The sequence below is a fragment of the Haematobia irritans genome, chromosome 3 (genome assembly GCF_050003625.1).
Source record: "Haematobia irritans isolate KBUSLIRL chromosome 3, ASM5000362v1, whole genome shotgun sequence".
In the NCBI taxonomy this organism is placed as follows: Eukaryota; Metazoa; Arthropoda; class Insecta; order Diptera; family Muscidae; genus Haematobia; species Haematobia irritans.
In genome coordinates, this window is record NC_134399.1 from 27,634,737 (window position 1) to 27,923,094 (window position 288,358).

General features: G+C 30.5%; 1 protein-coding gene and 1 long non-coding RNA gene across 6 annotated transcripts; both read right to left on the minus strand.

The window, feature by feature from the left end:
- Positions 1-18,754: 18,754 nt before the first annotated feature.
- fne (ELAV like RNA binding protein found in neurons) lies at positions 18,755-219,387 on the minus strand. 5 transcript variants are annotated; one of them, XM_075303028.1, is made up of 7 exons: positions 219,200-219,387; positions 34,951-36,288; positions 34,508-34,552; positions 34,183-34,455; positions 27,168-27,414; positions 26,638-26,682; positions 18,755-21,671 (listed from the first exon to the last, which is right to left on the minus strand). In XM_075303028.1, exons 2-7 carry the CDS (start codon positions 35,138-35,140, stop codon positions 21,347-21,349), a joined length of 1,125 nt encoding a protein of 374 aa, XP_075159143.1. In that variant the 5' UTR covers positions 35,141-36,288; positions 219,200-219,387; the 3' UTR covers positions 18,755-21,346. The 5 variants fall into 5 exon arrangements, with proteins under 5 accessions (XP_075159143.1, XP_075159144.1, XP_075159142.1 ...); XM_075303029.1 differs by lacking the exon at positions 219,200-219,387 and adding an exon at positions 69,400-69,629 and having other exon boundaries at positions 34,183-34,440; XM_075303027.1 differs by lacking the exon at positions 219,200-219,387 and adding an exon at positions 69,400-69,629.
- A 552-nt stretch (positions 219,388-219,939) lies between these two features.
- Positions 219,940-230,138, minus strand: LOC142232283 (uncharacterized). Its single transcript, XR_012721077.1, has 2 exons — positions 229,399-230,138; positions 219,940-220,404 (listed from the first exon to the last, which is right to left on the minus strand). It is a non-coding gene; the product is annotated as an uncharacterized LOC142232283 (long non-coding RNA).
- Positions 230,139-288,358: the final 58,220 nt, after the last annotated feature.

The window sequence follows — 288,358 nt, forward strand, 5'->3', positions numbered from 1 at the left end:
TAGAAAATTTTCTCAAAAATTTATTTCTATATAAGATTTTTGCAAAATGTTATTTCTATAGGAAATTTTGTCAAAATTTTATTTCTATTGAAAATTTTGTAAAAATTTTATTTCTATAGAAAATTTTTGAAAATTTTAATTTCTATAGGAAATTTTGTCAAAATTTTATTTCTATAGAAAATTTTTGCAAAATTTTATTTCTATAGGAAATTTTGTCAAAATTTTATTTCTATAGAAAAGTTTTGCAAAATTTTATTTCTATAAAAATTTTTTGCAAAATTTTATTTCTATAAATTTTTTTTGCAAAATTTTATTTCTATAGAATATTTTGTCAAAATTTTATTTATATAGAAAATTTTGTCAAAATTTTATTTTCTTGACAATTTTTGACAATAATCTTTCAGTGGAATTTTTGTTGAAATTTAGTAAAAAGTACCTTTTCGATCAAAAAATACCTTCTTTGTACTTTCTTAAAAATTGTATTTTCCATCCCTGGTGCATAGTGCCTAACCACTTACCAAAAGGTATGAGAAGGTGAATTTATAACGAAAAATACACACAGAAAATAATTTCAGTTCTGGTTCAAATACGAAATTAATTAAATTTGATTCAATGATTTTTTTTAATTAAACCTTCTTCTTCATAATAAATATTGAAACAATGATTTTGTTAGTTTAAACTTCTTCAATCACTAAATTGATAACATCACTCATCATTCTAGTTGAATTTTCAATTAAAAAATTGTGAGAATTTTTAATTGATTCAATTAATTACAGTGAAACCTCTCAAACTTGGACACTCTGAAAACCGGACACCTTCCAAACGTGGACAGTTGTCTGTGAACGTTTGCTATATTAACAAATTAAAATTAACCTCTCACAAGTGAACACCTCCCAAATGTGGTCAAAGTTTAGGCGACCGTGAGTGTCAGAGGTTTCACTGTAATTGGATTGACTTTAGAAGCAATTTTAATTAATAATTCACTCTATCAACCAACATTGTAATTAATTTAAATTTAATATGCTACAAAAGATAATCCACTATTTATTTGAATTAATTAAAAAAAAAAACATTGATTATATAAATTTCTGTAAATTCTGAAACATTATAAAAGTCGACATAGTGATTCTGATTCTGACAATTTAGCCGACAATAAAGAATCTTTTATTGATTTTTACAATTACCGACGTAAATTTTGTCAAAAATTTTATTTCTATAGAAAATTTTGTCAAAATTATATTTCTATAGAAAATTTGGTTAAAATTATATTTCTAGAGAAAATTTTGTCAAATATATATCTCTATTGTTTTTTAACTTATTTCTATAGAATTTTTTTTTTTAATTTTATCAAAATTTTATTTCTATAGAAAACTTTGTCAAAATTTCATTTGTATAGAAAATTTTGTCAAAATTTTATTTCTATAGAAAATTTTGTCAAAATAGTATTTCTATAGAAAATTTTGTCAAAATTTTATTTGTATTGAAAATGTTTGTCAAAATTTTATTTGTATAGAAAATTTTGTTAAAATTTTATTTCTAAAGAATATTTTGTCAATTTTTTTCTATAGATAATTTTTATCAAAATTTTATTTCTTTAGAAACTTTTACCAAAATTTTATTTCTATAGATTTTAGAATTTATTGGTCTTTAAATAATAGGACCAGTACACAGAAAAAAATTCATGAAAAATTTCCAATTAAAGTCTTAATTGAGTAAAAAAAAAATCAATTAAAATTTTAAATGATTCAACAAATTTTTTTAATTGAAACAAAAATCAATCACAAAAATTAATAGTATCAATTAATTTTTTAATTGGATCAATTAATTTTTTAATTGACTTTCAATTAATTTTTAATTGATACAGTTATTTCCGTGATTGAAGACATTTCAATTAAAAATTAACTGGATCAATTAATTTCGTGATTGAAGACAAAAAATATTTTGTGTGTGTGTGTGTATGAACTATTTGTTTCCCATTTCATTTTTTTAGTTTGAAATTTTTAAAATTTATTTAAAGCTATAATTTGAAATTTGATTTGATCAAATTTTGATAGCAGTAAAAATTCCAGCAACTTAATTTTAATTAATAAATTGATTTAATCAATTAAATTTTACTTAAAAATATCGTAATTTTCAATTTGACTTTCAAGAAAACATTTGTTTGAAGTTGTTTGAAAGTTTAATGTGTTAATTATATCAATAAAAAAATTTTTAATTTCAATCAAATATTTAATTGAAATTTGGCTGATTTTCTTTTGTGAAAATTCGACATAGTTCATAGCTTAGCATAGCATAGGCGAGTACTTCTAGCATATTTTACTTCTACATTCATATTTCTTTACAAAAAATCCAATTTCTATTCACAATAACATGCTATTGTGATTGATTTAAATAGAAAATTTATAGAATTTATTTTCAATTTCAACGAAATTTTTAATTGAAAATAAATTGGTGATATTTTTTTCTGTGTACATAGATCACTGGCATCTATATCCAAAACGAGAGAAAATACAATAAATTTACTTAAAAATATTCTCTCAAATAGATCAGATGTGATAAGGTTGCAGGCTATTTCCATAGTTCATTGTGAGTGTAAAGGAAAGGATTTGTTGCATATTCTATATCCATATTTATTAAAAACTCAAAATTTTCTATTCACAATAATATGTTATTGTGATTGGTTCAAATAGAAATTTTATAGAATTTATTTTCAATTTCAACCAAAATTTTTAATTGAAAACAATATGGTGATACATTTTTCTGTTCGCATTGATGACAAGCATCAAATCGAAAACAAGAGAAAGTACAATGGACTTGCTATCCTTAGCCACCCGGTAATAAGAAATATCGAATACATTATATTTCTTTTTGTATCGAATACTAGACGACATGAAGTAGATCAGGTGTGGTAATGCGGCAGGCTATCCATACTTCATGGATATGCCATAGGTAAGAATATTATTCTATTTTTATATCCAAAAGTTAGAAATTCCGCGAACTCAAGGTAACACTCTATTGTGAATGGTAAGATAAACATTTTATAGGAAAATCTTTGTAATATTTTTTTTTGTGCATTTTGATAATAGGTATCTAAATCCAAAACGAGGAGAAGTGCTATTCATAGCGATTTGGCAATAAGGAATTTTGGAAGATGGAAAAATGTTAAATTAAATATTTTCTATTTCAGTAGCTTTTTGTAGCGCATACTAGAAGACATCCCGTAGTACAGGCGGGGTAAAGTGGCAGGCTGTTTCCATAGTTAATTGTCATAGCATAGATGGGAGCTTCTAGCATATTCTATTTCTATATCCATATTTATTTACAAGCAGCTCTATTCTAATCACAATAGTATACTATTGTGATTGGTTCAAATAGGAATCCGTTTCACCCAAAATTTTTAATTGAAAATAATTTGTTGAAAAATTTTTTGGTGATTACATTGACCACAGGCATTTAAATCCAAAATCAGAAGAAATTGCAGTAGATTTGCTACCCTTAGGGACCTGCTAATAAGAAATTTCAGACGATATAAGATTAAAAATATTATATTCAAGTAGCTTCTGGTATAGCACTAGACCATATCAAGTGAATCACGTGTGTTTCCATTGTTAATTGTCATAGCATAGGCGAGGACGTATTTATTTACAAACAGCTCTATTCTAATCACAATAGTATACTATTGTGATTGGTTCAAATAGGAATCCGTTTCACCCAAAATTTTTAATTGAAAATAATTTGTTGAAAAATTGTTTGGTGTTTACATTGATTACATGCATTTAAATCCAAAAGGAAAGAAATTACAGTAGATTTGCTACCCTTAGGAACCTGCTAATAAAAAATTTCAGACGATATAAGATTAAAAATATTCTATTCCAGTAGCTTCTGGTATAGCACTAGACCACATCAAGTGGATCAGGTGTGGTAATGTGGCAGGCTGTTCATAAAGATAGCATAAGTGCGAACTTCTCGTATATTCTGTATAGGAAACCATTTTATATTCACAATAGCATACTATTGTGATTTATTCAAATATAAATATTATATTACTTGTTTTCAGCTTCAACTAAATTTTTAATTAAAAACAATTTGTTAATTATTATTTTTATAATTTAATAGCAGATCATTTTCTATTCACAATAGCATGCTATTGTGATTGATAGATATACAAATTAGATAAAGACATTTTATGATCGTCTGCTGCGTACTCCTCTTAATGTGTGGAGAGTGCGGAATATGACCAATATGAAAAAATGATATCGAATATAAGACGGAAGGTAAAGTGATTATGGGCATCTAAATCGAGAACTAGAAAATAGAGTGAATTTACGACCCCTGATCATTTAAGAAAATCTCAATGATGAACCGTAATGTCTGAAAGAAATACAAAGAATTACACTTCGAAGCCATTGAAAACCTTTCTAGTGGCCTTAATCGAGTCGGTTTTTTGGCTTTCCTTCTTACTACCCCTCTCAAAACCCCAACCCCCTTACTCACTTTCTTTCATCAAACTATACAATAGGCTGATTCTATAGCTAAGTATAAGAATAGATACATGCAACACGGTTTTTTTCGTTTTGTTTTGTTTTAATTTAAAAAGAAAATTATACATATATTTTATTGACCATTCAATATATTGTTTAGTTTTGGTTTTCTTAGTTGAAACAATAAAATGCGAGTTTATTTCTGTGGTTTAATTTAGTTGAATTTTTGTTTAGTTTCAGTATTAGTTCATTATGTTATCTTTGTTTGTTTGGTTTTGTGTACGTTTAAAAAATAATATTGGAAATTGTTTTTTTTTTATTTTATTTTGTTATACACACATTTATTGGTAAATATATATTTATAATAGCATAATCATAATAATCATAATTATAATAATGTAAGAATTTAAATTTAATAAAAATTTTTCATTAAATAGATTTTGAATTAATGTATTAAGTATGCAATTTAAATAATTCAATAATAATTTAATTAAGATAAACATTGTTTTGTTTTTTTTTTCGACTTCTATTAAATCAGCGCCATCTATTTGCTATTTCTGATACATTATGTAATATGAATCATTTGTTTTTTTGTTTTAATAAAGGGCTACATATTTTCATAGTATTTATGAATATGTTTAAAGTTTTTTATTTTGTTTTATATTCTATTCTGTAGGCTTGGGATATTTGGTACAACTTAAGGGATTTGGTTACAAAAATTGAAAGATCTTATTGTTGTATTTTATTGCGAAAAAAGAAGAAAATATTTTTAATCTCAAAATAACTAGGAATTGGATATTGCAAATTTCTTAAATTTTTAAAAATGAAGTTTTTTTTATAGATATGACAAAATATTTTTATTTTCCTTTTGGAATTTTCTGGAAATTTTCGTTAATATATGAAAAAGTATACTCTAGTTTATGGGTTTAATTTATAATTACCAAGCTTTTTTACTGGTTAAGGATTAGTATCCATTTTGAATTATTTTCCACATAATTATTGGCCCGAATTACTAATATGGTCTTAAAGATAATAATTTCCCTCAATAAAATTTTTTCCTTTTATTTTAAACTTTGCAAAATTACGAAAATTAATTCTTGATATTTCTATGTTGATATTTTTGAATTTGAATGCCTTAATAATTCACAGTAATAAGCTATTGTGATTGAAGAACTATTCAACTTGACGACGGTTTAACTTTATCATAATAAATGCATTTATAACACTTGCCATTATATGTAATTACACTGGGCGAATAATTCACAATAGTATGCTATTGTGATTAGAGAAAATATTAACAATATATGATAAATATATATGCAAAATAATTTTAGTTGTATTGGGCTGGGTTCCTCAAAGTCTTCATATTATTTATCGTGTCGATAGAATACTTTTGCAAATAATGCAAAATAGTTTTCTATTGTGATTGAAGAAAACTTTTACGTTACCATTATTTTATTTAGGTATTTGTTGAATAATTTTTGGTTGTATTAGGCCTCAAAGTCTTCATACTATTTATCGTGTCGATAAATTTCACTTGGCTCATAATGCTCAATAGTAAGCTATTGTGAATAGAGAGAAGCTTTAACAGCATTTTTTGTCTTTATTTGACGAATGAGTTTACTTCTATTAGGGCTGGCTTATCAACGTTTTGTCTTTGTTTATCGTATTGCTTAATGGAAACACATTTAAAAAAATTATTTACGGCCGTTTATATCCGATTAAGTACCAAGCGAAAAATGAGAAATCAGTTATAGTCAATCATGCTGAATGAAAATGACAGTTTCATAAAGTTTCATTGCATTAAGCATCCATTATAACACGGTTTCATATAAAACTTGGCTTATTCTTACACAGAAAAAAAAACTATTTTTATAATAATAACAACAACTATGATTTTTGGGAAGTTATTTCATATTTTGAGGACATTTTTATTTTGGAAGAATTTTTATAACAAAAAACTCCTCATATTTTAATGGAATATGTCCCCAAAATTGTGTACAGAAAACAATAACACAGTTTTTCGGGGAGTTATTTCATATTTTGGGTATTTATTTCATTTTTAATTTGTTGAAATAACTCCCCATATTAAATGTTTTTTTGCCGCTATGAAATAAGTCCCCAAAGTGAAATAAATGCCCAAAAACAGTAATGGAATATGTCCCCAAAGTGGTGTACAGAGAACAATAACAACAACTTTCGAGGAGTTATTTCAGTTTTTGGGGATTTATTTTATTTTTAATTTGTTGAAATAACTCCCCATATTAAATATTTTTTGCCTCTATGAAATAAGTCCCCAAAGTGAAAAAAATGACCAAACACAAAAATGGAATATGTCCCCAAAGTGGAGTACAGAAAACAATAACAAAGTTTTTAGGGGAGTTATTTCATATTTTGAGGATTTATTTCATATTTAAGTTGGGAAGATTTTTGTTGTGATATAACTCCCCTTATTTTAATTTTTGCCTCTATGAAATAAGTCCTCAAAGTGAAACCAATGACCAAAAACAAAAATTGAATCTGTCCCCAAAGTTGTGTTTAGAAAACAATAACAAAGTTTTTAGGGGAGTTATTTCATATTTTGAGGATTTATTTCATATTTAATTTGGGAAGATTTTTGATAGTGAAATAACTCCCCATATTTTAATTTTTTGCCTTTATGAAATAAGTCCCTAAAGTGAAATAAATGTCCAAAACAATAATGGAATATGTCCCCAAAGTTGTGTACAGAAAACAATAACGTTTTTCGGGGAGTTATTTCATTTGCTGGGGATTTATTTCATTTTTAATTTGGGAAGATTTTTGATGGTGAAATAACTCCCCAGATTTTAATTTTTTGCCTCTATGAAATAAGTCCCCCATGTGAAAAAATTACCAAAAACAAAAATTGGAATATGTCCCCAAAGTAGTGTACAAAGAAAAACAACAAAGATTTTTGGGAAGTTATTTCATATTTTGGGTATTTATTTCATATTTAATTTGGGAAGATTTTTGATGGTGAAAAACTCCTCCTATGAAATAAGTCCTCAAAGTGAAATCAATGTGCAAAAACAAAAATGGAATATGTCCCCAAAGTAGTGCACAGAGAACTATAACATAGATTTTTGGGGAGTTGTTTCATATTTTGGGTATTTATTTCATATTTAATTTGGGAAGATATTTGATGGTGAAATAACTCCCCAGATTTTAATTTATTTGCCTCTAGAAATAAGTCCTCAAAGTGAAAAAATTACCAAAAACAAAAATTGGAATATGTCCTCTAAGTAGTGTACAGAGAACAATAACATAGATCTTTGGGGAGTTATTTCGTATTTGGAAATGGAATATATCCCCAAAGTGTTGTACAAAGAACAATAACAAAGATTTTTGGGAAGTTATATAATATTTTGGAGATTTATTTCATTTTTAATTTGGGAAGATTTTTGATGTTGAAGTAGCTGCCCATATTTTATTTTTTTTTTTTGTCTCTATGAAATAAGTCCCCAAAGTGAAAAATTTCGAAAAACAATAATGGAATATGTCCCCAAAGTGGCTACAGAGAACAATAACAAAATTTTTTTGGGAAGTTATTTCATATTTTGGGGATTTATTTCATTTTTAATTTGGGAAGATTTTTGATGGTGAAATAACTCCCCAGATTTTAATTTTTTGCCTCTATGAAATAAGTCCCCCATGTGAAAAAATTACCAAAAACAAAAATTGAAATATGTCCCCAAAGTAGTGTACAAAGAAAAACAACAAAGATTTTTGGGAAGTTATTTCATATTTTGGGTATTTATTTCATATTTAATTTGGGAAGATTTTTGATGGTGAAAAACTCCTCCAATGAAATAAGTCCTCAAAGTGAAATCAATGTCCAAAAACAAAAATGGAATATGTCCCCAAAGTAGTGCACAGAGAACAATAACATAGATTTTTGGGGAGTTGTTTCATATTTTGGGTATTTATTTCATATTTAATTTGGGAAGATATTTGATGGTGAAATAACTCCCCAGATTTTAATTTTTTTGCCTCTATGACATAAGTCCTCAAAGTGAAAAAATTACCAAAAACAAAAATTGGAATATGTCCTCAAAGTAGTGTACAGAGAACAATAACATAGATCTTTGGTGAGTTATTTCATATTTTGGGGATTTATTTCATTTTTAATTTGGGAAGATTTTTGATGGTGTAATAACTCCCCAGATTTTACTCTTTTGCCTCTATGAAATAAGTCCCCAAAGTGAAAAGATTACCAAAAACAAAAGTTGGAATATGTCCCCAAAGTAGTGTACAGAGAACAATAATAACAATTTTCGGGGAGTTATTTCATATTTTGGGGATTTATTTCATTTTTAATTCGGAAAGATTTTTGATGGTGAAGTAAGTCCCCATATTTTAATTTTTTGCATTTATGGAATAAGTCCCCAAAGTGAAATAAATGCCCAAACCCGAAAATGGAATATGTCCCCAAAGTAGTGTACAGAGAACAATAACATAGATTTTTGGGGAGTTATTTCATATTTGGAAATGGAATAGGTCCCCAAAGTGGTGTACAGAGAACAATAACAATGATTTTTCGGGGAGTTATTTCATATTTGGAAATGGAATAGGTCCCCAAAGTGGTGTACAGAGAATAATAACAATGATTTTTCGGGGAGTTATTTCATATTATTTCATATTATTTATTTCATTTTTAATTTGGTGAAATAACTCTCCATGTTTTAATTGTTTGCCTCTATGAAATAAGTCCCCAAAGTGAAATAAATGATCAAAAACAAAAATGGAATATGCCCCCAAAGTGATGTTCAGAGAACAAAATTTTTGAGGAGTTATTTCATAATTTGAGAATTTATTTCATTTTTAATTTGCGAAGTTTGTTAAAAGTGTAATTTGAGACACTTAAATTTTCACTAGCTATTTTATTTGTGCTAAGTAATTCCTATGAATATTCAGTTAAAATTCTAATTTATATATAAACAACCGAGAAAGAAAATTCTGCTGTTCTCCTAATAAAACCTCTGTTTTTTTTGGTATATTTTCCTTAAATAAGAATTTGATTAAGGTCATTTAAAACCTATGCTTTTCGAATTTTCAATAAATCTAATTTTTTTATAAATTTAGTTGCATAGTTTCAATATGACTTTATTCTTACCTGATACTCTCCTAACTTGTATAAATACAAAAGTTTCCAATATGGATTTTAGTAGAATTTTTCTCAGAATAAATGTGCTAGTAAAAGATTCCACATACACTTAGAAAAAAAAATGTATGACATATACTAGATCTTTTGAAGTCAATTAAACGGTTGGAGTTTGAATCATCCGAATGAAAATTGTTTACCCAAGTCCAGACTGAATTTTCTGAACAGCTTAAACACATCCTTAAGTCTTGGATTATGATCGAAAAATTAAGATCAAAAAGGCATCGGTTACTCTTACCTATCGAGGGTAAAAGGATTAAAAAATTGTAAAATTAAGAAAACGTCCCATTAAAATCTAGCCCATTAAATAATTTTCGAAAATTAATGGAACTATTTTTGAATTTAATAATGAAAATTGTCGTATTAACCGATGAATGAAATGCATGAATATTTAGTTATTATTTTTTTTATTTTAAATGTTTTTCTTCTAATTGTTTCTTACCTTCTCAATTAAAACTATTTCGTGACAAGCGCCTGATTTCATTACTTACCCCATATTTAATCAGATAATTGCCAATTTTCCAGACTAATGCTGGTTATGATGTTAAAATTTTAGTAAATTTAGAAATATGATCGAATTTCATAATTTAAACAGCTGATAACAGAGTTGCATATTTTAGTACTTATTGTGGCTAAATCTGTTGTGGTATTTTCATTTAGTTAGACGATGTGTCTTGCCTTGGTGTACTAAAATACAAATTTTTTGGATTTTGTGCCTACATACAAATAAGCATGGAAATATGCAACTCTACAATCAGCTGTTTAATAAATAAAAAGTAAGTAAGTGAAATCTTTGATTAGTCGCCTTACAAATAGGAGACACACTAGGGTTTCCATTTTCAATACTTTCTAAAATGCTCTCTCAAGAGACGGGAGTCTAAACATCCACGTTTTTTCTATTTTGCCTTTTATTCTTTTTCGCCTATAGCCTTTCAATAGCAGAAAAATAAGGGATTCCATTTTTATGATTCACTAGTGGTATATTAGGGATTCAATTTTCTGATACATTTTGGATTCCATTTTCCAAAAATATAACCCTCAAGAGATGGATGTCTGAATAGCTTAGTTTTTTGTTGTTGTTTCTCTAGTTTGCATTCATTGTCGTCCAACAATTTTAATAGGAGATATATAAGGTATTCGATTTTTGATACATTAGGGATTCCCTTTTTTGATACTTTAGGTATTCCATGTCTCCCTCAATATCCAGCTGTCTGAAAAGATTAATTTTTTCACTGTTTCTTTGCATTGTATTCTTTGTGGCCTAATAATTTCAATAGGATAAAATTGCATTAGGGATTGCCATTCTTGAGACATTGGGGATTCCATTTCTTAAAAACTTTTGCTTCAAGAGATGGGTGTCTGAACAGTTTAATTTTGTCACTATTTTTTTTTGCCTTGCATTCTATGTGGCCTAATAATTTTAATAGGATTAAATTACTGAGGGATTCCCTTTTCTGATGCATTAGGGATTCCAATTCCCAAAAAAATGCTACCTCTAGAGACGTCAGAACAGCATAATTTTTCCACTGTTACTTTGCCTTGCAGTCTTTGTGGCCCCAATCAATAGAAGATACATTAGGGTTTCCACTTTTCGATGGATTAGGGATTCCATCTTTAAAACATTAGGGATTTCATTTCCCTAAAAGTTCACCCTCAAGAGAGAGTGTTTGAACATCCCATTTTTTCTTTGATTATTTATGGCCTTATTATACCAATAGGACAAAATTACATTAAGGATTCCCATTTTTTGATACATTAGGGATTCCATTTCCGAAAAAAAATCTCCCTAAAGTGATGGGTGCCAGAACAGTTTTATTTTTCCACTTGTACTTTGCCTTGCATTCGTTGTTGTCTAACAATTTCAATAGTAGATAAATTAGGGATTCCAGTTTTCGATGCATTAGGGATTTCACTTTTCGATGCATTAGGGATTCCATTCCCCTAAAAGTTCACCGTCAAGAGACAGGTATTTGAACAGCCCATTTTTTCGTTGGATTCTTTGTGGCCTAATAATTTCAGTAGGATCAAATTATATTAGGGATTCACATTTATTGATATATTAGGGATTGCATTAAAAAAAATCTCCCTCAAGAGACGGATATCTGAATAGCTTATTTTTTCACTGTTTCTTTGTCTTGCATTCTTATCAATAAGAGATACATTAGGGATTCAATTTTTTTGGCACAATAGGAATTCCATTTCCCTATTTCTTCCATCAAAGGACGGGTGTCCAAACAGCTTAATTATTTACTGTTTCTTTGCCTTGCATTATTAGTGGCCTAACAATTTCAATAGAAAATTCACTATGGATTCCATTTTTTGATGCATTAGGGATTCAATTTTTGAAACATTAGGGATTCGATTTCCCAAAATTTTCTCCCTTAAGAAACGTGTGTATTTGAGCAGCCCATTTTTTTCTTTGGATTCTTTGTGGCCTACTAATTTCAATAGGACTAAATTACATAAGGGATTGCCTTGTTTGATACATTAGGGATTCCATTCCAAAAAAATCTCTCTCAAGTGATGGGTGTCACAACAATTTTATTTTTCTACTTTTACTTTGCTTTGCATTCGTTGTGGTCTAACAATTGCAATAGGAGATACATTAGGGATTCCATTTTCGATGCAGTAGGGATTCCATTTCCCTAAAAGTTCACCGTCAAGAGACGGCTATTTGAACAGCCCATTTTTTCGTTGGATTCTTTGTGGCCTAATAATTTCAATAGGATCAAATTATATTAGGAATTCACATTTGTTGATATATTAGGGATTGCATTAAAAAAATCTCCCTCAAGAGACGGATATCTGAATAGCTTATTTTTTCACTGTTGCTTTGTCTTGCATTCTTATCAATAGAGATACATTCATTCAATTTTTTGGCACAATCCATCTCCCTATTTTTTTTTTTCATCAAGAGACGGATGTCCGAACTGCTTAATTATTTACTGTTTCTTTGCTTTGCATTCTTAGTGGCCTAACAATTTCAATAGAAAATTCATTATGGATTCCATTTTTCGATGAATTAGGGATTCAATTTTTTGAAACATTAGGGATTCGATTTCCCAAAAATTTCTCCCTCAAGAAACGTGTGTTTGAGCAGCCCATTTTTTTCTTTGGATTCTTTGTGGCCTAATAATTTCAATAGGACTAAATTACATGAGGGATTGCCTTGTTTGATACATTAGGGATTCCATTCCAAAAAAAAATCTCCCTCAAGTGATGGGTGTCAACAGTTTTATTTTTCTACTTTTACTTTGCCTTGCATTCGTTGTGGTCTAACAATTGCAATAGGAGATACATTAGGGATTCCATTTTTGGATGCATTAGGGATTCCATTTTCGATGCATTAGGAATTCCATTTCCCTAAAAGTTCACCGTCAAGAGACGGGTGTTTGAACAGCCCATTTTTTCCTTGGATTCTTTGTGACCTAATAATTTCAATAGGATCAAATTATATTAGGGATTCACATCTGTTGATATATTAGGGATTGCATTTCAAAAAAAAAATCTCCCTCAAGAGACGGATATTTGAATAGCTTATTTTTTCACTGTTTCTTTGTCTTGCATTCTTATCAATAAGAGATACATTAGGGATTCAATTTTTTTTTTGGCACAATAGGGATTCCATTTCCCTATTTTTTTCCATCAAGAGACGGATGTCCGAACATCTTAGTTATTTACTGTTTCTTTGCCTTGCATTCTTAGTGGCCTAACAAATTCAATAGAAGATTCATTATGGATTCCATTTTTCGATGCATTAGGGATTCAATTTTTGAAACATTAGGGATTCGATTTCCCAAAATGTTCTCCCTTAAGAAACGTGTGTTTGAGCAGACCATTTTTTTTTTCTTTGGATTCTTTGTGGCCTAATAATTTCAATAGGACTAAATTACATAAGGGATTGCCTTGTTTGATACATTAGAGATTCCAATTTTTCTTAAAAATTCCAGCTCAAAAGGCGGGTATCTGAACGGCTTAGTTTTTCAACTGTTACATTGCCTTGCAGCCTTTGTGGCCTAATACATTCAATACTAGATACATTAGGGATTCCATATTTGAAACATTAGGGATTCCATTTTTGAAACATTAGGGATTCCATTTCCCTAAAAGTTTATCCTCAAGAGACGGATGTCTGAATAACTTAATTTTTTCAATGTTTTTTTTTTTGGCATTGCATTTTTCTTTTTCTAATAATTTCAAAATAGATACATACATTAGGAATTCCATTTTTTTTTTTTTTTGATACATTAGGGAGTCCCGAAAATTTCTCATCCCTCAAGAACCTAAGGTTTGAACAGCCCATTTTCTCAGTATTTTCTTGTTTTGTTTTATAGACTTTTTCGCCTAATAATTACAGTAGGAGATGCATTAGGGATTCCAATTTACAAAACTATCTCTTACAAAAAATGGGTGTCGAACAAAGATTTTTCCCTAAAAGTTTATCCTCAAGAGACGGATGTCTGAATAGCTTAATTTTTTTCACTGTTTTTTTTTTTTTTTTTTTTTTTTTTGGCATTGCATTCTTCTTCTCCTAATAATTTCAAAAGAGATACATACATTAGGGATTCCATTTTGTTTTTTTTTACATAAGGGAGTCCCAAAAATGTCTCATCCCTCAAGAACCTAAGGTTTGAACAGCCCATTTTCTCAGTGTTTTCTTGTTTTGTCTTATATACTTTTTCGCCTAATAATTACGGTAGGACATGCATTAGGGATTCCATTTTTTGATAATTTAGGGATTCCATTTTACAAAACTATCTCTCACAAAAAATGGATGTCGAACAAAGTTTTTTTTTAATTATATATTTATTTTGCAATTTTAAATTAATTATCCTTTACTGTTTTCCAGATTATGAAAATCTCCCCTTTTATGGAAAACGACTATTTGGAGAAATTTCCATTTAGATTAAAAAATATTTTCTTTTTCTCTCGCTTTTTTCTTGTTTTTTGTTATCTTCTTATTACTCCATTAAAGGCTACAGCACCAAACTAGTCACAGGTGATTTTTTTTTTTATAAATTGTTGTTATTATTTTTTATTTATTTTTTAACTTTCTTTTGATGTGTTGACAGTCTTTTAGTTTGTTTCAAATTCTGTTCTTTCAAAATTTGTATTAAAAATCCATATATCCCAAAATTGCCCACATGCCTACTTAGCCTCTTTCATATATGCATTTAAATAAAAAAAATTAAAGTTTTTAGGGTTTTTCCGATTTGTTTTTTTTTTTTTTTTTCTTTCTTCTTTATATATAAGTATGTATGTTTCATATATATAATAAATAGAATTGGTTTTGCGGATGTAGTTTTTGTTTTTTGGTTTTTTGAAAAAAGAATTATTTTATATAAATTTGACAATAAATTAGTATAAGTAGTTAATCAATTAATGCGACAATCAAACAGTTAAACATAAACATATGTATGGCTAAAAAAGAAAATTCTACACACATACAAATATATATTTATTAAGTTTTTTTTTTTGATTTTCTTTAATTATTTATGAATGAATGCTTGGAAAAATTCATGCATGCTGGTGTTATGCATTTTCCTGGGTTCTATTGCATTCTTTGGGGTTTCATGTTGTTGACTTTTGTTTTTGTAATATTCATTTGTTGTATTTTTTGTTTTTATGGGAAATTTTTGTTTTATGTTTAAATTTTTTTTATTACAAATTTTTGAGATTTTTGTTTTCATTATGCTTTTGGTTTTTTATTATAATTATATTTGGATTTATTTTGAAGAATAATTAAACATTGATATAATAAAGTTTATGGTTAATTAATAATATTTTGTTGTTGTTGTATTGTTTGTTGTTTGTTATGTCAGTGTATGTTTGTTGTTTTCATTTATTTGTTGTTTGTAATTAGAATAAGAGCATAATTAAATAATTAAAAATAAATTATGTTTACTAAGTTTTGTTGTATGGTATTATTTCAATGTTTTTTTTTTTTAATTAGAGTTAGTTATAAATAAACATAGACAAAGACAGAAAAAATTAAATGTATATATAATATATAATATTTTATATTTTCTTGTTTGTTAGATATTCATATTAATAATTTATATATATAATGAATAATCATAATCATAATAATAATAATAATAATAAATTTAATTTGCTCTACACAATGTGCGCTGTTGTTGAGAATTTTCTTTTCGTATTTCTTTATTTTCTTTTTTGTTAAGTTTATTGGATGTTCTTTGGGTTACCATTTGTTAATCGGGTCTATGCTTTCTAGATATTTTCAAGTTGTTGTCCATTTAGTTTATGAGTTTAGTAATTAAGGATGTAGATTTTCGGAATTTTCCTCTAATATATTTTCATATGCTTGGTATTCATTTTAGCTCTACTTTCATATGGTTTTGTAAAATTTCAGATTCTTTTTCATCTTTTAGCTGTTAATTTTGTTTTTATTTTTTGTAAGAATTTTTTGTGTGTATGTGTTGTTTTCGTTTTTATGATTTTCTAAAAAGAGCATTTTTTTAAGATTTTCTTTTCTAAATAACAAAGATTTTTTTTATATGAAATATTTTCGTAATGTGTGCATTTTTCACAAATAATTGAAAATTATTTTAAGTTAGTTTTGTTTTTTCTTATTTTTGTTAGATAAATAAATTAAAGAAAATTTGACTAGTATATATGTTGGTTGTACACCATGCATTGAGTTAGGAAAATTCAAAGCATAAACTATATGAATTTATTCTTATATGGAGTAGAAAAGAAATTCCCATATTAGGGAAATCATATGGATAATAAAGACGTTTATCATAAGACATGCACCGGTAGAAAAAGTTTCGTTATATTAATGAAATGTGTCATTAAAATTGAGCCAATGAAACAAATTCATTGATATAACGAAATTTTTCTTTATTATAACGAATTTTCTGTTAGTCAACGAAACGTTTCGTACTATTAACGAAAATTTTCATTGTCTTAATGAAAATGTTTCGTTATATCAATGAAAAATTTTCGTTGGCTCAATTTTAATGAAATTTTTTTTGTGTGTGGTAACCGAAGGTATATAATTTTTTATAAATTAAATTACCATCTTCATTACCACAGTAAGAAATATTTTTTTTTTGTTTTCCTTGAGAAATCACAAATTTTTACCCTTACAAAATCCTACAAATTTCTCCAGCGAAAAGTTAAAACATATAATTTTTAATAAAATTAAATTTTTCTTAAGTTTAAAATTTTCTTCACACACACAAAGAAAATTTCATTAAAAGTCAGCCAACGAAAAACGTTCATTGATATAATGAAACATTTTCATTAATAGTACGAAACGTTACGTTGATTTACAGAAAATTCGTTATATTAACGAAAACATTCATTGTATTAACGAATTTGTTTCATTGGTTGACTTTTAACGACACATTTCTTTAATATAACGAAACTTTTTCTATTAGTGCAGGACGAAAAAAAAAAATCATAAAATATTAAGCTTTTGAAATGTTTCCCTTTAATATAATGAAAAATGTTCATAGAGACAATGAAAAGGTTCCTAAATAATATGTAATTAATAATTACGAAATTATGCTAATATTATGAACAGTTTTCATTGAGACCATGAAATAGATCATTAATAATATGAAATATTATTTAATATTTTATTATATTAATATAGTATTTGTGAAATTGTTATAATTTGAATGTCAATATTTTTGCGAATATTAGGAACAACAATGAAAATATTCATTATTTATATGAAGCATTATTTAATAAAAATATTAATTACATCAATGAAAAGTTTCATAGAATTTGTGAAATTGTTATAATTTGAATGCCAATAGTTTTGCAAATATTAGGAAAAACTTTCATAGAGACAATGAAAATATACATTATTTATGTGAAACATTGTTTAATAGAAATATTAATTACATAAAGGAAAAGTTTCATAGTACTTATGAAATTGTTATAATTTGAATGCCAATATTTTTGCGAATATTAGGAACAACAATGACAATGAAAATATTCATTATTTATATAAAACATTATTTAATAGAAATATAAATAACATTAATGAAAAGTTTCATAGTATTTATGAAATTGTTATAATTTGAATGTCAATATTTTTGCGAATATTAGGAACAACTTTCATAGAGACAATGAAACTATTCATTATTTATATGACACATTATTTAATAGAAATATAAATTACATCAATGAAAAATTTCATAGTATTTATGCAATTATGCAAGTTTTCATTGCGACAATGAAAATATTCGTTGATAGTATGAAAACTTATTTAATATAAAGTTTCATTGTATTTATGAAATTATTTCCATGGCTTGTTGCCAAAGAAAAGTAAGTATAGTATTTATGCAAGTTTTCATCGCGACAATGAAAATGTTCATTAATAGTATGAAATACTTATTTAATATAGAGATTCATGATAGTTATGACATTATTTCGATGACTCAATTTTAATGACAATATTACTATATTTTAATGGTAATATTACGTGAATATTAGAAACAACTTTCATTGAAACAATGAATATGTTCATTAATAATATGAAACATTATTTAATATAGAGATTAATGGTAGTTATGAAATTATTTCGATGGTTTAATTTTAATGACAATATTACTATATTTTAATGGTAATATTACTTGAATATTAGGAACAAGTTTCATTGAAACAATGTATATGTTCATTAATAATATGAAACATTATTTTATATAGAGTTTCATGGTAGTTATTAAATTATTTCGATGGTTCAATTTAAATGGTAATATTACTATATTTTAATGGCAATATTAATATTAGTAACAACTTTCATTGAAACAATGAATATGTTCATTAATAATATGAAACATTATTTAATATAAAGTTTCATTGTATTTATGAAATTATTTCGAAAACTGAATTTTATTCGCAATATTACGCAAAAATTAGGAAACATTTTCATTGGGACAATGAAAATATTCATTAATATTATGAAACGTTACTTAATATATTATATCATTGCAATAATGAACAGTTTCTTGGTATTTATGACATTATTTCATTGGGACAATGAAAATATTCATTAATATTATGAAACGTTATTTTATATAAAATATCATTGAAATAATGAACAATTTCTTGGTATTTATGACATTATTTCATTGGGACAATGAAAATATTCATTAATTTTATGAAACGTTATTTAATATAAAATATCATTGCAATAATGAACAGTTTCATAGTATTTTTGAAATTATTTCTATGTCTTGTTGTCCATGACAATATTAGGCGAATATAGCGAACAGTTTTCATTCAGATCAATGTGATCATTCACAGTAATAAAAAACTTATCATTCACAGTATGTGGCTTTAATGTATTTGAGATTGTACAATGTGTAATCATTCACAGTAATTTATTATCCGCTAGATGACGTTTATTATGCAATACCCAAATATTATAAAATAACAAATTGTGATCATTCACAATAACATATCATCCTCTAAAATGAAATTATGTTTATACGATCATACATTAGCCATTAGTTCAATTAAAGTAGAATTAAAATGAGTGATAATTCACAGTATGTGTTTTTTTATTTATTTAAGATTGTACAAATTGTCATCATTCACAGTAGTTCCTTATCCGTTATATGGATTTTAATATGCAGCATCCAAAGATAATAACGTTAAAAAGTGTGATAAATCACAATAACTGCATCCTCTAGTTGGTTTTTACTATGCAGCACCCAGATATAATAAATTTACAAAGTATGAATTTCACACCTTGTTCTAATTTTTAGTAAATTGTGATCCTCTAGATGGCTATTATGCCTTTACGATCTTATAAAGCTACTACTCCAAAATACTAGAATTACCAATTATGATCATTCACAGTAACCTCCAATCCGCTAGATGGCTTCTATTATGCTTTGTTTAAACTCTTACAAAGCCACTAATTCAACGATACTAGAATTACAATGAGTGACCATTCACAGTAACATATCATCCACGAGATGGCATCTCCCAAAAATAGAGAAATTACAAACTGTGATATTTCATAGTTAATTATGATCCACTGTATATTGATACAATTCCAAAAATAATGGAATTACAAAATTAAAAACAACTGTGATCATTCACAGTAAAATGTCATAATATATCTATTATTGTGCAAATCCCCATGATGAAAAATTTACAAGGTATGATCATTCGCAGTATGTCATCATCTTCTAGTTGCTTTTATTATACAGAGCCCACAGATAATATAATTACAAAATGTGATCATTCAAAGTAAAATGACATCAGCTTTATAAGTATTACTACACACAAAAAAAATTTTTTTTGGTTCAATCACGAAATCAATTGATCCAATTTTTTTTTAAATTGAAATATCTTAAATCACAGAAATGATAGTATCAATTAAAAAATTAATTGATACTATTAATTTTTGTGATTGATTTTTGTTTCAATTAAAAAATTTGTTGAATCGATTAAATTTTTAATTGAATATTTTTTAAAACTCAATTAAAATTTTAATTGGAAAAATGTTCGTGAAATTTTTTTATGTGTATACAGTGTCCAATGATGAGTAATTCACAAAGTGTGATCATTCACAGTAAATTATCATGCGCTTGATGGCTTTTATTATATTAAAATTACAAAATGTTATCATTCACAGTAAATTATCAACCCCTAGATGGCTTTTATTATATGAAAATTGTGAACTGTGATCATTCACAGTGAAATGCCATCCACTATATAAATATTACAAAACAACGCCCAACCAATGACAGAAAAATTTACAAAATGTGATCATTCACAGTAAATTGTCATCAGCTTTATAAGTATTACTATACAGCGTCCAATGATGAGTAATTTACATAGTGTGAACATTCATAGTAAAGTGTGATCAACCGGATCCAATAAAGTTTCTTTTTCACAAAGATAGAAAGTGTGACCATTCACAGTAAATTATCACCCGCTAGATGGCTTTTATTATATAAAATTTGCGAACTGTGGAACTGGTAAAATGCCATCCACTACAAAAATGTTGCTATACAATACCCAATGACAGAAAAATTTACAAAATGTGATCATTCACAGTAACTAATTATCAGCTAGATGGCTTTTATTATACAGCGACCAACGATTAGAAAATTACACAGTGTGATCATTCATAGTAAAGTGTGATCAACCGGATCCAATAAAGTTCCTTTTTCACAATGATAGAAAGTGTGACCATTCACAATAAATTTTCATCCGCTAGATGACAATTATTTGCCCCTAATTTTCCAAATCGACTTTAGTATCATATACTGGAAATATTTTTGCTTCTCCATAAAATCCCATTGTCTTGGATTATTCCAAGACAATGTATGGCAAAGCTATGTTGATTGTTATATTTATGGGGCGTTCACACTATGAGCTATGAGTGAAACATTTGTGAGATAATTTCTTAAAAAATCTAATATACATTAACTTTTCCAAGAAAAATTGTTATGAAATATATAAAATTGTCAAGGGGCTAGTCTTAGTCTGAAAATAAAGAGCCATATTTTATTAATCCATATGATTTCGTTAATATTGTGAATTTCTTTATTATTTTTTTTTAATATTTTCGAAAATTAGTCGTCATTGGCCGACCTTTAGCAAATGCTAACTTACTATAAAATTGCAGCTGTTGTAATAAATTGTTATGGAATGTTTGTTTGTGATGTGATGGGGCTGCTGCCGTTTAAGCTGTTTTTGTTTTATTGGTCTTAAAGCTTACTTGCAAAACACGATTACCTAAAGTATAACCATTCAATGATTGTATAGCCACAACCGCTTCATCATAATTGGTCATGGTAACAAAACCGAAACCTTTACATTTGCTGGTCTGCAGGTCACGGATTACCTTAACCGATTGGACGGCACCGAAGGGGCCAAACAATTGCCACAAGACATTCTCTTCCGTTTCGGGTGCCAAATTGTAAACGAATATACACCAACCGGAACCAGTTATGGCATTGCCTGGCAATATGGAGTTAGCCAAGAGATCGCCAGCCAAAGGCGAATATCTATAGGATGATAGTGATCAAGGATGTTCGATGGAAGGGGGGAAGAAAAGGGAGAAAATAAAATTAACAAAAATTAATATTATTTGATATAAAATTAATTTTCAAATATTTTTGTTTACAATATAAAAAACAAACACTTAACTTTTAAGAATCATATCAATTAAATTTAATTCTTTCAAAATTTTCCTAATAATTATTAAAAGTTTTGTGTTATCTACGCTTATAGTTAAAAATCTATGGAGTTTTTCTTTTATTTTTAAATTATGTATTTTTTTCATGTCGTTATTTATTTGCTGCATGCCAAAGTGTTTAATATTAAAGTGATAGAAATCAGAGGACCTTTTTTGAAAATATATTAGGGGTGATTGCAATGCATACATCTAGTGCATCAGATTTGTTCTTAGACTAAGAAAACCCGGTTTTATACCCTCACAATAAATCCAAGAAAATTTCTATAGACGATTTAATTTCAAATCGCATGGATATTTTGACATGAGAGGAATGAGATTTTAAGATATTTACCAATATACAATGCCACTACTTCAACGCAAATTGAATAACAATGTGTGATCATTCACAGTAACTTATTATTCTCGAGATTGCTTTTGTACCAAAAGATATTAAAATAATAAAATAACAAATTGTGATTATTCACAAAATGATAAAAAGGTTTATCATTGACGAAACATGGACAGTCCAGGCGTGTATAGATTTGTATCTGGAGTTTTCTTTTCAATGGCTCTATTAACCATGTTCCTTAATCTATATCTGTCCATAAAGCTCGAAAAATAATTGTATAATTACAAATTCGTTAAGATTTTCTTAAAACCCAACATTTTCTTTCAGAGCGGATTTTTGGGGTGTATATAGCCGTTGTATGTAAGCAAAAGTAAGAAATAATGAACTTCATTTGGAGATTATAATGAAAAATACATACACAATCTTACACACAAAGAAAATTTCATTAATATTGACCCTACGAAAGTTTTTCAGTGACATAAGATTTTTTTTTCAATATTTTTGTTCATAGAAAATTTTGTCAAAATTTAATGTCTATAGAAAATTTTGTCGCAATTTTATTTCTATAGAAAATTTTGTCAAAGTTTTATTTCTATAGAAAATGTTGTCAATATTTTTAAACTATAGGAAATTTTGCCAATGTTTTATTTCTATAGAAAAATTTGTCAATATTTTTAAACTATAGGAAATTTTGTCAAAGTTTTATTTCTATAGAAAATTTTGTCAATATTTTTAAACTATAGGAAATTTTGCCAAAGTTTTATTTCTATAGAAAATTTTGTTAAAATTTTATTTCTATAGAAAATTTTGTTAAAATTTTATTTCTATAGAAAGATTTGTCAAAATTTTATTTCTATAGGAAATTTTGTCAAAATTTTATGTATAAAGAAAATTTTGTCAAAATTTTATTTCTATAGAAAATTTTGTCAAAATTTTATTTCTATAGGAAATTTTGCCAACATTTTATTTCTATAGAAATTTTTGTCAGAATTTTATTACTAAAAAATCTTGTGAGAATTTTATATCTATAGAAAATTTTTTCAAGATTTTGTCAAAATGTTTTTTTTCACAATTTTTTTCTATAGAAAATTTTGTCAATTTTTTTTCTGTATAAAATTTTGTCAATACTGTATTTCTATAGAAAATTATGTCACAATTTAATTTTTATAGCGAATTTTGTCAACATTTTATTTCTATAGGAAATTTTGTCACATTTTTATTTCTATAGGAAATTTTGTCAAAATTTTATTACTATAGAAAATTTTGTCAAAATTTTTTTTCTATAGAAAATTTTGTCTATATTTTATTCAAATAGATAGTTTTTGCAAAATTTTATTCCTATAGAACATTGTGTTACAACTTTATTTCTTTAGGAAATTCTGTCAAAATTTTATGTCTGTCGGAAATTTGGTCAAAATTTTATGTATATAGAAAATTTTGTCAAAATTTTATTACTATAGGAACTTTTGCCAACATTTGATTTCTATAGAAAATTTTGTCAGAATTTTATTTATATAAAAAATTTTGGGAGAATTTTATATCTATAGAAAAGTTTGTCATGATCTTTCCAAATTGTTTTTTTCACAATTTTTGTCTATAGAAAATTTTGTCAAAATTTTATTTCTATAGAAAATTTTGTCAAATTTTTATTTCTATAGGAAATTTCGTCAATATTTTATTTCTATAGAAAATTTTATCAAAATTTTTTTGCTATAGTAAATTTTGTCAAAATCTATTTCTATAGAAAATTTTATCAAAATTTTATTTCTATAGAAAATTTTGTCAAAATTTATTCTATAGAAAATTTTGTCGAAATTTCAATAGGAAATTTTCTCAATATTTTATTTTTATAGAAAATTTTATCAAAACTTTTTTCTATAGTAAATTTGTCAAAATTTATTTCTATAGAAAATTTTATCATAATTTTATTTCTATAGAAAATTTTGTCAAAATTTATTATATAGAACATTTTGTCAGAATTTTATTTTTATAGAAAATTTTTTCAACAGTTTGTTATATAAACAAAATTTTCTCACAAAATGTTTTTCTATATAATTTTTTTTTCAAAATTTTATATCGATACAAAATTTTGTCAAAGTTTTATCACTATACAAATTTTTGTCAAAATTGTATTCCTATAGGAAATTTTGTCGATATTTTATTTATATAGGAAATTTTGTCACAATTTTATTTCTATAGAAATTTTTTCACAATTTTATTTCTAAAGAAAATTTTATTCCTAAAGAAAATTTTGTCAAAATTTTATTTCTATGGAAAATTTTGTCAAAATTTTAAATATATGGAAAGTTTTGTGAGAATTTTACTTCTACAAAAATTTTTGTCAAAATTTTATTTCTATAGAAAATTTTGTCAAAATTTTATTTCTAAAGAAAATTTTGTCAAAATTTTATTTCTAAAGAAAATTTTGATAAAATTTGATTTCAATAATTATTTCTATAATATAATTTTGTAAAAATTGTATTTCTATAGTAAATTTTGTCAAAATTTTATTTCTGTAGAAAATGTTGTCAAAATTTTATTTCTAAAGAACATTTTGATAAAATTTGATTCCTATAATTATTTCTATAATATAATTTTGTCAAAATTGTATTTCTATAGTAAATTTTGTCCACATTTTTTTTCTATAGAAAATTTTATCATTTTTTTATTTCTATAGAAAATTTTGTCAAATTTGTTTCTAGAGAAAATTTTGTCAGAATTTTATTTCTACAGAATTTCTTTTCAACATTTTATTTATATAGAAAACTTTCTCAAAAAATGTTTTCTATAGAAAATTTTCTCAAAAAATGTTTTTCTATAGATAATTTTTGCAAAATTTTAGTTCTATAGAAAGTTTTGTGAGAATTTTATTTCCATAGAAAATTTTGTCAAAATTTTATTGCAATATAAAAATTTTATCAAATTTTTATCACTTTAGAAAATTTTGTCAAAATTTTATTTCTGTGGTAAATTTTGCGAACATTTTGTATCTACAGGAAATTTTGTCAACATTTTATTTCTATAGGAAATTTTATCCAAAATTTTATTTATATGGAAATTTTTGTCAAAATTTTATTTCTATATAAAATTTTGCCAAAATTTTAGTTCTATAGAAAACTTTGTCAAAATTGTATTTTTATAGAAAAATTTGTCAAAATTGTATTTTTATAGAAAATTTTGTCAAACTTTTATTCCTATAGAACATTTTCTCAAAATTTTATTTCCGTAGAAAATTTTGTCAAAATTTTGTTTTTATAGAAAATTTTTTCAAAATAGTTTTTCTATAGAAAATTTTGTCAAAACTGTATTTCTATAGAAAATTTTGTCAACATTTTATTTCTATAGAAAATTTTGTCAAAACTGTATTTCTATAGGAAATTTTGGCAATTTTTTTTTCTATAGGAAATTTTGGCAATTTTTTTTTCTATTGGAAATTTTGTCAAAATTTTATTTCTATAGGAAATTTTGTCAAAATTTTATTTCTTTAGAAAATTTGGGTAACATTTTATTTCTATACAAAATGTATGAAGCACCTCTTAGTTTGAGTATTTTGCAAAATCTATCAAAACATCAAGAATTCTACCCATCTCCCAAACAGTAAAAAATTTACCATTTTTGGTAGAATCTACCAACTGTGGCAATTGTGAAGGGACTTCCTTCTTAGAGCCGAGCCCGAACGGCGTTTCAGCTTACTGAGAGAGTATAGTCCATCGCTGAAAAACTTGTTGGTGTTTTAGTCGAAACTGGAATTGAACCCATGCTCCTTTGTATGCAAGGCGGACATGCTAACCATTGTACCACTGAGTCTTTCCTACCTAGACTACGATGAGCAGTCATTTGCAACTAAAGAAGTTTGTTTTCGTTAAATGAAATTTCTTTAAATTCGCTTATGTGTGCATTACACACTGTTGGTTGTATACGAGGAAAGATTTTCCTAAGCCGCATTGACTATCATCCATTATTAATTGTTCACATTGAATACCCCTAATATTTCAATACAAGGCAAATTAATATTCCACTGATTTCCAACTAATAGTGACAGATGTTTACAAAAGACACAAAAATGACAGCTGATAATGGTTTAGTACAAGAAAAATAAACGAAAATAAAAATCATAAAGAAATAAAGAAAAAAAACCAAAAACATTGATAACACCAAATAATATACAAAATTAATTAAACAAAAAAATATATATCAAGATTTTCAACATCAAAACATTAAAAGATATAAAAAAATAAAAAAAAGAACAATTAAAACAAGACAGTTTCCGATAAAAAGAGAACTATAAAAAAAATCAAATGAGAATACACTACAATTAAAACTTTGCCAAAAACAAATTTATGCCAAAAAAGTCAGTTGCATTGATCTTTTTTTCTTTGGTTTTGTAATTTATACTTTTAGATTTTGTTTTAGAACAAATAAAACAATAAATAAGAAATTAATTCACCTTTGTAAACCCTTGTTAATGGCAAACATGGGACTTTTTCCAATGCTAAATATAAAAATCAATCATGGCCACATAAAAAAAAACAAATAAAATGGAAACAAAAAAAGTTTTTTTAAAGAAAAAAATATAAGAAAAAATATATATATTTAAAAAAGAATACAAAAAAACATTTTTGTTAAGATTAGTAAAAAGTATTGTTAGAGAAACATATTTATATATGATAAATTATACAGAAGTTATATTTTGGAATAATTTAGAGGGTGTATGTGTGAGAGAGAGTTTGGTTTTAGAGAAATAAAATTTTAGGAAAAATGTTTAAAAATAATATTGGTTTTAGGTTAAGGGATTAAATTTGGTTAGTTTTTTATTTTTTTACGTGTGGTGAGAAGAATATATGAAAGAAATTCGATAAAAGTGTTATAAAATAAATCCTTTGTGGTTATCAGGGAAAAAACTAAATCACCATGCCTACACCTCTTATTTTTTAAATTTTTTAAAGTTTTTTGTTATTAAAAAAATTATTTAATTACCTTATACGTCCTGCAGAGGGCAAAGCTCCAGCAGTCAAACGTCTAGTAGCTGCGGCCGCCTGTGGGGTCAAATAGGCCGCCAGTGGGGGTGGGATTTGAGCTTTAGCACTATTGCTTGGATTATTGGCAAATTTAACCGTTATGGGTTCGGTGTAACCTTTAGGAGTTTTGCCATTCAGTTCTTGGATTGCACGCTCGGCTTCGTTGCGTTGATCGAAACGTATGAAGCCCACACCTTTTGAGAGACCTAAAAATATAATAAAAACAAAGAAAAGATTACCAAACTTTTCATACAATAAAAATTTTTATTTTATAAATCCATAAATAATTATAATAACAATAATTGTAATTTAACTCAAAATGTGTATATTTTTATCTCCTCCTAATGCTAGTGCTGGTGTAGATTTAAGCAACAATTTATTTGAATTTATTTAATGATTGTAGTAAATTTAAATGAATTGTATTCAACTAATTATTTCCGAAGAAATTTTTTAATTATGTTTTTATTTGGATACTTTGTTTAAATTAAAATATTAATTGTAATTAATTAATATTTTATCAAAAATTTTTAATAATTTTCTTAATTGACTTTATTTTTTGATTTGATTAAAAAGTTAATTGCATTAGTTAATTTTTTTATTGATTGCGTTCAATCAATCAACTTGTTAATTGGAAATATTTTGGTAATATTTTTTTTCTGTATATGACGTACTCATACACTTTGATACGAATCATCATATTTAGCGCAATTCATCTAAAAAAATTATATAATGTAATAAATAACATTGTAAAAATAAAATTAAAATATAAAATATTAACAAAAAAAAAAAGAAAAATAACGAACTCAACATACCTTGGCCATTTAATAACAATTTTCTGATTATTTCAATTTCTAAAATAAAAAAATAAGAATAAAAATAAAAAATCATAACAAAACTAAAAACAACTCAAGGAAACTTTGTAAACTATAATAAATATTATAGAAATGTAAATTAAAAAAAAAATTAAATTACAAATTAAATTTAATTTTAATTGCAAAGATGAAAACGAAAACAATTTCTTGTCGGCTAATAGAGTGATTTTACATGGACACTTGTGGCGCCTAAAAGTATGCAAACATCTTAAAGAAAATAATATAAATCCTTAGGGGGTCTTTTTCAAGAGGGGATTTTCATGAAATCAATAATTAATTTAAATTTAATAAAATATAATATACAACAAGTATATACGACCGTAGGTTTGGTTAGGTTATGTGGCAGCCCGATGTATCAGGCTCATTTAGACTATTCAGTCCATTGTGATACCACATTGGTGAACTTCTCTCTTATCACTGAGTGCTGCCCGATTCCATGTTAAGCTCAATGACAAGGGACCTCCTTTTTATAGCCGAGTCCGAACGGCGTTCCACATTCAAGTGAAACCACTCAGAAATGTCACCAGCATTACTGAGGTGGGATAATCCACCGCTGAAAAACTTTTTGGTGTTCGGTCGTAGCAGGAATCGAACCCACGACCTTGTGTATGCAAGGCGGGCATGCTAACCATTGCACCACGGTGGCTCCCGTATACCACCGTAAGTTCGGCCACTCGGAATCTTATGCACCTTCCACCATGGATTGGCTAGAAACTTCTAGTAAAGACTCTCATCCATAATCGAATTACTTGGGTTGCGATAACACTGGGCGATGGCAAGGTATCTTAAAACTTCTTAACAAATATCTTCTAAATTGTAAGTAAGTCCATACGGGGTATATATTAAAAACGTACTATATAATTCAGTTCTTGAGAAGTATACAAATAATTACGAATCGATATGAACTATTGCGCGTTGATTACAAAGCCAGAATTTAAATAGGGTGGTTGCTTTATATGGGGGCTACATATAATTATGAACAGTTGCTACAGTTGGTATAATTCTACCAAAAATTGCAAATTTTTTACTGTTTGGTAGATTGGAAGAATTCTTGATGTTTTGGTAGATTTTGCAAAATATTCCTCTCCATCTTAGAGGTATTTCATAAATTTTTTATATCAACTTTTATCAATTTTTTTTTCTATAGAAATAAAATTTTGGCAAAATTTTCTATAGAAATAAAATTTTGGCAATATTTTCTATAGAAATAAAATATTGACAAAATTTTCTATAGAACTAAAAGTTTTGTATAGACATAAAGTTTTGACCAAAATTTCCATTGAATTTTGACAAAAATTTCTATTGAAATAAAAGTTTGACAAAATTTTCCATGGAAATAAAATTTTGAAAAAATTTTCTATAAAAAAAAAATTTGACAAAATTTTTTATAAAAATAAAATTTTGACAACATTTTCTATAGACATAAAATTTTGACAAAATTTTTTATAGAAATAAAATTTTGACAAAATTCTCGAAGAAAAAAAATTTGCAAAAATTTTCTATAGAAGTAATATTGTAACAAAATTTTCCATAGACATCAAGCTATTGAAATAAGAGTATGACAAAATTTTCTGTGGAAATAAAATTTTCTATAGAAATAAAATTTTGACAAGACTTTATATAAAAATTAAATTTTGCAAAATTTTCTATAGAAATAATATTGTAAACAAATTTTCTATAGACATCAAGTTTTAACCAAATTTTCTATTGAATTTTGCCAAAAATTTCTATTGAAATAAAAGTTTGACAAAATTTTATATGGAAATAAAATTTTGAATAAATTGTCTATAGAAATAAAATTTTGACAAAATTTTTTATAGAAATAAAATTTTGACAACATTTTCTATAGAAATAAAACTTTGACAAAATTTTCTTTGAAATTTTCTATAGAAATACAATTTTGATAAAATTTTCTATAGAAATACAATTTTGACAAAATTTTCTATAGAAATAAAATGTTGACAATATTTTCTATAGAAATACAATTTTGACAAAATTTTCTATAGAAATAAAATTTTGTAAAAATTTTCTATAAAAATACAATTTTGCAAAATTTTCTGAAGAAATACAATTTTGACAAAATTTTCTATAGAAATAAAATTTTTACAAAATTTTCTATGTATTATATATATTTTCTATAGAAATAAAATTTTGACAAAATTTTCTATAGAAATAAAATTTTGACAAAATTCTCGAAGAAAAAAAATTTGCAAAAATTTGCTGTAGAAATAATATTGTAACAAACTTTTCCATAGACATAAATATGTGACCAAATTTTCTATTGAAATAAAATGTTGACAAAATTTTTTATAGATATAATTTTAACAACATTTGCTATAGAAATACAATTTTGATAAAATTTCTATAGAAATAAAGTTTTGAAAAAATTTTCTATAGAAATAAAATTTTATAAAAATTTTCTATAGAAATAATATTGTGAAAAAGTTTTGTATAGACATCAAGTTTTGACTAAATTTTCTATTGAATTTTGACAAAAATTTCTATGGAAATAAAAGTTTGGCAAAATTTTCTATGGAAATAAAATTTTGAAAAAATTTTCTATAGGAATAAAATTGTGACAAAATTTTTTATAGAAATAAAATTTTGACAAAATTTTCTATAGATATAAAATGTTGACAAAATTTTCTACAGAAATAAAATTTTGACAATATTTTCTATGGAAATAAAATGTTGACAAAATTTTCTATAGAAATAAAATTTTGACAATATTTTCTATGTAAATAAAATTTTGACAAAATTTTCTATAGAAAAAAATTTTGACAAAATTTTCTATAGAAATACAATTTTGACAAAATATTCTATGGAAATAAAATTTTGACAAAATTTTCTATAGAAACAAAATTTTGACAAAATTTTCTATAGAAATACAATTTTGACAAAATATTCTATGGAAATAAAATTTTGACAACATTTTCTATAGAAATAAAACTTTGACAAAATTTTCGAAGGAAAAAAAATTTGCAAAAATTTTCTATAGAAATGATATTCTAACAAAATTTTCCATAGACATCAAGCTGAGACCAAATTTTCTATTGAAATAAAATTTTGAAAAAAATTTTTATAGATATAATTTTGACAACATTTTCTATAGAACTAAAATTTTGATAAAATTTCTATAGAAATAAAATTTTGACAAAATTTTCTATAGAAATTAAATTTTGCCAAAATTTCCTATAGAAATAAAATTTTGACAAATTTTTCTATAGAAATAAAATTTTGACAAACTTTTCTAACGAAATAAAATTTTGTAAAAATTTTCTATTGGAATAATTTTTTTTTTGTATAGACATCAAGTGTCGACCAAATTTTCTACTGAATTTTGACAAAAATTTCTATTGAAATAAAAGTTTGACAAAAATTTCTATTGAAATAAAAGTTTGACAAAATTTTCTATGGAAATAAAATTTTGAAAAAATTTTCTATAGAAACAAAATTTTGACAAAATTTTTTATAGAAATAAAATTTTGACAACATTTTTTATAAAAATAAAATTTTGACAAAATTTTCTATAGAACTAAAATTTTGACAAAATTGTCTATAGAACTAAAATTTTGGCAAAATTGTCTATAGAACTAAAATTTTGACAAAATTTTCTATAGAAATAAAATTTTGACAACATTTTCTATAGAAATAAAATTTTGACAAAATTTTCTATAGACGTCAAATTTTGACCAAATTTTCTATAGAAATAAAATTTTGACAAAATTTTCTATAGAAATAAAATTTTGACAAAATTTTCTATAGAAATAAAATTTTGACAAATTTTTTATAGATATAAAAGTTTGACAAACTTTCATATGGAAATAAAATTTTGAAAAAATTGTCTATAGAAATAAAATTTTGACAAAGTTTTCTATAAAAATAAAATTTTGACAACATTTTTTATAAAAATAAAATTTTGACAAAATTTTCTATAGAACTAAAATTTTGACAAAATTGTCTATAGAACTAAAATTTTGGCAAAATTGTCTATAGAACTAAAATTTTGACAAAATTTTCTATAGAAATAAAATTTTGACAACATTTTCTATAGAAATAAAATTTTCTATAGACGTCAAGTTTTGACCAAATTTTCTATAGAAATGAAATTTTGACAAAATTTTCTATAGAAATAAAATTTTGACAAAATTTTCTATAGAAATAAAATTTTGACAAATTTTTTATAGATATAAAAGTTTGACAAACTTTCATATGGAAATAAAATTTTGAAAAAATTGTCTATAGAAATAAAATTTTGACAAAGTTTTCTATAAAAATAAAATTTTGACAAAATTGTCTATGGAAATAAAATTTTCGCAAAATTTTCTATAGAAAAAAAAATTAAACAAAATTTTCTATAAAAATAATATTTTGACAAAATTTTCTACTGAAATAAAAGTGTGACAAAATGTTCTATGGAAATGAAATTTTCACAAAATTTTCTATAGAAATAAAATTTTGACAAAATTTTCTATAAAAATAAAATTTCTATAGAAATAAAATTTTGATAAAATTTTTTTATAGTAATGAAATTTTGACAAAATTTCGTACAGAAATAAAATTTTGGCAAAACTCTCGATGGAAAAATTGTTGACAAAATTTTCTATAGAAATAATATTGTGAAAAAAATTTTCTATAGACGTCAAGTTTTGACCAAATTTTCTATTGAATTTTGCCAAAAATTTCTATTGAAATAAAAGTTTGACAAAATTTTATATGGAAATAAAATTTTGAAAAAATTGTATATAGAAATAATATTTTGACAAAATTTTTTATAGAAATAAAATTTTCACAACATTTTCTATAGAACTAAAATTTTGACAAACCTTTTTATTAAAAATGAAATTTTGAAAAAATTTCTATAGAAATAAAATGTTGACAAAATTTCTATAGAAATAAAATTTTGACAAATTTTTTTTATAGATATAAAAGTTTGACAAAATTTCATATGGAAATAACATTTTGAAAAAATTGTCTATAGAAATAAATATTTGACAAAATTTTCTATAAAAATAAAATTTTGACAAAATTTTCTATAAAAATAAAATTTTGACGAAATTTTCTGTAGAACTAAGATTTTGACAAAATTTTCTATTGAAATAAAATTTCGACAAAATTTTCTATAGAAGTAAAATTTTATTATTATTTTTGGCTCATTATGGTTATCGAGTGACAACCTTATGCAAACCATGGCTCCACCGTGGCCAACTAAATCTATGTTTATGTTAAATAAGGTTTTTGTTTTCAATCGGTTCGTTAGCGACGAAAACTATGTTATACAAATACAACCATTTGGCTGTTTGTGTTGCTTGTGCGTTGATGGCTATAGCGACAATTGTCTGTTGACCACAATAACAGCTACGTAGCCCAATGGATAGTATATTGGCTTACAAATTGTGTGATCTGCGTTCGATTCTCCGTTCAGAAGAAAGGTAAAATTTTAAAACAAATTATAAAATCGAATAATTTCTTCTACATTGTTTGTATGACAGAAAAAGGTGCTAAGAATTTGCAAAGTGAGTGGAAGTAGGAAAGTAGTAAGCGAAAATGCAATTAGCAAGAACATTTTTTTTAGTTAGTCTTAATAATCGGGCAGCATTCGGTGATAAGAGAGAAGTTCACCAATGTGGTATCACAATGGTCTGAATAGTCTAAGTGAGCCTGATATATCGGGCCTAACCTAACCTAACCCAGTCTTAATAAAATTGTTTTTACATCCTCTATAAGAATAAACATTTATCACAAAAAGTATATAACTTTCTTCCAAAAAAAACTTCCTTACAGCGAAAAACAAAGAATAATTATTTTTTTGCTTGTAGTTCTATATAAAATCTGACGTAAAAAATGAGGAGTTGTTCCTTATCAGAAAACTTGCCTCTTTCCATTATGTATGACACTTTTTATGCCACTTTTTCATAAATTATAGGAAATAAAAGCAGTAATTGGGAAAAAGGGTTTAATAAGGAACTGAAGTGCTATTCAACCCAAGGCGATACGAAATTATAGAGTTTTCTCAAAATTTTTTTTACGGTGTAATTAAAAATAAAATTTTAGATTATTTTTTACAATTTCATTTTTTTTTCTCTAACAATTCTAACTTACCGGATATATTATCACAGAGAATACGGGATGTTATTATTTTGCCATATGGTGCAAATAATGCCTCCAAGTCTGGTTGTGATAGATTTTTGGGAAGACCCGATACATATAAATTAGCACCCTTGATTGATTCCGAACTTGGACGGGCGTATGAGACCTTAATCACCTTATTCTGCAAACGCAAACCATTTAGGGTATTGACAGCCTTCTCAGCATCTTCGGGTCGGACATAGTTAACAAAACCATAGCCCAAACTTTGACCTGAAAATGGTAGAACTTTTACAAGTTACTAAATGAAATGAGATCATGACAAAGGCATGCAACTAACCTTGTTGCAAGGCTGGATTCAAAGCCTGCAAAGAAGCTGGCAAAACTGTAAGAGAAAAAGAGAAAATAAAAGAGAGGGAGAGAAAAAAGTTAATTACTTTAAAATTGATGGAAAGAGGTACGTTATTTTAAGGAAATGTTTTAGTAAAATTGCCAGAGTGCAACAAATTCATAACTGTAATCAAGCTTAAGACCCTAGCAGTCACAGCTTACAATTATGATTATAATTTTATTGTAAATGTAATTAATTGATAAATAAATAAATAAATAAAATAACTGTAATGAAATTATTCATTATTATCATAAATTTTCTTTTATATTATGAAATGTTACATACTATTAATGAATATTTTCATTGTTTTAATGAAAATGTTTGCCAACACAATTTCAATGAAATTTTCTTTGTCTTCAAATTAGGATTAGCGATTATTTAGTTTTTCTTACCCGAAATCTTATCACGAACCAATTTGCAACTCTCCAACTCTCCAATACTTGAGAAAAGTGAACGCATTTCCTCTTGGGTCATGGTCTGGGGCAAATAGTTGACAATCAAATTGGTACGGGATTCATCGTTGCCATCGACAGACCCATTGGTACTGCCATTCTTGATAACAATGTCCATGGCATTGGTCATCTTGGTAGTGGTGGTGGTGGTGGTTTGTTGCTGTTGGAGAGTAATTTTGAAAGATTTTTTTGGGATAATGCGCTATAGCAAAAAATTAACTTTGTTTCGCTTTTGTGCTCTCTCGCGCTCTTCTTTCGAAGTCTTACGCCTACTTAAAGTTAGCGTTGAATATCTGTTTAATATGAGTGAATGTGAGTGTGTATGTGTGCTTAGCACAAGTTGTTGTTTCTGTTATTGATGCTTTTTTTTCAAAAATGTTGTGGGCTTATAATTCCCAATTAGTTTGTAAGAATATTATCTTAAAAGCGTAGATTCCTCTTCCTCTTGTATGCTGCTTCGATGGCGGCTAATGCTGATTTTATTTTCACGTTAATTTTGTCCTTTTTAAGTGGAGTTGGAGTTTTAGATCTTTGTTTGGATCATTAATTTATAAGTTGTTGTTGATAATTTATTTAAAATTGTTTAAATTTTTTAATATTAAAAGTTAAAAGAGTAAATTTTGCTAATGATTTTTTTTATCTTATTTTCTTTACTTTGGTTGTTTGGAATGCGGGGAGTCTTCCTCTGGGCTGTGTGAAAAAATGTTTTGCGTTTTGGTTGATTTCTCCTTTTCGGTTTTTTGTTTTATTGGTTTTATAAAATTGCAAAAATGCAAAAAGTTTTTGTTTCTTTAGCGTAAATTTGGTTGTATTTTTTTGTTCGGTTTTTGGTTATTTGACTAGACTTTTTAAATTTTATAAATTTATTTTGTTGTTGTTGTTGCTGTTACTCTTGTTGTTGTTGTTGTATTTCAATATGGAACATTTGGTTGATTTATACTCAAAAAATTCTTAAATCTTTTTCTGAGTCTCTATTAAAGTGTATAAATGATTAATTTCTTTTTTGTTTTTGTTTTTGGTTTTTTTGTGGTTGTTGTCAATTCGTTATATTTTATTAGCTCTGTAATAGTTGGTTTTCTTTGGTGGTGTTGATTTGCAAGATTTCTGTTCTTTATTTAATTTTAGTTGTATTTTTGTTTTTCTTTTTGGTTTTTGGAATATTCTTGATTTTTGGAATAATATAAAATATTTTGTTTTGTATTTTCTCACTTGGTGTACAATTAATAGCTGCTCGATTGCTTTCTCAAAGTGTATAAATTTCTGTAGTTTGTATCAAATCTGTAAAGAAAATAATCATAAAAAAAGATTAGATTAGTAAATTTTGTATTTTTAATATATACAAAACAATAATAATTTTTAATAATATATATTATTTTTTTTTATACCCTCCACCATAGGATGGGTGTATATTAACTTTGTCATTCCGTTTGTAACACATCGAAATATTGCTCTAAGACCCAATAAAGTATATATATTCTGGGTCGTGGTGAAATTCTGAGTCGATCTAAGCATGACCGTCCATCCGTCCGTCTGTTGAAATCACGCTAACTTCCGAATGAAACAAGCTATCGACTTGAAACTTGGCACAAGTGGTTGTTATTGAAATAGGTCGAACGGTATTGCAAATTGGCCATATCGGTTCACTTTTACGTATAGCCCCCATATAAACGGACCCCCAGATTTGAATTGCGGAGCCTCTAAGAGATGCATATTTCATCCGAACTGGCTGAAAATTGGTACATGGTGTTAGTATATGGTCTCTAATAACCATGCAAAAATTGGTGCACATGGGTTCATAATTATATATAGCTCCCATATAAACCGATCCCCCGATTTGGCTTGCGGAGCCTCTAAGAGAAGCAAATTTCATCCGATCCGGATGAAATTTGGTACAAGGTGTTACTATATGGTCTCTAATAATCATGCAAACATTGGTCCACATCGGTTCATAATTATATATAGCTCCCATATAAACCGATCCCCCGATTTGGCTTGCTGAGCCTTTAAGAGAAGCATATTTCATCCGATCTGGATGAAAATTGGTACATGGTGTTGGAATATGGTCTCTAATAACCATGCAAAAATAGGTCCATATCGGTTCATAATTATATATAGCTCCCATATAAACCGATCCCCCTATTTGGCTTGCGGAGCCTCTAAGAGAAGCAAATTTCATCCGATCCGGATGGAATTTGGTACATGGTGTTAGTATATGGTCTCTAACAACCATGAAAAAATTGGTCCATATCGGTCCACTTTTACGTATAGCCCCCATATAAACGGACCCCTTAATTTGGCTTGCGATTGCTCTAAGAGAAGCAAATTTCATCCGATCCGGCTGAAAATTGGTACATGGTGTTGGAATATGGTCTCTAATAACCATGCAGAAATAGGTCCATATCGGTTCATAATTATATATAGCTTCCATATAAACCGATCCCCCGATTTGGCTTGCGGTGCCTCAAAGAGAAGCAAATTTCATTCGATCCGGCTGAAATTTGGTACATGATGTTAGTATATGGTCTCTAACAACCATGCAAAAATTGGTCCATATCGGTCTATAGTTATATATAGCCCCCATATAAACCGATCCCTAGATTTGACTTCCGGTGCCTTTTGGAGAAACAAAATTCAACCGATCCGGTTAAAATTTGGTACGTGGTGTTAGTATATGGTCTTTAACAAACATGGCAAAATTGGTCCACATCGGTCCATAGTCCTATATATAGCCCCCATATAAACCGATCCCCAGATTTGTCCTCCAGAGCTTCTTGGAGGAGCAAAATTCATCCGATCCGGTTGAAATTTGGTACAAGGTGTCAGTATATGGTATCTAACAACCATGCAAAAATTGGTCCATATTGGTCTATAGTTATATATCTCCCATATAAACCGATCCCCCCGATTTGGCTTGCGGAGCCTCTAAGAGAAGCAAATTTCATCCGATCCGGTTGAAATTTCGTACATGGTGTTGGTATATGGTCTCTAATAACCATGCAAATATTGGTTCACATCGGTCCATAGTTATATATAGCCCTCATATAAACCGATCCCAAGATTTGGTTTGCGGTGCCTCAAAGAGAAGCAAATTTCATCCGATCCGGCTGAAATTTGGTACATGGTGTTAGTATATGGTCTCTAATAACCATGCAGAAATTGGTCCATATCGGTCTATAGTTATATATAGCGCCCATATAAACCGATCCCTAGATTTGACTTCCGGTGCCTTTTGGAGAAGCAAAATTCAACCGATCCGGTTAAAATTTGGTACGTGGTGTTAGTATATGGTCTTTAACAAACATGGCAAAATTGGTCCACATCGGTCCATAGTCCTATATATAGCCCCCATATAAACCGATCCCCAGATTTGACCTCCGGAGCTTCTTGGAGGAGCAAAATTCATCCGATCCGGTTAAAATTTGGTACATGGTGGTAGTATATGGTCTCTAATAACCGTGCGAAAATTGGTCCATATCGGTCCATAATTATATATAGCTCCCATATGAACCGATCCCCCGATTTGGCTTGCGGAGCCTCTAAGAGAAGCAAATTTCATTCGATTCGGTTGAAATTTGGTACGTGGTGTTAGTATATGGTCTTTAACAAACATGCCAAAATTGGGCCATATCGGTCCATAGTCCTATATATAGCCCCCATATAAACCGATACCCAGATTTGTCCTCCGGAGCTTTTTGGAGGAGCAAAATTCATCCGATCCGGTTGAAATTTGGTAAAATTGCTCCATATCGGTCCATAATTATATATAGCCCCCATATAAATCGATACCCAGATTTGACTTCCGGAACCTCTTGGAGGAGCAAAATTCGTCCGATTCGGTGTAAATTTGGTACATTGCGCTAGTATAGGGCAGTTACCAGCCAGCCATATATAGCCGATGGCCAATCACACAAAAATTGGTCCAAATCGTCAAAAATAATCTACCAAAATTTTATTTCTATAGAAAATATTGTCAAAATTTTATGTCTATAGAAAATTTTGCCAAAATTTTAATTCTATAGAAAATTTTGTCAAAATTTTAATTCTATAGAAAATTTTGTCAAAATTTTATTTCTATAGAAAATTTTGTCAAAATTTTATGTCTATAGAAAATTTTGCCAACATTTTATTTCTATAGAAAATGTTGTCAAAATTTTATGTCTATAGAAAATTTTGCTTTGTTAAAATTTTATTTCTAAAAAAAATTTTGATAAAAGTTGATTTCTCTAGAAAATTTTGTCAAAATTTTATTTCTATAAAAAATTTATGAAATACCTCTAAAATATAGAGGAATATTGTGCAAAATCTACCAAAACATCAAGAATTCTTCCCAACTACCAAACAGTAAAAAATCTGCAAAATCTCCCCATATGAAGTACCCCCCCCCCCCCCCCCCATATTACAATTCTGGCTCTGTAATTAACGCGCAATAGTTCTTATCGATTAGTAATTATTTGTAGACTTCTCAAGAACTGAATTATATAGTACGTTTTTTATATATACCCCTCATGGACTAACTTACAATTTAGAGGACGATGTTAAGAAGTTTTAAGATACCTTGTCATCGGCAAGTGTTACCGCAACCCAAGTAATTCGATTGTGGGTGACAGTTTTTAGTAGAAGTTTCTACGCAATCCATGGTGGAGGGTATATAAGATTCGGCCTGGCCGAACTTACGGCCGTATATGCTTGTTAATGTTTAATTTTAACGTTTTTTTTTTTTTTTGTTTCTAATAGTAAGAATTAATTAAATTGTATAAATTATTTAAATTTTGTCGAAAAAAAAATGTTAAATCCATTTTAGAAAAATTGCAAATTTGTGCATTTATTTGATGTCAAACATTTCGGACAAACGTTAGAATGCGTTAAAAATCATAAAAAATTATAAAAAATTATTTATTTGGGAAAATATCACAACATTTTTTTATTCACATCCACAACACTGAATTGGGATCACACCTTAAGAAGTGATACAAAATCAGTGCAACGGCTGTTGAAATGCTGGACATCTACAGGGTGGCCCAAAAAAGACTGAAGGATTAAAAATGGTTATATCTTTTTTGTTTTTAATATATATTTTTTTGTCTTTTGCAGGTTATTTACTGGTTTTTGGAGATAAATCATGGCTACATGGCATGACACGCCTGCAACATGCTATTCGTTTTAGTCAAATAGCCAGAGAAAATGATAACTTTTGAAACAATCTTTTAATGAGCCATGAAGCTCATTTCCACTTAAATGGCTATGTAAACAAACAAAATTGTAGATTTTGGGGCACTCACAATCCTAGGGCATTACATCAGCCAGATGTACTGTTTGGTGCGGTGTTATGGCTGATCAAATTATCGGTCCATGTGGAGGGTCACCCAGAAACGGTTAACAGGGCTCTGTATAGGACTATGATAGAAAATTTTTTGCGTCCACATGTTGAGAATAATCAAAACATATGGTTCCAGCCACATAAAAAAAAATCAATAAAAAATAAAAACAAAAAAAACATTATTTTTAATTCTTAAGTCCTTTTTTGGGCCACCCTGTATCATATGACAACTTCATTTTGCACCATTTCGGGCTCCAAGAAGAACATTTTTACTACTTTTTTGGCGACGCTTGTTTTGCTGGGTAGTTTAGTTGATTTTTTTAACAAACCTAAATGTTCTTTGCTAATGCATTCACTTTGTTTTTTTTTTGAGTGTACTTTCAGAGAAATTGAATTTAATATTTTTTACAATTTCATGGCAATCTTCGGTGTATATGTATAAGGGGTTATTGTAGTATAACACATATATATTGGCATATCCTTTTTTTTTGTATCCCTTACTCACTTGTTTTCTATGGAAAACAAAATACAGGGAACAATTTTTCTTTGTTAAATTTTTCCACTTCTCTCCCCTTTTGTGAATAAATATATAACTTCCCCGAAAATTAAGAAAAGAAATGTGTTTCTCAAATGTTTAGCCAACAAACGTTTCTAGTCACCCTCGTTGGACTCTATGCTCCTTTTTGTTATTTATCTAGTTTGAGTTCATTGACCTATTCCATACGGGGGTTTATTTTTCTATGTAGCGTTACAGATGTCGATCAAGAAAGAAATCCTCCCCTGTTGGTAGTTACCATTTTCAGGATAATTACAAAAGGGAAAAAAGCAAGAAAACTGGCTTTAGGAAAAATTATGCTACAGACTTAGCATGCAATAGACATGTGCATTAAATGGGTCTGTTTTTTTTTTTCTTCTAATGTTGCTGTTGTTGGCCGTTGTAGTAGGCTACAGGATAATTGCTGCCTGCGACAGGACTTTAATGACATTATGTTAAAATAGAAATCTCTTTGGGGATAGAAGATGAGTATAGAGGGTTTTCGTTATAGAATGTTTTCACTGATAACAAATACGTAAAGGCCTTAGATGAAAGAAAACACGCAAAAAAAAATGCTAAAGAACGATTATGGCAAACGCATTTCTTTTTTTACAAAAAGGAAATCCGTAATCACTTATTGTTATTATACCGTAAAATCTCTCCGAAGAGGACACTTATGGCTATCCAAAATTTATCCCCATTTGATAGGTGTCCGCTTATGAGGGGTAACTTTTAATATAGCAAATGTCTCACTAAAATTGTCCACTTTTGAAAAGTGTCCTTTTTTCAGAGTGTCCAAGTTTCTAAGGCTTCACTGTATATATTTTCATCATTATTATTATATATTTTCTCTTTCTATTTATTGGCATTATTTCATTATTGTAAAAGGCAATTTCGATTCTCCTCTATCATATTTAAGATTTTAGAATTACGATATTGAATTGAGTAATTGACATTCAGAGTCAGCCGCTACAAAATGTCAAATTTATTTATATATTAGGGCCCAAATTGTAATTATAGATAATGACTTGCACGTGGTATGGGCAATTGATAGCAATAAGTATAAATATTAAAAGGACATAGTCCTTCAGAAAGGACAAAACATAGAATAAAGAAGTAAGTAAAGTAGAAAGTCAGGCGGTGTCGACTATATCATACCCTAAACCACTCCTACTGAATTAGTAAACATAAGCATTTGTGGGGTATCATGGAAATAATATTATTAGGTATTAGGAGCTATACTTGACTTTACTCCTACAGAGTTAGTCCACTAATATTGAACCCATTATTAAAAAAGACGAAATCGTTCAAGTATAGATAAATTTTGAAAATCGGACAATTTCCGAAAAGATGTTCAACATTACATACACCCAAAGAAAAAATGCTTTCCTCCGGAACGAAATTTTAGACAAATGAAATTTCCCTTTCTTATCACATATATATTATTTTAGAACAACTAAATCCGAATTTAGGATAAGCGATTCAACGATTGTCTCTCATATTTTTTATTTGCTTTAAAAGAAACAAATTTAGCGTTAAAAGAAAACTTTGCTTGTCTAAAATTTCGTTCCTCAGAAAAGAAAACTCTTCTTTCTGTGTACTAACATACTATATTAAATTTTTACTATGAACTGTAAAATGTGTCTTATTAAAGACTTAAAGTTGGAAAAGAGCAGTGCTTGATATAAACAAAATGGACTGTGTTGTTGGTTCAAAAATATTTTTGGTTTTTATTGAAAAAAATAAAAATTTTGTAACAAACGAATTTTTTTGGTGATGAAAGTTTAAAATTTTCGTAGAAATTCCAAAAACTCTAACAAACAAAGGAAAAACGTTTTCGGTAGCTAGCAAAAAAAAAGCGTCGCCAAAAAAGTAGTGAAAATGTTCTTTTTTGATCCGGAAGTGGTGCAACATTTGGCGCAGAAGCGATGATTTTAACATGGGTTTGTCATAGGACGAATGTCCACCATTTCAACAGCCGTTGCACTGAATTTGCATCACTTCTTAAGGTGTGATGCGAATCCAGTGATTTGGATGTGAATTAAAAAATTTTGTGATATTTTGACGAATAAATAATTTTTAAAATTTTTTATGCATTATAACGCTTGTCTGGAACGTTGACATCAAATATTTTCAAAAATTCGCAATTTTTCTAGAAAGGATTTAGCATTTTTTCGGCAAAATTTAAATAATTTGCACTATTTTATTAATTTTTAATCTGTTTTTAACCCATTTGAAACAATAAAACCTTAAGTTTCCCATTAAAAGTATGAATAAAGCGAGTTATAAAAAATTGACTCAAATGAACTTCCTGTGCAATTAAAATAAAGAACATCTTTGGGAGGACATTTTCGGAAGCGCTTTTAAAGTTGTGCCTTTAGAAGCACAACTTTCTACTACTTGACTGGGTAGTAGAGCAGTCAAGTGTGCAAAATTTGGTGGAAATCGGTTCAGATTTACACTTACACAACCACCGGAAATCATATTTACACTCTGAGACCACACTGTCGATTTACTTGAAATTTTGCACAGGTAGCAGAATTAATATGGTTGAAATCGATTGGTTGAAATCGATTCAGATTTAAATATAGCCCACATATATATCTTACGCCCGATATGAACTGGCTCCAGAAGCCAGGCTTTTTCTTTGATTTACTTCAAATTTTGCACAAGGAGTATATTTGATAGTATCATTTGATAGTATCATCAAGTATGCCAAGTTTGATTTAAATCGGTTCAGATTTAGGTATAGCCCCCATATAAACGTACATTTGCAGAAATGCATTATTTTACCCGAGTTAGTGATGTTTAGTGCAAGTTTTTCGAGTATTTTGCCTAAGCATCGGTCTATTATATTTAGACCGATGCTTAGGAAAGGTATTTGAGAGAACTTTATTCTTAGGTAATTGAAAAAAAAAAAAAAAAAAACAAAAAAACAAGTAAGTACGGCCGTAAGTTCGGCCAGGCCGAACCTTATGTACCCTCCACCATGGATTGCGTAGAAACTTCTACGAAAGACTGTCATCCACAATCGAATTACTTGGATTGTGGTAAGGTATCTTAAAACTTCTTAACATCGTTTTCTAAATTGTGAGTTAGTCCATACGTGGTATATATTAGACAAAAAAGTTATGTATAGGTAAGTCTACAAAAAAAATTACGAATCGATATGGACTTTTGCACGGTACGTCGAGAGCCAGAATTGAAATTTGGGGGTCGCTTATATGGGGGCTATATACAATTATGAACTTGATATGGATCATTTTTTTGTGTTAGGTGGCAGCCCGATGTATCAGGCTCACTTAGACTATTCAGTCCATTGTGATACCACTCTCTTATCACTGAGTGCTGCCCGATTCCATGTTAAGCTCAATGACAAGGGACCTCCTTTTTATAGCCGAGTCCGAACGGCGTTCCACATTGCAATGAAACCACTTAGAGAAGCTTCGAAAACCTCAGAAATGTCATCAGCATTACTGAGGTGGGATAATCCACCGATGAAAAACTTTTTGGTGTTCGGTCGAAGCAGGAATCGAACCCACGACCTTGTGTATGCGAGGCGGGCATGCTAACCATTGCACTACGGTGGCTCCCAATGGGCTTAGTTAGGCATGGTTGTTAACGGCCATATACTAGCACAATGTACCAAATTTCAGCTAACTCGGATGAAATTTGCTCCTCCAAGTGGTTATAAAACCAAATATCGGGATCGGTTTATATGGGGCCTATATATGATTATGGACTGATATGGACCACTTTTGGCATGGTTGTTAAATATCATATACTACCACCCCGTACCAAATTTCAACCAGATCGGATGAATTTTGCTTCTCCAAAAGGCACCGGAGGTCAAATCTGGGGATCGGTTTATATGTGGGCTATATATAATTATGGACTGATATGAACTAATTCCTGCATGGTTGTTGGATACCATATACCAACACCATGTACCAAATTTCAACCGGATCGGATGAATTTTGCTCCTCTAAGAGGCTCCGGAGGTCAAATCTGATTATCGGTTTATATGGGGGCTATATATAATTATGGACCGATATGGACCAATTTTTGCATGGTTGTTAGAGACCATATACTAACACCATGTACCAAATTTCAACCGGATCGGATGAAATTAGCTTCTCTTAGAGGATCTGCAAGCCAAATTTTGGGGGTCCGTTTATATGGGGGCTATATATAATTATGGACCGATGTGGACCAATCTTTTCATAGTTGTTAGAGACCATAAACTAACATCATGTACCAAATTTCAACTCACTCGGATGAAATTTGCTCCTCCAAGAGGCTCCAAAACCAAATCTCGGGATCGGTTTATAAGGGGGATATAAATGATTATGGACTGATATGGACCACTTTTGGCATGGTTGTAAAATATCATATACTACCACCACGTACCAAATTTCAACCAGATCGGATGAATTTTGCTTTTCCAAAAGGCACCGGAGGTCAAATCTGGCGACCGGTTTATATGGGAGCTATATATAATTATGGGCTGATAGGAACCAATTCCTGCATGGTTGTTGGATACCATATTCTAACATCACGTACCAAATTTCAACGGAATGGGAAGAATTTTGCTCTTCCACGATGCTCCGGAGGTCAAATCTGGGGATCGGTTTATATGGGGCCTACATATAATTATGGACCGATTTCGACCAATTTTTGCATGGGTGTTTGAGGACATATATTAACATCACGTACCAAATTTCAACTGAATCAGATGAATTTTGGTCTTCCAAGAGGTTCCGGAGGTCAAATCTGGTGATCGGTTTATATGGGGGCTATATATAATTATGGACCGATATGGACCAATTTTTGCATGGTAATTAGAGAGCATATACTAACATCATGTACCAAATTTCAGCCGGATCGGATAAAATTTGCTTCTCTTAGAGGCTCTGCAAGCCAAATCGGGGGATCGGTTTATATGGGGGCTATATATAATTATGGACCGATATGGACCAATTTTTGCATGGTTGTTAGAGACCATATACTAACAGCATGTACCAAATTTCAGCCGGATCGGATGAAATTTGCTTCTCTTAGAGGCCTCGCAAGCCAAATTTGGGGGTCCGTTTATATGGGGGCTATACGTAAAAGTGGACCGATATGGCCCATTGGCAATACCATCCGACCTACACCAATAACAACTACTTGTGCCAAGTTTCAAGTCGATAGCTTGTTTCGTTCGGAAGTTAGCGTGATTTCAACAGACGGACGGACGGACATGCTCAGATCGACTCAGAATTTCACCACGACCCAGAATATATATACTTTATGGGGTCTTAGATCAATATTTCGATGTGTTACACACGGAATGACAAAATTAATATACCCCCCATCCTATGGTGGAGGGTATAAAAAGGGAGCCACCGTGGTGAAATGGTTAGCATGCCCGCCTTGCATACACAAGGTCGTGTGTTCGATTCCTGCTTCGACCCAACAGCGGTGGATTATCCCACATCAGTCATGCTGGTGACATTTCTGAGGGTTTCAAAGCTTCTCTAAGTGGTTTCAGTGCAATTTGGAACGCCGTTCGGACTCGGCTATAAAAAGGAGGTCCCTTGTCATTGAGCTTAACATGGAATCGGGCAGCACTCAGTGATAAGAGAGAAGTTCACCAATGTGGTATCACAATGGACTGAATAGTCTAAGTGAGCCTGATACATCGGGTTGCCACCTAACCTAACCTAACCTAATATATAAAAAGCAACCCTCGTATTCGACATAAAGTTCATTGAACAAAGACCTCTTAAGATAGGCCAGAGAACACAAAGCAAAAAAAATATGTGTGCCATCATCTGAGAGAAAAACACGAACGAATAAATCCTTGTACAAGGCTTACACATCCTCGAAATAGACAGAAAATGGAAACAAGACACAATTTTAGATTTTTTTTCTGCATACTGCCTTATTTTCAAACACAAAAAAAAAACAGAAACAGAAACATGCAGGACAACATGAACAAGGAGAAAAAAAGTCTAAAACACACAAATAAACAACTAAGTTAAGTACCACGACGATGAGAACGAAAGGATATGATAAAGGACATAGATGACAGCAGTGACGCTGACGATGGGTAGCAAAAGCAGTTGAGACGACTGTTTGGCGACACCAATAGCCGTAAAAGGGCACCGAGCTCTGCTTGAGCCGTTAATAGAACAAATAAAATAGAAATCCTCACGAGAAAACACTCCCCATACTACAGAGACAAAGGCAAAGCCCATCCAACCAACTTGTTTTTGTATTAGGCATGCATGTGGGTAGACAAGAATCATGTATGTATTTGGGTGGAAGTCATAGACACTTAAATGAAAGCAAAATGAAACAAAAATTAAAACCTTACAGTGGGACTAACGAGACAAAAAAATATAAAAATTTAAGAAAGAGCAAAAGAATCGACGCTTTACTTTAGGGATTGGAAAAGGATCCAATTATACAGGATCTTAATATAATGAATGAAAAAATTCGCCATGAAATATAAAGGATTTATAAAACTACTACATTTAATTTTTCTCCTTTCACTTTGCCAATAGAAAAATGTGACTTCAGAAGGAAAATCTGTAGATTCTATTTTGAGAAGTCAGTGCAATAACCCGCCCTATAGGTTAGGTTAGATTATGTGGCAGCCCGATGTATCAGGCTCACTTAGACTATTCAGTCCATTGTGATACCACATTGGTGAACTTCTCTCTTATCACTGAGTGCTGCCCGATTCCATGTTAAGCTCAGTGACAAGAGACCTCCTTTTTATAGCCGAGTCCGAACGGCGTTCCACATTGCAGTGAAACCACTTAGAGAAGCTTTGAAAACCTCAGAAATGTCATCAGCATTACTGAGGTGAGATAATCCACCGCTGAAAAGCTTTTTGGTGTTCGGGCGAAGCAGGAATCGAATCCACGACCTTGTGTATGCACCACGGTGGCTATCGTTGGTCACTCGTATTCCATATAAATTTGACTTTAATTGTTTGGATCTTATCTCCTGTAAACAGAGACACTTTGCAAAGAAGAGCTCTATCAAATATTATTTGGAATGTTGCTATCAACATCCTTCTGGTTTCCTTAGAAGAAGAATGGACAAAAGTGGTGCCGTACGCAGATGATGTGTCTTTAGCAGTTCTCCCTGGAATATTTCTGTGGTATTTCCGTCCTGAACCGTATCTTGGCCACACTACTCTCAATCGTGCCATACACATATGCTTTGGCTTTAGCAGTTAGAGGAAAATTCCCATCCATGACTGAGAAATAGGCGAATATTCTAGGGATAAATCCTGCAAAGCCAGTGGTCTGTTGGCCGACTCTTCTGCAGTCGATAAGACATATTCCGGGAAAGTGAAGGGAGACAAAAGTCCTTTTCATTCCTAAAGTGGGAAAATCTTTTCATTTGGGTGCGAAGGATTTCTGACCAATCAGCTTATCCTCATTCCTTCTCAAGACTCTGGAGAAGCTGATAGATATTTATCTTAGAACTAGCATCGATTCAAGATTACTGTCGAAACGACAGCATGTTTTCTCGAAGAGAACATCTACTAAGACTGTATTGCATGAACTAGTTAGCTTTATTTAAAGCTCACCACATGTAAATGAATGTTGCTACTCTAGACATCAAAGAGGCATTTTGTAATGTCCAATCCAGTTCAATGGGAAATGTCTTATAAACTTTGAATGTTGATCAAGGGATACTGATGTTGATAGACGAACTTCTAACGCAGCGACGTATTTGAGCCATTCTATGGCAAGCAAGTATTCAAAGATATGTGAAGAGAAGCACTTCTTAAGGAGGAGTTTTATCACCTCTCCTCTGGAATTTTGCTATAAACAACCTTCTGGTTTCCTTAGAAAAAAATAAGGAAAAAAGTGTAGACATACGTTGATGCTGTGACTTTACTATTTAAAAATTCCCATCAACAATTTGAGATATTGTACAGAGATCCCTTCAGATGGCAGAGAAACACGCGAAAGATAGAGCTAGTCATGTACTAAAAAGAACTTTAAATTCCCACAGTAAAGCCCATCTCCTTAGAGTGTATTGAAATTCTCTTTGGTGAGTGTGCGAAAAAAACTTGGAGTTCTACTGGAAAATGTCTGAATTTGAGGCTTAATATTAAAGAAAGGATGGAAAATGCCACGGTATCTTCGGACAATAGGAAAAAAGTGGGGATTAAAATCGCAAATTGTGCATTGGTTGTATACGATAGTGGTTAGACCTATAATGCTTGTAGTTTTGTGATCTGGTGGTCGGTTCTTCTGCAGTCGACAAGTTCAGTTTAGAAGTTCAGCGAATGACGTGTGTGAGTATTTCAAGCGCATTCGGCAAAACAGGAAGAGATTTCCTTAATGTCATATTGCATCTATTGTCCTTAGACATACTGGTCAAACAATCATGATTCCATGGTTGGCTGAAAGAAGGGGACCTCCGTTTATAGCCGAGTTCGAACTGCGTTTTCATTGGGGTGAATCCTCTTAGAGGATGGATAACTACACAAGAAGAGTAGGACGAAATTCAAGAGGACTGTGTGAATAAAGAACGGGCACTTAGAATTGAGGGCAAATCTAAGCAGACTAGTAGTAGCAGATGATGGTACATTTAGGGCATTTTTTGAGGATGATGAGACCTTGGGACACTACCGTTGTCGCTGCCTTTTGCCGGAATAATAGGAAGCGTAAAGGTAAATGAAATGACGATAAGAGCTAAGACACATAGGGAAGTGAACTTAAAGAGCGCAAAGCCAAAGGAAGTAATGGTGGCCGAGTTGGATAAATGGGCACGCGAGACACATAAAGCGATGTGGACGAATGCAAAGGTCGGTAGGACGACGATAATATTATGGGATGATCTAGGCAAAATAAAGACGGGAAATCTACTCAAGGAGAGTATGAAAAGAGTTAGGAGGGCCATGGGAATAATGACCGGGCACCTACAACGGAGAGCAAATCTACGACGAATACAAGCGCATGTAAGGCATGTTTTGAAGATGAAACCGATCTAAAGGTGAGGCCATGAGGTGACCCAGATAAGACAAATTCTGGGGAACTACTTAAGTAGATTCGACGACAGTCAGCCAAGCCATGGGAATAATGATCGGGCACCCAGAAATGAAAGCACATCGGCACCGAATAGGAGCAGCAGGAGATGGTGCATATAGGCCGGGTTCTGAGGATGATGAGACCATGGAACACTATCTTTGTCACTGCATTTTGCCGGAAAAAGTAAACGAACATGAAGTAGCGATAAGAGAAAGGACACATAGGGAAGCGAACTAAGAGAACGCAAAGCGAATGGAGGCAATGCGACTCGAGTTGGATGAATGGGCGGGGGAGACACATAAAACGATGTGGACGAATGCAACGGTCAGAAGGACGACGAAAATACTATGGGGTGTTCTAGGCAAAATAAAGACGGAAAAGCTACTCAAGGAGAGTAGGGCAATAGTCGGGAGGGCCATGGCCCTGTGGCCCAGATATGAAAAAACCAGGAGAACTACATAAGTAGATTCGACGACAGTCAGGAGGATAGTGCGAATAATGAAATGATAGCACATCTGCACCGAATAGGAGCAACAGGGGATGGTGCATGTAGGCCAGGTTCTGACGATGATGAGATCATGGAACACTATCTTTGTGACTGCCTTTTGCAGCAATAGAGGAAACGTTAAAGCAAATAAACTGGCAGTAAGAGCTAAGGCACATAGGGAAGTGAACTTAAAAAGCGCAAAGCCAATGGATATAGTGCTGGCCGAGTTGGATAAATGGGCACCCGAGACACATAAATCCATGTAGTCAAATTCAAAGATCGGTAGGACGACGATAATACTATGGGGTTATCTAGACAAAATAAAGGCTGGATAACTACTTAAGGAGATTCGACGAAGAATGAACCTACCTAAAATTGAGAAAAAGACTCGAAGACTACACAAAGATTAGGGGCGACATTTAGGAGGGCCGTGGGAATAATGACCGGCCACCTAGAATTGGGAGTATATCTGCGTCGAATTAGAGCCGCAGATGATGGTGGGCGTATAGAGCGTATTTCGAGGATGAAAACAGTCAGAAGGGCTACGGGGTGACCCAGTCAAGAAAACTACTGAAGATTTACTCAAGAAGAGTAGGACGTCAGAAAGGAGGATTGTGAGAATAATGACCGGGCACCTAGAATTGAGAGCTCATCTAAGCCAAATTGGAGCAGCAGGTAATGGTGCATTTAGGGCATGTTTTGAGGATGATGAGAACTTGGAAAACTACCTTTGCCTCTGCTTTGCCTTTACTAGGCAGCATAAACCAAATCGGCAAAGAAGTGATTCGGGACCTGACCCAGCTTGGAAGCAGGGACGGGAAAGAAATTAGGGAATTCGCACATCTAAAGGTGACCCAGGCGAGAAAAAGACTCGAAGACTACGCAAGGAGAATAGGACGACAGTCAGTGGGGCCGTTGAAATAATGACCAGGCACCTAGAATTGAGAGTACATCTGCACTAAATAGAAGCCACAGTGGATGGTACATGTTCGGCTTGTGTTGAAGTTGATGAGACCTAGGAACACTACCTTTTTGGACTGCTTTTTGCAGGAATAAGAGAAAACGTAAAGAACGAATGAACCTGCGATAAGAACCAGGACACATAGGGAAGTGAACTTAATGGACACAAAGTCAATAGAGACAAAGCGGGCCGAGTTGGATGAGTAGCCACGGGAGACATATAAAGCGATGTGGACTATGGGGTGATCAAGACAGACTAAAATCTGGATAACTACTTAAGGAGATTCGACGAATAATGACCGGGCACCTAGAATTGAGAGCACACCTAAGCCGAATAAAGGTGACGCAGAAAGACTCGAAGTCTTCTCAAAGAGATGAGGAGGACAGGCAGGAGGGCAGTGGGAATAATGACCGGGCACCTAGGATTGGGAGTATATCTGCGTCGAATAAGAGCCGCAGAGGATGGTGCATGTGGGGCGTGTTTTGAAGATGAAAACGGTCAGAAGGGCTATGGGGTAACCCAGACAAGAAAAAGACTGAAGATCTACTCAAGAAGAGTAGAACGACAGTCAGGAGGATCGTGCGAATAATGACCGGGCACCTAGAATTGAGAGCTCATCTAAGCCGAATTGGAGCAGCAGGTGATAGTGCATTTAGGGCATGTTTTGAGGATGATGAGACCTTGGAAAACTATCTTTGTCGCTGCTTTGCCTTTACTAGGCAGAATAAACCAAATCGGCAAAGAAGAGATTCGGGAACTGACTCAGCTTGGAAGCAGGGACGGCAAAGAAATTAGGGAATTCGCACATCTAAAGGTGACACAGGCAAGAAAAAGACTCGAAGACTACTCAAGGAGAATAGGACGACAGTCAGTAGGACCATGGGCTTAATGATTGGGCACCTAAAATTGAGAGTACATCTGTACTAAATAGGAGCAACAGAGGATGGTACATATTCGGCGTGTTTTGAAGGGAGAGAAAACGTAATGGCGAATGAACCTGCGATAAGAGCCAGGACACATAAGGAAGTGAACTTAAAGGACACAAAGTCAATAAAGACAAAGCTGGCCGAGTTGGATGAATAGCCTCGGGAGACATATAAAGCGATTTGGAAAAATGCAACGGTCGGTAGGACGACGATACTACTGTGGGGTGATCAAGACAGACTAAAGACTGGACGGTGACAAAATGAAACGGAAACGTTCACAAAAAATCAAAACGGAATGTTCACAATTTCGTCCACGGGCGTTTACGTTTTCATGAATGGCATTCGTTTTTCTTTGGCCATGAAAAGTCTTAAAATAATCGTAAGACGTTATTATGTCAACTCCCTCGGTGGTGCAAGGTGCTAAGGCGACTGTTAACGTGTATGGTGCAGAAAACACAGGTTCGAGTCACACTAGCGGAAATCTTTTTTTAATTTTGTTTATAAAATCGTAACCATAACGTTTTCAGATCATGAACGCTGGTTGTTGTTCTGACAACGCATGGTGTCATTTTATCGTTGTCAGATTGACACCGCCTGTTCACAGTTTACCACCACATGTGTGTTGATTCACATTCATGAACGAATCGTTTTGAAATGAGCACGCCGTGCATGATTTTTTCTAGTTATGAGTGAAGATTTAACAGGTTGGCTGATAAGTCCCTGGTCTGACACATAGATGGCGGTGCTAGTATTAAATGCATATTATTTTTATATAGTACCAACCTTCAAATGATTCGTGTCAAAATTTGACGTCTGTAAGTCAATTAGTTTGTGAGAGAGAGCGTCTTTTGTGAAGCAACTTTTGTTATTGTGAAAAAAAATGGACAAAAAGGAATTTCGTGTTTTGATCAAATACTGTTTTCTGAAGGGAAAAAATACGGTGGAAGCAAAAACTTGGCTTGATAATGAGTTCCCGGACTCTGCCCCAGGGAAATCAACAATAATTGATTGATATGCAAAATTCAAGCGTGGTGAAATGAGCTCGGAGGACGGTGAACGCAGTGGACGCCCGAAAGACGTTGTTACCGACGAAAACATCGAAAAAATGAATTCAAAATGATTTTGAATGACCGTAAAATGAAGTTGATCGAGATAGTAGAGGCCTTAAAGATATCAAAGGAACGTGTTGGTCAAATTATTCATCAATATTTGGATATGCGGAAGCTCTGTGCAAAATGGGTGCCGCGCGAGCTCACATTTGACCAAAAACAACAACGTGTTGATGATTCTGAGCGGTGTTTGCAGCTGTTAACTCGTAATACACCCGAGTTTTTCCGTCGATATGTGACAATGGATGGAACATGGCTCCATCACTACACTCCTGAGTCCAATCGACAGTCGGCTGAGTGGACAGCGACCGGTGAACCGTCTCCGAAGCGTGGAAAGACTTAAAAGTCCGCTGGCAAAGTAATGGCCTCTGTTTTTTGGGATGCGCATGGAATAATTTTTATCGATTATCTTGAGAAGGGAAAAACCATCAACAGTGACTATTACATGGCGTTATTGGAGCGTTTGAAGGTCGAAATCGCGGCAAACCGGCCCCATATGAAGAAGAAAAAAGTGTTGTTCCACCAAGACAACGCACCGTGCCACAAGTCAATGAGAACGATGGCAAAAGTTCATGAATTGGGCTTCGAATTGCTTCCCCACCCACCGTATTCTCCAGATCTGGCCCCAGCGACTTTTTCTTGTTCTCAGACCTCCAAAGGATGCTCGCAGGGAAAACAATTGGCTGCAATGAAGAGGTGATCGCCGAAACTGTGGCCTATTTTGAGGCAAAAACGAAGGAGTACTACCAAAATGGTATCAAAAAATTGGAAGGTCGTTATAATCGTTGTATTGCTCTTGAAGGGAACTATGTTGAATAATAAAAACGAATTTTGACAAAAAAATGTGTTTTTCTTTGTTAGACCGGAGACTTATCAGCCAACCTGTTATGTGTTTGCCCATAACTGATTATTTCAGTATTTGCCCGACAAATTCTCGAACTTTTATTATTTATTTTCGAAAAAAATAGTGCCATTTTAAGTTTATCTACCCACTGTGCTTTGTTATATTTCATTATTAGAAACATCTATGAACGCCTGCAAAACACTTAAAGTAAAAAACCGCAAAAAGGACAGATGAGAAAAGCAAAAAAAAACACCAAAATGTCATATACCACAGGACACGACACATGTAATTGACACTTTTGATGAGAGAGAGAGAGTAGAACACAAAGTGCGAATATGTCTGACAAAACATCATTTTTTTTATTTGTTTTTTTTTTTATTTAATTTTTTTACCCTACTAAACGGCGGAAAAAAATGTTGACCTCATTTTTTATGATTTTCTTTCCATTATGGATCATTCTTCGACAAGGGATGAAAGACCAACCGGCTGTCTTTTAGTCGGTCTTTCCGTCTGTCGTCTGGTGTTTTGTTATCTAAACAAAGAGGTGTTGGCACATGCAACATGCTATGAGCTACAAAGGCATAAAACAACGTGAAACATTTTTTTGTGTTTTTTCTAAAAAAAACAGGGAAAAAATATAAGAAAATCCTGGAAAAAATGTGGAATTTTGAGTTTTCTGCCAGCTGAGCGGCATGTTTCCTGGGCTAATTACTAAAGCACGTGACATATATTTTGTCCTTTTCTTGTTTTTGAAAAATAAAAAAACTCTTTAGTGAGTTTGTAGCAAAACAACCAACTTGCAACTTGCTCACAAATGGATAAAATATGTTAATGGTTTTTGAAGGGTTCCAGATTTAAGAGCACATTTCCAAGTCATTAACACGCCAATATATATGAGTGAGTGTAAAGTTCATTAGAAATGCTCTTGGCATAGGCAAGATTCCGGAAAACTTCAGTATTTTTGTTTTAAGGGTTGACTCAGCTATTGGGTGTGCTTGTTTTTGTGTTATTATGGGTATAAACATTTTATGGTTGGCGTATAAATTGTTCTTTTTTTGAAAATTAAATTATATATGTGATAAATATCAGAAATAGGGATTAGCTCAACATATGAGATATTTTACAATGAAAGAACACAGAAAAATAGCACCAATATTTTTAATTTGCAATTTAAAATGTAAATAAAATCATTTAACATTTTTTTATGCAAAAAATATTTAATTAAAAAATAATTAAATAAATTAAATATTTTTATAAAAAAAAATATTTAAATTAATTTTTTTATTAAAAAATATTTAATTGAAAAAAAAAATAAATCAATTAAATTAAATTAAATCAAAAGAAAATTATTTGGATTAATTGAATTTCTAATTTGATCAAGTATCACCAATATATTTGTTAGGAATATTTTTATTGAATTTAAAACAACATTCAAAAAAAGTGAATCCTATACGGCACTAAAGCCAATTTAAATCTATTTTAGTTTCCTTGACTTTAATAATTTTTTGTGTTCATTAATTAAACGAACTCAAACAGGGAGAAAATTATACACAAATGGCAGAGCATAAAAATTTACTAAATTCTTGTCTCCCACAAACTAGTTCAGAATTTCCTAAAATTTTTACATTTGATCAAAAATACGACGATCTTGATCTTCGTATGATACTGAAGACATTTGTGCAATTTTGAACTCCAATTTTTTTCCATCAAACTTAGAATTTTTCTTTAACAAGTGAAAGAAAATAATTACAACTAATAAATTTACCCTCAAACTAGTTCAGAATTTCCTACAATTTTTAAATTTGATCAAAAATACGACGATCTTGATCTTCGTATGATACTGAAGATATTTTTGCAATTTTTAACTCCAATTTTTTTCCATCAAACTTAGAATTTTTCTATAACAAGTGAAAGCAAATAATTACAACTAATAAATTTACTTTAATTTTTCGAAAAATATTTAATTATTTTTGCGAAATCGGCGTGACATCTGCGTTTGTAATACAGTTCAGCTAAAATTTTCTGAAAATAAACAATTTCAATTTAAATGAACTGAAATTTTCCTTTCAGATGGAAAATTGCTTTAATTGAGATTTTAGTCAAACCAAAAACTTCAATCACAGAAATATTGGGTCTATAAAATTTTCAAATGGGTCAAATATCACAAAGTTTTTTAAATAAATTTTTAATATTTTTTATTAATTTTTTTAATATTAAATTTTAATTAAAATAAAATTAATTTACACAAATTAATTGGATCTAATAAATTTATAATTTATTCAATTATTCGTTTACTATATCTTGGCGATAGATAATATCATCATTTCCATGATTGAAGTATTAGTTTTAGGTTAGATTAAGTTAGGTTGACAATCACTTGAGCCAGTATTCGCCTGTTTGTACACTCTAACTTCTTTTTTTAATCGTACCCTTCTCTTATTTTAAGACCTCTGTGTCTCTGTGTCAGATTCTAATTTGTTTTCTGTCCCTGAGCTAGAACACCTGCATCGATATGGATAACGTTTTGCCTAGTAAAGGAAGGACAGTGGCAATCGTAGTGTTCCAAGGTCGCAACATCCTCAAACACACGCCTTACATGCCCCATCGTCTGTTGCTCTTCTTCAGGTCAGATGTACCCACAATTTCTGGTGCCTGATCATTATTCCCACGGCCCTTCCAACTGTCGTTCTACTCTCCTTGGGTAGTTCCTTAGTCTTTTTCTTGTCTGGGTCACCATATAGTATTTTCGTCACCCATCCGACCGTTACATCCGACCCTCCACATCACTTTATCGCCAATTCATCCAACTTTTTCTACAGAAATAAAATTTTGACAAAATTTTCTAAAGAAACAAAATTTTGGCAAAATTTTCTATAGAAATAAAATTTTGACAAAAATTTCCATAGAAACAAAACAAAATAGAAATAAAATTTTGAAAAAAATTTATATAGAAATAAAATTTTGACAATATTCCCTAGAGAAATTAAACTTTGAATAAAATTTGTATAGAAATAAAATTTTGAAAAAAAATCCCATAGAAATAAAATTTCGACAAAATTTTCCATAGAAAGAAAAATTTTACAAAATTTTCTACAGAAAGAAACAATTTACAAAATTTTGTATAAAAAAAATGTGACAAAATTTTCCATAGAAATAAAATTTTTATAAAAATTTTCTATAGAAATAAAATTTTACAAAATTTTCTATAGAAATAAAATTTAATGCCAACTATAGATTTATTTTCTAGAGGATTTTTAACACAAATTTAATTCCTAAAGAAAAGTGTATAAAATTTAATTTAATTTTGTTAAAATTTAAATTTTATAGGAAATCTTAAAAAAAATTAATTTCCGTAGGATTTTTATTTTGTTAGAAAATTTTATAAAAATTTCATTTATTAAGAAATTTTGTCAAAATTTCATTTATAGAGGATTTTTTTAATTTCAGTTTTAGGAACATTTTGTAAACACTTCATTTGCAGACGAAATTTAATTTCTAACAAAAAAAGAAATAAAATGTTGACAAAATTTTCTATAGAAATAAAATTTTGACAAAATTCCCTATAGAAATACAAATTTGAATAAAATTTCTATAGAAATAAAATTTTGAAAAAAAAAAATTCCTTAGAAATAAAATTTCGACAAAATTTTCCATAGAAAGAAAAATTTTACAAAATTTTCTACAGAATGAAACAATTTACAAAATTTTCTATAGAAAGAAAAATTTTACGAAATTTTCAATAGAAAGAAAAAATTTACAAAATTTTCTATAAAACTAAAATTGTAACAAAACTTTCCATAGAAATAAAATGTTGACAAAATTTTCTATAGAAATAAAATTTTGACAAAATTTTCTATAGAAATACAATTTTAACAAAATTTTCTATCGAAATAAAATTTTGACAAAATTTTCTGTAGAAAGAAAAATTTAAAAAAAATTTCTATAAAAATGAAATGTTTACAAAACTTTCCATAGAAATAAAATTTCGACAAAATTTTTTATAGAAATAAAATTTTGAAAAAATTTTCCATAGAAATAAAATTTCAACGAAATTTTCCATAGAAATAAATTTTGACAAAATTTTCCATAGAAAAATTCTCCATAAAAATAAAACTTTTACAAAATTGTCTACAGAAAAAAAATGTACTAAATTTTCTATAGAAAGAAAAATTTTACGAAATTTTCAATAGGAAGAAAAATTTTTAAAATTTCCTATAAATCTAAAATTTTAACACTTCTTTCCATAGAAGTAAAATTTTGACAAAATTTTCTATAGAAATAAAATTTTAACAAAATTTTCCATAGAAATAAAATTTTGGCAAAATTTTCTATAGAAATAAAATATGGACAAAACTTTCTATAGAAAGAAAAATTTTAAAAATTTTTCTATAAAAATATAATTTTAACAAATAGAAATAAAATTTCGATAAAATTTTCCATAGAAATACTTTTTGACAAAATTTTCCATAGAAAGAAAATTTTGACAAAATTTTCCTTAGAAAGAAAATTTTTACAAAATTTTCTATAGAAATAAAATGTTTACAAAATTTTCTATAGAAATAAAATTTTTACAAAATTTTCCGCAGAAAGAAAAATTTTACGAAATTTTCAATAGAACGAAAATATTTAAAAAAATTCGTATAAAACTAAAATTTTAACAAAACTTTCCATAAAAATAAAATTTTCACAAAATTTTCTATAGAAATAAAATTTTAACAAAATTTTCTATAGAAATAAAATTTTGATTAAATTGTCTATAGAAAGAAAAATTTTACTAAAATTTTCTATAAAAATAAAATTTTAGCAAAACTTTCCATAGAAATAAAATGTTGACAAAAATTTCTATAGAAATAAAACCTTAACAACATTGCCACTTAACCTAACCTAACCTAACATTTCCTATAGGAATAAAATTTTGACAAATAGAAATAAAATTTTGACAAAATTTTCAATAGAAATAAAACTTTGACAAAATTTTCTATAGAAATAAAATTTTGGCAAAATTTTCTATAGAAATAAAATTTTGACAAAATTTCCTATAGAAATAAAATGTTGACAAAAATTTCTATAGAAATGAAACCTTAACAAAATTTCCTATAGGAAAAAATTTTGACAAAATTTTCTATAGAAATAAAATTTTAACAAAATTTGACAAAATTTTCTATAGAAATAAAATTTTGGCAAAACTTTCCATAGAAATAAAATTTCGACAAAATTTTCTATAGAAAAAAATTCCATAGAAATAAAATTTCGACAAAATTTTCCATAGAAATAAAATTTTAACAAAATTTTTCATAAAAATAAAATTTTGGCAAAATTTTCTACAGAAATAAAATTTTGACAAAATTTCCTATAAAAATAAAATTTTAACAAAACTTTCCATGGAAATAAAATTTAGACGAAATTTTCTATAGAAAAAAATTCCATAGAAATAAAATTTCGACAAAATTTTCCATAGAAATAAAATTTCGACAAAATTTTCCATAGAAATAAATTTTGACAAAATTTTCCATAGAAAGAAAATTTTTATAAAATTTTCTATAGAAATAAAATGTTTACAAAATTTTCTATAGAAATAAAATTTTAACAAAATTTTCTATACAAATAAAATTTTGATTAAATTTTCTATAGAAAAAAAAATTTTTTTTCAAAATTTTCTATAAAAATAAAATTTTAGCAAAACTTTCCAAAGAAATAAAATTTTAACAAAATTTTCTATAGAAATAAAACCTTAACAAGATTTCCTATAGGAATAAAATTTTGACAAATAGAAATAAAATTTTGACAAAATTTTCTATAGAAATTAAATTTTGACATAATTATCTATAGAAATATAATTTTGACAAAATTTTCTATAGAAATATAATTTTGACAAAATTTTCTGGTGAAATATAATTTTGATAAAATTTTCTATAGAAATAAAATTTTGATAAAATTTTGATAAAATTTTCTCTAAATTTACTTTCTTCAAAAATATTAATTAGTTTAATTGATTGCAAAACACTTCAAATTCGTCACATTTACAATTCAAGGGATATTTATACATAAAAATAAAATTTTGACAAAATTTTCCATAGAAATAAAATATGTGGATAGGTGTGTCCAGTCACGATATTGGCCTTTTGATGACCAATACCATGACTGAATTATTTAGTTTAAATTAAAAATTTCATCAGTTATGAAATTACTGAGGCCAAACATTTTATATATATAACGCTTTGGTAGAAAGTATTTTCTTTAAATTCAAATAAACCAAAACTTAGTTTCTCGAAAAAACTCTTCTTTCAGTCCACAGTATATTCAGAACCTTTCATTCAAGATTATTAAAGCGTTCCTTATTTAAGGTGAGTACTAAGTTCGAGTTTAGCCGCTAAAATCAAAAATAAGAAAAAGTATAAAATTAAAAGTCTTTAGTGCAAATTTTAATATAACTTGATGGAGAATAGCCCAAAGTAACCTTTTAAGTTTTTATTCTTTAGGTAAGTTAAAAAAAGTAATCGTGAAAAAATGGTGATTTTAGCGGTTAAACTCGAACTTAATAACCACCTTTAGACAAAAGCCTTATCCTGTTCTTTGAAATAATTTATTATAGTTTCTCAGAAATCCATTTATTTTTATATCAAAAGCATCAGCTCAAAATAGAACTCAGTCTCCTCTCGAAATGAAATCAATACAATTGATGTGATAGTAGACATTTGAACTTTCTCTCACTCTCTCTCACACACACACATTTCTCTGCTGCTGACGTGGTCTATGTATTCGGTGTTTTCCCATATTTTCGTTTTGTTTTTCGGGGAAACCGCCTTGTGAGAGTACAAAATTTTGCTAACTGGAAGTAAGAGCCGGCATAGGGCAAGGGTGTGTTTCAAAACAGCCATTTAATGTAATACACATAAAATCATTGACTTCCTGTATTTGCCATCTATTACATGATGCTCTGGAATATAAATACAATTGCCAGAAATATCTCATCATCGTCATCCTATCATATTTCACTCCTTTTCACTATGATTTCATTAGAGAATCTCTTGTGTTCTGTTGTTGTTCGACTCACAAAATACACATCTCCAATGGAAGGCAGGGAAATTTTTCTGTATCTATTCGGACAGTTTTCCTGTTGGGTTGTGCGGTGTGGCTATATAGTGTAATGGGAAAACAAGTGCAGAAGAGTCAACCATCATCACCAAGTGCTTGCAAAACAACCCCATTAGAGACAAACACTATTTTTGTTATTTTTGCTATGGCAGCAGCTTTGGTAAGGACCAAACAGGACTAGCAAAGGAAAAGTAGGAAGAGAATAAAATGCAGACAGACAAACAGGCCAACTGTTCGTATTGAATTTGGGGGAATGAATCAAGGGTTTGTTAGAAAGAATATTGTAGCAATTTAAGGTTTTTAGTTTTTTTTTTTCTTCTAGAGGAAATATAAAATATTTTTAAAATGAAAGAAAAAACATAAGATTAAAACTTAAACTTAACCCTTGCTTAATGCCAACTATAGACTTTATTTTCTAGAGGATATTTTATACAAATTTAATTACTAAAGATTTTTTAATTTCATTTTATTTTGTTAAAATTAAATTTTTCATAGGAAATCTTAAATATAAATAATTTTTTAGAATTTTTATTTTTTAGGAAGTTTTATAAAAATATAATTTATTAAGAAATTTTGTCAAACCTCCACTTATAGAGGATTTTATTTTAATTTCAGTTTTAGGAGAAATTTTGAAAACACATCATTTAGAGACGTAATTACTTTCTAAAGGGTATTTTGTAAAAAATTCATTTCATTAGATAATTTTCTCAAAATTTCATTTCTATAGGCAATTTTCTCAAAATTTCATTTCTATAAGAAATTTTGGGAAAATTTCATGTCTATAGAAAAATTTGTCAAAATTTCATTTTTATAGGAATTTTTTTATCAAAAATTTTGACAAAATTTCAGTTTTGTCGGAAATTTTGTCAAAATTTGATTTCTATGAAAAATTTTGCCAAAGTATCATTTCTATAGAAAATTTCTTCAAAATTTCATTTTTGTCGGAAATTTTGTCAAAATTTCATTTCTATAGGAAATTTTGTCAAAATTTCATTTCTATAGGAATTTTTATCAAAATTTTATTTCTATCGAAAATTTTGACAAAATTTCATTTTTGTCGGAAATTTTGTTTCTATACAAAATCTAATCAACATTGCATTTCTATAGGAAATTTGTCAAAATTTAATTTCCATAGAAAATTTTGCCAAAATTTAATTTCTATAGAAAAAATTGGCAAAATTCCATTTCTATAGGAAACTTTTTACAAAATTTAATTTTTATCGAAAATATTGCCAAAATTGCATTTCTGTAGAAAAAATTGGCAAAATTTCATTTCTATAGAATATTTTACCAAAATTTTATTTCTATAAAAAAAATTGACAAAATGTCATTTCTATAGGACATTTTGGCAAAATTTCATGTATATAGAAAAATTTGTCCAAATTTCATTTCTATAGGAATTTTTTATCAAAATATTATTTCTATCGAAAATTTTGACAAAATTTAATTTTTGTCAGAAATTTTGTCAAAATTTGATTTCTATTGGAAATTTTGTGAAAATTTCATTTCTATAGAAAATTTTGTCAAAATTTGAGTTCTATTGGAAATTTTGTCAACATTTCATTTCTATGAAAAATTTTCTCAAAATTTCATTTCTATGAAAAATTTTCTCAAAATTTCATTTCTATGAAAAATTTTCTCAAAATTTCATTTCTATAGAAATTTTCTTCAACATTTCATTTCTATACACAGAAAAAAATGTCACCAAAATATTTCCAATTAAAAAGTTAATTGAAGTTGAAAATTTTTTCAATTAATAAATTAACTGATGCAATAAACTTTTCAATCAAGATAGAGAGGTTAAGTTAATTAAGTCAATGATTGAAAATTTTAAAATTTTTAATTAAAAAATTAATTGATACAATTAACGTTTTAATCAAATTCGGAAGACTAAGTCAGTTAACATAAGTGATGAACATCTTTCTAAATTTTTAATTAAAACTTTATTTCAAACAATTAATAGTTAATCAAACTAAAAACACTAGGACAATTCAGAAAGTAATCGAAAATAGTTACCTTTTTCAATTAAAATTAATTGAGATTTGCTATCAACATCAATTAAATATTTAATTGAATCAATTAAAAAATTAATTGAAATTTGCTAATGACAGCAGTTAATTTTTTACTCGAGTATTTTTTTATGCCCAATTAAAACTGTGATTAATACTATCATTTTCGTGATTGAAGACATTTCAATTAAAAAATTATTTGGATAAATTAATTTCGTGATTGAATCAGAAAAAAAATTTTTGTGTGTAGGAATTTTTATCAAAATTTTAATTCTATCGAAAATTTTGACAAAATTTCATTTTTGTCGGAAATTTTGTCTCTATACAAAATCTAGTCAACATTGTATTTCTATAGAAAATTTGTCAAAATTTAATTTCTATAGAAAATTTTTTCAAAATTTCATTTCTAGGAAAGTTTTTACAGAAAAAATTGGCAAAATTTCATTTGTATAGAATATTTTACCAAAATTTTATTTCTATAGAAAAAATTTGCAAAATTTTATTTCTATAGAAAATTTTTACAAAATTTCATTTCTATAGAAAAAATTGGCAAAATTTCATTTCTATAGAAAATTTTGTCAAAATTCATTTCCATAAGAAATTTTGTCAAAATTTCGTATGTACAGGAAATTTCATATATATTGGACATTTTGTCAAATTTTCGTAATTTAGTTTAGCGTGGTTCTTATTTAATTTAAATACAAAATAATTTTGAATTTTTAGCGTAGTTTAATTTACTTTTATTTACTTTAACTAAATATAATATTAAAATATACTTTATTCTGTTTTAATATATTTATATTTTTATAAAATTTTATTTGATGTTTGTTTATTTGGTTAATCAATCATTCGTTTATTTGGTTAATTAATCCTAGTTTATTGGCCAGTTAATCTTAGTTTATTTTAATACAGTTTTAATTTTATAACTTAATTCAATATATTGTACTTTTTTCTATGTTTATATTTATATGTTTATATATAATCTAGTTTAGCCTCGTTTTTGTTTATATAAATTATTTTTACATTTGTTTTTAAGCAACGTTTAATTTAATAAAATTCTTAAATTTTATTAAATTTTTTACTTAGATTAATATGTTTTATTTTATTTTAATTTAATTTATAGTAGTTAATTTTAATTTCCTTTAAATAGAACTGAAAGGTAAAAATGAATAATTCTCAACATTCATCTAAAAGTTGTTGTTTAATTTAAATTAATTTAATATATTTAATTTTAATTACGTTTTATTAAATTTATATTTTTAAGTAGATTAATTTAACTCATTATTATTTATTTAATATTTTGAATTTAATTTTCGTATAATTTGTTTAATGTTATTTTATTTTAATATTATTTAATTCATGTTAATTTTATTTAATTTATTTGAAGTCATTTTAGTGTTTTAATATTTAGTTCATTACTACAAATGTATTTAAAAAATTAATTGAAACAATTAATTTCATTTAGTGATTGATTTTAATTTTATATAAAAAATTAAATTATTGCTCTTTTAATTGGAAAAATTAAGGTGATAATTTTTTCTGTGTACCCTTAAACTACAATAGTGCAATAGTCAACTTTTCTATAAACAGTTTAATTAAAAGCAAAATAACCCGAGTAAAAAGGATTTACATTTTGGTTGTCTTTTAAGTGAATTATTCCATTTTTTTATTGTGTATTTTATCACATTGTTATATATACATATATATGTGATATAATGTTGTATTATATTGGAACATGCTTATATATCTTACTGCTGATTGATATCCAGCCTTTAGTTTGTTTCCCTCATTCAAATGCATAATTGTCATTCAAACGACAGCTGAACTTTTGGGAAACATAATGCCATAATGTGTGATGGTTAATGCCTGATAAGCATTTCAAATTATGATAATTTTCCAATGTTCTAGGAAATAAATGTTAACCGGTAGACCGTTATCGTAAAGGTGCAATCGAAAGAAAACAAGGACAATAATTAAAACAGCTATTTGATACTATAAATAGAGCTATCGTATGTATTTCAAATACATTTTGGTTGCATGGCAATTTGACATTGAATTTAATTGTAACATACTGGAAGCAGAATTTATTTATCACTACTTCAATACAATACTCAATACAGCCTAAACTATATGTATTACACTGAAACGAAAGAGATTTCTTTTTGGAGAAATTGTAGACAAACGAAAAAATACTTTATAAGTAATAAAATAGTAATAAAATGTTTACAAAATTTTCTATAGAAATAAATTGTTGACAAAATTTTCTATAGAAATAAAATGTTGACAAATTTTTCTATAAAAATAAAATTTTAACAAAGTTTTCTATAGAAATAAAATTTTGAGAAAATTTTCTTTAGAAATAAACTTTTGACAAAATTTTCTATAGAAATAAAAATTTGAGAAAATTTTCTATAGAAATTAAATGTTGACAAAATTTTCTATAGAAATAAAATTTTGAGACCATTTTCTATAGAAATAAAATTTTGACAAAATATTCTCTAGAAATTAAATGTTGACAAAATTTTGTATAGAAATTAAATTTTGACAAAATTTTCTATAGAAATAAAATGTTGACAACATTTTTTATAGAAGTAAAATTTTGACAAAATTTTCTATACAAATGAAATGTCAACAAAATTTTCTGTAGAAATAAAATTTTGACAAAATTTTCTATAAAAATAAAATTTTGACAAAATTTTCTATTGAAATATAATTTTGACAAAATTTTCTATAGAAATAAAATTTTGACAAAGTTTTCTATAGAAATAAAATTTTGACAAAATTTTTTATAGAAATAAAATTTTGACAAAATTTTTTATAGAAATAACATTTTGACAAAATTTTCTATAGAAATAAAATTTTTCAAAAGTTTTCTATAGAAAAAAAATTTTGAGAAAATTTCCATAGAAATAAAATTTTGACAATATTTTCTATAGAAATAAAATTTTGACAAAATTTTTTATAGAAATAAAATTTTGACGAAATTTTCTATAGAAATAAAATTTTGACGAAATTTTCTATAAAAATTATATGTTAACAAAATTTTCTATAAAAATGAAATGTTAACACAATTTTCTATAAAATTTTGACAAAATTTTCTATAGAAATAAAATTTTGACAAAATTTTCTATAGAAATAAAATTTTAACAAAATTTTCTATAGAAATAAAATTTTGACAAAATTTTCTATAGAAATAAAATTTTAACAAAATTTTCTATAAAAATGAAATGTTAACAAAATTTTCTATAACAAGTATATACAGCAGTAAGTTCGGCCGGGCCGAATCTTAAATACCCACCACCATGAACCAAATATTAGGGTTTCCTTTGAAATTTCAGGAGGGCTTGAGAACTTGAGGACACCTCCCAAAGATAAATTTAAAGATTTCACCTATGAGGACTATATCAGATTCTGGATTTATAATGTTAGAGGAATCATTAACATCTCTTGTAAGTGTGCAAGAATAATTATAAAATAACGTCTTGATTTGAAATCTTAAATCTGTAGATTTTCACCCGAGAAATAAAATTTTACATTGAGTTTCAAGCAATTTTCATGATCAGTGCGCTTCTATACTCTCAAGAAGTGAAGTCGGTCTATATGGATGCATTACGAAATGGAGCGATAAAAACTTAATCCGATACACGTTTTTGTGAGCCAAAAATACCAGAATATTTACAATTTCAGGCAAATCGGATAAAAACTTCGGATTCTAGAAGCCCAAGAAGTAAAATCGGGAAATCGGTCTATATGGGGACCATACCACAACATGGACCGATACTCACCATTTTCGGCACACCTCTTTATGGTTCTAAAATACCTCTAGATTTCCAATTTCAGACAAATTGGATAAAAACTACGGTTTATATAAGCCCAAGAAGTAAAATCGGGAGATCGGTCTATATGGGGGCTATACCGAAATATGGACCGATACTCACAATTTTTGGCACACCTTTTGATGGTCCTCAAATACCTCTAGCTTTTCAATTTCAGGCAAATTGGATAAAAACTACGGATTCTATAAACCCAAAATGTAAAATCGGGAGATCGGTCTATATGGGGGCTATACCGAAATATGGACCGATACTCACCATTTTCGGCACACCTTTTGATGGTCCTCAAGTACCTCTAGCTTTTCAATTTCAGGCAAATTGGATAAAAACTACGGTTTCTATAAGCCCAAGACCCCAAATCGGGAGGTCGTTTTATATGGGGACCATACCAAAACATGGACCTATACTCACAATTTTTGGCACACATATTTGTGGTCCTACAATATCTCTAGATTTCCAATTTCAAGTAAATTGAATAAAAACTGCGGTTTCTATAAGCCCAAGAAGTAAAATCGGGAGATCGGTCTATATGGAAGCTATACCAAAACATGGACCGATACTCGCTATTTTTGACACACCTCTTTATGGTCATAAAATATTTCTAAATTTAAAATTTCAGCCAACTTGGATAAAAACTACGATTTCTATAAGCCCAAGACCCCAAATCGGGAGATCGGTTTATATGGGGACTATATCAAAACCTGGACCGATATAGCCCATCTTCGAACTTGACCTGCCTGCAGATAAAAGACGAGTTTGTGCAAAATTTCAGCACGATTGCTTCATTATTGAAGACTGTAGCGTGATTACAACAGACAGACAGACGGACATCGTTATATCGCCTTAGAATTTGTCCCTGATTAAGAATATATATATACTTTATATAGTCGGAAATCGATATTTCGATGTGTTACAAACGGAATGACAAACTTATTATATACTACAATGTACCAAATTTCAACTCACTCGAATGATTTGGCTTGGTACATTGGCTCCTCCAAGAGGCTCCCAAAACCAAATCTCGGGATCGGTTTATATGGGGCTATATATGATTATGGACTGATATGGACCACTTTTGGCATGGTTGTTAAATATCATATACTATCCCCACGTACCAAATTTCAAGCAGATCGGATGAATTTTGCTTCTCCAAAAGGCACCGGAGGTCAAATCTGGGGATCGGTTTATATGGGAACTACATATAATTATGGACTGATAGGAACCAATTCTTGAATGGTTGTTGGATACCATATACTAATATCAAGTACCAAATTTCAACCGAATGGGAAGAATTTTGCTCTTCCAACGGGCTCTGGAGGTCAAATCTGGGGATCGGATTATATGGGGCCTATATATAATTATGGGCCGATACCCACCAATTTTTGCAAGGGAGTTTGAGGCCATATATTAACACCACGTACCAAATTTCAACTGAATCAGACGAATTTTGGTCTTCCAAGAGGCTCCGGAGGTCAAATCTGGTGATCGGTTTATATGGGGGCCATATATAATTATGGACCAATGTGGACCAATTTTTGCATGGATGTTAGAGACCGTATACTAATACTATGTACCAAATTTCAGCCGGATCGGATGAAATTTGCTTCTCTTAGAGGCCTCGCAAGCCAAATTTGGGGGTCCGTTTATTTGGGGGCTATACGTAAAAGTGGACCGATATGGCCCATTTGCAATACCATCCGACCTACATCAATAACAACTACTTGTGCCAAGTTTCAAGTCGATAGCTTGTTTCGTTCGGAAGTTAGCGTGATTTCAACAGACGGACGGACGGACGGACGGACATGCTCAGATCGACTCAGAATTTCACCACGACCCAGAATATATATACTTTATGGGGTCTTAGAGCAATATTTCGATGTGTTACAAACGGAATGACAAAGTTAATATACCCCCCATCCTATGGTGGAGGGTATAAAAAGGCCACTTTTTACAATTCTCAGCAGTCGAAAAGCCGAAGTCCACGATTTTCAAGAAATCGAAAACTTGATTTTTACAAATTTTAAAAATGTCCTAAACTAAAAAATACTTTTAAAAAATATTTAAAAAATCCGAAATTAAACAATATTTTTCTTTTTAAATAAATAGGTTGAAAATGGGACAATCATTTATTAAAAAAAAAAAATTAATGAATGGTTTGACGTCCGCATTTCTTATATGATTTTTATAATTTTTTTTTCAAGAAATTTTTATTATATTGTATCAACTTACATATCTGTTTTTCAGGATATTTGTTCCATATATTGATAAATCAGACGAAATTGTCTAAGAGTCTTTTCACAAAATAAAATGTTTTACACAGTCTAATAGTAATTGCAAACATACAACTCAGTTATGGCAAAAAGAAATTAGCGAATTTTTTTTTTAAAGTTAAATTAGTAGAATTTATTTATTTTTAATTTAAATTAGCAGAAAATTTTATTTAAAATCATGGAGTTAATCTTTTTTGTTTTTAATTTACTTTTGTTTATTTTATTCAACAAAAATTTGACTAGAAAAAAACGACGTTGAACACAATTTATGCACACACAGACGAAGAAAAGTTACTAACGATGATGAAGAATATTTGGATATAATTTTTATTAATTTTATTTTTTTTTTTAATAACAAAGTTCAATTTTTATTTGGATTTAAATAATTTGGCCTTTATTCTTAACAATTATCTTGAATAAATTGTTACGAAATATTTTGAGAGGGGTAAATTTTGTTATTTAGTTTAGAAAATAATATTGCAAAATGCCCGTTGAAATCTTTGCGTTTTACTCCGTTTCTTTGGGATTTGAAAACAAAGTTCTCCTTAGAAATTTTAAGATGGATTCTTGATTTGATTTTTTCTTATTGGTGTTGTTATTTCTTTTTTTATTTAAATTTAATATAGAAAATGCCCAAGTTAAACTCGGTTTGTTCTTTTTTCTCTCTTTCTCTTTTGTTTTGATGTTTGGAAGCCGGTGTTGGTTTGTTTTTGTTTCAAAAAAATCGAGTTTTTTAACGTAACGGAAAGTCAAAATTTTGAACCGAGTTTTGAATGGACTACTGGACTTGAAACTTAGAACCTTGATTGGATTATTTTGGTATTTTGGTCTAGATGTTCCTTAGGTTGTTGTTGTTGGTCTTTTTGGGTTTTTTCTTTTTTGTTGTTGTTTTGTGATTTTTTACAACACAAAAAATTATTGCATTAATAGAGTGCAGAGGAGTCCGAAAACAATAAACTAAAGATATTTAAAACTGAATGTTCTCGAAAAATGAACGAACGAAAGCAACAAACGAACACGTACGACTGAGGACGACGATCCTTATGGTTTGTCGATTGATAACAATATGCGCCCTGCTGGTCATTATCCTGGCATGTAAACCCTCACAAGGAATCAAATTGGAAGGACTGGAATCACAATATTCCAAAAACAAAATCCCAAAAAAAAAACCTGAGAGAGAGTGTCAAAGAGCGGAAGAGAGTTTAGTGAAAATTAAACTCTCCCTTCATCGAATATAGTCAAACTTGTCTGGCATATGGCTATAGAGACCAAAGACAACCGGCATTCACACGCTTTTTTTTTTTTGCTAAGAAAATAGAAATACATCAAACAACCCCCATATAAGAGAAACACATTGAAAGAAAGAGAACCAATTGTAAGAGAATTCCCAATGCAGAGAGTATAAGAAATGAATACCTCAGGCGTTGTCATTGTATATAGGAAATTTTTTATTCCTTGGTTTCTTTTTCATTGCAATCCTCTAGACAATTGGCAAAAATTAATTTAGAATTTTTAAATAAATAAAAAAATTGGTAATTATGTTCAAAATATTTCAAAATGCTATACATAGAATTACGTTAGAATCCTTTATTGTTCTCTGTATGTGGGTAGGTAGATGTCTCTCACCTGTGCGCCATAGTTTAATGTCTGTTGTCATGCTAACGCGTGCCTGGTGTTGTTGTCACCGTCACCGTCACCGTCAACGCCGTAATCATTGTCATCAACTATGGCAACATTGCACAGTGGTATAAAATAGAAAAAAGAAGTATATACAGCAGTAAGTTCGGCCGGGCCGAATCTTAAATACCCACCACCATGAATCAAATATAATAGTTTACTTTGAAAACTCTTCGTCGTAGCTGGTTTCTTGATAATATATAGAATTTTAGGGGGTTTGATGACAAATTTTCTCTCAAGCAAATCAGTTCAACCAGATTCTACCTATGAAGACTAGATCAGATTCTGGATTTATGAGAACCACTTTTGTTTGAGTTTTAGAGAAATCATAAATATATCGTGTATGTGATGAAATAACGCCTTGATTTGAAATCTTAAATCTATAGATTTTTTCCGCCATTATTTAAAAGAATACAATGAGTAAAATCAGGAAATTTTACTTTCAGTTTCAAGCAATTTTCATGATCAGTGCGCCTGCTATACCCTGAACAAAGTGTTTTCTTTTCTGCGAAACGAAATTTTAGACAAGCAAAGTTTTCATCTGACACAAATTTTAGAGACAATCGTTGAATCGCTTATCAAAAATTTGGATTAGTTTGCTCTAAATAATTTATAAACGAAAATACTTTATACGAAGGAGGAATTTCGTTTGTCTAAAACATGGGTCGACACACACCATATTCGGCTGACCTATTTGTGGTCAGCCGGATTTAGGTCTATATGGGGGCTATACCAAAACCAATACTCACCACCTCTGAATGTTCCTCAAATACCTCTAGAATTCCACATTCAGACGAATTGGGTGAAAACTACGAATTCTAGAAGCTTAAGAAGTAAAATCGGGATATCAGTCTATATACACGCAAAGAAAAAAAACGTTTGGAAAACGTGTACCGAAAACGTTTTTCTTTTGTTAGAGTTTTTTGAATTGCTTCGAAAATTTTAAACTTTTATCACCAAAAAAATTCGTTTGTTACAAAATTTTTATTTTTTCAATAAAAAAAGTTATTTTTGAAATAACAACACAGTCCATTTCGTTTATATCAAACACTGTTCTTTTCTGACTTTAGGTCTTTAATAAGACACATTTTACAGTTCAAAATTTAATATAGTACAATGTAATGTTGAACATTTTTTCGGAATCTTCCGAATATATCTGGAATATATGTAAAAAAAAAAAACAAAAGCAAAAAAAAAAAAATTTGGCCGAAGCAGGGATCGAACCCACGACCCTTGGCATGAGAGTCGGACGTAGCTACCACTGCTCCACGGTGCCAAACTAAATGTTTGTTTCTGTTAAATAAACTTTGTTTATTCGGTTCGTGGGCGCCGCAAGCTATGCTATATAAATATAACTTATATGGATATTTATCTATTGATGACCATAACAGGTACATAGCTCAGTGGTTAGTGTGTTGGCTTACAATGTGCATGGTCCGCGGTTCGATTCTCCGTCCAGGCGCAAGGTAAAAAAAACATTGTTGGTATTACAAGAAAAGAAGGTACTAAGAACTAAAAAAACTTCTCGAAAGTGAGAAAGACGTGAGGGAAAATGCAATTAGCCAGAAAAAAATTTTTTGAGTTAGTCTTTATGAAATTGTTTTTACATCCTGGAAAAGAATAAACGTTTATCACAAAAAGTATATACTTTTCTTCCAAATACACTTCCTTACAGCGAAAAGCAAATGAGAAACGAACTTTGTTTGTCTAAAATTTCGTTTGGGAGGAAAGAATTATTTTTTTGCGTGTAGGGGCTATACCAAAACATGGACCGATACGGACCATTTTCGACACACCTCTTTATGGTCCAAAAATACTTCCAGATTTTCAATTTCAGGCAAATCGAATCGAAAATACAGTTTATAGAAGCCCAAGAATAAAAATCGGGAGATCGGTCTATATGGCGTCTATACCAAAATATGGACCGATACGGACCATTTTCGACAAACCTTTTTATGGTCCTCAAGTACCTCTAGATTTTCAATTTCAGGCAAATTTGATAAAAAAAACTACGGTTTTTATAAGACCAAGACCCCAAATCGGGAAGTCGGTTGATATGGGGACTATATCAAAACTTGGACCGATATAGCCCATCTTCGAACTTGACCTGCCTGCAAACAAAAAACGAATCTGTGCCAAACTTCAGGACGATAGCGCCATTATTGAAGGCTGTAGCGTGATTACAACAGACAGACGGACAGACAGACAGACGGACCTGCTTATATCGTCTTAGAATTTCTCCCTGATCAAGAACATATATACTTTATATAGTCGGAAATCGATATTACGATGTGTTACACACGGAATGACAAACTTATTATACTAATTAATTGAAGAAAATAGAAAAAAATGGTTAGATTTTTTACAGTTTCGTAGATTGGTAGATTGATGTTTTGGTAGATTTTGCAAAATATTTCCTTCCAACTAAGAAGTACTTCACAAATTTTCTATAAAAGTAAAATTTTGACAAAATCTTCTGCTATATAAAAATAAGTCGATTTTTCCTTCCTGGGTCAATAACTCCAGAACGCACGAACCGATTTCTAGGATTTTGCATTCGTTAGAAAGGTCTCGGAGTCTGTGAGGTTTATAGCAACAAAGAAAATTTAAGAAAAGTTTCAACGGAAAAGCGGGAAAATCTTTCTAATATACAGCGCCATCTCTGATTTCCACGGTTTTGCATTCGTTGGAAAGGTCTCGGACTCTGTGAAGTTAATAGCAACAAAGAAAATTCAAGAAAAGTTTAAATGGAAAAGCAGGAAAATCTTTTTTTACATACAGCGCACATTACAAAAATGTATAATTTGAATTCATCGCAGTTGCTTTTGTTATAAAAATAATTGTATATTTATTGTATATTGTATATTTATATATGAAAAATGTTCGGAGAACGTAGAGGGTAATCATGTGGTGAAAATAGGGTACCTCATTTTTTGATATCTGGTGGGGGAGCGGGACATTCCCCTTGCCCGAATTTTTCAAAATTGGGCCAAAGTTCTCCGATTTGAGTGAAATTTCCAAGGAAGGTTAGGGGTGATGTCTAGACAAAGACCCGCTACTTTATTTTTCGATATTTGGTCGCGGAGATGGACCACCCCCTATACGATTTTTGTTTAAAGTACAGCAAAAAAACAAAAATTCTCCGATTTTTGTTTAATGTACAGCAAAAAAACAAAAATTCTCCGATTTACTTGAGATTTACAAAGAACACGCCGTGGGGTTATGAATTTATTATGGAGTACCTGATTTTTTAATATTTGGACGGGAAGGAGGATCTCTCCCTTGGCCGACTTTTTGAAATTTGGAACAAAATTATCCGATTTGCTTGAAATTTTCAGTGAAGTTTGAGGGGGCGTCTAGGCAAAAACAAGCTACTTTATTTTTCGGTGTTTGGTCGAAGAGGGGGCCTCCCCTTTGTCCGAGTTTTTTTTTTGTAAGTACAGTGAAAAAATTACAATTTGTCGACTTACTGAAATTTTACGGAGAGCATGGGGGAGATTATGAAATTTATATGAGATATGTATATGCTTTATTAATATTTGATCGGGGAAAAATAAAAGGACACAGGGAGACCTCATTTCTCCTCAAGTACATAACATACCATGAAACTTTTCCAATTTACTTGAAATTTACAGATGATGTTGGATAGGTGTTTTTTATTATAATCCACATCTGATTTTGTGATATTCGGAAGGGAAGAGGGGCCTTAGCTTGCCCTGCTGTTTAAAAATTGGGCTTATAATTTGCTTTATATTTTCTGGGACGTCTACACAATGTACGCTATATCATTTTTCGATATTCGGACGCGGAGGGAGACCTCCTCTAAAACAAAATTAAACAAGTATATACGGCCGTAAGTTCGGCCTGGCCGAAGCTTATGTACCCTCCATCATGGGGGCTATACGTAAAAGTGGACCGATATGGCCCATTTTCAATACCATCCGACCTACATCGATAACAACTACTTGTGCCAAGTTTCAAGTCGATAACTTGTTTCGTTCGGAAGTTTGCGTGATTTCAACAGACGGACGGACGGCAGACATGCTTAGATCGACTCAGAATTTCACCACGACCCAGAATATATATACTTTATGGGGTCTTAGACCAATATTTCGATGTGTTACAAACGGAATGACAAAGTTAATATACCCCCATCCTATGATGGAGGGTATAAAAACTATAATTCTAAAGTTTACTTGAATTTTACAAAGGCCGCAGGGGAAGGTTATGAAATCAATAGGGTGTACTTGATTTTTGGGTATTTGGACGGGAACCATCTCCTTGCCCCATACTATGGGGAGCCACCGTGGTGTAATGGTTAGCATGGCCGCCTTGCATACCCAAGGTCGTGGGTTCGATTCCTGCTTCGACCGAACACCAAAAAGTTTTTCAGCGGTGGATTATCCCACCTCAGTAATGCTGGTGACATTTCAGAGTATTTCAAAGCTTCTCTAAGTGGTTTCACTGCAATTTGGAACGCCGTTCGGACTCAGCTATAAAAAGGAGGTCCCTTGTCATTGAGCTTAACATGGAATCGGGCAGCACTCAGAGATAAGAGAGAAGTTCACCCCTGTGGTATCACAATGGACTGAATAGTCTAAGTGAGCCTGATATATCGGGCTGCCACCTAACCTAACCTAACCTACTATGAAACTGGAAGGAAAGTTTACGGATTTTCTGGGAATTTGCAGAGAAAGTGACGTTCCTTTACAAAAAATAGAGCGAAATCTAACCTTCTCCGATTTACTTGAATTGGGAAATTGGGAATTATCCAGAAAGCAGAAAAATTAAAAAAAATGGTTGAAAGAGAACACCCCCTACAAGACGTTTGTGAAGCCGGTTCGTTTTATATCTGAATAGCCGCCCTATTTCTGTATATAAACGAAAAAGCCAGTAGTCCGAGTTTTGAAATTTATGAGACACGTGTGTGGAAACCATGGAGGGATTAATCAGTATTTCAGTTTTTATGCCAGACTTCCCCTGACCCTACTCTTTAAAAGAGTCCAAATCTTTTCGAATTTGTTTTCAGATCGAAGGATATGGTTGACTATGTTAACGAAAATATGCTTCGGGAGGCGCAGCTAAGCGGGCCGGGTTACACTAATTTTGTCTATAAAATTAAATTTTGACAAAATTTTCTATAGAACTAAAATAGTGACAAAATTTTATATAGAAATAAAATTTTGGCAAAATTTTCTATAGAAATATAATCTTCACAAAATTTTCTATGGAAATAAAATTTTGCAAAATTTTCTATAGAAATACAATTTTGCAAAGATTTCTATAAAAATAAAATATTGACAAAATTTTTTATAGAAATTTAAAAAAAATTATCTATAGAAATAAAATGTTGTCAAAATTTTGTATAGAAATAAAATGTTGACAAAATTTTATATTGAAATAAAATTTTGGCAAAATTTTCTATAGAAATAAAATTTTGACAAAATTTTTACAATATTTTCTATAGAAATAAAATTGTAACAAAAATTTCGATAGAAATAAAATTTTGACAAAATTTTCCAAAAATTTTCTATACAAATAAAGTTTTAACAAAATTTTCTTTAAAAATCTAATTTTGACAAAATTTTCTGTAGAAATAAAATTTTAACATTTTTTATAGAACAAAATGTTAGCAAGAATTTCTGTAGAAACAAAAATTTTCTATAGAAATAATTTTTTTGCACAAACTTTCTATAGAAACATAATTTTGACAAAATTCATAATAAAAGTAAAATTTTCACAAATTTTTTTATAGAAATAGATTGTCGACAAAATTTTCTATAGAAATAAAATTTTGACAAAATTTTCTATAGAAAACAAATAGTGTCAAATTTTTTATAGAAATAAAATATTGACAAAATTGTCTATAGAAATAAAATTTTGACAAAAATTTCTACGGAAATAAAATTTTTGCAAAAAAATCCATAGAAATATAATCTTGACAAAAATTTTTTATGGAAATAAAATTTTGACAAAATTTTCTATAGAAATAAAATTTTGGCAAAATTTTTTATAGAAATGTTGATAAAATTTTGTATAGAAATAAAATTGTGACAAAATTTTCGATAGAAATGAAATTGTGACAATATTTTCTATAGAAATAAAATTTTGACTCAATTTTTACAATATTTTCTATAGAAATAAAATTGTGACAAAATTTTCGATAGAAATAAAATGTTGACAAAATTTTCTATAGAAATAAAATTTTCCAAAAATTTTCTATAGAAATAAAGTTTTAACAAAATGTTCTATTTAAATAAAATTTTGACAAAATTGTGTATAGAAATAAAATTTTGACAAAATTTTGTATAGAATTAAAATAAATGCCTCCTGTGCTTCTATCTCCTCACATAGTGCATTAATATCTGATCCACTATATCTGTTAGCATCGCTTTTGCACAAATTTTCTAATAAATAAAGTTTTAACAAAATTTTTTATAGAAATAGAGTTTTGACAAAATTTTCTATAGAAATTAAATTTTAACAAAATTTTTTATAGAAATAAAATGTTAACAAAATGTTCTATATAGAAGTAAAATTTTAACAAAATTTTCAGTAGAAATTAAATTTTGAATAAATTTTCTCTAGAAATAAAATTTTGACAAAATTATCTATAGAAATAAAATTATGACAAAAAATAAAATTTTGTATGGAATTAAAAACCAAATAAGTACGTTCACTGCTTTATTTTCAAAATAAAAAATCCCCCTATACATACACTCACGCACCCTGCACACTCATTAGGACCTAGTGTGAGACATGCATCGCATATTCCCATTTATATACCAGTGGTTATTTGGCCAGGCGCTTTTTCAACATCCCCTTCTAGGGGTTTTTGCTGCAAAGTTGCCTTTAGTTTGCTTTGCAGGATTTGTTTTTTTTTTTGTTCTTCTTTAAATTGGAACTCATTCTTTGTTTCTAGTGTGAAGGGGGAGTAATTGAATGCAATTCAACGCAAACTCAAATGAAATACAATGATGCAAAGCTCATGAGACCATAATGATGCTGGGTGGACTCGTAGATAGCGAAAATTATATAACAAACATGGTTTGTTTTTTGGGGGAGGTAAAACATCAAGGGCTCGAGTGAAGTAATTGTGTTTTTCATAAAAACGTCGTTCTGTATTCGAATGTAGAATCATGCGATATCTCTATGGTCTTATATTTAAAATAAATGTTTCCATTGGGAAAACCAACTGAAAAACAACGATTATACCAAAAGAAAAGTTTTCTTCTTCAAGGAATGAAATTTTAGACAAGCGAAGATTTTTTTACACACAAAAATTTTTTCTCATTCAATCACGAAATTGATTGAACCAATTAATTGTTCAATTGAAATGTCTTCAAATGATAGTATCAATCAGAGTTTTAATTGAACATAAAAAATGTTTGGTTAAAAAATTAATTGATTGCAATTGAAATTTTTTCAATTAATTTTTTAATTTTATTCAATTAAAAATTTAATTGATTTATATTGCAAAAATTAATTAATTTTTTAAGTTGATTCCATAAATTGTTTACTCAAAAATCAATCCAATTTTCAATTATCTTTTTTAATTAAATCAGTTAAATAATTGATTGGTTTTGACAATCGACATCGATTAAATTTTATTAAATTGTTAATTGGAACAAATAATTCTTTAATAAAAACCACGAACATTCATTTTATTAAATATCTTTTTTCCATGGTTTGATGAAAAATTGTGATTGTATAAATTATTTTTTTAATTAAAGACGTAAATATTTTTCAATCACGTTATTTTTTGACTTTTGACTATTTTATACCCTCCACCATAGGATGGGGGTATATTAACTTTGTCATTCCGTTTGTAACACATCGAAATATTGCTCTAAGACCCCATAAAGTATATATATTCTGGGTCGTGGTGAAATTCTGAGTCGATCTGAGCATGTCCGTCCGTCCGTCCGTCTGTTGAAATCACGCTAACTTCCGAACGAAATAAGCTATCGACTTGAAACTTGGCACAAGTAGTTGTTATTGATGTAGGTCAGATGGTATTGCAAATGGGCCATATCGGTCCACTTTTACGTATAGCCCCCATATAAACGGAGCCCCAAATTTGGCTTGCGATTGATCTAAGAGAAGCAAATTTCATTCGATCCGGCTGAAATTTGGTACATGGTGTTAGTATATGTTCTCTAACAACCATGCAAAAATTGGTCCATATCGGTACACTTTTACGTATAGCCCCCATGTAAACGGAACTCCAAATTTGGCTTGCGATTGCTCTAAAAGAAGCAAATTACATCCGATCAGGCTGAAATTTGGTACGTGGTGTTAGTATATGGTCTCTAACAACCATGCAAAAATTGGTCCACATCGGTCCATAATTATATAGCCCCCATATAAACCGATTCCCAGATTTGGCTTGCGGAGCCTCAAAGAGAAGCAAATTTCATCCGATACGGCTGAAATTTGGTACATAGTATTAGTATATGGTCTCTAACAACCATGCAAAAATTGGTCCATATCGGCCCACATTTATATATAGCCCCCATTTAAACCGACCCCAGATTTTAACTCCGGAGCCTCTTAGAGGAGCAAAATTCATCCGATCAGGTTGAAATTTGGTAGATGGAGGTAGTATATGATATTTAACAACCATGTCAAAAGTGCTCCATATCAGTCCATAATCATATGTAGCTCCCATCTAAACCGATCCCGAGATTTGGTTTTGGAGCCTCTTGGAGGAGCAAATTTCATTCGAGTCAGTTGAAATTTGGTACATTGTGCTAGTGTATGGCCGTTAACAACCATGCCTAACTAGGTCCATATCGGTCTATAGTTATATATAGCCCTCAGATAAATAGATCCCCAATCACACAAAAATTGGTCCATATCAAGTTCATAATTGTATATAGCCCACATATAAGCGACCCCCATATTTCAATTCTGGCTCTCTACGTACCGTGCAAAAAGTCCATATCGATTCGTAATTATTTGTAGACTTAACTATACATAACTTTTTTGTCTAATGTATACCACGTATGGACTAACTCACAATTTAGAAAACGATGTTAAGAAGTTTTAAAATACCACAACCCAAGTAATTCGATTGTGGATGACAGTCTTTCGTAGAAGTTTCTACGCAATCCATGGTGGAGGGTACATAAGATTCGGCCTGGCCGAACTTACGGCCGTATATACTTGTGTGTATTTATTATACCCACCACCATAGAATGGTGACGGGGGTATAATAAGTTTTTGATTCCGTTTGTAACACATCGAAATATCGATTTCCGACTATATAAAGTATATATATTCTTGATCAGGGAAAAATTTTAAGAAGATATACCTATGTCCGTATGTCTATCTGGCTGTCCGTCTGTTGTAATCACGCTACAGCCTTCAATAATGAAGCAATCGTGCTGAAATTTTGCACAAACTCGTCTTTTGTCTGCAGGCAGGTCAAGTTCGAAGATGGGCTATATCGGTCCAGGTTTTGATAAATTCCCCATAGAATGCAACCTCCCGATTTGAGGTCCTGGGCTTATAGAAACTGTAGTTTCTATCCAATTTGCCTGAAATTTGAAATCTAGAGGTATTTTAGGACCACAAAGAGGTGTGCGAAAAATGGTAATTATTGGTCCTTTTTTGGTATAGTCCCCATATTGACCGATCTCCCGATTTTACTTCTTGGCTTCTAGAATCCGTAGTTTTTATCCAATTTGCCTGAAATTGAAAATCTAGAGGTATTCTAGAACCATAAAAAGGTATGCCAAAAATGGGAAGTATCGGTCCATGTTTTGGTATAGCCCCCATTTAGACCGATCTCCCGATTTTATTTCTTGGTTTTTATCCAATTTGACTGACATTGGAAATCTAGAGGTATTTTAAGGCCATAACAACTATAAAAGGCCGTAAGTTCGGCCAGGCCGAATCTTATGTACCCTCCACCATGGATTGCGTAGAAACTTCTACGAAAGACTGTCATCCACAATCAAAATACTTGGGTTGTGGTATCTTAAAACTTCTTAACATCGTTTTCTAAATTGTGAGTTAGTCCATACGTGGTATATATTAGACAAAAAAGTTATGTATAGTTAAGTCTACAAATAATTACGAATCGATATGGACTTTTTGCACGGTACGCAGAGAGCCAGATTGAAATATGGGGTCGCTTATATGGGGGCTATATACAATTATGTACTTGATGTGGACCAATTTTTGTGTGATTGGAAATCGATTTATCTGAGGGATATATATAACTATAGACCGATATGGACCTAGTTAGGCATGGTTGTTAACGACCATATACTAGCACAATGTACCAAATTTCAACTCACTCGGATGAAATTTGCTCCTCCAAGAGGCTCCAAAACCAAATCTCGGGATCGGTTTATAAGGGGCTATATATGATTATGGACTGATATGGACCACTTTTGGCATTGTTGTTAAATATTATATACGATCACCACGTACCAAATTTCAAGCAGATCGGATGAATTTTGCTTCTCCAAAAGCACCGGAGGTCAAATCTGGGGATCGTAGGAACAAATTCCTGCATGGTTGTTGGATACCATATACTAACATCACGTACCAAATTTCAACCGAATGGGAAGAATTTTGCTCTTCCAAGGGGCTCTGGACGTCAAATCTGGGGATCGGTTTATATGGGGCCTATATATAATTATGGACCAATTTTTGCATGGGAGTTTGAGGCCATATATTAACACCACGTACCAAATTTCAACTGAATCAGATGAATTTTTGTCTTCCAAGAGGCTCCGGAGGTCAAATCTGGTGATCGGTTTATATGGGGGCTATATATAATTATGGAACGATGTGGACCAATTCTTGCATGGTTATTAGAGACCATATACCAACACCATGTACCAAATTTCAGCCGGATCGGATGAAATTTGATTCTCTTAGATGCCTCGCAAGCCAAATCGGGCGATCGGTTTATATGGGGGCTATATATAATTATAGGCCGATGTGAACCAATTTTTGCATGGTTGTTAGAGACCATATACCAACACCATGTACCAAATTTCAGCCGGATCGGATGAAATTTGCTTCTCTTAGAGGCCTCGCAAGCCAAATCAGGGGATCGGTTTATATGGGGGCTATATATAATTACGGACCGATGTGGACCAATTTTTGCATGGTTGTTAAAGACCATATACTAACACCACGTACCAAATTTCAGCCGGATCGGATGAAATTTGCTTCTCTTAGAGGCCTCGCAAGCCAAATCGGGGGATCGGTTTATATGGGGGCTATATATAATTATGAACCGATGTGGACCAATTTTTGCATGGTTGTTAGAGACCATATACTAACACCATGTACCAAATTTTAGCCGGATCGGATGAAATTTGCTTCTCTTAGAGGCCTCGCAAGCCAAATTTGGGGGCCCGTTTATATGGGGGCTATACGTAAAAGTGGACCGATATGGCCCATGTGCAATACCATCCGACCTACATCAATAACAACGGACGGACATGCTCAGATCGACTTAGAATTTCACTACGACCCAGAATATATATACTTTATGGGGTTGTAGAGCAATATTTCGATGTGTTACAAACGGAATGACAAAGTTAATATACCCCCCATCCTATGGTTGAGGGTATAAAAATCAATCATTGACCTAATTGATTTAATATTTCTATTTTGATTAAAAAGTTAATTGTATCAATACATTTTTTAATTGAAAATATTTTGGTGATATTTTTTACTGTGTAGAATCTGTAGATTTGAATTAATCGAACACACATTTCTTATATCTACATACAAAAAAATATCAATTAATTTGATTGTCAATACAATTAAAATTATATTTAAATTTGAGCTAACAACGTAATTTGTAAATACAATTACGATTTTAGTCAATTTAGCAACCAATTTTGATATATCAACAAACATTTTGTTATATCAACAAAAATTTTGTTGAACTTAAAAATTTTCTGTAACAACAATATATTGTTAGCTCAAAAATTATAATATTATTTTCTGTGTACGATAATAATTGATTATTATTTGCGAATTTCTTTTTTTCCCCTAGAGAATTTTTATTCCATAACCTAAATGAGATATTTCTTAAGGCGAAAGATATCCAAGCCCACCAAATTGTATTCATCCTCTCATAAATTCATGTAAATGCAATTATTTTACAAAATGTTTCTCTAATTTCATTTGCCTTTGAAAATTTGGAAGAAGCTGATTTTGAAGCATTGAGCTGTGGTAATATTCCATTTTTTTTTTTGCTTTGTAGTCATAACTACCAGTCAAACGTATTAATGAATTCTATTGTCCTTTTTATGTTGCCGTAAGGTTTCGCAAGGAACATAGCCAGAAAGGAATATGAGCTCATATATGAGTTTTTGCTAGAGCAAGCAAAAAATAGATCCTTCGCAATAATCAGGGTGGTGGGATGAGTCATATTTTTTTGCAAGCAATCTCCTGTTTACCACAGCCTAAAAACCCCTCTATAACCCTCCCTCCTCTTATGCTGGAGGCTAGGATCCTGCAATTTCCATTTTTGTTCGTTGTTTTGAGTTAACAAAAAAAATGTTTTCAACGATTGCCATACTGTTTTTTAAACGGTGCTTAACTAATGCCCGGTGATTTTTCATTTCACCAGGTTGCGTCTATCTTTGAAATGTACTCCAGAAAGAAAATCACATTTGACACGCCCAAGTAGAAAACCGAAAAACGAGTCAGACACAGACTCTCTAAAAAAAAAAGGATAATACTCAGCTAACCGTAATCTGTCCTACCAAATAAGGGCAGATTGTTTAGGGGGAATGGATAAATGAATGCTCTTGAAAGGTTCTCCATGAAATATGATACCATTCGAACACCATGGTATAACACCTAACAATCGACATTGACAATATCACCATCAATTTGATGGAACATTTTTTCGAAGATGTCAAAGATGAAATGGCAAAAATTTTTATATTTGAAATCTTCTTACGAAAGGGGATTAATAATTGTATAAATGTTGGAATAGAGTCTTTAATATTTGCAAGGGTCTTGCTAATATGGAAAATGCAAATTTTTTTTCGCAATGGGATAATAAAATCCTGTTGACTAATTTCCACCCCCAAACGAAGCAAATACTTCGGCATCATTAAGGCAATCACTAAAGTCATTAATCGCAATTTATTGCAGTGCATTGTATTGAAAACAAATGCTTTCTGATCATAGAATGATTATAGTTCAATGAACTGTTCGAAGAAATGGAAAAACAATAGAAAATTGTAACAAAAGCAAATTAGCACCTAACATTGGGAGGGTGAATTTCGTTGTTTGGCAGTTAATAGAGTGTCAAACAGTCCTACAAACAGAGCTATTTGTTCGGAACATCAAATCTACTGTATATTCCAGCAATAATTATATTCGATTCAAAATCTAAATCTAGTGCAACCCCCATCGCGATCGCAAAGAAAATCTTTCCATTAAATTAAATATTAAGGGAATTTACCCGGTTTGTCTATTGTAGAAAAATTTCATTGCATACTTTTAGGGGTTCGCTGAAAAGATTATGCACATAGAAAAACACAAGTAAGGAATGTCTAACAACGGGCGGGACCGACTATATTATACCCTGCACCACTTTCTAGATTCACATTTTCCATACAATATCAAATCCGTCATATGTGTGGGATGCTATATATAAATCGGACTCGATGTGGACAAAATTTGTCAGACTTCTACACAATCTATAGACTTACCCCCATATTCCATAAAGTTAACGTAAATTTAAACCTACTTTTACCATACAAATTCCTTCGATAAACTGTCAGTAAATTATTATGAATATGGGTATTAAAATTTAAGTCGACTGTAGCAAATCTAGACAACAACGCAATAGTGTATTTATGATTTATCGGTCGATAGATAGGTATTAAAAGTGTAGAAAAATGTTACAAGTTTTCGGATTAAAAAAAATTAAAAATTTTTACAAAATTTTCTATAGAAATAAAATTTTGACAAAATTTTCTATAGAAATAAAATTGTGACAAATTTTCTATAGAAACAAAATTTTGATAAAATTTTCTTTAGAAATAAAATTTTGAGAAAATTTTCTATAAAAATAAAAGTTTGACAAAATTGTCTATAGAAATAAAATTTTGACAAAATTTTCTATAGAAAAAAAAAAATTTTGACAAAAAATTTCTATAGAAATAAAATTTTGACAACATTTTCTATTGAAATAACATTTTATCAAAATTTTCTATAGAAATAAAATTTTGACAAAATTTTCCATAGAAATAAAATTTCGACAAAATTTTCCATAGAAATAAAATTTTGACAAAATTTTCTGTAGAAATAATATTTTGGCAAACTTTTCTATAGAAATAAAATTTGGACAAAATTTTCTATAGATATAAAATTTTGACAAAATTTTCTATAGACATAAAATTTTGACAAAATTTTCTATAGAAATAAAATTTAAACAAAATTTTTACAAAATTTTCTATAGATATACAATTTTTAGAAAATTTTCTATAGAGAAAAAATGTTGACAAAATTTTCTATAGAAATACAATTTTGACAAAATTTTCTATAGAAACAAAAGTTTGACAAAATTTTCTATGGAAATAAAATGTTGACTAAAATATCTATAGAAATAATAGTTTGACAACATTTTCTATAGAAATAAAATTTTGACAAAATTTTCTATAGAAATAAAATTTAAACAAAATTTTCTATATAAATAAAATTTTGAAAAAATATTCTATAGAAATAAAATTTTGACAAAATTTTCTATAGAAATAAAATTTTGACAAAATTTCCCATAAAAATAAAAATTTGACAACATTTTCTATAGAAATAAAATTGTGATAAAATTTTCTATAGCAATAAAATATTGACAACATTTTCTATAGAAATGAAATCTTGACAAAATTTTCTATAGAAATAAAATTTTGACAAAATTTTCTACAGAAATGAAATTTTGACAAAATGTTCCGTAGAAATAAAATGTTGACAAATTTTTCCATAGACATAAAATTTTGACAAAACTCTATAGACATAAAATTTTGACAAAGTTTTCTTTGGAAACAAAATTTTCACAAAATTTTCTATCGAAATAAAATTTTGACAAAATTTTCTATAGAAATAAAATGTTGACAAAATTTTCTAGAGAAATAAAATTTTGACAAAATTTTCTATAGAAATAAAATTTTGACAAAATTTTCGATAGAAATAAAATTTTGACAATTTTTTTATAGAAATGAAATTTTGTCAAAAATTTTTATAGAACTAATTTTTTTATGATCTATAAAAAAAGAAATAAATTTTGACAAAATTTTCTATAGAAATAAAATTTAAACAAAATTTTCTATAGAAATAAAATTTTGACAAAATTTTCTATAGAAATAATATTTTGACAAACTTTTCTATAGAAATAAAATTTTGACAAAGTTTTCTATAGAAATAAAATTTTGACAAAATTTTCTATAGAAATAAAATTTTAACAAAATTTTCTATAGAAATAAAATTTTGTTAAAATTTTCTATAGAAATAAAATTTTGACAAAATTTTTTACACAAATAAAATTTTGATAACATTTTCTATGGCAATAAAACTTTAACAAAATTTTCTACAGAAATAAAATGTTGACAAAATTTTCTATAGAAAAAAATTTTTGATAACATTGTCTCTGAATTTATTTTTTTTTTGTTTTGTTTTTGATGTGTGTTTGTTTGACCTAAAAGTAAACAACAAAACTTTAACAAAGACAACTTCATAGTTCTTAATTTTTTTTTTTATTTGGTAGATTGGTAGAATTCTTGAAGTTCTGGTAGATTTTGCTATTTGCAAAACTAAGAGATTCTTCATAAAATTTCTATAGAAATAAAATTTTGACAAAATTTTCTATAGAAATAAAAATTTTACAAAATTTTGTATACAAACAAAAATTTACAAAATTTGCTATAGAAATAAAATTTGGACAAAATTTTCTATAGAAATAAAATTTTGACAAAATTTTTTATAGAAATAAAATTTTGACAAAATTTTAACAAACTTTTCTATAGAAATAAATTTATTTACAAAATTTTCTATAGAAATAAAATTTTGACAACATTTTCTATAGATATAAAATTTTTACAAAATTTTCTATAGAAATAAATTTTTGACAAAATTTTGTATAGCAATAAAATTTTGACAAAATTTTCTATAGAAATAAAATTTTGAAAAAAATGTCTATAGAAATAAAATTTTAACAAAATTTTCTAAAGGAATAAAATTTTGACAAAATTTTCTATGGAAATAAAATTTTGACAAAATTTTCCATAAAATAAACTTTTGACAAAATTTTCTATGGAAATAAAATATTGACAAAATTTTCCCTAGAAATAAAATTTTGACAAAATTTTCTATAGAAATAAAATTTTGACAAACTTTTCGATAGAAAATAAAGCTTTGATAAAACTTTCTATAGAAATAAAATTTTGACAAATTTTTCTATAGAAATAAAATGTTGACAACATTTTCTATAGAAATAAAGTTTTGGTAGATTATTTTTGGCCCGAGTGGCAACCGTGATTATGAACCGATATGAACCAATTTTAACGTGATTGGAGATCGGTTTATCTGGGGACTGTATATAACTATAGACCGATATGGACCAATTTTGGCATGGTTGTAAGAGGCCATATATTTGCGCAATATACCAAATTTCAACTGAATCGGATGAATTTTGCTCCTCCAAGAGGTTCCCGTGTTCACATCTGGGGATCGCTTTATATGGGGCTGTATATAATTATGGACCGATATGGACCAATTTGTGCATGATTGTTAAAGGCCATATATAAACACCAGGTACCAAATTTCAGCCAGATCGGATGAAATTGGCTTCTCTCAGAGGCACCACAAGCGAAATCTGGGGGCCCGTTTATATGGGGGCTATACGTAAAAGTTGGCCGATATGGCCCGTGTGCAATACCATCCGACCTACATGAATAACAACTACTTGTGCCAAGTTTCAAGTTGATAGCTTATTTCGTTCTGAAGTTAGCGTGATTTCAACAGACGGACGTGGCTAGATCGACTCAGAATTTCACCACCATATATATACTTTATGGGGTCTTAGAGCAATATGTCAACGTGTTACAAACGAAATGACAATATTAATATACCCCCTTCCCATTGTAAAGGGTATAAAAATAAATAAACTTGCGCAAATTTAAATTTTTAAATTTTTTTGAAAGTTTTGTTTTTTTTTTTTAACAAAAAAGGATAATTTACAGAGAACGCCAAAAAAATTGTATCACTCAATTTTGTTCTCACACTATTTTCTGGGTTGACTATAGAGTATATAACTGAATACAAAAATAAAATTCTGCTATTTTTAAAGAGAAATATTTTTTACTTTTGGAGTTTTGGTAAAAATCCCTCATTTATAACAACGAAGGTATTTTGGATGAAGGAGTTTTTGTCATGCATTGTGTTTTATGTTCAAAAATACTTTTTGAGTTTTCGATTTTAGTTTATGTTTGTTATTAACTATCATCCACAAAAATACAATTCTGTAAACTTTAGAAATTAACGTTATTTGTTGATTTTTTTTATTTTAACACAATTGCTTTTTGGCCATCTTAGTGACACTTTTAAGATTGCAAATTAAATTTTATGTCTCCGATTTTTTTTTTGTTTTCATTTGTATTTGTTGTTAGTAACGATATCGTTTGATCTCAACGAATTTTGGTTGGCCTAAAATAAAAAAATAAAAACTTTAGCAAAGACAACTTCATTGGTCTTAAATTTCGTTTCCTAGAAACGAAATTGCGCAATATAAACTAACTTGTAAATCTCATTCCCATTAACATAAAAAAATCTATTAGACTTCATTATCAGGAGTTGTCACAAGTAATTTTATTTTCTAAATTTCTCCCATAATATTCTTCAAAAGATTTCAATCACTGGGTATATCACAATAATTGTGCTCTAGGATATAACAACGTTCATATGTCAAAATACTTGCATATGTGAATACATGTGTATATCCTTGTATGTATAAAAGTTACTCATAGGGGGTGGTTTGCCTTAAGTATAAGGATATTTATCATAACTTCCTCATGCAGAAATCTTTGCCCTAGCAAATACAACTTTAAAAAAATATATAAAAATTCTGTTAAAATTCAAACCAAGGAATCTTGACTGTTTTTAGAAATTTATAGCTTTGGGTTCAGCAGAGACGAAAAAAAAACAACAAATGTTTCATATGGTTCACATATATCCGATGTGACATGAAGGGAAGAGGATTCATTATAAGCACTTTTGATGGCCTTTCATGCCCATAAACACCAATGGCAGTAAATGAGTTATGTTCTTGTTGAGATTTATTATGCCAAGTCCTTAATAATGTCCTTTTGCTCCCTTACTTATGTCACCCACACATTCTGAAGTACTCTTATCTAAATGTTTTTGCATCAAAGTTTCGACATATGAGTGTGTGTCTGTGTGTGTGTATGTTGGGTAAACATTTGAAGTTATTGTTGTTTTTAAATTAAAAGCTAGAATAATCACAATCAGTTCTTGTAAAGGGGGGAGGGGAGGAAACTCCAGTTGAAGGTCCTTAAACTTGTGGGTATAATGAAGGATTTGGTGAGCCCTACATGGGTCGTTAAAATGAAATGAAATTGTATTTAAAAAATTTTACAACCAAACCAAATATTCAGAGGAACTTTAGATTGGCAATGTAATAGGTACCTATTACACTTTCCAGTACGATGATACAACATCTCTCAATTCGAACTATAGATTTTGGCTGTATAAATATCCCGAATTGTAAAAATGTTGTCAAAATCTCTAACTCTGTGCTGGGTATCTGGGCACTATGGGATAATAGGAAATGAGAAAGCGTATGTACAGTTTGTCAAGAAAGTGTTTTGACAATGGGATCAAAATTATGTTTTGTTCCAAAATTAAATATAATGAAATTTTAAAATAATATATTATTATGTATTTTGCAAAGTATACATACGTACACAGAATTAAAAATTTAATCAAATATTTAATATTTAAATTTTTTTTTTTGGATTTGAAATAGTTGGCAATGTCAAAAGACTTTCTTGACAGACTGTATGTATGTATGCTGGCTAAGGAGGGCGCTCGTGGAACGAATAATGTCCTTGCGGAAGTTTTTCCTCCATTGTCTTCTTATCATTACAGGATAGAGGTAAAATATGACGAACTATGGCGAAGACGTGGGGTTTCTTCGGTTGGTTGCGAGCAAACCAAGTTGATATGGGACGAAAAAAATCTTAAATTTTGATGTCGATGAACAGAGAAGAATTGCGGCCACAGATTGGTATCATAACAGGACGTAACACACTTGGGAAACACATGGTAAGAATAGGACTTAAAGACGATGATATCTGTAGATGGTGCCTGGATCCGGAAGTTACGGAGGACTCGTACCATTTCCTGTGCCTGTGTCCAGCTTTATCCTTTAGAAGGAACAAGATACTGTGCTCCTTTTTCTTTCAGGCTCTCACTGATCTGCGGTAGTGCAGCTTAAGGGACATACTTGCATTCATTAGGGCCTCTGGTTGGTTGTTCTGAGATTTCTTTCAAAGAGAACGAGCAGGAGGAAGCACTGGGACAAAGCGGACCGCATCAGAAGGAAGAAGATGGAAAGATCACATCGAGGAATCACAATGGACCTATACTGGTTTAAGTCGACATCAATTTCAACACAAAAATTGATGTCATACTCTACAACCTAACCTAACCTAACCTAATCACTGTTTCCCGGCCAATAAATAGGAAAAGGCAAAAGTACTTAACAAATTTACCACATTAACATTGGTTAAAATGTTGAACACGGAAAACATGCCGATATCAGAACACGGAAAACATGCCGATATCAGATAATCACGTACCCTATATTAACGTGAACATATATCGGAAAATGATGCACCCTCTACGTTACTTAGCTTAAAAAAGTCTGGCAGAAGCCTGTGCAAAACTCATAAAATTATGTACCGAGTTCCCATTTACAAACAATCCTCTATTTCCAATTTTCAAAAATCGGACAAAATGGAACCCTGTCCCCACCTTCGCTCGGGGTGACAAGATATCGGAAAATCACGTACCCTACATTAATTTCACAATCTACCAAACGGTCCCTATAAATTCCAAGTAAATCGACAAAGTTTTCCGCTTTCCCAACCAGATATCGAAAAATCATGTACCCAGTATTAATTTAATCACCTCTTCCCACGTTCCCTGGTTAATTTTGCTCTATTTTTTTTTAAAGGGACGCCACTTTCCCTGATAAAATATCGACAAAGTGTATTGGACCCTCAACCTTCCCTGAAAATTCCAAGAAAATCTAGAAGCTTTCCTTCAAGTGTGGGGTAAGGAGAAGGTTCCCTCTCCGTCCAAATACACAAAAGTCAGCTACATCATATTGATTTCATTACCTTCCCCGACGGCCATTGTAAATTTCAAGAAAACTTGAGAATTTTCGTTTTTTCAGTTTTAGAGGAGGTTCCCCAACCAAATATCGAAAAGAAAAAAAAAGAAAATGTCAAGCAAATTATAAGCCGAATTTTCAAAAGCCAAAGGGAGGCCACTCTTCCCGTCCAAATAACGTAAAATTAGGAATCCAATATTAATTTCATAACCTCTCCTCTGTAAATTTCAAGTAAATTGGAAGAATTTAATTGTTTCTCTGTATGTACTTATGGAAAAGCGGATGTCTCCCTATTCCCTTTTATCCCCGACCAAATCTGAAAAAATCTGAAACCTTATATAAATTTCATAACCTCACCTGTTTTTCCGGAAAATCTCAGTCGAAGAATTTTAGTTTTGTTTTCACGGGCATATGGGAGGTCACCGTCCCTGACCAAATATCGAAAAATTAAGTAGCCGTCCATTGTCAAGCAAATCGGATAATTTGTTCCAATTTTCAAAAAGTCATGCAAGGGGAGGCCCCCTGCCCATCCAAATATGAACACATGAGGTATCCCATATTAATTTCGTAACCTTACCTCACGATCTCTGTAAATATCAAGTAAATCAGAGAATTTTAGTTTATTCACTGTACTGTAAAAAAAAGTCGCATAAATGGGAGGTCCCCCTCCGCGATCAAATATCGAAAAATAAAGTAGCGTATCTTTGTCTAGATGCCAACGCCAACATTCATTGACAATTTCAAGCAAATCGGTCAAGTTTGGTCCAATTTTCAAAAAGTCGGACAAAGGGGAGGTATCAAAAATACCATATTTTCACCACATGAGCGCCCCCTACGATCTCTGACAGTTTCAAGTAAATACGTTCAGCCGTTTCCGAGCTTACCGGAACATACAAATAACCAAACATACCTTGAATTTTATATATATATATATATATAGATTTGTCAAAATTTTATTTCTATAGAAAATTTTTGTCAAAATTTTATTTCTATAGAAAAATTTTATTTCTATAGGACATTTTGTAAAAAATTTATTTCTATAGCAAATTTTGTCAAAATTTTGTTTTTATAGAAAAATTTGAAAAAATTTTATTTCTATAGAAAAATTTGTCACAATTTTATTTCCATAGAAAATTTTGTCAAAATTTTATTTCTATAGAAAAATTTGGCAAAATTTTGTCAAAATTTTATTTCTATAGAAAATTTGGCAAATTTTTGTCAAAATTTTATTTCTGTGGAATATTTTATCAAAATTTTATTTCTATAGAAAATTTTATTTCTGTGGAATATTTTGTCAAAATTTTATTTCTGCAATTTTGTCAGAATTTGATTTTAAATTAAATTTTAAATTTTATTTCTGCAATTTTGTCAGAATTTTATTTCGATGGAAAATTTTGTCAAAATTTTATTTCTATAGAAAATGTCAAAATTTTATTTCTATAGAAAATTTTGGCAAAATTTTATTACTATAGAAAATGTTGCCATAATATTATTTCTATGGGAAATTTTCTCAAAAGTTTATTTCTATATAGAACATTTTGTCAAAATTCTATTTCTATACAAAACATTGTCAAAATTTTATTTCTATAGAAAATTTTGTCTAAATTTTATTTCTATAGCAAATTTTCTCAAAATTTTATTTCCATAGAAAATTTTGTCAAAATTTTATTTCTATAGAAAATTTTGCCATAATATTATTTCTATGGGAAATTTTCTCAAAATTTTATTTCTATATAGAAAATTTTGTCAAAATTTTATTTCTATTTAAAACTTTGTCAAAATTTTATTTCTATAGAAAATTTTATCAAAATTTGATTTCTACAGAAAACTTTGTATGAATTTTATTTCTATTAAATATATTGGTCAAAATTTATTTCTATAAACGTGTTTGTAAAAATTTAAAATCAGTAAGAAACCATTGTCAAAATTTTATTTCTATAGAATATTTTTATATTTTTTCAAATGTTATTCCAATAATTGGTTGATAGTTTTGCTGCATGCAGAGTATGCTGATGAGGAATGTGGTAATTCCGAAACAGCTGTCCATCCAACAGTCTATAGGCCTTTGCCCAAATATAATTTTCCTCTGTTGGTTAAGCTACACTTGTGGTTTAGTCAATGCATGGTCAAAAATACAATTTTATTTCTATAGAAAATTTTGTCAAAATTTTATTGTGTCAAAATTGTATTGTTATAGAACATTTATCAAACTTTTATTTGTATAGAAAATTTTGTCAGAATTTTATTTCTACATTAATTTCTACTTTGTCAAAATTTTACTTCTATAGAAAATTTTGCCAAAATTTTATTTCTATAGAAAATTTTGCCAAAATTTTATTTCTGTAGAAAGTTTTATCAAAATTTTAATTTATAGAAAATGTTGCAACAATTTTATTTCTATAGAAAATTGTGCAAAAATTTTATTTCTATAGAAAATTTTTATTTCTATGGAAAATTTTGTCAACATTTTATTTTTATAAGAAAATTTTTCAAAATTATATTTCTAAAGAAAATTGTGTCAAAATACAAATGAATTCAATTTTTTAGAGGCCATATACTAACACCACGTATCAAATTTCAATGGATGAAATTTTGTCCTACATGAGGATGCGTAAGCCAAATCCATTTGTGATATACAATACCATACGACCTACATCAATAATAACTATTTTTGTCAAGTTTCAAGTCAATAGCAAGTTTCGTTCGGAAATTAGGATGATTTCCATGGATGGACGGACATGGTTAGATCGACACAGATTTGCACCATGACCCAGAATGTATATACTTTATGGGGTCTGAGACCAACATTTCGATGTGTTACAAACGGAATGATAAAGTTGTATAGCCCCATCCTGTGGTGGAGGGTATAAAAATCAAATCAAGAAACCATTGCCTTTCACAAAAATAAAGACATATGGTTGACTATTTACATTCCTTTTTGTTCGTTTTGCAATTTTCTTATTCCGTATAGAGTTTTTAAGGTATTTTGTCAGCATTCATATATCGCCCGTATGCAACCTCATCCATACAACCACCAACAACGAGTTTTGCATAATTAGCTCTCCAGCAGGATTATAATAATTCAGTCATCCGAAAAATATCCCTCAAGGGTTGTTGGGTGCCCAAAAGAAAAAAAAAAGAATGTTGATATATTTCATTTGACGGCAAAGATCTTAAATTAGAAACAACATTTTGTAAATTATGCATAATTTAGGAAAGAAAAAAAATGACAATGGGCATAGAAAACCAGGATAGGTGTAATACAATACATTTCTTTTGAGCATTAGAGAATTTAAATGCCACCTTGGCACTCAACAACAAATCTGTCGACATAATCGTTATTTTTTATATATGGTGGAGTCTGATATCTTATAAAATGTTCACAGATTGATAATAGGATAGAACTCAGTTTTGAAGGAAAAAAAAATATTATGCATACATTACACATGATCTAAGATTTGATGGCTTTGCTGGATTTAAGAGTATTTCAATTTACTTGGTATTACAGACAGGGATCCGGAGCGGTCCATTTTTTTCGCTCCGCTCCGCTCCCGCTCCGGAGAAAAAAAAACCGCTCCGCTCCTCGCTCCGCTCCGAGAAAAAAAAAATCGCTCCGCTCCGCTCCACGCTCCGCTCCGCTCCTCTTCGAGAAAATTATAGTACAAACATTGTATTATTTGTTCAATTGAGTTTTATTTTATTTAGAAAAATCGGGCGGTACATATATGGGAGCTATAGCTAAATCTGAACCGATTTCGATGATTTTTTGCACATATAGTTAGTGCTATAGAAGATTACATTTCGCCAACTTTGAGTAAGATCGGTTGATAAATAAGGGTTTTATGACCTAATTTGACAAAATCGGGCGATACATATATATGGGACCTATATCTAAATCTGAACCGATTTCGATGAAATTTTCAGACTTAAAGGGTGATACAGAAGATTATTTTGTGCTAAATTTGACGACGATCGGTTAGTAAAAAAAGTGCAACGTGACCCCATTCGTCGAAATCGGGCAATACATATATATGGGAGCTATATCTAAATTTGATCCGATTTCTTCCAAATTCAATAACGTTCGTCCTTGTGCCCAAAAAAACTCCCTGTACCAAATTTCATCAAAATCGGTTAATAATTGCGACCGAAATCCTGTGAACAACAAATACATGGACAGACGGACGGATGGACGGACGGACGCGAAGAGCTAGATCGACTCAGGAGGTGATTCTGAGTCGATCGGTATATATTTTATGGGGTCTAAAATCAATATTTCTTGTAGGCACATTTTTTGGCAGATCAAACTTATTATACCCTAACCACTATGTGGTTTAGGGTATAATGACTTTAAAACAATGTGCTGAAATATTTTATTAATTTTGAAGATTTTTTCAGAAATATTAAATCCATTTTGACTTCATTAAAACGAAATTTGCATTCATGTTAGGATACACATTTTTATGTCGAATCATTTAGCTATAAGGACAAACAGACTTCATTGAAAAGTTTAGAGACTTTTAGACAAGGAAAAACTTTTTTTCAGAGAAATACGTCTTCTATTCTAAGCAAAATTCATATTCGTGTTTTAAGCATGTGAAATATTTGGCCTCCCGACAATATTCTTTGCGGTGCACCATCTACTATTTAATATGTGATAGAAACCAAATTTATGAAAATGGACCAAAATGGACCAAATTCTGTTTGGTCTGACCATCGGACCAAATTTAAAAATTAGAAATCTTTTGGACCAATTTTGGTCCGATCGGACCAAAACGGCAACGCTGATTGGAATTGAAAGTCTATACACAGAGTAGAAGTAACTACTCTCCGAAAGTTTTTTTTTTTGTTTTGCAACAGACGTAGAGAAGAGGTTTTGTTATATTTGTAATGTGTGTGTGTATGTTTATGTTTGCAACAACCTCCATCGACATCAGTCCGTGGTATACCTACGAATATTCTTACTCAGATCTAGTGTTACCTAATTTCGCTTTTTCCCCTTTATTGTATAATAATGTATATGCGCACATTTTTCAACCAAAATTGAAACTATCCATAATTTTAATTAAATTTTCGAGAACTAATATCAGAGAATGCTAGGATATAGTACAATAGTAAAGCAAATGTGAATGAAAATAAGCATGCCCGGTTCCAAAGATCTTGTCTTTACTTTAACAGTTTGGGTATTAATTCCGAGCCAAAGAAGCGGAGAATACAAGTAAGGATACTTTACAGACGTAATTCTCTTCTAAATTTGGGGGTTATGTACTTGCTTCTAGGAAGCAAATGTTAATTTTTCATTTTTTTATATTTTTTTTCGTCAGTTGTTATGAAAATCCTTTAAAAACGAGTTAATGAGTTATTTTTTTTTCCATATTAAGACTCGACTTCCAGTAGAAATTATGCTATGTTTCAAGTAAAAAGCGTCTTTAAAATAAAGTGTTGAAAAACATGTCTTATTTTTTAACGATTTTTTACTTTGTAGGCAAGATGCAAAAAGGAAACAAATTTAAAGACAATTTTATTAATTTTAAAGAATTTTTCTTAATTATTAAAGTCACGTTGACCTTACCTCAAAAATTTTATCTTTCATGTTATGATACACATATTTAAGTAAAATCACTTAATTATAAGGACATTACAACTTCATTCAAAAGTTTATTGCCTTTTGGACAAGAAAAAAACTTTATTTTAGAGAAATGCGTCTTCCATGTTAAGCAAATTTGCATTCTTATTCTAAGGACATGGAATCTTTGACTTCACGACAATATTTTTTTCAGTGTAGAAAACTAAAAAATTAAATATAAATAAGATCGTTTAATTGCATTTATTTGACGTTCATTACAAACATCTTTGTAGTAATACGGGATGAAATTGATCGAAAGTACTGTTGTTGCTTTTACAACACATACTAGATATATATTTTGACATTTGCCGTTTTTGAAAACAATTACTAAAAAACACGTTGTGTTTTCCCCAATGTACGTACGTACAAAAATACATATCGTACATTTTAAACGTTTACTCACACTACGCTAAGTACTAGCTAAATTTGAAATTACCTACACAGTGTAATTTCAAAGTTACACATTTCATTCAAGTAATATTTTATTCGGAGCGGAGCGGTTTTTCATTTGGAAACCGCTCCGCTCCCGCTCCGCTCCGGATTTTAGAAATGCCGCTCCCGCTCCGCTCCCGCTCCGGCCAAAAAAGGGCTTGCTCCGCTCCGCTCCACGCTCCGCTCCGCTCCGCTCCGGATCCCTGATTACAGACAAGGGATCTAAAAGTCTCGATTTTCGTCTTTTTTAAGAACATTAGACTTTATCAAAATTTGAAAAACAACAAACACAATAAATGAAATTAATTTAAATTTTATTATTTTTGAACTTTACCTCATCCCAAGTTTGCCTCAAACATTTTATAAACTAAACGTGGGTACACAGTTCATTGACCGTATACATAAATTCAGTGTGAACTAAAGCTGAAGAAAATATTCATACGTTTCTTAAAACTCATAAGAATGAACTACTGTATGATTAAAATGGTCACAATATGGTTCATTTTTTCTTAAAAGTACACCAGGACACTTAAGTTTTAACAACGTTGTATGGAAATTTCAAAATTTTGAATACAATTTAGTTTAATTTTCGCTCAAGTAGTTCATTCTTCCTATAGCAAATTTTATTAAATTTTTTATTCTATAGAAAATTTTGTCAAAATTGTATTTCTATACAAAATTTTGTCAAAATTGTATTTCTACAGAAAATTTTGTCAAAATTGTATTTCTACAGAAAATTTTGTCAAAATTTTATTTCTATAGAAAATTTTGTCAAAATTTTATTTCTATAGAAAATTTTGTCAAAATTTTATTTCTATAGAAAATTTTGTCAAAATTTTATTTCTATAGAAAATTTTGTCAAAATTTTATTTTTATAGAAAATTTTGTCAAAATTTTATTCTATTTAAAATTTTGTCAAATTTTTATTTCTATAGGAAATTTATGGAAAATTTTATTTCTATAGAAAATGTTGTCAAAATTATATTTCTATGGATTTTTTTTTAATTTTATTTCCATATAGAAAATTTTGTCAAAATTTTATTTCTGTATGGAAAATTATGCCATAATTTTGGTTTTTATAGGAAAAATTTTCCACAATTCTATTTCTATAGAGAAAAAGTTTTCTATCGAAGATTTTGTTAAAATGTTATTTCTATAAAAAATTTGCCAAAATTTTATTTCTATAAATCAGTTTGTTAAACATTTTTTTTTAATAAAATTTTGCCTATACAAAATTTTGTCAGCATTTTATTTCTATAAAATTTTTAAAAAATTTTATTTCTATAGACAATTTTGTAAAAATTTTATTTTTATAGAACATGTTGTCAAGATTTTATGTGTATGGCAAATTTTTTCAAAATGTTTGTTTTTATAGGAACATTTTTCTACAATACAATTCTATAGAAAATTCTATCAAATATTTAATTTGTATACAAAATTGTGTCCAAATTTTTATACCCTTCACCACTACTGTGGTACAGGGTATAATAAGTTTGTGCATTTGTATGTAACGCCAAGAAATAATTGTCATAGACCCATCTTTTAGTATACCGATCGGCTTAGAATTAAATTCTGAGTCGATTTAGCGATGTCCGTCTGTCTGTCTGTCTGTATATGTAATTTTGTGCACAAAGTACAGGTCGCAGTTTAAGTCCGCTCGTCCTCAAATTTGACATAACGTCTTTCTTCGGGTAGAAGACAATCGCTATTGATTTTGGAAAAAATCGGTTCAGATTTAGATATAGCTGCCATATATAGTTATCACCGATTTGATCATAATTCACGTGTTTATGAACCGATGTTCTTCAAATTTTGTACATCTGAATGTTTTGTCAGTCCCGTAAAAACTGCCAAATATCAGCTAAATCGGTTCAGATTTATATATAGCTCCCATATATATCTTTGGTCCGATTTGGACTTATATGGCCCCAAAAGCGAGAGTTTTGCCCTGATTTGCTTCAAATTTTGCACAACGAGTACGTTTGATGGTATCGTTAATTGTGCCAAATTTAGTTGAAATCGGTTCAGATTTAGATATAGCTCCCCTATATACCTTTCGTCCGATTTTGACTTATATGGCTTCAAAAGCCAGAGTTTTGCCCTGATTTGATTAAAATTTTGTACAAGGAGTATGTTTAATAGTATCGTTAATTGTGCCAGATTTAGTTGAAATCGGTTCAGATTTAGATATAGCTCCCATATATATCTTTCGACCGATTTGGACTTATATGGCCCCAAAAGCCAGAGTTTTGCCCTAATTTGCTTCAAATTTTGCACAACAAGTACGCTTAATATTATCGTTAAGTGTGCTAAATTTGGTTAAAATCGGTTCCGATTTAGATATAGCTCCCATATATATGTTTCGTCCGATTTGGATTTATATGACTTCAAAAGCCAGAGTTTTGCCCTGAGTTGCCTGAAATTTTGTACAAGGAGTACGTTTTATAGTATCGTTAATTGTGCAAAATTTAGTTGAAGTCGGTTCAGATTTAGATATAGCACCCATATATATCATTCGCCCGATTTGGTCTAATATGCCCACAGAGGCAAAAGTGCTACTCTGATTTACGTGAAATTTTGCAGAGGGAGTAGAATTGAACTTGAAACTTTGCACAGGCAGTAGAATTAAGGTTCTGCATATGCGTGGTTATTTTGGTTGAAATCGGTTCAGATTTTGATATAGCTCCCATATATATCTTTCGCCCGTTTTTCCGTCATATGACCACAGAGGTCAAAGTTGTTATCCGATTTACGTGAAATTTTGCACAAGGAGTAAATTCAACATAGTAACTATGCATGCGAAATTTGATTGCAATCGGTTCAGATTTCGATATAGATTCCATACATATGTTTTTCCTATTTAGGGAAAACTGGCCGAAATACCTACATTTTCCTTCTCAAATCGCCACTGTTAAGTCGAAAGCTTATCAAAATGACTCAAATTTTCCTATTACTCTATTACACATCAATCGACCGATAAATCATAAATACACTTTTGCGAAGTTGCCTGAAAATTGGTTCATATTTAAATGTTTCCCCTATATTTTTAATAACATTGTGTTCCACCTCAGCGCATTAGCCGACTTAAATGTAAAATCTATAAGTATTGCAGAACTCTGTACAGATCTGCTCAGATATACAGAATATATGTGTATGGATTCATATAGCATCCAACACATTGGACGGATTTGATATGGTATCGAAAATGTGGACTTACAAAGTGGTGAAAGGTATAATATAGTCGGCCCCGCCCGACTTTAGACTTTCCTTACTTGTTTTCTATACAAAATTTTGTCAACATTTTATTTCAACAGAACACTCAGACAAAATTTTATTTCTATTGAAAAGTTTGTCAAAATTTCATTTTTATACAAAATTTTTTCTAATTATATTTGTTAGTTTGGCCTCAACGCAGAAAATTTTAAGAGCAGACTTTTTGATTTCTACCGCACATTATAACAGAACATAACGTAACTTCTTTAAATTTTCCATTTGTTTTATTTCTAAATATTAAATTTGTTTATAATCAAATTTTATTTAGTTATTTATTTATTTATTTATTTTTTTTTTTAATTTTTTAATATCCATTATAAATTCAAATTTGTTTATTTAATCACTTTGGTTTGCACTACTTGTTTTATTCATATAATTTTGTAACCCTATGTCTAATGTATCCATAATTGTTTAATTAATTATAATATAATTAGGATTTGTATTTTCTATTATATAAATCTTGTACTGTAAATATAAGACCTAAGTCTTGTTGTACAAGACCAATAAATGTTAAACAAACAAACAAAACAACTAAACAAAAACAATTAACAGTTTAAAGGTCAACTATCAAACAACAACAACATTTTTTTCTTTAGAAAATTTTACAAAAATTTTATTACTATTTTGTCAACAATTTATTTTTCTTGAAAATTATGTCAAAATTTTATTTCTATAGAAAATTTTGTCAAAATTTTAGTTCTATAGAAAATTTGGTCAAGATATTATTTCTATGGAAAATTTTGTCAAAATTTTATTTCTATAGAAAATTTTGTCAAAATTTTACTTCTACAGAAAATTTTGTCAAAATTTTATTTCTATAGAAAATTTTGTCAAAATTTTACTTCTATAGAAAATTTTGTCAAAATTTTATAGAAAATTTTGGCAAAATTTTATTTCTATGGAGAATGTTGTCAAAATTTTATTTTTGTAGAAAGTTTTATCAAAATTTTATTTCTATAAAAAATTTTGTCAAAATTGTATTTCTATAAAAACAATTTTTCAAAATTTTATTTCTAAAAAAAATTGCCAAAAATATTTCTATTGTTCTGTAAAAAATTTGTTCTATAAAAATGTTTGTCAAAATTTTATTTCTATTTAAAATTTTGTCAAATTTTTATTTCTATAGGAAATTTATGCAAAATTTGTATACCCTTCACCACTACTGTGGTACAGGGTATAATAAGTTTGTGCATTTGTATGTAACGCCAAGAAGGAAAAGTCTGAGACCCATCGTTTAGTGTACCGATCGTCTTAGAATTAAATTCTGAGTCGATTTAGCGATGTCCGTCTGTCTGTCTGTCTGTCTGTCTGTCCGTCTGTCTGTCTGTTGATGTATTTTTGTGTGCAAAGTACAACTCGCAGTTTTAGTCCGATTGTCCTAAAATTTGGTATAGGGTCCTGTTTCGGCTCAAAGACGATCCCTATTGATTTTGGAAAAAATCGGTTCAGATTTAGATATAGCTGCCATATATATTTTTCACCGATCTGGTCATAATTGGCGTGTATATCAACCGATCTTCCTCAAATTCCGTACATCCGAATATTTTATGAGTCTCGAAAAACTTGCAAAATATCAGCCAAATCGGTTCAGATTTAGATATAGCTCCCATATATAGCTTTCGCCCGATTTACACTCATATGACCACACACGCAGAGAAGAAACATGATTGCCACAATCATATTCGAAGAGCAAAATAATATGATAGCAGCTATTTTTGCGGCGACCATGTAACATTTTAACCTGCAACCATGTTGGCTCAGTGAACATGGTTCTAAGAAAAATACAATAGTCCTCATCTAAAATGTTATTATATTGATAAAAATAATTTTGTTTCCATTAAAAGACAATGGTCACGATCTAAAATGTTATGTTATTCGTCAAAAATGTTTTTCTTCTAGTTAAAAGAACATGGTCACAACCTAAAATGTTTTGATTTTTATGAAAAAACTTTTTTCGTCGTCGAAAAAAGGACGCCACTTGAGAAAAGAAAACACAAAATCAACTTTATTTATTTGTTTTTATTTATTTATAAACTAATTCATTGTTTATTTGTATTTATAATGTCGTGCAAGCAAACTTCACATATTTTTACACACTCTAGTTTGGTTCAATTTCAACAATAAGTAATCATTCCATATTTACTTCGTGCTCATCAAATGTACAAACGCAGACATCATGTAACTGCAAATAAAAATAAATTATACCATATATCAAAATGCATAACAAAAACCAGGTATATTTTTATACCCTCCACCATAGGATGGGGGGTATATTAACTTTGTCATTCCGTTTGTAACACATCGAAATATTGCTCTAAGACCCCATAAAGTATATATATTTTGGGTCGTGGTGAAATTCTGAGTCGATCTGAGCATGTCCGTCCGTCCGTCTGTTGAAATCACGCTAACTTCCGAACGAAACAAGCTATCGACTTGAAACTTGGCACAAGTAGTTGTTATTGATGTAGGTCGGATGGTATTGTAAATGGGCCATATCGGTCCACTTTTGCGTATAGCCCCCATATAAACGGACCCCCAAATTTGGCTTGCGAGCCCTCTGAAAGAATCAAATTTCATCCGATCCGGCTGAAATTTGGTACATGGTGTTAGTATATGGTCTCTAACAACCATGCAAAAATTGGTCCACATCCAATTGGTCCATAATTATATATAGCCCCCATATAAACCGATCTCCAGATTTGACTTCCGGAGCATCTTGGAAGACCAAAATTCATCTGATTCAGTTGAAATTTGGTACGTGGTGTTAATATATGGCCTCAAACTCCCTTGCAAAAATTGGTCGAAATCGGTCCATAATTATATATAGCCCCCATATAAACCGATCCCCAGATTTGACCTCCGGAGCCCCTTGGAAGAGCAAAATTCATCCGATTCGGTTGAAATTTGGTACGTGATGTTAGTATATGGTATCCAACAACCATGCAGGAATTGGTTCGTATCAGTCCATAATTATATATAGCACCCATATAAACCGATCCCCAGATTTGACTTCCGGTGCCTCTTGGAGAATCAAAATTCATCCGATCTGGTTGAAATTTGGTACGTGGTGGTAGTCTATGATATTTAACAACCATGCCAAAAGTGGTCCATATCATTCCATAATCATATATAGCCACATATAAACCGATCCCGAGATTTGGTTTTGGAGCCTCTTGGAGGAGTAAATTTCATCCGAGTCAGTTGAAATTTGGTACATTGTGCTAGTATATGGCCGTTAACAACCATGCCTAACTAGGTCCATATCGGTCTATAGTTATATATAGCCCTCAGATAAATCGATCACACAAAAATTGGTCCATATCAATAATTGTATATAGCCCCCATATAAGCGACCCAAATATTTCAATTCTGGCTCCCTACGTACCGTGCAAAAGACCATATCGATTCGTAATTATTTGTAGACTTACCTACATATACTTTTTTGTCTAATGTATGGACTAACTCACAATTTAGAAAACGATTTAAGATACCACAACCCAAGTAATTCGATTGTGGATGACAGTCTTTCGTAGAAGTTTCTACGCAATCCATGGTGGAGGGTACATAAGATTCGGCCTGGCCGAACTTACGTCCGTTTATACTTGTTTTCAATTACACTTTCCTTTTTTGTATTCACATAAAACCACGTGCCATTTCTGAATAAATAAATTAACACAAAACACAATATTCCGTATTCTCCGTCCATTCCAAGAAACAATCAACACACGACTGACGCGCAAAATGAAAATCGTGTGTACCTGCTCAATGTTTTTATAAAATTCTTGTCGCTGCAAAAAAATTAAAAAAACAAGTATATACAGCACTAAGTTCGGCCGGGCCGAATCTTAAAATTTAAATCATGTACCCAGTATTAATTTAATCACCTCTTCCCACGTTCCCTGGTTAATTTTGCTCTATTTTTTTTTAAAGGGACGCCACTTTCCCTGATAAAATATCGACAAAGTGTATTGGACCCTCAACCTTCCCTGAAAATTCCAAGAAAATCTAGAAGCTTTCCTTCAAGTGTGGGGTAAGGAGAAGGTTCCCTCTCCGTCCAAATACACAAAAGTCAGCTACATCATATTGATTTCATTACCTTCCCCGACGGCCATTGTAAATTTCAAGAAAACTTGAGAATTTTCGTTTTTTCAGTTTTAGAGGAGGTTCCCCAACCAAATATCGAAAAGAAAAAAAAAGAAAATGTCAAGCAAATTATAAGCCGAATTTTCAAAAGCCAAAGGGAGGCCACTCTTCCCGTCCAAATAACGTAAAATTAGGAATCCAATATTAATTTCATAACCTCTCCTCTGTAAATTTCAAGTAAATTGGAAGAATTTAATTGTTTCTCTGTATGTACTTATGGAAAAGCGGATGTCTCCCTATTCCCTTTTATCCCCGACCAAATCTGAAAAAATCTGAAACCTTATATAAATTTCATAACCTCACCTGTTTTTCCGGAAAATCTCAGTCGAAGAATTTTAGTTTTGTTTTCACGGGCATATGGGAGGTCACCGTCCCTGACCAAATATCGAAAAATTAAGTAGCCGTCCATTGTCAAGCAAATCGGATAATTTGTTCCAATTTTCAAAAAGTCATGCAAGGGGAGGCCCCCTGCCCATCCAAATATGAACACATGAGGTATCCCATATTAATTTCGTAACCTTACCTCACGATCTCTGTAAATATCAAGTAAATCAGAGAATTTTAGTTTATTCACTGTACTGTAAAAAAAAGTCGCATAAATGGGAGGTCCCCCTCCGCGATCAAATATCGAAAAATAAAGTAGCGTATCTTTGTCTAGATGCCAACGCCAACATTCATTGACAATTTCAAGCAAATCGGTCAAGTTTGGTCCAATTTTCAAAAAGTCGGACAAAGGGGAGGTATCAAAAATACCATATTTTCACCACATGAGCGCCCCCTACGATCTCTGACAGTTTCAAGTAAATACGTTCAGCCGTTTCCGAGCTTACCGGAACATACAAATAACCAAACATACCTTGAATTTTATATATATATATATATATAGATTTGTCAAAATTTTATTTCTATAGAAAATTTTTGTCAAAATTTTATTTCTATAGAAAAATTTTATTTCTATAGGACATTTTGTAAAAAATTTATTTCTATAGCAAATTTTGTCAAAATTTTGTTTTTATAGAAAAATTTGAAAAAATTTTATTTCTATAGAAAAATTTGTCACAATTTTATTTCCATAGAAAATTTTGTCAAAATTTTATTTCTATAGAAAAATTTGGCAAAATTTTGTCAAAATTTTATTTCTATAGAAAATTTGGCAAATTTTTGTCAAAATTTTATTTCTGTGGAATATTTTATCAAAATTTTATTTCTATAGAAAATTTTATTTCTGTGGAATATTTTGTCAAAATTTTATTTCTGCAATTTTGTCAGAATTTGATTTTAAATTAAATTTTAAATTTTATTTCTGCAATTTTGTCAGAATTTTATTTCGATGGAAAATTTTGTCAAAATTTTATTTCTATAGAAAATGTCAAAATTTTATTTCTATAGAAAATTTTGGCAAAATTTTATTACTATAGAAAATGTTGCCATAATATTATTTCTATGGGAAATTTTCTCAAAAGTTTATTTCTATATAGAACATTTTGTCAAAATTCTATTTCTATACAAAACATTGTCAAAATTTTATTTCTATAGAAAATTTTGTCTAAATTTTATTTCTATAGCAAATTTTCTCAAAATTTTATTTCCATAGAAAATTTTGTCAAAATTTTATTTCTATAGAAAATTTTGCCATAATATTATTTCTATGGGAAATTTTCTCAAAATTTTATTTCTATATAGAAAATTTTGTCAAAATTTTATTTCTATTTAAAACTTTGTCAAAATTTTATTTCTATAGAAAATTTTATCAAAATTTGATTTCTACAGAAAACTTTGTATGAATTTTATTTCTATTAAATATATTGGTCAAAATTTATTTCTATAAACGTGTTTGTAAAAATTTAAAATCAGTAAGAAACCATTGTCAAAATTTTATTTCTATAGAATATTTTTATATTTTTTCAAATGTTATTCCAATAATTGGTTGATAGTTTTGCTGCATGCAGAGTATGCTGATGAGGAATGTGGTAATTCCGAAACAGCTGTCCATCCAACAGTCTATAGGCCTTTGCCCAAATATAATTTTCCTCTGTTGGTTAAGCTACACTTGTGGTTTAGTCAATGCATGGTCAAAAATACAATTTTATTTCTATAGAAAATTTTGTCAAAATTTTATTGTGTCAAAATTGTATTGTTATAGAACATTTATCAAACTTTTATTTGTATAGAAAATTTTGTCAGAATTTTATTTCTACATTAATTTCTACTTTGTCAAAATTTTACTTCTATAGAAAATTTTGCCAAAATTTTATTTCTATAGAAAATTTTGCCAAAATTTTATTTCTGTAGAAAGTTTTATCAAAATTTTAATTTATAGAAAATGTTGCAACAATTTTATTTCTATAGAAAATTGTGCAAAAATTTTATTTCTATAGAAAATTTTTATTTCTATGGAAAATTTTGTCAACATTTTATTTTTATAAGAAAATTTTTCAAAATTATATTTCTAAAGAAAATTGTGTCAAAATACAAATGAATTCAATTTTTTAGAGGCCATATACTAACACCACGTATCAAATTTCAATGGATGAAATTTTGTCCTACATGAGGATGCGTAAGCCAAATCCATTTGTGATATACAATACCATACGACCTACATCAATAATAACTATTTTTGTCAAGTTTCAAGTCAATAGCAAGTTTCGTTCGGAAATTAGGATGATTTCCATGGATGGACGGACATGGTTAGATCGACACAGATTTGCACCATGACCCAGAATGTATATACTTTATGGGGTCTGAGACCAACATTTCGATGTGTTACAAACGGAATGATAAAGTTGTATAGCCCCATCCTGTGGTGGAGGGTATAAAAATCAAATCAAGAAACCATTGCCTTTCACAAAAATAAAGACATATGGTTGACTATTTACATTCCTTTTTGTTCGTTTTGCAATTTTCTTATTCCGTATAGAGTTTTTAAGGTATTTTGTCAGCATTCATATATCGCCCGTATGCAACCTCATCCATACAACCACCAACAACGAGTTTTGCATAATTAGCTCTCCAGCAGGATTATAATAATTCAGTCATCCGAAAAATATCCCTCAAGGGTTGTTGGGTGCCCAAAAGAAAAAAAAAAGAATGTTGATATATTTCATTTGACGGCAAAGATCTTAAATTAGAAACAACATTTTGTAAATTATGCATAATTTAGGAAAGAAAAAAAATGACAATGGGCATAGAAAACCAGGATAGGTGTAATACAATACATTTCTTTTGAGCATTAGAGAATTTAAATGCCACCTTGGCACTCAACAACAAATCTGTCGACATAATCGTTATTTTTTATATATGGTGGAGTCTGATATCTTATAAAATGTTCACAGATTGATAATAGGATAGAACTCAGTTTTGAAGGAAAAAAAAATATTATGCATACATTACACATGATCTAAGATTTGATGGCTTTGCTGGATTTAAGAGTATTTCAATTTACTTGGTATTACAGACAGGGATCCGGAGCGGTCCATTTTTTTCGCTCCGCTCCGCTCCCGCTCCGGAGAAAAAAAAACCGCTCCGCTCCTCGCTCCGCTCCGAGAAAAAAAAAATCCTCTTCGAGAAAATTATAGTACAAACATTGTATTATTTGTTCAATTGAGTTTTATTTTATTTAGAAAAATCGGGCGGTACATATATGGGAGCTATAGCTAAATCTGAACCGATTTCGATGATTTTTTGCACATATAGTTAGTGCTATAGAAGATTACATTTCGCCAACTTTGAGTAAGATCGGTTGATAAATAAGGGTTTTATGACCTAATTTGACAAAATCGGGCGATACATATATATGGGACCTATATCTAAATCTGAACCGATTTCGATGAAATTTTCAGACTTAAAGGGTGATACAGAAGATTATTTTGTGCTAAATTTGACGACGATCGGTTAGTAAAAAAAGTGCAACGTGACCCCATTCGTCGAAATCGGGCAATACATATATATGGGAGCTATATCTAAATTTGATCCGATTTCTTCCAAATTCAATAACGTTCGTCCTTGTGCCCAAAAAAACTCCCTGTACCAAATTTCATCAAAATCGGTTAATAATTGCGACCGAAATCCTGTGAACAACAAATACATGGACAGACGGACGGATGGACGGACGGACGCGAAGAGCTAGATCGACTCAGGAGGTGATTCTGAGTCGATCGGTATATATTTTATGGGGTCTAAAATCAATATTTCTTGTAGGCACATTTTTTGGCAGATCAAACTTATTATACCCTAACCACTATGTGGTTTAGGGTATAATGACTTTAAAACAATGTGCTGAAATATTTTATTAATTTTGAAGATTTTTTCAGAAATATTAAATCCATTTTGACTTCATTAAAACGAAATTTGCATTCATGTTAGGATACACATTTTTATGTCGAATCATTTAGCTATAAGGACAAACAGACTTCATTGAAAAGTTTAGAGACTTTTAGACAAGGAAAAACTTTTTTTCAGAGAAATACGTCTTCTATTCTAAGCAAAATTCATATTCGTGTTTTAAGCATGTGAAATATTTGGCCTCCCGACAATATTCTTTGCGGTGCACCATCTACTATTTAATATGTGATAGAAACCAAATTTATGAAAATGGACCAAAATGGACCAAATTCTGTTTGGTCTGACCATCGGACCAAATTTAAAAATTAGAAATCTTTTGGACCAATTTTGGTCCGATCGGACCAAAACGGCAACGCTGATTGGAATTGAAAGTCTATACACAGAGTAGAAGTAACTACTCTCCGAAAGTTTTTTTTTTTGTTTTGCAACAGACGTAGAGAAGAGGTTTTGTTATATTTGTAATGTGTGTGTGTATGTTTATGTTTGCAACAACCTCCATCGACATCAGTCCGTGGTATACCTACGAATATTCTTACTCAGATCTAGTGTTACCTAATTTCGCTTTTTCCCCTTTATTGTATAATAATGTATATGCGCACATTTTTCAACCAAAATTGAAACTATCCATAATTTTAATTAAATTTTCGAGAACTAATATCAGAGAATGCTAGGATATAGTACAATAGTAAAGCAAATGTGAATGAAAATAAGCATGCCCGGTTCCAAAGATCTTGTCTTTACTTTAACAGTTTGGGTATTAATTCCGAGCCAAAGAAGCGGAGAATACAAGTAAGGATACTTTACAGACGTAATTCTCTTCTAAATTTGGGGGTTATGTACTTGCTTCTAGGAAGCAAATGTTAATTTTTCATTTTTTTATATTTTTTTTCGTCAGTTGTTATGAAAATCCTTTAAAAACGAGTTAATGAGTTATTTTTTTTTCCATATTAAGACTCGACTTCCAGTAGAAATTATGCTATGTTTCAAGTAAAAAGCGTCTTTAAAATAAAGTGTTGAAAAACATGTCTTATTTTTTAACGATTTTTTACTTTGTAGGCAAGATGCAAAAAGGAAACAAATTTAAAGACAATTTTATTAATTTTAAAGAATTTTTCTTAATTATTAAAGTCACGTTGACCTTACCTCAAAAATTTTATCTTTCATGTTATGATACACATATTTAAGTAAAATCACTTAATTATAAGGACATTACAACTTCATTCAAAAGTTTATTGCCTTTTGGACAAGAAAAAAACTTTATTTTAGAGAAATGCGTCTTCCATGTTAAGCAAATTTGCATTCTTATTCTAAGGACATGGAATCTTTGACTTCACGACAATATTTTTTTCAGTGTAGAAAACTAAAAAATTAAATATAAATAAGATCGTTTAATTGCATTTATTTGACGTTCATTACAAACATCTTTGTAGTAATACGGGATGAAATTGATCGAAAGTACTGTTGTTGCTTTTACAACACATACTAGATATATATTTTGACATTTGCCGTTTTTGAAAACAATTACTAAAAAACACGTTGTGTTTTCCCCAATGTACGTACGTACAAAAATACATATCGTACATTTTAAACGTTTACTCACACTACGCTAAGTACTAGCTAAATTTGAAATTACCTACACAGTGTAATTTCAAAGTTACACATTTCATTCAAGTAATATTTTATTCGGAGCGGAGCGGTTTTTCATTTGGAAACCGCTCCGCTCCCGCTCCGCTCCGGATTTTAGAAATGCCGCTCCCGCTCCGCTCCCGCTCCGGCCAAAAAAGGGCTTGCTCCGCTCCGCTCCACGCTCCGCTCCGCTCCGCTCCGGATCCCTGTCTTAAATACCCACCACCATGAACCAAATATTAGGGTTTCCTTTCAGGAGGGCTTGAGGACTTGAGGACACTTTCCGAAGATAAATTTAAAGATTTCACCTATGAGGTCTATATAAGATTCTGGATTTTATATAACCATTTTTGTTTGAGTTTTAGAGGAATCTGGAAATTTTACATTGAATTTCAAGCAATTTTCATGATCAGTGCGCCTTCTACACCCTCAAGAAGTGCAGTCGGTCTAAATACCAGAATATTTACAATTTTAGGCAAATCAGATAAAAACTACGGTTTTTAGAAACCCAAGGATTTAAATCGGATGATCGTTCTTATGGGGGCTATACTAAAATATGGACCGATACTCACCGTTTTCGGCACACATCTTTATGACCCGAAAATACCTCTAGATTTCCAATTTCAGGCAAATAGGATAAAAACTTCGGATTCTAGAAGCCCAAGAAGTAAAATCGGGAAATCGGTCTATATGGGGGCTATACCAAAATATGGACCGATACTCACCATTTTCAGCACACCTCTTTATGGTCCTAAAATACCTCCAGATTTCCAATTTCAGACAAATTGGATAAAAAATACGGTTTCTATAAGCCCAAGACCCCAAATCGTGAGATCGGTCTATATGGGGGCCATACCAAAATATGGACCGATACTGACAATTTTTGGTACACGTATTTGTGGTCATACAATACCTCTAGATTTCCAATTTCAGGTAAATTGAATAAAAACTGCGGTTTCTATAAGCCCAAGAAGTAAAATCGGGAGATCGGTCTATATGGGGGCTATACCAAAACATGGACCGATACTCAGCATTTTTGGCACACCTCTTTATGGTCATAAAATACCTCTAGATTTCAAATTTCAGGCAAATTGGTTAAAAACTACGATTTCTATAAGCCCAAGACCCCAAATCGGGAGGTCGTTTTATATGGGGACCATACCAAAACATGGACCGATACTCACAATTTTTGGCACACATATTTGTGGTACTACAATACCTCTAGATTTCCAATTTCAGGTAAATTGAATAAAAACTGCGGTTTCTATAAGCCCAAGAAGTAAAATCGGGAGATCGGTCTATATGGGGGCCATACCAAAACATGGACCGATACTCACAATTTTTGGCACACCTCTTTATGGTCATAAAATACCTCTAGATTTCAAATTTCAGGCAAATTGGATAAAAACTTCGATTTCTATAAGCCCAAGACCCCAAATCGGGAGGTCGTTTTATATGGGGACCATACCAAAACATGGACCGATATAGCCCATCTTCGAACTTGACCTGCCTGCAGACAAAAGACGAGTTTGTGCAAAATTTCAGCACGATTGCTTCATTATTGAAGACCGTAGCGTGATTACAACAGACAGACAGACAGACAGACAGACGGACATCGTTATATCGTCTTAGAATTTCTCCCTGATCAAGAATATATATACTTTATATAGTCGGAAATCGATATTTCGATGCGTTACAAACGGAATGACAAACTTATTATACCCCCATCACCATTCTATGGTGGTGGGTATAATAAATGGTCACGAAAACAATGTACATGGTCTTTATGGCCATGTAATGGTTGTATACATGTCTATACGTAAACTATAAAAATACTTTTTTCTCTGCAAAAAAGTAAAAAAATTGAATGGTCAGGTACATGATTTTCCTGACCATATAATGGTCTCAAATTCTATCATTTAAATAATAGAACATTTTTGCGGCATTTGAGAACCATTTAAATGCTTATTGCCAACATATATTTTTCTCCGCTCGAAAATTATTTTTACAAAGACAAAATACATGGTTTTCGCGACAATTACATACTCTAAATAAGCATTAAATGGATGCGGCAACCATGTCCAAACATGTTTTTTCTGTGCGTGCAGAGGCCAATTTTTAACTCCGATTTAGTTGAAATTTTGCACAGGGAGTAGAATTAGCATTGTAGCTATGCGTGTCAAATTTGGTTGAAATCGGTTCAGATTTAGATATAGCTCCCATATATAGCTTTCGCCCGATTTACACTCATATGACCACAGAGGCCAATTTTTAACTCCGATTTAGTTGAAATTTTGCACAGGGAGTAGAATTAGCATTGTAGCTATGCGTGCCAAATTTGGTTGACATCGGTTCAGATTTAGATATAGCTCCCATATATATGTTTTTCTGATTTCGACAAAAATGGTCAAAATACCAACATTTTGCTAGTTAAATCGCCACTGCTTAGTCGAAAAGTTGTAAAAATTACTCTAATTTTCTTAAACTTCTAATACATATATATCGAGCGATAAATCATAAATAACCTTTTGCGAAGTTTCCTTAAAATTGCTTCAGATTTAAATGTTTCCATTTAGCCGACACAAATTTTGAGTCTATAGATTTTGTAGAAGTCTATCAAATTCTGTCCAGATCGAGTGGTATTTAAATGTATGTATTTGGTACAAACCTTTATATATAGCCCCCAACACGTTTGACGAATGTGATATGGTATCGAAAATTTAGATCTACTAAGTGGTGCAGGGTATAATATAGACTTTCCTTACTTGTTATTTATATATACAATTTGTGCAAAATTTTATTTCTATAAAAATTTTTGTCAAATTTTTATTTTTATATATAAATTTTATCTATAGTTTTATATATAAAATATATAATATATTTATATATAATATAGAAAATGTTTCTCAAAAATTTATTTCTATAGAATTCCACATTTTATTTTTATCAATTACACTATTTTTGACTTTGTAACAATTTTATTTTTAGAAATTTTTCTCAAAATTTTATTTTTACAGACAATTTTGTTAAAATTTCATCTCTATAGGAAACTTTGTCAAAATTTTATTTCTATAGAAAATTTTGTGAAAATTTTATTTCTAACATTTTGTCACGATTTTATGTGTATGGAAAATTTTGTTAAAATGTTTGTTTTTATAGGATTTTATTACTATGGAAGATTCTGTCAAAATTTTATTTCTGTAGAAAATTTTGTCGAACTTTATTTCTATATAAAACTTTGTCAAAATTTTTTTATTTAGGAAATTTTGTCAAAATTTTATTTCTATAGAAATTTTGTCAAAATTTTATTTCAATAGAAAATTTTGTCAAAATTTTATTTCTACAGAAAATTTTCTCAACTTTTTGTTGCTATAGAACAATTCGTCAAAATATTTGGTAGAATTCTGCCAACTGTGACAACCGTGGTCTTGATCCCAGACTGATTTACATTAGTCTAAATTAAATAAATTCTATTGCAATTTTCATTATCATTATATTATATTAAGAAAAATTGAATGAAATTAAATTTAAAAGAATTAATTTCAAATTAAACTAAATTAGGTAACATTATATTAAATTAAAATTAAATTTAGTTTAATATAAATACATTTAAAGAATTGACCTTTTTATCTCTATCCGAAATTGGTGTAGGATGGGAACATTTTTGCTAGTCTTCGTATCTGAACTCATGGCTATCTGTAATCAAGGAAGGCGTACTAAGTATCCTTATTAAAAATGTTTATTTTATTTGTATAAGAAATTTTTGCAAAATTTTATTTCTATAGAATTTTTTTGCAAATTTTTATTACTATACTTTTTTTTATTTTTATAGAAATTTTTGAAAAATTTTATTTCTATAGATTTTATAGACTATGTTTGCAAAAATTTTTTTTAATAGAAAACTAACGTAACCCAGCCCGCTCCGCTGGACCTTCCGAAGCACATTTGTAGGAAGCACATTTTAAGGAGGGCGTACTAAGTATCCTTATTACCAATGTTTCTTCTCTAGGCACTTAGTTATTCCAATATCGTTCACGTAATGTGACTTTTTTTACAAAAACTGCAGCAAGTCTTATCTATGTTTTAACTGCATAGGATGTGTGAACTTCGCATATGCGAGATATTTCACATTAACATGCACGTCATCCATGGTGTTTGGTGTAACGATATGTCAATTATTTGACATGTCAATAGGCATTCATTTGACAACGAAATAAATTGGATAATACCACATGGAAACAAAAAATGAATGAATAAAAGGAAACGAAACGAAACAAAAAACAACACACACACACAACGAATTTATGACACATTTCCAAAAAATGGGAAATGGCAACATGACACTTTGATTGTAGACAATTGATGATAAAACAAAAACCAGGATAACGACAATTCAACAACAACAAAGGAATATCCTTTTCCCTACTAAGGCTTCTCGTGTTAAGGAATTTTCTTTCCTTTCTATTCATGATCCCGTGGCCTGTGAGAGTTTAGGTAGGCTAATGTCTTCGTTAACCACAAAAACATCAAAAAACCAAACAAACAAACAAAAACATGAAGGAAATAATTTTCCAAGGGAGCCAAAGGGGCTATTAACAGCTGTTATGATGGGATAAACAAGAAATTTTAAAATGTCAAAGTAGTCCTTAAGGATTGCCGGAAAAACAAATACTCTCTCACACATACGCACGCACGCAAACACATGAACTTTCAAATAATAATCCAAAACATTTACATGACTCTAGAATTTTGGGTTAATGAACTCGAAATGTATAGCCATCATTCGTGTTCCGTTTTTTTTTTTATTCTGATAACGGACAATGTTTGTAATTAAAACGCGTGCCCTTGTTCTCTCGTATAGATGGACCCCAAAGCTATAACAAATCGAGAGAAATTTTCTTTTGTTTACTTGTTTACATGACTCCTGTTTTTAACTCTCTTACTTTCTAGTTCTCAGCTAATACACAGAACAAAAAGTGGATTACCCACTTCAATGTTTCTTGTCCAAAAATAACATTATGTCCTTGCAACATACGTGGGGAGATAACAATCAGGGTTAGCACTCGTAAAAAAATAATCTACCAACATTTGAAAAAAAAAAATTAACAAAAATCTACAAAATTTATTTTTTTTTATTTCTGTAGCAAATTTTATTTTATTTGTATAGAAAATTTTTGCAAAATATTATTTCTATAGAAAATGTTGTCAAAATTTTATTTATATAGAAAATTTTGTCAAAATTTTATTTCCATAGAAAATTTTTGCAAAATTTTATTTTTATAGAAAATTTTTGCGAAATTTTATTTCTATAGAAAATTTATGCATAATTTTATTAATATAGAAAATTTTCTCAAATTTTTATTTCTATAGAAAATTTTTGCAAATTTTTTTATTTGAAAATCTTTTTAAAATTTTCAAATAAAAATGGAAGTTTCTATGGAAAGAAAATTTTTGCAAAATTTTATATTCATAGAAACTTGTTGCAAAATTTTTTCTCTAGAGAATTTAGAACTTAAATCGCTCATTTGTGTTTTCAGTGTAGCAACTCGTATCTTGGCACATAATGACCAAAATGTCCTTTCATTCAGATACCTATGGTTCGTGATGTTCTGAACAAGCCATCACTTCGTCTTATTTGCAAAGGTACATTGTGAAATCGTAGATTGGATGACTTTTATTACCGGTATGTATTTTAGGTCCTGCTTTTCCAGGAACCTTTTAACTTAAAATATATATGTGCTTAATTATGTAAATCTATAGGGAAAAATAATTAAGGATAATGACTATGTATATGTATATGTATGTGTAAGTTTGTGTATATGTAATGACCACACGTGTCCTACTAAAATGACAATATAAAGGAATTTAATTATGCATTGGCATTGCTATGAGGCGAATTTTTTAAGACCTCAATAAACTATTTAATGATTAGATAGACTATTTGAAACATTGTAGCTATTATTTCAGTATGGAAAAAAGCTAAGTGCTTTGAATTTCTAACTTGTGATATTCCGACGCAATTAGATAGAAAATCAGTTCTACTCTCTGTGCAAGTAAAACGAAGTGAAATTTTGGCCTCAGTTGTCATAGGAGAATACATCGGACGAAAGATATACATAAATGGCAGCTATACCTAACTCTGAATCGATTTCAATCAAATTTGGCATACTGGACGATTTGATTAATTGCACTCCTATTAAAATATTTTAAGCAAATCAGGGCAAAACTCTCGCATTTTAGAGGCCATATAAGTTATATCTAAATCTAAACGAACTTGTTGGATATTTTCCAAGTTTTACGAGAATTACAAAATATTTGGCTGTGCGAAATTTGAAGAAAATCGATTCATAAATATGTCAATTATGACCATATCTAAATCTGAACTGATTTTTTCCAAATCAAAAGCGAATGTCTTCGAGCCGAAGTACCCTATGCCAAATTTGACTTAAACTGCGAACTGGACATAGAAAAAATTAATTTTTAAACGGGACTGGTTCTTCTTTGTGTTACATCCAAATGCACAAACTTAAAATTTTCTAAAATTAACCAAAGTTTTTTTTCCTGGTGGGTTAACCGCTTACATCCAAAAAGCAGAAGTATCGATTTTCTTGTCAAGTGTTTAGCTTGTAACAGTGTTTTGGTTTTTATTACAAAGTACCTTAAATTGATCCTCAGATTTTACTGCTCGAAATGCGATAGATATACACATACCTGTAAATAAAAGGAAAAAATTAATAAAAATTAGGATATATAGCTTGATATATTTTTTACGAAGAACATTTAACGTACTTTTCTACATGTAATAATATAATGGCCTTTTTTATTAGCCCAACCTTGAGAGAATGAGAATGTTCTCATCCATTCCCTTTATATTAGATTATATTAGAAAATCATTCTTCTAATTGTTGGGAATGACCTATAAGGTATTTTTAAAATCACAAAAATCGATTCAGATCAACTCTTAATATTGGCTAAAATTGTCTATAAAATGTTACTAAAAGAAACAAATTCCTATAGAAATTAAATTTTGACAAAATTTTTTATAGAAATAAACCTTTGACAAAATTTTCTATAACAAAAACTTTGACCAACTGTTCTAAAATAATAAAATTTTGAAAAAAATTTCTATAGAAATAAAATTTTGACAACATTTTCTATAGAAATACAATTTTGACAAAATTTTCTATAGAAATAAAATTTTGACAAAATTTGCTATAGAAATAAAATTTTGACAAAATTTGCTATAGAAATAAAATTTTGACAAAATTTTCTATAGAAATAAAACTTTGAGAAAATTTTGAATAAAAAAAATTTTGACAAAAATTTCTATTGAAATAAAATGTTGACAAAATTTTCTATAGAAATAAAATTTTGACAAAATGTTCTATAGAAATAAAATATTGAAAATAAAATCTGGACAAAATTATCTATAGAAATAAAGTTTGGACAAAATTTTCTATAGATATGAAATTTTGACAAAATTTTTTATAAAAATAAAATTTGGACAAAATTTTCTATATAAATAAAATTTTAACAAAATTTTCTATACAAATAATATTTTGACAATTTTTTTTTTTGGAAATAAAAGTTTGAGATAAGTTTCTATAGAAATAAAATTTTGAGAAATTTTTCTATAGAAATAAAATATTGAGAAAATTTTCAATAGTACTAAAATTTTGGGAAGAAATAAAATTTTGACAAAATTTTCTATAGAAATAAAATTCTGAGAACATTTTCTATAGAAATGAAATTTTTTCTGTTTGTTTTTTTATTGTTGGTTTGTACTTCAATCATATTTGTTGTTTTGATTTCAGCTTAAACTATAAGAATAGCTTAACCAACAGAGGAAAAGAATGTTTGCCAAATTTATTTGGACAAAGCCCTATAGACTGCAAATTAACAACATTTTCTATAAAAATTAAATTTTGACAAAATTTTCTATATAAACAAAATTAAAAAAAAATTGTCTATAAAAATAAAATTTTGACAAAATTTCTTTAAAAAAATAAAATTTTGACAAAATTTTTTTATAGAAATAAAATTTTGACAAAATTTTCTATAGAAATAAAACTTTGAGAAAATTTTGAATAAAACTAAAATGTTGACAAAATTTTCTACAGAAATAAAATTTTGACAAAATGTTCCATAGAAATAAAATATAGAAATAAAATCTGGACAAAATTATCTATAGAAATAAACTTTTGACAAAATGTTGTACAGAAATAAGATTTTGACAAAATTTTCTACAGAAATAAAATTTTGACAAAATTTTCTATAGAAATAAAATGTTGATAAAATTTTCTATAGAAATAAAATTTTGACAAAATATTCTACAGAAATAAAATTTTGACAAAATGTTCTACAGAAATAAAATTTTGACAAAATTTTCTATAGAAATAAAATTTTGAAAAAATTTTCTACTGAAATAAAATTTTGACAAAATTTTCTATAGAAATAAAATTTTGACAAAATTTTCTATAGAAATAAAAGTTTGACAAAATTTTCTATAGAAATAAAATTTTGACAAAATTTTCTATTTAAATAAAATGTTGAAAAATTTTCTATAGAAATATAATTTTGACAAAATTTTCTATAGAAATAAAATTTTGACAAAATTTTCTATAGAAATAAAATTTTGATAAAATTTTCTATAGAAATAAAATTTTGACAAAATTTTCTACAGAAATAAAATTTTGACAAAATTTTCTATAGAAATTAAATTTTGACAAAATTTTCTATAGAAATAAAATTTTTGACAAAATTTTCTATAGAAATAAAATTTTTGACAAAATTTTCTATAGAAATAAAATTTTTGACAAAATTTTCTATAGAAATAAAATTTTGATAAAATTTTCTATAGAAATAAAATTTTGACAAAATTTTCTACAGAAATAAAATTTGGACAAAATTTTCTACAGAAATAAAATTTTGACAAAATTTTCTATAGAAATAAAACTTTGAGAAAATTTTGAATAAATAAAATTTTGACAAAATTTTCTATAGAAATAAAATGTTGACAAAATTTTCTATAGAAATAAAAGTTTGACAAAATTTTCTATAGAAATAAAATGTTGACAAAATTTTCTATAGAAATAAAATTTTGATAAAATTTTCTATACAAATAAAATTTTGACAAAATTTTCTACAGAAATAAAATTTTGACAAAATTTTCTACAGAAATAAAATTTTGACAAAATTTTCTATAGAAATAAAATTTTGAAAAAATTTTCTATAGAAATAAAATTTTGACAGAATTTCTATAGAAATAAAATTTTGACAAAATTTTCTATAGAAATAAAATTTTGACAAAATTTTCTATAGAAATAAAATTTTGACAAAATTTTCTAGAGAAATAAAATTTTGACAACATTTTCTATAGAAATAAAATTTTGACAATTTTTCTATAGAAATAAAATTTTGACAAAATTTTCTATAGAAATAAAATTTTGACAAAATTTTCTATAGAAATAAAATTTTGATAAAATTTTCTATATGAATAAAATTTTGATAAGATTTTCTATAGAAATAAAATTTTGACAAAATTTTCTATAGAAATAAAATTTTGACAAAATTTCCTATAGAAATAAAATTATGACACTCATTCACCCAACACTCACTGATTTGAATTCCAGTTGTTTATTAATACCTTGAAGAGCATTAAACTAACCATGAGGAAGTAGATTCCATGAATTTCGTTATATATCTCGTACCCCACCTACTACCTTCACATCCATGATACAAAGTCACCGCAACTATTTATGACACCATCAACTTTTATACAAAATCATTTCATTGTTATAAGGATGGTCACAAACAGGATAGAAAATTGTGTCATAGATTATTTCACTTGTAATCACCATGATAGCAATAAACACGTGTAGATTATTCAGCACATTTTTCTAGGGATTTCTAGGGGCTTTTCCAGTTCCTCTATTCCATATTCTATTTTTTTTTTGTATTTTTTTCTTTTAGTAAATATCATAATAGCATAGGACATGGTGCGCATAATTAAGCATTTCATTGTCCCAGAAATGTCCCAGACATCAGAAAGCAAAACTGCCGAAGGAGAGCGGTATGACAAAGAGATATTCATGTTGGATTTTGGGAAATTACAGGATATCACATAAACACATTCGCACCAAGTGGTCAGTATCCTAAATATTTGGAGAAATGGTTTCCAAAGATAAGGGACCTTTGAAAATAAATTCTAAATGGTAATTTTTGGGTTCCATTTCACATATATTTGTCGTATATTTTTTTCTTTTATTTTATTATTAATTAAGCCTTTAACACCAGGTGTGTGTATTATATTTTTTGTGGTGCCGGGAGGAGATAATTTCCATAATTGAATATACTCCAAATGAAAACCCTAATTATCTGTATATGGCCAAAGACCATCAGAGGACAATAGCTTATTGAAAATTATCTTAGATAGAGTAGAACAATGGATCCCTGTTGGTGAAAGGAGTTGAGGAAATTGTATGAATAGATAACGATTTTTAGGTGAAACAATGACGGATATTTACAATTCAGCACCAAAAACAAAAAGAAACTATCTTTTGTTCTAGTATGGATTATCGCAATATTATCGCTTGCAAAAAATCACTGCTTTGGCGCTATGAAATACGGCTCGAGGAATATAGGCCCTAAATTGAAAACGAGACAATTTTGGGATATATTTTCGTTGTGAATATGGACCCCAATTATATGTTTTAGAAATGAAGACAAACCAAAAAAAAAATTTTGGGTCCAATTCAGGAAAAATATTTTTAAGTTTATGCAGTTGAGAAGCCCCAAAATTATTTTAATTAAACAAGTAAAGAACGCTCAAAAAAATATATAATATACACAGAAAAAATATCTTCAATATATTTCCAATTAAAAAATTGAATGAAGTTGACCAAATTGTCAATCAATAAAGTAATTGATACAATTAACTTTTGCAAAATTGCATAAAAATGGTTTTAGACTTAAATAATTCACATTTTTATACCCTCCAGGATGGGGGTTATTTGTCTTTCAGTTTGTAACACATCGAAATATAGCTCTAAGACCCCATAAAGTATAGATATGTAGTACAGCTATATTCCATAGCTATTTAATAACATGAATACTTTGTGAAATAATACTTTGCTGAATTTAATAATATAAACCGAGGAGCACACTTCATCCGGTCCGAAATGAAATTTGGTACGTAGTGTTGGTATATGGCCTCTAACAACCTTGCCAAAATTGGTCTATGGTTATATATAGCCCCCAGATAAACCGATCCCCAATCAAAAAAATTTTATTTTTATAGAAAATTTTGTCAAAACTTTATTTCTATAGAAAATTTTGTCAAAATTTTATTTCTATAGAAAAATTTGTCCAAATTTTATTTCTATAGAAAATTTTGTCAAAATTTAATTTCTGCAGAAAATTTTGTTAAAAGTTTATATCTATACAATATTTTGTCAAAATTATATTTCTTTAGAAAATTCTGCCAAAATTTTGTCAAAATTTTAGAAAATTTTGTCAAAATTTAATTTCTATAGAAATTTTTGTCAAAATTTTACTTCTATAGAAAGTTTCGTCAAAATTTTATTTCTGTAACAAATTCTGTCAAAATTTTATTTCTATTGAAAATTTTGCCTAAATTTTATTTCTATAGAAAATTTTGTCAAAATTTTATTTCTATAGAAAATTTTGTCAAAATTTAATTTCTATAGAAAATTTTGTCAAAATTTTATTTCTATATAAAATTTTGTCAAAATTTTATTTCTAAAGAAAAATTTTGTCAAAATTTTATTTCTATAGAAAATTTTCTCAAAATTTTATTTTTATAGAAAATTTTGTCAAAATTTTATTTCTATAGAAAATTTTGTAAAAATGTTATTTCCATAGAAAATTTTGTCAAAATGTTATTTCCATAGAAAATTTTGTCAAAATTTAACTTCTGTATAACATTTTTTCAAAATATTATTTCTATAGAAAATTTTGTCAAAATTTTATTTCCATAGAAAATTTTGTCAAAATTTTATTTCTATAGAAAATTTTGTCTACATTTTATTTCTATGCAATATTTTGTCAATATTTATTTCTATAGAAAATTTTGTTAAAATTTTTCAAAATTTTATTTTTATAAAAAATTTTGTCAAAATATTATTTCTATAAAAAAATTTGTCAAAATTTTATTTCTATACAAAATTTTTTCAACTTTTAGTTTTATAGAAAATTTTGTCAAAATTTTATTTCTATACAAAATTTTGTCAAATTTTATTTCTATACAAAATTTTGTCAAATTTTATTTCTATAGAAAATTTTGTCAAAATATTATTTCTATAGAAAGTTTTGTCAAAAATTTATTTCTATAGAAAATTTTGTCAAAATTTTATTTCCATAGAAAATTTTGTCAAATTTTAACTTCTATTGAAAATTTTGTCAAAATTTTATTTCTACAGAAAATTTTCTCAAAATTTTATTTTTATAGAAAATTTTGTCAAAATTTTATTTCTATAGAAAATTTTGTCAAAATTTTATTTCTATAGAAAATTTTGTCAAAATTTTATTGCTATAGAAAGATTTGTCAAAATTCACAATCACACAAAAATTGGTCCATAATCACGGTTGCAACTCGAGCCAAAAATAATCAACCAACATTTTATTCCTATAGAAAATTTTGTCAAAATTTAATTTCTGTAGAAAATTTTGTCAAAATTTATTTCTATAGATAAATGTTGTCAAAATTTTATTTCTATAGAAAATTTTCTCAAAATTTTATTTTTATAGAAAATTTATGAAGTACATCTTAATTGGAGAGGAATATTTTGCAAAATCTACCAAAACATCAAGAATTCTTCAAATCTACCAAACAGTAAAAAATCTGTCATTATTGGTAGAATTCTACAAACTCTGGCAACCGTGTTCATAACTGTATATAGTCCCCATATAAAGCGGCCCTCATATTTCAATTCTTCGTAATTATTTGCAGACTTCAAAATGTTGTTTTTATAGAAAATTTTGTCAAAATTTTATTTCTATAGAAAATTTTGTCAAATTTTATTTTTATAGAAAATTTTGTCAACATTTTATTTCTATAAAAAGTTTTGTTAAAATTGTATTTCTATAGAAAATTTTGTCAACATTTGATTTCTATGCAATATTTTGTTAACATTTTATTTGTATAGAACATTTTTTTAAAATTTTATTTCTATAGAAAATTTTGTTAAAATGTTATTTCTATAGAAATGTTTGTCCAAATTTTTTTTCTATAGAAATTTTTTCAAAATTTTATTTGTAAAAGACAATTTTGTCAAAATTTTATTTTTATGAAGTAGCTCTTTGGTAAATATTTTGCAAAATTTACCAAAACATCAAGAATTCTTCAAATCTTTAAAGTATTTTATCTGCTGTTTTTTGTGAGCTGTGAGCATAAACCTTTATATGTTATTTGAAGATTTGGGATGGATACGAAAATGTAGATCTACAAAGTAGTGCAGGTGATACTATAGTCGCAATTAACTCCCAATAGATCCGCCCTTCGTATAAGCATGTGGACGGTTTGAGAGCAACTTTGAATCAATATGTACATCTAAAATATATATTTAATACTTTCACCAGAGTCTTTAGTGACTGCATATAATGGGTAGGCATAATAACCAATACACGGAATAGGTTAATGGGGGATATCTTTCTGTTATCTGCCAATATTTGTGCTTATTAGATTTTTCTAAGAACACCATTCGTTTCACCCATAATAATAATGATTTCTAGTAAAATCTTATCGATATCAATGAACGAAACTTTTTGCCGTTAATTTGGATAAAGTCATTTCCTTTTCTTGGTTTTTGAAAATAACACAAAATAACACCCCTTCAATATGTTACCCATTTGAGGTTCATTAACGAGGCTCTTTTATAAGCTACTTAATCACTTTAATGATGGCCCATAAACAGCATCCGAATAAATCATAAATTAATGGCTGAATAAGGATGGCAAGGGCCTAATAAGCTCAAGTTTATCTAAGACATAGGCATGAAATCAAAACAAAAGTGAAAGAAAAATGAGACTGCTAAGGCTTTTGTTACTCGGATGAATCAGGCAACTAAACAAAGGACTATTCGTTGAGGGTTGGAAAATATGCCAGAAGTTTTATATCATTTTTCTTTTTTTTTTCTTCGTTGATTTTTTTTTTTTTGTATATTGTATTTTCAAGATAATAGAACAAATGTTGCTATTTTATGTAAATACATAAAAAAAGAAAATATTTATATACATATAGACGAATAGATATGGATGCAACGATGCTTAGAAAAAAAATTGGGTTTATATAGTAAGCCATGGGCGACTAACAGAAACCCCAAAAGGGATTTCTCAACAACATCAAATTAGCAACTCTGGTATCAGCACACATAAACAATATTTTGTGGATTCAATCACGAAATTAATTGATTCAAATAATTTTTAATTGAAATGTTTTCAATCACAAAAATGAATCACCAAAGTCTATTAAAAAATTAATTGATCGAATTAAAAAAATTAATTGATATTATTAATTCTTGTGATTGATTTTTGTTTTAATTTAAAAATTTTATGAATCAATTAAAGTTTGAATTGAATATTTTTGAAAATTTAATTAATATACTTATTGAAAATATTTTGGTGAACATTTTTTCCATGAGTGCAATCACGGCAAATAGATGAAATTGTAAAATTTATACACAGAGAAGGTTAGGTTAGGTGGCAGCCCGATGTATCAGGCTCACTTAGACTATTCAGTCCATTGTGATACCACACGGAGAAAACCAAGTTTCTTTAATTCAATCACAAAATTATCTAAATAATTTTTTTTATTGAAATATAAAAAATTATGCACCCAAAGACAAAAAGTATATACGGCCGTAAGTTCGGCCAGGCCGAATCTTATGTACCATTCACCATGGATTGTGTAGAAACTTCTACTAAAGACGGTCATCCATAATTAAATTATTTGGGTTGCGGCCGATGACAAGGCATCTTGAAACTTCTTAACATCCATCTTCTAAATTTTAAGTTAGTCCCACTGGGATATATAGTAGAAAAAAGAAAGGTCGATTAAATACGTATATATTGAGTTCTAGACCAGTATATATTTTGGGGAGAAATAATTACGAACCGATATGAACTTTTGTGCGGCTTTTTATGGGGGCAAATACAATTATGAATACGAGTCTACCAAAAATGGCAGATTTTTTACTGTTTGGTATATTGGTAAAATTCTTGACGTTTTAGAAGATTTTGCAAAATATTCCTCTCCAACTATGAAATGCTTCATAAATATTCTATAGAAATAAAATTTTGACAAAATTGTATATACAAATAAAATTTTGATAAAATTTTAAATAGAAATAAAATATTGACAAATTTTACAAAATTTTCTATAGAAATAAAATTTTGACAAAATTTTCTATAGAAATAAAATTTTGACAAATTTGTTTATGGAAATAAAATTTTGCAAAAATATGCTATAGAAATAAAATTTTAACAAAATTTTCTACATAAGTTTAATTTTGACAAAATTTTCTATAAAAATAACATTTTCTATAGAAATAAATATTTTACAAAATTTTCGATAGAAATAATTTTATTTACAAAAATTTCTATAGAAATAAAATTTTGCAAAAATTTTTCTATAGAAATAAAATTTTGAAAAAATTTTCTATAGAAATAAAATTTTGAAAAAATTTTCTATAGAAATAAAATTTTGAAAAAATTTCAATAAAAATAAAACTTTGACAAAATTTTCCAAAGAAATAAAATTTGGAAAAATCTTCTACTGCAATAAAATGTTGAGTAAATTTTCTATAGAAATAAAATTTGGAAATATTTTCTACTGGAATGAAATTTTGAGTAAATTTTCTATAGAAATAAAATTTTGAGAAAATTTTCTACAGAAATAAAATTTTGAGTAAACTTTCTATAGAAATAAAATTTTGAGAAAATTTTCTATAGAAATAAAATTTTGACAAAATTTTGTATAGAAATCAAATTTTGACAAAATTTTCTATAGAAATTACATTTTCACCAAATTTCGTCAAGACATAAAATATTGACAAAATTTTCTATAGAAATATAAAATTTTGACAACATTTTCTATGGCGAGTGGCAAACGTGATTTTCCTGTGATTGGGGATCGATTTATCTGGAGGCTGTATATAACTATAGACCGATATGGACACATTTTTGGCAAGGTTTCAATCGGATGAATTTCGGAAAATTTTCGATAGAAATAAAATTTTGACAAAATTTTCGATAGAAATAAAATTTTGACAAAATTTTATATACAAATAAAATTTTGATAAAATTTTATATAGAAATAAAATTTTGACAAATTTGTTTATGGAAATAAAGATAAAATTTGCTATTGAAATAAAATTTAGCAAAAATATGCTATAGAAATAAATAAATTTTGACAAAATTTTCTATAGAAATAAATATCTTACAACATTTTCGATAGGAATACATTTTTTACAAAATCTATATATATATAAAATTCAATCTATGTTTGTTTATTGGTTTGTTTGTTTGTATGTTCCGAGTTGGATCCGAAACGGCTGAACCGATTTACTTGAAACTTTCAGAGATCGTAGGGGGCATTCATGTGGTGAAAATAGGGTACCTCATTTTTTGACACCTGGTCGCGGAGGGGGACCTCCCCTTTGTCGGACTTTTTGAAAATTGGACCAAAGTTGACCGATTTGCTTGAAATTTTCATTGAAGGTTGGGTTTGGTATCTAGACAAAAATCCGCTACTTTATATTTCGATATTTGGTGGCGGAGGGCGACCTCCCCTTTGTTCGACTTTTTATAAAGTACAGTGAAAAACCTAAATTCTCTAAATTATCTGAGATTTACAGAGAACATGCGGTGAGGTTATGGAATTAATATGGGGTACCTGATGGTTTCATATGTAGACGGGGAGGAGGACCTCCCCCTTGCCCTACTTTTTTAAACTTGGAACAAAATTATGCGATTTGCTTGAAATTTTCATTGAATGTTGGGGTTGGCATCTAGACAAAAATCCGCTACATTATTTTTCGATATTTGGTCGTGGAGGGGGACCACCCCTTTGCCCGACTTTTTTTAAAGTACAGTGAAAACAAAACTAAACTCCCCCGACTGAAATTTTACGGAAAAATGAGTGAGGTTATGATATGATAGAAACAATTAAACTTTACCGAGTTACTTGAAATTTACAGAGGATTGGGGAGAGGTTACGATATTAATAGTTGATACCTGATTTTGTGATATTTGGACGGAAGAGAGCCGCCCCTTTAGGTTTATAATTTGCTTGACATTTTATGGCGTATAGATACGCTACATCACTTTTCTATATTTGGGGAGGAGGTCCTCCTCTAAAACTTGAAGAAAAACAAAAATTCTTAAGTTTTCTTGAAATTTACAAAGGCAGTGGGGGAAGGTTATGAACGAAGAGGTAACCTTCCTTGCCCCCACACTTGAAAGAAAGTTTCAAGAATTTTCAGGGAAGGTTACGGGTGCTATTCACCACGGTGTTTGTCGATATTGTATCGGGGAATGTGACGTCCCTTTAAAACAATAGAGCAAAATTTAAACATCTCCGATCTACTTGAAATTTACAGGGAACGTGGGAGGAGGTGATTAAATTTATACATGATTTTTAAATTAGTATATAATTTTTCGATATCTGGTTGGGGAAGGGGAAATTTTGAATAAACTTTGTCGATTTACTTCGATAGAATTTATAGGGACCATTGAGTAGTTGTGAAATTAATATAGGAGTACGTCATAGTCCGATATCAGGTCGGAGTGGAGCGAAGGTGGGGAGAGGGTTCCTTTTTGTCCGTTTTTTTTTTTTTCTTAAATTGAAAGTAGAGTGTTGTCCGTAAATGGGAACTCGGTACATAATTTTATGATTTTTGAACAAGCTTCTGCCAGACTTCTTTTTAGTAAAGAACTTAAATTTACATGAAATTGGCAGCCAACGTAGAGGGTCCATCATTTTCCAACATTTTAGCAAATGTTAATGTGGTACAATTTTTTACTACTTTTGCTTTTTCCGATTTACTGAATGGGAAACAGTAATTCTTTGTATGTTATTATAATATAGTGCTTAATTTTCAGATATGTTGAGGAGAAGGATACCTTTCCTTGACAAACCACACTTAAAATTCACAAGAAATATAGAAGATTGTCCAACTACTTGAATACAGAACATTATTTAAAAAATTTGGAGGAAAGGGTACATATGCATATTCGCCGTATTTGTACCTATAAGCGAAAAAGCAAGTAGTCCGATTTGTTTGAAAGAATTCAAATCTTTTCAAATTTGTTTTCAGCACGAAGGATATGGTTGACTAAGTTAATGCAAAATGTTCCTACAAAAACACTTCGGAAGGCGCAGCGAAGCGGGCCGGGTTACGCTAGTTTTCTATAGAAATAAAATTTTGCAAAAATTTTTCTATAGAAATAAAATTTTGCAAAAATTTTTCTATAGAAATAAAATTTTGCAAAAATTTGTCTATAGAAATAAAATTTTGAAAAAATTTTCTATAGAAATAAAACTTTGAAAAAATTCTATAGATATAAAACTTTGACAAAATTTTCCATAGAAATAAAATTTGGAAAAATCTTCTACGGAAATAAAATTTTGAGTAAATTTTCTATAAAAATAAAATTTGGAAAAATTTTCTACTGGAATGAAATTTTGAGTAAATTTTCTATAGAAATAGAATTTTGACAAAAATTTCTATAGAAATAAAATTTTCTATTCAAATAAAATATTGACAAAATTTTCTATAGAAATAAAATTTTGAAAAATATTTTTATAGAAATAAAATTTTGAAAAAATTTTCTATAGAAATAAAATTTGGAAAAAATTTCTATAGAAATAAAATTTTGAAAAAAAATTCCATGGAAATAAAACTTTGACAAAATTTTCCATAGAAATAAAATTTGGAAAAATCTTCTACGGAAATAAAATTTTGAGTAAATTTTCTATAAAAATAAAATTTGGAAAAATTTTCTACTGGAATGAAATTTTGAGTAAATTTTCTATAGAAATAGAATTTTGACAAAAATTTCTATAGAAAAAAATGTTGAGAAAATTTTCTTATAGAAATAAAATTTTCGTTTCAAATAAAATTTTGAAAAATATTTCTATAGAAATAAAATTTAGTTAAAAAATTTCTATAGAAATAAAATTGTCGATAGAAATAAAATTTTCTTACAAATACAATTTTGCAAAAATTGTTCTATAGAAATAAAATTTTGAAAACATTTCTATTAAATTAAATGTTTGACAAAATTTTCTATAGAAATATAATTTTGACAAAAATTTATACGGAAATAAAATTTTGAAAATTTTTCTATTGAATTAAAAGTTGGATAAATAGAAAACCGTGTTGGTACCTCCAATTTTTCCCTTTAAATTATATTAACTATGTCTAATAAATTTTCTTGAAACTAGCGAAAAAAAAAATATTTACTTAATTTTATTATAAAGTCGATTGTAATATAGTTTAGTTAAAAAATTCTAAACTTAACCTTAATTTTCCTTACTGGAGGTTTCATATTTTTTGAGTGTAAACTCTGCCATAAAATAGGTGTGATACTTTGTATTATGCATTATTTTATTATGCCGATGTATTCGACATATGGTTACTTTCTTCTTCATGCTTATTGATTTAGCATTTTGTTTTTTTTTTTTTTTGGTTTTTTTTTTTTGAGTGTATTTTATCTATCAACACCAAATACTATATAAAACGGGATGGTAAATCACATACATTTACAACATAAAGGAGATATAACTCAATTTTCAAAAACAACAGCTGCTTGTTAGCAAACAGATTACGTCTTTACAATATCCTTAGATGCGTGTAAATATGTTATGTTTTCCTAAAAGGACTACGTCTTGGAGAAAATTTCATAATATCCCTGGTTTCATGCTACATTAACATTCAGTCACATTTCGCACGCAGAGAGCATACGTATATCAAAAAAAAAGTAGGGAGTGTTATGTTTACCCTAAAAGTGGAATATAAACACAGGAAAAAGTCACCTGGTTTTACTGAGACAGCCCAGTGTAAATACCTCTTGCCAAAGGATATTGAACTTTAGCGGCCACAAAAGGAAATATGTAACACAAAATTATGCGTGCATGTGTGTGAGTGAGTGGTATATGTATAATAATGCATAACTGTATATCTGCTTGGTTTTCCTCTATATTTATTTGGATACCTTGCAAACTACTGCCCATAATGTATGTCCATGGGTTTTTAATCCTTGCTCATCCTTTCCTCACTTACATTGCTGGATTGTCGTATCAATCTATGAGAATAAATATATCTAGGTAATCACCATAAAGCGGCTTTAAATTACTTTTCACTTAAATGAAATCCTTTTTTAAAACTAATCCCATGAAATGCAATGGGTTTTCCAAGGCTTTCCAATAAAATCATAAGTGTAAGAGATGGAGAGAGAGTGTGAATGAGGGGAGAAAATGCCAAGGAAGAGAGAATATTGATGTAATCTTATTTTGGGAAAATTTAACCGGCGCTGGAATAAGTTTTTTTTTTTCAACCGGAATTTAATAGGGATATGGTGGAAACTTCTGAGAGAGTTTTCTATGTTATTGCTCATCATAGACTCTCTTAAATGTAACACTCTCTTCAGCCATATAGTTATACTGTAAAATTTACAGTGGAAATCTTTATTTTTCTCCCTTATAGGGAATAGGGAAATTTTCTCTCTCTCTCCCTCCATCGCTCTCTTAACTACTCTCTCCCTTGTATGGTATCTAATTTTTCCTAGGTTTTACATTTATTTACTATTATGTTTTGTCTATTACAAATTCATACACATAAACATACGTATAAATTCGCATTGTAGCTTACTTTCCATCCCCCTCGTTTGTTCTCATATATCCTGTGTATATAGCCATAAAATTATCTCTCACTGTCACTGTTATTGCTCTTATCGCCATAGTTTCCCATATCGTTCGTTTATCTCTAAAATGAATTCTTTTTTTTTATGTATGTGTATATGCGCCATCATAAAAGAAAACGACACAAGCGGCACACCCAAAAGTTTATGACTTCAGATTTATGCTAATGTTGCAAAAAAAAAAAACGAAAAGAAAAGAAAAACAAAAGCAAAAAATATATAAATATATCTCAGCGAAAAATATATTCCAGGTCCTTTTAGCGATTATTCCGTAATCGTAAATATTTATGAGTTATCCGTGAATATTTACAACCAACACTGATGCATGTATGTATGTGTAATCTAGTGCTTGGCAGTATTTCATTTGCACAAAATAAAGTAACACGGAAATTATTTCAGCATATCAAATGAAAATATAGTCAATGTTACTTAGGTTACAGTGGGATAAAAAAGAGAAGATATTAAATATTAAATTAAAATAAACAATTACAAAACATAAAAATAATGAAAATAAAAATTTATATTAAATTAAAATAAAAACAAGCATATAACAGATTGACTGACCGGGGACTTAGTCTAACAAAGAAAAACACATTTTTTTGTCAAAATTCGTTTTTCTTATTCAACATAGTTCCCTTCAAGAGCGATACAACGATTAGAACGACCTTCCAAATTTTTGATACCATTTTGGTAGTACTCCTTCGGTTTTGCCTCAAAATAGGCCTCAGTTTCGGCGATCACCTCTTCATTGCAGCCAAATTTTTTCCCTGCGAGCATCCTTTTGAGGTCTGTGAACAAGAAAAATTCGCTGGGGACCAGATCTGGTGAATACGGTGGGTGGAGAAGCAATTCCAAGTCCAATTCATGAATTTTTGCCATCGTTCTCAATGACTTGTGGCACGGTGCGTTTTCTTGGTGGAACAACACTTTTTTCTTCTTCATATGGGACCGTTTTGCCGCGATTTCGACCTTCAAACGCTCCAATAACGCCATATAATAGTCACTGTTGATGGTTTTTCCCTTCTCAAGATAATCGATAAAAATTATTCCATGCGCATCCCAAAAACAGAGGCCATTACTTTGTCAGCAGACTTTTGAGTCTTTCCACGCTTCGGAGACGGTTCCCGGTCGCTGTCCACTCAGCCGACTGTCGATTGGACTCAGGAGTGTAGTGATGCAGCCATGTTTCGACCATTGTTACATATCGACGGAAAAACTCGGATGTATTACGAGTTAACAGCTGCAAACACCGCTCAGAATCATCAACACGTTGTTGTTTTTGGTCAAATGTGAGCTCGCGCGGCAGCCATTTTGCACAGAGCTTCCGCATATCCAAATATTGATGAATGATATGACCAACACGTTCCTTTGATATCTTTAAGGCCTCTGCTATCTCAGTCAACTTCATTTTACGGTCATTCAAAAATTTTTGATGTTTTCGTCGGTAACCACCTCTTTCGGGCTTCCACTGCATTCACCGTCCTCCGTGCTCATTTCACCACGCTTGAATTTTGCATACCAATCAATTATTGTTGATTTCCCTGGGGCAGAGTCCGGGAACTCATTATCAAACCTAGTTTCTGCTTCCACCGTATTTTTTCCCTTCAGAAAACAGTATTTTGTCAAAACACTAAATTCCTTTTTTTCATTTTTTTTTCACAATAACAAAAGTTGCTTCACAAAAGACGCTCTATCTCACAAACTAATTGACTTACAGACGTCAAATTTTGACACGAATCATTTGAAGGTAGGTACTATATAAAAATAATATGCATTTAATACTAGCGACGCCATCTATGTGTCAGACCGGTGACTAATCAGCCAACCTGTTACAGCAGTAAGTTCGGCCGGGCCGAATCTTAAATACTCACCATAATGAAAATGTTCTCCCAGAATCTAGATCAGATTCTGTATTTATGAGAACCATTTTTTTGAGTTTTAGATAAATCATAAACATATCGTGTATGTGATGAAATAACGCCTTGATTTGAAATCTTAAATCTATAGATTTTTTCCGCCATTATTTAAATGAATACGATGAGTAAAATCAGGAAATTTTACTTTCAGTTTCAAGCAATTTGATCATGATCAGTGCGCCTGTTATACCCTTCTAAGGAACGAAATTTTAGACAAGCAAAGTTTCCTTTTGATACAAATTTTAGAGACAATCGTTGAATCGCTTATCAAAAATTCGGATTATTTGCTCTAAACGAAAATACTTTATACGAAAGGGGAATTTCGTTTGTCTAAAATTTCATTCCGGAGGAAAATATTTTTTCTATGGGTGTACCTTCAAGAAGAGAAATCAGTGTATATCGATGCCTTACCAAACGGACCGGTAAAAATAAGTGCGATACAGATTTTTGAGGGTCTAAAATTCCAGTATATTTACATTTTTGTGCAAATCGGATAAAAACTACGATTTCTGGAAGCCCAAGGAGTTGAATCTGGAGATCGGTCTATGTGGAGGCTATACTAAAACATGGGTCGACACACACCATATTCGGCTGACCTATTTGTGGTCAGCCGGATACCAGAAGTCCTAGAAATAAATTCGGGAGTTAGGTCTATGGGGGCTATACCAAAACATGGACCATTACCCACCACCTCTTAATGTTCCTCAAATACCTTTAGAATTCCAATTTCTGACGAATTGGGTGAAAACTACGAATTCTAGACGCCCAAGTAGCAAAATCGGGAGATCGGTCTATATGGGGGCTATACCAAAACATGGACCGATACGGACCATTTTCAACACACCACTTTATGGTCCAAAAATACTTCCTGATTTTCAATTTCAGACAAATCGGATAGAAAACACAGTTTATAGAAGCCCAAGAATAAAAATCGAGAGATCGGTCTATATGGCAGCTATACCCAAAATGGACCGATGGGCAACATTTTCGGCACAGCTTTTTTTCTGGTTCTCAATTACCTATAGATTTTCAATTTCAGGCAAATTAGATAAAACAAGTATAAACGGACGTAAGTTCGGCCAGGCCGAATCTTATGTACCCTCCACCATGGATTGCGTAGAAACTTCTACGAAAGACTGTCATCCACAATCGAATTACTTGGGTTGTGGTATCTTAAATCGTTTTCTAAATTATGAGTTAGTCCATACATTAGACAAAAAAGTATATGTAGGTAAGTCTACAAATAATTACGAATCGATATGGTCTTTTGCACGGTACGTAGGGAGCCAGAATTGAAATATGGGGGTCGCTTATATGGGGGCTATATACAATTATTGATATGGACCAATTTTTGTGTGATTGGGGATCGATTTATCTGAGGGCTATATATAACTATAGACCGATATGGACCTAGTTAGACATGGTTGTTCACGGCCATATACTAGCACAATGTACCAAATTTCAACTGACTCGGATGAAATTTACTCCTCCAAGAGGCTCCAAAACCAAATCTCGGGATCGGTTTATATGGGGCTATATATGATTATGGAATGATATGGACCACTTTTGGCATGGTTGTTAAATATCATATACTACCACCACGTACAAAATTTCAACCAGATCGGATGAATTTTGATTCTCCAAGAGGCACCGGAAGTCAAATCTGGAGATCGGTTTATATGGGTGTTATATATAATTATGGACTGATATGAACCAATTCCTGCATGGTTGTTGGATACCATATACTAACATCACGTACCAAATTTCAAGCGAATCGGATGAATTTTGCTCTTCCAAGGGGCTCCGGAGGTCAAATCTGGGGATCGGTTTATATGGGGGCTATATATAATTATGGACCGATTTCGACCAATTTTTGCAAGGGAGTTTGAGGCCATACATTAACACCACGTGCCAAATTTCCACTGAATCAGATGAATTTTGGTCTTCCAAGAGGCTCCGGAGGTCAAATCTGGTGATCGGTTTATATGGGGGCTGTATATAAGTATGGACCGATGTGGACCAATTTTTGCATGGTTGTTAGAGACCATATACTAACACCATGTACCAAATTTCAGCCGGATCGGATGAAATTTGCTTCTCCTAGAGGCCTCGCACGCCAAATCGGGGGATCGATTTATATGGGGGCTATATATAATTATGGACCGATGTGGACCAATTTTTGCATGCTTGTTAGAGACCATATACTAACACCATGTACCAAATTTCAGCCGGATCGGATGAAATTTGCTTCTCTCAGAGGGCTCGCAAGCCAAATTTGGGGGTCCGTTTATATGGGGGCTATATATAATTATGGACCGATGTGGACCAATTTTTGCATGGTTGTTAGAGACCATATACTAACACCATGTACCAAATTTCAGCCGGATCGGATGAAATTTGCTTCTATTAGGGGCCTCGCAAGCCAAATCGGGGGATCGGTTTATATGGGGGCTATATATAATTATGGACCGATGTGGACCAATTTTTGCATGGTTATTAGAGACCATATACTAACACCATGTACCAAATTTCAGCCGGATCGGATGAAATTTGATTCTCTCAGAGGGCTCGCAAGCCAAATTTGGGGGTCCGTTTATATGGGGGCTATACGTAAAAGTGGACCGATATGGCCCATTTGCAATACTATCCGACCTACATCAATAACAACTACTTGTGCCAAGTTTCAAGTCGTTTCGTTCGGAAGTTAGCGTGATTTCAACAGACGGACGGACGGACGGACGGACGGACGGACGGACATGCTCAGATCGACTCAGAATTTCACCACGACCCAGAATATATATACTTTATGGGGTCTTAGAGCAATATTTCGATGTGTTACAAACGGAATGACAAAGTTAATATACCCCCCATCCTATGGTGGAGGGTATAAACATTTTTGACACAATTTTCTATAGAAATAAAATGTTGACAAAATTTTCTTTAAAATAAAATTTTGACAAAATTTTCTATAAAAATAAAATTTGGACAAAATTTTCTATAGAAATAAAATTTTGACAAAATTTTCTATAGAAATAAAATTTTGACAAAATTTTCTATAGAAATAGAATTTTGACAAAATTTTCTATAGAAATAAAATTTTGACAACATTTTCTATAGAAATAAAATTTGGACAAAATTTTCTATAGAAAAAAATATTTGACAAAATTTTCTATAGGAATAAAATTTGGACAAAATTCTCTATAGAAATAAAATTTTGACAAAATTTTCTATAGAAATAAAATTTGGACAAAATTTTCTATAGAAATAAAATTTGGACAAAATTTTCTATAGAAATAAAATTTGGACAAAATTTTCTATAGGAATAAAATTTGGACAAAATTTTTTATGGAAATAAAAATTGGACAAAATTTTCTATAGAAATAAAATTTTGACAAAATTTTCTATAGAAATAAAATTTGGACAAAATTTTCTATAGAAACAAAATGTTGACAAAATTTTCTATAGAAATAAAAGTTGGACAAAATTTTCTATAGAAATGGTAGATTATTTTTGGCTCGAGTGGCAACCATAATTATGAACCGATATGGACCAATTTTTGTGTGATTGGGGATCGGCTATATATAAATATAGACCGATATGGACCAATTTTTGCATGGTTGTTAGAGACCATATACTAGCACAATATAGTAAATTTCATCTGAATCGGATGAAACGGATGAAACGCAGTGGACGCCCGAAAGAGGTGGTTACCGACGAAAACATCAAAAAAATCCACAAAATGATTTTGAATGACCGTAAAATGAAGTTGAAGTTGAATGGCCTCTGTTTTTTGGGATGCGCATGGAATAATTTTTATCGATTATCTTGAGAAGGGAAAGGAAAGGGAAGGAAAAGCCATCAACAGTGACTATTATATGGCGTGATTGGAGCGTTTGAAGGTCGAAATCGTGGCAAAAAGTGTTGTTCCACCAAGAATTGCTCCAGATCTCCACCCACCGTATTCTCCAGATCTGGCCCCCAGCGACTTTCTTTCTTGTTCTCAGACCTCAAAAGGATGCTCGCAGGGAAAAAATTTGGCTGCAATGAAGAGGTGATCGCCGAAACTGAGGCCTATTTTGAGGCAAAACCGAAAGAGTACTACCAAAATGGTATCAACAAATTGGAAGGTCGTTAAATCGTTGTATCGCTCTTGAAGGGAACTATGTTGAATAATAAAAACGAATTTTGACAAAAAAATTTGTTTTTTTTTTTGTTAGACCGGGGACTTATAAGCCAACCTATTATACACAAAGAAAATTTCATTAAAAAATTTTTTTTTCTACAAATGTATGTCTGAGCTGAAACATATGATTTAACAATACAAACAATATTTTGTTTGGACCAATACTGAAAATATATATGCTTGAAGCATATGTTACACAAGCGATTTTTTTAGGGTGTGGGTTTGGCTTTACCAAACCATGGACCGATACAAATCAAATTCGACCCAGGTCTTTGTGGACCTAAAACATCTCTAGGTTTCTAGTATGAAAATTGCGGTATCTATAAGTCGAAAAAGTTAAATTAGGAGATCGGTCTTTATTTGGGCTCTGCGGTCTATATGGGAACTCAAATCATCATATTCGGCATGTCTATTAACATTTCTAGGTTTCCAATTTCAATTATATCGAATAAACATAGTGACACCCCTAAATAGAGATGCGTTTTATACTAGGCTATATAAAAACCTGGACCAATACAACCCATCTTCGAAATGTTTGCATTTATTAAAATAAATCGTTTCATATTATTTTACTTCAGTTCGTTTCATTCCATTTCCATTTGACTTAAGATTTTTCGCAATGTATTTTGATCGGACATAACCCAGTCCTTTTCTATCCTATTTTATTTTTATACCCTCCACCATAGGATGGGGGTATATTAACTTTGTCATTCCGTTTGTAACACATCGAAATATTGCTCTAAGACCCCATAAAGTATATATATTCTGGGTCGTGATGAAATTCTGAGTAGTTCTAGCCACGTCCGTCCGTCCGTCCGTCTGTTGAAATCACGCTAACTTCCGAACGAAACAAGCTATCGACTTGAAACTTGGCACAAGTAGTTGTTATTGATGTAGGTCGGATGGTATTGCAAATGGGCCATATCGGTCCACTTTTACGCATAGCCCCCATATAAACGGACCCCAAAATTTGGCTTGTGATTGCTCTAAGAGACGCAAATTTCATCCGATCCAGCTGAAATTTGGTACATAGTATTAGTATATGGTTTTTAACAACCATGCAAAAATTGGTCCATATCGGTCCACTTTTTCGTATAGCCCCCATATAAACGGACCCCCAAATTTGGCTTGCGATCGCTCTAAGAGAAGCAAATTTCACCCGATCCGGCTGAAATTCGGTACATGGTGTAAGTATATGGTCTCTAACAACCATGCAAAAATTGGTCCATATCGGTCCATAATTACATATAGCCCCCATATAAACCGATCCCCCGATTTGGCTTGCGGAGCCTCTAAGAGAACCAAATTTCATCCGATCCGGGTGAAATTTGGTACATGGTGTTAGTATATGGTCTCTAACAACCATGCAAATTACATATAGCCCCCATATAAACCGATCCCCCGATTTGGGTTGTGGAGCCTCTAAGAGAAGCACATTTTATCCGATTCGGCTGAAATTTGGTACATGGTATTGGTATATGTTCTCTAATGACCATGCAAAAATTGGTCCATATCGGTCCATAATTATATATAGCCCCCATATAAACCGATCCGCAGATTTGGATTGTGGAGCCTCTAAGAGAAGCATATTTAATCCGATCCGGCTGAAATTTGGTACATGGTGTTAGTATATGGTCTCTAACAATCATGCAAAAATTGGTCGACATCGGTCCATAATTATACATAGCCCCCATATAAACCGATCCCCAGATTTGGCTTGCGGAGCCTCAAAGGGAAGCAAATTTCATCCGATCTGGCTGAAATTTGGTACATGATGTTGGTATATGGTCTCTAACAATCATGCAAAAATTGGTCCACATCGGTCCATAATTATATATAGCCCCCATATAAACCGATCCCCAAATTTGGTTTGTGGAGCCTCTAAGAGAAGCATATTTCATCCGATCCGGCTGAAATTTGGTACATGGTGTTGGTATATGGTCTCTAACAATCACGCAAAAATTGGTCGACATCGGTCCATAATTATACATAGCCCCCATATAAACCGATCCCCAGATTTGGCTTGCGGAGCCTCAAAGAGAAGCAAATTTCATCCGATCCGGCTGAAATTTGGTACATGATGTTGGTATATGGTCTCTAACAATCATGCAAAAATTGGTCCACATCGGTCCATAATTATATATAGGCCCCATATAAACCGATTCCCGATTTGGCTTGCGGAGCCTCTAAGAAACGAAAATTTCATCCGATCCGGCTGAAATTTGGTACATGGTGTTGGTATATGTTCTCTAATGACCATGCAAAAATTGGTCCATATCGGTCCATAATTACATATAGCCCCCATATAAATCGATTCCCAGATTTGTCCTACGGAGCCTCTTGGAGGAGCAAAATGCATCCGATACGGTTCAAATTTGGAATAAGTTGTTAGAATGTGGTCTCTAACAAACACGCAAGAATTGGTCCATATCGGTCCATATTTATATATAGCCCACATATAAACCGTTCCCAAGATTTGATCTCCGGAGCCTCTTGGAGGAGCAAAATTCATCCGATCCGGTTGAAATTTGCAACGTGGTGTTAGTATAAGGCCGCTAATATCCATGCCAAAATTGGTCCATAACGGTCTATAGTTATATATAGCCGATCCCCAATCACACAAAAATTGGTCCATATCGGTTCATATTCATGGTTGCCACTCGAGCCAAAAATAATCTACCAAAATTTTAGTTTTATGGAAAACATTGTCAAAATGTTATTTCTATAGAAAATTTTGTCAAAATTTTATTTCTGTAGAAAATTTTGTAAAACTTTTATTTCTATAGAAAATTTTGTCAAAATTTTATTTTTATAGAAAATTTTGTCAAAATTATATTTCTATAGAAATTTTTTTCCAAATTTCATTTCTATAGAAAATTTTTTCTAAATTTTACTTCTATAGAAAATGTTGTCAAAATTTTATTTCTATAAAAACTTTAAACTTAATTATATACGTATTTAATCGGCCTTTTTTAGTTTAATATATACTACGTATGGACTACCTTGTAATTTAGAAGACGATGTTAGGAAGTTTTAAGATACCTTGCCATCGGCAAGTGTTACTGCAACCCAAGTAATTCGATTGTGGATGACAGTCTTCAGTAGAAGTTTCTACGCAATCCATGGTGGAGGGTACATAAGCTTCGGCCTGGCCGAACTCACGGCCGTATATACTGTTTATTTTCCATTTCTTCTAAATTTAAATAAGTTTAATTCAAACTAAAGATGAAACTCTTTGTTCTTCGACGGATGTATATATTCTTTCCTTGTGGGTGTTTGTGAATTTTTATTTATGTTAATCATTTTTTGGTTTTTCTTTTTTTTTCATGATCCTTTTAATTCCTCTTAATTTTTATTTGTTTTCCTTTATTCTTTTTAATAAAATTTTTTTTTTTTTGTCATTTAAGTTATGTTCCTATTTCTGTGAGGAATTTCTCTGATTATGCCAACAGCAAATGGTTCTTTATGCTATGAAATGCTATTAATTTTCTTTAATTTTTTCTTATCGCTTATTTTTGGGGATTTTCTCCCCCAAAATAGCAAACAGGATCTCCAATTATTCCCTGCAAAAGAACACGCATGCGCGTTATTGATTTTTCATAAAAGAAAAAGAAAAACAAATGGAATACGGAAATTTTCCGTATTACCAAAAATAGAGAAGAGAGAATGAAAATCATTCATTGCTAAAAAGGACTTTAATTGTATGTATGTGTGTGTTCGTTTGTATGCGGTTGCTTGGCATTTTTTGGCAAGTGTATGGAAAGGTGGTAAACTTTCGATGAAGTGAAGTGTAACAAAAAAAAAATCCAAAGGGAAATTTCATTGTTGGCAAGTTTGTTATGGGGGGATGGCGAATGTTTATTAGTGTGTGTGTGTATTCGTTTGTTACGTACGTGACTCTGTATGCGTATCCTTTAAGGAATACTCACGTATTGTGCATGTGGTCACATGTATACATATACCAAGCATCCTCACACATTCATATTTGCACATCTACAAACAAATTCGGCAATTGTTGTTTTGGCCGGTCTTTTCATAGCGAGTATTTAACACGCACCACACACCAAACGATTGAACGATGTGCACGTCTTTCCATCTTTTCCTGTTTTTCCATTTGGCGGAACAAATACCAAATACCGCCTGTCTGCCATGCCTTGCTGTTAACCAAGTTTTGTGTTTTTTTTTTGCTTTTGTTTGTAAAAGTTCCCTGCAGATACATGTACAACACGTATGTATGTTCTAATGTTCGCCTTGTTAGAATATCCTGCTGGGAATGATTACATATAAACGCAAGTGTAAAGGATTTTCCATCTGTGATTGTTATATACTTGTGCAGACATTAGAGTGGAACGATTATAATGATGCCACACAGTTGGTAGAATTCTAACAAAATTCGTTTGGTAGATTGGTGGAAATCTTGAAGTTTTGGTAGATTTTGTAAAATATATAATATATAAATATATAACTCTCCATTCAAGAAGAACATCAATTTTCTATAGCAATAACATGTTGACAAAATTTTCTACAGAAATAAAATTTCGACAAAATTTTCTATAGAAAGAACATTTTTATACCCACCACCATAGAATGGTGACGGGGGTAAGTTTGTTATTCCGTTTGTAACACATCGAAATATCGATTTCCGACTATATAAAGTATATATATTCTTGATCAGGGAGAAATTCTAAGACGATATAGCAATGTCAGTCTGTCTGTCTGGCTGTCTGTATGGCTGTCTGTCTGTCTGTTGTAATCACGCTACAGTCTTCAATAATAAAGCAATCGTGCTGAAATTTCGCACAAACTCGTCTTTTGTCTGCAGGCAGGTCAAGTTCGAAGATGGGCTATATAGGTCCAAGTTTTGATATAGTCCCCATATAAACCGACCTCCCGATTTGGGGTCTTGGGCCTATAAAAACCGAAGTTTTTACCAGATTTGCCTGAATTTGGAAATCTAGAGGTATTTTAGGACCACAAAGAGGTGTGCCAAAAATGGTGAGTATCGGTCCATGTTTTGGTATAGCCCCCATATAGACCGATCTCCCGATTATATTTCTAGAATCGGTAGTTTCTATCCAATTCGCCTGAAATTGGAAATCTAGAGGTATTTTAGCACCATAAACAGGTGTGCCAAAAATGGTGACTATCAGGTGATGTTTAGGTATAGCCCCCCTATAGACCGATTTCCCGATTTTATTTCTGGGGCTTCTAGAATACGTAGTTATTATCCAATTTGGTTGAAGTTTGAAATCTAGAGGTATATTAGGACCATAAAGAGGTGTGCTAAAAATGGTGAGTATCGGTCCAGGTTTTGGTATATCCTCCATATCGACCGATCTCCCGATATGGGGTCTAGGACTTATAGAATCCGTAGTTTTTATCGAATTTGCCTGAAATTGGAAATCTAGAGGTATTTTAGAACAATAAAGAGGTATTTTAGGAACATAAAGAGGTGTGCCGAAAATGGTGAATATCGGTCCATGTGCACTGATAATGAAAATTGCTTGAAACTGAATTATAGTTTCCAGATATTACTTCATTTAAATAATAGGGGTAAAAATCTAGATTTTAAATCAAGGCGTTATTTCATCGTTTTCGTGCACACTTGCACACGATGTTTATGATTCCTCTAAAACTCAAACAAATATGGTTCTTATAAATCCAGAATCTGATCTAGTCTTCATAAGTAAAATCTTTGAATTTATCTTCGGAAAGTGTCTGCTTGTCATCAAATCCCCCTGAAATTTTCACAGGATACTATAATATTTGATTCATGGTGGTGGGAATTTAAGATTCGGCCCGACCAAACTTACTGCTTTAAATACTTGTTTTTTTTTAATTTTCACAAAATTTTGTATAGAAATAAAATTTTGGGAAAATTTTCCAAAGAAATAATATTTTGATAAAATTTTCCAAAGAAATAAAATTTTGATAAAATTTTCTAAAGAAATAAAATTTTAACAAAATAAAGAAATAAAATTTTGACAAAATTTTCTATAGAAATAAAATTTTGACAAAGTTTTCCAACGAAATACAATTTTGACAAATTTTTCCAAAGAAATAAAATTTTGACAAAATTTTCTATAGAAAGAAAATTTTGACAAAATATTGTATAGAAATAAAATTTTGACAAAATTTTCTATAGAAATAAAATTTTGACAAAATTTTCCAAAGAAATAAAATTTTTATAAAATTTTCTATAGAAATAAAATGTTGACAAAATTTTCCAAAGAAATAAAATTTTCTACAGAAATAAAATTTTGACAAAATATTGTATAGAAATAAAATTTTGACAAAGTTTTCTATAGAAATAAAATTTTGACAAAATTTTCTATAGAAATAAAACTTTGACAAAATTTTCTATAGAAATAAAATTTTGACAAAATTTTCCAAAGAAATAAAGTTTTGATAAAATTTTCTATGGAAATAAACTTTTGACAAAATTTTCTATAGAAATAAAATTTTGACAACATTTTCTATAGAAATAAAATTTTGACAAAATTTTCGGCGATATGAATATGGGCCCCATGAAAATGAGCCCCACTTTGTCTAATGAAAATGAACCCCAATAATTATATGTCACACAACAATATGAAATTGTGTTCATTTTTCATTTATTTTTTGGGGTTCTGCTGCATAATGAAAATGAACCCTAAAATTTCCCAATGAAAATGGGCCCTGAAATTTTTTGGGGCCTGTTTTCATTTGATAGGGGGCCCATTTTCAAACCTTGAGCTTAACAAATGCATATCGCATGGTTATATCATTTTAAAACTTGTTTGAATTTTAAAGCTTCAAAACTTACTTAAAATGGTTTTGAAATCAAAATAATCAGAGTTTGGTCGGGTTTTATCGTTTTATTATGATAAGTGCAAACATAGCAATCAATAATAAACAATTTAGTAAATTCATTAATGAAAAAATCGCTTTCAGCGAAACTTGTATTACATCCTGGACTACATAACGACAACAAGGACATTTATACACATCTTGATGCCTTTCACCACCCAAAAATAAGATTTTGCTCTTAATATTTAGGATGGATGTGTTCCGTTTGTAACACATCGAAATATTGCTCATAAAGTATATATATATTCTGGGTTGTGGTGAAATTCTGAGTCGATCTGAGCATGTCCGTCCGGCCGTCTGTTGAAATCACGCTAACTTCCGAACGAAACAAGCTATCGACTTGAAACCTGGTACAAGTAGTTGTTATTGATGTAGGTCGGATGGTATTGCAAATGGACCATATCGAAATTGAAATTTGGTACGTGGTGTTAATATATGGCCTCCAACACCCATGCAAAAATTGGTCGAAATCGGTCCATAATAAACCCCCATATAAACCGATCCCCAGATTTGACCTTCGGAGTCCCTTGGAAGAGCAAAGTTCATCCGATTCGGTTGAGATTTGGTACGTGATGTTAGTATATGGTATCCAACAACCATTCAGGAATTGGTTCATATCAGTCCATAATTATATATAGCCCCCGTATAAACCTCTGTTGAAATTTGTACGTGGTGGTAGTATATGATATTTAACAACCATGCCAAAAGTGGTCCATATCAGTCCATAATCATATATAGCCCCCATATAAACCGATCCCGAGATTTGGTTTTGGAGCCTCTTGGAGGTGCAAATTTCATCCGAGTCAGTTGAAATTTGGTACATTGTGCTAGTATATGGCCGTTAACAACCATGCCGAACTAGGTCCATATCGGTCTATAATTATATATAGCCCTCAGATAAATCGATCCCCAATCACACAAAATTGGGTCCATATCAATAATTGTATATAGCCCCCATATTTCAATTCTGGCTCCCTACGTACCGTGCAAAAGTCCATATCGATCCGTAATTATTTGTAGACTTACATACCTTTTTGTCTAATATATACCACGTATGGACTAACTCACAATTTAGAAAACGATTTAAGATACCACAACCCAAGTAATTCGATTTTGGATGACAGTCTTCAGTAGAGGTTTCTACGCAATCCATGGTGGAGGGTACATAAGCTTCGACCAGGCAAATTTTGGTAGTTTTTTTTGGAACTGTTGTTGTTTTACTATTGTTATAGTAATTGGTACCTATTAGGAATTTTAGATATGGTGATGCAACAAAACCTTATGAGAAGGAATTGTGTAAGTATAAGGGATGGAAAATGCAGTACTATAGTACTTTTTTTTTCAATACTATTTCACCATAGAACACCCGCGAATGATGTGCGTTTTGTGTATACAGTTTTCAACCGATACCAGTTTGCATGGTACGATAAATTTTGATCAAATATTCTGAGAACATCTTTACAATTTTGGCAAAACGGACAAGTTCATGTGGGAAGAAAATCTCCAATAGGCAATATCCAGCCAGAGTCAATATCACGATTTTCTTGAATTTCATGAATAGTTTGGGTCGGAAATGCATTGCGATTCTATTCTACTCTGCTACAAGAACACTTTTTAGATAACAAATAATCGATCGATCGCTGGTGGCCCGCACATCAGCAGTCGAAAAATTTAGATAAAGTTCAGCGAATGGCGTGCTTGTGTATCTAATTCGCATTCAGTAAGGCAGGAACAGATTCCCCTAATGTCATGCTGCATCTATTACCTTTAGACATATTAGCAAAATGCCGTTCGGCTGACACAACAGGGGAGCCACGCTTCGAGATCTATAATTCTACTGGCGACGCTAGATATTAGGAACGCTTTCAACAGCCTAAGATTGGCAGACGTAATATACACTAACGTAGTTCAGGCAGATAGAGTGCTATGATAACATCGCTACGGAGCAGGCTGATGATAAACATAGGAGGCTCTATTCCAAGCAGAAGAAGATGGATAATTATGTGATGACTCTATGGATGTGAGTTCTGGGCGTCGACCCTTCAGAGACGAACTAAAGCGAAAAAAGCTGCTTTCAGTACAGAGATTGGAAGCTCTGAGAATCGCTGCAGCATACCGCACAGTATCAGGGGAAGACGCGTTAATAACACCAGGAACGATCTCGATAGACCTCCAGGTTCTTGGTTAAACAACAAGGCGCGATAGACAACAATGTAAAGAAGGCAGTCAATCAAGTATTTGGGACAAATAATGGGCTCAAAACTAACATACTTCAGACAGACCTGGAGACTGGACATAGACCTGGAAAATCGACACAAGGAGCTCTTAAGGGAGTATAAGATGCCGTCTGGCCGTATAAGATGCCGTCTGGCCGACACAACAGTTACGCTTCGAGAACTATAATTCTGATGGCAACGCTAGTTATTAGGAACGCTTTCAACAGCCTAAGTTGAGCAGACACCCTAGAGGCTTGTCCCAAAACTAACGTATTCCAGGCAGAAAACGCAAAGGAAAAAAACTGGTATAATAACATCGCAACTGAACAGTCTGATGGTATACATATACATAAGCCATTTTCTAAGCAGAAAATGGATACTCATGAGATGACTTACAATATACTCCTCCATAGATGTGAGATATGGGTGTCGACCTTACAAAGTCGAATTAGATCGAAAAAAATGTTTTCACTACATTGAACGGCAGCTCTGAGAATCACTTCAGTATACCGAACAGTATCCGGGAAGACCGCTTTAGTAATAGCAGAAACGATAGCAATAGATCTCCAGGCTATTGGTCAAACAACAAGGCGCGGCAGACTTGATAGCGAACATCCAACAATAAACCAGAGATAAATGAAAGGGCTGACGACATGATAATGCAAACAAGGCACTAGATGAACTAGATCGAAAAAGATGCTTTCTGTAGAGAGAATGGCAGCTCTTAGAATCACTTCAGCATATCGAACAGTATCAGAGAAGGCCGCTTTAGTAATAGCAGAAACGATGGCAATAGATCTCCAGGCTATTGGTCAAACAACAAGGCGCGACAGACTTGATAGCGAACATCCAAAAAGAGATCAGAGATAAATGGCAGGATCGAGGCAAGGGGCAGACGGACACGCCGACTTATAACCGACATACAGTTATGGCGAGAGAGAATATATAGGGAACTAACGTTTTACCTGACTCAGGTGCTGTCTGGTCAAGGCTACTTCCAATCAATAGCGAAATGCAATTCAGATAACTTTATTTACGAAGGTGATGGGTGATGCTGAGCATAAATTCTTTAGATATAGCCGATGGGCAGAACAGTGGACACCGCATAAGGTTTCTATTGGACATGTCTCTCAGAAAAATATAATCCATAAGACGGTATCAAGCAGAGAATACACCCGGTACATCAGTACTATCCGGTGTACTAGTTTTTTAATCGTATTTCCAGTTGAAAATTAAAAATTCCTATTTAGTGGTACTCAAGCAGTGATTTGTTGTTATACTCATTGCCGGCGTTTTTTGGGAGTAATACCGGGTGATAAAAAAATACCACCGGTTGCAGTTCTCTGCTACAAATGGAGAGTAACTGGGAGGCTAAAAGGCGTTTTGTAGAACATATTCTCCGCAAGAAAAACTTTGACAATGGACACGGCGAGAAGAGTAATGTAAGCTTTAGTTTGGATGCAGACTAAAAGGAGACGATCACTTAGGGTCCAACTCAGAGTAATGCGAAAGCGGTTCCGAGGCGGTAATCATACCCCGAGAGAAGAGGGATAGATTTTTAGCAGGTATCGTCAATTTTGTTAGAGTCCAGCACATGGATGGTTACACTGACCCGCAAAAACAAAAAAAGGCAAGGTCGAAATCTTTGGATCCAAGTATTCATTTTTTTTGAGCGTAAAACTTTAACGCAGGGACTCAAACTTCAAAGATGTGTATCCTCAGTTAAATGACGAAAATCTCTAAAGAAAGGACTACAAAGACGATGCCCATGGAGGAGTTTATTAGGGGATATAAAGGGTGATACGATCAAAATTTGGTCAAGGGAAAACGCTTGTAAATCGGTGAAATCGTTTATTTAAAAAATCAAATTAAATTTCTTTTTCAAGTTCAATTAGTATAAAATTCAGGAAAAATATTCAGTTAGGCTTTCGCTTTTCCAAATCCGAATTGCCGGGCCTCATGCTTGACACCTGCCATCAGATTTTGTACAGCCACCTTGTCCACCTTCTTCCCCGCAGAAAGCCAGTTTGCCTTGAACTGCTGCTCGTCCTTAGCAGTTTTTTTTGGTCTTCTTTAGGTTCCGCTTGACAATAGCCCAGTATTTCTCAATTGGGCGGAGCTCTGGCGTGTTGGGAGGGTTCTTGTCCTTGGGAACCACCTGCACGTTGTTGGCGGCGTACCACTCCATGGCCTTTTTACCGTAATAGCAAGATGCCAAATCCGGTCAAAACAGTACGGAACAACCGTGTTTCTTCAGGAAAGGCAGCAGATGTTTATTCAAACACTCTTTCACGTAAATTTCCCCTTCCTTTTGCCGTATAAAACTCCTGTCCCGGAAGCTGCTTGTTGTCGGCTTTGATGTAGGTTTCGTCGTCCATTACCACGCAGTCAAACTTCGTCACCATCGTCGTGTACAGCCTCCGGGATCGCGCTTTGGCCGTCGTATTTTGCTTATCATTGCGATTTGGAGTCACTACCTTCTTGTAAGTCGATAGTCCGGCTCGTTTTTTGGCTCGATGCACGGTTGTAGACGATACACAAGGCCGTAGCCAGGATTTTAATTCGGGGGGGGTTCAACTTAAAAAAAAAATATTCATATAATCTCATGTGTAGAAAATTTTATTTATGCATAGGTATGTATACACTATTTTTATACCCTTCACCACTACTGTGGTACAGGGTATAATAAGTTTGTGCATTTGTATGTAACGCCAAGAAATAGTGATCATAGAACCATCTTTTAGTATACCGATCGGTTTAGAATTAAATTCTGAGTCGATTTAGCGATGTCCGTCTGTCTGTCTGTCTGTCCGTCCGTCTGTCTGTATATGTAATTTTATGCACAAAGTACAGCTCGCAATTTAAGTCCGATCGTCTTCAAATTTGGCATAGGGCCGATTCTTGGGACAGAATCGGTTTTGGAAAAAATCGGTTCAGATTTAGATATAGCTGCCATATATATTTATCCCCGATTTGGTCATAGTTAGCGTGTTTATCAACCGATTTTCTTGAGATATCGTACATCCAAATATTTTATGAATCTCGAAAATCTTGCAAAATATAAGCCAAATCGGTTCAGATTTAGATATAGCTCCCATATATATCTTTCGTCCGATTTAGACTCATAAGACCACAGAGGCCAACGTTTTCTACCGATCTTCGTGAAATTTTGCAATCATTGACATTCTACCAATGCTTGGTAAATTTGATTGAAATCGTTTCAAATTTAGATATAGCTCCCATATATATCTTTCGTCCGATTTGAACTTATATGGCCACAAAAGCCAGAGTTTTGCCGTGATTTGCTTCAAATTTTGCACAAGGGGTACGTTTATTAGTATCGTTAAGTGTGCCAAATTTTGTTAAAATCGGTTCAGATTTAGATATAGCTCACATATATATCTTTCGCCCGATTTGGACTTATATGGTCTCAAAAGTCAGAGTTTTGCCCTGACTTACTTCAAATTTTGCACAAGCGGTACTTTTAATGATACTATTGTATGTGCCAAATATGGTCAAAATCGGTTCAGATTTAGATATAGCTCACATATATATCTTTCGTCCGATTTGAACTTATATGGCCTCAAAATCCAGGGTTTTGCCGTGATTTGCTTCAAATTTCGCACAAGGAGTACGTTTAGTAGTATCGGTAGTTGTGCCAAATTTTTTTTAAATCGGTTCAGATTTAGATATGGCTCCCATATATATCTTCCGTCCGATTTGCACTCTTATGACCAGTGGGGCCAAAGTTATACTCCCATTTACGTAAAATTTCGCATAGATAGCAGAATTATTGTTCTAACTATATATGTCAAATTTAGTCAAGATCGGTTCAGATTATATATATGTAGCTCCCATATATACGTACACCAGAGTTGGGGAAATATGGTAGACTGTTACACATTTTAGACCCATTTTCAATGGAAGTTTCCCCCAATTAACTGGATAGCGTTAGCCGATTTTAATTTTAATTCTAGAGATTTTGCAGAAGTAAAAAAATTGTCTCCTTTATATAGCTTCCAGCAAATGTGAAGTAGTTGAGATGGTAACACAAATTTTGGCCTACATAGTGGTGAAGGGTATAATATAGTCGGCCCCGCCCGACTTTAGACTTTATTTACTTGTTATAATATTAAATTGAGCCGACGGGCTTTTTGGGCAGCAAATAAATCAATTACTTCTTCAGTCGGCACATTTATTCGGCGATGAACCGACATTAATGCCAATCCATTGAGGCTACTCTCGCTAGTTGAATTTCTAAGATACGTCTTTAATCTCTTCATTGTTGAAAATGAAAGTTCGGATGAGTACGTAGTAACTGCAGGGATGGAAAATGCAGTACTATAGTACTTTTTTCAATACTTTTTCACCCCGGTCAGTACCGTAGTACCCCCGCGAATGATTTAGTACCTTTTGTGTAGACATTTTTGAGTCGATATCAGATTTATGGTACAATAGCTTTGACTAAATATTTTAATATTTTGAGAAAGTCTCTATCAACCTTATTTGCTAATAGTCTTTTACAAATATGGCAAAACAGACATGTTCATGTGGGAAGAAAATCTTGATTTTGTAAAAGACATAGTCAAAAACAGGATTTTATTGAACTTCAAGAATGTTTTAGTCGAAAAAAGAATGCGATCCTATATTATCGATTTTATATTTCGGTAGAAAATGTTGTCAAAATTTTATTCTATATAGAATTTTAGCAAATTTTTATTTTTATAGAAAATTTTGTCAAAATTTTATTTTAATTGAAAATTTTGTACAAATTTCATTTCTATAGGAAATTTTTGCAAAATTTTATTTCTATAGAAAAAATTTTGCAACATTTTTTTTCTACAGATTTTTTTTGCAAAATTTTATTTCTATAGAAAATTTTTGCAAAATTTTATTTATATAGAAAATTTTGTCAAAATTTTATTTTCTTTAAAATTTAGTCTCTTGATAATAATTTTCCAGTGAAATTTTTGTTGAAATTTAGTAAAAATTTCAAAAAATACATTTTTTGTACTTTCTTAAAAATTGTATTTTCCATCCCTGAGTAACTGGCAAAGTGACCAAAATTTTTAAAAGAATATGCACGTTTGGAAATATCTCTTTATTGCACTCTCCAAGTGCTTCCATCGCTGAATTAGGCAGGTTCTTTTCGCAGGTTTTGCGCCATTTCATTTACACATGTGCGTTTGGCTGTTTCGTAGTTATTGCTATGGCCAAACAAAGCGAGTCATGTTCACAAAAAGAACAACAAACACAAATAAAAAGCAGAAAGACTTTTTCCAAAAATGAAATTTGTGGTGCGAGAACAAAAACAATTTGTTTTTTTCGACCGTCGTTTGACGGGATTTTCAACTAGTATTCTATGATTTGTGCAAGTTTTATAGGTAAGCGTTTTTCAAAATAAAACCTCCAGCTTTTCTTCAACATCTTCGATAAGATTTTTCTATGCATCTAAAAATATATATTTATTTATATACAAATATTCATTCATTTCGGGGGGGGTTTGATCCCCCTCATCCCCCCCCCTGAATACGGCCTTGACGATACATCCAGCTTATTTGCGGCATCTCGGAGAGAGAGGTTAGGGTTTCGCTTGAAACTACCGGCAACTCTCTTTGTCGTCTCAGCGGCTTCCGGTTTTCGATTTCCCCCCGATCCAGACTTCCTGGCTGTCGACAAACGTTCCCCAAACACTTTAATTACAGTTGTAACTTTTAGCGATTTTGCCAGCTTTGCGTGCGAGTAGCTCGGATTTTCGCGAGGCGCGAGCAAAATTTTGATACGCTGCTCTTCTTGCTTGGACGGTATTTTGACAACTAAAGAGTGAATTCCAAAATCAAAATAGGAGCAACATTCTACACACACACACACCTTCAAAATGAGGGGTGTTCAGGTTTTTGCAAAATTGAAAGAAATACGTCAAGTTTATATTGACCAAATTTTGACCGTATCACCCTTTAATGTCAGCCATGATAAAGCATTCCACCCTAATGTGCGAATAACTTGTATATAAATGTGTATCCGTGTATGTGCTATTGAGAGTTTTCTTTTATAAACGATTTTTCTATTAACAATGCTTGTTTTTGTTGTTGTTGTTGTTGTATTCATTGCTTCAATGAACTATTCTTAAGTTTAATTGGAATTTTTGTTGTTGCCCGAAAAATCCCTTGAAAGAAGAAAAACTTGAGAAAACCAAATAAAACACATCCTGAAAATATAGAACTTTGCCCTCGTCACCAACCAACATCACAATCGTTATCATCATCATCTTTATCTTCATCATCACCATCATCATTATCATCAACGACATTCCCATTTAAGCTGATGCAATATAAAGGACCACCACAAAAATTGAGTTAAGGATCGCTTTGCCCTCACGCATGACAGAACAACAAAACGAAGTTGGCTGTTAACTTAAGCCCCCACAATGGCCAGGAAATATTACTTTTGGGGTTAGATGAAATATCCAATTCCCATCGTATTGAGGGATTTCAAAATTAAATTCCATTTCCGCCAATGTTCAATGCCCAATCCACCCTCTACCCTCCCATCTTACAAATGCTGTGCAAACAAACTCATTCGCAGAGGGCAACAAACAGAACAATAAAAATGTCGAATAATCAAATATTCCATAAATTAAGGGAATTATCAAAAGGCATTTTGGAGGAAAATATCAGCTGAAGTGCCATTGCGTTTAAGTGACAAGCAATCAAAATGAATTTTAAGAATTCACAAGGAACGGATTTTTGTTTTTTCGTTATATCATCAATAGAATATTTAAGTAATTTTTCGAGCGTAAAGAATGGCAAAAGAGCGAAAGAAGCAAATAAGTCCTAGAAATTCAGGAAGTTTTCTAAGGAATTTATTTTAAGCCTATTTGCTTAGGTTTTCTAAGGCATCTTCCAGTATCATAATCATCGTCATCAAAGAGTGTCATAAAAGCTGAGATGTTTGGACAATTTCATAGCTAGAGTTTGTGAAGTATAAAGTCAATGTTACCATAGTGTAGCTTTGGTGGGAAATTTTTCATATTTTTAAGTGATAATACTTGTGTGACAATTTGAGCCATTTTTTCTTACATTTATGTGCCACCTTTTTTGCATGTTGTGCCACTTTCTATCAATTATTATCATATATGTGGGGTGGGATGGGAAGCATATTATCTTTTTCATTGCGTTTCTAACACATCGAAATATTTGATCTCAGATCTTTTATATTTCGCGATTAAAGAACAAAATAATCAAAAGTTCACAACTATGGTATCACAATAGCCTAAATATGTTAGTCTAATGACATTTTCTTTTCTTGTATAAAATCCGCACTTTTTTTGCATTTTGCCCGGAAAATGTACTTTACATAGAAAAAAGTGCGGATTTTATAGGTTTTATTAGGTTCTTCTCTAAAAAAACAGGCAAAAGTGCGGAAAGGCTTCGAATTCTTTTGTTAAAATAGCGCCACGCATAGAGACAAATTGCGCACATTTTCAGCACCCCCGACAAACGAGAGTGCTGCGATTGCCCTGTTTCCTTTTTTGAATTCTTTTCTGCCCGCTGAAACGACAGCATTTTTTAGGTTGCTGGCAACATTTTAAAAATGCGCATTCTGTACAGACAAAATGAAGGAAAAGACAACACCATAAGTGTGGTTGCAATATCGGGCAACATCTATTCCTAACCTAATCTAATCATAGAAAATCATTTTATTGCTTTTCAAAATATTCTCAACTAAGATTTACATGCAAAAAAAAAGTTTATTTGGATCCAACGATTTTGACCTACCCTTAGGGTTTTTGGTATTGATTCCGAGCCAAAGATGCGGCTCAGTCTTTAAAATAAAGACATTTTGTTAGCTATCTATTTGAATTTAAATCTAGGATCAAAAAATTAAAATTAGGATACAGATCTCATTTATCAAATTGTCATTCTCTTTTCGTGGTATATTAAAAAAAAACTTTTTACCTACAAATAAATGCCGGTTTAAAAATCCAAATCATCAATTTGGATTTTAAAAATCCAAATATCAATGTAAAAAATGTTTTCTTAATTCTTTAAATCAAAAATAGGTTTCATTAATTTAAGGAAAATTTGCCTTAGTTCAAAGACATAGGACTTAAACGGAGGGATGCAAATTAAAATTAAATTTTATTTTATTTTATTTTATTGAAATTTTCATATCTTTAAGAAATTTGCCCTTAATATTTTGCGTAATCTTTTATATCACGTAAATATTTTTTCAGTGTAGTTTCCAGCATTATCCTTTAGAAGAAACAAGGTACTGGGCTCCTTTTCAGGAACATTTAAAGTCGCCTTTCAGGAACATTTATAGTAGCCTTTCAGGAACATTTATACTCGTCATTGCACCACGATGGCTCTCGAAGCCACCACACGATGCATGAATGTGACTCTACGGTTGCCACTCAAGCCAAAAACAGTCTACAAAAATGTGGAGAAAATTTTACCAAAAAACTAGTAAACAAAAAACTCATATTTTGTCAAAATTTTATTTCTATAGAAAATTTTTGGAATATTGTATTTCTATAGAAAATGTTGTCAAAATTTTATTTCTATAGAAAATTCTCTCAAAATATTATTTCTATAGAAAATTTTCTCAAAATGTTATTTCTTTAGAAAATTTACAATTTTATTTCTTTAGAAATTGTCACAATTTTATATCAATAGAAAATTTTCTCAAATTTTTATTTCTATAGAAATTTTTTGTAAAATTTTATTTCTATAGACAATTTTTGAAAAACTTTATTTCCATATAAAATTTGTGCACAATTTTACTTCTATAGAAATTTTTGCAAAATTTTATTTCTAAAGAAAATTTTTGCAAAATTTTATTTCTAGAGAAAATTATCTCCAAACTTTGTTTCTATTGAAAATTTTTTCAACATTTTATTTCTATAGATTTTCGTTTTTGCAAATTTTATATCGAAAAGTTTTCTTTTTCAAAAGAGAATTTTTTGCAAAATTTTATTTCTATAGAAAATTTTTGGAATATTGTATTTCTATAGAAAATTTTGTCAAAATTTTATTTCTATAGAAAATTCTCTCAAAATGTTATTTCTATAGAAAATTTTCTCAAAATGTTATTTCTTTGAAAATTTACAATTTTATTTCTTTAGAAATTGTCACAATTTTATTTCAATAGAAAATTTTGTCAAATTTTACTTCTATAAAAAATTTTCTTAAAATTTTATTTCTATAGAAATTTTTTGTAAAATTTTATTTCTATAGACAATTTTTGAAAAACTTTATTTCCATATAAAATTTTTGCAAAATTTTATTTCTAAAGAAAATTTTTGCAAAATTTTATTTCTAAAGAAAATTTTTGCAAAATTTATTTCTAGAGAAAATTATCTCCAAACTTTGTTTCTATTGAAAATTTTTTCAACATTTTATTTCTATAGATTTTCGTTTTTGCAAATTTTATATCGAAAAGTTTTCTTTTTCAAAAGAAATTTTTTGCAAAATTTTATTGCTATAGAAAATTTTCGCAACATTTTATTTCTATAGAAAGTTTTGGTAAAATTTAATTTCTATAGAAAATTCTCTCAAAATATTATTTCTATAGAAAATTTTCTCAAAATGTTATTTCTTTAGAAATTGTCACAATTTTATTTCAATAGAAAATTTTGTCAAATTTTACTTCTATAGAAAATTTTCTTAAAATTTTATTTCTATAGAAATTTTTTGTAAAATTTTATTTCTATAGACAATTTTTGAAAAACTTTATTTCCATATAAAATTTGTGCACAATTTTACTTCTATAGAAAATTTTTGCAAAATTTTATTTCTAAAGAAAATTTTTGCAAAATTTTATTTCTAGAGAAAATTATCTCCAAACTTTGTTTCTATTGAAAATTTTTTCAACATTTTATTTCTATAGATTTTCTTTTTTGCAAATTTTATATCGAAAAGTTTTCTTTTTCAAAAGAGAATTTTTTGCAAAATTTTATTGCTATAGAAAATTTTCGCAACATTTTATTTCTATAGAAATTTTTGGTAAAATTTAATTTCGATAGAAAATTTTCTCAATTTTTTTTTATTTTTTCTAACTTTATTTCTATAGAAAATTGTTCACAAAATTTTGTCAAAATTTTATTTCTATGAAAATTTTGTCAAAATTTTCTTTCTATAGAAAATTTATGCCAAATTGTATTTTTATAGAAAATTTTGAAAAAAATTTATTTCAATAGAAAATTTATCAAAAATTTTATTTCTATAGAAAATTTATGGAAAATTGTATTTCTGTAGAAAATTTTGTCAAAATTTTAGTTCTATAGAAAATTTTCTCACAATTTTGTTTCTATAGAAAATTTTCTCAAAATTTTATTCCTATCTAAAATTTTCTCAAAATTCTATTTCTATAGAAAATTTTCTAACAATTTTATTTCTATAGATATTTTTTTATAAAAATTTTATTTGTATAGAAAATTTTTGAAAAATTTTATTTCTATAGATAAATTTTGCAAAATTTAATTTCTATAGAAAATTTGTGCAAAATTTTACTTCTATAGAAATTTACACAAAAATGTATTTCAATAGATAGTTTTAGCACAATTTCACTTCTATAGATAATTTTTGCAAAATTTTACTTCTATAGAAAATTTTTGCAAAATTTTATTTCTTAAGGAAAAAAAATATTTCTATACACACTTTTGCAAATCTTTATTGCTGTATAAAATTTTTATAAACTTTTATTTCTAAAGAAAATTTTTGTAAAATTTTATTTATAACGAAAATTTTTGCCAACATTTATTTCTAAAGAAAATATTTGCATACTTTTATTTCTATAGATAAATTTTGCAAAATTTTATTTCTATAGAAAATTTATGCAAAAATTTACTTCTATAGATAATTTTTGCAAAACTTTATTTCTATAGATAGTTTTAGCACAATTTTAGTTCTATAGAAAATTTTTGTAAAAATTTATTTCTAAAAGAAATTTTTGCAAAACATTACCTCTATAGTGAGCCACCGTGGTGCAATGGTTAGCATGCCCGCCTTGCATACACAAGGTCGTGGGTTCGTTTCCTACTTCGACCGAACACCAAAAAGTTTTTCAGCGGTGGATTATCCCACCTCAGTAATGCTGGTGACATTTCTAAGGGTTTCAAAGCTTCTCTAAGTGGTTTCACTGCAATGTGGAACGCCGTTCGGACTCGGCTATAAAAAGGAGGGCCCTTGTCATTGAGCCTAACATGGAATCGGGCAGCACTCAGTGATAATAGAGAAGTTCACCAATGTGGTATCACAAAGGACTGAATAGTCTAAGTGAGCCTGATACATCGGGCTGCCACCTAACCTAACCTAACCTATTACCTTTATAGAAAATTTTTGCAAAATTTTATTTCCCAAAAAAAAATTTTTACAAAATTTTATTTCTATAGAAAATTTTGTCAAAACTATATTGCCATAGAAAATTTTCTCTAAAATTTAATCTATAGACAATATTTTGAAACTGTTATTTCTATAGAAGGTTATTTTAGGTGGCAGCCCGATGTATCAGGCCCACTTAGACTATTCAGTCCATTGTGATACCACATTGGTGAACTTCTCTCTTATCACTAAGTGCTGCTGGATTCCATGTTAAGCTCAATGACAAGGGACCTTCTTTTTATAGCCGAGTCCGAACGGCGTTCCACATTCCAGTGAAACCACTTAGAGAATCTTTGAAACCCTCTGAAATGTCACCAGCTTTATTGAGGTGGGATAATCCACCGCTGAAAAACTTTTTGGTGTTCGGTCGAAGCAGGAAACGAACCCACGACCTTGTGTATGCAAGGCGGGCATGCTAACCATAGCACCACGGTGGCTCCCATTTTTGTAAAATTTTATTTCTATAGAAAATTTTTGAACATATTACCAAGCATAAATCTATCCATAAAAAAAAAATTTTTCAATTTTCATATTTTTAAGCCCACAACCAAAAAAATTTAGGTCCTTCACCAAGAAATCCCGAGAATACAAATACTTTCTAATTTTTTTTAAGTCCTATCTTAAACATATGGTAAATTTACTTTCTCCCTCATGTTTCATTTACATTCTCATATATCCTTTAATCCTTTAGTTAAACTTCAATCTCTACATTTTGCATTTTAATTAATTTTTCTACAACTTCGAATATATTTATTCAAATATTACAGCTTTAAGATTAAACTTAAAGTTCTCAAAAAAAAAATATATCTGAAGTAAATAACACAACAACGGAATCAACCCCCAAAATGGAAATACAGAAAAGAAACAAAATAAATATGAGATATCACTATCACAATATGGCAGGCAATGTAAGGACATTGGGCGAAATCTGGCTACAGTCAGCATCAGACTAATGGAAAAGTGGAGAGAAGTTCGTTTTTAATTAATGCATCCAACAAAGTGCACTCGAAAGTGAAGCCAACAACAACAGCAAGGACAGCAGCAACGACAACAGCAGCCCAGTGGCCAAAATTCGAATGAAAGGAAACGAAATGTAAATTATGTACACACAATGGACCGTCAGCCAGACGGACCGTGTATCCATCTCAACTGAGATCATTCGGCCAAAAGCTAGGGATTTAGTGAAAATAAAAACAGCATCAGTTAAATAATAAAAACAACAACAACAACAGGGACATAGGAATAGCCAAAAGTACCACCACCACCACCAATACTAATAAAGCCAACAGACATTGATGCCACCCAGCAAACATTTGGGAGTTCAGTTTATAGTCCCAGTCCTTGATGGAATTACCACGGTTGCCAGAGTTGGTAAATTTCTACCAAAAAATAGATTTTTATATAAATAAAATTTTGAAAAAATTTTCTATAGAAATAAAATTTTGATAAAATTTTCTATAGAAATAAAATTTTAACAAAATTTTCTTTTGAAATAAATTTTGAGAAAATTTTCCATAGAAATAAAATTTTGGCAAAATTTTATATAAAAATAAAATTTTGAAAAAATATTCTATTGAAATAAGATTTTGAAAAAAATGTCTATAGAAATAAAATTTTGAAAAAATTTTAGATAGAAATAAAATTTTGGCAAAATTTTCTACAAAAATAAAATGTTTAACAAATTTTTCTATAAGAATAAAATTTTGACAAAATGTTCTTTAGAAATAAAATTTTGACAAAATTTTCTATAGAAATAAAATTTTGACAAAACTTTCTATAGAAATTAATATTTTAACAAAATTTTCTATAGAAACAATTTTTTGACAAAATTTTCTATAGAACTAATTTTTTGACAAAATTTGCTATAAAAACAGAACGTTGACAGAATTTTCTATAGGAAAGAAAGTTTGGCAAAAATTTTTCTAGAATAAAAATTTTGACAAAATTTTTTACAGAAATTAAATTTTTGACAAAATGTTCTATAAATATAAAATTTTGACAAAATTTTCTATAGAAATAAAATCTTGACAAATTTTTCTTTCCCGTCCTTGAGGAAATTACCACGTCCTTGATGAAATTACCAGAGTTGGTAAATTTCTACCAAAAAATAGATTTTTATAGATATAAAATTTTGAAAAAATTTTCTATAGAAATAAAATTTTGACAAAATTTTCTTTTGAAATAAATTTTGAAAAAATTTTCCATAGAAATAAAATTTTGGCAAAATTTTACATAAAAATAAAATTTTGAAAAAAATTTCTATAGAAATAAAATTTTGAAAAAAATTTCGATAGAAATAAAATTTTGGCAAAACTTTCTACAAAAATAAAATTTTTAACAAATTTTTCTATAGGAATAAATTTTTGACAAAATGTTCTTTAGAAAAAAAATTTTGACAAAATTTTCTATAGAAATAAAATTTTGACAAAATTTTCTATAGAAATAATTTTTGACAAAATGTTCTATAAAAACAAAATGTTGACAGAATTTTCTATAGAAAAGAAAGTTTGGCAAAAAAATGTTCTATATAATTAAAATTTTGACAAAATTTTCTATAGAAATAAAATTTTGACAAAACTTTCGATAGAAATTAATATTTTGACAAAATTTTCTATAGAAACAATTTTTTTACAAAATTTTCTATAGAAATAATTTTTTGACAAAATTTGGTATAAAAACAAAATGTTGACAGAATTTTCTATAGGAAAGAAAGATTGGCAAAAATTTTTCTAGAATAAAAATTTTGACAAAATTTAATTTCTGTAAAAAAAAATTAATTTTTTGACAAAATGTTCTATAAATATAAAATTTTTACAAAATTTTCTATAGAAATAAAATCTTGACAAATTTTTCTTTAGAAATAAAATTTTGACAAAATTTTCTATAGAAATAAAATTTTGCTCACATTTTCTATAAAAAAAAAAAAAATTTTTGACAAAATTTTCTATAGAAATAAAATTTTGACAAAATTTTCTATAGAAATAATTTCTTGACAATTTTCTATAAAAACAAAATGTTGACAGAATTTTCTATAGAAAAGAAAGTTTGGCAAAAAAAAATGTTCTATAGATTTAAAATTTTGACAAACTTTCTATAGAATTAAAATTTTGACAAAATTTTCTATAGAAATAAAATTTCGACAACACTTTCTATAGAAATTAATATTTTGACAAAATTTTCTATAGAAATAATTTTTTGACAAAATTTTCTATAGAAATAATTTTTTGACAAAATTTGCTATAAAAACAAAATGTTAACAGAATTTTCTATAGAAAAGAAAGTTTGGCAAAAATTTTTCTAGAATAAAAATTTTGACAAAATTTAATTTCTGTAAAAAAATTAAATTTTTGACAAAATTTTCTATAAATATAAAATTTTGACAAAATTTTCTATAAATATAAAATTTTGACAAAATTTTCTATAAATATAAAATTTTGACAAAATTTCCTATAGAAATAAAATTTGGCAAAATTTTCTATAGAAATATTTTTTTGACAAAATTTTCTATAAAAACAAAATGTTGACAGAATTTTCTATAGAAAAGAAAGTTTGGAAAAAAATGTTCTATAGATTTAAAATTTTGACAAAATTTTCTATAGAATTAAAATTTTGACAAAATTTTCTATAGAAATAAAATTTTGACAACACTTTCTATAGAAATTAATATTTTGACAAAATTTTCTATAGAAATAATTTTTTGACAAAATTTTCTATAGAAATAATTTTTTGACAAAATTTGCTATAAAAACAAAATGTTGACAGAATTTTCTATAGAAAAGAAAGTTTGGCAAAATTTTCTCTAGGAATCAAATTTTGACAAAATTTTCTATAAATATGAAATTTTGACAAAATTTTCTATTAAAATAAAATCTTGACAAATTTTTCTTTAGAAATAAAATTTTGACAAAATTTTCTATAGAAATAAAATTTTGCACACATTTTCTATAAAAATGTTTGACAAAATTTTCTATAGAATTAATTTTTTGACAAAAACAAAATGTTGACAGAATTTGCTATAGAAAAGAAAGTTTGGCAAAATTTTCTCTAGGAATCAAATTTTGACAAAATTTTCTATAGATTTAAAATTTCTATAAAATTAAAATTTTGACAAAATTTTCTATAGAAATAAAATTTTGACAAAATTTTCTATAGAAATAAAATTTTGACAAAATTTTCTATAGAAATAAAATTTTGACAAAATTTTCTATAGAAATAACATTTTGACAAAATTTTCTATAGAAATGAAATTTTGACAAAATTTTCTATAGAAATAAAATTTTAACAAAATTTTCTATAGAAATAAAATTTTGGCAACATTTTTTATAAAACTAAAATTTTGACAAATTTTTCTATAGAAATACAATCAAATCGATGATTTGACAGTGGCATAGGAAAAGAGATATGTTTGTTTTGAATTTATTTCGGAATAAGCCGGCTATCAATGTAAAACCTTTTTTGCGGAGGGTTCAAGTGTGGTTTATCGTTGGGTTTAATGAACTGCCTGAATTTATTCTGATAATTGGTTGATAGTTTTGCGGCAAGTAGAGGATGCTGATGAGGAATGTGGTAATTCTGAAACGTGCGTCCATCCAACCATCTTGCAGTCTATAGGGCTTTGCCCAAATAAATTTGACAAACATTCTTTTCCTCTGTTGGTTAAGCTACACTTGTAGTTTAGTCAATGTATGGTTTTAAGCTGCAATAAAAAACAACAAAAATACAATTTTGACAAAATTTTCTATGGAAAGAAAATTTTGGCAAAATGTTCTATAAAATTAATAGTTTGACAAAATTTTCAATAGAAATAAAATTTTGACAAAATGTTCAATAGAAATAAAATTTTGACAAAATTTTCAATAGAAATAAAATTTTGACAAAATTTTCTATAAAAATAAAATTTTAACAAAATTTCCTTTTGAAATAAAATATGAAGAAATTTTCCATAGAAATAAAATTTTGAAAAAATTGTCGATGGAAATAAAATTTTGGCAAAATTTTCTATAAAATTAATATTTTGACAAAATTTTCAATAGAAATAAAATTTTCTATAGAAATAAAGTTTTGCACAAATTTTCTATAGAAACAAAAATTTTGACAAAATTTTCTATAAAAATAATTTTTTGACAAAATTTTCTATAAAAATAATTTTTGATAAAGTTTTCTATAAAAACAAAATGTTGACAGAATTTTCTATAGAAAAGAAAGATTGGCAAAAATATGTTCTATAGATTTAAAATTTTGACAAAATCTTCTATAAAAATAAAATTTTAACAAAATTTCCTTTTGAAATAAAATTTGAAGAAATTTTCTCTAGAAATAACATCTAAGCAAAATTTTCTATAGAAATAAAATTTTGACAATATTTTCTCGAGAAATAAAACTTTGACAAAATATTCTATAGAAATACAATTTCGCTAAATTTTTCTATAAAAATAAAATTTTGGCAAAATTCTCTATAGATATAAAATTTTGCACAAATTTTTTATAGAAAAAAATTTGACAAAATTTTCTATAGAAATAATTTTTTGACAAAATTTTCTATAAAAACAAAATGTTGACAGCATTGTCTATAGAAAAGAAAGTTTGGCAAAATTTTCTCTAGGAATACAATTTTGACAAAATTTTCTATAGATTTAAAATTGTGACAAAATCTTCTATAGAACTAAAATTTTTACAACATTTTCTATAGAAATAAAATTTTGACAAAATTTTCTATAGAAATAAAATTTTAACAAATTTTCCTTTTGAAATAAAATTTTTAAAAAATATTTTCTATAAAAAAAAATTTGCACAAATTTTTTATAGAAATAAAATTTTGACAAAGTTTTCTCTAGAAATAAAATTTTGACAAAATATTCTATAGAAATAAAATTTCGCAAAATTTTTCTATAGAAATAAAATTTTAACAAAATTTTCTACAGAAATAAAATTTTGACAACATTTTCTATAAAAATAAAATTTTGTAAAAATTTTCTATAAAAATAAAATTTTGTAAAAATTTTCTATAGAAATAAAATTTTGCAAAAAGTTTCTATAGAAATAAAGGAATTTAGAAAATTTGATTTCTAGAGAAAACTGTTGGAAACTCCATTGTGATACCTCGATATAATTCTCTCAACTTCTTCCTCCTGAGGTGGTCTCCTTTAAAGTCGCTTGAGAACTTCCATTTTACAGTTTCATTTTCCATGGCGAAAATACTTAGTTACACTTTCGATAGAAAATGTTTGCATGGTGGTTGTGTCGTTTATATATGTCTGTGTGTTGTTTTTTTCCTACTGTTTGAAACTTTAAGGTTTGCATCCCTTAATATTTCCAAAATCAAAGCAAATCCAAAAAACTTTTTTCCACTACAAAACGCACTCTAAAGATTTGGAACAAAATTTAAACAAACAGATACGGGAAATTTAATAAAAAAAACTCTTGGAAAGCCATTAGCGGTAACGACAAGACAGTGGTTTAACAAGGCTTCTAAATACTTGGAGTAGGAATCTGGGAAGAAAATATCTTCTTATCGTGTGTATTCATTAGGACGGTGATCATTTTCCTTCTCTGTGTGTACAAAGAGTTATGAGTTCAATTCCGGTTTCAATAAAACTCCAAAATGGTTTTCAGCGGTGTATTATCATCTGACAGTAATGTGGTTACATTTGTGAGTGTTACAAAGCTTCTCTAAGTGGTTTCACTGCAATGTGGAGTACCGTTTGGAATCGGCCTGTCATGGAGCTAACGGGCAGCACTCAGTTTTAAGAGAGAAGTTCACAACCTGTGCTATCACAATGGGCTGGATAGTTTAAGTGAGCCTGAAATATCAAGCTGTCACTATACCTATTCTAACCTAATGGATTCCAACAGGACGTAGCACTATGACACTCAGCACGCTTTATTCAAAAAGGCTTAAAAACGAGGTTTCTCTCTTCATTTCTACAGTACAATGGCTACTAAAATATCTGCACCCAGAGAAGGAATATGATTACCTCAAACATGTTTTAAGAGCAAAATGTTATTTTTGGGTGGTGACCATGTAACATGGTTTTCGGAACCATGTTATTTTCTCGGATATCATGTATCTGATTTCGGCAAGCAGGTTATATTAGATGATAAAATAACATTTTAGTGACAAACATGTTACATGGTCACCCTACAAAAATAACATTTTTCTCTTGAAACATGTTTGAGGTGATCATATTCCTTCTCTGCGCGTGGATTTCAAAACGTTCGACGTTTTCACCTGGGACATCTTGGAGAGTAAGGTTTGCACCAAAAAATACCAACGTTTCTCAAGAGATCATTTCACGGGGAATGTTATTTCCATAGAAATAAAATTTTGTAAAAATTTTCTATGGAAATAAAATTATGACAAAATTTTCTATAGAAATAAAATTTTACGAAAACTTTCTATAAAAATAAAATCTTGCACAAATTTTCTATAGAAATAACATTTTGCAAAAATTTTCTATGGAAATAAAATTTTGCAAAAATTGTCTATAAAAAGAAAATTTTGACAAAATTTTGTATAGAAATAAAATTTTTACAAAATTTTCTATAGAAATAAAATTTTGACAAAATTTTCTGTGGAAATAAAATGTTGACACAATTTTAAAATAAAATTTTGACAAAATTTTCTATGGAAATAAAATTTTAAAATGCATTTATCATAACAACAAAGACAAACAAATAAAATTTTGAGAAAATTTTCTATAGAAATAAATATACTAAATATATAATAAATATAAATATACAATAAACTTTTGCAAAAATTTTCTATAGAAACAAAATTTTGACAAAATATTCGACAAATTAAAATTTTGAAAAAAATTCTATAAAAATAATATAATGACAATATTTGCTATAGAAATTTTGAAAAATTTTCTATAGAAATAAAATTTTGCAAAAACCTTCTAACGAAATAAAAAATTGCAAAAATTTTCTATAGAGATGAAACTTTGCCAAAATTTTCTAAAGATATATAATTTTGAGAAAATTTACTATAGAAAAAATATTTTGTATAGAAAAAAACAATTTTCGGAAATAAGACTTTGCAAAAATTTTCGAAAGAAATAAAATTTTACAAAAATTTTCTATAGAAATAAAATTTTGCAAAAATTTTCTATATCAATAAAATTTTGCAAAAATTTTCTTTAGAAATAAAATTTTGCAAAAATTTTCTATAGTAATAACATTTTGCAAAAATTTTCTATATAAATAAAATTTTGCAAAAATTTCTTTAGAAATAAAATTTTGCAAAAACTTTCTAACGAAATAAAAAATTGCAAAATTTTTCTATAGACACAAAATTTCTATAGAATTAAAATTTTGCAAAAAATTTCGAAAGAAATAAAATTTTACAAAAATTTTCTAGAGAAATAAAATTTTGCAAAAGTTTTCCATAGAAATAAAATTTTGCCAAAGTTTTCCATAGAAATAAAATTTCGCAAACAAAAAAAATAACATTTTGCTAAAATTTTCTGTAAAAATAAAATTTTACAAAAAGTTTAAATACAAATAAATATAGAAGTAAAATTTTGCAAAAATTTTCTATAGAAACAAAATTTTGCAAAAATTTTCTATTGAAACTAAATTTTGCAAAAACTTTCTAACAAAATAAAAAAATTGCAAAAATTTTCTATAGAAATAAATTTTTGAGAAAATTTTCTAACGAAATAAAAAATTGCAAAAATTTTCTATAGAGATGAAACTTTGCCAAAATTTTCTAAAGATATATAATTTTGAGAAAATTTACTATAGAAAAAACATTTTGTATAGAAAAAAACAATTTTCGGAAATAAGACTTTGCAAAAATTTTCGAAAGAAATAAAATTTTACAAAAATTTTCTATAGAAATAAAATTTTGCAAAAATGTTCTATATCAATAAAATTTTGCAAAAATTTTCTTTAGAAATAAAATTTTGCAAAAATTTTCTATAGTAATAACATTTTGCAAAAATTTTCTATATAAATAAAATTTTGCAAAAATTTTCTTTAGAAATAAAATTTTGCAAAAACTTTCTAACGAAATAAAAAATTGCAAAATTTTTCTATAGAATTAAAATTTTGCAAAAATTTTCGAAAGAAATAAAATTTTACAAAAATTTTCTATAGAAATAAAATTTTGCAAAAGTTTTCCATAGAAATAAAATTTTGCCAAAGTTTTCCATAGAAATAAAATTTCGCAAACAAAAAAAAAATACATTTTGCTAAAAAAAAAGTTTGCAAAAAGTTTAAATACAAATAAATATAGAAGTAAAATTTTGCAAAAATTTTCTATAGAAACAAAATTTTGCAAAAATTTTCTATTGAAACTAAATTTTGCAAAAGCTTTCTAACAAAATAAAAAATTGCAAAAATTTTCTATAGAAATAAATTTTTGAGAAAATTTTCTATAGATATAAAATTTTGAGAAAATTTTCTAACGAAATAAAAAATTGCCAAAAATTTTCTATAGAGATGAAACTTTGCCAAAATTTTCTAAAGATATATAATTTTGAGAAAATTTACTATAGAAAAACATTTTGTATAGAAAAAAACAATTTTCGGAAATAAGACTTTGCAAAAATTTTCGAAAGAAATAAAATTTTACAAAAATTTTCTATAGAAATAAAATTTTGCAAAAATTTTCTATATCAATAAAATTTTGCAAAAAATTTTCTTTAGAAATAAAATTTTGCAAAAATTTTCTATAGTAATAACATTTTGCAAAAATTTTCTATATAAATAAAATTTTGCAAAAATTTTCTTTAGAAATAAAATTTTGCAAAAACTTTCTAACGAAATAAAAAATTGTAAAATTTTTCTATAGACACAAAATTTCTATAGAATTAAAATTTTGCAAAAATTTTCGAAAGAAATAAAATTTTACAAAAATTTTCTATAGAAATAAAATTTTGCAAAAGTTTTCCATAGAAATAAAATTTTGCCAAAGTTTTCCATAGAAATAAAATTTCGCAAACAAAAAAAAAATAACATTTTGCTAAAATTTTCTGTAAAAATAAAATTTTACAAAAAGTTTAAATACAAATAAATATAGAAGTAAAATTTTGCAAAAATTTTCTATAGAAACAAAATTTTGCAAAAATTTTCTATTGAAACAAAATTTTGCAAAAACTTTCTAACAAAATAAAAAATTGCAAAAATTTTCTATAGAAATAAATTTTTGAGAAAATTTTCTATAGATATAAAATTTTGAGAAAATTTTCTAACGAAATAAAAAATTGCAAAAATTTTCTATATAAATAAAATTTTGCAAAAATTTTCTTTAGAAATAAAATTTTGCACAAATTTTCTATAGGAATAACATTTTGCAAAAATTTTCTATAGAAATAAATTTTTGAGAAAATTTTCTATAGATATAAAATTTTGCAAAATTTTTCTATAGACACAAAATTTCTATAGAATTAAAATTTTGCAAAAATTTTCGAAAGAAATAAAATTTTACAAAAATTTTCTATAGAAATAAAATTTTGCAAAAGTTTTCCATAGAAATAAAATTTTGCCAAAGTTTTCCATAGAAATAAAATTTCGCAAACAAAAAAATAACATTTTGCTAAAATTTTCTGTAAAAGTAAAATTTTACAAAAAGTTTAAATACAAGTAAATATAGAAGTAAAATTTTGCAAAAATTTTCTATATAAATAAAATTTTGCTAAAATTTTCTTTAGAAATAAAATTTTGCAAAAATTTTCTATAGAAATAAAATTTTGCACAAATTTTCTATAGAAATAAAATTTTGCACAAATTTTCTATAGAAATAAATTTTTGAGAAAATTTTCTATAGATATAAAATTTTGCAAAATTTTTCTATAGACACAAAATTTCTACAGAATTAAAATTTTGCAAAAATTTTCTATAGAAATAAAATTTTGAAAAATTGTTCTGTAGAATTCTCTGGCTCCCTCTTGATTGCCATAATCACTGTGCACGAAACATAACCATCTGAATTCTTTACATTTTCCGCGTATCCTTTCCCCTTGGCTATTACAATGGCTATCCTTTAACAGAAAAAAAAAATAAAATTTTTGTGTATCTAGGCTTTGGTTAATTGAAACGGCCAGTTTCCGCTGGTTAGATTTTTTTCGGACCCGTAGGGATGAGTTCTCATCCTTGGCTTGTATACGTGAGTGGGTGGACATGTCTGTGACGGTGATGAATATGATTCGATGTAGCATCTCTCCCTTGGACATTACACACCAGTCTTTGCAAGCAATCTGAAACCTATTCGGAAAGAGTTGACTAATAACGTTACCTTCATCCAGTCACTGGAGTATTACGTCAAGGTTTTCCATTTCAATCTCTAGCAATAGGACATAATTTGGTTTTTGTTTTCTGGGTTGATATGATTGCAAAAAAAAACAACGAATATGAAAGAAAAGTCATGCGGAACTCTTGTTCCAGAACATTCAGCCCCTGTAGAACATGGAATATGAGATTTAACTATGCACCAGGAAATCGTTGGTACGTCCATCAAACAGCTATTGTCATGGGGGCGTCGGTAGCTAGAATCTGCCGGTTGGTTGTTGTTTGCATAACAACCGGCCACTGCATACTTTGTCATCAAACACAAGGATTTTTTGTCATTTCCCATTTTGGCCATTAACAAGCTGGCAGACACCATGAGGTTATCACATTGCATCCTAGCAACGAACTTTAATGTTTGCATGGCTAGGTTGTTTGGTTGGCAGCCACCATCACATGAGGTATTTTTGGCAAACACAACGGCCATCGTTTCAAGTGTGGTTACTACGAAGGAACTTTTTTGTTTTTTTGAGGCCATAGGGGATATGGAATTGAAAAAGTTTTTTGAAAAGTTTCTTATCATAAAAACTTCTTTAAATTTATTTATGAATATAGAAAGCTAAGTAGTTTTTGGTTAGGTGGTTTCCAGGGATAATTTTGGGATGGGCTTTCATATTGGAAATATCTCGTGGCAAAACTATCCTGTGGCATATATTCCACGAAAGTGATGGAAGACAAAAATTCTTTGCATCCCAAATGCCTAGTACTAAGATCACATTTTCTTACCAATTTACTACTAAGTAAAATGCGGGAAAATCTAGGACCACTTGGATGCAGTTGCTATCGTTGTGCCACTTGAGTGTCAAATATACCACTTTCCTCATGCATTGATACTTTTGTGTCACCTCTTTGTCATCATTGTGTCACTTTTCAGTTGCAATGAAACTTCTTAGAAGTGATCACCCATGGTCACCTAAATTTTGTCCACATTTGGGAGGTGTCCAGTTATTAGAAGTTAATTTTACGACTTTTGATAGGTGTCCGGTTTTCAGAATGTCCATGACTGTGAGGTTTCACTGTAATGTATTTGCAATAGTGGTGCAATACTTTTTGTCCATTTTTATTCCAAACCCTCTTAATAGAAGCTTTAACAATTAATGGATTTTACGTGCCATATCTAATGAAAATCCCCAAAAAAAGTATATTTTTATATGAACATCTTATTTTGCTAACACATTTTTACGTGGAGCTAATAAGTGGCTAATTAAAGTAAACACCGCTAAAATAATGGAAAATCCTTCAAAATCCTGAACAATCAAAATTTTTATATGAAAAATTCTTTGCTATATCGTCTTAACTACTAATTTTAAAATAAAAATTAATTTAAAATTAAAAATTCCATGAAAATTCCAGAAAATCGATATTTTTATATGGAATTTTGTCTTGCTCATATATCCTTAAATCTGTGGATTTCTAAAGAATTGGAGGAAAATTCGCATTTCTTATAAGTGACCCAGATGCTACTCGAGCCAAAAATAATCTACCAGCATTTTTAAAAGATTTTATTAAACAACTACCAACCATACAATTCCTATTTTGCAAAATGTTATGCAGAAAATTTTATATCTATCGAAAATTTTGTCACAATTTTATTTCTATAGAAATTTTTGCCAAAATTTTATTTCTATCGAAAATTTTTGCAAAATTTTATTTCTACAGAAAATATTTTGCAATAATATTTATTTTATAGAAATTTTTTGCATAATTTTACTTATATAGAAATTTTTTGCAAAATTTTATTTCGATAGACAATTTTTGCAAAATTTTATTTCTATAGAAAATTTTTGCAAAATTTTATTTCTATAGAAAATTTTTGCAAAAATTTATTTCTATAGAAAATTTTGCAAAATTTTATTCCTATATAGAACTTTGTCATTCTACAGAAAATTTTTGCAAAATATTTTATAGATTTTTTTTTCAAAATTTTATTTCTATAGAAATATTTTGAAAATTTTATTTCTATAGAAAATTTTTGGCAAAATTCTATTTCTGTTGAAAATTTTCTCAATTTTTTTTCGATATAAAATTATGTCAAAATTTATTTTATAGAAAAAATTTGCAAAATTTTATTTCTCTAGAAAATTTTTGCAAAATTTTATTTTTACAGAAAATTTTTCCAAAATATTGTTTTTATAGAACTTTTTTGCAAAATTTTACTTCTATAGAAACATTTTGCAAAATTTTATTTCTATAGAAAATGTTTGCGAAATTTTGTTTCTATAGAAAATTTTTGCAAAATTTTATTTCTATAGAAAATTTTTGCAAAATTGTATTCTTTTCCTCTGTTGGTTAATCTACACTTGTAGTTTAGTCAATGCATGGTTTTAAGCTGAAATCAAAAACAACAAAATGATTGAAGAATAAACCAACAATTACAAAACAAAAATTATTTCTATAGAAGATTGTGTCAAAATTTTATTTCTATAGAAAATTTTTGCAAAATTTTATTTCTACAGAAAATTTTTGCAAAATTTTATTTCTATATAGAACTTTGTCAAAATTTTATTTCTATAGAAAATTCTATCAAAATTTTAATACTATAGAAAATTTTATTTATACCACAAATTTTTGCAAAGTTTTATTTCTAAAGAAAATTTTTGCAAATTTTTCTATCGAAAATTTTGTAAAAATATTATTTCTATAAAAAAAATTGTCAAAATTTTATTTCTATTGAAAAATTTCTGAACTATTTTTTATATATAAAATTTTCTCAAAAAAAGAATTTTTATATACAAAGTTTTGTCAAAATTTTATTTTTCTATAAAAAAATTTATTTCTATGGAAATATTTTGCAAAATTTTATTTCTGTAGATTTTTTTTTTTTTATAAAATTTTATTTCTATAGAAAATTTTGTTAAAATTTTATTTTTGTATAAAATTTTGTCAACATTTTAGTTCTATACAAAATTTTGTCAAAATGTTTTGTTTTGTTATTGTTGGTTTTGTTCTTTAAGCATTGTTGTTGTTTTTATTTCAGCTTAAAATTTTATTTCTATAGAAAACTTTTGCAAAATTTTATTTCTATCGAAAATTTTTGCAAAGTTTTATTTCCATAGACAATTTTTGCAAAATTTTATTTCTATAGAAAATTTTTGCAATATTTTATTTCTATAGAAAATTTTGTCCAAATTTTATTTCTATAGAAAAATTTTTCAACATTTTATTTATATATACAATTTTCTCAAAAAAAAGAAGATTTTGCCAAAAATTTTATTTCTATAGAAAATTTTGCCAAAATGTTATTACTATAGAAAATTTCTGCAAAATTTTATTTCTATAGAAAATTTTGCCAAAATTTTATATCTATAGAAAATTTTTGCAAAATTTTATTTCTATAGACTTTTTTTTGCAATTTTTTATACACACCACCATAGAATGGTGACGGGGGTATAATAAGTTTGTCATTCCGTTTGTAACACATCGAAATATCGATTTCCGACTATATAAAGTATATATATTCTTGATCAGGGAGAAATTCTAAGGCGATATAACGATGTCCGTCTGTCTGTCTGGCTGTCTGTCTGTTGTAATCACGCTACAGTCTTCAATAATGAAGCAATCGTGCTGAAATTTTGCTCAAACTCGTCTTTTGTCTGCATGCAGGTCAAGTTCGAAGATGGGCTATATCGGTCCAGGTTTTGATATAGTCCCCATCAGGGCTGTGGAGTCGGAGTCGGAGTCTTGGAGTCGGAGTCTGAAGATTTGGCTGGAGTCGGAGTCGGAGTCGGAGTCGTAAAAATTTTGCTCGACTCCGACTCCGGCTAAACCAAATTTTTTAAAACACTTCACATTTTTGTAACTAAAAAAGTTTTTACGCAAATTAGTTTCCAATGCGTTATGCATTCGATCAATGTACACCACGATTGGAAATAAAAATCAACTTCCAATTACGGCTATCATTTTCCTAGAATGTTAGACTAACAAATGGGCTGGATCGATCCATTTTAATCCCCATATCAATTTATTTGAAATAATTCGAACAATAATTCGAATTTATTGTTTTTAATTTTATTTTAAGGCTATATACCTACACACATATGACAGAAAAAATTGTCAAAGCTGTTTTTTATAGAAAATTTTGTCACTATTGTATTTATATGGAATGTTTTGTCAAAATTTAATTTCTATAAAAAAATTATTCGAAATATTATTACTATAGAAAATTTTTTTCCTATAGAAAATTAAGTCAACATTTCTATAGAAAATAAAAAATAAAACAAGTATATACAGCAGTATGTTCGTCCGGGCCAAATCATAAATACCCACCACCATGAATCAAATATACTAATTTCCTAAGAAAATTCCATGGGGGTTTGATGACAGATCAGTTTAAACAGTTCGCATCCCGAAAATAAATGCAAAGATTTTACCTATCAGATTCCGGATTTATAAGAACTATTTTTGTTTGAGTTTTAAAGGAATCATAAACATATCCTGTAAATGTGCAAGAAAATTAAGGAAAAATTCCTTGATTTGAAATCTAAAATCTATAGTACACCAACTGTTTTATGATTACGAGAAGTAATATCTGGCAAATTTACATTTATGGTAAATGCACCTTCTGTACCCTCAATATCTGAAATCGGTCTATATGGAGGCCTTACCAGCGTTGCAACAACGAATTTTTATTTTGGACCAAATTTTTCCAAAATTCGTACCAGGGGACCAGTTTTCTAATTTAAATTAAAATAATTTAAAAGTTAAAATTTTTCTAAAATTTTTCTTCGAAAGAAAATTTTTTCAAAATGTTATTTCTTTATAAAATGTTGACCTCATTCTATTTCTATCGAAAATTTTGTCCATGTTTTATTTCTATAGAAAATTTGGTCCAAATTTTATTTCAATAGATTTCATTTTAGCCAAAATTTCAATTTAGCCAAAATTTAATTTCTATAGAAAATGTAGCCAAAGTTTAATTCTATTGAAAATTTAGCCAAAATTTAATTTCTGTAAAAAATTTAGCCAAAATTTTATTTCTATTACATATTTAGCAGAAATTTGTACAAAATTTTTGCATAATATTTTATCCCAAAATTTTTTAAGAAGCTTATTTCTATACAAAATTTTGTTAAAATTTTATTTCTATGAAAAATTTGTTAAAATTTTATTTCTATGAAAATTTTATTTCTATAGAAATTTTTGTCCAAATGTTATTTCTGCAGAAAAATTCCATTTGGTCTGACCATCGGACCAACTTCAATAATTTTTTGGGTCTATTTTGGTCAATCGGACTAATGGGGCTACGCCAAAAACATGGAAGGATACGTACAGTATTCAGCATATCTATTGTAGTTCTAGAATATAGACCCCAAAACGGAGGGCCGGTTTATAAGGGGACTATATCAAAAACTGGACCGATACACAATATATTCGGCACACCTCTTAATGGTCCTAGAATACCTCCAGATTTCAAATTTCAGGCAAATTGGATAAAAACTACGGATTGTAGAAGTCCAAGAAGTAAACTCGTAACATCGGTCTAAAAGGGGGCTATATCAAAACTTCGTCCGATAGTGACCATCTTCGGCACGCCTTGTAATGGTCCTATAATACCTCTAGATTTCCAACTTCAGACAAATTGGATAAAAACTACGGATTCTAGAAGCTCAAGAAATAAAATCGGGAGTTCTGTCTATATGGGAGCTATATTAAAACATGGTCCGATAATCACCATTTTCAGCACTCCTCCTTATAGCCCTAGAATACCTCTAGGTTTCCAATTTCTGGCAAATTGGATAAAAACTACGGTTTTTATAAGCCCAAGACCCCAAATCGGGCGATCGGTTGATATGGGAGCTATATCAAAACCTGGACCGATCTAGCTCATCTTCGACATGACAAACTTATTATACCCCTGTCACCATTCTATGGTGGTGGGTATAAAATTATTTTTATGTAGAAAATTTTGTCAAAAATTTATTTCTATAGAAAATTTAGCCAAAATTTTGCTTCTATAGAAAATTGTGCAAAATTTTATTTACACAAACAATTTTCCAAAATTTCTATTAATAATTTTTTCAAATTTTTTTCCATAGAAAATTGTGCCAAAATTTTGTTACTATAGATTTTTTTTATACAAAATTTATACAACATTTTATGTCGATAGAAAATTTAGTCAACATTTTATTTTTATAGAACATGTAGTCTAAATTTTCTTTCTATAGAAAATTTTGCAGCATTTTATTTCTTTAGAAAATTTTGCAAAATTTTATTTACTACACAAAAAATTTTCCAAAAATTTCTATTGATATTTTTTTCAAAATTTTATTTCTATAGAAAATTTTGTCAAAATTTGTTTACTATAGTCTTTTTATATAATATAAAATAAAATTTTGCAAACTTTTATTTACTACACAAAAATTTTTCCAAAATTTGTATTTATATTTTTTTTCAAAATTTTATTTCTATAAAACAATTTGTCAAAATTTTATTTATGTAGCAAATTTTCTCAAATTTTTTTCTTACTGATACTCACTGCTAAGTCGAAAACTGGTAAAAGTGACTCAAATTTTGCTATATAAAAAATTATGAATGTTTCCCAAATATTGCACGAGATTTTGTAGAAGTCTGATTTCAGATTTTATCAAAATGTTGATCTAAATACAAAGTTGTGCAGGGTATGTTACAATCGGCCCGCCCGACTTTAGACTTTCTTTGCATTTTTATTTTTTGCTATAATTGTGTTACGTCCCATAACGTTAGATTTAAATTTTAGGTACAGAGATTTTCTAGAAGTATATACAATTTTGTCTAAATCGATTCAGATTCAAATTCATGGCTATGGGAATATAACCCTTTATAATAATTTTCGTCCACAAATACATATACTGTCGGTATCTTCTCATATTATGATGGGTATTTATATCATTATTTTATTTATTAAACATTGCCCTAAATTTGAAATAAAGAGTTTAATTGGTATAAATGCGAAATTAAGACCTTTCTTGCACACATAAATAAATACGATACTTTATATCGATCCATATACATATATACCCCATATATATCCCCTCAATAGAACTACAAATTAGTGGTACTAAAATGAGATTTAGTTATATTACCCGGAGTCGACTCCGGAGTCGGAGTCGAGCTGATGAAAAATGCTGGAGTCGGAGTCGGAGTCGAGCAAAATTGGCTCGACTCCACAGCCCTGGTCCCCATATAAACCGACCTCCCGATTTGGGGTCTTGGGATTATAGAAATCGTAATTTTTATCCAATTTGCCTGAAATTTGAAATCTAGAGGTATTTTATGACCATAAAGAGGTGTGCCAAAAATGGTGAGTATTGGCCCATGTTTTGGTATAGCCCCCATATAAACCGATCTCCCGATTTTACTTCTTGGGCTTATAGAAACCGCAGTTTTTATTCAATTTACCTGAAATTTGAAATCTAGAGGTATTGTAGGACCATAAATACGTGTGCCAAAAATTGTGAGTATCGGTCCATGTTTTGGTATGGTCCCCATATAAAACGACCTCCCGATTTGGGGTCTTGGGCTTATAGAAACCGTAGTTTTTATCCAATTTGTCTGAAATTGGAAATCGAGAAGTATTTTAAGACCATAAAGAGGTGTGTCGAAAATGGTGAGTATCGGTCCATATTTTGGTATAGCCCCCATATAGACCGATGTCCCGATTTTACTTCTCGGGCTTCCAGAATCCCAAGTTTTTATCCTATTTGCCTGAAATTGGAAATCTAGAGGTATTTTCGGGTCATAAAGAGGTGTGCCGAAAACGGTGAGTATCGGTCCATATTTTAGTATAGCCCCATAAGAACGATCTCCCGATTTAACTCCTTGCGTTTCTAGAAACCGTAGTTTTTATCTGATTTGCCTGAAATTGTAAATATTCTGGTATGCCTCCATATAGACCGACTTCATTTCTTGAGGGTGTAGACGGCGCACTGATCATGAAAATTGCTTGAAACTCAATGTAAAATTTCCAGATTTTACTTCTACAGATTTTAGATTTTAAATCAAGACACTATTTTATAATTATCTTGCACACTTAGAAGAGATGTTAATGATTTTTCTAAAACTCAAACAAAAATGGTTCTTATAATTCCAGAATATGATATAGTCCTCATAGGTGAAATCTTTAAATGTATCTTCAGGAAGTGTCCTCAAGTCCTCAAGCCCTCCTGCAATTTCAAAGGAAACCCTAATATTTGGTTCATGGTGGTGGGTACTTAAGATTCGGCCCAGCCGAACTTACTGCTGTATATACTTGTTTTATAGAAAATGTTTGCAAAATTCTATTTGTACAGAAAATATTTTCAAATTGTATTTCTATCGAAAATATTTTGCAGAATTTCATTTCTATAGAAAATTTTTGCAAAATTTCATTTCAATAGAAAATTTTGTCAAAAGTTTATTTCTATAAAAAATTTTGTCAAAGTTGTATGTCTATTGAATATTTTGCCAACTTATCCGAAATTAGTGCAGATCTAGATCATCTATGAATTTTACGGAAATATTTCTTTTTCGGATGCTTTGTATTGCTTAAAAAGTATGTCTTCATTTTAATGGAAAAATTAAAAAAGGGAAACTTCGGCCAGGCGACGCACCCATTTCCTTAAGTATAAAATGCAAGTACATTATCCCTTTTCCTCCTCAAACAAAAACAAATACCCTTGCACATATTTAGCTTTCCATCTCACTTTTGTAAATAGCAAAACATAAGTATGATTAATTTAAACAATTCCATTAATTACGACATAAATTTAAATTCGCCATATGGAGATGTGTGCCTAGTATTTGCCTACCCCATACTTTGGCATCCTTTTTTGCTTTTTTTTTTGTTTTTTTTTTCTGCTTGTGTCAACATGGAATATGTATTTGAATTTACAGCTCTTTCATGTTTTTCATGCTCAACATAGGCGACAGCTTTTGCTAGTCGCCCACCATTCCTGGCTACCATAATTTACATACTTTGGCAATTAATGTGCCTTGTAATTTGTTATCCTTCCATTATCCTTTTTGTTTCCTCTTTTTCACATATTTTGTGCTGGGCCCAATATGAAGAAGGAGAAGAAAACAAAATATAAGTAAACATTCCCTTGCTTCCACACCCATACCACATTCTTGGCCCCATACAGCGGCTTGAATGCCGTACGATTATCGTCATTTTCATATTCGAAGGACTTCTATTGGTATTGCCCCCTAGGCCAGGACATGCCAGCCTCACCCATTAGTCATTCGCTTCACGAAAATTAAAGCCAAACAATCATGGCAATTGTTTTATTGTGTAATCAGCTCAAGTATACTTCAAAATTTAATGAATTTATTTAGTCAACATTATATTTGCAAAACCCTTAGAGAAACCCCCTCCCACCAAACCAAATATATATGTAGACTTCCTTCCCCTCCATCTGTGTGAAATTTGGTACGAATATTAAATCTTAAGATGGTCGTCTAGGCTTCTGGCTATTTTTGAGAGATGGAGTCAAGTATCTTTTGGGTGCTAATTAGTTTTTCAAACACTTCAAGTTTTATTCACTTCTTGGTTAATTGTCATTGTGGATAACGGACGTATATTAAAATTTTAAATATCCTTACAAAGGATACACGGGGACAACTCCTTTATCTTTTGTGAAAAGTTCTTAAAAGTAATAACCCAAACTGCAATAACCACAAAATAATTGTTTCATAAGGTGAGCTATGGAAATTTGGCTATAACTTCTACACTGAAAAACAAAAACGTTCCCAAATTGAAAGATTTTATTTATACAATTATTTTTCGAGCTTATGGATAGATATAGATTAAGGAACATGGTTAATAGAGCCATTGAAAAGAAAACGCCAGATACAAATCTATACACGCCTGGACGGTACATGTTTCGGTTCGGGCGAATGAACCTTTCCACAGCCTTTAGTATAGATCTGGCTGGGAGAGATAACTCAATTTTGGGCCCTTTATGCTAACTCCTTATGGAGAAAACATTTGGGAATTTTTCCTCTTACAAATTGAATCATCTTTTCTCCCACTGTACATCATCTTTTCATATAACTTACAAGTCCCTTATATCTGCAACCTCTCAAAACCACACGCCTCCCAAAAGTGGACCGTTTTCGTGAGACGTTTGCCATATTATTGCAATATAATTAATCTCTAACAACTGCATATTTCCCAAATGTGGTTAAATTTAGACGACTGTGGGTGTCCACTTCTAAGATGTTTCACTTTGCTTCATTTATTTTGGATTGAATTGCGTGCACTTTAGAGTCACCTGGTCTGATAAATGACGTATTTGGCATCCTGTAAGTTTACTGGGATCAGATAATAATTCTCATCATCGACGGACCCTCCGATTTTACAACCTCTGAACGCAGACGTTCATCAACCAAACGAAAGCTAACTGGGACGGCTTCAGAGAATACATAGATCGCCGCTTCAGTGAGTTCCCATGTTCATGTTACTCAGAGAGTGTTCCGGGTCATTATTAACGCAGCAGCCTCTCGCTTCATACCCGCTGGTCGAATTACCTAGGTGAGGCAACTTCCCAGCAGAAGCCGCGGGACTCGCAGAAAAGCGTAATGAACCCCTTCGGACAAACTCTGCTGAGCCAAGAATCTTGGAACTGAATCTTAAGATTAGTAAGATAAACGACGAGCACAAGCGGACCACGTGGTTAAAACGTCTGACGCCATATACCTAGGCACTGGCACAGGTGCCCGATGTTTTTCAACCGACAGTTGAGCATCCCGAGAGTTGTAGAGCGGCAAGGAAGTCATTCCTCCCATCCGTGTTCTCCGAGACAGCGACATTCCACAATTTACCACAACTCAAGTTACCAACAATCAACAACAACGCAAAAACAAAAACCAAGGCGTTGGGCGCCGACGGAATTTCTGAAATATCTGAGAATATTGGGAGTTGAGTACGTAACCAGACCCAATTTGTCCTTAGAATCACTGGCAAAGACTCGAGCAAGGAGGGTTCGTACAGACCGATCTCCCTTCTCTCACCAGTAGCCAAGACAATTGAGGCACTACTCCTTCCCAGCCTTGTGAACATTTTTCCAGCCAGCCAGCCATGGATTCCGTAAAGTGCATATCACACAAACAGTCCAAACCGTGTCACAGGACGGTCCTTCTGACCCTAGGCCTATCAAAGGTATTCAATACGGTCAACCCAGCCAGGCTTTCGAGGACATTGGAGAAAAAAAGTCGAAGCCCCGTAGAGTGAAACGGGGAGTTCCCCTGATTCGAAGATGTGCACGATGTTTTTCAACCGACTGTTTATTGAGCATCCCGAGAGTCATAGAGCAAAAAAGAAGCCATTCATCCCATCCATGGTCTCCGAGCCAACGACATGCCACAATTTACCCCTGCCGAAGTTACCAATAACATCAACAACGCAAAAAAAAAACCAAGGCGCTGGGCCCCGACGAAATTTCTGAAGCATCTGGGAATATTGAGAGTTGAGTATGTAACCAGACCCACCAAGGAGGGTTCGTACAGACCGATCTCCCTTCTCTCACCAGGTTGGCTCCTGGTGAGAAAAGGGAGACAATCGAGGCACTACTCATTCCCAACCTAGTGAAAATTTTTCCAACAGCCAGCCACCGATTCCGTAAAGTGCATATCATACAAACATTCCACGCCATGTCACAGGACAGGCCTATCGAAGATATTCGATACGTTCAACCATGCAAGGCTTTCGAGGACATCGAGAACACGTCTCTAACCACTGGAACCAAACGTTGAGATCTTAATTATCTGTACGGGCGCTAGTAGTACATGGAAGTTGGAGATAAAAAGTTGAAGCCCGGTAGAGTGAAACGAGGAGTTCCCCTGATTCGAAGAGGTGCGCGATGTTTTTCAACCGACAATTTATTGAGCATCCCGAGAGTCATAGAGCGAAAAAGAAGTCATTCGTCCCATCCGTGGTCTACGAGCCAGCGATATTCCACAATTTACCTCAACCAAAGTTACCAACAATCATCAACAACACAAAAACAAAAACCAAGGCGCTGGGCGCCGACCGAATTTCTGAAGCATCTAAGAGTATTGGGAGTTGAATACGTAACCAGACCCAATTTGTCCTTAGAATCACTGGCAAAGATTCGAGCAAGGAGGGTTCGTACAGATCGATCTCCCTTCTCTCATCAGTAGCCGAGACAATTGAGGCACTACTCCTTCCCAACCTTATGAAAATTTTTCCAGCAACCAGCCATGGATTCCGTAAAGTGCATATCACACAAACAGTACAAGCCATGTCACAGGACGTTCCTTCTGACCCTAGGCCTATCGAAGGTATTCAATACGGCCAACCCAGCCAGGCTATCGAGGACATCGAGAACACGTATCTATCCACAGGAACCAAAAGTTGAGATCTTAATTATCTGTACGGGCGCCAGTAGTACATGGAAGTTGGAGACAAAAAGTTGAAGCCCCGTAGAGTGAAACGGGGAGTTCCCCTGATTCGAATAGGTGCGCGATGTTTTTCAACCGACAGTTGAGCATCCCGAGAGTTTTAGAGCTGAAAGGAAGTCATTTCTCCCATCCGTGCTCTCCGAGACAGCGACTTTCCACAATTTACCCCAACCGAAGTTACCAACAATCATCAACAACGCAAAAACAAAAACCAAGGCGCTGGGCGCCGACGGAATTTCTGAAGCATCTGAGAATATTGGGAGTTGAGTACGTAACCAGACCCAATTTGTCCTTAGAATCTCTGGCAAAGACTCGAGCAAGGAGGGTTCGTACAGACCGATCTCCCTTCTCTCACCAGTAGCCAAGCCAATTAAGGCACTACTCCTTCCCAACCTTGTAAAAATTTTTCCAGCAGCCAGCCTGCCAGCCATGGATTCCGTAAAGTGCATATCACACAAAAAGTTCAAGCAGTGTCACAGGACGGACCTTCTGACCCTAGGCCTATCAAGGTATTCGATACGGTTAACCATGCCAGGCTTTCGTGGACATCGAGAACACGTCTCTACTCACAGGAACCAAACGTGGAGATCTTAAATATCTGTACGGGCGCCAGTAGTACATGGAAGTTGGAGATAAAAAGTCGAAGCCCCGTAGAGTGAAAGGAGTAGTTCCACTGATTCGAAGAGGTGCGCGATGTTTTTCAACCGACAGTTTATTGAGCATCTCGAGAGTCATAGAGCGAAAAAGAAGCCATTCATCCCATCCGTGGTCTACGAGCCAACGACGTTCCACAATTTACCCCAACCGAAATTACCAACAATCATCAACAATGCAAAAACAAAAACCAAGGCGCTGGGCGCCGACGGAATTTCTGAAGCATCTGAAAATATTCGGGGTTGAATACGTTACCAGACCCAATTTTTCCTTAGAATCACTGGCAAAGACTCGAGCAAGGAGGGTTCGTACAGACCGATCTCCCTTCTCTCATCAGTAGCCAAGACACTTGAGGCAAAACACTAATTATCTGTACGGGCGCCAGTAGTACATGGAATTTGGAGATAAAAAAGTCAAAACCTGATAGAGTAAAACGGGGAGTTCCCCAAGATATCTCCGGCGCTGCTCAAACTCTCCTTATCCTTTGTTCTACGAGAACACGTCCCTACCGATAGGAACCAAACGTTAAGTTAGGTTGGGTGGCAGCCCGATGTATCAGACTCACTTAGACAATTTAGTCCATTGTGATACCACAGTGGTGAACTTCTCTCTTCCCGATTCTATATTAAGTTCAACGAGAAGGGACCTCCTTTTTATAGCCGAGACCGAACGGCGTTCCACATTGCAGTGAAACCACTTAGAGAAGCTTTGAGAAACTCTGAAATGTCACCAGCATTACTGAGGTGGGATAATCCACCGCTGAAAAACTGTTTGGTGTTCGGGCGAAGCAGGAATCGAACCAACGACCTTGAGTATGCAAGGCGGGCATGCTAACCATTGCACCTCGGTGGCTCCCAACTTTTGGGTTCTTAAATATCTGTACGGGCGCCAGTCGTACATGGAATTTGGAGATAAAAACGCCGAACCCCCTTAGAGTGAAACAGGGAGTTCCCCAAGATATCTCCCACATAGCTCAAACTCCACTTATCATCCGCGTTGATATTGAATCTTATGCCGACGATTGTAGAATCATGGCATCCGGGCCTATTGTTTATGACATACGCGATCGATTAAATATCTACCTCGCTGATCTTAACAGTTATTTCACTGCTTGAAATTTGAAGATATCCGCCACCGAATTCTCAGCCACACTATTCACGACATGGATGGCAGAAGTATGGAGGCAGTTGAATGTTAGAGTCGACTTCGAGATAATTCCGACTACAAACTACCTCATGATTCTTGGGGTCCGTGTTAGAAACAAGGTCCTCAAAACGTTTGCAGGCAGCACTTGGGATGCGGACAAAGGAACCTTCTTGACTACTTACAAGGCAATTGGCCGGCCAGTGGTAAACTATAAAACGCCAGTGTGGACCGCTCAAACAAACGACACGCCGTGGATTAATATACAGACCTGTCAGAATGCTTCCCTAAGAACAGCGACAGGTTGTCTCCGCAGCACACCCCTGGATCTCTTTTATGTTAAGACCAAGATCGTCCCAGTGCGAAGACATAATTACATGCTGCCAAAGCAGTATTTCCTGGGATTCTTCAGTTGCCATCCAAATCACCGTCTTGTGGATAAGCACCCACCCACACAGGAATGTAAGGGTTGATCTTCACGAGATCCAGCGTACAAAAGAGATTGTTGCCTGATCCCAACCACACAGTTGGGAAAAGGATTCATGAGGATACTGTAGCGGAAGCTGTGAGAAGCTACAGGGTTTATACTGTTCTCCGAGCTCGACCACCGCTCATAGCATCGGAGGACGGATGCCTCCCATGGAAGACCAGTGTAATTTTGGCATAACTAAGATCAGGCAAATGCAGCCGGCTCAATTCTTATCTATCAGTGATTGATAGCACCGTAGCTGATGTGTACCTAGTCTCACTGACTCTCCTCTTCGCTTGATGCAAATCCTTGAAAAACTTGATATTTGATATATTTTCTTTCAGTGTTGGCATCTTTCAAGTAGAGGAAGAAACATTTTTTTTGTTATTTACCCTTACCAAATAGCCAAAGGCCTGGTTGCTAATTGCCGATTTACAAAACCCTTAAGAGTACTTCAAATTAAAATTAAGAAATAAAAAACCAAAGCTAAAATAATTGTGTTGTTTTATTTTCTTTGTATAATAACAAATTCGAAATGGCATTAGAGTTTAGATTTTATAGGAATTTTAGGGTGAGAATGTAAGCTCTGAAGAATGCTACCGAATGCAATGGGAGATGCTTCGTTTTAAATGAATTGAAGAAATGCCCGAGAGATTTTGACTACCAACAATAGTTAAGCGACTGTTTGTTGACAGGAGGAACTTAACGACTTTTACAAAATTAATAATTTGTTTTACAAAATTAATAATTAATTCAAAAAGTAGTTATTTTTTTAAATTTTAATTTCGAAAAAAAATCGCTTTATTTATAGTTTGAAATAATCGACTTTTGAAATTTGAGAAATTCGATTTTTCAAATTTAGAAATGTAGATTTTTGATCATTAAACTTTTAATATTTTTCGATTTTTTTATATTATTTATTATTTTCATATTTTTATTTCGATTTTATATATTACTTAAAAAAAGTTGACTGTCGACTTTTGCCGTTATTGAAAAATCTACTTTTGAAGTCGCTACATTAGACTGTTTCAATGTTAGAAAAAATTGACTTTTTGATTTTTAAAATTTGGAAAAGTTGATTTTGGACATTTTCGATATTTTCATTTTTAAAATAGGCTACGAACGACTTTTGCTATTATGGAAAAGTCGACTTTTGAAGTCGCGATATTTCTATAGAATTTTCTATAGAAATAAAATTTTAACAAAATTTTCTATAGAAATAAAATTTTGAAAAACTTTTTATAGAAATAAAATTTTGACAAAATTTTCTATAGAAATAAAATTTTGACAAAATTTTCTATAGAAATAAAATTTTGACAAAATTTTCTATAGAAATAACAAAATGTTCTATAGAAATAAAATTTTGACAAAATTTTCTATAGAAATAAAATTTTGACAAAATTTTCTATAGAAATAACATTTTGACAAAATCTTCTATAGAAATAAAATTTGGACAAAATTTTCTATAGAAATAAAATTTTGACAAAATTTCTATGGAAATTTTGATAAAATTTTCCATAGAAATAAAATTTTGACAACATTTTCTATAGAAATAAAATTTTGACAAAATTTTCTATAAAAAAAAAATATTGACAAAATTTTCTATAGAAATAAAATTTAGACAAAAATTTCTATGGAAATAAAATTTTGACAAAATTTTCTATGGAAATAAAATTTTGACAAAATCTTCTATAGAAATAAAATTTTGACAAAATTTTCTATGGGAATAAAAAAAGTTTCCATAGAAAAATTTTCTATAGAAATAAAATTTTGACAACATTTTCTATAGAAATAAAATTTTGACAAAATTTTCTATAGAAATAAAATTTTGACAAAATTTCCTATAGGAATAAAATTTTGACAAAATTTTCTATAGAAATAAAATTTTGACAAAATATTCTATAGAAATAAAAATTTGACAAAATTTTCTATAGAAATAAAATTTTAACAATATTTTCTATAGGAATAAAATTTTGACAAAATTTTCTATAAAAATAAAATTTTGGTAAAATGTTCTATAGAAATAAAATTTTAACAAAATTTTCTACAGAAATAACTATAGAAATAAAATTTTGACAAAATTTTCTATAGAAATAAAATTTTGACAAAAATTTCTATAGAAATAAAATTTTGACAAAATTTTCTATAGAAATAACATTTTGACAAAATCTTCTATAAAAATAAAATTTTGACAAAATTTTCTATAGAAATAAAATGTTGACAAAATTTCTATGGAAAAAAAATTTTGATAAAATTTTCAATAGAAATAAAATTTTGGCAAAATCTTCTATAGAAATAAAATTTTGACAAAATTTTCTATAGAAATAAAATTTTGACAAAATTTTCTATAGAAATAAAATTTTGACAAAATTTTCTATGGAAATAAAATTTTGACAACATTTTCTATAGAAATAAAATTTTGACAAAATTTTCTATAGAAATAAAATTTTGACATTTTCTATAGAAATAAAATTTTGACAAAATTTTCTATAGAAATAAAATTTTTACAAAATTTTCTATAAAAATAAAATATTGACAACATTTTCTATAGAAATAAAATGTTGACAAAATTTTCTATAGAAATAAAATTTAGACAAAATTTTCTACAGAAATAAAATGTTGACAAAATTTTGTATAGAAATAAAATTTTGACAAAATTTTCTATAAAAATAAAATTTTGGCCAAATGTTCTACAGAAATAAAATTTTAACAAAATTTGGCAACATTTTCTATAGAAACTAAAATTTGTAAAAATTTTCTATAGAAACAAAATTTTGACAAAATTTTCTAAAAAATAAAATTTTGACAAAATTTCCTATAGAAATCAAATTTTGACAAAATTTTCTATAAAAATAAAATTTTGGTAGATTATTTTTGGCTCGAGTGGCAACTGGGATTATGAACCGATATGGACCAATTTTTGTGTGGGCTATATATAACTATGGACCAATTTTGGCATGGTTGTTAGCGGCCATATACTAGCGCAATGTACCAAATGTCAACCGAATCGGATGAATTTTGGTCTTCCGAGGGGCTCCGGAGGTTAAATCTGGGGATCGGTTTATTTAGGGGCTATATATATGTATGGACTTATATGGACCAATTTTGAGCATAAATGTTAGAGACCATATACTAACACCACGTACTAACCGGATCGGATGAAATTCGCTCCTGCAAGATGATCCGTAAACAAAATCTGGGTAGTGGTGTATATGGGGTCTATATATAATTTCGGGCCGATATGAACCAAATTTAAACCAGATCTGATGAAATTTCTTCCTCATAGAGCATCCGCAAGCCAAATCTAGGGGTCGGTTTATATGGGGGCTGTACGTAAACGTGGTCCAATATGGCCCATTTGCAATGCCATCCGCCCTACTTCAATAAATAAATACTTGTGCCAAGTCGATAGCTTGTTTCTTTCGGAAGTTAGCGTGTTTTCCACAGACGGACGGAAAGCCTGACAGACGGGCAGACGGACATAACTAGATCGACTCAGAATTTCACCACAACCCAGAAAACTTTATGGGGTCTTAGACAAATATTTCGTTTCGTTACAAACGGAATGACAAAGTTAATATACCCCACCCCCCATATGGTAGTGGGTATAACAAGGTGGGGGGAGGCTTGCTTAAAGAAAAATTTAATCTCTGGAATCATGCTCTAGACTCCAAAGAATTTAGTACCCATAAAACATTAATACTCCATTACAAAAATTCATTTTTAAATGTAAATTTACTTTACAGGTCACTATATCTAAATATAATTTTAAGGGGGAGGAGCCTTTGGTAGGACCCTTGTCTACTTTATTTAGTCAAGTGTAAGTCCACTTATTATAACTTCCCATTATGATTTTGGACATAATGCTATCTATTATGCATCGGATACTTAACATTGATGTTTGCACGCTTCACTAAGAATAATTCCATAAAATTTACCATCATTTGGAGGGATCTAACATTTTCAATAAAACAGCTTTTGTATAAATTGCTCTCAGCTTAAATTTTTTTTTTTTTTTTTTGCTGTTACTAGTGCTTCAATGTCCATTAGGATCTTCTTGGCTCTTGGCCCTTGTCTTTCCATTTTCTTTCACACTTCCTCCCCCAATAAATTACAATTTTATGTTAATGATGCTCTTCCGTTTCCGGGCTTTTAGCATGAATTCTCTGCCCCGCCTGCCATACAGCAAACAAACAACAACCACAAAAAATATGTGAATAAAATGTTGAGAAAGTTAAATAAAAGGAAGAAATTTTCAATTTACATACTAAAATATGCCAATAGAGGCAATTGCAAAAAAATAACATGAATAATGGAAAAAAGCTGTGGAAGGAGATAAGAAATTCAAATTAAAAATAGCGATTTTAAAATTCTAAGAAACTGTGACAAATCGAAAATGAAAACGAAAATACAAAAGAAAAAAATATGTAAATACTACAAAGTGAAATACTGCGAAAGGAGATTATACTATAAGTAAATAAGGAGTCAAATGTAAAAAAAAACTCTAAAATATTCATTTTAACTCCTTCGAAAATGGTCTTTATATAAATTGAAAAAAAAAAATTGTCAAAATTTTATTTCTATAGAAATGTTCTCAAAATTTTACTTCTATAGAAAATTTTGTCAAAATTTTATTTCTATAGAAAATTTTGTAATTTTTTTTCAATAGAAAATTTTGTCTGAAGTTTTATTTCTATAGAAAATTTTGTAATTTTTTTTTTCAATAGAAAATTTTGTCTATATGTGGGTATTAAGTTTGAGTTTAGCCGCTAAAATCGTCATTTTTTCACGATTACTTTTCTTTTATAATCTTCTTTAAGGAATACATACTTTGTGAAAATTTGCTTTGGACTTTTCTCCATCAAGTTATAATAAAACTTGCAACAAATATGTATAATTTTATGCCTTTTTATACCCTCCATCATAGGATGGGGGTATATTAACTTTGTCATTCCGTTTGTAACACATCGAAATATTGCTCTAAGACCCCATAAAGTATATATATTCTGGGTCGTGGTGAAATTCTGACTCGATCTAAGCATGTCCGTCCGTCCGTCCGTCCGTCTGTTGAAATCACGCTAACTTCCGAACGAAACAAGCTATCGACTTGAAACTTGGCACAAGTAGTTGTTATCGATGTAGGTCGGTTGGTATTGAAAATGGGCCATATCGGTCCACTTTTACGTATAGCCCCCATATAAGGGGACCGTCAGATTTGGCTTGTGGAGCCTCTAACAGAAGCATATTTCATCCGATCCGGCTGAAATTTGGTATATGGTGTTGGTATATGGTCTCTAACAACCATGCAAAAATTGGTCCACATCGGTCCATAATTATATATAGCCCCCATATAAACCGATCCCCAGATTTGGCTGGAGGAGCCTAAAAGAGAAGCAAATTTCATCCGATCCGGCTGAAATTTGGTACATGGTGTTGGTATATGGTCTCTAACAACCATGCAAAAATTGGTTCACATCGGTCCATAATTATATATAGCCCCCATATAAACCGATCCCCAGATTTGGCTTGCGGAGCCTCAAAGAGAAGAAACTTTCATCCGATCCGGCTGAAATTTGGTACATGATGTTGGTATATGGTCTCTAACAACCATGCAAAAATTGGTCCATATCGGTCCTTAATTATATATAGCCCCCATATAAACCGATCCCCAGATTTGGCATGTGGAGCTTCTAAGAGAAGCATATTTCATCCGATCCGGCTGAAATTTGGTACATAGTGTTGGTATATGGTCTCTTACAATCATGCTAAAATTGGTCCACATCGGTCCATAATTATATATAGCCCCCATATAAACCGATCCCCAGATTTGGGTTGAGGAGCCTCAAAGAGAAGCAAATTTCATCCGATCCGCTGAAATTTGGTACATGATGTTGGTATATGGTCTCTAACAACCATGCAAAAATTGATCCACATCGGTTCATAATTATATGTAGCCCCCATATAAACCGATCCCCCGATTTGGCTTGCGAAGTCTCCAAGAGAAGCAAATTTCATCCAATCCGGTTGTAATTTGGAACATGGTGTTAGTATATGATCTTTAACAACCGTGACAGAATTGGTCCATATCGGTCCATAATTATATATAGCCCCCATATAAAACATTCTCCAGATTTGACCTCCGGAGCCTCTTGGAGGAACAAAATTCATCCGATCTGGTTCAAATTAGGCACGTGGTGTTAGTATATGGTCTCTAACAACCATACCAAAATTGGTCCAATCACACAAAAATTGGTCCATATCGGTTCATAATCATGGCTACCACTAGAGCCAAAAATAATCTACCAAAATTTTATTTCTATAGAAAATTTTGTCAAAATTTTATTTCTATAGAAAATTTTTTCAAAATTTTATTTCTAGAGAAAATTTTGTTAAAATTTTATTCGGTTCATAATCATGGTTGCCACTCGAGCCAAAAATAATCTACCAAGATTTTATGTCTATAGAAAATTTTGTTGAAATTTTATTTCTGTAGAAATTTTTGTCAAAATTTTCTTTCTATAGAAAATTTTGTCAAAATTTTTATTTCTATAGAACATTTTGCGAAAATTTTATTTCTATAGAAAATTTTGTTAAAATTTTATTTCTGTAGAAAATTTTGTCAACATTTTATGTCTACTTTGTCAAACTGAATTATATACGTATTGGATCGATCTTTTTTGATTTAATATATACCACGTATGGACTTACATACAACTTAGAAGATGGTGTTAGGAGGTTTTAAGATACCTTGCCATCGGCGAGCGTTACCGCAACTTAAGTAATTCGATTGTGGATGGCAGTGTTTAGATGAAGTTTCTACGCAATCCATGATGGAGGGTACATAAGCTTCGGCCTGGCCGAAATTTTGTCAAAATTTTGATTCCGAAGAAACTTTTCTCAAACTTTTATTTTTATAAAAAATTTTGTACAAATTTTATTTCAATAGAAAATTTTGTGTCAAATTTTATTTCAGTAGAAAATTTTGTCAAAATTTTATTTCTATAGAAAATTTTGTCAAATCTTCATTTTTATAGAAAATTTGGTCAAAATTTTATTTCTATAGAAAATTTATCAAAACTTTATTTCTATAGAAAATTTTCTCAAAATTGTATTTTTATAGAAAATATTGTCAAAATATTATTTCTATAGAAAATTTTGTCAACATTTTAATTCCATGAAAATTTTTCTCAAACTTTGATTTCTATAACAAATTTTGTAAAAATTTTATTTAAATAGATAATTTTGTCTCAAGTTTTATTTCAGTAGAAAACTATGTCCAAATTTTATTTCTATAGACAATTTTGTCAAAATATTATTTCTATAGAAAACTTTGTCAAAATATTATTTCTATTAAAAATTTTGTCAAAATATTATTTCTATTGAAAATTTTGTCAAAATTTTATTTCTATAGAAAATTTTCTCAAAATTTTATTTCTAAAGAAAATTTTCTCAAAATTTTATTTCTATAGAAAATTTTGTAAAAATATTATTTCTACTGAAAATTTTGTCAATATTGTATTTCTATAGAAAGTTTTATCAAAATTTTATTTCTGTAGAAAATTTTTTTAATTTTTTAATTCCATAGAAACTTTTCTCGAACTTTTATTTCTATAAAAAATTATGTAAAAATTTTATTTCAATATAAAATTTTGTATCAAGTTTTATTTCAGTAGAAAATTTTGTCAAAATCTTATTTCTATAGAAAATTTTGCCAAAATTTCATTTCTATAGCAAATGTTGTCAAAATATTATTTCTATAGAAAATTTTGTCAAAATTTTATTTCTATACAGAAAATTTTGTCAAAATTTTATTTCAATAGAATATTTTGTATCAAGTTTTATTTCAGTAGAAAATTTTGTCAAAATTTTATTTCTATAGAAAATTTGGTCAAAATTGTTTTTCTATAGAAAATTTATCAAAATTTTATTTCTATTGAAAATTTCCTCAAAATTGTATTTTTATAGAAAATTTTGTCAAAATATTATTATATTACTATACAGAAAATTTTTTCAAAATTTTAATTCCTTAGAAACTTTTCTCGAACTTTTATTTCTATACAGAAAATTTTATCAAAATTTATTTCTATAGAAAATTTTGTCAAAATTTTATTTCTATTGAAAATTTTATCAAATTTTTTTTATATAGCAAATATTGTCAAAATTTTATGTCTATAAAAAATTTTGTAAAAATATTATTTCTATAGAAATTTTGTCAAAATTTTTTTTCAATACAGAATATTTTGTCAAAAGTTTATTTCTATAGAAAATTTTGTCAAAATTTTATTTCAATAGAAAATGTTGTATCAAGTTTTATTTCACTAGAAAATTTTGTATCAAGTTTTATATCACTAGAAAATTTTGTCAAAATTTTATTTCTATAGAAAATTTTGTCAACATTTTAATTCCATAGAAACTTTTGTAAAAATTTCATTTCTATAGAAAACTTGGTCAAAAGTTTATTTCTATAGAAAATTTTGTCACAATTTGGTTCCATAGAAAATTTTGTCTAAATTGTATTTCTTTAGAAAGTTTTATCAAAATTTTATTTCTAAAGAAAATTTTGTCAAAATGTTTAACTATAGAAAATTTTGTCAAAATTTTATATCTATAGAAAATTTTGTCAAAATTTAATATCTACAGAAAATTTTGTCAAAATTTTATATCTACAGAAAATTTTGTCAAAATTTTATATCTGCAGAAAATTTTGTCAAAATTGTATTTCTATAGAAAATGTTGTCAAAATTTTATATCTATAGAAAATTTTGTCAAAATTTTATTTCTATAGAATATTTTGTCAAAATTTTATTTCTATAGAACAATTTGTCAAAATTTTATTTCTATAGAAAATTATGTCACAATTTTATATCTATAGGAAATTTTATCAAAATTAGAAACTTTTCTCAAACTTTTATTTTTATAAAAAATTTTGTAAAAATTTTATTTCAATAGAAAATTTTGACTCAAGTTTTATTTCAGTAGAAAATTTTTTTAAAAATTTTTTTTCTATAGAAGATTTTATCAAAATATTATTTCTATAGAAAATGTTGTCAAAATTTTATTTCTGTAGAAAATTTTGTCAAAATTTTATTTCTATAGAAAATTTTGTCAGAATTTTATTTCTATGGAAAATTTTGTCAAAATTTTATTTCTATAGAAAATTTTGTCAAAATTTTATTTCTATAGAAAATTTTATCAAAAGTTTATTTCTATAGAAAAAATATTGATTTTTCCAAACACATACAATTTCAAAATTCTTCGTAATTTTTTTTTCATTCAATCACGAAATTAATTTATCAAATTAATTTTTTAATTGCAATGTCTTCAATCATTGTTTTACATGGACATTAAGAAAATAATTGATTAAAAAATTAATTGATTTCATTAGCAAATTTCAATTAATTTCTAATTGGTTCAATTAAAAATTTAATTTATATTGATTGTAAAACTCAATTATTTTTTTCATTAAAAACGCAACTATTTTCAATTACTTTCTTAACGGACTTTGAGCGTTTAGTTTGATAAACAAAATTGACTGTTTGAAATAAATTTTTTGTTAAAAATTAAAAAAAAAATCATCACTTCTTTTTAAGTGACTTAGTCTTCAGAGTTTGATTAAAAAGTTAATTGCATCAATTAATTTTTTAATTAAAATTTTTTAAATTTTCAATCATTGAATTAATTAACTTAATGTTTCTATCTTGATTAAAAAGTTTATTGTATCAATTAATTTATTAATTGAAAAAGTTTCAACTTCTGTTAATTTTTTAATTGGAAATATTTTGGTGATATTTTTTTCTGTGAGGGCATGAGAGCAATTTTGAATAAATTTTTGTTCTACGGCGTATATAAGTCTCGCCACTTAAAAAAAATGTATAGCCAACCACTAAGGCATTCTTACGGAAGTCTACCTAATTAATATCGGCTTGCCTCATATAGTCTTTTTAATTCAGTACTTCGAAGAAAGCATTTTGTTCATCAATTTTTGTACCTTCTCCATTTTCTTCCATTTTGTTATGTGCCAATTTGGTCAACCTCAAAAGAAAAAAATTTTTGCTAAGATTGTAATGGACCTATCATTGGATGGCTCTTCGGGGCTATCAGTATAGACATTTTAACTGAAGCAAAAATATTTTAACACAATCTAGAGGACTATAATTAGCAATTTAAAATATTCCTCTGTCCACCCCCCACCCCAAAAAACAAAACTTCTACTTTTGACATATCTCTGTCGATATAGCCCTCTTTTGTTATAGACTAAATATTTTTCTTTGTTGTATTTTTTTTTTCGAAAAGACAACAACCCGGCTGAGTAAAATATAAACTTTCCTTTCTTTCGTTAAGCACTTTACGAAACAAAAAATCGAAAAAAAAAATTAATAGAAAAATAATACATATCCCGATTATGTTTCAACAATGCAATTAAAAAAGTTTATTTTGGCCCCTTGTTTTTCTTGCAATTCACAATACGAGAGATACAACAGAAAGCCTCCTCTTTGATGGTTTGAAGCTAAAATTGGTCTACAAGGCAAACCCCAAACCACCGATCCAGCACAATAGCTTCTTGTTAGAATTATTCAAAACAAAAAAAACAACGTAACCTAAACCCTTTTCCCTTTGCCATTTCGTCCATTTAGAGGCGAAAAATGCCTTAGGCAGTGAATAAAATAAAAGTTTGTGGTGCCAAGTCAACAAGACAACAACGCCCACACAAATACCACTCGCGAACATTTTATTTAATAACTTGGAAAGTTTTTTTATTTATTTATTTTTTTTTCTGTCAAAGATAAGAGGGTGATCTCTATACGAAACATTATTTTGTTCCTTAACGAAATTTTAGGCATATAAATCTAATTAAAGATATTTTTGATATACATTTAGTGACATTTCACCTAATGAGATCAAAAAACTCCTTCTCGAGACGTAGCCGCCGAAGAGTTTCCTTTGGATGTTTGGTTAGGCCTAGAGTGGCTAAAATACGCCTCTCCATTAAAAGCTCATCCATATGGAGCCTCTGTATCCACACAAAAAAAAATTCACGAACATTTTTCCAATTAAAGTTTTAATTGAGTTTTAAAAAATATTCAATTAAAAATGTAATTATTAAACAAATTTTTTAATTGAAACAAAAATCAATCACAAACAAGTATATACGGCCGTAAGTTCGGCCAGGCCGAAGCTTATGTACTCTCCACCATGGATTGCGTAGAAACTTCTACTGAAGACTGTCATCCACAATCGAATTACTTGGGTTGCGGTAACACTTGCCGATGGCAAGGTCTCTTAAAACTTCCTAACACCGTCTTCTAAATCACAAGGTAGTCCATACGTAGTATATATTCAACTAAAAAAGGCCGATTAAATACGTATATAATTAAGTTTAAAGTTTTTATAGAAATAAAATTTTGACAACATTTTCTATAGAAGTAAAATTTAGAAACAATTTTCTATAAAGATAAAATTTGGAAAAAAAATTTCTATAGAAATAAAATTTTGACAACATTTTCTATAAAAATAAAATTTTGACAACATTTTCTATAGAAATAAAAGTTTTACAAAATTTTCTACAGAAATAAAATTTTGACAAAATTTTCTATAGAAATAAAATGTTGACAAAATTTTCTATACAAATAACATTTTGACAATGTTTTCCATAAAACTAAAATTTTGGTAGATTATTTTTGGCTCGAGTGACAACCATGAATATGAACCGATATGGACCAATTTTTGTGTGATTGGGGATCGGCTATATATAACTATAGACCGTTATGGACCAATTTTGGCATGGATATTAGCGGCCTTATACTAACACCACGTTGCAAATTTCAACCGGATCGGATGAATTTTGCTCCTCCAAGAGGCTCCGGAGATCAAATTGAACCGTATCGGATGAATTTTAGGTTAGGTTAGGTTAGGTGGCAGACCGATGTATCAGGCTCACTTAGACTATTCAGTCCATTGTGATACCACATTGGTGAACTTCTCTCTTATCACTGAGTGCTGCCCGATTCCATGTTAAGCTCAATGACAAGGGACCTCCTTTTTATAGCCGAGTCCGAACGGCGTTCCACATTGCAGTGAAACCACTTAGAGAAGCTTTGTAACCCTCAGAAATGTCACCAGCATTACTGAGGTAGGATAATCCACCGCTGAAAAACTTTTGGTGTTCGGTCAAAGCAGGGGGCTATATGTAATTATGGACCGATGTGGACCAATTTTCGCATGGTTGTTAGAGACCATATACTAACACCATGTACCAAATTTCAGCCGGATCGGATGAAATTTGCTTCTCTTAGAGCGATTGCAAGCCAAATTTGGGGGTCCGTTTATATGGGGGCTATACGAAAAAGTGGACCGATATGGACCAATTTTTGCATGGTTGTTAAAAACCATATACTAACACCATGTACCAAATTTCAGCCGGATCGGATGAAATTTGCGTCTCTTAGAGCAATCGCAAGCCAAATTTTGGGGTCCGTTTATATGGGGGCTATACGTAAAAGTGGACCGATATGGCCCATTTGCGATACCATCCGACCTACATCAATAACAACTACTTGTGCCAAGTTTCAAGTCGATAGCTTGTTTCGTTCGGAAGTTAGCGTGATTTCAACAGACGGACGGACGGACGTGGCTAGATCGACTCAGAATTTCACCACGACCCACAATATATATACTTTATTGGGTCTTAGAGCAATATTTCGATGTGTTACAAATGGAATGACAAAGTTAATATACCCCCATCCTATGGTGGAGGGTATAAAAATAAATTAAAATAAAATAAATTAATTGGATCTATTAATTTTTTAATTGATTGGATCAATTAATTTCGTGATTGAATCAGATTTTATTTTGTGCAGCTACATGTTTTTATACCCTTCACCATAGGATGGGGTGTATTAACTTTGGCATTCCGTTTGTAACACATCGAAATATTGCTCTAAGACCCCATAAAGTAAAGTGGTGAAATTCTGAGTCGATCTGAGCATGTCCGTCCATCCGTCTGTTGAAATCACGCTAACTTCCGAACGAAACAAGCTATCGACTTGAAACTTGGCACAAGTAGTTTTTATTGATGTAGGTGGGATGGTATTGCAAATGGGCCATATCGGTCCAATTTTACGTATAGCCCCCATATAAACGGACCCCCAAATTTGGCGATGCCCTTTGGAGAAGCAAATTTCATCCGAGTCAGTTGATCCGGTCCTCCAAGAGACCAAAATTCATCTGATTCAGTTCAAATTTGGTGCGTGGTGTTGATATATGGCCTCAAACACCCATGCAAAAATTGTTCGAAATCGGTCCATAATTCTATATAGACCCCATATAAACAGATCCCCAGATTTGACCTCCGGAGCCTCTTGGAAGAGCAAAATTCATCCGATTCGGTTGAAATTTGGTACGTGATGTTAGTATATGGTATCCAACAACCATGCAGGAATTGTTTCATATTAGTCCATAATTATATTTAGCCCCCATATAAACCGATCCCATTATTTGACCTCCGGTGCCTTTTGGAGAAGAAAAATTTATCCGATCTGGTTGAAATTTGGTACGTGATGGTAGTATATGATATTTAACAGCCATGCCAAAAGTGGTCCACATCAGTCCATAATCATATATAGCCCCTATATAAACTGATCCCGAGATTTGGTTTTGGAGCCTATTGGAGGAGCAAATTTCATCCGAGTCAGTTGAAATTTGGTACATTGTGCTAGTATATGGCCGTGAACAACCATGTCTAACTAGGTCCATATCGGTCTATAGTTATATATAGCCCTCAGATAAATCGATCCCTAATTACACAAAAATTGGTCCATATCAAGTTTATAATTGTATATAGCCCCCATATAAGCGACCCCCATATTTCAATTCTGGCTCTCTACCACGTATGGACAAACTCACAATTTAGAAAACGATGTTAAGAAGTTTTAAGATACCACAACCCAAGTAATTCGATTGTGGATGACAGGCTTTAGTACAAGTTGCTATGCAATCCATGGTGGAGTGTACATAAGATTCGGCCTGGCCGAACTTACGGCCGAATATACTTGTTGTACCCTGCGCCACACTGTGGAACAGGGTATTATAAGTTAGTGCATATGTTTGCAACACCCAGAAGTAGACGAGATACACACATGGTGTCTTTGGTACAAATGCTCAGGGTGGGCTCCTGAGTCGATATAGCCATGCCCGTCTGTCCGTGAACACATTTTGTAATCAAATTCTGGGTCGCAGTTTTAGTCCAATCGACTTCAAATTTGGCACAAGTATGTGTTTTGACTCAGAATATAACCCTATTGATTTTGGATGAAATCGGTCCAGAGTTAGATATAACTTCCATATATATTTCGCCCGAGATGGACTAAAACGGTTCCAGAAGCCAGAGTTTTACCCCAATTTGGTTGAAATTTTGCACTAGGAGTACAATTAGTAGTGTAGTCAAGTGTGCCAAATTTTACTGAAATCGGTTCAGATTTAGATATCTCTTCTAATATATAATATGTTTGAAAGCATATTGGTCTAAACAATATATGTTTGGGTAGTCTAAGTTCCAAACATTTTGTATTTTTGCATCCAAATTCAATAATGTTGTCTTCCAAACAACAATATGTTATTATGTGAACATATAATATGTTTGGAAGCATTTTGCACCCAAAAATATTATATGCCTAAAAAAAATTCTCCCAAACAACATTGTGCTCAAAATTTTACTTATTTATTTATATATTTACAATCACAATGAATTATGAAAATAAACAGGTAATATAGGTGCTAACAACATAGGTTTTCGACCTGAATGCTCAAAATTTTGTTTCTGCCCAATTGTATATTCCCCCACATCTTTCTCACTTCCACGAGATATTTTAGTTCTTAGCAACTTTTTCTGTAATACAAACATTGTAGAAGAAATTATTCAATTGTATGATTTTTTTATTTTAATTTTACCTTTTGCCGGACGGGGATTCGAACAGCGGACCACACAGTTTGTAAGGATCAAAGAAGTAGCTGATCAATTGCCCAAGGAAAAATAAAATGTTAATTTTGTAATAACAAGCAACAACCACCAACCTAATTCAATATCGCTCCCTGTTAAATAGCGCTTCAAGCTACTAAACACATATATGTTTATAGGCTATTTCTAAATTAATATATGTTTGCATCCAAGCATATTATATTTACAAACATTTTATGTCCCAAACATAATATGTTCTAACATATTAATATATATGTCCCAAACATGTTATGCTAGTTTATGAACATTATATGTTTGCACTCAAAAATATTGTGTTTAAAAATTTGTGTTCCAAACATATAATGTTTATAGCCAAACATATGAAAAACAGTCTTTTTCATCCGTGTATACGTGCCAAATTTGGTTGAAATCGGTTCAGATTTAGATATAGCTCCCATATATAGCTTTCGCCCGATTTACACTCATATGACCACAGAGGCCAATTTTTAACTCCGATTTAGTTGAAATTTTGCACAGGGAGTAGAATTAGCATTGTAGCTATGCGTGCCAAATTTGGTTGAAAGCGGTTCAGATTTAGATATATCTCCCATATATAGCTTTCGCCCGATTTACACTCATATGACCACAGAGGCCAATTTTTAACTCCGATTTAGTTGAAATTTTGCACAGGGAGTATAATTAGCATCGAAGCTATGCGTGCCAAATTTGGTTGAAATCGGTTCAGATTTAGATATATCCCATATTTAGATATACCCATATATAGCTTTCGCCCGATTTACACTCATATGACCACAGAGGCCAATTTTTAACTCCGATTTAGTTGAAATTTTGCACAGGGAGTAGAATTAGCATTGTAGCTATGCGTGCCAAATTTGGTTGAAATCGGTTCAGATTTAGATATATCTCCCATATATAGCTTTCGCCCGATTTACACTCATATGACCACAGAGGCCAATTTTTAACTCCGATTTAGTTGAAATTTTGCACAGGGAGTAGAATTAGCATTGTAGCTATGCGTGTCAAATTTGGTTGAAATCGGTTCAGATTTAGATATAGCTCCCATATATAGCTTTCGCCCGATTTACACTCATATGACCACAGAGGCCAATTTTTTGCTCCGATTTAGTTGAAATTTTGCACAGGAAGTAGGTTAGGTTAGGTTAGGTTAGGTTAGGTGGCAGCGCGATGTATCAGGCTCACTTAGACTATTCAGTCCATTGTGATACCACATTGGTAAACTTCTCTCTTATCACTGAGTGCTGCCCGATTCCATGTTAAGCTCAATGACAAGGGACCTCCTTTTTATAGCCGAGTCCGAACGGCGATCCACATTGCAGTGAAACCACTTAGAGAAGCTTTGAAACCCTCAGAAATGTCACCAGCATTACTGAGGTGGGATAATCCACCGCTGAAAAACGTTTTGGTGTTCGGTCGAAGCAGGAATCGAACACACGACCTTGTGTATGCAAGGCGGGCATGCTAACCATTGCACGACCTGCACAGGGAGTAGAATTAGCATTGTAGCTATGCGTGCCAAATTTGGTTGAAATCGGTTCAGATTTAGATATAGCTCCCATATATATGTTTTTCTGATTTCGACAAAAATGGTCAAGATACCAACATTTTCCTTGTAAAATCGCCACTGCTTAGTCGAAAAGTTGTAAAAATGACCCTAATTTTCCTAAACTTCTAATACATATATATCGAGCGATAAATCATAAATAAACTTTTGCGAAGTTTCCTTTAAATTGCTTCAGATTGAAATGTTTCCCATATTTTTTTTTTACAAAAATTGTGTTCCACACTAGTGCATTAGCCGACTTAAATTTTGAGTCTATATATTTTGTAGAAGTCTATCAAATTCTGTCCAGATCGAGTGATATTTAAATGTATGAATTTGGGACAAACATTTATATATAGCCCCCGACATATTTGACGTATGTGATATGGTATCGAAAATTTAGATCTACCAAGAGGTGCAGGGTATAATATAGTCGGCCCCGCCCGACTTTAGACTTTTCTTACTTGTTTTTTACTAACATTGTGTTCCACCCTAGAGCATTAGCCGACTTAAATTTTTAGTCTACAGATTTTGTAGAAGTCTATCAAATTCTGTCCAGATCGAGTGATATTTAAATGTATGCATTTGGGACAAACATTTATATATAGCCCCCGACATATTTGACGGATGTGATATGGTATCGAAAATTTAGATCTACCAAGAGGTGCAGGGTATAATATAGTCGGCCCCGCCCGACTTTAGACTTTTCTTACTTGGTTTTTACTATTTCTTTTGAGCCTTTCAAATGAATCTGAATTATTTTCCTAACTTACAAACAATAAGATCGAAGAGTTTCATATCTCTATGTTTGATGTTCTTTTAACTAATAGTTTTTTAAACAAAATTCCCATTTATTGTTTTTTTTGTGGTAAAAGAAATTTCCTTTCCCACTTAAATTTAAGTGAATGTTAAAAGACTCAACTTCATGTTTTATGACCATAAACCCAAGGAATTTCTTTTTTACTGTTCTTCAGCAAATAAACGAAATGGGGATAACTTCTAACCATTTCCGAAAAATAAAACAGAAAATTACATTTTATTATTCCATGCAATTGCAGACCACATTTTGCAATATGTAATAGCAAAAAAAAACGACAAAAACAGGGCAGGTTAGCTCCACACCCAAACCACAAAAAAATATCTGGCGAAAAACTGTAGTACATCATTGAAACGACCCTTCCACCTTCTACATCTGTGTATGTATATGTATATTGTAGGTGTGCATTTTTCTCTACCAGTCTCTCAGATTTTACGACTAAGGCTTTTTGGATTTATATTTGAGAGTCCATATAAAACTTAAGAGGAGTTTCGCAACACTCCCACTCATGGATTCGAATGCAATTTTGACATCTTGGTCATTCCCATCACATAGTTTGGTATAGCTGAGGAGGAGGGGTTTGTCCAACTACAATTTTTGCTGAATATTCGAAAATGTTTTTTATAAAAACTCCACAGTCTCATTGTAAGAGATCACCATAAAATAACAAGAAGAGGCCCCATTAGAGATCAAGGCCTTTTAATATAACTTTGATACCCTATTGAGCTAAAAGAATAGAAAACTTTTTGGAATATTTCGATAATTAAATAAATTAAATTTCTAAGTTAATATTTTCTATTTTTTTTTTTTAAATTTTAATATTTAAACATTTTATTTTTCAATTCCAGATTTTTTATACACTCCACCATAGGATGGGGGGTATATTAACTTTGTCATTCCGTTTGTAACACATCGAAATATTGCTCTAAGACCCCATAAAGTATACATATATATTCTGGGTCGTGGTGAAATTCTGAGTCGATCTAAGCATGTCCGTCCGTCCGTCTGTTGAAATCGCGCTAACTTCCGAACGAAACAAGCTATCAACTTCAAACTTGGCACAAGTAGTTGTTATTGATGTAGCTCGCAGTGTTGCCAGGTTATGGGTTTTCCCTCAAATTTAGGGGTTTTTTCACATTTAGGGGGATTTTTAGGGGTAAAATTTATTTGGTGGGATTTTTGGGGGTAAAAAATTATTTCAGACCTTATAAAGTGGAGCAATTCTCAAGCGAATTCGGAACAATTCTACCATGAGTTATGAGAAAAAAGATGCGGAAAGTCAACAAGAAGATCCTAAATGCAAACAAGTATCCAATAGCATTATTTTCGTTATATTTTTTAAACTCTTCTGTTGAAAGGGCATTTTTAATATTTGACAAAATTAAAAACAATGGTATTTTAACTTAGCAGCTGAAAGCTTTTTAAGAGTAAGCCCGCTTTTTAAATTGATATACATATTGTATTATTACATCCATAGAAAAAATAATTTCCTCATGGATGAAATTTTAAACAAACGAAAATCTCTTTTGTTTTAAAGTATTTTCTTAAATAGCAAATTTATTTTTTATTTACTTCAAACGACAAAAAAATTTAGCATCAAAAGAAAACTTAGTTTTTCTAAAATTTCGTTTCTCAGGAAAGAACTCTTCTTTCAGGATATATATTTGTGTTAAATTTAATTTTTAAAGTGTATCACTACAGGATTTTTTTCACGTAATTTTGGGACCACTTTTTGTACTTTTATATTCTGAAAATTTTTGGGGGTTTTTGAAAAAAGCTTAGACCAATTTAGGGTTTTTTTCTTAAGATTTGGGGGGAATATCAAAAATCATCTGGCAACACTGGTAGGTCGGATGGTATTGCAAATGGGCCATATCGGTTCACTTTTAGGTATAGCCCCCATATAAACCGATCCCCAGATTTGGTTTGCGGATCCTCAAAGAGAAGCAAATTTCATCCGATCCGGCTGAAATTGGGTACATGGTATTAGTATATGGTCTCTAACAACCATGCAAAAATTGGTCCATATCGGTCAATAATTATATATAGCCCCCATATAAACCGATCACCAGATTTGACCTCCAGAGCCTCTTAGAGGAGCAAAATTGATCCGATCCAGTTGAAATTTGGTACGTGGTGTTAATATATGGTCTTTAACAACCATGCAAAAATTGGTTCATATCGGTCCATAATTATATATAGCCCCCATATAAACCGATCCCCAGATTTGACCTCCGGATCCTCTTGCAGGAGCAAAATTCATCCGATCCGGTTGAAATTTGGTACGTGGTGTAAGTATATGGTCTCTAACAACCATGCAATAATTGGTCCATATCGGTCCATAAGTATATATAGCCCCCATATAAACCGATCCCCAGATTTGTCCTCCGGAGCCTCTTGGAGGAGCAAATTTCATTCGATCTGGTTGAATTTTAGTACATGGTGTTAGTATATGGTCTTTAACAACCATGCAATAATTGGTCCATATAGGTCCATAATTATATATAGCCCCCATATAAACCGATCCCCAGATTTGTCCTCCGGAGCCTCTTGGAGTAGCAAAATTCATCCGATCCGATTGAAATGTGGAACATTGTGTTAGAATGTGGTCTCTAACAAACACGCAAGAGTTGGTCCATAACGGTCCATAACGGTCCATAATTATATATAGCCCCCATATAAATCGATCCCCAGATATGACCTCCGGAACCTCTTGGAGGAACAAAATTCATCCGATTCAAACTTGGCACAAGTAGTTGTTATTTATGTAGGTCGGATGGTATTGCAAATGGGCCATATGAGCCGATATGGCTGAAATTTGATACATGGTGTAAGTATATGGTCTCTAACAACCATGCAATAATTGGTCCATATCGATCCATAATTATATACAGACCCCATATACACCGATACCCAGATTTTGCTTACGGATCATCTTGGAGGAGCAAATTTCATTCGATCTGGTTGAATTTTAGTACATGGTGTTAGTATATGGTCTTTAACAACCATGCAAGAATTGGTCCATATCGATCCATAAATATATATATCCCCCATATAAACCGATCCCCAGATTTGTCCTCCGGAGCCTCTTGGAGTAGCAAAATTCATCGGATCCGGTTGAAATGTGGAATATTGTGTTAGAATGTGGTCTCTAACAAACACGCAAGTGTTGGTCCATAACGGTCCATAATTATATATAGCCCCCATATAAACTGTTCCCCAGATTTAATCTCCGGAGCCTCTTGGAGGAGCAAAATTCCTCCGATCCGGTTGAAATTTGCAACGTGGTGTTAATATATGGTCTTTAACAACCATGCAAAAATTGGTTCATATCGGTCTATAATTATATATAGCCCCCATATAAACCGATCCCCAGATTTGACCTCCGGATCCTCTTACAGGTGCAAAATTCATCCGATCCGGTTGAAATTTGGTACGTGGTGTAAGTATATGGTCTCTAACAACCATGCAATAATTGGTCCATATCGGTCCATAATTATATATAGCCCCCATATAAACCGATCCCCAGATTTGTCCTCCGGAGGCTCTTGGAGGAGAAAAATTCATCAGATCCGGTTGAAATTTGGAACGTTGTGATAGAATGTGGTCTCTAACAAACACGCAAGAGTTGGTCCATATCGCTCCATAATTATATATAGCCCCCATGTAAACTGTTCCCCAGATTTGATATCCGGAGCTTCTTGGAGGAGCAAAATTCCTCCGATCCGGTTGAAATTTGTAACGTGGTGTTAGTATATGGCCGTTAATAACCATGCCAAAATTGGTCCATATCGGTCTATAGTTATATGTAGCCGATCCCCAATCATACAAAAATTGGTCCATATCGGTTTATAATCATGGTTGCCACTCGAACCAAAAATAATCTACCAACATTTTATTTTTATAGAAAATTTTGTCAAAATGTTATTTCTATAAAAAATTGTTTGTCAAAATGTTATTTCTATAGAAAATTTTGTCAAAATTTTATTTCTATAGAAAATTTTTTTCCAAATTTTACTTCTATAGAAAATGTTGTCAACATTTTATTTTTTCAAAATTTTATTTCTATAGAAACTTTTGTCAACATTTTATTTCTATAGAAAATTTTGTCAAACTTAATTATATACGTATTTAATCGGCCTTTTTTAGTTTAATGTGGTATACGAGTACAGACAAATTGAAGTAATTTTTACAAGTTTTCGACTTAGCAGGGGCGATTTTATAAGGAAAACGTGGGTATTTTGACCATTTTTGCCCATTTCGGGAAAAACATATATATGAAAGCTATATCGAAATCTGTACCGATATCAACTAAATTTGACGTGCATATCAAGAACCTTAATTATGCTCCCTGTGCAAAGTTTCAAGTAAATCGGGGTAAAACTTTGGTCTCTGTGGTTATCTGAGTATAAATCGGACGAAAGATATATGGGAGCTACATCTAAATCTGAACCGATTTAAACCAAATTTATCAAGCACAGTTAGAATGTTAATTATACTCCCTGTGCAAAAATAAATCAGAGTACAACTTTGGCCGCTGTGGTTATATTAGCGCAAATCGGGCGAAAGATATATATGGGAGCTATATCTCAATCAGAACCGATTTCAAAAAAATTTAGTACACTTGACTACACTACTAATTGTATTCGAAGTGCAAAATTTCAATCAAATTTGGGCAAAACTCTGGCTTCTGGGGCCATATAAGTCCATTTATATATGGGAGCTATATCTAAATCCGAACCGATCTCAATCAAATTTAGCCCACTTGACTATAGTACTAATTGTTCTCTTTGTGCAAAATTCCAAGGAAATTGTGGTAAAACTCTGGCTTATGGGGCCATATAAGTCCATATCGGTCGAAAGATATATATGGGAGCTATATCTAAATCCGAACCCATTTCTTCCAAAATAGGGTTCTATTCTGACCTAAAACAGAAACTTGTGCCAAATTTGAAGTCGATTGGACTAAAATTGCAACCTAGACTTTGATCACAAAAATGTGTTCACAGACAGATGGACGGACGGATAGACGGACATGACTAGATCGACCAGGGACCCACCCTGAGTATTATTGCCAAAGACACCATGTGTCTATCTCGTCTCGTTCTGGGTGTTGCAAACATATGCACTAACTTATAATACCCTTTTCCACAGTGTGGCGCAGGAAATAAAAACATACACAGAAAAAAAAAATTCACGAATTTTTTTCCAATTAAAGTCTTAATTGAGTTAATATTCAATTAAAAATTTAATTGATTCAAAACATTTTTTAATTGAAAAAACAAAATCAGTCACAAAAATTAACAGGATCAATTAATTTTTTAATAAGATCAATTAAATTTTTAATTGACTTTCAATTAATTTTTTTAATTGATACTATCATGTCTGTGATTGAAGACATTTCAATTAAAAAATTAATTGGATCAATTAATTTCGTGATTGAATCAGAAAAAAAAAATTTTTGTGTGTAGCCGGATCCAAAGACTTTCTTTTTCGTTAGTATTAAGAATATACTAATTTTCAAGCCGAATCTCCTAACCCCAAGTACAAATTGCCTTTACTGAAAGCACAAGCAACACATACAGTCAAACAGTTATATTTCTAGAGCAGAGTTTTCGGCGCCCACAAGCCGATGTAAGGATACTTTATTTCACCGAAACCATCGAGCTGACCCTATCTATACCTTACCTAACCGAACCATAGTCCTTGGTATAGGAATTTTTATATTGCTATACACTGTTAATGGAATTGTAATAGATTTAATTTTATTTCTTCTCTTTATCATTTCTTATTTCGATATGGTGTACAAAAAAAACTAAAATGCCGTTCATTAACGAAGAACTCGATTAACTCACATAATTAAAACTCCGATTTTTTTGAACTTTCTATTGTATTTCTTTTCAGGCCCACCTCTTGCACATTTCATCCCTGACACAAAAAAATTAATCCAATTAACATTTTAAATGATGCAGTTATATTTAATTAGTTTTTAAATTGTCTTGCATTAATAAAATGAAAGAAACAGCTAAGATGGCAGTGAGCGAGAAGGAGAGAGTATTTTATTTTATTGTCTCTGGTAGGGGGGATATAAAAATATATCAACCTGGAAGCTACACGGAAAAAAAGGAAATAAGAAATTTATAATTTATCATAAAAGAGAGATGGATCTAAAGATTTTGACCTTCCTTTAGGGATTTTGGTATTGATTCCGAGCCAAACACGCGTCCTCTTCAAAATAATTACATATTTAAGGTCCTATGTAGGTTTAGGATGCTGATGAGGAATGTGGTTATTCCAAAACGTGCGTCCATCCAACCATCTTGCAGTCTATAAGACTTTGTCCAAATAAATTTGACAAACATTCTTTTCCTCTGTTGGTTAAGCTACTCTTGTAGTTTAGTCAACGCAATGGATTTTAAGCTGAGATCAAAACAACAAATAAAATTTTATTTCTATAGGAAATTTTGTCAAAATTTTATTTCTATATATAATTTTGTCAAAATTTTATTTCTATAGAAAATTTTGCCAACATTTTATTTCTATAGAAAATGTTGTCAAAACTTTATTGCTAAAGAAAAATTTGTCAAAATTTTATTTCTGTAGAAAACTTTGTCAAAATTTTATTTCTATAGAAAATTTTGTTTTCAAAATTTTATTTCTCTAAAAAATTTTGTCAAAATTTTATTTCTATAGAAAATTTTGTCAAAATTTTATTTCTATAGAAAATTTTGTCAAAATTTTATTTCTATGGAAAATTTTGTCAAAATTTTATTTCTATAGACAATTTTGTCAAAATTTTATTTCTATAGAAAATTTTGTCAAAATGTTATTCCTATAAAAAATTTTGTCAAAATTTTAATTCTATAGAAAATTTTGTGAAAATTTTATTTCTATAGAAAATTTTGTCAAAATTTTAGTTCTTTAGAAATTTTTGACTAAATTTTAGTTCTATAGAAAGTTTCTGAAGTATCTCTTAGATGGAGAGGATTATTTTGCAAAATCCACCAAAACATCAATAATTGTACCAATCTACAAAACATTAAAAAATTTAAAATTTTTGGTAGAATTCTACCAGCTTTAGCAGCCGTGATTGGGTTGTGAAAATTTTATATAATTTTTTTTTTTTTTGTGTACGAATTTTTATACCCTGCACCACACTGTGGAACAGGGTATTATAAGTTAGTGCATATGTTTGTAACACCCAGAAGGAGACGAGATAGACACATGGTGTCTTTGGCAATAATGCTCAGGGTGGGTCCCTGAGTCGATATAACCATGTCCGTCTGTCCGTCTGTCTGTCCGTCCGTCCGTCCGTCTGTCTGTGAACACATTTTTGTGATCAAAGTCTAGATCGCAATTTAAGTCCAATCGCCTTCAAATTTGGCACATGTTCCTAACTTGGGTCAGAATAGAAGCCTATTGATTTTGGAAGAAATCGGTTCAGATTTAGATATAGCTCCCATATATATCTTTCGCCCGATATGGAGTAATATGGTCCCAAAAGCCAGAGTTTTGGCCCAATTTGTTTGAAATTTTGAACAGTTAGTAGATTTAGCATTATGGCTATGCGTGCCAAATTTATTTGAAATCGATTCAGATTTAGATATAGCTCCCATATATATCTTTCGCCCGATATGGACTAATATGGTCCTAGAAGCCAGAGTTTTGGCCCAATTTGTTTGAAATTTTGCACAAGGAGTAGATATAGCATTGTAATTATGCGTGCCAAATTTGGTAGAAATCGGTTCAGATTTAGATATAGCTCCCATATATATGTTTTTCTGATTTCGACAAAAATGGTCAAAATACCAACATTTTCCCTTTTAAAATCGCCACTGCTTACTCAAACAGTTGTAAAAATTACTCTGATTTTCCTAAACTTCTAATACATATATATCGAGCGATATATCGTAAATACACTTTTCGAAGTTTCCTTAAAATTGCTTCAGATTTAAATGTTCCTCATATTTTTTTACTAACATTGTGTTCCACCCTAGTGCATTAGCCGACTTAAATGTTGAGTCTATAGATTTTGTAGAAGTCTACCACATTCTGCCCAGATCGAGTGATATTTAAATGTATGTATTTGGGACAAACCTTTATATATAGCACCCAACACATTTGACGGATGTGATATGGTATCGAAAATTTAGATCTACAAAGTGGTGCAGGGTATAATATAGTCGGCCCCGCCCAACTTTAGACTTTCCTTACTTGTTTTTCTATAAAAATTTTATTGCTATAGAAAATTTTGTAAAAATTTGTTTCTATAGAAAATTTTGTCAAAAATTTATTTCTATAGAAAATTTTGTCAAAATTTTATTTCTATAGAAAATTTTGCCAACATTTTAATTCTATAGAAAATTTTGTCAAAATTTTATTTCTTAGAAAACGTTGTCAAAATTTTATTGCTATATAGAAAAAATTTTATTTCTATAGAAAATTTTGTCAAAATTTTATTTCTATAGAAAATTTTGTCAAAATTTTATTTCTATAGAAAATGTTGTCAAAATTTTATTTCTATAGAAAATTTTGTCAACATTTTATTTCTATAGAAAATTTTGTCAAAATTTTATTTCTTAGAAAATGTTGTCAAAATTTTATTGCTATAGAAAATTTTGTCAACATTTTATTGCTATAGAAATCACAATGGACTGAATAGTCTAAGTGAGCCTGAATCTTAATCGGGCTGCCACTTTAACCTAACCTTATTGCTATAGAAAATTTTGTCAATATTTTATTTCTATAGAAAATTTTATTTCTATAAAATTTTTTTAAAAATTTAGTTCTGTAGAAAATTTTGTCAAAATTTTAGTTCTATAGAAAATGTTGTCAAAATTTTATTGGTAGAGAAAAATTTGCCAAAATTTTATTTCTATAGAAAATTTTATTAACATTTTATTGCTATAGAAAATTTTTTCAAAATTTTATTTCTATAGAAAATTTTATCAAAATTTTATTTCTATAGAAAATTTTGCCAACATTTTATTCCTATAGAAAATTTTGTCAAAATTTTAGTTCTATAGAAAATTTTGTCAAAATTTTAGTTCTATAGAAATTTTTTTAGTTCTATATAAAATTTTTTTAAAAATTTTAGTTCTGTTGAAAATTTTGTCAAAATTTTGTTTCTCTATAGAAAATTTTGTCAAAATTTTATTTCTATAGAAAATTTTGTCAAAATTTTATTTCTATAGAAAATATTGTCACAATTTTATTTCTATAGAAAATTTTGTAAAAATTTTAGTTCTATAGAAATTTTTGTGAAAATTTTATTTCTGTAGAAAATTTTCTCAAAATTTTATTTCTATAGAAAGTGTTTTCACAATTTTATTTCTATAGAAACTTTTGTCAAAATTTTAGTTCTTTAGAAATTTTTGTCTAAATTTTAGTTCTATAGAAAGTTTCTGAAGTATCTCTTAGATGGAGAGGATTATTTTACAAAATCCACCAAAACATCAATAATTGTACCAATCTACAAACATTAAAAAATTTAAAATTTTTGGTAGAATTCTTTCAACAGTGGCAGCCGTGATTGGGCTGTGGAAATTTTCACATAATTTTTTTTTTTTTTTTTTGTAGGAATTTTTTAAAAGGCCTTACTCAACTACTCCTATAAGGATTATTCATCTATCCTTGTAGAAACAAAAAAAAAACAACTACAAATAATTCTCATTATACTATAGTAGAGGACTTGTTAGCGTATCCACAATCCTCTGGAAATGGAATTTATGTCCTTTTATACGAATGCATATAAAAACGAAATTAAAATGAAACGTTTGTAACCATTTCTGCCAACATGCAATTCAATGTAGAAACTTTAAATGAGCAGTAGGGGAACTGTCTGCTAGTTCTGCTGACATCATGCAATTCCTGATGATTGCATGATATACTATAAGGCTTTGGGAGTATCGGAAACTAAGTGAAATTGAGAGAAAATATTTAAATTAAGAAAATCGCAAAAATATCCAATTAATTTAAATTTATTTGCATATAATAAATTAAACTATATTTATTAAACAAAATCGTATGAATTAATAGAAACTAGGCACTCGAAAATCGAGGGATCGGGAAGGTGATAATATTTTTTGGAGAATAAGGTTCTCATTTGAAACCAATATATAAACCAAATTCCCATAAATTTTGAATTTAATTTATTAATTAATTGTCAATGATATAATTGGTGAAATTTGAGACTTTTGAGAATTTGAAAGTTGTGGAAAAATAGAAATTGAGAATTTTACATTTTTACTAGAGGTCTGCACAATTCCATTTGTAAATGCAAAGTGTACTTGCTACATGAGTACATCTATTTGAGAGAGTGGCAAAACAATTGGTGCACATTTTGATGAACACCAAAAGGCACGAGTAACTTCTTGTTGCTACTCTGATGTGTTCACTACCAACAAACACATATTCCTCTTTCTCTCTTATTGAAGTGTACTCAGAGTGATCACGTCGAGTATGTTGCGAGAACAAATCTTCATAGAGTACTCCATGTATCACGTGCAGTTTCAGAAATACAAAAACAAACAATTACTCTCCATAATATATGTTTTCGGTTTGTTATAAAGAACGACAAACGTTAAGGTAAGTGTGTGACATACATAAATATATGAAATATGTGACATACATACATATCTATGATTAATAATAATGGAGTTTTGCTTCGCATATAACTGAGAAATACTTGTGGTACCACGTGAAGTGAAGAGAAACTATGTTGTACTTTTTCTCAAGTACTTACATTTTTATAGTTCCTTTTTTTTCGGAACACATATTGTTTCGGATAAGTACTTGGTGGTATTTGACAAGCAAGTGTTCTCTTCACTTCACTACTTGCGATCTGATCATAAATATACAATATTTCCATTACACTCTCCTGAACAAACTATTATAGGTCATAATACTGTCGTTGCTTTAACTCACTCTCTTGCTCTCGCATTGACTCTCAAACTGTTTCCTCCATGAAAGCATAACAAAAGCCAATCACAATGACACACATACACATAACCTTACAATCCAATCCTATTACTGCTGTTGCTTTAACTTACTCTCTTGCTATCTCATTGACTCTCAAACTATTTCCTCCATGAAGGCATAACAAAAGCCAATCACAATGACACACATACACATGACCTTACAATCCAATATTATTACTGCCGTTGCTTTAACTCACTCTCTTGCTCTCTCATTGACTCTCAAACTATTTCCTCCATGAAGGCATGTGTTTCACAATGACACACATACAGTAAACCACCCAACAGCTATTCAAACTAACACAAAATAGTCATTAAATCCAATATATTTTAAAAACTCCAAATGTCTTCATTAAAACTTAATTAAATTAAAACAAATGTAGGAATTTTAAATGAGCCACAGGGAAATTATATTCAATTGTATTCATTTTCATATAATAAATTTAAAAAAATATTTTAAGAAAATTTTATATTTTAATGGAATCTAGCCTATCCGACACACGAAAATGGATTGTAGTGAAATTTTTGGAGATTAAAGCTCCCCTTTGATACCAATTTAGACCAGATTGACATACATTTTGAATTAAATTTATTAATTATCTGTCAATGATATAGTTCGCCCAATTTGATAATGGAGACCCAAGTTCCTAAAGTTGTGGAAAAATGTGAATTTTATATTTTTTATAATACCCATTTACCTATTATCTACTAACGACTTTACAAAAAAAAAGATTCGACAGATCATAAATATACAACATCAAATTCCACTCGTCTGAACAATTTATTATGGGTCTTACAATCCAATCCTATTACTGCCGTCGCACTCTGTTCACTTTAATGTTCTTTTAATGCCTATCAAACTGTTCTATCCATGTAGGTATAAAAAAAGCCAATCACAATAACACACAGTAAACCACGCAAATGCTATTCAAACTAACACAAAATCAACTTAACTTAAAAACAAGTATATACGGCCGTAAGTTCGGCCAGGATTGCGGAGAAACTTTTACGAAAGACTTCCATGGAGTGCGTAGAAACTTCTACGAAAGACTGTCATCCACAATCGAATTACTTGGGTTGTGGTATCTTAAAATTTCTTAACATCGTTTTCTAAATTGTGAGTTAGTCCATACGTGGTATATATTAGACAAAAAAAGTAAGTCTACAAAAATTTACGAATCGATATGGACTTTTTGTACTATATATCGTAGAGCCAGAATTGAAATATTGGGGTCGCTTATATGGGGGCCAGAGAATGAAGCCGCCGAGTCGCGCCGCCGATTTTAGCCGTCGCCGACCCGTTTTTAGCAGTCGACGCCGCCGCCGAATATGTCGACTCATCTCGACTCAAATTTAGCCGCCAATTAATCTAAAATATTGATTTATATCAGAAAAATTTGTTATAGTTTTTGCCTAAATTTTGAACTTTCCACTTTCAATCAATTAGTATCAAGTTGCTATAATAGTTTTACAAAATTTTAGCTCAAAAAATTTGAATGAAATGTAAATTTGATTGTAAGATTGGTTGTACAACTAATCTCATTACAATTCGGAAAACTTCAAATTGATTTTTTAAAAGATAATTTTGCGCCGCCGAAGAGACAATTTTTTATCGGCTTAGCCGTCAAGCCGCCGCCGCCGGTGGCAAAAATGTAGTGTTAGCCGCCGCCGACAAAAATGGGTCGGCTTCATTCTCTGATGGGGGCTATATACAATTATGAACTTGATATGGACTAATATTTGTGTGATTGGGGATCGATTTATCTGATGGCTATATATAATTATAGACCGATATGGACCAAGTAAGGCATGGTTGTTAAGGGTCATATACTAGCACAATGTACCAAATTTCAACTGACTCGGATGAAATTTGCTCCTCCAAGAGGCTCCAAAACCAAATCTAGGGATCGGTTTATATGGGGGCTATATATGATTATGGACTGATATCGACCACTTTTGGCATGGTTGTTAAATATCATCATCACTACCACCACGTACCAAATTTCAAACAGATCGGATGAATTTTGCTTCTCCATAAGGCACCGGAGGTCAAATCTGGAGATCGGTTTATATGGAATCTATATACAATTATGGACTGATATGAACCAATTCCTGCATGGTTGTGGGATAGCATATACTAACATCACGTACCAAATTTCAACCGAATCGGATGAATTTTGCTCTTCCAAGGGAGATCAAAGCTACGGAGATCAAATCTGGGGATCGGTTTATATGGGGCCTATATATAATTATGGACCCATTTCGACCAATTTTTGCATGGGTGTTTGAGGCCATATAATAACACCATGTACCAAATTTCAACTGAATCCGATGAATTTTGGCCTTCCAAGAGGCTCCGGAGGTCAAATCTCGTGATCGGTTTATATGGGGGCTATATATAATTATGGACCGATGTGGACCACTTTTTGCATAGTCATTAGAGACCATATACTAGGTTAGGTGAGGTTAGGTGGCAGCCCGATATTTCCGGCTCACTTAGACTATTCAGTCCATTGTGATACCTCATTGGTGAACTTCTCTCTTATCAATGAGATCTGCCCGATTCCATGTTAAGCTCAATGACAAGGGACCTCTTTTTTAAAGCCGAGTCCGAACGGCGTTCCACATTGCAGTGAAACCACTTAGAGAAGCTTTGAAACCCTCAGAAATGTCACCAGCATTACTGAGGTGGGATAATTCACCGCTGAAAAATTTTTGGTGTTCGGTCGAAGCAAGAATCGAACCCACGACCTTGTGAATGCAAGGCGGGCATGCACCACGGTGGCTCCCGACCATATACTAACACCATGTACGAAATTTCAGTCGGGTCGGATGAAATTTGCTTTTCTTAGAGGATCCTCAAGCCAAATCGGGAGATCGGTTTATATGGGGGCTATATATAAATATGGACCAATGTGGAGCAATTTTTGCATGGTTGTTAGAGACCATATACTAACACCATGTACCAAATTTCAGGCGGATCGGATGAAATTTGCTTCTCTTAGAGGATCCTCAAGCCAAATTTGGAGGTCCGTTTATATGGGGGCTATACGTAAAAGTGGACCGATATGGCCCATTTGCAATGCCATCCGACCTACATCTACCTAACAACTATTTGTGCCAAGTTTCAAGTCGATAGCTTGTTTGGTTCACATGATTTCAACAGACGTCCGTCGGACGGACATGCTCAGATCCACTCAGAATTTCACCACGATCCAGAATATATATATACATTATGGGGTATTAGAGCAATATTTCGATGTGTTACAAACGGAATGACAAAGTTAATATACCCCCCATCCTATGGTGGAGGGTATAAAAACTATAAATTGCTCCATATCATCCATTTCCTTCGCTTACGAAATAATTTCGTAATTATCGTTATTGTAATGATTTTTATACCCTTCACTACTACTGTGGTACAGGGTATAATATGTAACGCCAAGAAATAGTGGTCATAGACCCATCGGCTTAGAATTAAATTCTGAGTCGATTATTGCGATGTCCGTCTGTCTGTCTGTTTGTCCGTCCGTCTGTCTGTATACGTAATTTTGTGCACAAAGTACAACTCGCAATTTAAGTCCGATCGTCCTCAAATTTGGCATAGGGCCGTTTCTTGGGACAGAGACAATCGCTATTGGTTTTGGAAAAAATCGGTTCAGATTTAGATATAGCTGCCATATATATTTATCCCCGATTTGGTCATAGTTAGCGTGTTTATCAACCGATTTTCTTGAAATACCGTACATCCAAATATTTTATGAATCTCGAAAATCTTGCAAAATGTCAGCCAAATCGGTTCAGATTTAGATATAGCTCCCATATATATCTTTCGTCCGATTTAGACTCATATGACCACAGAGGCCAAAGTTTACTACCGATCTTCGTGAAATTTTGCACAGAGGGTAGAATTGACATTCTACCAATGCTTGGCAAATTTGATTGAAATCGGTTCAAAGTTAGATATAGCTCCCATATATATATTTCATCCGATTTGAACTTATATGGCCACAAAAGCCAGAGTTTTGCCGTGATTTGCTTCAAATTTTGCACAAGGGGTACGTTTAATAGTGTCGTTAAGTGTGTCAAATTTTGTTAAAATCGGTTCAGATTTAGATATAGCTCACATATATATCTTTCGCCCGATTTGGACTTATATGGTCTCAAAAGGCAGAGTTTTGCCCTGACTTACTTCAAATTTTACACAAGCGGTACTTTTAACGATACTATTGCATGTGCCAAATATGGTCAAAATCGATTCAGATTTAGATATAGCTCCCATATATATATTTCGTCCGATTTGAACTTATAGGGCCTCAAAATCCAGGGTTTTGCCGTCATTTGCTTCAAATGTCGCACAAGGAGTACGTTTAGTAGTATAGATAATTGTGGAAAATTTGGTTGAAATCGGTTCAGATTTAGATATGGCTCCCATATATATCTCCCGTCCGATTTGCACTCATATGACCAGGGGGGCCAAAGTTATACTCCCACACGCACAGAAAAAAAAACGTTTGGAAAACGTGTACCGAAAACGTTTTTCTTTTGTTAGAGTTTTTTGAATTGCTTCAAAAATTTTAAACTTTTATCACCAAAAAAATTCGTTTGTTACAAAATTTTTATTTTTTCAATAAAAAAAGTTATTTTTGAAACAACAACACAGTCCATTTCGTTTATATCAAACACTTTTCTTTTCTGACTTTAGGTCTTTAATAAGACAAAAAAAAACAAAAAAAAACTTTGGTCGAAGCAGGGATCGAACCCACGACCCTTGGCATGCAAGTCGGACGTAGCAACCACTGCTCCACGGTGCCAAACTAAATGTTTGTTTCTGTTAAATAGACTTTGTTTATTCGGTTCTTGGGCGCCGCAAGCTATGCTATATAAATATAACTTATATGGACATTTATCTATTGACGACCATAACAGGTACATAGCTCAGTGGTTAGTGTGTTGGCTTACAAAGTGCATGGTCCGCGGTTCGATTCTCCGTCCAGGCGAAATGTACAAAAATTTAAAAATTTATAAAATCGTATAATTTCTTCTACATTGTTGGTATTACAGGAAAAGGTGTTAAGAACTAAAAAACCTCGTGGATGTGAGAAAGATGTGAGGGAAAATGCAATTAGCAAGAAAATGTTTTTTTTTTGATTTAGTCTTTATGAAATTGTTTTTACATCCTGGGAAAGAATAAACGTTTATCACAAAAAGTATATACTTTTCTTCCAAATACACTTCCTTACAGCGAAAAGCAAATGAAAAACGAACTTTGTTTGTCTAAAATTTCGTTTGGGAGGAAAGAATTTTTTTGCGTGCATTTACGTGAAATTTTGCATAGATAGCAGAATTATTATTCTAACTATGCATGTCAAATTTAGTCAAAATTGGTTCAGATTGTATATAGCTCCCATATATACGTACACCAGAGTTGGGGAAATATGGTAGACTGTTTCATATTTTAGACCCATTTTCAATGGGATTTTCCTCCTGTACTGTATAGTTTCCTCAGAGAATACAAATATGGCCAAAATTCTCACACTTGACACAAAATTCTGTAATGATTTCCCCATATCTTAGCCATATCCTACACACTGCAATGCCAAAATTTCCACAGAACGGATGAGTTTTAAATAAGGCTCCAAGTCGCCCGACTAGACCAAATAATATATCACAACCCACACTTGACCACATATCTTGGCGAGATCTAACCAATATCCTTGTAAAATCGCCACTGCTGAGTAGCAAAAATTGTAAATATTACTAAAATTCTCCTATATCTCGAATACATATGTATCGCCTGAAAAATCATAAATCTCTTTTGTACAATTGCATTAAAAATTCTCTCGCTTCAAATTTCCCATATTTTTTACTAACATTGAGTTTCATCCCAGGGCGTTAGCCGATTTAAATTTTAATTCTAGAGATTTTGTAGAAGAACGAAAAAATTGTCTCCATTATAAGTATTTGTATCTGGAAATGCAAATGCAAATCTTTATATAGCTCCCAGCAAATTTGCAATAGTTGAGAAGGTAACACAAATGTTGGTTTACATAGTGGTGAAGGGTATAATATAGTCGGCCCCGCCCGACTTTAGACTTTACTTACTTGTTTTTTACTAACATTGTGTTCCACCTTAGTGCATTAGTCGACTTACATTTTAAGTCTATAGATTTTGTAGAAGTCTATCAAATTCTGTCCAGATCGAGTGATATTTAAATGTATGTATTTGGGACAAACCTTTATATATAGCCCCCAACACATTCGACGGATGTGATATGGTATCGAAAATTTAGATCTACAAAGTGGTGCAGAGTATAATATAGTCGGCCCCGCCCGACTTTAGACTTTTCTTACATGTTTTATATTAAATACGGAAACATTTCATTCCATTAATGTTTAATTTAATTTACTTTATGAAACAATTTGTTGTTTAATGATATTATCTTTTTAAAGTTTGTGAATTGGTTATGGGATTTTTTGGTTTGACTTACCTTTTTTTTCCTTGCTGTAAGGTCTTTCCAGTTGATATACGATTTGCTCGAATCTAGGTTCCAAATCAATTTTTTATTAAAAAAAAAGTCACTTTGTCTTAACAATAAATGTCTGCTTTATTTGTTGGCTCTTTTTTAAAAATCTTTTTTTTTATTATATAATTTTTTGTTGATTTTTTTTTTTTTTTTTGGTTTTGCAGTTTCTTATAAAATCTCTTTGTTTGTTGTAAAAACGGTTTTGTAATAAAAAAATTTACTTTAAAGTCACAAACCCTTTATTTATTGCAGTGCTTTTTGTTTTACTTATGAATTATTTAGTTTTAAACTTTATAGTTTTTTCTCCTTCTGCTTCTTCTTAGTTGAGTTCAAAAAATTTGGCCTTTTTTTAAAGTTTATTTTTTGTTAACCGTTGATTTTAACAGAAATTTCTTAAAAAATTCTCAACTAAAAATTTCGTCGTCTTGTTTTTTCTAAAATCGTTGGAAGTACTTTTTTTGGATTGGTAAGTGTGTTTGGGTTTTCAGTGAATGAGTGGGCTTGGGTTTTTCTCTTTTGGGGAGAGTAGAGAATGGCTTATCCTTCTTTTTCGTGTCTATTTGCGTGATTTAATAATTACGAAAGTCTTTGCTCAAAATCCTTAAACACTCATATATTTCTGTGTAAATATATAAAACATCAATATATATATTTCTGTTAATATTGTTAAGGAGGGGGGATTTTTTGCGACTTCTAAAAATTTATTTAATTTTTTTTGCTTACACTTATTTTCTATATAAAATGCATACACACCATTTATGAAAATTGCTTATATATTTTTGTTTATATTTTATCTTTCTAACATTTATCTGCCTTTTCTATAATGTCTTATTAAGTCTATCAACTTTTGAAATTTTCGCAAATAATCAGCGAATAGTTCTTAAAAAATATTCACTCTTTTTATGATCAGACCACAACTTTTCTTTGGATTCATTGGGGGGAATTTTCTCATTGAAAATTCATGTGATGTCTTTATTTTTCCATTCCCTAAGGATAATGTCAATACTGTATGAGTTTTTTTTTTTTATTGAGTTTGGGGCGCACTTTTCAATTGTATTTTATTCTTGATTAAATTCGTTATTTTCTCCTTTAATTTGTTTTCGTAAAAATTGAATATCTTTGTCAATTGAAATACTGGAAAAATGTAGAACTTTTTTTTTTCTATAACACTGAAATGAGATAAAAAGACGTGAGGAAAATTGATTAAAATTTAAAATATTATCATATTTGTATTTAATGATTCAAAAATTAAAAATTAGTAAAACATATTGATGTTTTCAATGAAAATCTGTTAAATTTAAAATTTTCCTAAAAAAATAAATTTTCACAAAGTTTTCTATAGAAGTAAGATTTTGATAAAATTTTCTATAAAAAAAAAATTTGACAAAATTTTTAATAGAAATAAAATTTTGCCCAAATTTTTTAAAGAAATAAAATTCTAACAAAATTTTCTAAAGAAATAAAATTCTTACAAAATTTTCTATAGAAATACAATTTTTGGCAAAATTTTCTATATTAATACAATTTTGACAAATTTTTGTTAGTAATAAAATTTTGACACAATTTTCTATAGTAATAAAATTTTGACAAAACTTTCTATAGAAATAAAATGTTGACAATATTGTTTTTTTTTTTTTTTTTGACGAAACGTGCGTCCATCCAACCATCTTGCAGTCTATAGGGCTTTGCCCAAATAAATTTGACATTCTTTTGCTCTGTTGGTTAAGCTACACTTGTAGTTTAGTCAATGTATGCAATAAAAAACAACAACAATGCTTAAAGAACAAACCCAACCATAACAAAACAAAACGACCATATTTTCTATAGAAATGAAATTTTGCCGAAATTATTGTAGTAATAAAATTTTGATAAAATTTTTTTAGTAATAAAATTTTGATAAAATTTTTTTAGTAATAAAATTTTGATAAAATATTTTTAGTAATAAAATTTTGAAAAAATTTTCTATATAAATAAAATGTTGACAAATTTTCCTATAGAAATAAAAATCTAACAAAATTTCCTATAGAAATAAAATTTTGACAATATTTTTTATAGAAATAAAATTTTGACAAAATTTTCTATATAAATAAAATTTTGACGCAATTTTCAATAGAAATTAAATTTTGACCAAAAAGAGGAAGCACGCTCAAAATAAACCCAGCCAACTGCACTCAAATTGATGATTTGACGGTAGCAAAGGAAAAGAGGTATGTTTGTACGAATTTATTTCGGCATAAGCCGGCTATCATGTAAAACCTTTTTTCGGAAGGTTCAAGTGTGGTTCATTGTTGGGTTTAATGAACTGCCTGAATTTATTCTGATAATTGTTTTTTTAGTAATAAAATTTTGACAAAATTTCTTTAGTAATAAAATGCCGTCACAATTTCTATAGCAATAAAATTTTGACAAAATTTTCTATAGAAATAAAATTTTGACAAAATTTTCTATAGAAATAAAATTTTCACAAAATGTTCTACACCCTCAAAATGTTCTACACCCTCTCTAACATATGTTCCAAACATATTTTGCAGGAAGCACATATATTATTGGATACTGCCGAAACATTAATATGTTTGTTTTATGTGAACATATTCTATTTTTGGAAGCATTTTGAGCCAAAAATATTATATGCTTGGAAGAATTTTCCCCAAAGAAGATTGTGCTCATTCCCTAACATAATTTTCACTTCCACGAAATTTTTTAGTTCTTGGCACCTTTTTCTGTAATACAAATAATGTTCAAGAAATTATTCAATTTTATACTTTTTTAAATTTTACCTTTCTCCTGGACGGAGAATCGAACCGAGGACCAACAGTTTGTAAGCCAACACACTACCACTGAGCTACGTAGCTGTTATAGTCACCAGAAGACAATTATCGTTATAAGTTACATTTATATAGCATAGTTTGCAGCGCCCACGAGCCCATGCAAACATAACATTATTTAACAGAAACATACATGTGTTGGCAACGTGGAGCAGTGGTTAGCATGTCTGCCGTACATGCAAAGGGTCGCGGGTTCAATCCCTGCTCCGACCAAACACCAATTGTTTTTTTTTTTTTTTTTAATTTACACATTTATATTTATACTATATTAAATTTTTATAATGAAACTTCGAAATGTGGGTTATTAAAGATTTACAGTCAGAAACAGTGCTTGATATAAACGAAATGGACTGAGCTTTTGGATAAAATATTATTTTTTTTTATTGCAAAAACACCAATTTTGTAATAAAAAACTGGTTTTGGTATAAAAGTTTGATATTTTGGAAGGAATTCAAAAACTCTAACAAAGAAAGAACGTGGGGTCGAGTATGAACATACATAAATATTTTATATAATATACACAAATTAAATAATATTTAGACTTAAATTAAATAATATTTAGACTTAAGCGTATAAAATTTTTGGCCTTATCATAAAGCAGTTCCCGAAACAATATATATAAGCGGTTTCACAGAAATTGCTCTCTTTCGATTCTCTCGCTGTGTTAATTTGATATCTTTCGTCAACCCTCCCGGTTTTTATCTCTATTTCTTTCTCTATACTCTCTCTCTCTCTCTGTCGCTCTCTGAATAAAATATCACAACATATATATGTTTACTCGAAATTTGTAAATTTATATATGTTTACATTCACACATATAATTTTTATGAAACATGCATGCCCCAAACATAATATATTCTAACATATTAACATATGTGTTCCAAACATTTAGTGTTAGTTTGAGAACATTACATGTTTGCACTTAAATATAATGTGTTTAAAAATTGTGCCCGAAACACATTTTGTTTATATCGAAACATATGAAAAACATATTTTTCTAACAGTGTATAAGAATAGAATTTTGACCAATTTTTTGTGTAATAAAATTTTGAAAATTTTTCTTAGTAATAAAATTTTGACACATTTTTTTAGTAATAAAATTTTGAGACAATTTTCTATAGTAATAAAATTTTGACAAAAATTTTATAGAAATAAAATTTTGACAAATTTTCTATAGAAATAAAATTTTGACAAAATTTTTTATAGAAATAAAATTCTAACAAAATTTCCTACAGAAAAAATTTCGACAAAATTTTCTATACAAAAAAAAATTTGACAAAATTTTCTATAGAAATAAAATTTTGACAAAATTTCCAATAGAAATAAAATTTTGACAAAATTTCCAATAGAAATAAAATTCGACCAAAATTTTCTATATTAATAAAATTTTTGGCAAAATTTTTTTTAGTAATAACATTTTGGCAAAATTTTTTTAGTAAGTAAATTTTGACACAATTTTCTATAGTAATAAAATTTTGACAAAATTTCCTATAGAAATATAATTCTAACAAAATTTTCTGTAGAAATAAAATTTTGACAAAATTTTTTATAGGAATAAAATTTTGACAAAATTTTCAATAGAAATAAAGTTTTCTGTAGAAATAAAATTGGACAAAATTTTCTATAGAAATAAAATGTTGACAAAGTTTTCTATAGAAAAAAATTTTGACAAAATTTCCTATAGAAATAAAATGTTGACAAAATTTTCAATAGAAATAAAATTTTAACAAAATTTTCTGTAGAAATAAAATTTTGACAAAATTTTTTATTGAAATAAAATTTTGACAAAATTTCCTATAGAAATAAAATTCTAACAAAATTGTCTGTAGAAATAAAATTTTGACAAAATTTTCTATAGAAAAAAATGTTGACAAAATTTTCTATAGAAATAAAATTTTGACAAAATTTTCATTAGAAATAAAATTTTGACAAAATTTTCTATAGAAATAAAATTGTGACAAAATTTTTTCTTGAAATAAAATTTTGATAAAATTTTCTATAGAAATAAAATTTTAACAAAATTTCCTATGGAAATAAAATTCCAACAAAATTTTTTATAGAAATAAAATTTTGACAAAATTTTCTATAGAAATAAAATTTTGACAAAATTTTCTATAGAAATAAAATTCTAACAAAATTTTCTATAGAAATAAAATTTTGACAAAATTTTTATAGAAATAAATTTTTGACAAAATTTTCAATAGAAATAAAATTTTAACGAAATTTCCTATGGAAATAAAATTCTAACAATATTTTTTATAGAAATAAAGTTTTGACAAAATTTTCTAAAGAAATAAAATTCTAATAAAATTTTCTATAGAAATAAAATTTTGACAAAATTTTTTATAGAAATAAAATTTTGACAAGATTTTCTATAGAAAAAAATTTCCACAAAATGTTGCATAAGAATAGAATTTTGACGATTTTGTAATAAAATTTTGACAATTTTTTTTGTAACAAAATGTTGACAAAATTTTCTATAGATATAAAATGTTGACACAATTTTCTATAGTAATAAAATTTTGGCAAAATTTTCTATAGAAATAAAATTTTGACAAAATTTTCTATAGAAATAAAATTGTGGCAAAATTTTCTATAAATTCAATATCTTTAAAAATTTAAATTTTCGTCTAAGGTCATATCATATCAAAGTCCATAGTAGAAGTAGTAACTTTCCCTTGTTGGAGAGATATAATATATAATAGAAGGGATCATAATATATAATTTTGCAAATGCTGAAATAATAATGAAACATTTCCTAGAAAAAAAAAAATTCATAGTAACCACAAAAATTTGACCACCAATTTCAAAACGAAATTGTTTTAATTTGTTAGATTTTTGGTAAAATTTGCTTCAACTTTTGGTATGAAATGCAAATGTGATGGTATTGCAACTAGGCCATATCGGGCGAGTTTTAAGTATAGTCCCCAATAAATCGAACACCAAATTTGTCTTGCGGAGACTCTTGGAAGAGCAAATTTCATCCGATCCGGTCATTCATATGATTTGAAATTTAAATTCTATAGATGTATGTATATCCCCATTATTGGAATGAGTACGAGGAGTAAATCGGGAATTTTTTACTTCTAGTTTCGTGCAATTTACATCGTGCAATTTAGAAGAATTAAATTACGTTGTGCCAAATTTGATGCCGACCGGTTTGTAAAGAACCGCAATTGGATCCCATTTATCGAAATCCGATTTTTTCCAAATTCACTAGCTTTCGCTCTTGTGCCACAAAATACGTCATTCACCAAATTTCATCCAAATCGGGTAATAATTGCAACCGAAATCCTGCGAACAACAAATACATGGACAAACGGATGGACACCAAGGGCTAGATCGACTCAGGAGGTGATTGTGGGTCGATTGACATATACTTTATGGGGTCTGAAATCAATATTTCTGTTTTATGTGGTTTAGGGTATAAATATTGGATCAATTTTTTGACGCTTAGTGAGGGAGACGTTCCAATTGTACGAATTAAGTTATCCGATTTGCTTGAAATTTTCATTGTAGGTTGGAGGTGGTTTCTAGGCAAAAATTCCTTACTTAATTTTGCCGATATCTGGGCGTGGAAGGGTACAGTGTAATAACTAAACTTTTCTGATGAAAGTTAAAACTCATAGATCTTGGGATCGAAATCATTTTTTGACATATGTACGGGTAAGGACCTTCTCCTTTCCCAACTTTTTCAAAATTCAATTTTAGAACTCAGATTTTCATGAAATTTCTAAAGAAGGGGAATGGGTACATGCTATTTCATTTTTATATCCTCCACCATAGGTATATTAACTTTGTCATTCCGTTTGTAACACATCGAAATATTGCTCTAAAGTATATATATTCTGGGTCGTGGTGAAATTCTGAGTCGATCTAAGCATGTCCGTGTATTGAAATCACGCTAACCTTCGAACGAAACAAGTAGTTGTTGTTGATGTAGGTCGGATGGTTTTGCAAATGGGCCATATCGGTCCACTTTTAGGTATAGCCCCCATATAAACGGACCACCAGATTTGACTTGCGGAGCCTTTAAGAGAAGCAAATTTCATCCGATCCGTCTGAAATTTGGTACGTGGTGTTAGTATATGGTCTCTAACAACTAAGCAAAATTTAATCCACATCGGTCTATAATTATATATAGCCCCCATGTAAACCGATCCCCAGATTTGACCTCCGGTGCCTCTTGGAGGAGCAAATTTCATCCGATCCGGTTGAAATTTGGTACGTGGTGTTAGTATATGATCTTTAACAACCATGCCAAAATTGGTACATATCGGTCCATAATCATATATAGTATTACCACAACCCAAGTAATTCGATTGTGGATGACAGTCTTTAGTAAAAGTTTCTACACAATCCATGGTGGAGGGTACATAAGATTCGACCTGGCCGAACTTACGACCGTATATAATTGTGTTTTTTGTTTTTGTTTTTTTTTTTGTTCTCTAATCCCGAGATTACAGGCTGATAAGTCCCCGGTCTGACACATAGATGGCGTCGCTAGTATTAAGTGCATATTATTTTTATATAGTACCAACCTTCAAATGATTCGTGTCAAAATTTGACGTCTGTAAGTCAATTAGTTTGTGAGATAGAGCATCTTTTGTGAAGCAACTTTTGTTATTGTGAAAAAATGGAAAAAAAGGAATTTCGTTTTTTGATAAAATACTGTTTTCTGAAGGGGAAAAATACGGTGGAAGCAAAAACTTGGCTTGATAATAAGTTTCCGGACTCTGCCCCAGGGAAATCAACAATAATTGATTGGTACGCAAAATTCAAGTGTGGTGAAATGAGCATGGAGGACGGTGAATGCCCGAAAGAGGTGGTTACCGACGAAAACATCAAAAAAATCCACAAAATGATTTTGAATGACCGTAAAATGAAGTTGACCGAGATAGCAGAGGCCTTAAAGATATCAAAGGAACGTGCTGGTCAATATTTGGATATGCGGAAGCTCTGTGCAAAATAGGTGCCGTGCGAGCTCACATTTGACCAAAAACAACAAGGTGTTGATGATTCTGAGCGGTGTTTGAAGCTGCTAACTCGTAATACACCCGAGTTATTCCATCGATGTGTGACAATGGATGAAACATGGCTACATCACTACACTCCTGAGTCAAATCGACAGTCGGTTGAGTGGACAGCGACCGGTGAACCGTCTCCGAAGCGAAAAGACTCAAAAGTCCGCTGGCAAAGAAATGGCCTCTGTTTTTGGAATGCGCCTCGAATAATTTTTATCGATTATCTTGAGAAGGGAAAAACCATCACCAGTGACTATTATATGGTGTTATTGGAGCATTTAAAGGTCGAAATCGCGGCAAAACGGCCCCATATGAAGAAGAAAGAAGTGTTGTTCCACCCAGACAACGCACCGTGCCACAAGCCATTGAGAACGATGGCAAAAATTCTTGAATCGGGCTTCGAATTGCTTCCCCACCCACCGTATTCTCCAGATCTGGCGCCAGCAAATTTTTCTTGTTCTCAGACCTCAAAAGGATGCTCGCAGGGAAAAATTTGGCTGCAATGAAGAGTGATCGCCGAAAGTGAGGTCTATTTTGAGGCAAAACCGAAGGAGTACTACCAAAATGGTATCAAAAATTGGAAGGTCGTTATAATCGTTGTATCGCTCTTGAAGGGAACTATGTTGAATAATAAAAACGAATTTTGACAAAAAAATGTGTTTTTCTTTGTTAGACCGGGGACTTATCAGCCAACCTGCTATAAAAGACAACCCTCCTTTTTATGTTGTAAAACAGCTGACAACGTACGAATTTATTCTTGCTGGAAGTTTATCCCATGTTGTTTTTTTGTTTTTGTTTTTTTTTTTTTTTTTAACCGAAATTCCGATTTCCATGTACATCCTTTTAGTGGTCAGAAAATTGGACAAGCCGATTTATACCGAAATTTAATATTTTCTAAAGTCAAAAAAGATCGACCAAAAATGTCCAAAAACTGCCCTTTTTAAAAATTAAAAAAAAACCCTAATTTTCTTAAACAGCAAAACTTTTAATTGAATTGAATAAAAAATAAACGAAAATTTATCAAAAGGGTCATTATATCTACTCTTGGATTCAATTTATTACCCCAACTAATTTGCCAAACAGTTGTAATAAAGATTTATTATTCCTCACTTCGAACATATTCCACGAACCATCAACCTTTTATTGGCAATATTACGAATTAAATCACATTAAATATTGTGCTCTCAAAATGAAAATTCAATTAATCACTTGAAAACTAAATTATGAAAAGGACCTGGGCAAAAAACAAGCTTAACACAACCACCTACGACAATTGAGAGGAAAGCAATCAATCAACGATGAGCAAAGATGGAAAGGAAAACCTTAAGAGGAAATCATGAGACGAGTTATTGACATCAAAAAACCATCGAGCCCTTAACGACGACATTCACTAAAAGTTCAACAACTCAATTAAACAGGGCAAAAATAACAAAAAGTTGTTATTTGTTCTGTTTTGTATTGCAATCACTCAGATGATGGGCGAGCGTTGTTGAGGTGTAGATACAAAAAGATAGGCAAACATTTGGAGGGGGATTGGAGGATAGCATGCGGAAGTATACAAACCCTGAGTTAAGAGAAAGAAGGTGAGGAAGAGCGAGAGAAAACCCGGCAGTAATATCACAACTACTGCCAGTGCCATTACCAGTTACTGAGGTTATGCACAACACCAACACCAACAACAACAACAGCAGCAACAAAACAATTGGCAAGCAAATACACATGAAAACACTTCAAAACATCAAAGGATGTTCAGATGTGTCAAAACTTATACATGAAAATATTTTACTCTCGAAAAAGCACAAACTCACACAGTAACTGAGTATAACAAATATGCCATCTCTAGTGTTTAGGGCGTGGTACATTTGTGTAGGTATACCTGTGCGCAAAATACCCGGCACTTATACATGCCTATAATATGACTCTCTTACAATCTCTCACTCAGTCGCGCTCTCTCCCTCTCTTTAACACATAGGTGAATATGATAAATACATGAAATTCTTCTTTTATTCACTAAAAGAGAAAGCGTTCTTTCACTCTTTCTCTTTCGTTGTTGGCTTTCTGCTATAAGGGCAAAAGAGCAAATGTAGGTCAAATTGCATTTTTACCACCAAGAAACTTTAACCTCTCGAATATGCCTTAAAAATGCAGCTAGCAGAGATTTCCTTAGATTTTCCTTAGCCCCATTGCAAATGCATTGCAATAACCACTAACCAAGTAAGCCCGGATAAAAAAGCCTTTAATGACCTGAGTTCTAATTGGGTGTGGGTGTGTGTGTATGTGTGCAAATGGTGGCACCTAAATTACTGGGACTTACCTTATTCAAAGTGGATTGTGTGTAAACGGACCACGGTATGAATTTTTGTTTCTTTCCAAACCGAACATAAATAGAAGTCAATCGATGACTTTGTAATTTTTCTAGATAGTACTGATCTATGAACTTTAATAGGTATGCATTTGTATGTGTGAGAATATTTTAAACCAATACGGATTTTTTTTAGAATCAAAAACGAACCTAAAAACTCAACAAGACATATGTTTGTTATAGAGATTTTTGAAATTTAAAGCTGGCTTCCTTCCTTCTGCGATGGTTAATTGGCCTTTAGATATGCCTTGCACTTTTTCAGGGATTTTAGTTTTTTTTTTCTATAATGTCACCGGGTAAATAGGTTAAGGAATATTAGGAACCGCTTTTTGGAGTTGCTCTTTTTTTATTGTTGTTCTAACAAGTAGACCAGCTTTCTTGTGAGCTTTGTTAGGGGGTGGGGTATATACTCACTCCCCTTAGTGAAAATATTCAAAATTCCGTTCAAAGGAAAATTTCGAAACGAAACGTATTTTATTAGCGTTTTTACGTTTTTTGTTTTTTTGATTTTCTCGAAAAACGACAAATTTCCAATTCGGTTGGTGTTGTTGTTGTTTTACTTGTATTGATTTTGTTTGGTATTCTACGAAACAAGGAGAAATTATATAGCGACGCAAATTATAAATTATATGAGTAGAATTTAATAAAAACGCGCTTAAAAAGAACCGCGTTCTCTTTGCTGGATACTTTGAAGACCGCTTGACTCGTACTGAAATTGCAAAAGTGTCCCAACACAGTAAATGTTGAGCCAGCCACGCACACACACATCACAGCCAACCAGCCAGCCTGCGAGGATGCACGAGAGGAGACAAGGAGGCATGCATGGATAGACGAACACCAGATGTGATGGCGACGACGACGACAGCAACGACGGCATACATTCATATGACCCACACACTGTGTATGCCACCTCTTCCTGGTAATGACGATGAAAAGGACTGCTCCTATTCAGTTTAGGAGCACACGCTGCTGTTTCACCAAAAACAAAAAAAAAACACAACCATTCATTATCCTACATTTCCCACTCCATTCGGGTAGCTCCTAAATGCAGAGCACCTATTTTCATGTTATGTCTTTGGATAAATCTCTACACTCTATGAAAGAGAGCTAGGGAGATAATTGCAGAGAGTTTGGAAATTAAGGAAATGGGTTACGCGACCAGAGTTGCCAGGGATTTCTAATAAATTCTTGCAAAAAAAAAATAAATAAACTTGTATCCATTTATGAAACACCTTTGAAAAGAAGAGTTCCAAAAATGTGGTTCTATGCCCATCTTTGGATCTGGAAGTAAAAGCAAATTTTGATAATCTTTATGAATATAGGCAGCCACTATGCTGCAATGGTTAACATATCCGCCTTGCATACAAAGAGTTTTGCCTAATGAGAATACCTCATAGTAGATACTTGTCTGCCAATCCCACCAAACATAACGTAAATTTTGACATTTTCTATAGAAATAAAATTTTGACAAAATTTTCTATAAAAATAAAATTTTGACTAAATTTTCTATAAAAATAAAATTTTGACTAAATTTTCTATAGAAATAAAATTTGATCAAATTTTCTATAAAAGTAACATATTGACAAATGTTTCTATAAAAATGTTGACAAAATTTTCTATAAAAATAAATTTTTGACAACATTTTCTATAAAATAAATTTTTGACAAAATGTTCTATAAAAATAAAATTTTTCTATTGAAATAAAATTTAGCAAAATAATATTTTTTGTCTGGTAGTTTTTTGGTAAAATTTTCTTATTTGTAGAGTTTGTAAAGCTTGAGGTCATGTTGTAATAAAACAAAATAAAATCTAAGTTTTTTATAGTGTTTTATTTTAATTTTTTTCCAATATTTCGAATACCATCGTTGTCCGTCCTCAGGGAAATTAACTTTAACAAAAGAAAATAAATACAAATTAACCAAACAGAAAGACAAATATTTAAAAATTATGTTACAAAAATGTTTACTAGGACATTTACATTTTTAATATTTTTAATAATAAGACAGAGTGACTTGCTCGCCACTGCATTTGAGTTTACACTAGACACTATTACTTTTTGCTGTATTTTTATACCCACCACCATAGAATGGTGACGGGGGTATAATAAGTTTGTCATTCCGTTTGTAACACATCGAAATATCGATTTCCGACTATATAAAGTATATATATTCTTGATCAGGGAGAAATTCTAAGACGATATAACGATGTCCGTCTGTCCGTCTGTCTGTCTGTTGTAATCACGCTACAGTCTTCAATAATGAAGCAATCGTGCTGAAATTTTGCACAAACTCGTCCTTTGTTTGAAGGCAGGTCAAGTTCGAAGATGGGCTATATCGGTCCAGGTTTTGATATAGTCCCCATATAAACCGACCTCCCGATTTGGGGTCTTGGGCTGATAGAAATCGAAGTTTTTATCCAATTTGCCTGAAATTGGAAATCTAGAGGTATTTTATGACCATAAAGAGGTGTGCCAAAAATGGTGAGTATCGGTCCATGTTTTGGTATAGCCCCCATATAGGCCGATCTCCCGATTTTACTTCTTGGGCTTATAGAAACCGCAGTTTTTATTCAATATACCTGCAATTGGAAATATAGAGGTATTGTAGGACCACAAATACGTGTCCCAAAAAGTGTGAGTATCGGTCCATGTTTTGGTATGGACCCCATATAAAACGACCTCCCGATTTGGGTCTTGGGCCTATGGAAACCGTAGTTTTCATCCAACTTGTCTGAAATTTGAAATCTAGAGGTATTTTATGACCATAAAGAGGTGTGCCAAAAATGGTGAGTATCGGTCCATGTTTTGGTATAGGCCCCATATAGACCGCTCTCCCGATATTACTTCTTGGGCTTATAGAAACCGCAGTTTTTATTCAATTTACCTGAAATTGGAAATCTAGAGGTATTGTAGGACCACAAATAAGTGTGCTAAAAATTGTGAGTATCGGTCCATATTTTGGTATAGCCCCCATATAGACCGATCTCCCGATTTTATTTCTTGGGCTTATAGAAACCGCAGTTTTTATTCAATTTACCTGAAATTGGAAATCTAGAGGTATTGTAGGACCACAAATACGTGTGCAAAAAATTGTGAGTATCGGTCCATGTTTTGGTATGGTCCCCATATAAAACGATCTCCCGATTTGGGGACTTGATCTTATAGAAACCGTAGTTTTTATCCAATTTGCCTGAACTTGGAAATCTAGAGGTATTTTAGGAACATAAAGAGGTGTGCCGAAAATGGTGAGTATCGGTCCATATTTTGGTATAGCCCCCATATAGACCGATTTCCTGATTTTACTTCTTGGGCTTCTAGAATCCGAAGTTTTTATCCTATTTGCCTGAAATTGGAAATCTAGAGGTATTTTCGGCTCATAAAGAGGTGTGCCGAAAACGGTGAGTATGGGTCCATATTTTAGTATAGCCCCCATAAGAACGATCTCCCGATTTAACTCCTTGGGTTTCTAGAAACCGTAGGTTTTATCTGATTTGCCTGAAATTGTAAATATTCTGGTATTTTAGGCTCACAAAAACGTGTATCGGAATAAGTTTTTATCGGTCCATTTGACAATTCCACCATATAGACCGACTTCACTTCTTGAGGGTGTAGAAGGCGCACTGATCATGAAAATTGCTTGAAACTCAATGTAAAATTTCCAGATTTTACTTCTACAGATTTAAGATTTCAAATCAAGGCGTTATTTTATAATTTCCTTGCACACTTACAAGAGATGTTAATGATTCCTCTAAAACCTAACAAAAATGGTTCTTATAAATCCAGAATCTGATATAGTCCTCATGGGTGAAATCTTTAATTTTATCTTCGGGAAGTGTCCTCAAGTCCTCAAGCCCTCCTGAAATTTCAAAGGAAACCCTAATATTTGGTTTATGGTGGTGGGTATTTAAGATTCGGCCCGGCCGAACTTAGTGCTGTATATACTTGTTTAACTATGTTTCTATATATATGCGCAGAGTGGTCCGTGTCAGTCTTATAATTTATTCTTTTTTCCGTCGGTACATTTATAATATGTAGCATTTCTAACATATATCTCCTTTTGTGATTGTTCTCCTGGGCTAAAATGTCTACATCTTGCAGATTGGGTTGATGCCCCGTCATTGTACAATGTGCTGAAAGTGCCGTCTTCTGCTCCAATGGCTTTCCTGTTGCTTTTTGGTCCGATTTATGACCAGAGAGTCTGGTTTTTAATTTAGTTTTTGTAGTACCGACATATACCTTCTGGCATATGTCGGACTTGTCTCCATTGCATGTGATCTTATACACCACATTCGATTTATCGTTGGTTTTAATTTTTGATTTGGTCCTACTAAAGAATTTGTTGACAGTGTTGTGAGTTTTTTGAGCAATTTGGTACTTTTCTTTGTTGAACATATTGGAATTACTGAAACGTTCGGAGAAGTTTGGTATGTATGTCAATCCTTTATATATTTTTGGTTCCCTTTCAGCAGAAATTATATTTCTGTTATCTGTTGCTCTTCTAATTAAATCTGTGATTGTATTGTGTGGGAAATCGTTCATCCGGAGTATAGTACGTATTTTCATCTCGTTTTCTTAGGTATCTTATTATCTATTTCTTTTCCATTGTAAACTGTATTTGTGTGTGAAAAGTGTTTAGCAGCGCTAATGTGTCTTCTATTTCACTTCTCTTTAAAATACAGAATAAATCGTCAACATATTTCGTCAAGAACTTTGGTTTGTTTGTCATACTCTCTATTGCGTCGTCTAAAAATGTCTCCATCACAATATCAGCAATGATCAGTGACGCTCGTGATCCCATGGGCAATCCTTTTTTTTCATACAACTTGTCTTCATAAATAAAATATCTAGTGTCCTTGATACAGAATATCAATATCTCGATAAATAAGTCCTGAGGGATAGTCGTGTATAGAGCTATGTTATTCCATTTTTCCTTTATCGTCTTAATTGCCAAATTAACGGGTATGCTAGGAAAAAGTGATATAACATCAAAAGATACCATTACTTCATCGTCCTCTATTTTTATACCATTGGATTTCGTCTTAAAATCAATTGCGTCCTTTACATTGTATTTAGAATCCTTGGTTATATTATTTAAAATGTTGACTATGTATTCTGATAATTCATACGCAGGTGAGTTTATCGATGAACATATTGGACGTAACGGAGTCCCTTCCTTATGGATTTTTTCTCTAAATTTTGGTATATTATTTTTGGCTCGAGTGGCAACTGTGTTCGTGCTGCATTTTTAAATCTACGAATTAAACATTTTCGCCCGTAAGTCCGGTATTAAGTTCGCATTATCGAGCTAAAATAGCCTTTTTTGACGGTTCTTTTTCACTTTCCTTTAATAATTCATTTTAAGGAAAATAAACTTTTTCTAAGAGAGAATCTTTTTTGGTACTAGAACTTATCTTTCTAACCCTTTCTATTGAAATTCATTTAATTTATTTCAGTCTATGGATACGAGTATATAAAGATCATTAAAGATTATTGCCTACATCTAAAAATATATTATAGCTATATGAAAAGTTTTATGTTGACGTAGCACCATTAGCGTAACTAGACAATTTTCCTAGGGGGCCTATAGCCCCCCTAGCTAAAACTTTATAGACTGAACTTATAGGTTCAACTAATGTTTTATTTCATAAAATTGAATAAAAAAATAGACATCAAAATAACTCGACAATCAATTTATAATAAAGCAACTAAAAGTACCCTACGGGGAAATTGGTGCAAATTGCCACTGACGGACCTATCACAGAACTGGTACCTGTGCTCCAGTTAGTTGCAATTTTCACATTTAGTGACATAAAATTATCAGAATAACCTTTTGTTCGACATATTTCAAAAGTTTTTTTTTTTTCTCGGGTTCGATTCGGGAGCCCAAATTGAAAGAGATTTCTAAGAGTTTGTCCGAGACTGCTTCCTGAGGACCTGTTTATGGGTTGCTCCCGCTAAATTGTCCCGGGACGTGTCCTTTGGGAATAGTCCAAGACGCGTCCTAAAATGTAAGTTTACTCCGTTAATGACAAACCCATGTTAAAGTGGACGGTCCCTTCCATACGATTTGATCAGAACTGGGACCAGGGACTAGTCCTGTACCAGTTCTGTGGTTGGTCCATTTTCCGTAGGGTAGTTCCACACTTTTCCCAGCAAAAAATTGGGAGTTGTTCTAAAGGCACAACTTTAACAGCACTTCCAAAAATGTCTTCACAAAGAAGTTAACTATTTTAACTACACAGGAAGTTTTTTTACTACATTTTTTTATATTTTAATGCGTAATTTTTTGTTTTCTTTTTTCAAATAGTTTAAAAAAAGAGTTCGAATAAATAAAATGGTACAAATTATTCAAATTTTGCCACAAAAATGAAAAATCCATTATAGAAAAATCGATAATATAGAAAAATTGATAATATTCGAGGGAAAACGTTTCAAACAAGCGTTAGAATCATAAAAAAGTATAAAAATTATTTGTTTGGGAAAATATCACAAAATTTTTAATTCATATTCAAAACACTGAATTCGGATCACACCTTAAGAAGTGATGCAAATTCATTGCAACGGTTGTTGAAACGGTGGACATTCGTTCTATGACAAGTTCATATTACATTCATCGCTTCTCCGCCAATTTTGTACCACTTCCAGACCCAAAAAGAACATTTTCACTTCTGTTTTGGCGACGCTTTTTTTGCAGCATTATTAAGATATTAATTTATGAAATAATAGTTTTAATATCAATTACTATTTTTTATTCAACTAAATCATAAGTTCAACCACAGCTTTATTTCATAAATATCAGACTTCTACCACAACCCAAGTAATTCTATTGTGCATGAAAATCTTTAGTGGAACTTTGTGCGTTGTACGAGTATATACTTGTTTAATTTTTATAAAAATGTAAAATCGTAAATAGGTTTTCAAATTCTGGGGGGGGGGGCTAAAATTTTTCTGGGGGGGTCTCCCCAGAGGCCTTCCTACGCTTGTGCGTAGCACACGAGATGGTGCATTAAAGTTTAAATTGCCCAATAAATTATTGCAATTCACAATGTTATTAACTATTTTAAAGATAAATGCTTGAGATAAGTAGAGTTTTCCGATCGGACTTCAATTCGAGATACAGAAAATGACACCTCCTATTGGAAAAATAATGGATTTCTTTCTACTATCTTTGATATATCCAATGTAGGAGATATTTTAGTTCAGACCCCATTTCGAGCCTACCGCTATTCTGTATATCATCATTCTCATTCCTCTCTATTATATGATATTTCAGCCTACGGTTGCTATAAAATACATAAACCTATAAGGAAGTGAGACCAATACTAGACCTAGTATTGGTGGATCAGGGCCTTCCATCATATAGTGGAAAACCCAATAATGGATCGATATAAACCTTATCAAAGATAAAAGCATAGATAGGTAGGTAGATAAGATAATTTTTCAAAGATGTCATCGTCTAAAGTCAATACAAAATCTAAATCACATCAATATTGCGTACTCCGAATTCGTCTAATTTTGAAGACTTCTACGCCCTAAACCATTCTATAGAATATATGGTGAAAATAAAAACAATCGCATGGCAACTCTGTCAACAGAAAAATCCCAGCTCGTGGGTGGAAATAGTCTGAAAAGCTTTTGACAACTTCTTAGCCGGTTTTGTTGAATAAACCATTTCATATTTAACTACACTTCCTTGAAGAGAGCCATTTTTATTTCTGTTGGATTAACACACAAACATGTGTTTACCTAGAGAGCAGTCCTCTTTGGTTGGAGAGTCGTCGACATTTACCGACACACGCACACAGATGCCTTGTAATAGCTCATTTCGGTGCTTTGGCAAATGAGTTCTCAACAGTATCTGTGATGGTTCTCAAAGAGTTTTCTCTCGCTCTCTCTCTGTTTGCCTCCCTCCCTCACGCTAAATAATTCGTGTGAGCTTCACAACCATTCCTATACATTATATGAATATGGTTGTTTTTGACCGTATTTCTTTATTGTTGTTTGTGTGCTAGTTGTGCAAAATGTTATATGGTGAATGAACCTAGGAAATGCATTTATCCATCATTGAGGTACCCTACACATGGGAGAATATATTTTGTTTTTAAGTTTCATTTCATTTATTTATTTATGTCTATGGATTACATAACCCTTACAGACTACGCATAATATTTCATTAAAATTTATGGGAAAAATTAATTGAACAAAATTTTATTCAAATTTTTGAGATTTACAAAATGAGTTCTATAAAAGCGCGGAGGTAATGACCCTGTATATGCTTCTTATAGTGAAGAAATTTTCACTAAAACAATAATTTAGCTTCAACTTAAATAAAATAAAATTGTCTTTAATGCCCTGGTTGGTTTACTTTATTGTTTGAGAGTACATAGTGTACACTACGAACCAACATCTACCACTTACCCAAACTCATTGTGTTAATTCTCTCATTTTGCATTAAGTTAAGGACTATAAGAGCCACCCGACCATGTCACTTCATTCTTTCATTCGTTTCGTGAAATTGGTACACAAACTATTGAACTATTTTCCTTTTTTACTCCCGGGCATGATGCTGACAAGAATGTTGACGAGAGATATGTATGTGGGTGTGGAATGAGAATGAAGTTTGGCCGAATCTTGCAAACGAAGTAAGGTTACCGATGAATATATGTATGTGTATAACACATACCTGTATATATATAAATATCCAATGCATATAGATATGTATGTATATGTATATATGAGACTTTGTTTAAATGTATTTATGAGTAGTGATGTGCATACAGCAAATATTGCACAAAAATCTTCACATATGTATATGTTTGTCTATATACGAAAATGGAAACAATTATACCTTATGTAGGTGTAACTTGCTATAGAGATACAAGAGATGGTTCAATCGCCAAAATGAGTTAACTAATATTGCAGGAGGGAAATTTCTATAAAATTTCTGTAAATAACACAGTGCAAAAATTCCAAACAAAAAAATCACTTATCTCAGCCGAAAGTACTCGATGAGAGGTCAAAAATAATTTCTGTATTTTGCTAGATTAGTGGGCCGTTCGTTTTTTATGAGCCTCTAATGTTTATTCGCCTAATTCGGTTTGGAGCACGTTTTTGCTCGAAAAATGCTGTGATTTTTTTTTTGTTTTTTGGAGCCTTCAGCAAAGTTGTAGCTCTGGAATTGGCCAACAAAAATGCTGAATATATTTCATTTCATTTTATTGGGTACCTACACAACAAGATTAAAATCTTATAATTCCGGTGCAGGATTATAAATGTTAAAACATCTCCGACTTATAATTAAAGATAAAAGAAACAAGTATAAACGGCCGTAAGTGCGGCCAGGCCGAATCTTATATACCCTCCACCATGGATTGCGTAGAAACTTTTGCGAAATACTGTCATCTACACTGAAAAAAATATTGTCGTGAGGTCAAGGATTTCATGTCTTTAAAATACGAATACAAATTTTGCTTAGACGCATTTCTCTAAAATAAAGTTATTTTCCTTGTCCAAAAGTCGATAAACTTTTCAATGAAGTAATATTGTCCTTATAATTAAGTGATTTGACTTAAAAATGGGTATCATAACATGAAAGAAAAAATTTTTGGGCTAAGGTCAAGTTGACTTTAATAACTCAGAAAAATTCTTTACATTTAATGAAATTGTCTTTAAATTTGTTGCCTTTTTGCATCTTGACTACAAAGCAAAAAATCGTTCAAATATAGGAAATGTTTTCATAACTTTATTTTAAAGAAGTTTTTACTTCAAACATAGCATAATTTCTACTGGAAGTCGAGTCCTCATTTGGAAAATAAAGTTGCCGTTAACTCGTTTTTAAAGGACTTTGATAGCATATGAAGAAAAAAAGCTGAGAAAGCGAAAAATTACAATTTGCTTCCTAGAAGCAAGTACACAAAACCTAAATTTAAAAGAGAATTGAGTCTTAAAAGTATCCTTACTTGTACTCTCCGCTTCTTTGGCTCGGAATCAATACCAAATTTTTTAAAGTAAAGACAAAATCTTTGGGACCGAGTATGCTTTTTTTTAGTGTACATTCGAATTACTTGCGTTGTGGTAATACTTACCGATGGCAAGGTATCTTAAAACTTCTTAACATCGTTTTCTAAATTTTGTCTAATATATACGTGATATATATTAGCCAAAAATGTTATGTATAGGTAAGTCTACAAATAATTACGAATCGATATGGACTTTTGCACGGTACGTGGAGAGCCAGAATTGAAATATGGGGGTCGCTTATATGGGGGCTACAATTATGAACCAATTTTTGTGTGATTGGGGATCGATTTATATGAGGGCTATATATAACTATAGACCGATATGGACCTAGTTAGGCATGGTTGTTAACGGCCATATACTAGCACAATGTACCAAATTTATACTGACTCGCATGAAATTTTCTCCTCCAAGAGGCTCCAAAACCAAATCTCGGGATCGGTTTATATGAGGGCTATATATGATTATGGACTGATATGGACCACTTTTGGCATGTTTGTTAAATATCATATACTAACACCACGTACCAAATTTCAACCAGATCGGATGAATTTTGCTTCTCCAAGAGGCTCCAATACCAAATCTCGGGATGGGTTTATATGGGGCTATTTATAATTATGGACAGATATGAATTCCTGCATGGTTGTTGGATACCATATACTAACATCACGTACCAAATTGAATTTTGCTGTTCCAAGGGGCTCCGGAGGTCAAATCTTGGGATCGGTTTATATGGGGGCTATATATAATTATGGACCGATTTCGACCAATTTTTGAATGGGTGTTTGAGGCCATATATTAACACCACGTACCAAATTTCAACTGAATCAGATGAATTTTGGTCTTTCAAGAGGCTCCTGAGGTCAAATCTGGGGATCGGTTTATATGGCGGCTATATATAATTTTAGACCGATATGGACCAATTTTTGCACGGTTGTTAGAGACCATATACTAACACCATGTACCAAATTTCAACTGAATCAGATGAATTTTGGTCTTTCAAGAGGCTCCGGAGGTCAAATCTGGGGATGGGTTTATATGGGGGCTATATATAATTATAGACCGATATGGACCAATTTTTGCACGGTTGTTAGAGACCATATACTAACACCATGTACCAAATTTCAGCCGGATCGGATGAAATTTGTTCTCTTAGAGGATTCACAAGCCAAATCTGGGGGGTCCGTTTATATGGGGGCTATACGTAAAAGTGGACCGATATGGCCCATTTGCAATACCATCCGACCTACATCAATAACAACTACTTGTGCCAAGTTTTGTTTGTTTCGTTCGGAAGTTATCACGCTAACTTCAACAGACGGACGGACGGACATGCTTAGATCGACTCAGAATTTCACCACGACCCAGAATATATATACTTTATGGGGTCTTACAGCAATATTTCGATGTGTTACAAACGGAATGACAAAATTAATATATGGTGGAGGGTATAAAAAAATAAAAATTTAAATAAATAAAATAAAACTTAATATTAATATTAAAAAAAAAATGAAGAAAATTACCTTTAATATTCAAATCCATTGCATTCTTGATGATTGAAATGGTGAGTCAATATTATATCTACAAGCAAAATATTAATATTAAATATTCTAATTGTGAAATAAATTTTGAATACTCTTCTTAAAAGATGATGCGTTGCTAATGCATTGTATATCGGGTGGTAGAGTGTTCCAGAGACGTATCGTGCCAATAAAGAACTGCCATTCGGATACAAGACTTGCCCTTCTAAAGGGTATTATATTCCTATTCCTATCAGATCTGGTAAACCGAATTCTATCATAGAGATAGCATGGTTTTCGCCTGTAAATCAATTTATGTAGAAATACTAACGATTTGACATTAAGCAAGGTATTAAAATTAAAGCTAAAGAGGGAGTCTGTAACATGCGAAACATGATCGGTCCTGCGTAACCCATACACATAACGAACTATACTATTGAATGCCACGTTAAGTCTATTTTTGCTCACGGAGTCACAATTCGCGAAGAGTTCAGATCCGTAAATTAAACCCGGTATCAAAAGACTTTTCGCCAGGAGAAGTCGAATATTGAGTCGAATAGCATATGTCTGTCCAACGACCGTGTTTACATGACTCGACCAACTCAAAGTGCTATTGAACACCACTCCTAAATTCTTAGCACTAGCGACTACATCGATTTTCTGACCATCTAACAGGTTGGCTGATAAGTCCCCGGTTTAACAAAGAAAAACGCATTTTTTGTCAAAATTCGTTTTATATTATTCAACATAGTTCCAATTTTCCTTCCAATTTTTTGATACCATTTTGGTAGTACTCCTTCGGTTTTACCTCAAAATAGGCCTCAGTTTCGGCGACCACCTCTGCATTGGAGCCAAATTTTTTTCCCTGCGTGCATCCTTTTGAGGTCTGAGAACAAGAAAAAGTCGCTGGGGGCCAGACCTGGAGAATACGGTGGGTGGGGAAGCAATTCGAAGCCCAATTCATGAATTTTTGCCATCGTTCTCAATGACTTGTGGCACAGTGCGTTGTCTGGGTGGAACAACACTTTTTTCTTCTTCATATGGGGCCGTTTTGCCGCGATTTCGACCTTCAAACGCTCCAATAACGCCATATAATAGTCACTGGTGATGGTTTTTCCCTTCTCAAGATAATCGATAAAAATTATTCCATGCGCATCCCAAAACACAGAGGCCATTACTTTGCCAGCGGGCTTTCGAGTCTTTCCACGCTTCGGAGACGGTTCACCGATCGCTGTCAACTCAGCCCACTGTCGATTGGACTCAGGAGTGTAGTGATGGAGCCATGTTTCATCCGTTGTCACATATCGACGGAAAAACTCGGGTGTATTACAAGTTAACAGCTGCAGGGGAGCCACCGTGGTGCAATGGTTAGCATGCCCGCCTTGCATACACAAGGTCGTGGGTTCGATTCCTGCTACGACCGAACACCAAAACGTTTTTCAGCGGTGGATTATCCCACCTCAGTAATGCTGGTGACATTTCTGAGGGTTTCAAAGCTTCTCTAAGTGGTTTCACTGGAATGTGGAACGCCGTTCGGACTCGGCTATAAAAAGGAGGTCCCTTGTCATTGAGCTTAACATGGAATCGGGCAGCACTCAGTGATAAGAGCGAAGTTCACCACTGTGGTATCACAATAGACTGAATAGTCTAAGTGAGCCGATACATCGGGCTGTCACATAACCTAACCTAACCTAACAGCTGCAAACGCCGCCCAGAATCATGAACACGTTGTTGTGTTTGGTCAAATGTTAGCTCGCGCGGCACCCATTTTGTACAGACCTTCCGCATATCCAAATATTGATTAATGATATGACCAACACGTTCCTTTGATATCTTTAAGGCCTCTGCTATCTCGATCAACTTCATTTTACGGTCATTCAAAATCATTTTGTGGATTTTTTGATGTTTTCGTCGGTAACCACCTCTTTCGGGCGTCCACTGCGTTCACCGTCCTCCGTGCTCATTTCACTACGCTTGAATTTTGCATACCAATCAATTAATGTTGATTTCCCCGGGGCAGAGTCCGAAAACTCATTATCAAGCCAAGTTTTTGCTTCCACCGCATTTTTCCCCTTCAGAAAACAGTATTTTATAGAAATACGAAATTCCTTTTTTCTCCATTTTTTCACAATAACAAAAGTTGGTACTATATAAAAAGAATATGCATTTAATACTAGCGATGCCATCTATGTGTCAGACCGGGAACTTATCAGCCAGCCTGCTTATGTAAAATCTTTTAGAACACTTTAGAAACATAATACAAAATAGCAATGGGTCGTGGCTCTGAATTAGATTTCGGTATCGGAATAATCTTTGCATGCTTCCATATGGTTGAGGGAGCAGTATTCGTATAAATCTGGGGTCCATCCCATCCAGTCCAATAGCAATTGACTTAACCATGAAAAAAACTCCCTATGACCTCATATTCGGTAACGCACCTAAACTCGAAATCGTTCCTCTCAGATAAGTTTCCTCATACACCGTGTCATCCGTGTCATAGAAGGATATGTCTGTCGGAGGGCAGGGATATTAGAAAACATATCGTTCAAGTCATTTGGATCACCTTGATAACTGTTCGATGACCTAGACTTCCCAACACCGATATCATGTATAATCTTCCACTTTTCCCTGGAATCTACAGCAGAATTGAAACGCATAGCGTAATATTCGGTTTTCACCGCATTGATATATCTGTTCGCTATTCTCCTCGCCGATCAATACTCCTCTAGAAGTTGTGGTAATCTAAAGCGTTTCCATCGAGAGTATGCAATATCCCTTTCCCTAAAAGCAGTCTTAATTGTGTCGATAAACCATGGTCTAGTACTTGATTTCACTTTGATCCTCTTAATAGGCACAGTCGCGTATAGCATTCACGTATAGCATTCCGCAAAAAATTAAATTGCTGGTCAACAGAGATGAGTTCGTACATGTCATGCCAATTTATTTATCCAAACATATTCTGCAGTTCAATATAATTCAAATTACGAAAATCACGGTACGTGTATTCGATCTGATCCTTTTGAAGTTCAAGTTTATAAGACAGGAATATAAGGTCGTGTTTCGAGAAACAAAGAGCCGAAATCTGGTCGTATAAAAGGACGCCAGACAAATCATTGACAAAGAACAAATCCAAAAGAGTGTTAGACGAGGATGAAAAATGTGTTGGATTCGTATTATTAGTTGTATATAACCCAATAGCCAATATATTATCTGTTAATGTGGAATTGACGAGAATATTCCAATTAAAATCACCGGTAATAATTCCGTCTTCATACCCAAATGTAATGGATCCTAACTTAATCTGAAATTGATCCAAACTTATTGTATTATTGGGTCGATAACAACATCCAACTAAAATTTCCTAGAAGTAGACACAAGTTCAATAAACACATACTCTACTCTCTCATCGCGGGTAGATTTCGTACGAAACTTTGCCTTCAAGGTATTCCTCACAAATATTGCGACCCCCCCCCCCCACGGCTTTCATATCTGAACACGGAATATCCGCTTAAATTTATCAATCCATATTCAGTCGGAAAATTTTTATTTTCTTGCTCAAAACCGCAAAAATGTCCGAAAAAATACCACTTTAATCATCGATTTATTCCGTTTTTTTTTACTACAGCTCTTGAACTATTGAATATTTATCTGAACAATCAAAGTAAGAAATATAGCCTATAAAATTATGAACAACTTTCTAGTACATGCCAACTTCATATGACCTCCTTGTATGGGAGGGTTATATCAAACACTCACAAATCCATCGTGGTCCAGTGTTTAGCATGACCGCCTTGCATACAAAGGGCATTGAGCTAAACAAAAAATGTTTATTGGATCCAAAGATTTTGAACTTCCCTTAAGAATTTGGGTATTGATTCCGGGCCAAAGATGCGGCTTCTTTAAAATAAAGAAATTTTCTAGCGACATATCTAGCCTTAAAACTAGAATCAATAAAATTAAAATTAGCATGCAGATCTCATTTATCGAATTTTCATGCTCTTTTTAAGGTATAACAAGTGTATACGGCCGTAAGTTCGGCCAGGCCGAATCTTATGTACCCTCCACCATGGATTGCGTAGAAACTTCTACGAAAGACTGTCATCCACAATCGAATTACTTGGGTTATGGTATCTTAAAACGTCTTAATATCGTTTTCTAAATTGTGAGTTAGTCCATACGTGGACAAAAAAACTTATGTATAGGTAAGTCTACAAATAATTACGAATCGACATGGACTTTCTCACCGTACGTGGAGAGCCAGAATATAAATATGGGGGCCGCTTATATGGGGGCTATATAGAATGATGAACTTGATATGGACCACTTTTTGTGTGATTGGAAATCGATTTATCTGAGGGATATATATAACTATAGACCGATATGGACCTAGTTACGCATGGTTTTTAACGACCATATACTAGCACAATGTACCAAATTTCAACTCACTCGGATGAAATTTGCTCCTCCAAGTGGCTCCAAAACCAAATCTCGGGATCGGTTTATATGGGGGCTATATATGATTATGGACTGATATGGACCACTTTTGGCATGGTTGTTAAATATCATATACGATCACCACGTACCAAAATTTCAAGCAGATCGGATGAATTTTGCTTCTCCAAAAGGCACCGGAGGTCAAATCTGGGGATCGGTTTATATGGGAGCTATATATAATTATGGGCTGATAGGAACCAATTCTTCCATGGTTGTTGGATACCATATACTAACATCACGTACCAAATTTCAACCGAATGGCAAGAATTTTGCTCTTCCAAGGGGTTCTGGAGGTCAAATCTGGGAATCGGTTTATATGGGGCCTATATATAATTATGGACCGATACCGACCCATTTTTACATGGGAGTTTGAGGCTATATTTTAACACCACGTACCAAATTTCAACTGAATCAGATGAATTTTGGTCTTCCAAGAGGCTCCGGAGGTCAAATCTGGTGATCGATTTATATGGGGGCTATATATAATTATGGACCGATGTGGACCAATTTTTGCATGATTGTTAGAAACCATATACTAACACCATGTACCAAATTTCAGCCGGATCGGATGAAATTTGCTTCTCTTAAAGGCCTCTCAAGCCAAATCGGGGGATAGGTTTATATGGGGGCTATATATAATTATGGACCGATGGGGACCAATTTTTGCATGGTTGTTAGAGACCATATACTAACACCATGTACCAAATTTCAGCCGGATCGGATGAAATTTGCTTCTCTTAAAGGCCTCGCAAGCCAAATCGGGGGATCGGTTTATATGGGGGCTATATATAATTATGGACCGATGGGGACTTATTTTAGCATGGTTGTTAGAGACCATATACTAACACCATGTACCAAATTTCAGCCTGATCGGATGAAATTTGCTTCTCTTAGAGGCCTCGCAAGCCAAATCGGGGGATCGGTTTATATGGGGGCTATATATAATTATGGACCGATGTGGACCAATTTTTGCATGGTTATTAGAGACCATATACTAACACCACGTACTAAATTTCAGCCGGATCGGATGAAATTTGCTTCTCTTAGAGACCTCGCAAGCCAAATCGGGGGATCGGTTTATATGGGGGCTATATATAATTATGGACCGATGTGGACCAATTTTTGCATGGTTGTTAGAGACCATATACTAACACCATGTACCAAATTTCAGCCGGATCGGATGAAATTTGCTTCTCTTAGAGGTCTCGCAAGCTAAATTTGGGGGTCCGTTTATATGGGGGCTATACGTAAAAGTGGACCGATATGGCCCATTTTCAATACCATCCGACCTACATCAATAAAAATTACTTGTGCCAAGTTTCAAGTCGATAGCTTGTTTCGTTCGGAAGTTAGCGTGATTTCAACAGACGGACGGACGGACGGACATGCTCAGATCGACTCAGAATTTCACCACGACCCACAATATATATACTTTATAGGGTCTTAGAGCAATATTTCGATGTGTTACAAACGGAATGACAAAGTTAATATACCCCCCATCCTATGGTGGAGGGTATAAAAAGCTATTCACATACAACCAAATACCAATTTAAAAATCAAAATTATAGCGGCTACTTCAAAGTTTTTTTTTTTATTCAAAAACAAAAAAACTTTAAAGCAAAGATGCTAAATCCTCAAAATAATAATTAGCCTGTATTTGAAGCGTTTTTATCTTAAATCTAAGCATTCAATATTTCAGTTAATTTAAGGGCGATTTCTTTAAATCAAAAATGCGTTTGCCTTAGTTGAAAGACATGCGGCTTTAACGGGAGGACGCAAAATTCCAAAATTTGTATCCTAAATTTAATAAAAAATTGTTTGAAGCAAAGATTATATAATTTATTTTAATTAAAATTTCATTATTTAAAAAAAAATTGTACTTAATAATTTGTAAATTGAGCATTCTAAAATTTAGGTTGGTTTAATCTTTCATAAAACGTAAATTTTTTTATCAGTGATAAGAGAAATTCATTACAGTGGTACCACAATGGACTGAATAGTCTAAGTGAGCCTGAAATATCGAACTGCCACAATACACTGACAAAATTTCCGTATTTAAACTAACACTACATTGAAAAAAATATTTACGTGATATAAAAGATTACCCAACGTAATTTTTAGGATACGCAATTTACAAAATATTAAGGACAAATTTCTTTAAAACAATTAAATTTTAATTAAAATAAATTGTATACTCTTTGCTTCAAAAATGTTTTTATTAACTTTAGGACACAATTTTTCGAAATTTTGCGTACTTCCGTTAAAGTGGTATGCCTTTGGACTGCGGCAAATTTTCCTTAAAGTAAAGAAACACATTTTTTGTTTTAAAGAAATCGTCCATAAATTAAATGAAATATTGAGTCCTTTAAGACCAAAACGCTTCAAATATAGGCGAAGATTTATTTTGAGGATTTAGCATCATTGGATTAAGGTTTTTTGGATTTAAGAACACATTTTTTACTTTCAAGTGTCCAACTAAGAGGTTCTTCATAAATTTTCTATACAAAATAATACTTTGACAAAATTTTATAGAGAAACAAAATTTAGACTAATTTTTCTATAGAAATAACATTTTGACAAAATTTTCTATAGAAATAAAGTTTTAACAAAATTTTCTATAGAAATAAAATCTTGAAAAAAAAAATCTATAAAAATAAAATTTTGACAAAAGTTTCTACAAACATAAACTTCTGACAAAATTTTCTAAAAAATTAAACTTTTGACAAAAGTCTTTAGAGAAATAAAATTTTCACAAAATTTTCCACGGAAATACAATTTTGACAAGTTTTTCTATAGAAATAAAATTTTGAGAAAACTTTCAATAGAAACATAATTGATAACATTAGCTATGGAAATAAAATTTTGACCAAATTTGCTATAACAAATAAAATTTTGATAAAATCTTCTATAGAAACAAACTCTTGACAAAATCTTCTATAGAAATAGAATTTTGACAAAATTTTCCATAGAAATAAAATTTTGCAAAATTTTCTATAGAAGTAAAATTTTGTCAAAAATTTATTTCTATGGAAAATTTTGTCAAAATTTAGAAATAAAATTTTGCCAAAATTTTCCATTGAAAACAAATTTTGACAAAATTTTCTATAGAAATAAAATTTCGTCAAAATTTTCTATAGAAATAAAATTTTGAAAAAAATTTCTAGAAAAATAAAATGTTGACAACATTTTCTATAGAAATAAAATTTTGACAAAATTTCCTATAGAAATAAAATCTTAACGAAATCTTCTACAGAAATAGAATTTTGACAAAATTTTCGATGGACATAATATGTGGCAAAATTTTCTATAGAAGTAAAATTTTTACAAACTTTTCTATAGAAATGAAATTTTGACGAAATATAGAAATAAAAATTTGATAAAATTTTCGATAGAAATAAAATTTTGACAAAATTTTCTATAGAAATAGAATTTAGACAAAATTTTCTATAGAAATAAAATTTTGACAAAATTTTCTATAGAAATAAAATTTGGCAAAATTTTCTACAGAAATTAAATTTGCCAAAATTTTCTACAGAAATAAAATTTGCCAAATTTTCTACAGAAATATAATTTTGACAAAATTTTCTATAAAAATAAAATGTTGTCAAAATTTTCTATAGAAATAAAATTTTAACAATATTTTCTATAGAAATAAAATTTGCCAAATTTTCTACAGAAATATAATTTTGACAAAATTTTCTATAAAAATAGAATTTTGACAAAATTTTCTATAAAAATAAAATTTTGACAAAATTTTCTATAGAAATAAAATTTTAACAAAATTTTCTATAGAAATAAAATTTTAACAAAATCTTCTATAGAAGTAAAATTTTGACAATATTTTCTATAGAAATAAAATTTTGACAAAATATTCTATAGAAATAGAATTTTGACAACATTTTCTATAGAAATAAAAATTTGAGAAAACTTTCAATAGAAACAAAATTGACAATTTTGACCAAATTTGCTATAATAAATAAAATCTTCTATATAAATAAAATTTTGACAAAATGTTCTCTAGAAATAGAATTTTGCCAAAATTTTCTATAGAAATAAAATTTTGCCAAAATTTGCTATAGAAAAAAAATTTAGACAAATTTTCTATAGAAATAAAATGTTATAGGAAAATAAAATTTTGACAAAATTTTCTTGAAAATAAAATGTCAAAATTTTCTGTAGGTACAAAATAAAATTTTGGCAAAATTTTCTGTAGAAATAAAATTTTGACAAACATACACATACACGCCGTTCATGATCTTTTCTATGGCTGTATATTCTCTAAATTTATATTAAAAAAAAAAAACATTTTTAAATTTAGAATAAGTTCCTACCATAAGAAGGGACATATATCACTTGTCTCCTTATGCATTCTATCTACTTATGTACATTTACTACTACACACTTACGACTGCACCAAATGTATCCATTTATGGGTGGAATACGTGAGCTTGAATGAGATAATTTGTTAATGTTTTAGTTCTTACATTATTTTAATTCTATTTACATAAAAATGATTGAAAATTATTGCTTTTAGTCACAGGCTTTAACGTTGACATCCTATGTAGGACATGGGGGGCAAAATTTTGATTCCCCACTATGCAAATATGTGATACTTTTCCATAAAATTGTCAATTCGATAATTCTATTATTAATCGAAGAAAAATATCTAAAATGCCCATAATATAAATATTTTCCATAATTTCTCGAAATGTCTAACATTAGCATAGGTCAATTATTCTTTCCTCTCGAACGGAATTTTAAACCAACTAACATTCACCCAAACACACTTGATGTCACGATGAAAGAAATTGTAAGTTGTTTTTAGAAAAATTTAACTAAAATATTAAAATTGGAAAAAAATTAATTTAAAAAAATAATATTATTTCTTCTGATGTTAGATTGTCTTTAGAGCTAACATATATATATATAGGAAGTTTAAAACCAACAAAATTGAAGTAAAATTTACTTATTTTAAAAAATTATGAATACAATTTAAGTAAAGTATCTTAAAACTTCTTATCATTGTCTTCTAAATTCCAAGTTAGTCCATAAGAAGTCTATATTAGACCACAAAAGGCAGATTAAATACCTATATACCAAATTAATATGGGGGCTAAATTTTCTTATGAAGAGGCTCCGCAAGCACGATTAATAATCTACAAAAAAAATTTCAAGAAAATTCTACCACAAAAAATCTATAGAAAATGTTGTCCACAAAAATTGTTGCAAGTTTTTACTTCTACAGAAAATGATAACAAAATATTATTTCTATAAATACTATAAAATAATTTTTGCTAAAATTTAGTTTTTAGAAAATTTTTGCAACATTTTATTTCTATAGAAAATTTGGTTAAAATTTAATTTCTATAGACTGGACTATTCAGTCCATTGTGATACCACAGTGGTGAACATCTCTCAGTTAGGAAAATCTTTGCAAAATTTCATTTCCATAGTAAAATTTTCCAAAATTTTATTTCTATACAAAATTTTGTCAAAAATTTTATTTCCATGGAAAATGTTTACAAAATTTTATTTCTATAGAAAATTTTGTCAAAAATTTTATTTCTTTAGAAAATTTTGTAAAAATTTTAGTTCCATAGAAAATTTTGCAAAATTTGACTTCTATGGAAAAATGTTTCAAAATTTTATTTCTGTAGAAAATGTTGTCAAAATTTTATTTCTATAGAAAATTTTCTCAAAATTTTATCTCTATAGAAAATTTTCTCCAAATTTTATTTCTATAGAAAATTTTCTCCAAATTTTATTTGTAATAAGCATTTTGTCAAAACTGTATTTCTACAGAAAATTTTTGCAAAATTTTATTTGTTTTTATTTTTTTATTGTTGGTTTGTACTTCAATCATAACCAACAGAGGAAAATAATGTTTGTCAAATTTATTTGGGCAAAGCCCAATAGACTGCAAGATGGTTGGATGGACGCACGTTTCGGAATTGCCACATTCCTCAACAGCATCCTCTACTTGGAGCAAAACTATCAATCAAGTATCAAAATAAATTCGGGTAGTTCACTAAACCCAAAGTGAACCACACTCGAACCTTCCGAAAAAAGGTTTAGATAGTTGGCGTCTGCCTAAATAAATCTTTATTTCTATAGAAAATATTGCCAAATTTTATTTCTATATTTTTTCTTTTTCTTTTTATTTTTGTATACCCTCCACCATAGGATAGGGGTATATAAACCTTGTCATTCCGTTTGTAACACATCAAAATATTGCTCTAAGACCCCATAAAGTATATATATATTCTGGGTCTTAGTGAAATTCTGAGTCGATCTAAGCATGTCCGTCCGTCTGTTGAAATCACGCTAACTTCCGAAACAGGCTATCGACTTGAAACTTGACACAAGTAGTTGTTATTGATGTAGGTCGGATGGTATTGAAAATAGGCCATATCGGACCACTTTTACGTATAGCCCCCATATAAACCGACGCTAAATCTTGGCTAGTGAAGCCTCTTGGAGGAGCAAAATTCATCCGATCCGGTTGAAATTTGGTACATGGCGTTAGTATATGATCTCTAACAACTATGCTAAAATTGGTCCAAATCGGTCCATAATTGTATATAGCCCCCATATAAACCGATCCCCCGATTTGGCTTGCGGAGCCTCTAAGAAAAGCAAATTTCATCCGATCCGTCTGAAATTTTTTAAGTGGTATAGAAAATTGAAGTACCCCTAAGTTTGAGAGTAATGGTTTTTATACCCTCCACCATAGGATGGGGGTATATTAACTTTGTCATTCCGTTTGTAACACATCGAAATATTGCTCTGAGACCCCATAAAGTATATATATTCTGGGTCGTGGTTAAATTCTGAGTCGATCTGAGCATGTCCGTCCGTCCGTCCGTCTGTTGAAATCACGCTAACTTCCGAACGAAACAGGCTATCGATTTGAAACTTGGCACAAGTAGTTGTTATTAATGTAGGTCAGACGGTATTGCAAATAGGCCATATTGGTCAACTTTTACGTATAGCCCCCATATAAACGGACCCCCAAATTTGGCTTGCGATTGCTCTAACAGAAGCAAATTTCATCCGATCCGGCTGAAATTTGGTACTGGTGTTAGTACATGGTCTCTATCGATTTGAAACTTGGCACAAGTAGTTGTTATTAATGTAGGTCAGACGGTATTGCAAATAGGCCATATAGGTCAACTTTTACGTATAGCCCCCATATAAACGGACCCCCAAATTTGGCTTGCGATTGCTCTAACAGAAGCAAATTTCATCCGATCCGGCTGAAATTTGATACTGGTGTTAGTATATGGTCTCTAACAACCATGCAAAAATTGGTCCATATCGGTCCACTTTTACGTATAGTCCCCATATAAACGGACTCCCAAATTTGGCTTGCGATTGCTCTAAGAGAACCAAATTTTATCCGATCCGGCTGAAATTTTGTACATGGTGTTAGTATATGGTCTCTAACAACCATGCAAAAATTGTTCCACATCGGTCCATAATTACATATAGCCCCCATATAAACCGATCCCCCAATTTGGCTTGCAGAGCCTCTAAGAGAAGCAAATTTTATCCCATTCGGCTGAAATTTGGTACATGGTGTTAGTATTTAGTCGCTAACAACCTTACAAAAATTGGTCCACATCGGTTCATAATTATATATAGCCCCCATATAAACCGATCCCCCGATTTGACTTCCGGAGCCTCTAAGAGAAGCAAATTTCATCCGATCCGGCTGAAATTTGGTATATGGTGTTAGTATATGTCTCTAATGAACATGCAAAAATTGGTCCACATCGGTCCATAATTATATATAGCCCCCATATAAACCGATCACCAGATTTGACCTCCGGAGCCCCTTGGAAGAGCAAAATTCATCCGATTTAGTTGAAATTTGGTACGTGGTGTTAATATATGGCCTCAAACACCAATGCAAAAATTGGTCGAAATCGGTCCGTAATTATATATAGTCCCCATATAAACCGATCCCCAGATTTGACCTCCGGAGCCCCTTGGAAGAGCAAAATTCATCCGATTCGGTTGAAATTTGGTACGTGATGTTAGTATATGGTATCCAACAACCATGCAGGAATTGGTTCCTTTCACTCCATAATTATATATAGCTCCCATATAAACCCATCGCCAGATTTGACCTCCGGTGCCTTTTGGAGAAGCAAAATTCATCCGATCTGGTTGAAATTTGGTACGTGGTGATAGTATATGATATTTAACAACCATGCTAAAAGTGGTCCATATCAGTCTATAATCATTTATAGCCCCCATATAAACCGATCCCGAGATTTGGTTTTGGAGCCTCTTGGAGGAGCAAATTTCATCCGAGTGAGTTGAAATTTGTGGATGACAGTCTTTCGTAGAAGTTTTTACGCAATCCATGGTGGAGGGTACATAAGATTCGGCCTCGCCGAACTTACGGCCGTATATACTTGTCAAAATTTAATTTCTATAGAAAATTGAAGTATGGTTTTCAAAATCTACCAAAACATCAAGAATTCTACCAATCTACCATACTTTAAATTTACAATTTTTGTTAGAAGAGAACAGAGCTTTACACTCAAAAAAAAAAGTGAACTCTCTATTTCACTAAAGCCAATTTAACTTTATTTTAGTTCATGGAATTATTATATTTGGAGAAAGTTTCCTTTACTCTAATAATTTTTTGTGTATATTAGTTAAATTAACTAAAACCTAAATTCGTGTCTTCCACAAAATAGTTCAGAATTTCTTTAAATTTGTAAATTTTACCAAAAATGCGTCCATCATGAACTTCATATGTCACTAATGACATTCTTGCAATTTTGATCTCTAAGTTTTTCCTTCAAACTACAAAATTTTCTTTAACAATTGAAAAAACTTAGTTATGTCTAATAAATTTTCTTGAATACTTATTTTTATGAAATCGGCGTGATGCCAACGTTTGTAATACTCTTTAGTTAAATTTTCTAAAATTAACCGAAAGTTTTCTTCCAGGTGGGCTCACTTTTTTTTTCAGTGTACCAACATCTAAATATACACTTTTCTTTCAAACTTCCTTACAGCGAAAAGCAACTGGGAAACGATATTTGTTTCTCCACAATTACATTTGGGAGGAAAGAATTATTTTTTTTTTTGCGTGTAATATAACACTGGGGCAAGCAATTTTCGTAGAACCGAAATCGTCTTAAATAGGAAAAATTGTAAAAAATATTGACTTAATAAAACAATTCTTTGAAAAAAAAGAACTTTTCCCCTACCAATCTCAAAAATGAGAATTTTTAAATATGGTAGAATTTTTTGATATTTTGATAGATAACCATGATGAGCCTAACCTAGTGGTCCATTGAGATCAAAAATTTCTCTTATCGAAAATCCCCTTATCTTGAATATTTTAATTCATAGTTAAGGAAATTAGTAACAAATTAAATATTTTTTTAGTAATCTTAGGAAGAAAACTTAAAGGAATTAAAAAAAAAACGATTATACGATGTTTCACAAAATATGTCTAGATGTAAGTAAGGTACTGAAGATCACGCCTATAAAACAATTTATTTAAAAAGAAATAAATTTTTCATTGAATACCAAAATAACACGGCTTATTAGAAACCCCATATTCTATTGGGAATTATTATATTGAATTCTCTTTATTTTTTCATCATATAAACCCATTATATCAGAACAAAGTAAATAAATTCTGTTTATATTTCATAGATATTGCGTGTTGTGGAGCTAATATTGTATAGTCATGTCAAATGAAAATGTTTTTATTTCAAATACTCCAAGTGAACACAAACACACACACACTAGGACACACGCACAAGCATTCGAAATTATATCGAAAAAAAAAATCACATATAAACATACAGTGAAACCTCTTAGAAATGGTCTTCCAGGTAGCCCCTTTTTGGGTAGATGCCCACTTATGAGAAGTTAAGATTTTAATGTGATACATTTACTGCAATCATCTCCTATGGCAAATTTCCACTTCTGAGAGATGTTCTCAGAGTGTCCAAGTTGGAGAGGTTTCACTGTTTATATATACAATGAACATGCCCATATAAGTGTAGATGCAATAAAATGCATATCTCCATTTTATATACAATTTTTATTTTTTATTTCTGTTTCTTTTGTTGAGCTTGAAACTATATTCCTAAATGTATTATTCAATATCCTGTTCCATATCAACCGAGAGCAACCAGCAGCAACAACAGCCACAGATACCAACGCCAACGAAATAGAAGCCATAACGGCCATAAAACCCACAACAGCATTTATTATCAACTCTATCAGCTAGCAAAAGCATCATCACTGATATGGAATTCCACTTCCGCCTACATCCGCTTATCCCGCAACAAGAGCAATAAAAATCAAAAACAAAAAAAAAATCAAACACAAACTCAAATGCAACCCTCGATGTTATCGATTTTAGTTTCCGCCTTCTAACGAGTATCACGAGTGAGAGACACGAACTCTACTCAACGGAAGTTAGTGAACAACACATACACGTAATTGCCTCCATATAAATATCTATTGCAGAGAGAGAAAGAGCGTGTGTGAGAGAGAAAGTGAGTGAATGGATAAACGAGAGCTTTTAAAGCGAAAGCTTTGATTTTCACCAAACATAACTTGATAACTTCACACACATCTGATAAAGCGGTTAGAATCTTTGCTCACTTTGTTTAAGATGAAATCCCCATAAAATGGGCCTGCAGTCCCCACAACCAACTCCCCATTGGGAGTTGGCTGCAATGATGACTATAACAAGCTTGCAATCCTTAAATGAAAAACGAGAGCAAATCATTATTCATAATGGTAAGCCCTGTGGTAATAAGGATAAGACTTGCACCAAATTGCCACATTTGTATCCTTACGTAGAGTCTTATGGTAGAGTTTCTAAACAATAAGCAAATATCCAATATTTAATTTGTATTTTCTTGTTTGCTTGTGCTAGCAGAGAATGACAAGAAAAACAACTTCAAAATTAATCTTCCTGGTGGCATAAGGACAATTGAAGAGTTTTTTCTCGCACCCATAGATTATTCATTAACCCAAGGATTTAAGCTACCTTACTTCCTTGTTGTTTTGAAAATTGAGTATAATTAAATTAAATTATTTTAATTTTAATTCAAAGATAAAGCAGAGAGATCGCTGAAACAACCTATAACGTGGAGCGCATCAAAGAAAGGTCTACCTATAAAGATGCACCCTCTAAAATGGGGCTTGAAACACGAAGGAAAATTGTCAAAGGGCCTTCGACAATTTTCTTAAAATTTTGACAAAATTTTTTATAGAAATAAAATTTCAAAAAAAAAAATTCTATAGAAATAAAATTTTGACAAAATTTTTTAATAGAAAAAAAAATTTAACAAAACTTTCTATAGAAAAACAATTTTAACAACGTTTTCTACAGATACACACACTGAAATAGGGCTTGAAACACGAAGGAAAATTGTCAAAGGGCCTTGGCAATTTTCTGAAATTTTTGATAAAAATTTCTACAGAAATAAAATTCTGACAAAATTTTCTTTAGAAATAAAATTTTAACAATTTTTTTCTATAGAAATAAAATTTTGACAAAATTTTCTGTCGAAATAAAGTTTTGACAAAATTTTCTAAAGAAATAAAATTTTAACAAACTTTGCTATAGAAATAAAATTTTGGAAAATTTTTCTAAAAAAATACAAGTTTGACATAAATTTCTATAGAAATGAAATTTTGACAAAATTTTTATAGAAATAAAATTTTGACAAAATTTTCAATACAATTTTGAGAAATTTGCTTTAGAAATAAGATTTTGGGAAAATTTTCTATAACAATAAAATTTTAACAAAATTTTGACAAAATTCTCCATAGAAATAAAATTTTGACAAAATTTTCTATAGAAATAAAATTTTGGCAAAATTTCCTATAGAAATAAAATTTTGATAAATTTACTATAGAAATAAAATCTTGACAAAATTTTCTAGAGAAACAATATTGTGACTAAATCTTCTGTAGAAATAAAATTTTGACAAAATTTTCTATAGAAATAAAATTTTGACAAAATTTTCTATAGAAATAAAATTTTGACAAAATTTTCTATACAATTTTGAGAAATTTGCTTTAGAAACAAGATTTTGAAAAAATTTTCTATAGCAATAAAATTTTAACAAAATTTCCTATAGAAATAAAATTTTGACAAAATTTTCTATAGAAATAAAATTTTGATAAATTTTCTATAGAAATAAAATATTGACAAAATTTCCTATAGAAATAAAATTTTGACAAAATTTCCTATAGAAATAAAATTTTGACAAAATTTCCTATAGAAAAAAAATTTTGATACATTTACTATAGAAATATAATCTTGACAAAATTTTCTAGAGAAACAAAATTGTGACAAAATCTTCTTGAGAAATAAAAAAAAATTGACAAAATTTTCTATAGAAATAAAATTTTGACAAAATTTTCTATAGAAATAAAATTTTGACAAAATTTCCTATAGATATAAAATTTTGACAAAATTTCCTATAGAAATAAAATTTTGATAAATTTTCTATAGAAATAAAATTTTGGCAAAATTTTCTAAAGAAATAAAATTTTGACAAAATTTCCTATAGAAACAAAATTTTGACAAAATCTTCTGGAGAACTGAAATTGTAACAAGATTTTCTATAGAAATAAGATTTTGGCAAGATTTTCTATAGGAATAAAATTTTCACAACATTTTCTATAGAAATCAAATGTTGAAAAAATTTTCCACAGAAATAAAATTTAGCAAAATTTTCTTTAGAAACAAAATTTTCTATATAAATAACAATTTTGATAAATTTTCTATAGAAATAAAATTTTGACAAAATTTCCTATAGAAATAAAATTTTGACAAAATTTCCTATAGAAATAAAATTTTGATAAATTTTCTAAAGAAATAAAATATTGACAAAATTTCCTATAAAAATAAAATTTTGACAAAATTTCAAATAGAAACAAAATTTTGACAAAATTTTCTATAGAAATAAAATTTTGACAACATTTTCTATAGAAATAAACATTTTGATCAAATTTCTTATAGAAATAAAATTTTGACAAAAATTCCTATAAAAATAAAATTTTGACCAAATCTTCTAGAGAAATAAAATTGTGACGAGATTTTCTATAGAAATAAGATTTTGACAAGATTTTCTATAGAAATAAAATTTAGCAAAATTTTCTTTAGAAACAAAATTTTGACAAAATTTTCTATATAAATAAAAAGTTTTACATAATTTTCGATAGAAATAAAATTTTGACAAAATTTTCTAAATAAAATAAATTGTGACAAAATCTTCCAGAGAAATAAAATTGTTACAAGATTTTCTATAGAAATAAACTTTAGACAAAATTTTTTATAGAAATAAAATATTGATAAAATTTTCAATAGAAAAAAAATTTGATAAAATTGTTTATAGAAGTATATACAGCACTAAGTTCGGCCGGGCCGAGTCTTAAATACCCACCACCATGAACCAAATATTAGGGTTTCCTTTGAAATTTCAGTAGGGCTTGAGGACGTGAGGACACTTCCCGAAGATAAATTTAAAGACTTCACCTATGAGGACTATATCAGATTCTGGATTTATAAGAACCATTTTTGTTTGAGTTTTAGAGGAATCATTAACATCTCTTGTACGTGTGCAAGAAATATATAAAATAACGTCTTGATTTGAAATCGTAAATCTGTAGAAGTAAAATCTGGAAAGTTTACATTGAGTTTCAAGCAATTTTCATGATCAGTGCGCCTTCTACACCCTTAAGAAGTGAAGTCGGTCTATATGGAGGCATTATCAAATGGACCGATAAAAACTTAATCCGATACACGTTTTTGTGAAAATACCAGAATATTTACAATTTCAGGCAAATCAGATAAAAACTACGGTTTCTAGAAACCAAAGGAGTTAAATCGGGAAATCGTTCTTAAGGGGGCTATACTAAACTATGGACCTATACTCACCGTTTTCGGCACACCTCTTTATGACCCGGAAATCCTCTAGGTTTCAAATTTCAGGCAAATAGGATAAAAACTTCGGATTCTAGAAGCCCAAGAAGTAAAATCGGGAAATCGGTCTATATGGGGGCTAAACCAAAATATGGACCGATACTCACCATTTTCGGCACACCTCTTTATGGTCCTAAAATACCTCTAGATTTCCAATTTCAGACAAATTGGATAAAAACTACGGTTTCTATAAGCCCAGGACCCCAAATCGGGAGGTCGTTTTATATGGGGACTATATCAAAACCTGGACCGATATAGCCCATCTTCGAACTTGACCTGTCTGCAGACAAAAGACGAGTTTGTGCAAAATTTCAGCACGATTGCTTCATTATTGAAGACTGTAGCGTGATTACAACAGACAGACGGACATCGTTATATCGTCTTAGAATTTCTCCCTGATCAAGAATATATATACTTTATATAGTCGGAAATCGATGTTTCGATGTGTTACAAACGGAATGACAAACTTATTATACCCCCATTCTATGGTGTTGGGTATAAAAATAAAAATAAAACAAGTATATACGGCCGTAAGTTCGGCCAGGCCGAATCTTATGTACCCTCCACCATGGATTGTGTAGAAACTTCTACGAAAGACAAAAATTTCAACTCACATGGTTGTTAAATATCATATATTTCCTCCACGTACCAAATTTCAACCAGATCGGATGAATTTTGCTTCTCCAAAAGGCACCGGAGGTCAAATCTGGGGATCGGTTTATATGGGAGCTATATATTATTATGGACTGATAGGAACCAATTCCTGCATGGTTGTTGGATACCCTGTACTAACATCAAGTACAAAATTTCAACCGAATGGGAAAAATTTTGTTCTTCCAAGGTGCTCCGGAGGTCAAATCTGGGGATCGGTTTATATGGGGCCTATATATAATTATGGACCGATATCGACAAATTTTTGCATGGGTGTTTGAGGCCATATATTAACATCACATACCAAATTTCAACTGCATCAGATAAATTTTGATCTTCCAAGAGGCTCCGAAGGTCAAATCTGGTGATCGGTTTATATGGGGACTATATATAATTATGGACCGATATGAACCAATTTTTGCACGGTTGTTAGAGACCATATACTAGCACCATGTACCAATTTTCAGCCGGATCGGATGAAAATTGTTTCTCTTAGAAGCTCTGCAAGCCAAATCGGGGGATCGGTTTATATGGGGGCTATATATAATTATGGACCGATGTGTATACTAACACCATGTAATAAAATCTTAAAAAAAAAATTATATAGAAATAAAATATTGACAAAACTTTCTATAAAAATTAAATTTTGAAAAAACTTCTACAGAAATTAAATCTTGAAAAAATTTTATATAGACAAAAAATATTGACAAAACTTTCTATAAAAATAAAAATTTTTTAGCAAAGATTTCTAAAGAAATAAAAAGGTGACAAATTTTTCTATAGAAATAAAATTTTGAGAAAAATTCTATAGAATTAAAATTTTGAGAAAATTTTCTGCAAAAATAAAATTGTGAGAAAATTTTTCACAAAATTAAAATTTTACGAAAATTTGCTATACAAATAAAATTTTAAGAAAATTTTATATAGAAGTAAAATTTGAGAAATTTTCTACAGAAATAAAATTTTGGCAAAATTTTCTATACAAATAATATTTTGACAAAATTATATATAGAAATAAAAATTTCGAGAAAATTTTCTAAAGAAATAAAATTTTGACAAAATTTTCTATAGAAATCAATTTTTGACAATATTTTCTATAGAAATAAAATTTTGACAATATTTTCTATAGAAATAAAATTTTTGTTTCTTAATAAGTCATTTTATAAAACTAATTGGAATATATTTCTTTCTTACCCAAAATGAGTGAATCGTTATACTATCATAAATAAACCGCCTATACAGAAATCCATTAAAGTAAATTCAATTATACAAATGCCTTATTTCAAAATCAATCGTTACTTGATACTGGGGTTTTATTGCCGCACCATTCTTCACCAACTGATGGAATGTCTTTATTGGAATTTTATGAGCAAATTTAAGTCATTAATATTTTTCACAGTGTATAGCAAATAAAACTCAAATGAAAAGTTTGCGAAATAATAAATATCAACCACATCACGGATGCATATAAAACGAGAGCAGTTATGGCATAATTTTTATGATGCCATCTTTATACCACCAAAATGCAAACCAAACCAAATATATGTAGAAATGGAATCAGATGGATGGAACAAATAACGACAAAATCCAGCATGAAATTCAAATAAAATGCAAACAATTTATTTAAATATCATCATCCACTTGAGCTAACCAACCAATGTAGAAAAAAACAATTTTTTATGGGATTTCTTCCTTCCATATTCCTCTACATCCACAAGAGATTATTTCTTTATATAAAGGTTACAAGTGTACACTAAGTGGTAAGAAAATCTTTTATTGGAAAATCTGTTTTTGTCAGTGGTTCCCAAAGCGTGTGTACCGCAGTAACGTTCGATGGCCATTCCCCCTCGTACTCATCGATCGTTGGATCAAAATAAATATGAATATTATCGGGAAAATAGCCGAAAGACAGTATTGAAGCCCTGTGTAGGCAAACATGCCGGCTACAGACAATAGAACTCTGCGCTACCCTACTCAGCTTACGTAAACCAAGAATAGCTTAAAAAGGGGGTTCCCCGCTTCATTTCTACCGTACAATGGCCATCAAAACTTCGGACAATTGCGCCTGTGACATTTTGGAGAGTAAGGTTGGCACTAAACATTACCGATTATCACAGAGACATTTTCGTGCAGCGTGTTATGGCTTTGTCGGCCATTTGATGGCCATAATTCTTGTCAAAAGATAGCTGATTCTAAAATTTGATGTTAACATAATTTCCGATATTTTTTGCTTTTAAACCATAAAATTAAAAAATATAGCCTTTTTCTTTGTTACCTTACATATCACCCACCCCGTATGTCAGAAGTCAATAATTGCAAAATTCGACTTTCCCCAAATTTAGGAAAACTTACAAAATCAAAATGTTTAAGATGTAGAAAAGTAGATCCCGGTTACAATCCCTATTACGAATTTCTCCTCACATTAGGAAACTCTGTTCCACGACACTTCGAAAGGAATTTCCAAAAATGCACCATGGTCGAGCCTGATTTATTTATTACTTGTTTGCTGACATATTTTTCATCCGCTTCCCACTACCGACATCCATGGAGCCACATCGTTTGTCAGTGCAAAAAGGATCTCAGTGTAAACAGTAGAGAACAATCTTCTCCATCCTTCCTTATAGCAGAACAAATAGAAAATAAAAAAATAATCAATTGCATCTTCCTTCCTCTCTTCCACCCGCAACTCTGATATCAAGGCATGAAATTTGAATCTGAATTGTCATCTATGCTTGCCTGCCCACATGCCTTCTGCTCTCCCTCTCCTCTTTTGGGTGTGACGCCTAAGTATTTGCAAATCTCTGCTTTTGCATTCATGTGGCCGGAGTTGTAATGTTACGGATAAGGCGAAACAACGGAAGAAAGGGAAGGGGAAACGAATAATGTTTAAATATTTAAATCTGTATTTATTACGATTTCTATTTAAGTACAGTGCTGACGAGGCTGACGTTGATGGATAAATGATGATTCAATAATTTTATTTGCCACAAGAAAATAACTCATTTACTTTCCCACCCCTCCCGCTGCCTCCTTCCATTTATTTCCCTTCCGATGGAGAAGGCTTCTTAAGGTTTACAATACTCATGGAGAATGGAGATTATAATTTTTTTTTAAATCGATCAAGATAAATTTATTGATTGAATGTTATATCGAAGATAAATCATTTGTGTGGGACTGTATTGCCTGAAGTAAGATTTGAATATGAGAATATAAGGAATTGAATTTTACAATATACCGTGTTATCGTTAGCGTAGCTAGACAATTTTCCTAGGGGGGGGGGGGGGGCTATAGCCCCCTTAGCTAAAAATTTAAAAACTGAACTTATAGGTTCATTTAATGTTTTATTTCATAAAAATGAATAAAAAAATAGACATCAAAATAACTCGACAATTAATTTATAATAAAGCAACTAAAAGTAGTTCCACTCTTTTCCCAGCAAATAAAATGGGAGTTGTTCACCTTTAAAAGTACTTTCAACAATGTCCTCACAAAGAAGTTAATTATTTTAACTACACAGAAAGTTATTTTACTTCATATTTTAATGCGTAATTGTTTTTCTTTTTTCAAATAGTTTAAAAAAAAAGAGTAAGGCTATGGTCACACTGGGCAAATATTTGACCAAAATGAGTGTCAAACATTTTTCCAGAATCATTTTCCGAATATTTGGATACTGTTTTTGGAAAATAATCATACCATGATATTATATATTCAGAATGAGCTAAAAATGTTAGCTGTTATTTTTTGATTTCAGTCAAATATTTGCCCAGTGTGACCATAGCATAAGAATAAATAAAATGGTACAAATTATTCAAATTTTGCCACAAGAATGCTAAATCCATTATATAAAAATCGATAATTTTTGAAAATATTTGAGGGAAAACCACAGAGGCCTTCCTACGCTTATGCGTGTTATATTTCTGAACTAATGTTTAATGTTACTACGCCAGTGTTGCTAGGTATTTTTTGATTCTTCCCCCCAAATCTTAAGAAAAAAACCCTAAATTGGTCTAGACTTTTTTCAAAAACCCCCAAAAATTTTAAGTATGTAAATAGTACAAAAAGAGACCCAAAACTTCGTTAAAAATTCCTGTAGTGATACACTTTAAAAATTAAATTTAACACAAATATATAAACTGAAAGGCATTTTTTCTGAGGAACAAAATTTTAGACAAAATAAGTTTTTTATTGCTAAAAATTTTTTTTTCGAAGTAAATAAAAATCATTAGATAAAATCATTACACCATTTGTCACAAATTCGGGTTCGATTCCTGCTTCGACCGAACACCAAAAAGTTTTTCAGCGGTTGATTATCCCACCTCAGTAATGCTGGTGACATTTCTGAGGGTTTCAAAGCTTCTCTAAGTGGTTGCACTGCAATGTGAAACGCCGTTCGGACTCGGCTATAAAAAGGAGGTCCCTAAGTGAGTCTATGCACAGAAAAAAATTTCACGAACATTTTTCCAATTAAAATCTTAATTGAGTTTTAAAAAATATTCAATTAAAAATTTAATTGAATCAACAAATTTTATAATTGAAATAAAAATCAATCACACAAATTAATAGTATCAATTAATTTTTTAATTGGATCAATTAATTTTTTAATTGACTGTCAATTAATTTTTTAATTGATATTATCATTTCTGTGATTGAAGACATTTCAATTAAAAAATTAATTGGATCAATTAATTTCGTGATTGATTCACAAAAAAAAATTTTTGTGTGTGTGAGCCTGATACATCGGGCTGCCACCTAACCTAACCTAACCTAAGCTAACCTTGTTTTTAATAGTATCAAATATTAAAAATGCCCCTGCAACAGATGCGTTTAAACAAGAATGTCATTGCATACTTCCTTGTATTCCTTCCTTGTATATGGGTTGACTTCCCTTATTTCTTTCTCAAAATTCATGCCAGAATTGTTCCAAATTTTATTGAGAATTGCTCCACTTTATAAGATCTAGGATATTTTTTTACCCCCAAAAATTCCCCCAAATAAATGTTACCCCTAAAAATCCCGGGTTAATCCCCAGAACTGTTATTTCACTTTTTTTCCTATAGAAATAAAAGTTTGACATTTTCTATAGAAATAAAAATTTTGACAAAATTTTCTATAGAAATAAAATGTTAACAAAATTATCTATACAAATAAAATTTTTCAAAATTTTCCTATAGAAATAAAAGTTTTACAACATTTTCTCTAGAAATAAAAATTTTGACAAAATTTTCTATAGAAATAAAATTTTGACAAAATTTTCTATAGAAATAAAATTTTGACAAAATTTTCTATAGAAAAAAATTGACAAAATTTTCTATAGAAAAAAATTTACAAAATTGTCTATAGAAATAAAATTTTGGCAATATTTTTTTAAGAACTATAGAAATAAAAATTTCTATAGAAATAAAATTTTTACAAAATTTTCTATAGAAATAAAATTTTGACAAAATTTTCTATAGAAATAAAATTTTGACAAAATTTACTAAAGAAATAAAAATTTTGACAAAATTTTCTATAGAAATAAAATTTTCACAAAATATTCTAAAGAAACCAAATTTTGACAAAAATATTCTCCGGGAGTAAAATTTTGAATAAATTTTCTATAGAAATATTTTTTTTTAATTTTCTATAGAAATAAAATTTTGACAAAATTTTCTTTACAACTAAAATTTTGACAAAATTTTCTTTAGAAATAAAATTTTGACAAAATTTTCTTTAGAAATAAAATTTTGACAAAATTTTCTTTAGATATAAAATTTTGACAAAATTTTCTTTAGAAATAAAAATTTGACAAAATTGTCTTTAGAACTAAAATTTTGACAAAATATTCTCCAGAAGTAAAATTTTGCAAAAACTTTCAATAGAAATAAAAATTTAACAAAATTTTCTTTAGATATAAAATTTTGACAAAATTTTCTATAGAAATAAATATTTGACAAAATTTTCTTTAGAAATTAAATTTTGGCAAAATTTTCTTTAGAAATTAAATTTTGGCAAAATTTTCTTTAGCAATTAAATTTTTACAAAATTTTCTATAGAAATAAAATATTGACAAAATTTTCTATAGAAATAAAATTTTGACGTAATATTCTCCAAGCGTAAAATTTTGCAAAAAATTTCAATAGAAATAAAATTTTGACAAAATTTTCGTAAGATATAAAATTTTGACAAAATTTTCTATAGAAATAAAATTTTGACAAAAATTTCTATAGAAATAAAATTTTGAAAATTTTTTTTAGAAATAAAATTTTTGACAAAATTTTCTATAGAAATAAAATATTGAAAAAAATTTCTTTAGATATAAAATTTTGACAACATTTTCTATAGAAATAAAAACTTGATAAAATTGTCTACGGAAATAAAATTTTGACAAAATTTTCTATAGCAATAAAATTTAACAAATTTTTCTATAGAAATAAAATTTTGACAAAATTTTCTACAGAAATAATATTTTTACAAAATATTCTCCAGAAATAAAATTTTGCAAAAACTTTCAATTGAAAAAAAAAAATGTTAACAAAATTTTCGTTAGATATAAAATGTTGACAACATTTTCTATAGAAATAAAATTTTGACAAAATTTTCTATAGAAATAAAATTTTGACAAAATTTTCTTTAAATATACAATTTTGACAACATTTTCTATAGAAATAAAATTTTGAAAAAAATTTCCCATAGAAATAAAATTTTGACAAAATTTCCCATAGAAATAAAATTTTGACAAAATTTTTTATAGAAATAAAATTTTGACAAAATTTTCTATAGAAATAAAATTTGGACAAAATTTTCGATAGAAATAAAATTTTGACAAAAAATGTTATAGAAATAAAAGTTTGGCTAAAGTTTCTATAGAAATAAAATTTTGACAAAATTTTCTATAGGAAAACTATTTTTCAAAATATTCTCCAGAAGTAAAATTTTGCAAAAACTTTCAATAGAAATAAAATTTTAACAAAATATTCTTTAGATATAAAATTTCGACAAAATTTTCTATAGAAATAAAATTTTGACAAAATTTTCCTTAGAAACTAAATTTTGACAAAATTTTCTATAGAAATAATATTTTGACAAAATTTTCTGTAGATATAAAATTTTGACAAAATTTTCTATCGAAGTAAAAATTTGACAAAATTGTCCATAGAAATAAAATTTGGCAAATTTTTCTATAGAAATAAAATTTTTAAAAAATTTTCTATAGAAATAATATTTTGACAAAATATTTCAATAGAAATAAAATTTTGCAAAAAATTTCAATAGAAATAAAATTTTGACAAAACATTTCAATAGAAATAAAAATGTTGACAACATTTTCTATAGAAATAAAATTTTTGTTGTTTTGATCTCAGCTTTTAAACCAGTTTGTAGACTAACCAACAAAAGTAGTTTAACGAACAGAAGAAAAGAATGTTTGTCACATTTATTTGGGTAAAGCCATATAGACTGCAAGATGGTTGGATGGACGCACGTTTCGGAATTACCACATTCCTCATCAGCATCCCCTACTTGCAGCAAAACTATCAACCAATTATCAGAATAAATACAGGCAGTTCACTAAACCCAAAAGTAAACCACACTTGAACCTTCCGAAAAAATGATAGCCGGCTTATGTCGAAATAAATTCAAGTAGAGGATGCTGATGAGGAATGTGGTAATTCCGAAACGTACGTCTATCCAACCATCTTGCAGTCTATAAGGCTTTGCCCAAATAAATTTGACAAACATTCTTTTCCTCAGTTGGTTAAGCTACTCTTGTAGTTTAGTCAACAAAATGGATTTAAAGCTGAGATCAAAACAACAAATATGATTGAAGTACAAACCAACAATATAAACAAAACACGAAATAAAATTTTGACAACTTTTTCTATGGAAATAAAACTTTGACAAAATGTTCTATAGAAATAAAATTTTGGACAAAATTTTCTATAGAAATAAAGTTTAACAAACCTTTCTAAAAAAAAAAAAATTAATATCACGTATATTTTTTTTCAGTATAATTACTTGGTTTATAAAGCCTCAATCTAGCCCGATTATTACTGGCCTAGAACACCAATTTTAATAGTACCATGTAGCTCCATTTTTTGGATGCAAATTGGATTGGATTGTTTAAGCTTTTTTTTTTTTGGTATTTAAGATTGGTAGGAATTTTCAACAACAGATCTTAAAGAAACATATAAAAGTTTCGCCCCTACAATGTTTAAGCATTTCACCATTTCCGCATGTCACAAAAAGAACATCCCCTCAACGCCTCTTAATTTCTAACCGAAGTGCGAAATGTGTTAAAGACATCTTGTACACAAAGAAATAAATCGTTTATATTTGGTTTTTAACAAATCCTTTGAAACTAACAAAAAAAATATTTTTATGTACCGGAATTGCTGCACTTTTGTCCCTAGACTATGGAACACACATTCGCTGTAATATCCTTCACCGTTTTGTGTAGCTTTACGTTTGCCAGGCTTTTGACCAACTTTAGTTCCGGTTACAAGTTTTTGTTTCTTTACTCTCCAGTAAATGTAGGTGGTTTGTTAACCTTTCCATCCCTTGGGACAATTTTTTTTTCTTGCATTCATAGTCCCAGGTTTGAATTTCACTCCCATTTCCCGGGTTCGTTTTGCTGAATGGTTGATGCTAAAGTCTTGGTGTACTTGTGTTTGTTTTAATGACCGTAGAAAGAGGTTGTAGCCTTTGTACATATTTTTATCCGCAGGCAATGCAGTTTTCATCCTTTCTTTGTATCCTTTGGATTTGTGTTTTGCACATTTTAATTTGAATCGTTAGTGAAGATTTTTAATGAAGTTTGTAAGAAACGATGTCAGATGCTAAGTTAACAATCTGATGTAACTTTAAGTAAAGACTTGGGGATATCTATTCGATGTATGTTTATTTAAAGATCCTTTTTCCTGCATTACTGTCTTAATTGCTGTTTATCGTAATTTATCTTAAATTTAGAAATTTGTAGCCAATGGAAGAAAATCGCTTTATATTTATTTATTACTATTTCTAATCTTAGATTTCATACAATAAAAGAGAGTTTATCAATTTAAAGAAAATCGGTTTAGTGCCCAAGAAAGTTTCAATTTACCTGAAGAATCGGTCTAAATTCGGCCTTAAGGTCGGATGGGCCGAATCTTAAATACACACTACCATGAATCAAACCCTCCGTCGTAGTGGGTTATATACAATTTCAGGTGTGTTATATATAACTCCAGCTGTATAAAATTTTTTGTTAGAAAATTTTGTCAATTTTGTTTCTATTGAAAATTTTGTCAAAATGTTTATACCCTCCACCATAGGATGGGGGTATATTAAATTTGTCATTCCGTTTGTAACACATCGAAATATTGCTCTAAGACCCCATAAAGTATATATATTCTGGGTCGTGGTGAAATTCTGAGTCGAGTTCATAATTATATATAGCCTCCATATAAGCGAGCCCCATATTTCAATTCTGGCCCTCTAAGTACCACGTATGGAGTAACTCACAATTTAGAAAACGATGTTAAGAAGTTTTAAGATACCACAACCCAAGTAATTCGATTGTGCATGACAGTCTTTCGTAGAAGTTTCTACGCAATCCATGGTGGAGGGTACATAAGATTATTTTATTTTATTTCTATCTTCTATAGAAATAAAATTATGACAAATTTGTCAAAAATTTATTTCAATAGAAAATTTTGTTAAAGTCTTATTTCTACAGAAAATTTTATCAAAAAAATTTTTTTTTTGTCAAAATTTCTTTTCATAGAAAATTTTATCAAGATTTTATTTCTATTGAAAATTTTATCAATTTTTTTTAGAAAATTTTGCCAAAATTTTATATCAATAGAAAATTTAAATTTATTCTATAGAAATAGAAAATTTTGTCAAAGTTATATTTTTATAAAAAATTGTATCAAATTTTTTTTATAGAAAATTTTGTAAAAATTTTATTTCTATAGAAAATAGAATTTTTTTTCAAAGTTTAATACCTATAGAAAATGTTTTCAAAATTTTATTTCTATAGAAAATTTTGTCAAAATGTTATTTTTATAGAACATTTTGTCCAAATTTTAATTTTATAGAAAATTTTTTCAAAATTTTATTTCTATAGAAAATTTTGTCAAAATTTTATTTCTATAGAAAATTTTGTCAAAATTCTATTTCTATAGAAAATGTTATCAAAATTTTATTTCTATTAAAAAATTTTCAAAATTTTATTAGTATAGAAAATTTTGTCAAAATTTTATTTCTATAGAAAATTTTGTCAAAATTTTATTTCTATAGAATTTTTTGTCAAAATTTTATTTCTATAGAAATTTTTGTCCAAATTTCATTTCTATAGAAAATTTTCTAACAATTTTATTTCTATAGAAAACTTTTTCAAAATTTTACTTCTATAGAAAATATTGTCAAAGTTTTGTTCGTATGGAAAATTTTGTCAAAATTTTAGTTTTTTAGAAAATTTTTTCAATATTTTATTTCTATAGAAAATTTTGTCAAAATTTTATTTCTATAGAAAATTTTGTCAAAAATTTAATTTCTATAGAAAATGTTTTCAATATTTTATTTCTATAGAAAAGTTTGTCAAAATGTTATTTTTATAGAACATTTTATCCAAATTTTAATTTTATAGAAAATTTTTTCAAAATTTTATTTCTGTAGAAAATTTTGTCAAAATTTTATTTCTATAGAAAATTTTGTCAAAATTTTATTTCTATAGAAAATTTTTTCAGAGTTTTATTTCTGTAGAAAAAATTGTCAAAATTTTATTTCTATAAAAAATTTTTGCAAAATTTTATTTCAATAGAAACTTTTTGCAAATTTTATTTCTATAGAAAATTTTATCACAATTTTATTTCCATAGAAAATTTTTGCAAAATTTTATTCCTATAGAAATTTTTTAAAATTTTTATTTCTATAGAAAATTTTTGCAAAATTTTATTTCTATAGAAAATTTTGTCAAAATTTTATTTCTATAGAAAATTTTGTCAAAATTCTATTTCTATAGAAAATGTTATCAAAATTTTATTTCTATAAAAAAAATTCAAAATTTTATTAGTATAGAAAATTTTGTCAAAATTTTATTTCTATAGAAAATTTTGTCAAAATTTTATTTCTATAGAAAATTTTGTCAAAATTTTATTTCTATAGAAATTTTTGTCCAAATTTCATTTCTATAGAAAATTTTCTAACAATTTTATTTCTATAAAAAACTTTTTCAAAATTTTACTTCTATAGAAAATATTGTCAAAATTTTGTTCGTATGGAAAATTTTGTCAAAATTTTAGTTTTTTAGAAAATTTTTTCAATATTTTATTTCTATAGAAAATTTTTTAAAAATTTTATTTCTATAGAAAATTTTGTCAAAAATTTAATTTCTATAGAAAATGTTTTCAATATTTTATTTCTATAGAAAAGTTTGTCAAAATGTTATTTTTATAGAACATTTTATCCAAATTTTAATTTTATAAAAATTTTATTTGTATAGAAAATTTTGTCAAAATTTTATTTGTATAGAAAATTTTGTCAAAATTCTATTCCTGTAGAAAATGTTATCAAAATTTTATTTCTATAAAAAAAAATTTCAAAATTTTATTTCTATAGAAAATTTTGTCAAAATTTTATTTCTATAGAATTTTTTGTCAAAATTTTATTTCTATAGAAATTTTTGTCCAAATTTCATTTCTATAGAAAATTTTCTAACAATTTTATTTCTATAGAAAACTTTTTCAAAATTTTACTTCTATAGAAAATATTGTCAAAGTTTTGCTCGTATGGAAAATTTTGTCAAAATTTTAGTTTTTTAGAAAATTTTTTCAATATTTTATTTCTATAGAAAATTTTGTCAAAATTTTATTTCTATAGAAAATTTTGTCAAAAATTTAATTTCTATAGAAAATGTTTTCAATATTTTATTTCTATAGAAAAGTTTGTCAAAATGTTATTTTTATAGAACATTTTATCCAAATTTTAATTTTATAGAAAATTTTTTCAAAATTTTATTTCTGTAGAAAATTTTGTCAAAATTTTATTTCTATAGAAAATTTTGTCAAAATTTTATTTCTATAGAAAATTTTTTCAGAGTTTTATTTCTGTAGAAAAAATTGTCAAAATTTTATTTCTATAAAAAATTTTTGCAAAATTTTATTTCAATAGAAACTTTTTGCAAATTTTATTTCTATAGAAAATTTTATCACAATTTTATTTCCATAGAAAATTTTTGCAAAAAAATTTTGTCAAAATTTTATTTCTATAGAAAATTTTGTCAAAATTTTATTTCTGTAGAAAAAATTGTCAAAATTTTATTTCTATAAAAAATTTTTGCAAAATTTTATTTCAATAGAAACTTTTTGCAAATTTTATTTCTATAGAAAATTTTATCACAATTTTATTTCTATAGAAAATTTTTGCAAAATTTTATTCCTATAGAAAGTTTTTAAAATTTTTATTTCTATAGAAAATTTTTGCAAAATTTTATTTCTATAGATAATTTTGTCAAAATGTTATTTCTATAGAAAATTTTGTCAAAATGTTATTTCTATAGAAAATGTTGTCAAAATTTTATTTTTATACCCACCATCATAGAATGGTGACGGGGGTATAATAAGTTTGTAATTCCGTTTGTAACACATCGAAATATCGATTTCCGACTATATAAAGGATATATATTCTTGATAAGGGAGAAATTGTAAGACGATCTAAGCATGTCCGTCTGTCTGTCTGTTATAATCACGCTACATCCTTCAATAATGGCTCTATCATCCTGAAATTTGTCACAGATTCGTCTTTTGTGTGCAGGCAGGTCAAGTTCTATGGGCTATATCGGTCAAAGTTTTGATATAGTCCCCATATATACCGACATCCCGAATTGGGGTCATGGCCTTAAAAAAAACTGTAGTTTTTATCCAACTTGCCTAAAATTGGAAATCTAGAGGTATTTTAGGACCATCAAAAAGTGTAGCAAAAATGGTGCCTATCGGTCTACGTTTTGGTATAGCCCCCATATAGATCGATCTCCCGATTTTACTTCTTGGGCTTCTATAATCCGTAGTTTTTATTCAATTTGTCTGAAATTTGAAATCTAAAGGTATTCTATGACCATAAAGACGTGTGTCGAAAATGGTGAGTACCGGTCCATGTTTTCATATAGCCCCCATATAGAACGGTCTCCCGATTTTATTTCTTGGGCTTTTATAATCCGTAGTTTTTATTCAATCTGTCTGAAATTTGAAATCTAGAGGTATTCTAGGACCATCAAGTCGTGTGTCGAAAATGGTGAGTACCGGTCCATGTTTTCATACAGCCCCCATATAAACCGATCTCCCGATTTTACTTCTTGGGCTTCTAGAATCCGTAGTTTTTATCCAATTTGCTTGAAATTGGAAATCTAGAGGTATTCTAGAAAAAAGAGATGTGTCGAAAATGGTGATTATCGGACCATGTTTCGATATAGCCCCCATATAGGCCGATCTCCAGATTTATTTCTTGGGCTTCTAGAATCCGTACTTTTTATCCAATTTGCCTAAAATTGGAAATCTAGAGGTATTCTAGGACCATAAAGAGGTGTGCCGAATATATTGTGTATCGGTACAGTTTTTGATATAGCCCCCTTTTAAACCGGCCCTCCGATTTGGGGTCTAGATTCTAGAACTACAATTAAATGTGCTGAATACTGTGGGTATACTTCCATGTGTTGGTATAGCCCCCATTACACCGAACTCCCGATTTAACTCCTAGGGTTTCTAGAAATTCTAACTTTTATCCGATTTGCCACAAATTGAAAATATACTGGCATTTTAGACCCATAACAAAGTGTATATGATTTAGTTTTATCGGTCCATTTTGGTAAGGCTTCCATATAGATCGATTCCACTTATTGAGGGTATAGAAGGCGCACTGATCATGAAAATTGCTTGAAACTGAATTTAAAATTTCCAGATTTTACTTCTCATAGTCATTTAAATAATTGGAATGAAAATCCACAGATTTTAGATTTCAAATCATTTTCTTGCGCACTTACAAGAGATGTTTATGATTCCTCAAAAACTCAAACAAAAACAAGTATATACGACCGTAAGTTCGGCCAGGCCGAAGCTTATGCACCTTCCATCATGGATTGCGTAGAAACTTCTTCTAAACACTGCCATCCACAATCGAATTACTTAAGTTGCGGTAACGCTTGCCGATGGCAAAGTATCTTAAAACCTCCTAACACCATCTTCTAAATTGTATGTCCATACGTGGTATATATTAATTCAAAAAAGATCGATCCAATACGTATATAATTCAGTTTGACAAAGTAGACATAAAATTTTGACAAAATTTTCTACAGAAAGAAAATATTAAAAAATTTTCTATGGAAATAAAATTTTCACAAAATTTTCTATAGAAATAAACTGTTGACAAAATTTTCTATAGAAATAAACTTTTGACAAAATTTTCCTTAGAAATAAAATCTTGGTCGATTATTTTTGGCTCGAGTGGCAACTATGATTATGAACCGAATGAAATTTGAACAAAATTTTCTATAGCAATAAAATTTTGACAAAATTTTCTATAGAAATAAAATTTTGACGATGATGAAAATTTTATTATGAACCGAATAAAATTTTCTCTAGAAATAAAATTTTGACAACATAACAACTACTTGTGCCAAGTTTCAAGTCGATAGCTTGTTTAGTTCGGAAGTTAGCGTGATTTCAACAGACGGACGGACATGCTTAGATCGACTCAGAATTTCACCACGTCCCAGAATATATATACTTTATGGGGTCTTAGAGCAATATTTCGATGTGTTACAAACGGAATGACAAAGTTGATATACCCCCATCCTCTGATGGAGGGCATAAAAAATGGTTCTTATAAATTCAAAATCTGATCTAGTCTTCATAGGTAACATCTTTACATTTATCTGTGGGAAACGTACTGGTTGAACTGATCTGCTTGGGAAAATATCTGTCATCAAACCCCCCTGACATTTTCAAAGGAAACTATAATATTTGATTCATGGTGGTGGGTATTTAAGATTCGGCCCGGCCGTATGTATATACTTGTTATATACTGTATATACTTGTTATAGAAAATTTTGTCCAAAATTAATTTTATAGAAAATGTTGTCAAAATTTTATTTCTATATAAAATTTTGTCAAAATGTTATTTCTACGGAAAATTTTTACAAAATTTTACTTCTACTTTGTCATTTTTTTTATACAAAAATTTTGTCAAAATTTTATTTCTATAGAAAATTGTTTCAAAATTTTATTTCTATAGTAATTTTTGTTAAAATTTAGTTCTATAGAAAATTTTGTCAAAATTTTATTTCTATAGAAAATTTTGTCAAAATTTTATTTCTATAGAACATTTTGTCAATATGGTATTTCTATAGAAAATGTTGTCAAAATGTTATAGATATATAGAAAATTTTGTCAAAATTTTATTTATAGAATATTTTGTAAAATTTTATTTCTATAGGAAATTTTGTCAATTTTATTTTCTATAGAAAATATAATGTTTTGTCAAAATTTTAATTTTATAGAAAATTTTGTCAAAACATGATTGTCACGATCATATTCGAAGAGCAAACTAATATGATAGCAGCTATTTTTGCGGCGACCATGTAACATTTTAACCTGCAACCATGTTGGCTCAGTGAACATGGTTCTAAGCAAAATACTATTGTCCTCATCTAAAATGTTATTATATTGATAAAAAGAATTTTGTTTCCATTAAAAGACAATGGTCACGATCTAGAATGTTATGTTATTCGTCAAAAATGTTTTTCTTCTAGTTAAAAGAACATGGTCACAACCTAAAATGTTTTGATTTTTATGAAAAAACTCTTTTCGTCGTCGAAAAAAGGACGCCACTTGAGAAAAGAAAACACAAAATCAACTTTGTTTATTTGTTTTATATATTTATAAACGAATTTATTGTTTATTTGTATTTATAATGTCGTGTACACAAACATCACATATTTTTACACACTCTAGTTTGGTTCAATTTCAACAATAAGTAATCATTCCATATTTACTTCGTGCCCATCAAATGTACAAACGCACACATCATGTAACTGCAAATAAAAATAAATTATACCATATATCAAAATGCAGAACAAAAACCAGGTACATTTTTTCAATTACACTTTCCTTTTTGGTATTCACATAAAACCACGTGCCATTTCTGAATAAATAAATTAACACAAAACACAATAATTCCGTATTCTCCGTCCATTCCAAGAAACAATCAACACACGACTGACGCGCAAAATGAAAATCGTGTGCACCTGCTCAATGTTTTTATAAAATTCTTGTCGCTGCAAAAAAATTAAATGGTCACGAAAACAATGTACATGGTCTTTATGGCCATGTAATGGTTGTAGACATGTCTATACGTAAACTATAAAAATACTTTTTTCTCTGCAAAAAAGTAAAAAAAATTGAATGGTCAGGTACATGATTTTCCTGACCATATAATGGTCTCAAATTCTATCATTTAAATAATAGAACATGTTTGCGGCATTTGAGAACCATTTAAATGCTTATTGCCAACATATATTTTTCTCCACTCGAAAATTATTTTTACAAAGACAAAATACATGGTTTTCGGGACAATTACATACTCTAAATAAGCATTAAATGGATGCGGCAACCATGTCCAAACATGTTTTTTCTGTGCGTGCACCGATTCTGACATTAATAAAGATGATGGTCCACTGCTTAATCCAAAAAGAGACCGGAAATCTCGACTGAAAATCATAATCATAATAGAGTTGCCACCTAAACTAATATTCTTTTTTCTTCTTTTTGCAATTAGAACTCCTAGGTTAAGTTAAAACAATCCAACTCTACCACAATTAAACGGCTAGCCTAGTTTAGGTTAAGTATAGTGGCAGCCCAATATTGCAGACTCACTCAGACTATTCAGCCCATTATGAACCACAGCTGCGAACTTTTCTTTTATCACTGAGTGAGGATAATCCGCCTATAGCCTAAAATCTGTCAATTAAATTTAAATTAAAAAGTAAAAAAATAAACATGATGTAAAACACTCTTTTCGAGTGAAAGAATCAAGATTAATCTTTTAAACCGTTTCCATTAATGATAGTCGATCCATAAAAATCGCTGTCATATCTCAAATTCCTCCTTAAGCTGCTACTGCTCAAATGAGATTAATCTCGTGTCTAGTGGGAGACACTGTGCCAATACCAGCATAATAGCATTGTCTTGATTGTCATGCAATCTCTCTTGCAATTGTTTGGCTTTCTTCATTGAGATCCATAACAATGGGGAGTTTATTAAAACAATAACAACAAGGAACAAATTGTTGCATGCATTACTTTGTAACAAAAATTGCAGATGGAGAATGCCAAGAAAAAACAAAAAAACACATATGCATGGGGAAATAAAAAACAAAAACAACTGCTAGCAAATTCTATAGTATGGCAACAAAAAAGAGCACAGCAGGAATACACACTTGCTGCCCCATATGAGAGACGAATTTGCATTAGCTCCCCCTTCACAATCTCACCAAAAAGAAAAAAAAAACTCGCTCACATACACATCACAAGGGATTTGAGGCAAGAAAAACATATGAATTTCAAACATTTTAAAAACTCCAAAGACTGCTCATATTGCTGGTGGTGATACATATTCCAACCCACATTTGATGAACAAAAAAAACCTTGAAAGACAACTTGTACCGAAATTCTTACTCGTCAACACACTCTCACCATTCATACTCCTATATTAGCCTCATTTTATAAAAAAAAAAACGAAAAAATGCGATATAAAAAACATCACCAAGCAATAGCAGAAAATTTGTTTTTGTCTTTTGCTTCCTTCCACATCCTTTTGTAGCCGGGCTTTACATTAACACTCTTCGGGAAGCATACACAAAGCGTCAAAACAAAAAAAAAAACACATCACCCAGCGCACCACCATCATCAGAGGTTGTGGTAGTAAATGAAAAAAGTGATTCTTCCTTTCAAGTACAACCAACCCACAATATTCATACCACATTGCTGCATAAATATCCATCCATCCCCATTTGCTCATAAGCTTTTTGCTGTGGAATTACTCGCTGAGATCTTCTGGTGGCCTGTTAATTTTTGTAATTTGAATAATTTACCACACACAGAGAGAATTTAACGATTCACGCACTCATACACACACATGCATCCACCCACGAGAACCCATCCACACCATATATAAAAAAAACAACGAAATAGCAAAAGCCCCTACCAACTACCCACCCACACTCCATCAGTCATACTGATCTCATACCAGAGGGTATATTCTCACACACATTTTGTACCGAAAATGTATTCGTTTTTCTTGTTGTTGTTGCTTTTTGTATAAATGAACTGAAGTTGATGAATAGAAAGAACCAAGAGGAATTACCTTATGATTCTTACATAGGGTATTTTCCATAGGTGTGATTGAATTCATTTCGAGATTATTTTGTATCAATCTTAATAGTCGATTAAGTAAACTGTAATTTATATATGAAAAACAACAAGTATATACGGCCAGGCCGAAGCTTATGTACCCCCCGCCATGGATTGCGTAGAAACATCTTCTAAACACTCCCATCCACAATCGAATTACTTAAGTTGCGGTAACGCTTGTCGTTGGCAAGGTATCTTAAAACCTCGTAACACCGTCTTCTAAATTGTATGTAAATCCATACGTGGTATGTATTAAATCAAAAAAGATCGATCAAATACGTATATAATTCAGTTTGACAAAATTTTTTATAGACATAAAATTTTGACAAAATTTTCTATAGAAATAAAATTTTAACAAAATTTTCTATAGAAATAAAATTTTCAAAACATTTTTTATAGAAATAAAATTTTGACAAAATGTTCTTTAGAAATAAAATTTTGACAAAATTTTCTTTAGAAATAAAATTTTGACAAAATTTTCTTTAGAAATAAAATTTTGACAAAATTGTCTACAGAAATAAAATTTTAAAAAAATTTTCTATAGAAATAAAATTTTAACAAAATTTTCTATAGAAATAAAATTTTCTCTAGAAATAAAATTTTAACAAAATTTTCTATAGAAATAAAATTTTTACAAAATTGTATATAGAAATAAAATTTTGACAAAATTTTGTATAGAAATAAAATTTTGGTAGATTATTTTGGCTCGAGTGGCAACCATGATTATGAACCGATAAGGACCAATTTTTGTGATTGGAAATCGGCTATATATAACTATAGACCGATAAGGACCAATTTTGGTATGGTTGTCAGCGGCCATATACTAACACCACGTTCCACATTTGAACCGGATCGGATGAATTTTGCTCCTCCAAGACGCTCCAGAGGTCAAATCTGGAGAACGGTTTATATGGGGGCTATATATAATTATGGACCGATGTGGACCAATTTTTGCATGGTTGTTAGAGACCATATACCAACACCATGTACCAAATTTCAGCCGGATTGGATGAAATTTGCTTCTCGTTGAGGCTCCGCAAGCCAAATCTGGGGATCGGTTTATATGAGGGCTATATATAATTATGAACCGATGTGGACCAATTTTTGCATGGTTGTTAGAGACCATATACCAACACCATGTACCAAATTTCAGCCGGCTCGGATGAAATTTGCTTCTCTTTGAGGCTCCGCAAGCCAAATCTGGGGATCGGTTTATATGGGGGCTATATATAATTATAGACCCATGTGGACCAATTTTTGCATGGTTGTTAGAGACCATATAACAACATCATGTACCAAATTCCAGCAAGATCAGATGAAATTTGCTTCTCTTTGAGGCTTTGCAAGCCAAATCTGGGGATCTTAGAGCAATATTTCGATGTGTTACAAACGGAATGACAAAGTTAATATACCCCCCATCCTATGGTGGAGGGTATAAAAACAATAGGACCAATTTTTGCATGGTTGTTAGAGACCATATACCAACACCATGTACCAAATTTTAGCCGGATCGGATGAAATTTGCTTCTCTTTGAGGCTCCACAAGCCAAATCTGAGGGTCCCTTTATATGGGGGCTATACGTAAAAGTGGACCGATATGGCCCATTTGCAATAACATCCGACCTACATCAATAACAACTACTTGTGCAAAGTTTCAAGTCGATAGCTTGTTTCGTTCGGAAGTTAGCGTGATTTCAACAGACGGACGGACGGACATGCTTAGATCGACTCAGAATTTCACCACGACCCAGAATATATATACTTTATGGGGTCTTAGAGCAATATTTCGATGTGTTACAAACGGAATGACAAAGTTAATATACCCCCCATCCTATGGTGGAGGGTATAAAAACAATAGGAAAACGGTTTGAGATGCGGAGATTTTGGTGGTCATTGTGAGGTAGAAATGAAGCGATGAGCCAACTTTTTAAGCCATTATTGGCTGACTGGATACGAGATGGTGCTCAGTACTGAGTGGAATGTCCATGGTTTGCACCGGAATGTTTGTCTGCCCCGGGGGTTTAATACGTGCAGGTAGCAAGCGTTTCGACATTCAGCATTTATGGTGACCCACACCATTACCATCGGCAGCGCTTGAGTTCAGGTTCATTCTGTTCAAGGTGCTAGAGCTCAGCGATACGGCAAAAAGTTAGACTGAGAAGGACATAGGACTTACTTTGCTTGAACGAAAGTGGTCAATTAATTTAGCAGTGGAGTTTATTTTCCCAAGAGTGAAGCTGAAAATGTACACCTTCGATAGGCCACCAGAATTCACACTGAACAAAATTTTGACATATTATGAAAGATTATGCAACTTAAATTTTAGGATACGCAATTTACACAATATTAAGAACAATAAAGAAATTTTGCAATAAAGAAATTTTAATTAAACGAAAGTTCATAAACTTTGCTATAAGAATTAGTTTCTTTAAATTTGGGACACGAATCAAAATTTTCATAAAGTAAAGAAAAACATTTTAGAACGAAAGAAATATTTTTTTAAATTAACTGAGATAATGAATCTTTGGACTAGAGATAAAATTCTTCAAAAATAGGCTAATACTTATTTTGAGAATTTTGCATCATTGCTTATTTTTTTTTTTTTTGTTTAATTAATAAAACATTTTTTGCTCTGAAGAATTTGTTATGACTTGGACTTTTACACTCACATTTATTTGTACATGAATACCTTTGTCTATATATCGCAAAATGGGGACGAAAATTCGATATATGAGATCTGTATCCTAATTTTAAAAGTCTAGATCGTAGATTTAAGGCTAGATCACTGGGTGGAGCCACGGTGCTGCAATGGTTAGCATGCCCGCCTAGCATACAAAGAGACGTCGGTTGATCCCTGCTTCGACCGAATACAAAACAAAATTCAGTAGTGGATTTCCCCCTTTCAGAAGAGAGCTTCTCTAAGTGGTTTCACAGCAATGTGAAACGCCGTTCGGACTCGGCTATAAAAAGAAGGTCCCTTGCCAGGTAACATGGAATCGGGTAGCACTGAGTGATAAGAGAGAAGTTCACCACTGTGGTATCACAATGAACTGAATAGTCTAAGTGTGCCTGAAATATCGGTCTATCCTAGCCACCTAGCCTATCCTAACCTAAGGCTAGATAGCTCATTAAAAATGTCTTTATTTCAAAGTAGCAGTATCTTTGGCTCGGAATCAGTACCAAAATCCTTCAGGGAAGGTAAAAATCTTTGAATTCACGTAAACTTTTTTTGAAGCCCCACCGAAGGTAATGGGATCTGCTCCCCGCTCATATTCATAGACCGTGCGGTCAAAACAAATACCAAAATGATCGGATAAATGTCCTGAAGCCCTGGACAGACAAGCGGTCAAAACAAATACCAAAATGATCGGATAAATGTCCTGAAGCCTTGGACAGACAATAATTTCGGTCGTAGACCATGAACATTCCAACAGCACCATCGCACACTCAGCACACATAAACCAATAACGGCATAAAAACGAGGTTCATTTTTACCGCGTAAAGGGCACCACCATATCTAACATCCAACTCCGTTGGTCTTTTGGGCCTTGAGCATATTGGGGTGTAAGGTTGGCACTAAAAAATAACAAAGTGTCGATCATCTCAAGATGGCCTTTACCTGGAATGGGCCAAAATACCGCAGATTCAATTTAGTGCAATGTGTGATGTATTTAACGGCCATAATTTGAGCCAAAGTTAGACAATTTGAATAAATCCAAAACTGATTTAAAATTTTATGTTATTTCCGATATTTCTTGAACAATATAATTAAAATCAAACTAATACGGCCGAAAGTCCAACCAAGCCGAATCTTATGTATCCTCCACCATGAATTGCGTCCAAAGATCTACTAAAGACTGTTATCCACAAGTCGAATTACTTGGGCTGTGATAACAGTGCAATTCAGTGAGGTTTCTGAAATTAAATCTTGCGAGGTCGGATTTTATGGAAGCTATATATAATTGTGGACAGATATGGAATACTAATAGTATGCACAAGCAACATCTGGAGTTCGGTTTATATGGGACCGATATTGACCATTTTTCGCACGGATCCGATAAAATTTGCTCTTTCTAAAGGCTTTACAAGCCAAATCTGTACTGAAAAAAATATTTACGTGATATTAAAGATTAAGCAACGAAAATTACAAAATTTTAAGGACCAATTTAAAATAAAATTACGAAATTTTAATTAGAATTAAATTTATAATCGTTGCTTCAATTTTTGTATTAAATTTAGGGCACAAATTTTGTAAATCGTTAAAGACGCAAGTCTTTGAACTAAGGCAAATTTTCCAAATTTTCAATCGTCCTTAAATTAACTGAAATATAGAATCCTAAGATTTAAGATAACAACACATCAAATTTAAGCTAAGACTTATTTTGAGGATTGAAACTTGACACAAGTAGTTGTTGTTGATGTGGGACGGATGGTATTGCAAATGGGCCATATCGGACCACTTTTACGTATAGCCATATAAACCGACCCCAAGATTTGACCTCCGGAGCCTCTTAGGATGATTTTGAATGACAGTAAAATGAAGTTGATCGAGACAGCAGAGGCCTTAAAGATATCAAAGGAACGTGTTGGTCATATCATTCATTAATATTTGGATATGCGGAAGCTCTGTGCAAAATGGGTGCCGCGCGAGCTCACATTTGACGAAAAACAACAACGTGTTGACGATTCTGAGCGGTGTTTGCAGAAAACCGAAGGAGTACTACCAAAATGATATCAAAACATTGGAAGGTCGTTATAATCGTTGTATCGCTCTTGAAGGGAACTATGTTGAATAATAAAAACGAATTTGGACAAAAAAATGTGTTTTTCTTTGTTAGACCGGGGACTTATCCAACCTGTTATATGGTCTCTAACAATCAGGCAAAAAATTATTCTTATCGGTCCATAATTATATATAGTCTACATAAAAACCCATCCAAGCTTCGAATTCCGGAACACCTTGGAGGAGAAAATTTCATCCGATCCGGTTGAAATTTGGTACGTGGTGTTAGTATATGATCTCTAAAACCATGCAAACATTGGTCCATATCGGGTCATAATTATATATAGCCCCCAAATAAACCGATCCCCAAAATTTTATTTCTATGGCAAATTTTGTCAAAATTTTATTTCTATTGAAAATTTTGTCAAAATTTTATTCGTATAGAAAATTTTTCAAAATTTTATTTCTGTAGAAAATGTTGTCAAAACTTTATTTTTATTGAAAATTTTGTGAAAATTTTATTTCTATGGGAAATTTTGTCAAAATTTTATTTCTACAGAAAATTTAGTCAAAATTTTATTTTTGTAGAAAATTTTGGCAAAATTTTGTTTTCTATAGAAAATCTTTTCAAAACTTTATTTTTATGGAAAATTTTGTCAAAATTTTATTTCTATAGAAAATTTTGTGAAAATTTTATTTGTATAGACAATTTTGTTAAAACTTTATTTCTATAGAAAATTTTGTCAAAACTTTATTTCTATAGAAAATTTTGTCACAACCTTATTTCTATAGAAAATTTTATTTGTATAGAGAATTTTCTCAAAATTTTTTTTCTATAGAAAATTTTGTCAAAACTTTATTTCTATAGAAAAATTTGTCAAAACTTTATTTCTATAGAAAATTTTGTCAAAACTTTATTTCTATAGAAAAATTTGTCAAAACTTTATTTCTATAGAAAATTTTGTCAAAACTTTAGGTTAGGTTAGGTTAGGTGGCAGCCCGATGTATCAGGCTCACTTAGACTATTCAGTCCATTGTAATACCACATTGGTGAACTTCTCTCTTATCACTGTGTGCTGCCCGATTCCATGTTAAGCTCAATGACAAGGGACCTCCTTTTTATAGACGAGTCCGAACGGCGTTCCACATTGCAGTGAAACCACTTAGAGAAGCTTTGAAACGCTCAGAAATGTCACCAGCACTACTGAGGTGGGATAATCCACCGCTGAAAAACTTTTTGGTGCTCGGCCGAAGCAGGAATCGTGTATGCAAGGCGGGCATACTAACCATTGCACCACGGTGGCTCCCACGGTGGCTCAAAACTTTATTTCTATAGAAAATTTTGTCAAAACTTTATTTCTATAGAAAATTTTGTCACAACCTTATTTCTATAGAAAATTTTGTAAAAATTTTATTTGTATAGAGAATTTTGTCAAAATTTTTTTTCTATAGAAAATTTTTTCAATTTTTTCTATAGAAAATTTGTCAAAATTTTATTTCTATTGCAAATTTTGTCAAAATTTTATTTCTATAAAAAATTTTGTCAACATTTTTTTTCTATGGAAAATTTTGTCAAAATTTTATCTCCGTAGAAAATTTTGTCAAAATTTTATTTTTATAAAAAATTTTGTCAAAACTTTATTTTTATGGAAAATTTTGTGAAAATTTTATTTCTATGGGAAATTTTGTCAACATTTTATTTCTATAGAAAATTTAGTCAAATTTTATTTTTGTAGAAAATTTTATCAAAATTTTATTTCTATAGAAAATTTTGTCACAACTTTATTTTTATGGAAAATGTTGTCAAAATTTTATTTCTATAGAAAACTTTTTCAAAATTTCATTTCTATAGAAAATGTTGTCAAAATTTTATTTCTATTGCACATTTTGTCAAAATTTTAATTTTATAGAAAATTTTGTCATAATTTTATTTCTAAAGAAATGAAATTATGACAAAATTTTGTCAAAATTTTGTTTTCTATAGAAAATTTTGACCAAACTTTAAAATTTTGTCAAAATTTTATTTCTATAGAAAATTTTGTCAAAATTTCATTCCTATAGAAAATGTTGTCAAAACTTTATTTCTATTGCAAATCTTGTCAAAATTTTATTTTTATAGAAAATTTTGTCATAATTTCATTTCTATAGAAAATAAAAATTTTATTTACAGCAACATCGGTAGTCAAAGGATTAAGGGTGAACACGTTAAAGTTGATTTATTCAACTGATGCGTTCATTCTTGTTTCTGATCTATGTTTAAGGACTTAAATATTGAAATTTTATAAACGAAATATCTATGGAATGTTTATTAAATACAACCCCTTAATCCGGATTTGTTGAGGAGATCTTTAAACGAATCGAACCAAAGTTTAACCACCATAGTGGTGGTGGTGTTAGCATCACCCTGGTGTGCTACTTTCAAACTCTTTGTATTACTCAGCGAAAGGACTGAGGGGCTTTCATTCAAGGCAATTTGAGTGAAATTACACACCTGAAGTAACAAAATTGAAATTGAATAATTTTTCCAAACGAATGCATTCTGCATGAAAGCATCAGCAAAGGGATGAAACGTTACAATCATTCATCCTTCTTTGAGCTAATATGTATGAACTCATACATGTATAATGCCAATGAAAATTCAAAAGGAAATAAGAGAATTTTTCAAACAGTGGATCATTATAGACACTATTGTAGATGTCCTGCTGATAGAAATTGCTAAGTTGTGTAATGAGAACTTTTAAAAACAGAATCGTTTATTCAACATAGATAAGATAAAAAAAAAAAAACAAAAAACAAATATATAATTTTCTCATATTTAATTTTCTTTTGAAATTTTGAAAGTATTGTTAAGACCTTTTGCACTAAAGCCGACCACACAATATACGGTCAAGGGTTGCTATGGATTTAATGGCTCTGCCCAAGTCAGCATGGTTTTCATAAAGTCTACAGATCTAGCGGCCCGTGTAAAAATTGGTGGATCTAAATAGATATAATCATATCTCAAAATCGGCCGCTTCAGATCTAAGCAGATACACCCAGATATGATGATATAGAATTAGATATAATTATATGTAATTCCATATATAGGGAGATCTGACACCAGATCTACTTACATATAGGGATAGATACAATAATATCTAAGACATTAGATCTGGGCCAATTTTGAGATCTGATCTATTTCCATAGTAATTAGATATGATTAGATCTTACCATTTTTCGGATCTACTCATATCTAATCATATCAAATTAGATCTCTCAATTTTTACTCGGGGGAGTAAAATTTTCTTGATTTGTGTCTTAGAGCCTATATCTACATACAAACAAATAATAAATTTATTTTATGAATAGACTTCACAAAAACTTTCCAATGTTGGAATTGATAATTGTGTGAATAAATTTCATAAAAAATTACATACGGCCCAAAAGTTCGGTCATACCGAATCTTCTGTATCCTCCACCACAATTGAATTAATTGGGTTGTGGTAACAGTTGCCGATGCCCAAGAATACCCAGTCAGAAATTTACGATGGTTATAAATATTGAGCGTTGTAACAGCGTTGGAAGCCAACGTTGAAACGACGCTTGCTAAACAAATTAATTGACGGTTTTTAAATAGTAAATTTTCCATAAAATTATCGCTGAAAATGCATGTTCCATCAAAGTCCAATGGTTTTTAATGAGTAATGGATGTATTATTGTTCATATGAATTGATTTATAATAGGATAATGTTCCTTTATCATATAAAGTGAATATGTACATTAACAGTGAAACCACTAGGAACAACAATTTTGGTTAATTTTACAAATGAGGCAATTGTAGAAAGTTTTAACTAAACAAAACGCTGGCATCACGCCAAAACCCAAATATAAGTACTTATTTATCGACTAATTGAAGAAATTTTGTTAGACATAATTACTTTTTTTTCACATGTTAAGGTGAGTATTAACTTCGAGTTTAGCCGCTTAAATCGCTAAAGTGAAAACTAAATCTGTAAGAAAAAGGCATAAAATTATACATATTTGATGCAAATTTTATTATAACTTGATGGGAAAAGCCCAAAGCAAATTTTCACAAAGTTTGTATTCCTTAAAACGGATTATTAAAGAAAAGTAATCGTAAAGTAATTTTTGGGTGCAAAATGCTTCCAAACATATTATATGTTCACATAATAACATATTGTTTTGTGGAAGACAACATTATTGAATTTGGATGCAAAAATACAAAATGTTTGGAACTTAGACTACCCAAACATATGTTGTTTAGACCAATATGCTTTCAAACATATTATATATTGGAAGAGATCAAACATATAAATGTTTGGGCAATACCCAAAAATGTATATGCTTGAAGCAAAATATGTTTGGGAGTATATGTTACAGAAGCGATTTTTTGTGAGCGTGTACTTTTACTAGTTTTTACTAGAAACCGTTCCTCAACCCCAAAAAATAGTAAAAGTAGTAAACAATTTTAAGAGAACAATGTCAAAATACATGTCTCTTTTAAAATTTTTTTACTACAAGTTACTCGACAATTTTTTTCGAGTAAAGGTTGTAGATATGTCATGACAAAAATAATTATTTGTTTTCAAATTTTCGAAACTAAAGTAGTTCCAAATCGCTTTTTTTGGAAATAATTCTGTAACTTTTTAATGGATTAAGATATCATCATAATTTTTTCTTTGTGTCAAAGCTGAAATATTTTTCTCTATATATTTAGAGGTTTGTAGGTCCCTAGTGGATTCACGGGCTGGTCTATAGACGTTGGAAGTTGGACACCTCGGATGTATGAAATTTAGTGTTACTTGGCAAACGCGCAATTATGCACCGATTTTCATGATTTTTGCTTTGCTGGATAGAACTTATAAACTACCATAAAAAGATTGTGTATGTGTGCGAATATATCTAATATTTGCGAGATAGGGCCTTACAATTTATTTTTTTGCAAAATTTGAACAAAGTGGGGTCTGTATTTTGAGTCTAGAAAGACTACATTCCTTATAAAATTCTACGTATTCTGGAGGAAAATTTTGTGCACCTTTGTGCTTTAGATTTAACGTGTGGACTCCACAATTTGGAATTTCAAAACAATGCCGAACCAATACCA

Coding starts and splice junctions, on each gene's coding strand:
- fne (XM_075303028.1), bottom strand. CDS start 35,140: ATGACCAATGCCATGGACATTGTTATCAAGAATGGCAGTACCAATGGG. Junction 27,415..34,182: donor TCTCTGTGATAATATATCCG/GTAAGTTAGAAT, acceptor TTATATTTTTAG/GTCTCTCAAAAGGTGTGGGC. Junction 21,672..26,637: donor ATTAACAAGGGTTTACAAAG/GTGAATTAATTT, acceptor ATCATCCTATAG/ATATTCGCCTTTGGCTGGCG.